Genomic DNA, 268,387 nt, shown 5'->3' on the forward strand with positions numbered 1-268,387 from the left:
CAAGAAAAAAATCCTTCTTCTTTCTCTACTACTTATGATCTCACATTTATATAGCAGGAAAAAAAAAAAAAAAAGAGAGAGAAAAAAGAGAAAAAAAAAACAGCCAGTGAGCTGCATCTGGTTTAAAATATATGCGGAGCTGGGCCCATGTGTGCCTGCTGAAATGTTATCAGCAGCACCTACAATAGCAAGTCTAATGAGAAGCCAACTATGTTAACAGAGACAGAAAATTACCCTCAAAAGTCAGGCAGTCCTGGGGACCATAACAAGAACAGAGCACAAGCAGCCTTCACTTGCAGAAGAACATGGGACTATCAAGAAAAAGGATGGGGAAGGTGGAGGGATCTCCGATTCTAAAATAAGCCCCGAGAGACCTAGAAATGACAGGGTACCATGAGCAGGGCAGGTGTTTCCCATCCTGGACCTGTCTTACCCTGGGGAAGGTAGGGTTTCTGCACTGTCATAACCAGGTATCTGTTCTGGATCCTCCACTTGTCCTTCCTCTTCTTCTTTGTCCTTATGGACATTTGAAATAAGTCCATCTAAATCTATCTCTACATCTGTAATGAGTCTGGGGAGAACAAAATAAAATCTCTGTTCCCAGTAAACAAGTTGTGGTGTGACTGTTTCTGCTCAGTAAGGAAATAAGGACAAAATCTGAGCCTTTCCTATTTCCTACTCCACTTGGTAGTACTGTGGAGAAATGCTCATGCCTGGCAAGACAGAGAAGGAGAGAGACAGACAACAGAAAAACACAAAAGATGTGCAATGTGCAGTCAGTTGAGTTACCCTGGTGGTGCTGTCTCACTTCCCAGGGTCTGGGAATCTGGAACAACTTGAGAGCAGAGGTATGGGAGCCCAGGCAGGGACACAACGCTCAGTGCTGCAGCAAAGGCAGGTCACATCATGTTTTCCCACAAAGTGGCAGAGCACATATGTCCTGCACGTAAGTTAAAAGCAGAGACGAAATAGCAGGAAAGTAATCCACATGTATGAGCAATGAGAAGGATGCAATGTAGGGTAAGCTTTCTAATATTTCGTAGCTAGGATGTGGCACCAAAAGCAGAGAACAGCAAATGAAAACAAGAAAGCCAACCAAAAATTAAAAAAAAAAAAAAGAAAAAAAAAAAGAAGGAAATAGTCAGAAGGGGGATGCCTGATTTTGGGGTAGCAGTAGCTGGGATGGTAGAGACTACTCTCTCTCAAGTCACTGTGTGCAATAACCGCAAAAACAGGCTGCAGATTATCGAGTGAAACCCCTGAAATGGTTGCAGGTGTGTTAGATTTGTTTGAAAGACAGAATGACAAAGGGGGAAGAGGTTTTGCGGAGCTACATGGAGCACAGATTAAAAACAACGTACTATATTAAAAAACCAACATATCCACTATATACGTTATAGAGGCATGCCAGAAATAAATGTAACTATCCCTGTGTTTTGTGAGCAATATAGAGCTATTTTAAAACTCTCTGAAAAGCAGTCTGTATCCACTGTATTAAAAGGCATGCCTGGTCTTGTATTTCTCAACAAAAGCCCCTGTTTACAATTCCTACTGTGGACACAAAAAATATTTTGTGTGAATCTGTGTTTGTGTGGAATTATCAGATGCATCTGCCCATGGAAGGACAAACATGGACAAGGTCAAAGGAAAATATTCTTTAGAATAGCCCTTAAGCAGGCAGAGGAATTAGGCCTGATTTATGAATGTATTTCCACAATTCACTTGAAAATTTGTAATGTCTGTGCAGCCTGGCAAGAAAAAAAGGTGAGGGTAATGTGAAGGAATGCTTCTATTCCACTTTATTGTAAAATTATCCCATGTTACCTGCTCTAATCCCCTGAAAACAAATTAAATCCTCACTAAGCTGACTTTAAATCAATAGTTTCATTTAAGAATAGTGTGACTTAATAAAAATAAAAAACTAACTGGTCCAGCCAATTTAAGAGGGAAATAAATCATTGCCCAAGGAAAAAAGCAGATTTGACTTGTATATGGGCCGCAGTTTTGTTGAGGGGACTAACCTGCTGTCGAAATTAACTCAGGGTATATTACATATCTCATCAGCCTCATTCAGAAACCTGCTCCACTGTACTAGGAAAGAAGATTGCCAAAAAACCCGGGGATGTTATGGAATGAGACAATATTTCTGAGAACACTTAGTAAATCATATAAGAAAACACGTCTTTGAATCGCCCTGAAAGATCACCTCACGTTCCAGCATCTCCCTTGTCTAACTTGTTGGGAGAGGAGGCTTGTGGAAAAAAAAAAAAAAAAAAGGATGCCACGCTTACAGCCAGGGGAAGAGCAAGCATAGCTGCATTGGAAGCAGGAGCAAAAGGAGCAGAGCGATGAACACACCAGCAAATTCATACAGCAAAACATAGTAACTTCTTTTTTTTTTTTTTTTTGGTAAATCCATTGATTGAATTATCCACACAATCTTTACAGGTGGGTGAAGATATTATTTCAATGTTATTAATTGTAGATTACATCTATCACTGATTTACTTTATACCTGTTATGAAACTTGCCTAATAAAGATCTTACAGGTTCTGACTACTAGAATATAAACAGAGGCCACGATGAAGCATCTTGGCCACTTGGCCACTTGCCGAGGCGACCGGCTCCGGGGCAGACGCGTGCTGCAGCGGAGCGCGGGATCGGGACAGGCAGGGCTATTTTTCGGGCATCGAGCCTACGTGAGGGAGCCGCCAGGCACCGGCAGCCCTCGTGAGGGAGGCTGACGAGGCGTAGGCGGGGCCAGCAGCGTCAGCGTCAGCTCCTCCCCCCGGCCGTTCAAAGGCAGCCCTTAGGGAGCGCGAGCGACCAGGAGCGCGGCGACCAGGGCCGGCAAACAGGGAGTGACGCGGTGGGAGTGACGCGGCAGTTAGCGAGGCAGTTGGCGCGGGCAGGCAGGGCGGAGCGCTCACACCCGCCCATAGGGACAACTCCTCTAACGACACTCTCCCGTCAGCTGGGCTGCGATGGTCTCCACCAGGCACGGTGCTTTCTCTAGGAAGTCAGTGCACACCCAGACCGACTGCCCGTCCAAACATGCGGCAGTTCAGGTCTCCGGATGCGGGGAGTGTCTGAGCCTCTTGCTGCCATCGGCGGGAGGCAGAGAGACTGCTTGCGCGAGGTGCGAGCAGGTGGACGACCTGGTCCGCATGGTGGCAGAGCTCAAGGAGGAGGTGCAGAGGCTGAGGGATATCAGGGAGTGCGAGCGGGAGATAGACTGGTGGAGCGACTCCCTGCAGGACCGGAGGGAGAGGGACCAGGGTGAGACGCCCCAAAGGGGGGTGGACCCCCTGCCCTGTTGCCATCGGGCAGAGGGAGGGGACCTGCGAGTTGAGGAGGAATGGAGGCAGGTCCCTGCTCGACCTCGCAGGAGATGCCCTCCCCTTCCGGCGCCGCCTTCCCAGGTGCCCTTGAACAATAGGTTTGAGGCCCTGGAGCTGGAGAGACCGGTGGGTGAGGATGAGGTAGGAAGCCTACCCGGGAGGATGCCTGAGGTGAGGAAGTTGACTCCACGCCTCAGGACTGCCTCCACCAAGAAAGAAAGAAGGGTGATTGTTGTGGGCGACTCCCTCCTCAGGGGAACGGAGGGCCCTATTTGTCGGCCTGACCCCACACATAGGGAAGTCTGCTGCCTCCCTGGGGCCAGGGTCAGAGACGTTACCAGGAAGCTTCCAAACCTGGTTCGCCCCTCTGACTATTACCCGCTTTTGATAGTCCAGGCTGGCAGCGATGATGTTGAAAAGAGAAGCCTCAGGGCCATCAAACAGGACTATAGGGGGCTGGGACGATTGGTGGAGGGAGCGGGAGTGCAGGTGGTGTTCTCGTCCATCCCTACGGGGGAAGGGAGAGGCACGGAGAGGACATGGAAAGCTCATGTGGTTAATAGGTGGCTCAGAGGCTGGTGCCAGCACAGAAATTTTGGGTTTTTTCACCATGGGGAGCTTTACTCGGCACCCGGCCTGATGGCCCCAGATGGGTCTCTATCTCCAAGGGGAAAACGGATCCTAGGCCAGGAGCTGGCGGGGCTCATAGAGAGAGCTTTAAACTAGGTAAGAAGGGGGACGGGGCTCAAACAAGGCTTGTCGGAGCTGTGCCGGGGGAAACAATGGCTAGGCCGGGGAAGAAGGCGATGGCCCAGCTGAAGTGCATCTACACTAATGCACGCAGCATGGGTAACAAACAGGAGGAGCTGGAAGCCATTGTGCAGCAGGCAGGCTACGACTTGGTTGCCATCACGGAGACGTGGTGGGACCGCTCCCACGACTGGAGTGCTGCAATGCCTGGCTATCGGCTCTTCAGGAGGGACAGGCAGCACAGAAGGGGAGGTGGCGTGGCTCTCTACATTAGAGAATCTTTCGATGTTGTAGAACTCCAGGCTGGGAATGATAAGGTTGAATCCCTGTGGGTTAGGATCCGCGGGAAGGCCGGCAAGGCTAGCATCCTGGTGGGGGTCTGTTATAGACCGCCGAACCAGGATGAGGAGACGGATGAGGAGTTTTATAGGCAACTGACAGAAGTTGCAAAATCGTCGGCGCTTGTCCTCGTGGGGGACTTCAACTTCCCGGACATATCCTGGAAACACAACACGGCACAGAGAAAGCAGTCTAGGAGGTTTCTGGAGAGCGTGGGAGATAGCTTCCTGACGCAGCTGGTCAGTGAACCTACCAGGGGTGGTGCCCCGCTAGACCTTCTCTTCACAAACAGAGAAGGACTGGTGGGAGATGTGGTGGTCGGAAGCTGTCTGGGGCAGAGTGACCACGAAATGGTAGAGTTCTCTATTCTTGGCGAGGCCAGGAAGGGGACCAGTAAAACTGCTGTCTTGGACTTCCGGAGGGCTGACTTTGAGCTGCTCAGGACGCTGGTTGGCCGAGTCCCTTGGGAGGCGGTTCTGAAGGGCAGAGGAGTCCAGGAAGGCTGGGCGCTCCTCAAGAAGGAAATCGTGATGGCACAGGAGCGGTCCGTCCCCACGTGCCCAAAGATGAGCCGGCGTGGAAGAAGACCGGCCTGGCTCAACAGAGAGTTGCGGCTGGAGCTTAGCAGAAAAAAGAGGGTTTATAATCTTTGGAAAAAAGGGCGGGCCACTGAGGAGGACTACAAGGATGTAGCGAGGCTGTGCAGGGAGAAAATTAGAAAGGCCAAAGCTCATCTGGAGCTCAACCTGGCTACTGCCGTTAAAGACAACAAAAAATCCTTTTACAAATACATCAACGCGAAACGGAGGACTAGGGAGAATCTCCATCCTTTACTGGATGCGAGGGGAAACCTAGTTACTAAGGATGAGGAAAAGGCTGAGGTGCTTAATGCCGCCTTTGCCTCAGTCTTTAGCGGCAATACCGGTTGTTCTCCGGACACCCAGTGCCCTGAGCTGGTGGAAGGGGATGGGGAGCTGGATGTGGCCTTCGCTATCCATGAGGAAATGGTTGGCGACCTGCTACGGAGCTTGGATGTGCGCAAGTCGATGGGGCCGGATGGGATCCACCCGAGGGTACTGAGAGAACTGGCGGAGGAGCTGGCCGAGCCGCTTTCCATCATTTATCGGCAGTCCTGGCTATCGGGGGAGGTCCCGGTTGACTGGCGGCTAGCCAATGTGACGCCTATCTATAAGAAGGGCCGCAGGGCAGACCCGGGGAACTATAGGCCTGTCAGTTTGACCTCAGTGCCGGGGAAGCTCATGGAGCAGATTATCTTGAGGGTCATCACGCGGCACTTGCAGGGCAAGCAGGCGATCAGGCCCAGTCAGCATGGGTTTATGAAAGGCAGGTCCTGCTTGACGAACCTGATCTCCTTCTATGACCAAGTGACGCGCTTGGTGGATGAGGGAAAGGCTGTGGACGTGGTCTACCTTGACCTCAGTAAGGCTTTTGACACCGTTCCCCACAACATTCTCCTCAAGAAACTGGCTGCTCGGGGCTTGGACTGGCGTACGCTTCGCTGGGTTAGAAACTGGCTGGATGGCCGGGCCCAGAGAGTTGTGGTGAATGGAGTCAAATCTGGCTGGAGGCCGGTCACTAGTGGAGTCCCCCAGGGCTCGGTACTGGGGCCGGTCCTCTTTAATATCTTTATTGATGATCTGGATGAGGGCGTCCAGTGCACCCTCAGTAAGTTTGCAGATGACACCAAGCTAAGTGCGTGTGTCGATCTGCTCGAGGGCAGGAAGGCTCTGCAGGAGGATCTGCATAGGCTGGAGCGATGGGCTGAGGTCAACTGCATGAAGTTCAACAAGGCCAAGTGCCGGGTCCTGCACCTGGGCTGCAACAACCCCAAGCAGAGCTACAGGCTGGGAGATGAGTGGCTGGAAAGCTGCCTGGCCGAGAAGGACCTGGGAGTATTGGTGGATAGTCGGCTGAATATGAGCCAGCAGTGTGCCCAGGTGGCCAAGAAGGCCAACGGCATCCTGGCCTGTATAAGAAGCAGTGTGGCCAGCAGGTCGAGGGAAGTGATTGTGCCCCTGTACTCGGCTCTGGTGAGGCCGCACCTCGAGTACTGTGTTCAGTTTTGGGCCCCTCGCTACAGGAAGGACATGGACGTGCTCGAGCGAGTCCAGAGAAGGGCGACCAAGCTGGTGAGGGGTCTGGAAAACAAGTCTTACGAGGAGCGGCTGAGGGAGCTGGGCTTGTTCAGCCTGGAGAAGAGGAGGCTCAGGGGCGACCTCATCGCTCTCTACAGTTACCTGAAAGGAGGCTGTAGAGAGGTGGGGGTTGGTCTATTCTCCCACGTGCCTGGTGACAGGACGAGGGGGAATGGGCTAAAGTTGCGACAGGGGAGTTTTAGGTTGGATGTTAGGAAGTACTTCTTTACCGAAAGGGTTATTAAGCATTGGAACGGGCTGCCCAGGGAGGTGGTGGAGTCACCATCCCTGGAGGTCTTTAAAAGACGTTTAGATGTAGAGCTTGGGGATATGGTTTAGTGGAGTACTTAGTGTTAGGTCGGAGGTTGGACTCGATGATCTTGAGGTCTCTTCCAACCTAGAAAAAATCTGTGAATCTGTGAATCTGTGAATCTTACTCAAATCAGTGCAAGTTATGCATTGCAAGTCACTGACAACAGAATTTAATAATCCTGACTCCAGTTGACTTATTCTAAGTGTTCCCGGATGAATACCTTTCTCTGTCACTTACCACATTTCCAGGCATGCCTTTGGACACTGTCTTTTAAATAACCTGTGTAAGAGCACCCCACAAGTTTGCAACAGAGGACAGGACTTGCTTCTCCAGAATCTCAGGAAGTGCTTCAACCACACACCTCTCTTGTAGTCCACAGCGACCATCTATGGGAGATGAGAAGATTTCAACATTTGCCTCAGACATCCTATACTCAAGGAAGGAAGGGAGGTGATTCTGTGAACTTACAGACCTGAGGTACAAGGACAGTGGTCTCATGCTGCACTCTGATTTGTCTGATTCCCTCAACACAATCCCAGACAATGTTAATGTCTTCATCTTATCTTCCTCACTTACAGCACTCACGCACCAGTGTTAAGAAACACTGAAGATTTTGGTGATAAGAACCATAAGAATTCACATGATGACTGAGGGAAAAATTTAGAGGGGTATATAAATGCAGAGTATAGATTTTAACCTTGGCATTCCCGGTGCTATATCATCAGTGCAGACTTGCCAACATTGGCAGACCTGAATATAGCCGAACGTAAAGCTACTTCACAGAAATGTTTCAGTGGAGAATGAAAACAAAGACTAAAACGTCCAGTTTTATGGAACTGGGGGAACTGTTCTTTTTCAGTTACCTTTATTCTTGAACACAACAATTAACATAATAAGTAAGGGTTTTATTATTGTTATTAGTTAGTTAGTTAGCTTGGTAAAAAAATGCTTAAGAGTGTCAAGGTTTGCAAGGAACCTGAAAGAGAATGACTTGGAAGGCTCCAGAGGAAACAGAGTGTATTGCAGAGCTAAAAGCACCCAGCTGCCCTGAACCTGTCTGACAGAATACTATATGACTGTGTGTTTAACAGGTAGTTTGAGTTGCGCTTATCCGTATTTGTATTCCCCAGTAAGCGCTCCCAGGCTTTGCTATCCCACTGTGATTTTGAGATATGAGGTCTTAAGGAGAGTTGGATCAAGTAGTGTCTCACAAGATCATCTGCGCTGGGCCTTTTTTTCTTTTTTTCTTCCGCTTATCATTTTTCTTATCCTTTCTTGATTCTGAGCCTGCCTATTTATTTGTTATAGGGATAACCATCTGTGTTAGAGCTAGAATGAAGGATCGCCGTACATGTTACATTTGTATTTGACGGACTCCTTCTTGCTAGATAAAAAAATAGTATGCTGTTGTATACTGCATCTGACTAAAAATACAGAAGTTAATTTTCTTTCTGGCTCGGAATTATTTAAAGATGAGCCTTATATTCATGAAGATTTATGGCCACATTCTCCTGTGGGAAGGCCTTCAATATCTTCTCACCTTTTCATTTCTTTTTTCCAGATTCTGTGAAGAGAACACCTCATATTGTCCAAATCATCAGGTCATCCAGTGCCAAAGTAGTAATGTTTTCAAAGCACACTATCCTTCTGAGCTCCTCAACGTCTTCTAAAAAGTCAGGGTCTCCAAGACACAAGTAGGACACTATTAGAAATTACTGTCAGCTTTTGGAAAACTGTGCCTCAAGCCATGGGTCTTGACTTTTCTGTTTGCAAACCCCTTTCTGTCTTGTCGGTCCTCCTCTTGTTGTAAAGGTGAATGTTCAGCAAAAGGTGTCTATTTTGCATGTGCAGAGTACCTTCAAAGCAATTGTTGCATGCAGTAACTTGTAGCTTACATGTGCAAACTCAAACCTTTTGAAGAGAAGAATGTGAGGAATGTAAATCAGGTCAGAATCATGCTGACAAAATGATAACACTCAGAAAGCACTTGTAAGGTTGTACAAAAGGTCCAAACCTTGAAGCTGAATTTTGAATACTTGCCCTTTAAACTCTATTATAGGTTTAAGGCAAACCTTAGGGCTTCTTAACCTTCAGTTTTGACAAGTGAATAAATTACTAGGAGAATATAACTCATTGGTTTAACATAAAGGGGGAATAGGATAGTGTGTAACGACAATAGTAAATGACACATTACAGACATCATTATGTCATCATGGACGATATTGTCCTGGGGTGTAAGATTATTTATTTATTTTTACCTAGTATAAAGTCAAACACAACTTCACCACTTAAAAAGAACTAAATACATAATAATGATATTACTAGAACTAAATACTAATAATACTGCACAGCAGTGGCAATGGTAGTGAATATACCATATGCCCACATGATGTATATGGTGCTTATGGAAAAGAAGCAAAGAGTTACGTTACATTTTAAATCCGAACTGTTGCCAGAGCCTCTGCCTTGTCTAAAGGTCTACTTGTCAGTTGAAGGATTTTTCCTGTTTCAAAATTCTAGGGTCCTGTTATTTTTAAAGAGCGTATTGCAACCCAACGGAAAACTGTGTGCTCTATTACTTGCCAAGGTTTACATATCCCTACCCTGGGATCTCTTTCTCTCTCTCTCTCTCTTTTTTTTTTTTTTCCTTCTAGATTCACAGTTACTGGTTGCCCTTTCAAGATACACTCAGTTGTTACTATCTGTAGTACACTGATGAACCATTTGATGATGCTACTTACCAAACTGGCATAACTTCATAAATTAGAGTTTGTAATCCTTTCACTTTTGTATTTTATTCTCCCTGGCACATAATGCACCATAATATTAGTATTTAATCTAGATACCGTAAATCACAAATGCTCAGATGTTCCTCATCACCTGGCTGATGAAATACTTACTCAAAGTTTTGTAGATTAAACTGTGAGAGTTGCAATCTTCCAAAGAGCTTTGGGGCAATCCATGGATGTGATCAGCTGGTACATTCCATGGAGCAATCCTCTCTCTGCAGGTGGGCATCTCAGGGGATGTTGTGTAGTGACTGCAGTAGCTCAAACACCCATTGCCATGACAGAGAGGGTCTTGTGTTACTTTCATATGCAGAATTAATCTGGGGCTATATTTGCAGCTATTTTTTTGAAGCTATTCCCAAATAGCTTCTACTATGAGAGATTTGGGGGGCTATGAAAAATTTCCCCTTAGTAAGTGTGTTTATTGTTAAAGTAAAATAAACAGATGCTCTGAATCTTTAAATAGCTCCTTTTTTATATTTGTTTATGGAATTGTAATAAATATTTGGGGTTCTGGATTTCTTTTTTCCCACCATTTTCCCTTGACATTGCCCATCATGTAACTGACTATATGTGGACACTTACCAAGAGACCAAACAAAGAAATATAAATCTCTCTAGTTCTTGGTAATCTCATGCATTCCTGGCTCCCAGCTGATCTATCAAGAGGTCATTTGGTTGAAAGCCAACTTGCCAGACCTTCCTCCCTTGTCACTGTTTTAATTTCCTCTTTTGCTTGCTTTATTCTCAGTACTGGTACATTTTTAAAAATAGCATTTGCATCTTTACAAGGAATTGCATTTTAAATAAGACATTCTTGGGCAGCAACAAAAAAGACCCTCTGTCTCTGAGGATGTGTCTTGACAACTTGTTTTTAGTGTTTGGGAACACATACCACTTTGTTCAGTTCTTCTACACAAGCTGATAGTTTCAGACAACTATTTAATAGTATCCCAGGGAAAAAGAAAAAAAAAGGCAAAGGGAACACAAATTATTGGCTACTTGTCCCAAGTCTCGATATTTACTGTAGACAGCAGTCTTCTCCCTGTCTGATCACAAAGGTATTTTAAACATAAATGCAATATCTTCTCTTGCAGATTTACTTGTCTATAGTCTGACTCAGGGGGAGTCAGACACAGGATGGGGGGCAGCAGTCTTCCAACATTGCAAAGGACAAACTTCTTGCCTGGCCAGTTTTCTTTTAGCTTTTCTGAGTGAGAAGCACATCTTGGCCTTGATTGCTCTAACAGCCCAGTTTTGGCTCTCAAGTCTTTGGTCTCGTTCCCAAGCTGGCTGTTGACAGGCTATGGAGTATTACATACTGGTTTTAATCTTCAGGAAACATAAAGCATACATAGCTGGCTCCAAATCACCAGCTCTCCCATACCACAGAAGAGGAAAGACCAGGTTTCAGGGATGGGCTAGAGCAGGGAGGGGTGGGAGCAGGGGGATATCACACAGCATTGCATTTAACCCCAGCCACTGTCACTGAGAGAAAATTACTTGACCAATGTCTCAGCTATTTGAACCTAGGCCAGAAACTGTTTGGTCTCTACAAATACCTGAGTAGCTATACAAAAGACAGCATAACTTGTCTGTTTCTTTGCACAACCACAAATATTTCCACTTACATGAAGTTGGTGCATTCGATCCAATATCATGTTTCATATGTACCTGAGATTCATAAGGAAGTCAAAAAAGCCCTTCAGGCAGAAAATGGCAAAACTTTTTTTTTGCAGGTGATGTCACCTCTCTCTCCTCTACAGGCTTTTGTTGCTATTGTCATTCTTTGTGGTGAAAGAAAAAAAGCACAAAGAATCCACTGGATTTTCTGTCTGTCTGAAAATGGCAATGCTCTACTTTGCTCACATTCAGCCCCAAATTTGGGTGGTGTGAGCTGAGCCTATCCTAGATTCAGACCCATTTCTGGAATACGTCCATCTCCAGTCAACAGTTCCCATGCCCAGGGTCTATAACACCACCAACCTAGGGAAGATCACTGTCTTCTCCTTTGACAAGTCCACAAAACAGGAACTCTTTAGGAAGTTAGGCAATACCCTGTATCTAGAGCAGATTTGGACAGAAGAAATGCCTGTGAGCACTTGCAGCATCACAATACGCTCTGCAATATAACCCAACAACTGGCCCAGCCTTTCTGTGATTAGAGCAGAGTAATCACGGCCTCCCCAAAATCCATGCCAGCTCTCCTTCAGCAGTTCAACACATGAGAAGAAATTTCATGGATTGATTTAAGTCTCGCTGTCATTTGATAGCTTTGTGAGGAGGGGTGAAGGGGTTTTTAGGGCAGTCCTGGAAGAAGGAGCAGGGAGGGAAGAGGCAGAGAGCTGTCAGATTAGCTACACAGAGGACAGAATTTCCTAGCTGAAGCCAGCAAAAGAACTTTCAGATTTTTACCCTCCCGCCTTTATATTATGGTATTATTGCTCCTTATAGTTTAATAAGTTTCCACACTGTTGTGACACCTGACAGCAGCACCTGTGTTGGTGGATGAAGCAAAATGTGAACAATGCGTTGTTGACTGTAACAAATACCTGTCAATTCCAGATTGACAATTTCTACTTAAGCTAATTTACAAAAGGAAAGGTAAAACACCCTCTCCTAGGGTATTATGAAAAGAAATAACGAAACATTTGATATATGCTTTTACAATTAGAACAAAACCTAAAGCTTTAGCTTAACAGTATAAAAGAAAATAATAGAATGAAAAAAATTAGTATGTGACCTGATTGACAGTTGCTACAGAAAAAAAATGATGTTATACATCTGTGTATATATTCTTATCTGTAAAACAAATGTATTCATCTGGAAACTAGGTGAAAATCTTCCTTTTTCTCTTCCAGGCTGACCTGGATGTGCAACAAGCAACCCAAAAACTGTGGTTTGCAGGTGATAACAGTGACCTTGGCCTTTAGGACCAACCCGCTGCTGATTCACCAGTTCAGTGAACACACGGCCATGTGTTTTTTGTCAGTGGAGCTGGTGTGTTTATAGCATTTAGCTGAGCAGAGTGTGAGCTCTCCTGGAAAGTGCCGAGTGTGCTTGGAAAAGGGAGATTCTTACCAGTACCCTCTTTCTCTTCTCCCCTTTTAGGCACTTAATGCTGGTATTTGACTTTCTCACTATGCTGACCAAGCTCAACTGAACCCAAAAGGGGTGGAAATGCTGTGGAAAAACACTTTACCTACCTTCCTGCAAATCCTCTGTAGCAGCAGGGACAGTGGCGTGCAGTAAGGTGACCTGGAATGGTCAATGAGCCCCCTTCCCTGCTGCCATATATACACCCATCACCACCGCACGACCCAGGGTAGCCCCAGACCCTGCAGGAGTGTGCCGCGCCTAATGGGCCTGCGAGCCAGAGGCTGTGTTTGCGGGATGCAGGCAGACAGACGGCAGGTTTCAAGAATGCATTCTCTTAAACACATCGTTTCCCTATTTTCCACCTTCAGCAACTGAGAAAATGGGACTTCATTAATGTTATTCCAGACAAAGAGCGGCAGAGGAATGTAACTTTAAAAAAGCCTATATTTTTTAAATTGAGAGAGACCAATTACAAGAGCTATAAACACTTTAATCATTTCTCTGAACATGTGGAAATACATACATTGTGAACCTTTTTCATAGGAAATGCTAAAATCCTTTCCTTAATGGCACATTTTCTTAATGGCTTTACAGTTTCTCAGTTCATTTCAAAGGGCTGTTATTTGTTATGTGGACATAAGTTTAGATTATGGTCTAGAATGCTGAGAGATGTTTGAAAGAATTATCTGGTGGATGGTGGCAGCTACTTTTGCGTTGCCTTCTGTTCTTGCTTTGAAATATAGGGGGGGGAGAGAGGGAGGATACGGGGGGGCTGGAATGCCTGTCCGCTAAATATTCCCTATAAAAATGTGGGGTGAAATCCCATCCCCAGTCAAATGAGGAATGTATTTCTGCCAGACTTTATCCCGGTATTTTACTTTATTAAGTACTAAAGTAAAAATAAAGTTTATAAAAAGGGATGTCTTTATTTTTCCAATGAGATATTTTTACCTTATGCTCTGATTCTTTGATCTTTAGGGGCATAACGATAGTATGTGCAAAACTGGAAGGAGTAAAAAAAAAAAAAGAAAGAAAAAAGAACAAAAATGTGTTGTATAAAAAGAAGTTATGACAGAGGATTTGCAGATGATGAAGTCAGAAATTAGAAAACTGATAATTTCTGGAAACAGCATGCTCTTTGTAAAAGATGAAATGTGGGCTACATGACTGTCCTAGAGTGATGTGGAGATCTTGGATGAAATCCCAGCCCCACTGAACTCGATGGGAATTTTTTCTTTCACTGAAACAAAATCAAGTTTTCACTTGCCCCTTTCTTTAAAGACATGTGGAGACACAGTGGTATTTCTTCTTTAGAAGCAAGTCTCGTCCAGCCTAGGCATTTGCACTCTCCTCTCCTGCCCTGCATCATTCTTCTGTGTCTTGCAGAGCTCTAAGCTTGAGCTCCTTCACCACCCAGTATCTCACTAGACTCTTACCAAAAGCCTCATTTACACAAATTGCAACAAATAACTATTGACACACCTCTATCGTTGGTAAGCAGGAACTGTTCCACTGACTCTGAGAACAGAGTCAGTGATACAGACTTGGGAAAACCCAAAATGAAGTTTTCAGAGTTCCTGCAAATCATCTCTTGTTACAGTTCTCTTGTCCCATTTCAAGACTTGCTGGAAACAGGAGAAGATTTCAGTGGTCTTCTGAAAGGAGAAAGGTACAAAATAAATAAATAAATAAATAAATAAATAAAACCAGCACATTTTCTTGGAAGGTAAATGGTTAAGCCAATGGTTAAAATGGATTTTCCATTGCTTCAAAGCAAATAGAGATTTCTAACATTATGCCACACAGTGTGTATATGAAGCAAGAACTTCCTCAGGACCTAAAGTGGGTGCTTTTTCCTCAAGCCCTTTCTTCCTCGGGGCACATTTCACCACCCCATGCTCTGTTTCTATTCCACTTTAAGGAGGAGGGATGCAATTGCCTGTGAATCCTAAATATTTGGAGTCCTCAGCACTTTAAACACAACCTCTAGGAGGTTGCTCCACATGCTCTGCTACAGATATTTTTCTTGTGCTTGTTGACTGAAAGGGTCATTGCTCTGTTCTGTTCTATCACAAATCCAGATATTACACTAACACATCTTCTGAAATGGCAAGGCAAATTTGACATGACTTGTGGGATTCCTCCTGTGAGGAGTCACCACTTAGTCCAAACCACAGAGAGTGGAGTTCAGCTGACGTGGACACAAATCAGTTAAAAGCTTTTTTTCCCTGCTCTGTCTGATTTCACAAACAAGGAAGACATTTTTGCTGAAACTACTGAGCCTTTACCTTTCATTTTGTTCCCACAACTACCACCACACACACAAGTTGTTCATCTGTAATTTGGTAAAGGGACATAGACCCCTCCATACTATGCAGTAATGTGAAAGATTATAGCCCATTTTATTATTATTATTATTATTATTATTATTATTATTAAATTATCACAATATCTATTCTATTTGCAGACTGCTGTCCTTGCAGTACTTATTCTAAGTAGAGGTAGATGCAAATCACCTCTACATTTGCACCGTGGACAGTCACTTGTCACATGCAGGCTTTCCACATGCCCAGTCAGCTCAATTACATTGTTGACATGGCAAACATTACCCAAAAGTTTTAGGATAATTTGTATAATTTGTGCAATTAATCTGCAGTTTACACATTGCACAGAATTGCTGGAATGTTCTCACTTACTTGGGGAGGGCAGATAAATTCACCGAATGTCAGCCTCTAAAGAACATATTCAAACAGCAATGTTGTTCTGTGCCTGTGGGGGAGAAGACTGATCCTGGCAGCCAGATGTCTACCATGCTTATACTCAGAAAAGGCGTGTGTGCGTGTGTGTGTTTATGTGCATATATGCGTGTGCACATGTATGTGTAAAAGAAAGACAGCCCTGGAAAGGAAGATTTCTTTCTGCCTTTTAATGGTAAAGTTTAATGATGAGATTCTTCCTCATATTGAAGAGGACCTGCTTAGAATATATTGAATTTGCCTTCCTTATCCAGCACAAATTATTTCTGTTTTAATCCCTGGCCTTACAGTAGGGCATTTTGTTAATGTTTCAGTCCAATGACTAGTCTGATCTCTTTGCAACAAACTGGGAGGTCTGCAACAATTCATGTTGTGGTTCTTCCCTGTAAATTTAAAGTTGGATTCCACATTTCAACTATAGGTTGTACAACTTAAACACTATAACTACTGCAACCTGAGCTACTTCAAAATGACATATAAATAGTGCCTGGAAAAGCTTCCTCCTAGGCATTCAGATAGCCTGGGACTTTCTAAGGAGAGATGTGGCTGGAGCAGCATGCATGTGGCTCATGGAAATGTTGCTGCACTGATGGGTGTCACCTGGAGAGAGGGGGGACTCTGCAGAACGTGTGGGAAGACCCTTGTGCCTTCCTCCCCTGGGAAAGCAAGGATGGAAAAATTCTCTGAATGAAAGCTTAGGGAGGGAAAGATGTAAGGAGCTCCATGCAAACCAGAAATATGCACAGCTCACACAGTAAGAGTGAAGCAGTAACTGGACTCTCAGGAGGACCTTTAGCTCTGAGACTTGACTGGGCTTTTAGAAATGCAGTGCACAACCTCCTGGTATACAAGAGAACACAGAGATACTCATGTCCAAGAGATCTACATAGACATCAATAAGATCAGATGGCTTTATTGTTTTCATTAACCAGTGTCAGATTTTAATGCCAGCTGAGGCACATGCAAAGGAAGGATTGGCCTTCTTAAGATATAGCACCTGTGTGATTAGCCTTTCCACCCACCCTGGCTCATGACCATGTACCAACATGGCCATCTTTACAGTACCACCCAGGCACCACAAAATCTGTAATTTAGTTCTCCTTCCTTTTGACACAGTTTCCCATAGGATCCTGCTGGACAAAATGTCCAGCATACAACTAAACAAAACCATCATACGATGGGTGAGCAATTGGCTGACGGGCAGGGCTCAAAGGGTTGTGGTAAATGGGGCCACATCTGGCTGGCGGATGGTCACTAGTGGGGTCCCTCAAGGCTCCGTTTTAGGGCCAGTCCTCTTCAATGTTTTTATAAATGATTTGGATGTAGGACTAGAAGGTGTTTTGAGCAAATTTGCCGACGACACCAAACTTGGAGGAGTTGTGGACTCGGATGAGGGTGGAAAGGCCTTGCAAAGAGATCTGGACAGATTGGAGAGCTGGGCGATCACCAAGCACATGAAGTTTAACAAAAGCAAGTGCCGGGTCCTGCACCTGGGACAGGGCAACCCTGGCTATACGTACAGACTGGGCGACGAGACACTGGAGAGCAGCCCCGCAGAGAAGCAGTGTGCCCTGGCAGCCAGGAGGGCCAACCGTACCCTGGGATGCATCAAGCACAACATTGCTAGTCGGTCGAGGGAGGTGATTGCCCCGCTCTACTCTGCGCTGGTGCGGCCTCATCTCGAGTACTGTGTGCAGTTCTGGGCACCACAGTACAAAAAAGACATTAAACTGTTGGAGAGTGTCCAGAGGAGGGCGACAAAGATGGTGAAGGGCCTAGAGGGGAAGACATATGAGGAGCAGCTGAGGTTACTGGGCCTGTTCAGCCTGGAGAAGAGGAGGCTGAGGGGGGACCTCATTGCAGTCTACAACTTCCTCGCGAGGGGGAGTGGAGAGGCAGGTGACCTATTCTCCATTATCACCAGTGACAGGACCCATGGGAACGGTGTTAAGCTGAGGCAGGGGAAGTTTAGGCTAGACATCAGGAAGAGGTTCTTCACTGAGAGGGTGGTCGCACACTGGAACAGGCTCCCCAGTGAAGTAGTCACTGCACCAAGCCTGTCTGAATTTAAGAAGCGATTGAACTGTGCACCTAGTCACATGGTCTAAAATTTTGGGTAGACCTGTGTGGTGCCAGGAGTTGGACTTGATGATCCTTATGGGTCCCTTCCAACTCGGGATATTCTATGATTCCTAATTTCTACAAGAGGCACTGAAATACTATTTTACTCATTTCACAAATGAGGAGGGAAAAAACAAAACAAAACAAAAAAATAAAAACTGAGAAACTAAGCAGCCAGAATCACCCTGGAGATGCACCCAGGATGAAAGAGGGTGCTAAAGTCCCTCCTAAAAAAACAGATGGGCCTTTTTCCCCTTGACATCTGTATGTGATTTCCTAATATTCCCAGAAGGGCAGATGCTACAACAGCCTTCTCTTCCACCAGTCTGAGAGCATGCTGGGAGGCCCTTCCACTTTGTGGGTTTCAGGTCACATTTAGCCTAAATCCATCTCTTTGCAACCAAATGGAGAAAAACCTGTCAGTTTTGGGGAATGCACTGGGAGGTGAGGGACACTGAATGTGGAGAGAAGAACAAAAGAACATCTGCTGATGCTCACCCCAGGGCAGGAGAACAAAGATCACCCTTTTTCAAAGGTGATCATACTGTCCGGGAGCATAAAACAAAATAAAAGACAAACCATGATTGATATGTAGATCCTATCACTGCATAGACCCCTAACAACAGAGAAAATGTGTGTTTATATTTTTGTGTAGCCCTTTTTATATTTCTCCTTCAGTCCCTCAGCACTTGTCTTTGGATTTCAGCTTGCTTAGCAATCTTTTTCTTTATTGTATTCCCTACACTTTGGATTCTGGTTTATGTTCAAGTTCTTGTTTTACTAGAAATGCTACATCCTGGTGGAATTAAAATCCAAATTGGATTTAGGAAAGTGCCTAATTTGGGCTCTAGTGTCCCAGATGTTGTTTAGGTGCTGTGAACACTGTAAAATCTAATAACGTTTCTCACCTTAAAAAAAAAAAAAAAATCCATTAATATAATGCTAGGAATGAGACATGCTGAGAGCCAATGGAAGCCAAAAGAAATCTGAGTAAAGGTTGCCAAAACGCTTTTTCTCTCCTCAATTCCCACCTTCTCCCTGGGCTTTGGGTATTGCAGCACATGTGAAAGGTTCCTATGACACTCGAAAATGCTATACAGTTGTGATTTCATAGAACAAAACAAATAGTCTTACCTCCCCTAATATTTAATCCAGATTTGTAGTTTTCCAGTGCACTGCTGTAAAATCACCCAGTGCTGTGGGGTCCTTCAGCAGTGCTGCAGCGCCAAGCCTCAAGATGGCTGAGTTGAGGGTTATGTTTCAATTTGGCAGTGTAGCACCGTTTCCATAGACAAATTAACATTGTTTCATTTCATTTTGACACCATAATGTCTTTTCCATAGACCCGCACTGACACCGTAGTGAAATCATTGCATCCCAATCAAGTGAATGGGAAATTAGCACCGTGACACAAAACACACCGAGAAAGTAGCCACAGCCTAGTTTATCTGTCAAATTGAAATACCTTGGCCACATTCAAAAACATTTTCTGAAGCACCGAAAGAGCTGAGTACAGGAATTAATACTAACAAAATGTGCCCTATATAATACCCTGCTTTGATTTGAGATTTAGGAAACCTTCTAGAAACAAAAGCCACCAACTGCAGGCTTTGCGGGGCAGGGCTCTTCCCCTTCCTCTGTGCCCACTTCCCTTCCAGCAGTGTGCACCTCCCTCAGCATGTCCCTGGTAGTGGGTCCTACCTCTGTGTCCCCAGCAGCTTGGTGCACTCAGCGTGGGGACACCGGGAGGACGTTGCTGGTGTTATTTTGATCAGACCGAACTGGGAATTGCCTTGGGGTTTCCAGGGCTTGAGCTTGAGATCCTCAGAAAAAGTGCTACTGTGAGAGCTGAATTTGAAACCACAAAAATCTGTTTATAGAAGAAATGTCCTGTTTACTTAGATGCAGAACAAGCAGAAAAAAACAGTAGCCCAGATCACTGATTCTTTAAACTTTTTTTTGCTCTCAGACCTCATTTGAACAACAGTAAAGGCATTCATGTCCCAGCCTAAGCATATTAAAGGGGTCACATATACAATATTCATTCATGCCAGTGATATATTTAATATTAGAATACCAATGTACATACCTATATCATTTCTCTTCCTCCCATCCACACACATATACTAACATTCAAAGAAATCAAAATTGCACAGCCAGCACTCAAAATGTGTAAACATACTCTGTTTTGCCTCTCTCACATGTACGACAAACTACAAAAAATCCATTCCTACCACGGCTCACCTTTTCCTTTTGCACCAGTGGACCTCTCCCCACAACCAGGAGCTGCTCTCTACCCATTACAGCCCCAAACCCTTTCAGCCCTTCCCAGAGCCTCAGAGATTTCCTCGCCTCCCTGCAGAAGCTTCTCCTGCACATCCTGCTCCTGCATCCCCCGTCCCTCCTGCCCCCCAGTACCCCCCTGCTCAGGTTTTCGGGCAGCTGCACTGAGGGAACAACGGGACAAGTCTTCTCATTCTTTGTCCCGTGGCTGAAGCATGCCTCTGGTAAGCAGGAGTTATAACCACAGGCATGTTACTATACCTGTGGTAGCCACAAGCAACGTAAGGAAGGTTCTGTTCTGCTAGGGGTAGGACACAGACTGCTGCCAAACTTCAGTGCTCCTCTGCTAAACATGTGCGAGAATAAGATTTTTATAGAGGATTACAACCCAATGAAACGTGGGCAGATTTTCACATGGGATTTAAGCTGTAAGAGTATCACCCTCCCACTTCATCTGAACCTGAACCATTTTTTCATGTTTCTTTTCTAAAAAAAATAAGTCTGAGACAAACAACTGTTTTAGAAATGTTCAGTCCAAAATGTAAAATTATAGAAACTGAAAACACATCATAATAATGGTGATGTATTCAGCAGCCTTAGCTGTAGCCTTATAACTGACCCACAATGGCTAGAGCCTTGCAGATCATGTTTCGACACAGTAACTATATACAGATCTATGGACATGTCTCACCTAGGACTCAGAAGATTATCCCAGTCGGTAATGGGATCAGGAGCTCTACAAGTCCCACTGCAAGAAGAGTGTCTTCAGGGCACTACAAATACATGGGCTAAAACCAAAAAGGGCTGAGGACAACATAAGAATTAAAGTCAAGAAAGCAAAACCATTTTGAGTACAGAGAGAGCAGCTGGGCTTAAACATAGACAATATGTTTTACACGTGTTCGTGTGTCTAAGACTGGAACATAAAACAAAGCTAAGCATTTCAAACTAGTGCAAGCACATGCAGATTCTCCTTCTAGGGCTAGACCCTCTATCTCATCAAAGCCTGTGTCCCCCAACCTGTGTCCCCCAACCTGCAGGTATTTCTAGGGAAAGAGATATCAGAGGCTGTGATCTGGACTTTGCTGAGTTTCAAGCTGAGCCTCACCTCAGAGATCTCCACAGGGACACGGACGACCCAGTCATCCCATCTGATGAGGAAGTACCCTTCTGCTGGCCCTGGGTACAAGGGGACCCTGGCTTCTGTGACCCTGTGAGGTGATAGCACCAAGTGACAAAGTCGTTCTACTTTGCTGCAGTCACATAGCTTGGGTTTTTTTGAACCCAAAACGCCTGCACCACTTCCCAAACTCTGTGATTACAGTGGCTTCCTTCGGGACTTCAGTTTAGTAAGAAGACACCCTCAGGTAAGGAGAAGGTAGTACTTCCAAAAGCAATGGTCATTTCCATTTTGTACTTGTACTTGCTATTGAGCAAGCAGGGCCACAGGGACTGGTTGAGTTACCAGTTTATTTAACGCTCAGTCACCTCTCCATGGACCCCTGCCTATGGGATAGTCCCCCACAGGCTTCATCTGTGCTCCCTGCACTGGCCCCAGGCACGTTTGCTCACTTGTGCTCATGGAAAGGGAAGGAAGAGGCACAAAGCATGGGTAAAAGAGGGAAAATAAAGGCATAATTTGTTTCCATGTTCAGCTACAAAGCAATTGTGTTTTACTCCTTCACATACCTCACTGCTCCCCACCCTGCGTTTGTAGGAACTGCATTAAATTGAGCCCAATTGACCTCTTTAAAAACATCTACATACAGCCTTGCAATTTTCAGTGCCTTTTCCTCTTTGATGTGCCTATAGTTTCCATTTACACTATGCAAGAATCTCAGATATTCATGAGCAAGCAGCTGGGCCAACTCGCCCATCACTTCTCTCTCTTCTGCGCTGCCCTGACAGCATGGAGCAGATGAACTCTAGTGGGTATCACCCTCTGGAAGATTTCCCTCGCCTGATGGGAACCCTCTGTTGTCATCAGGCTGTTGGCCAAGGCACTGACTTGAGAGGAGTTTGCCTCTTCCCAGCTGGCATCAAATCACTGCAACAGCCTCTTGGGTCTTCTGCAGTAAGCAGGAGTTTGGAATTAAACTAACTCCCATCCTTCTTGTAACAACAGTATCCAGGATCACATTTGTCTTACCCATCCCACCCTGAGGGTGCCTCGCAGGGCGCAGAGCTCAGGTAGATTCGCCCATCCCAAATGCCGGCGCTAAAAGCCAAGCACACATTCCCTTTCCCACCAAGCAGGGAGTCCTCAAGAAGCAGGCTCTGCCCATCTGGTACCATGCTTGCACCCTGGATTGCTTTCAGCCAGAACCGTGGTCTGTGATGGTCCGTGGACCATTTTACCCCTCTGTAACCTTTTTATCCAGCACTAAGAAGCCAGAACAGGGGCACAAATCTTGCTCTTGGATCTTGCCGTGACTGCTGTACTCCAGCTCCTTCAAAGAATCTGGTGGTGAGAGATTAATTAGGACTCTCTAATTGTAATTCCCAATTCCTCCATTCATTTACGTTGGCAGAACTGCTTTTGGTTACAGTATATTCTAACTATTTTGCATGGAGAATGCGCCACAGAATTCCTGCCTGGCTGGATCATTTTGAATCGCCTTTCCAGCATTTTTTTTTTTAGTCTCAAGTTTATGCTTATTCAAATTCTAGTTAGTCTGTTTATCAAAATCCTATGTGGAAAATATGTTAATTGGCAGAGAAGCTCTTTTTTTCAGCGTCAGCTTGCTCAGCCTGGATTCCTTACAAATGGAGCTGCAGTTTATTTTACAGGATACCTCACAGCCCACAACTTCCTCAGGTACCAAGTGCGAGCCCAGAAGTGCGTGCAGCTGACATCCTCCCGTGCTCCAGCTGATTCACGGGCTGAAACCAGCACTGTGATAATGCATTGCAAGGACTGCTAATGAGCAAGCTCTTTGGAGCAATGCTGTATGCGGCTACGTTGCTTTCATGTTAAGAGCTAACAAGGCTGCTGCTTCGATGTAACTTCTCCAGAGAGTGTCACTGGTCTCTTATCCAGGACCTGTGCTGCTCGTGGTGACATTTGGCCAGTAGCCTGGCTGCAGAGGGAAAGAGGAAGGGTGGCAGGGGAAAGAGAAAAAGAACTCAGGGCCTATTTCAAGGCCTAAAACGTGGACAGGTTTGGTGAGAGATATCTCGGAGCTGTGCAAGGTAAACATGGTCTAAATCACCTGCTTTAGGAAGATAAGTACGCTGAGTTCCCTAAGCTAAATGTACGCGACTGCACTTTGATTGAAAACTTTGTGATGTGAAGACTGAAAATCACAAGGAGGAGGCAGGCAGCATTTAATCTCCTGTTGGATGACGATTCAAGATAGACCAATAGAGATACCTGCTGCCTGATAAACCAGTCAATACTGTAGATGGTAGATACTTGCAGGAAACAGACACAGCGGGGGGGGGGGGAAATTCTCAGCATTTTTACATTTTCCGTCTGTTCTCAGCTCCCTGCTAAGCAAGATGAGATTTGTATTTTCCTGCGTTATCACACTTCGAATGCTGCAAACATCCAAATAATCTTTTAAAGGGCATGTTGTCTAAGTTAGGAGTAACGTTTATACCAATTGTGTACACTAAATCCAGGGAATTCCTGGTGCCTGGCAACTCTGGCATGATCCCGCCAGGATTCTTTATTACTTTTTTCTTGTATATTATGGAAGAATTACTTGCCCACCGATCTATTGCAAACTGAACAGTGTTGTTCTGTACATACAGCAGGTCTTTCCAGCAAGCATACCTGTCTGAGAAACAGGGGAAAAAAAAAATAAATAAAAAATAAAGCATGAAGTTTGAAAAAGCATGAGGAAATCACAGACAAGCAGAAAACACATTTCACACTTCTCTTTGAAAGGACTTGCATAAGTTGGTTTATACATATTCTCACTGCAACACTTCAGTTTTTGTGTGCACCTATCCTTCGTGCTATGTTTGTTATGAGAGCTAAGACAGCAGGCTTTCTAAAAGCTCTCTGCCGCTGCTGTCTTACTATGATTTTCCTATCTTTTAATTAAAAGTATATTTCACAGCCAAGCCAAATGCTTTATAATAACAAGAAGGAAACACAGAGAAACAGCAAGGAAAACTTTTGACCTGCTGTGGACTGAACATACTTCTTCTTGCCATGCAACAAGACTAAATCATCGCATGTGCTGCTGATGGACATTCATCGTTATTTCTTCCCAAACTGAAGGCATATTTCATTTTCCTGAAACCTGGATTTTCTCCAGATTTGCAGGAAAATGTTGCTGCCACTGGAGCTTGTTGCTGTATGTCACCACCTGCTGGCAAATATCAGTCGAGGGTTTCTATCTTGATTGCACAGATGAAACAGTGTAGACAAGGACTTTTATCTTCCTTGATAGAGACAGATAGGTGGCCACAAAGAGAACATATGTTATTTAAACAGATTTTTGGTCTTGAATGCATATATTCAGACCAAGCCTCTTTGTATAACATGCAGTTTGGATCCTGCCAGCCATTACTCAAACAACTAGTTCTTAATAAAGGAGAATAGATGAAATTGCATGGAAAAGGTTACCAATGTGGGCAAGTGTTCACAGACTCCCCTGGTTCATAGACCTGAGTTTGCTAGGAAAATAAATGAGAGTTTAAAAATGCATGGTATAGGCTTTTACTGTATTTAATTAACAACAACATAAAGTGAAAACTCCCAATAATCTTATAGATACAATCTCAGATTTGAATTTTCTGATCTATGCTATTTATTTCACAAGTTTAATGATGAGAGTTTGGGCTTTTTTGCCCTCTCCCCTCCCCCCTGATATTTTTAGAAATAAGTCTTTTGAATATGAAAGCATATTTTCAAGCTCCTAGTATTTATTCTATCCACTCTAATAGGTAAACGTGCATTGCAGTGTGGGCACTAATGCTGATAATTCATATCATTTATCTGATAGATCAGGAGCCATTATGGCCTGTTGTGTAAATTCATATTTTGGCACTCTTTAAAAAGTGGATTATTATTGACCCAATAGACCGTAACAGCTCCAAAGAAGCCATTACTGTCTATTGTGTAAATCCTTCATGGTGCATGTTTTATTGACCCTTTGGAGCCATCATGGTCTGTCTTGTCAATCCAGATGCCATGCATGCGTATTAGGGCTGCCTGCGTAATATCCGTATGAAATGGTAGTTACATTATTGATGTGGGCCCCTACAAAATTACATTTTGAGCCACATTAGTGAGCTATTTTTTCCTCAGGTTCCAAAATACCAATTGTTCTAGTTCACGTTCTGAGCTAAAGATCAGGGCTACAAAAATCATTTTGAAATAATGAAGCCGTTACATTTTTTTTTTTTAAAGAGTGAAAATCCAACTTGACTTAACCAGGGAAAACAAAAAAACAGCCATAGGCAGTCAGATCACAGCTTGCCTGGTCCAGGATGCTGCTCACACCAGACAAGGCTCCTGAGGAAGAGCATCCAACATGCTGTTGAGCATGACCATCAAGCCGGGCTCTTCACCTCTGCTGGCATCGCCTGTGCTGGTGATCCACCTCTGGCATTGTCCCTGAGGCACTGGATGATAATTTCATCCCAGTTCTGCCCTGAATCAACCAATCCTGTCCTTTGCTCTCTCCATCTTGTTCTCTGTCCCCCCACCCTTACCCCTCCCTGCTGCATGTGCCTGACTATATGGGACAGATCTATAAATTTAGAGCAAATGAAATCGTAGAATCATAGTATCATTGAGGTTGGAAGAGACCTCCAAGATCATCTGGTCCAACTGTCCCCCTACCACCAATGTCACCCACTAAACCATGTTCCTATGTACCAGGTCCAACCTTTCCTTAAACATCCCAGGGACGGTGACTCCACTGCCTTCATGGGCAACCCACTCCAATGCCTGACTGCTCTTTCTGAGAAGAAATTTGATCTAATTTCCAAACTGAACCTCCCCTGGCTCAACTTGAGGCCATTCCCTCTTGTAAATGTCCTCTCCTCCCACCAGGATCCACAAAACCCTTCTTGCCAGACAGCAGGATCAGCAGTTTCCCTGCTCATGGGAGAGGCTGAGCAAAAAAATGACTGTGGTGTTAGACAAATTGCACAAGGAGCAAGCAGGTGAACATGTTCAAGTGAAAGTGCTCAGAAGTATAGCATGCATTGAGGTGCCTGCATCTGAGAACTTTAATGAGAAGCAGAACCCAAACTTTCCTGGGGGAAAATCTGTCCTTAGGAGGTGCCTGCCTCTGCTCCCAGGCTGAAAGTGTTCATTTGGATAAGCCAAATCTTGCAAACCCTTTCTGTCTGGCTCACCATCAGGAGGGGAGTGGTGCAGACACAGGGACTTGTGTCCCCACACAGATCTCCTCCCCACACTTCCCCATCTACTTCTTCCATGTCCTCCAGCCCCACACCTCCCCAGCCTCCAGTCTTGTCCTGCACTGCAGGCATCACTGCACCAGGCACACGTCCCACAAGGTAAGCACAGTTCCTGGTCAAACCCATTACATGCAACTGGTCTTGCTCCTTTCCTTAAATTATTCCCAAACAAAAACCACACAGGAACAACATAATCTGAGCTGCTGCAGAAGGAAAGTCTTCCTGAGGCAAGATCAAATTGAACTGCACAGCTAGTGGGGCTAAGTTCAACCTGGAACTGCCTAAATGCTTGAATTATTCCTATGCCTGGCATAATAAAGATCTAGTGTTGGCACTGGTTCCTTGTCTTATACATTCATAAATATTTATCCAAATATTAATGAGCAGAAAACAATTTATTTCTTTTTTTTTCCCTAATTGTAACATCAATTCTAATATGTTTTGTTACTTAGTCACCTCACAAGTAAATTGATTTTCTTATCCACCAATAGGTATTTAAATGTTTTACAAACGTATGCCAGGATTCTGAAATGAGAACTGTGTTTGGAACTCATAGCAGGGCTGGTACTTTCAGATTTCTTATTATTTTATTTTGCTAACACACTTGTAAAGTACAGTTATGTAATAAAAATTCGGCATAAGGAATGGGTAGCAGTTTCATGCAATGCACATCTTTGAAGTCTTCTTCCAACAACAGACAGCTGCAATCTATGTGTGCAAAATGTATGGCATACTACAGAAGAGTATTTGCTCCCGCTCTTCCTCTGCACACATTATTTTCTCTTTTCACACACACACACACCTAGTGCATAATATTGACACAATTTATGATTTCCAATTGTACGTGTGGGTGTCTAGTTTCCAAGATGGCATTTGAGAACACTTTTTGAAATTTAGTTTTCAATTCAGCAGCTTGCTAAAGCCCACGACTGGCTCAACGCGTACAGATAGTCCTAGCAAAGTCAACTCCCTGCTTAATCACCTTGCTAAACTGGGGCCTCACTTTTGCTACATCTCAACAACTTTTCATCACCCACCTAGCTAATGAGAGATTCGGGTAATCCGACCTTCCATAGTAACTGATTTTTTTTCAATGTTATGACTTGTGAGAGCTGTATATTTCCTTGGAGGAGAAGATGAAGTCTTTGGTCTATGCAGCTCACTAAAGGAGCACTTTATTAGTCCAGCATTTCCTAGTGTGTGGCTGGAAAATTTATCAGATGCTCACTGACATCCTGCTGTGCGTTAATGCCAGGGGACCACAGCAAACAATCCCTGGTGGTCGTAGGAATTGGGCAAGGGACCCTATTCTTCCAATTATCTTTCTAGGCGGGATGTATGGGAGATGTAGCTTCTCTGATATGAACAGATTTACATGAGGGTCATATATTTCAGGCAGTCCAGAAACACTTCACCATGCCTTGATGGTTCCTCAGAGAGCTACCCCACCTATTCCATGTAGCTGGGCAGCGGAACAGTTGCTTTAAAGCTATCCCAAATGAGAAAAGTGGAGTTTATACGTCTTTTCTGTTGACATTTTGTCATTTGTCACTTATCCTGAGAGTAACTTATTTGCCATTTTTCTGAACAAGAGAATAAAAACTCTCCTGATTTAGTAAAAGTATGCAAAATCCGTTTGCTTTTTCCCTAATAAAATTAAGAAGAATTTAGGTAGATCTAATATTGATGAAGTTCATATACTGGACACGTTTACCAAATAAACACATTTATTTTATAAACAGTAGCTTTACCTCTTTTCTAATCCACTTATTTTTAGAGCTAGGAATTGATTTGTTCAGATGTAAGAATAGCCTCTCTACCAGCAGCTTCAGGGGAGTTGTACTCAGCATACGTTGGTGTAAGCATAGGCAAAATTTCAACACATCATCTTGGTTTATTAGTTGCTTGCTTCCTCCTCATGGATTTCTGAGGCAAGGGACAACTGGCAATGTTGCCAAATGAACCCCTGCAAGGAGAGGATGAAGGCTCAGAGCAGCAAAGCTCAAAGTCTCAGACAGCCAGGTCTCAGCTGAAGTCAGGAATAAAGACTGTACCTTCTGGGAATATTCCCTACACCGCACTGGTCCCCATTTAACTACAGGAAAGAGGAGCTAGACCAGGCAGCTGGGCATCTCAGCACTGTGAAGTTTGTACTCTTCTGTGTCCCCACTGCTGCAATGCCATAAAATTCCCTGAAAGCCTGCACCACCCGTCATCGCAGTTTTGCAGGGCTGAAGTAGAAACTCCCAGGGTCCGACAGCCTTCTGTTTCAGCATATAGCCTTATGCTTGACTTTTTTTATATGCAAACAATAAATGCTCAAGGTCTGGATTTTTGTATCTGTATTGTGTCATTCCATTTATGTTCAGAAGACCATGAAAAAAAAATGGCTTTTGACTGTCTTTCTCAGAGTGTACAGCCGATGGGTTACATGAAACAGCAGGGCCACTGTGAAAAAATACAACCAAAATTTTTAGCACCAGGATTACCTCATTAATAAAATCCTGGCAGACTGAACACACTGGAGCTGGAACTACTGGAAGGATGGGAAGGACAATGATTTACCTTCAGACTTCCCAACTGCAGCTGACTCTGAATCCTGCCACAAAAGGCAAACAAACAAAACAAAACAAAACAAAACAAAAAAAGAAAATATTTGATGACTTTGACTTTCTGTTTTTCTGTGACAATCAACATCATTTATGACCCATTATGTAATGACATGAGCATTATATATTGAAAAGCTGTCTTGAAAGACGTTGTAAATAAACATTTCTGGTTTGCAAACAGGAAGCCAGAAATATTACTGTGGAAGCTGAGAGGATGGGGTTAGATTCTTGAAATGCCAGTGATTTGTTTTTCCTTCCATCTTTCCCAAGCTTGTGGTGCAGTCATATTGTTATTAGCTAATGCATTTCCTTTTCTCTCCACTCCCATAGCTAAAATATAACTAAATAATAATAATAATAGAACAGCAATAGAAAGAAAGAGAGAATAGACAGACGCAAAATAAGAAGTGATAAAAAAAAAAAAAGAATGAATTTGGGGTATAGAGTATTTGGGGCTACAGGGGTTCAAACCAAGAGAAAGGAATCCAACATCCAACAGCGGCCCATCTTAGACATTTCAGCAGAAGGCACAAAATCAGCAAGAATAAATTTTCCCGTGGGGAAGCACCTTCAAACTCCACAATAAAAGTGATGTCTGGCACCATGCAGGGGTCGGTTTTTCAGGTATGTGTAGTTATCCTGATAATGGTGAGCATAAAGAGAGAGCTAATAGTTTTTACTAGCCTAAGTATTTTGGGGAGAAAAAAAAAAGTGAAAAGGGTTTGGGGGTTCAAAACTTTTCTTCAGGACTGAAACTTCAAGCTACGCTTTGCCGCTTCCTTTCGTGATGTGAAGAAGAACTCGTACACTCAAAATCAGTCAGTTTTTTGAGCTGTTTCTCAGCCCAGTAACTCCCTCTCAGCCCTTACGAACACCAGGCACTGCCGCAAGCTCCCAGCAGCAGTAGGTTTCCGACAGCCCCGTTACAATCCTGGCTCGACTCTGCTGCCCTGAGCATGGCCCAGGAGCTGACACGGGAGCCGCAGCAGGCTCACCAGCCAGTTCCACCAAAGGAGGATCAGGCCCTTTCTCCCTTGGACGTATTTCAAAACATCCCTTTTTTTTTTCTTTGCTGACTGCTCATAACAGTTGCCTGGTCCAGGCATCAAATAAACACTGGCTTTTATATGCCGGCACTAGTGTTATTGTGAAGGAAGTGTTCAGTCAAACAATACCGCTGAACAAAATCTTTTCTCCTACTGATGTCGTGTGACAATTTTTTATTTTTTTTTTCACTCTAACCTGAATTTCTAACCCATTTTAAACCTGCCATTTTTTCACACATTAATGGGAAGATATTTTTTTTTACTCTATTCTCTGTCTTTTTCCCCCCCTTCAGTAGATGAACTTTAAATGCAATAGTGTGCTCATCCTGAGTGACCCTGCCTGCTGGGAGTAATTGTCTAGAGGAGAATAGAAGAATCTAAGAGCTTTTGTGAAAGGGAATAGAGAAGACAGACTTTATTATGATTCTGAATCGTAAGCGCACTCTCTTTTTTTTTTCATTCTCTCTCTCTTCTTTTTTTTTTTTTTTCGGGTTCTAACAGCTGTTTCCCATCACAACCGGTGTTTGAAAGACACAGCAAAATTGAGTGTATCAGTATCACAATTAGTTTCACAGGCGGCTAATAACTTACTTGCCAGCCATGCCTGATTTAATCAGGACAGTCCTGATTTATGGTTGTTTGTCCCAGTGTCCGATTTTCTCTGCCAGCTCCATCACAAGGAGATGCATGCAGCCTGCTCCTGCATGCCGTCAGGGCCACCGGTTCACGATGGTGGGCTGGCTGCACTGGAGGGGAAAAAGGAGGAGGCAGCTGAAATTAGAGGTCTGGAGTCCTCTAACAAAACTCAGGGAGCGTATCCTTCTTGCTGTGATAAACGGAGTGCCTCGCGCTGGTGCAGGCATGCCAGGCCGTCTTATGTGGGCTTGTGCATTTATCAAGGTATCTCACAGTGGCCTGCTACCCCCTCTTCCCTTGTGACCTGGAGGAACCTCCTGGGTTAGGGTCAAGAGGTGATTTTAGCAGCACATTATCTCAAGCCTGCAAGGCCCCGAGCTGCTGCTAGTGAGTCTTCTGTCAATGGTGCCAAATTACGCATGGCTCATTTCTGCAAAGTGATCTACTGCTGCTGCTCACTGGGGACAGAGCTGAGACCGTCCAACTCATTTTTCTTAGGACTGCAAGCTGGCCTGGAAGAAGTCCCAGCAGTGAGAGCCCAGCTCATGCCTTTCTCACTCAGCAACTCTACTCTTGAAGTTGAAAAAAACGTCCATAAGAAGCTATTTGATGGATCAGTTGTAGCACTTAAAAGATGAGATCTGAGATAGTCTAACCTGTAGCCACAAAATGGCAGAAAAAAGAAGATAAGATAGGTTTTTAGGAAGCTTTTAGCTAGGCCTAGCTTTAGCTAGGCTGGTGATACCAGTGTCCCTCCAATTTATAAATATGGGAAATATGCAATATGGGAAATATGGGAAATATCCAAATATTTTCCCTAAAGAACCAAGAGAAGTTAAGACGTGTTACAGACAGGCATCTCAACTGACACCTGCATGGACCTTCAGGGCTGTATTCCCTGCAGTTCCATCTGCAGGTCAAACCTCTCTGTAGAAGTCTCTTTGCTGTGATGTTCACAGGACCAGGACGGTGATTAAGCCACCACTGAGCTGAGACCACTACCCATAGCTCTCTCTCTTTTACTTTGTGATCCCTAGTCTGACTTTTTTCTCTGTTTCTCACGCATGATTTGTTGTTTGTTTGTTTGTTTGCTTTTGGTTTGGTTTGGTTTTGCCTGTATTTTTAATGTGGTGAGGAGACTGATGTCCAAATCTTTGACACCACCTTCTAGGTGCCACTACCCTTAGGGATGTCTAATTAGTGCAGTGGTTGCACATTCATGTCAGAGGGAGCTTGTGCATCATGATTAAGGGTGTTTTCAGCTTGTGAACAGAGGTACCCTGCTTTAGTGTGAGAGGCTGTTGTGGAAAATCCCTCGTGCCACCTGTTTTAAAGATGTGTATTTCACGTCTATAGTTAGCTCTGAAACATGAAAGACAATATGGCCCTTGTCATCACCTTCTTAAGTCGGGAACCCAGTAATCTCAGGCCCCATGCTTGAAAGGGGAGATGTAAGCAGGCACTTTGCACCTTCCTTATGTGTACTGGGCAATCATGCTGCACAGGCATTGCTTGGGGTCTCATGCAGCCCTGGTCCTTGACCTGAGGAACTCACAGTTTGGGTAGAAAAGCAAAAAAGTCTCTGGGAGACTAGAGAGGAGGAGCGTTGTTTTTGTTTTGTTTTGTTTTGTTTTTCTTATTTTCCTCTTTTCTTACCTTATGTAGAGTGTTTGGTAATAGAAGAGAGAGAATACAAGCTACTCAAATCAGAACAACTAACCAGGCTACAGAAGTCATTGCCTAGTTCTCTAGGTGACAAGGTAACAAGCAGAGGCCACAACACATGTTTGTCTCCAGCTGGAAGAATCAAATCTACATTTGCAAGCCACCATCTCCTTATGGAGAAAGAAAGGAGCAGTTGCTGATTTCACTCAATTTTAAACAGAACCAAAATGCAAATCTGCATTCAGATTTTCAAGCTGAATAGAAGAGTTCTTGCACAATACCTTTCACAGGAGGCATTCACACAGCTTAAGCTGGAGTATTTCCCTCCACCTCTCAGGTTTCCTATCAGCTGTTTCTAGCCGGCCACACACTTGGTATGGAGACATTCTAACTTGCCCTACAGCAGGCTCCAGATTTTTTTTACAGTCTCTAGTGGAGAACTTGGGCTTTCCCCAGAAGCCTCTGGAGGGGTCTCACTCTCTTCTTTCTTTCAAGTGGAAGGGAACCGAATCGGTCTGGAAACCTTATGTGAGGCAGTAGCCTCAGGTTTAAGTTTTACAATGGCTAGTTTAGGTCTTGGAAAAAAAAAAAAAAAAAAAAAAAGATGGGCCTGCATGTCCTCACAGGCAGGTACCAAGGCTTTCTGCAAGCACACGGGGGTTTGAGTGCTGACATCTCCACCCTGTGCAGCAGGACATCACCATTTTCCCATCAAAGGCAGTATGAAGTGGGGCTGGAGCCACAGTGACTCCAGTAAGAAAGCTGCACTGGGGATTCTCTTTTCTTTCCTCTGTTTACACAAAAGGCAGACCACGTTCAATGATATCAGCACAACCCAACCATGATACTCATTGAGCAGTTAACACACACACATACAAAGAGAAAAAGAAAAAGAAAAAGTGACAGTCTATCCATCTCACTTGGCATGTTTATATGTCCTTCTTAACCATAAAAAAGAAGGCTGTTTACAAAGTGGAGTGTCAGTAACATTGTGTAAAGGAACACTTATCTGAGAAACTTTGATCTCGTCCTGAAGCACCATTACTCTGAGACCGAACGGCTAATGGCTCTTTGGGTGGGAGAGAAAGTTTTTCAACAAGAAAAGAAGGAAGTTTATTGTGCTATCTAGTGGACACATTTAGAAAATCCTGCTCCTCGGAAATAAGTTGTGGCTGTGTCACCAGCAGCCTTATCCCGCATTGTGCAGGCTGCTGAATGGGGATGAAATAACAAGATGCTGAGGCCTGGTGTAATGGGATAGTGGGGAAGTTGTTACTCTAGGGCAGGCCTGTTATCTCACTCATTTAAGTAATGGACATATTAATGGAGTTGAGAGCTAAACCAGACACATAGCCTGCCTATTGGATCTAACGTTTTCCATTTCCAGACTCTGGGCCACATTTTACGATACTGATTCACATATCTAGGCCCTACTTGAGTGAGTAATCCTATTGGCTCCGTGAGCACGAGCAGAACATTGGCCTCAACGACAGGAGCAAAAAAATGCTGCCAGAAGAGTAATGGGATCAGATCCTAAACCATCTAGTGATGAGTTATCATTAAAAATAAAAATATGAATGCTTTTTTTGAAAAGGAATTGCAAATTTCTGTGATCCAAAAAGTGGGTTGAAAAACACATATAGCACTCAGGTAGATTCGGTTTCTGATAGGCCAGAAATTCCATAAGAGCAGCATCATTTACTCCACTGCCTTTAAAAAAAAGAGCATGAAATCTTGGCTTATCTCTCTTTTTAATTTTTTTTCCCTAATTTCAAGTGCACCAGACCTCCCTATGATGTCGAGGTTCACTCGATGCTTCACTATCATCAAATATTGGGGTGTCTCTGATCTCTCTTGCAAACATATTTCTCTTAAAAAAAAAAAAAACCTTTTAAAATGCACCAACAGATTGAAACTCAATCGCAGGGACCTTCACAACAAACATAAACAGCTTCTCCTGAGGCTCACACATCACTGGTCCTAGCTTGCATCTGTCCTGCCGCTCTCCATTTTATTTCTCTGTGCTGCCGCCTGCACTTTTCAACTTCTTCTATCTGTCGCCGAGCCCCTCACTCAGAGACTGCTGAAATCCTTGGGAGCCCGTCCAATACCTGCCGTGGGCTTTGGACCCCGCTGCTCAAATTCTGCCCTGCAAGCACTTAAGGCTTCCCGCGAGGTGCCGAACGACCCCATTAACTAATCTTGTTAAAAATATTACTTGCCAGCCAGCCTTTGAGCCGTTGTGCCTATCGTATAAACGTGTATTTCTCTTACAAACATTCCTGGAAAGACAATCTGGAGATAAGCTGGAGCTGTCTTTTACAAGTTGCTTGTCCTGTTGAAACAATTAGCTTGAAAAGGCAGACTTTAAAAGATGAGGGGTTTGTGCCCGTGAAAGAAAAGCAGCGGCTTCAAAAGGGTGTGATTTATACGAAAGGGAGAAAAATAAAAGGAAGCAGAACAGTTAGGCTCAGTGAGTTTCCATCCTGTAGTTTCCTGATTTCGGTGGGCTATGAAAGACTGCGGCCAGGCTCTACAGAGAGTGCACATTTTAACTCAGGCTCACTGAAGACTGACACGGCAGTCACGAAAGTTCGATTTATGTCTTTCCTCTTCCAAAAAAACAAGCCGCTCGTACGGCACCGTATTTTTTGGTGAGAGACAAATAAGGCAACTGTTATTGCAGGACGTTTAAAATAGATAATACCCCATTTGGAAACCGAGATGAAGTACCCTTCTATCTGGCATAGCCCTGAAACATTTACAGAAAGCCTTTTAATGGAGATTTAGTGCATATATAATAATAACACAGAATTTGATACCCTCTAGGAAAAAACTGCCCAGTGCTCCCTTAACAACCACAATTACCGCACAACTTGTTATACCTAGAGTTAATAAACTGGAATTAAGGTTATGAATAAACTTTATTAACCAGCAGGAGCTGGTGTCTTCTCCCCCTCGTGACTGTCCTACAAGCACTGAAGCCCCTACATTTATCCCTTGTTTTACCTTGCCTGGGGCACGCAGCCAGCCCCCGAAAGCTCTGGCGGTGACTGAAGTGCACTGGGACCGAGCCAAAAAAATAGTAATAATAATAATAAAGTGAAAGGGAATAAAATGGTGTAAGGTAGAATAAAGTGGAATGGAATGGAATGGAATGGAATGGAATGGAATGGAATGGAATGGAATGGAATAAATAAAATTAAAATGAAGTTAAATTTAAAGTAAAGCAAAACAAAATAAAATAAAAAATTAAAGTAAAACAAAATAAAAATTAAAATTAAAATAACAAAAGTAAAGTAAAATAAATAAAATTAGAATAGAATAAAATAGAAATAAATAAATAAAAACAAATAAAATAAAGATAATAAAATAAAATAAATAAAATAAAAATAAATAAAAATAAATAAAATAAAAATAAACTAAAAGCAAATAATAAATAAATAAATAAATAAATAGAAATAAACGAAATAAAAAATAAAATAAAAAATTAAAATAAATAAAATAAAATAAAATAAAATAAAATAAAATAAAATAAAATAAAATAAAATAAAATAAAATAAAATAAAATAAAATAAAATAAAATAAAATAAAAAACAAAAAAGGGATTTCTTCTGGCACCCAGCGCTCATCAGCACTTCCCCGGAGCCCCCGGAGGCGAGGAGGGGCGGCCGGGGGCCGGGGCCGGGTGGCTGCGCGCAGCCGAGCGGCGCGGGCGACACCGTGTGGCCGCCTTTGGCAGCGCCCCGCGGGGCTCCGGGGGGCTCGGGGGGAGAACTTTGCCTCTTCGCTGCCTTTCAGGCAGCAGCAGAGGAGAGAGGGAGGCTTGCAGGTTCCCCTCGAGGGCAAGGTGGGCGAGTCGGGGAGAAGTTGGCCGTCTTCTCCCCGCAGAGAAGCCCCGTTTTGGAAACGAGTCGCTCTGGTGAGCGGGAGGACAATAGCACAGCACAGCGTGCTGTGCCGGTGCCGTTTCTGGGTCAGCGTGCTCGTGGGGAGATGGCTTTATTTAGGCAGGGTAGGTGATGATGAGATATCAGTTGTTGGGCCAACAGAATTACAGCGCATGTGGTTTGGGCCTCCGCAAGCCTGTCCTCAATTATTTTTGTTTACTTTGGTGCTGCCCCAAGTCTTTCAGATAGTGTGTCTTCACTCATGTTTTTGTTCTGTCAGGAACAGGCATAAGAACCCAAAAGCCAGGCCTCCTCTGACAGCGCATCCCTGTGCCAAAAAGGCCGAAGCCGTTGCAACCGCTGTCAGAAACGAGCTTTCAGCAGGCCCCTGCAAGCCAAGTCAGCGAACTAAAAACAATCCTTCCCTTCGTTGCCCCCCAAAACGCCCGTAAACTTTGATCTGCCGGCAGGGAAGGCCCAGCGGTGGAAAGGGAGGGCTGTGGAGTTGTGACCTCAGCTAATGGACCTCCCGCTTTGGAAACGGTGTAGTACCGCAACCTGCTCTCCCCAGAGGTATTGAATAAACAAACGCGAAATAGTAAAAAGCTTTGTAGCATAGCTGCTCTCACAGGTAGAGGAGGAGGCTGTATGCTTCTTGCTCGTCAGGGTACGTCAAATTGGAGGTATACATAAACATTTTGTGCCTGACGGTGAGTCTCGGGTTAGCCTTTCCCCCTGCTGAACACCATTGGGACATTTCAGGGTTTTGAGCACAGGTTTTTTGCACTATTTTAGCTTCTGTAGGATTGCTGAGGTGTCTGTGTGACCTGAAAAATATGACATGAGCTGCAGAAGAATATCGTCCCAAAGAATTGGCTGGTTGCCAGGTGGGATAGTCACAAACATCGGAAATGGCACTAGGAAAGCAGGTTTAGGACACTTTAACCCACCCACGTATCATTTTTATTTATTTATTTATTATACCTTTATTACATACAGATGCTGAAATAAATGGATGTTAAATGAGACGTCTGGGACCTTTCATGCATCCTTGGTACAGAGCTGACAAGAGTAAAGGTGGAAGACCACCCAAAATCAGGCAGTATTTTCATTAGGGCAAGTGCAAATCAGTAGTTGCAGTGGTGGTTGCTGCACCTCTGTGTTCATGCTCAAAGACATTAACATAGATTTTGCCTCACCAGGTTCATAACCTGTTGCCATTAACCCTGAATGGACCTGGTGGAAGGAGTGTACCCAGTCCTTGGACATCCAAAAGTCACCTCCAGTGGTGGACACCAGAACATAGTCCAACTCCTGCCGCAGTTGGATCAAACAAAGCACCCAGTGTCCATCAGACCGCTCTATTCCCTCTCTGCTGTTTGACAAGATTTAAGGACAGAAAGGAAGCTGATTTCACTCCAGTGAAATGTATGTTCAGATGACAGATCACAAAATCAGAAACAAGGTCACAAAATAGAAAAATAATGAAGATTATTTATAGGTATGGCCTTTCAGAGCAGCGCTCTTCACTCAAGATACAATGTCTAGATATATAATGGGAAAGCCATCACATCTTCAGTTCAGTGTAGAGAAACTATTGAAGCATCTTCTCAAGAAACATGGCTTTCTTCCTGGCTCACCCCTCAATCTAAGGAAATATCTTGAATGTGATCTTAAATCAACAGATACACGGAAAAGAGACCATTCTTAAGCCTCCTAGGAGCCACTGCACCTTTCTTCTCCTCCTCCCTGTGGTTCTCTTTAAAGCAAGAACTATCTGGGGCTAGGAATAATGCAACTACAGCTTTATTTCTGTGGCCCCAGGGAAAAGAGACTTCTTTTTTTCTGTGCCAGTTCAGTTTCACCTGAGGTCCTGTTCACTCCTCCTGCAACATAAATGGATTAAGAGGCTTCTCAGACCTCCTTCACAAATAACGCTTTTTCAGCTAGTTGCAGTATTTCATAATCATGTGTCTTAAAAATTAATGATTATATATCAAACCTACACATATATAATTTAACATAAATGATAACACCATAGTTAGCAGCCTGCCTCCAGCATATCAAAGAAGCCAAGCATGACACAAAGAGAGGTTGAACACTGAAGGTTGGAATAGATATCTTAATGTCAAACACAGTTTATTTGTGGGGGAACTTTTAAAACACCTATGCTATGCATGTGTTAAAAGCACATTTGTCATTAATCTCTGAAAACTGGTGCCCACTAGCCTGTGCTACATCTCCTTTTTCTCCTCTGCCACACAGAAACATTGTAGAGCTAGGATTGCCTCAGCTCTTTGGAAAGGGATTGGTGAAGGCCAGGGAAAAAGACGAGTACTACAAATACTGATGTTGCATCAACATCCAATACCTTTGGTATCACACACGAAATCACACTGCTACTGTGATATCAGTACCTCACTGCCCCCATGTTATTCTCCATTTCAATGGGCAGTGTGGGAAGAAAGACCACAGAATACATTCCTGTATAAAGGGCTTGCAAAAGTGTTTTTCTCAGTTCACTGAGAAGATCTCTGAGGAATTGCCCCAGCAGGTCAGTGCCTTCAGAGTGTTAGAGCAACCCTTTCATTTCAGTAACTGTTCCTCTCCTCTCTCTCTGTCTGCCTAAATTTGTGTTCTGGGCTTGAAACAATACCACCATGCATGTGAGTTTTCAGACAATCTGAATGATGAAATCAGCTCCCTATTGATGGATTTGTGGTGAAAATAATCCTTGATGAGATATGTGCACTTTAGCTCTATCCTTGCCTCAAAGCAGCCAGTTGGTAGTGTCCAAAGTTATCACGATGCAGCTATGTCACTTAATGGCTTACACTGGTCATACAATCCCATTGCTAAGAAACATCTCGATGTACTCATCAAAGGGAGAGCTGCCTATCTCTCAATTAAAAAAAAATCCTAAATATACACAATGCATTGTAAAAAATTACCAACAGGACATCTAACTCATGACACAGGCTGAACACTAAGTGGGAGAAGATGATTTTAGGAGTTAGTAAAACAGAGTGGAGAAAATATTAGAGCAAGGAGCCTCCAGGAACCTGGCAAGTCTGTTGTTTTATCCCATTCCCACAGAAGGAACCTCAGGTGTGACACCTGCTCTGTCAACCCTAAGTGGACATCTTCATGTAAGGAAGTCCCCCAGCTAAAGAAGTCTGTCACCTACAGAGAACTGCATCAGTGAAAGCCAACATACTAAACCTAACTGAAGACTAACTGAAGGCTGGATGACTAAATGAAGGCTGGTTCAGACCACAGAATTACCAACATGCAGTTAATACCTCTTGTATTCTGCACTGGCTTGAGCTTTATTTTATTATTATTATTATTATTATTATTAGCACATTCAAATACCATGTATTCCAAAACAGTCAAAAATATGAGCAATTATGCCATCTCAGGAAGGAAAAGTCATACACCGTGTCTTGCCAGGTACAAATAAAACCGGTATTGAATTTAACAGAATACAAAGGCAGTCTTAGCTCTATGGATGAGAAAAGTTTTACCAGTTCTCACTCATCTGAGCATTTGGTTTCATATAATTAAACATCCCAAAAGGAGAAAAAAAAAAAAAAAAAAAAAAAAGGCCTTTGTCACAGTGACAGTTAAGCCCTGACTTAAAACCCTAACCTCAAGTGTGTTCATAGCTGAAAATCCAATCTGGATGACATTTTGTCTTTAACACATGCTATCATAACCTCAAATTAAAGGCAGCACTTACATTGCACCAGGTTAAATCACACACACTTTGGAAACTTTGGCATGTAAAGGAAGCATGGGGCAACATAAAGATGATGTCAGAACACATTTTCAGCCTTCTTTTCTTGATATCTTGAATTTTACTCAGACCTTCAAGGTTATATACTTTCATGGCTTAATTTCTGTATTTCCCTAAGGCACTGATGCATATTTACCTGCTAACTATAATAATTCCTTTGAAACTAAATAATTTATAATAGGCATATTATGATCCTTTCAGATTTGTTGTGATCTAATCAGCAAGCACATATTTAGGAAATCTAAAATCCTTTCGGGGCTTTTACTTTGAGACAGGCTAATGCACAATGCATAAACACAAATTCATAATAGTTCACATTTTGGTAAGGTGATCCATTCTCCAAAGCCAGCAAATACATATAATAAAGTTAATTGAGCATTAGCCACTTTTCAAACCTTAATTGCACTGCTTGCTTAAAAAAAAAAAAAAAAAAGTTTGCAGAAGTGTTTTCGTATATCAAAGGCATGTTCAAACTGCAGACAAAGAAATGGGATTGGTCAGGTCTGACTGGATTGTCACGTAGGCATGATTTTGAGTTTATACATTTAAGTCAGAATCTAAATGTGTCTTAAAGAAAGGATATTTTTACCCTGTTGGTGGCCAGACTTCAGGAGTTTGATCACCACATCATGGACCAAAACGAGTTTTCAGTAGTTTAATCATTTTTCTTGTGGGTTGTGTGAACTCTCAAGTAACTCTCAACCTAGTTCAATGCATCTTTATTAGCACAACAATGTCATGACACAAGTCACTACACCACACCATTTCTGCTCAGAAGAGACTTTCTATAGTAGTACTGTACCAGCCTGAAAGTGCCTTGTTCCTGCTAAGGGATTAGTGCTGATAAATAAGTTAGAATAGTAGGGAAAGTAGGAGACAAGTTGGAAAATTTGCTAAAGTAGTAATATGGCAGTTCGATATGATGAATGGCTATATTCATTTCTTTTGTGTCATAGGATACAGACTTCATACTTCGGTGAATGGACCTGAGATGTGACTAGTGTGAGTCAGAGAAACTTTGTGACTGCAATGAGCATGCTTATTACTGTTTACAAAAATAATAATAATAAAAAAATTCTCCCAACATTACCTAGTAAAAAAATTTCTTCCACCAACATTTCATAATTAATCAAAGCTCATACTGTGTACCACCTTACCTTAAACCTCCACTTGCAAAGATCAGCTATGTTGTCTGGCAGTCGTATGACTTTTTGTATATAAACTTGTAATTGTAATGACCACAAGCTAAAGCTTGAAAATGTGAGCACTGCAGACTAAGATGACAGCAGGTAGGTCAAATGAACTCAAATCTTTTAATTCTTTAAAACATCTCTAAACTTTTGGACATTGTCCTCCTTACCACCTTAATCCAAATCATTCTTTTAAAAATCTTCTTCTCAAAACAAACACATACACAGCACATCGTTTATTACTTAATAATTACATTATTATTAGAACAAGAATTTCAGACACACAAAGGCAGTTGATAAGGTAGATACTTCTCATGACACCAGCCAAGTTCTTGGTGAATATTTCCCTTATGTAATGAAGGTTAAATCACTGGGTCAACATGTTGAATTTTAAAAATTAACCAAAAAAAAAATCCTATTTAATGTTTTGATTTTCCAGAGCTTTAGTGCAAGTGATATATTTTGCCCGTTTAAACCACGCTCCATAAAACAGAAGAAAAACCTAAAGCCTTTTCCTTTCTGAAAGCATCTCAGCAGTCACACCATCCCGGACTTCCTTCTGAATTAAGCTCCCCCTGGTTGGTTCATCCCTGACACACCATCCTTAACAAGAATAAAACAGTGTAGGGAAGGTACGCAGATTTTGATGCCATGTAAAATTATATGATACTCTTCTGGATTATACCAACACTTAAGTTTTGGGAGCGTTGTGAAGAAAATGGGAGAAGAAGAAAAGGATGAGGAAGTAAAAGAAGAGGACTGTGACATGATGGGTTGGGGAGGATAATTTGGAAAAATAAGGAATGCTCCAAGACCTTCACCTATAGCTCCACTCTGATTACCTAGATTTCACGTGTAGACATTGGTTACAGGTGCCTCAGCTTGTGGATGTCTACCTTGAAGTATTTCCTAATATCTCAAGTAAATAAACCATATATCAGGCAAAGGGCCTATCTCTAGTGGTATTAGATCATCCTTTGCTTAAAGCAAAAGACCTTACTCCTCTTGACACTGATAATTTTTCCTGTTTTTTTTTCAGTAGGCAGCAATAAGGGCCTCATTAAACCCTAATCCGCATGAATTGAAACTTAGATGGACTTTGGGTAAATCCTTCAGAGACAAAATTAAAGATAGATAGGTAGATAAAGAGGGACATAAAAGCATCTCTTTGTCTGGAATTTGAACTTTCATTATAGACGGATACTTCCAGGCTAAGCGCATAAGCAAATGTCCTCCTCCCCTCATTCTTCTGTGCAGCCCCATGGGACAGGGCATAGCCTAACCTTACTCCAATTTCTCTGTTTTCAACTGCTGAGGGACAGTGAACAGATCAGGAAGCCTGTTATTCCAAATCTGAAATTCCAAGTGCATTACTTGTTCAAATTAAGCCATGTGATACTGTTTTAGTACATTGATTTGACAACTGTGACATTTAAAACAATGTTTCTGATACAGAAACTGCTGGAAAAGCAAATGAAAAATGTCCCAAAAGCAAACGGTTGTGGAAAGTAAGCACAGCTGGGCCTTAATTCTTTAATAAATTGGAATGAATATTCCCAGAACAGATTTTCAGTACTTAGACATGTTTTTAAATTGCAAGACTCCTGAACTTGCATGACACCTGGAAAACATACCATCCTTTCTCTCTCCCCAAACAACAGAGTATTTTAAGAACTTTTCTTGTCTAAGTGAAAAAAAAAAAAAAGCCTGTAAATTCAAGCATGATTATTCCTATTTTAAGCATAATGTTTAAAGATATAATATGCAGAACTTTGAAATAATTTAGGCATCTAATGGTACAAATATTTATTTACTGAGATTTCCCAAAATATCAAAGCAAGTTAAAAGACACCCAAAGGTACCTTTAAAAATGCTATTGATTATCTACTTGCATCTCTAAGAGTCTAGAAAAGCTTTTCAAAATCTATCAGTCACCTTTCCGAGGCCACATGGGGGTCATAGGCAGAGAAGAGCAATAGAAACACCTAAACCACCAATCCTTAGTCCTAGACAAGCTCTTGTAGGATGGGATTTTAGTTCATTCAGCTCTGGATTAATTTTTAATACTGAATGTATCCGTGTCTACAGCAACATATAGAGACTTCACAGGAATCGAAGTGTCAGAAGGAAAACAATAGCAAGGAGACACAGATGGGGTGCCCTGGCAAGGCTAGTATTTTGCTCCCTGAGGTAATTTGCATGTATTTATTTACTAATTCAGACTCTATTCCACCCACCTTCTCCACTCCTTTTACTTGTTACACTAGATGATTAATGTTTTTTTTCTCTCTCTCTGTTTTGACCACTTTCCTTCCCATACTTCCCCAGAGTTCTTCACCCGCTTCCCTTCATGTGTTTTCATTCCTCCTAGGTGAAAGAAGAGATTGGCATAGGTTTTCGCACTCTCCCTGCACAATTTGTTGGCCAGTCTGTTCTTTCTTCCCCGCTCATCCATGAGGAGTTCAAAAGGGCAGAACCCAAGCAGCACGAAATGGGAGTGAGACTTGTAAAGACAATGAAACGAAATGAACAGACATAGGTAAAATAATCCTAAACCAATGACAGCTCTCTTTATTGTAAAAACCGAGATGATAAAACAGATAGTAAAACTCTTAATCGCCTCTTTACCACACTGTGCAAGGCTGCTGTCGTCAGGGTCCTGCAGTCAAACCATGGCTAGGCTGAGAAGTTTTTTTAGAGTTTCATTCCTCATCTGCAGATTTCAGGAACAAAAGGATTGTTCCTAGGAGAGGAAGTTAAAATTTAAATTGTCCAATTTCTTCCATTGGCTGGCATAAATCAAAAGTATCAATTGAGTTAGGCTGGTTGGAAAAAGCTCAAAATCTGACCTGCAATCTTTAAAAGAAAATGCATTTCTATTGTACATTACCAGAAAATTAATTTTTGTTGCCTCCATAAGATGACCATAGGCACGGAAGAGAAAATAAAAAGGAACAAAATATTAGATTTATTTTAACGTACTGCACTAGGTCTCATGGTCTCTTCTTGGAGCATCAATCCATCATCAGTCCAAAAATAAGATCCTCCAAGGCTGCAACAGTCTCCAGCTTTAAAGGAATCCCAAAACTGTGGCCAGAAGCCAAGGGTCTCGACAGCTGACCAGGAATAAAGGGCAGGTTTCCACCACAAACCTGTCAAACCTGAAACATTTCGATGAAGCATTTCAGGTTAAACTAATTTCCCCTTTCTCAGTTTTGTCCTGGCTCCCCTCTGCTGTAGTGATGCCAGAAGATTTCTGCAAGTGATGAACAGGAAAGCTCGAACCAAAACTTTCCAGTTTTAGATGCAGACGATCTGAGAAGCTATCTCAGAATCTGGCCTGAGTGGGGTTCCAGCCCTTCATTTGCCATTTATAATTTTTCCCCTGCATTTATTTCAAAAACACAATCTTTCTCCTCTTTTAGTCTTGGATACATTTCATGAACTGAATCCCGACTGCCACTCCTGCTGATGCTTGAATCTATTTCTAAATTAAGGCTTAAGAGTAAACTGCAGCATATCTGAGCCAGGCTGGGATGTGAGGGATGAGAGGGATACTGGCAGTAGAGAAGTGACAAGTCAGAGATTTAGGCTCTATACTCATTTTCAGTTTGGGGCAGACCACTCTTTGCCCTTTACCAACAGAAGAGGAACAAAGTCATCCCTCTCCCTGCCACACCACAACACAGGATCAGGGGAAGGAGAAGGTATTTGCATGCAGCATCCGTCCACCCTACAGATCCTGGAGCCCACACCACTCCATCCCAGTAAGAGCTCCCCTGGGAGCACAGGGGCTCCAGGCTGCAGCCGTATGTCTGACAGAGCTGGCAGGCAAACTGGGATGGATTTGAAACATCTCCTTCTAACACAGGAGAAAAACAGATTAAAACAAATGGGCAACAAGATGGCTAATAGTGCTGGTACAGTCCCTGGCAATAGCAGCTGTAATAGAGTCAGCCTTGCAGCGAGCTGTGGAGTGCTGATGTTACTTTATTCTTGGTAATGATCAGTGTTAACTAACATTTGTCTGCTGAGTGCCTACAGGTCCTTGTCAAGGATCAGGCCCTCACCGAGCCTGGCTCTGAATTCAACCCAATAAAAAGCTGCTGTCCTCAAAGCTTGAAATTGAAGCACCAGTCAGAAAACAATAAGTGAATTCTGCAGAGAAACAGGTGGACCCCAGGGTAAGAATGAGACAAATGTGTGATGACATGGCCTGAAAGTGGCCAAGCAGTTACATGCAAGAGGATAAGAAATGCAGCTAGTTCTGTTAATTTGAAGAGTCCCCTGGACAGTCTATCCAAGTTAAAGTTGCCAGGTCTTTTGATGCTGTTTCAGAGTTCAAGTCCGCCTCCCGGTACACAGCTGTCATGGAGGCGGGGAGGAGGTGGCTTCTCTCTGGAGGTGATGTGAAGTGAATGTGGGAGCAGCAATGTTGATACCTAAGGCTAGCTCTCAGCACACAGTCCATTTGAACTGCATCTTCTAGAAGCCAAACCCGACTTCCCAGGCAGCTAACAAAGGGGATTCATCTTCTGTGCAAACTGGATGCTGCCAAATGCCCGCTGCAAACTGAGCAACCGGTCCCTTCCACAGGCGTGTGCTCTTCTGAAAATAGGAATGGCTTCGCTATCTCTGCTGACCAGCTCTGTACCGAAACAGGAAGGGCTCCATACGTGTAATAGGAGCTCAGAGACCACGGTAATGAGTACAGTATAAAAAATGATGGATAGGTGGATGGACAGATATCTCTTTATCATTTCACTGAGCCATCCAGTTTCCCCAGGCACAGAGTACACCCTGGAGATTCGGTTTTAAGGCAAAGAAAGCTTTACACGATGGATTGAGTGTTGTGTAAATATGTAAATAAAGAATAGCTCTTTAATTTTTTATGAGGAGTGCATTTTAAAGCCTTGCTTTGGCCTCCTTACTCAGGCAAAATTGCCACCTGAGAAAATGCCAGTCATACCTGAACAAACATAACTACCATCTGCAAATAAAATATCTGTATTTTAAATTAGCTAATGAAAAAATATTTGGATAATATTAAGAAAGTAAACTTGTACTGAGCATCAGACGAAAAATTCCTGGCGTATGAAGTGCATTAGACTAGGACGACTCCCTTAATAGGCCAAATGCTGCATGCTCACATGCTCAAATCCCAAATAAACAGGCTTTGCACGGGGAAGCCAAGGGGGTTCAGAGGCAAGCAGAGTGTCAGAGCTGCCCTACCACCACACATGACATGTCTCGAGGCAGTCTGCACAGCGGCATGCAGGGGTGACACCATCCAGGGATGAGCTTTTCAGCAACAAGAATGGCACCTAGGCATCCTGAAGATGCTGGGCCCTTGATATGCCTATTGGGCAGGAGTGTCAAGAAAGCCTGAGATGGGATTTTAGCAAGCAAGCTCCTGAACTGGAAGCTGCAGTGCCATGCCAAGTTGGAGGGCTAGTCGCTCCACGCACAGCGCTGCCTGCCCTGGCTGCACGGAGGTGCCAGCATACTCCTGCCTGCCCATCTTCCCCCATCCTGGAGGAATGAAACCAGGGAGGGAAGGGAGCCCCATAAAGCAATAAGCAACCCATTGCAAACAAGTTATGTGAAGAGTGGCTAAGGCAAAGCAATGGACAAAAGTGGGAACAATCCTGAGCTGGTAGGAGCGCTGACAAGATGGTCGTCTCCTAATAGCTCTATTCGCCCTCCAGTGTTTTGAGCAAGATGTGAGAAGTTTCGCTGACTGATCACCATCATTCAAAGGAAACCCTTTAAAAAATAATAAATAAATAAATAAATAAAAAGTGCTCTGATTCTGCTCGCATTATTTGAGAAAAAATCTCAGACCTGTTTTTCTGCAAAAAGTGCAAGGGTAAATATCACCCACTAGGAGAGACTGCCATTAAAAACATCCTTGTTTTGTTCATACCACCAAAGACACAGTGTTCTGCCTAACTAAAGGTCACAAAACAGCAGAAATTTGAATGCTTCTCTCAACATCCCAAGAATTTTCATACAAAGCCTGTAGCCCAACCAATAAACACATATACATACATATGTACAGATAGATGTTTACACACATGCATGTATATGATGAAGGAGGGAATGTTTCTGTTAATAAAGTGACCTTGTTGTGTGGTGCCACTGTTTAAGAAAGGGGTTATTAATGAAGCCAGCAGAAGTGCAGCAATGTTTGTTAAGGCAGTGAAAACACCCTTTTCCTCTTTTTTTTTTTTTTTCAGCTGAACTGAAACCCGCACACATGATCCACACTCTTGCAGTGTTTAGGTGTAAATAACACTTGGTGTGTACAAAGCTCCCCCTTTCATATTCATTACTGTCATAGCTTTGAAAGGGAAAAAGCAGAGGTCATTTATTAGAGGTTACTTTTCATGCAAAACACCCTGTGGTTGCTGTCATTCAGAACTACTTAGTCTACGCCCTCAGTCATCTATTAGCAGGGCTTCAGGTCATAACCTTTAGTGGCATTTGGAATTCCAGAACCTCTGATTAGTGCAGGATTTACATATCCTTCAGTAAAAAATGCTCAGCTATAGAAATGCATGAAGTGTTGTAAATTTGTTTGGCCTTTTGTCTGGAATACATATGAACTCTGCATTCAAAGTAGGGTGCATTAAACTATATTTGTTATGGCTCCTCTATTAACGTGGCATCGGTTAACCCATTAAAGACAAACTGCCATTTCAACGTGGACTCGTAATTGAGCACAAAGAGGTGGATGCTGGTGCAATTAATAGGTTCAGGTTACATGAGCAACTGCTAGCACTTCTTTAGGCCTGTTATCTTTTTCTCAAAGAAGTAGCCATGCCAGTACCAAGTTTGATTTAATAGTCTCTGCTGGGATCCATATCATGAAATTTTACTGGAAGGTGAGAGAATACTACCGAGTCGTTGCCTCAGCAGATGGTAGTAAGGTGCAACCCATCATGCACTTTTTGGGTTTCAGTAGCACAGAAACATCATTCATTTCCCATACAGGATCAATACAGCTTATTTTTTTGTTGCTGGAATTTGGAAATAAAGCCAAATTACACTGTTCTTCTAACAGAAATACCATTAACAAGCATTAGCATGACTAATTGGTTGATTTAGTTCAGCAGCAAGGATTTGTCAAAGTTAAAAAAAAAGCTAAGCTAGTTTCCCAGATACTCAAGTACTTGGGGCGTTCTTCTGTATTCTCAGGTATTTCAAGGAAAACATTTTTAAAGGGGAATAATATTCACAGTGTGCGACTAGAATCGGTCATTTGTGCATTTGAGAAGACCTCAAGTGAACAGAAGTTCTCTAAGTCATACACAGTGACAGAGCATCTATGTTTTCTTCAGGCAGTGTTGTGACTCTCTTATCTGGATATGAATTCCAATAGTGATAAGAAAAGTGGTAGTCTGCTGCAGGGGGGGCTCCTCTATACCGTCACAGAGCTTCACTAGGCTGTCCGACCTCTGAGTTGAACTAAATGACACCCAGAAAACTGTTTAGCCTATGGTCTTCCTGCTGAGGTGATTAATTATGATAAAAATGAGAGGTAATACACAGGGATATTTCCACATATATATTTTGACTTTTGGTGCTTATATGTCCCCTCTCGCTAAAGCTTGAGATTTTTTTGCATTAATTTTCAATTATATAAACTTAGGGTCTACCTCTTTACACTAAATCAGTGCGTGAGCATTTATATAGGCTGGTGAACAACTTTGGCCCATGATTTCTCCTAGTGTACAATCTAATTAAGGTTAACTAGGAAAAAAAAAATGTGAAAAGAGATGAGAATCCAGGAGACAGGCAATCTCAACATATAACAATCCAGTGGTTAATGGTCTGAAGCATTACTTTGCACCTACAGTTAGTCTCAAAGTCCTGTGTTCAAGCAGCAACCTCAGCCACCTCCCTGCCAAATCCAGCATTATTTCTGGACAACTCAGTGTTTCATAAATTTAGATGCAAGTGGAAATCCTCAATGTCCTGAAAATATCAAAGTAACACAGTCTGGGATGATGCTTCCTGCATGGACTGAGCTTTGGCAGACTGATCTATGATCGACAAAGAGGGCTTCAACTCTGCAAGTGTATGACGTGTCTTAACATACTGCCAGCTGTCCAGTTACGTAGGTACTCTTTGACCTTCCTGCAGCAAGTTGAGAACATCTGAATGACCTGGTCTTCTGAGTATAAAACTTGACTTTTGATGTCAAGGTTGCACATTGTTTCATGTGAAGGCTGCAGTCCTGGAGGACAGAGGTCAAGGATCTAAATGTATCTTCTAGTTTGACTTAAACTCAGTCATAAAAGGCAGAAAGACTCTACATTTAGGTGATTGCTGCAGTGACTCAGAATCAGCCCACCTTCCAGCTCAACAGAAGGACACATCTCACCTTTAAATTTGACAGTGGTGGGGAAAGACTGTCAACACATGAAATGTGTCTGAGGTGACAGCAAACTTGAGGATTTTACTTCAGGAAAGTATTTCAAGGCAGCAGAGGAGATGGAACTGAGGGCATAGATTTGGACATACCCCAGAAAGAAAACATGACCCTTTCAGAGAATGGTTATGGTTACAAAGGACCTGTAGTGATCATCTGCTCCAACCACCCTGCTCAAGCACGGACATCTAGAGCAGGTTACCCAGGACCCTGTCCAGATGGTTTTTGAAGATCTCCAAGGAGGAAGACTCCACATGCCCTCTTTGGCTCCGTCTTTCTTACCACAGAGGATCAACACCTTTTCAATCGTAAGATACTTCAGGAATCTTATCTGTAACCAGAAGAAGGCCAAAATACCTATATAGGAAAAGTCATTGTCCTGCAGCATCAGGTCTAACATGGCTACCTTGATTGATGTGGCTTCATAAGTTCCCAGGTTATCAAACTCATCTGGGTGGAATCACATGTGCCCCATCTTATTTTACTTTTCATATATCCAACTGAAAAAACAGAAGAAAGGCAGATAATAATTTTCTGTTCTGCACAATCAGAAAAGGGTATGACAAAGCCAACAATCACATGCACTCAGGAGCAAAGCTGAGGACATTTCCAATGGGAAATTGAGGTGGAGAATGATCAACAACAGGATACCTCCAGACTGAAAATAGCATCAAGGGTCTAGCCATGTCTCCCATTCATGTTTGAAAAGCCTGAAATGCTTCAGGTTCTCCAACACTGTAGTCATAATTCATAGGAGGCAGGACACTGCCAGGTGAACATGTTTTCTGGTACACCTGACACAGGGAGAGCCTCAAATGCACAATCTCTGCCACTCGCATCCAGATGTGGCACTGCCCCCACACACATGAATACCTAGAGTAAACACAATAAAAGTGCATCAGCAGATTTTAAGGTTTTTCTCTAGGGACACAGATGAGAGCTGATTTTCTGTGCTTTCACGAGATTTTGGAAAAAAATTCATCAGTCATCCCCCAATGATAAAAGAAGCTTCATGCATGGGACAATGCTCACCACCCGCAGAATAAGAGCCCTGGGGGACATATCAAGGGTAGGGAAGGATTAATAATGGGAAACAATGAAAAGTAATAAAGAATAGAGAGTAAGAAGCAGTAAAAGACATGGAGGCATGGGATCAAAGCAGTAAAACCACTTTGAAAGCAAACTCTTTCTCACATGGCTAGCTGAAAAGAACAGATGGCATACGGACACCCCTTGACTTATATAGCTGTTTGTCAGCGTAAGTAAGAAGGCTAGCCTACAGATACCCCTGAGCCTGATGATTTCTGGCTGCCTGTGGCCCATGCATTTATTCAAAGTTCAAATGGGCAAAGGGAGCAGCACCTCAAAACAGAGATCTTTTTTGGTGATATGAAGAATGTGGACTGGAATGACACCACAAATTCTGCTCCACAGAGGTCAGTGATGGAAAAGATGGCTAGCTCCAATAATTTGTAAGGGAATTTGTTTTCTTGTACTTGTTGAGCAATTAATCCTCATTCATCAAAGCTTTTGCACTAATTTTAGACCATTGGACACCAACTGATCTCCAGCCCACCTTTAGTTAACCTGGAACAAAAATATCTTGCTAAAATGAGCCTCAAGAAAACCGTCTGTTTACACAAAAATCAGAGAATGCTCTGTCATCAACTTCAGCATGAGAAGACTTAATCCAATGTTGCACAGTTATAAAATTTTATAAAAAATACAAATTTAATTTACATATTATTCTATTAAGATAAACACAGTGATCTCTTCCTCAGGTAAATCCTCTACCCTTCAACTATTTTTCTCAAATCCTAGTTATATAAAACTACAAAAATCATGAGAATATTTTATACTGAGCATGAAGTGCTGCTGTGGAGGCCAGAACTGCAAAGAGTTGCCTCCAGTTCACTACCGTGTCCCATCAGCTACACATTTGTGGTGTACAGGACACCTACTGGGATTTAGTTAGATGAGGTGTTTTTAGCTTCTTATGGAACAGTAATGTGGATCAAATACTCTCATCTAAACAAATAGAAATATATAGAATTAATTACAACTCAAACCAACTTTCTACCACAAGTGAAAGTGTTGTGTTCATATATACTAATACATATTTATCCATATACATGTGCAGATTTTGGTGGATTACTCTGATTGCTTGCCTTACAGCTGCAGCATTTTCACTCTGTTTAAGAATGCTGTGACCTTCCCCTGTATAACAGACTCTGAATGCAAGAGCAGAAGATGCTTCCATATGTTCTCCCCTGTGCTTTTCCCTCCTCTGCTTCAGCCCTCCCCCACATCCTGACACTTGCTCAGACACGAAGGCCTGATTTTTTCCTACTTCACAGGTTAGCTCAGTTTATTACACCACCATTCCTCAAAATTCACCGCCGCTGTCTACATCTGTACTACCTATGCACTACAGTGCCTTCAAATCTAACTCTGCTCTGTCTTAGGTGGTTGTGCACTGACCTTATCAACTTGCCTCGGAACAATAATTATAAACAGCTATTTAAACCCCAGATTTATTTAAAAAATGAAGTGATCAAGTGAGCACAGCATGACCAGGGCTCAGGAAACCTTTTTTTATGCCTGACTCTCTCACTGACTGGGTATTAAGACTTCAGGCAAGTTACTGAGTTTCTCTTCAGTGCTCAGGCATGTCTCTCTTTAAACTTCACAGTCTCAGAGACAAGGACCAGCTTTTACTCCACATTTGTAAAGCGAGTGACACAGTAAGGCCTTGTCAGCAGCTGAGATCTGTAGCTGTTATGGTAATACCGCAAGCATTGTTAACATTTTATAATCAAATACCGTACTGCAAATGTATTTAGCACCCGATAGCCAAATAACGTAATAGGTCCCTGCCACATAATCAAGGTTAGATTTCACTTAATAACACTAAAGGAGGCATTCAAGTATGGAAGCTGGGGCAGGCACGAGGTACAGTTTCTCTGATATTTTGCAGGCTTACTCAATCATTTCCCACCTTTCATCTGAGCTGCCATGGTTTGACTCAGTTGCCCTCCCAGCAGACCAGCAAGCACATGCATTCAGCAGTGCTGCAACCAGCAGCAGCTAATGATCTGCGGTGATGATTAGCACAGTGCATGGGTAGCAAGAGTACTTCTGCCTCAAAGAGGCGTTGTGTAGGAACATCCTTGCTCAGGAGGTGGCTGAGAGTGAAGCTGTTCAACATGCCGGGTCCAGGTGGGACCCTGCTGGTGCCTCCTGCAACAAGGAGGTTGCAGGAGCTGCACCCGCTGGCCCCACCACAACACTGAAACCTGCAGCAGAGAGGAAGGAGGGGACAAACGCCAAGTGCCTGATTTCTTAGGAAGGTGTATTTGTACTCTGTAGGCACGCGCATATATTGCTGAGCACGGTTGGGGTCTAAACAATTCGTGTGTGCTGATTTTTGCACTTGACTCAAGCTGTTTGGTTCACTTTTGACATATCTTAGCCAATTTTTTCTAACACTATCATGTGATACAAAGTAAAAAAACCCCTGTTGAGTTGTCTCTATCAGAAGTGTCTCCAACCCTCTGAACTTTCCCAGTAAAACATCCATGAGAAACACAATAATGCCATTTTTAGGCATTGTCTCATTTTCCAGTTGTTGGTAATGGACACTCTGTGCTTTAGCTTGTAATGATACAGCTTTCCATGTGTATAGGTCTCTGCTCTTTCCAAGTGACATCTATGCCAAAGTAGGTCTTTAAAGTAGGTCTTTTCTTTTTTTTTTTTTTTTTGCCTACAGCTGAAAACATCTATTAATAAGACAGCTGAAACTTATTTTATCTCAAAGAGGTGAGAAGAATTATTGCAAAAAATCCCATAAACATAATGGTGATTTTTAATAATTTTAAAATATTAAAGAAACATTTGATTTATAAGGAAAATCAAATAGTAATAATAATAATAATAATAATGACAACAACAACAACAACAACCTATTCTGCACTGGCTTCGGTCTTTCTGTATCATAAAATCCTTAAATTTCTTTTAGCTGTAGATATGGCTCAGTGAAATATCTTCTGAAGCTTCTTGGGGGAGAGAATCCAGCAAATCCAGCCAGAACGATCTATTTACATACTGGATATGTGCAATTCAGTGCTGCAGGGACTGAGACTGCCTGGTGAAGACTAAGAGAAAACCTCTAGTCTAACATGTTGCCATAAATGACCATCTGAAGGCTTTTCCAGAGAGCAATCCTTGATAACAGAGAGCTGAGACAGTGGGTGGCATTTCCAAACCGGGAGATGTCATGGTCTCATCTCGATGGACTCCAGCAACATGCGGTTGATGGGAGAATGCCCTGGAGTCATTACTGAGTCATTACTGGGTCACATGTGACTGTCTTAAATTCTACCAGTAATAAACTGGTAATGAACCTCAAAAGATATAATGAAGTCATTTTTGCTGTGCCCCACACTCCCCGCTGTCCCAGACTGCATGTCAAATGTTCCTTGTCTGGAAGCTTTCTATGAACCAGAGTCGTTTTGAAGGTCTGCTACCCATCAAACCTCCTTTTCTGCCTGATAGCAACACACACAGCTACCATATTTGAGCAAATAGACAGATGCTGTGCTGTGCTTATGCCTCCTTGTTTCACTACTCACAAAAGCAAAGCATACCAAGAAAAAAAAAAAAACACCCCCTATTCAAAAAAAAACAAAACAAAACAAACAAACAAAAAAAACAATGCCCAGGAATTGTCCCCTTTTGTTTTCCCATTATTACACCCATCACAATATGAGTGACTGGGAGGTAAGGATGGGAGAAGAAGGAGGAGCAGATATTTCAAAAGCTCCTGGCCAAGCTGTCTGGAAGACGTCTCATACCTGGGAGGGACAACATTCAGGTATGAACAGCTACTTAATCCCTGTACCCACAGAAAACTGGAAAAGACTCTAAAGACTGAGGCCTTTCTGTTGGCTCTTATTGAAAGCCCCTGTTTTGGCAACCAACCAAGTGAGCCTAAGTTGATATATATCAATTCCCTTTTACCTTGCCCCTCTCTCCACTCCCTCATCACCAGTTTAAACTGGGAAACAGTCAAATGTTTTTCTTAGGCCCGCAAGTCTGATTCTCTGTAGCTGGGTAAGGTGTGGCTGTTTTTTTTTTGTTGTTTTTTTTTTTTTTTCAGTTGAAAATGCCTAGTTATGTGTAACATATGGACCATATAAAGGTGTCTATGTATTAAAAGTAAAACAGAAAAATGAAAGAATGAAGTTTATTATTTTGTACAGTGAAGTGGACACTCTATATGGCTGATTCTTGAGTTAAATAAGTTTTCCAATAAAATGTTTAGTCTTTTCATTGAACAATTATTTTAAATACTTTGCCACCAAGAAAGTAAGGCAGTGTAAGTTTTATGAACATATTTTTTTTTCCTTTCACGGAAACATTTGCTTGACTGATCCCTTATAGTTCCAGAAACAAATACGAGTGCATTTGCTTAAAATAACAAAACCACACACAATACTTAACTCATTAGGATGATTTAGCAGTGGTTCAGTATTTCTCTTGGCTGAGTGCTCTGGATGAAATCCCATGTATACAGTCTTGTATTTTACACCCCTACTTTTACTTCAGGTTATACAGTAATCTCTGTCAGACACCATGCCCCAAGTAGTATAAAAAGATAGCTGCTTATGGAATGTTCCTGTCAAAAGGGCATGTGCAAAAGAGATTTTTAAAATTAAACTTGTTTAATGCATTATACTTTATGAGTGTTGGAGCAGAGAATTAACTGAGATAGTAAACCCACATTGCCCACCACTTAGAAGATAAACACAGTTGCTGAGCAAAGGCTACATTCACAACGATTTGGCAAAAATTTGTCTCAGTTCTAGAAAATCTACATCAGGCTGTCTTCTTTTCATGACTAACAAGTGTAGAAATAAAATCTCTGAAACAAAAATTTAGTTAAAAGAAATCTCATAAAATATATTAGTACAATCTCTATGAGTATTCCTCTACACCAGACTTTTATTGGCTTCCCTATTTATATGCCAAAATAATCCTTTGTGAGATTTCTCTTTAAATATCTTGAAGTTGTGCACCTCTGGTTGGTGGCACTCATTCTTAGCATCCCTGCAGTATGAAGGCAGTTGATGATAGCCTAAGTATCATGTATTGAGTGTTGCTCCCCAAGATTTTCTATCTAAAAGTCACCTAATGCAATAGTGTGACCCCATTCTCAGCTACCAATTGCTCAAGACCTGCTCAAGGTACTAATATGTGACTTTGTCTTGGGAAAGGTGATAGAACCTCATCCTAAAGAGGAACATGGGTCCCATGTTCCATGTCCCATGTCCCATCCTACCATCCTTTCCCAGATATGTTTCTTGTTGGCTTCATTAGAACTACAGGGGACCTTCTAATTTTTCTGGTCACATTTTATCGTCCCTTGATTATTAGACATTATTCTGCTTTTGTCTGTTTTGTTACTGTTGTTGTTGGTTGGTTTCGCTATTTCAATAAATAAAATGTAATAAAAAAAGTGGCCAAGGATGAGATATGTGTTGAAAATCAATTTATCCTTTTGTCAAAATAATTTCTAGCTGGGGATGGTAATTTCTTTGTTCAGAGCAGATATAGGACTATTGTCTTGGCCTTCTAAATTGGTACGCCATACCCCATGCTGCCTGCAAGTATCAGTATGGAGCCATGCACAGTAGATGCTGAATATACTATGTAATGGAGGTGTCCCTGTCTAACAAAAACTAACTCTTTTTTTTTTTTTTTTTTAATGGAAGAGAAATAATGAGACAACCGCACAGCATTTTAGTCCACATTTCTCTATTTCCTTCCCATAAAAGGTCTCAAAGAAATGCAAAGCACCATTGAAGAGTTCAAAGACATACCTCAGAATGTGACTGCACATTCAAGGCATACTGACATATTCAAGACTGGATAGCTCTATTGGAGAAAAAGAGAGAGAGAGAGAGAAGAAAGAAAAGGCTCAGCATACAAAATACAATACACAATATCTGGTTCTACTGTGTGAGACTCACTGCATTCATTTTGCTCACTGAGAAAACTGGGTCCCAGAGTATAACACATACAATAAATCTACCCCATTTTTCCATAGGAGCTGATTTCTAGAGAAGCTAAAAATTACTTGGTGTAAATGATGCAGAGGCTGATGCAGCTGAATTTATAAATTAGGTTGAAAAGTTTGACATGCTGAATTAGATTATACCATATAATGCATCACTAAGTAATTGATATGTACATTATGTGCAAAGAAAGCCCCGCTAACTCAAGTGTAACTTTTTTTTCATTATTGTGTAACTCGGCCATCAGTTCATTGTCAGCTGAACAAATTTTCAAAAGGAGATTTAGTCCTTTATTAGCTGAATAAAAATACAATTTTGTTATATCCTGGTATTCAAAAAAATAAAATAAAGAATAAAGATTAAAAAAATAGAAAATAAATAGAAATGCATCAGAACATTTAAAGACCTTTTGGGAGATCTTCTCATTTTTAGGGGAGTTTTCCCTATATTCATTCAAGAAATGTAAAAGTCCAGATGAAAGATGTGCAATACCAGCAGCAATTGGAGAGGTGATTAGGAATGGACAGGAATGGCAAATGTACGATTTCCCCAGTTAAAAGAAAACATCGTAACATAGAGTTCACAGGGAGGTTCTGGGAGCAGAAGAGAAATTTAAAAAATCCTACTGAAAAGACATCTCAGTTTTATACTAGCTGCTTGGTACACTTCAAGTCTTCCACTGATGATCTGCATTTATTTCAGGGAGATGAGAGCATTTCCCTCTGCAATTACTAGAATATCTGCCCTGATCCTATGCTGATTACAGCACAGGGTCTTAAATCTCTGTAATCTGTCTGAAATGTTATTAAATATTAGATTTCAGTGTGATTTGTTTTCTTATCACTTTACTTGTAACTTTACTGCCATTCACCGCCAAGAGACCTTGAACTGGAGGCTGCTGCTTTAATCTCAATTTGTTATACTAAAATGCAAAATTAAAGAAAAATGAAGAAAGTTGAATATTACCAAGGAATGTGATTGATAACATTGTGTCATTTTTGAGTTTTAATATTATAAACTGAATTTTATGATACTCTACCCTAATAGTGACGTATTTAACATTTTAAGACTGGATATAATAATTTTATGGGGCAAAATGGGTATTGTTAGAAGATTATACAGTAGTACTTTGTCAAATCCTTGTATATTAAATACCAAAACACTATGATAAAATAATGGTAAGAGTCTGACTTCTTCTCAGAGAAGTAAGATAATCCGTCCTTATGCCTCATCCCTGCTTTAAGATCTCCTAGAGGTCTCTGGTCAGCAAGAATTGCAGTGTGCAGCATGTGCCACCATACCTTGGTGCACAGGGGTAATGGACAGTTAGCATTTATGACATCCTGGCTGTTTTAATTTGAAAATGCAAAGTAGGGACATTTTTATATCCTGACAAATTCTACTTTGCTTCCAGGCAATTCCAGTTTGATATATACCCAAAGGACGTATACTAAAGGGAACAGAAATGAGCATGCTTTCAAATAGTACAGGAGCAACCAGGAATGGATCATTTTGTTTTTCTTTATGTATTTGACCATTTCTCAAAAGAAGCATCCTTTCTTCCATATCACCAGCCAGGCTCCGACTTTCCTACCTCCAAGTTATTCCAATGCATTTCTGGCATGCTGCTGATAATGATGCTTGTTGATTTGTATCATATTTTATTCTGGTGTCCTCCTTCCCCAACCACCGTCTACCTTTCTCTCATCCCACCCTTAAACTTTGGAGATCTTGAAATATAAAGGAATTTAAAAATCTTAAACATCCAAATCTGTGTTTAGAGTGAGCAACCTCACTAGAGTGCAGTACGATATCAAGCTGATTATAACATTGGTACAGGTGTGTCATGGTCGAGGATGGTGAGGTCGAGAATGGCAACAAAAATTTGTATACATGTATATAGAGGCTTGAAATAGAAATGCCACAGATTTTTATTTATATAGGTCTCTTTGGAGATGTAAAGACTGTGAATTCACAAAAATTCAACATTTCAGACCTGTCAAATGAAAAGTGTCAAATAATTGAGGTCTGGGGGAATTTTCGAATCCATTTTAACTATAATAATAATAATAGTTTTTTACTTTGTCAATCCTTAAGCGTGAAAAGACAATCTAGCTACATTTGATGTTCACAAATGGGTTAATTTTAGAGTTGACCGCTCTAGAAAGCGTTACAGTTTTGTCAAACAAGCTCTGGTGCCAGTGATGTAGCACTCCAAGCATGATAATTTATTGCTTAAGTTTGTCATCTCCTACTGGTGAGATCCAGGGAGGGAGTTCTTTCCTTAAACCCTCTTCAGCAAATGCAAGTTCTTACCAGGTGGGTGCTTTTCTAGCTTGCTCTCAGATTCCCATCCTTGACGAATACCCTAACACCTCCACTGGCTTTATTCTGCTCCCTCCCTGGTTTTTGTGCACTTAAACACAGAAAGGGAAACACTTCATTTTAGTCTGTCAGGGATATGATTTTTTTTTATTGTATTCTAAGTTCTAGAGAATCACAGGACAGGAAAACTTCAAAGTAAAATTTAGAGAAATTCAGGGATGCTTATCTATGGGAAGAGAAGTTAGTAGAAGAGTAGTTGGTTTGTTGTATCCAGTTTAAACCTACTAAAAACCTTAGCAAGTATTAAGGACAAACTTCAACCAGGACAGTCTGAGGAAACTAAAATATATTCTCCCTCCACCCATGGGGGATCCTGGGAAGAAATGTCACAACTGTCTCCCAAATTCTGCCTACAACATAATTCCTGAGACATTAGTTTCAAAAAAAATCTATAATTCAGCCTACAACATTATCCCAGGACTCAGTACTAAACAGAAAAAATATTTAAAAGATGCCAGTTTTGTTCAAAGTGAAAGAAAATTTCCTTAAAAATACTTTCAAGACAGAAATGAACAGAAATTACAAAATCAAAAATCTGTCCACATTTATGGAATGAGATGAGAAGTAAAACCTATCTGATCATACTGAAGGAGTATGTGCAGTTTTGTAATGCACAGCAAGGAAATGATGCTGGCAAATTTTCTGTTTTTTGTTGTTGTTTGGTTTGGTTTGGTTTGGTTTTTGTTTCGTTTTGTTTCAGAAAACAAATACCAAAAAAAAAAAAGAAAAAGGAAAGAAAAGTGGGGGTGGGAAAATGAAGGGAAAGGGAAGTGCTAGCTTGCAGGGCTCTCTCTAATTCCACCTTTGGAGCTGCCGGCAAACATAAAGAGATGCAACAGTGAGGGAGTGAATGGTTACAGCTATTAGGAGCCACATATTTCGCATCAGGCTGACATCCCAGCAGATGTTGCAGCAGAGCTGCAACAGCCCACAGGGAGCAGCCTTTGGCAGGCACGGCCGAACTTTGCTGTGCTGATGCCATGGAGCTGCTCCACAGACAGGATGGAGCAGCAGTCCGGAGCCCCTGGACTGGGCTGGGGACAGCATCGTGCTGGATTGCACCCTCTCCACCCAGCATAAGGGCAGTGCAGCAAAAGGAAGAGGACTCTGTGTGCAGGACACAGTGGGTTGCTCTGCTAGGAGTGACTCTTTCTGACACGTGATTGCTAGGACTTGGCTCACTTCTCTATCAAAATTTATTCATTTATTTATTTTTAATCCACCTAATACATTAGGTAGACTTCTAGCAAAAAACATGATTGCTTTCCAGCCACATTTCAGCAAAAAGCCCAAACAGCCAAGAGGCTGTCCCCGAGCCCTAGTACCCCAGCAATAATTTCAGGGAACATTTTTATGTTATGAGACAGTTGTGGCACAATGCAGTCATGGTGTTTGGACTTGTCAAAACAAACAAACCATGCTCAGTGAAATTTGTTGCACAAAAGAGCTGAACAAATTACGGGGTAGAAGCAAATGTGGCCACACCATCAGCATTCAAGACCTGAAGGAAAGAGTGGAAACTTTCAGGGTCTGAATGCAAGAGTGGGAAAGCTAATTGAGCACAAATGAAAGGATCTATTACGGCTGAAAGAATAAGTGAGAGTACAGGCAGGACAATACTCTCATTTATGATTCAAATATCCACAGATAGCGTGGAGTACAGCTTTAAATACAATTTACAGCCTTGATTACAAATGACTATGTGCATCAACTTGGAAGGAATGCAAAGACCATGAGCGAGAGAAAGAGCCTGCCTTGTCTAAAAGGAAAGAAAAGGGGATAAGTGAAGGCAGAACTCGGCTGGACAGTCAGAAGCAATTGGAATGTGCAGAATTATGAAATAGCGCTTTTAGAAACCTGAAGATGAACTGATTAGTGGGCAAGAAGGCCCACATTTAAAATAACTGAATTGCCCAGTGATAAGATTATAAAGGGAGATTTATGTTAGATGATAGCAGCGATATCAGGGGAAAGGGAGTAGCGTTCTATCCCTGTGTCTTCCAAAAGCAAGATATAAAAATATGAATGCGGTAAAAATAATAAGTGCTGGAAATGAAGAGCAAGGACGGGCTCCCGTTTTTATAGAAAGCAGCAGCAGCTTTTTCCACCAGCCTACAGGAGACCCAAAACTGGTCTCAAACCACGCGAATTATAAATTTCTTTCTACCCAAAAGCTGCCTGTATCCTCACTGTACATTTTTTTAATTCTTAAGCTGCATGTCCTCAAGCAATTTAACATTTATTCTGCTAAATTGACAATTGCTTTCTTCAAAGATTTTGAAAATTCTAAAAATCTTACAAAATCTCTGGCATAACTTGGGCTGTGTAGCAAGCAATTAATAACAGCCTCTTGTGGATGGACACTTGCACAAAACTTAGTGCACCTTTAGGTTGCACAGGTTGTATTTTCTCATGCTTTGTATCCTATATCCACCTCAAGCTCCCAAGGATATTACATACCAAAACAGCTAGCAATATTCAGAAAAAAAGCCATCATCTCACCACCGGTCACAACTACCCAATTCTCCCAGAGCCTGCCTGAAATCAGAAACTCACAAAAAGGCAACTGGTGGGAGCTACAGCTTGGCTACAAGGAGGTATGAACAAGCAGAAGCTAACAGCTGGCTCAGTTTGTGACTTGCAGAACATCAGTTCCTGAGCACTCAGCCCTGGGACTAGTTATACGATAAGGGTAAGGATGCATTTATCTCCAGGTGGCCCTAAAACGCTCTTTCTTCCATATGGAAACTGCTCAGTCAAAGTGGCCTGTGCATCCCTGACTGGTAGGCTTAATTATCAGCAGTGCACCACATGCTCAGGGGTAAAACCCAAATTTAAGAAGCCTCCGTTCCCAGTGTAATGTGCAGCAGCCCCTCAACTAAATAACTTCAAGGAACTATACACTGCAACATCCCAAACATCTCCTGCTGAAGACACATCAGAATTGTTTTCTAAAACTCACAGGTAGTGAGAATGATGAAATGTCAGGAGCTGCCTCTCCTCCCCTAACTGAGAGCCACGTTCTTCATGATTACGTGCATGGGAGGCTATGACTGTGCAACAACGAGGACGGAAAGGAAAGGCATCTGGATGACTAATTCAAGTCTATGGAGACCTCATCTGTGAGCCCGAAAAGTAACCACACAAAGGATAAAACCAAGGTCTCCTCTGCTTTCCTCATCATAACCACTCATTGCAGAGCCAAACAATGCTGGAGCGAGTGTGTGTATTTTTACTTCTTTTGTAAGGGCTCAGCTGGCACCTTAAGCAAGGCAGTTAACATGAATAGCCAAGCATAGTACCATTTCCCCACAATTATTCATTTTTAAGGACATTGTTTTTTAAAAGAAAAGAGAGTGAAACTATATGGCATGTGCTCCCAGTCTCAGATTGGGTGTGGAAGAAAATAATGGCCACACACTGCTATACAATTAGGTCTGTCTTGGAAAGGAATTATACCGATGTTTTTCTAAGCAATGCCAGGTGGTTTATTCACCAAATAATGAGACGCTAAATGGATCTAAAGATTCTTGGCAACTGGTAAGTGCTTACCTTGGACTCCCTATTCCTCCCTTCAAGAAAAGGTTTGCTTTTCCCAAGAGTTTCCTTAAGTAGCTCCTCAGCTGTGATTAAAAACAAATAACAGTGGACTGAAGGTTGGTTAAGTTATACTTGTTTAATGATACAGCTCAGGGAACTGTGAATACACATGAGATGTCTCTCATTGATTTAGTAAACAGCTTAAGCTATCGGACAACCTTGTTTTCAAAGTCCATAATTCCCTTAAAAAAATAAAAACAACACCTGTTGTGGTTAAATTGATCTCTGACCAAAAACCTATTAAAAAAAAATCTACATTTTTAGCAAGAACAACAAAAATGTACAATTATTTTTAACTACGCTGCAGGGGAAAGAAATGATCCCAAAAGGAGGCGCACTTCTGGGATCACAAGGCAGGGTTCTCCATAGCTCCGTGTAGAGAACCATGGGAGTCAGGCTCCCACGTGTCTCTGAAGGCGAGCAAGACAAGCAAGACAAACCATATCTCAACAGACTTACAGCAGCCTCCCTGCTCCTTATCGACTGCGAAGCAGATCTGCTCCATGGAGCAAGAAGAGGGATTTGAGTAGTCCCAGCTCCAACACCTGCCCAAGCCCAAGAGCCAGTCAAGGGCAAAGCTGGGCCAGGTAGTCTGCAGGCACTCCTGGGGTTGTCCTATGCACTCAGAAAGAGCCTCAGGCTCAGAGAAACATCAGCTGAAGCCTGCTATTAATCACCAGGAAACTGGATGTATCCCAACCTGGCTGTCCCCTTGTACATCCCACTGCTCTGCGCTGCTCTGTCTTTGAAAACTGGAAAGAAAGTGCTCTAGCTCCAAACAAAACTAACCTGAAAATAGTGCACCTCGTATATGTGTGTACACAAAGCAACATATTGAATAAACCTGGGGCTGCCAGGGACTGCTGATGTGGGCTTCTTTGTTTTCTTCGTTGCTGCACATTAACACCTGCATTGGGCCCTCCTGGAGCAGTGTTGAAGCCAAGGTGGAGTCAAGCACTAGCGCCCAAGAGACAATAGCAGCTGAATGTACTGCAGGGGAAAGGCCTCACTGAAATGCTTTCATAAATGCCATTTCATAAAGGCCAGCAGATAGCAAATCAATTAGCCAATGAATTATACTTCTCTTTGTTAATTTAGAGGGCAAGGCACATGATAAAATAATTAATGATGTAAAAAAAAAATGCTGTGAATAATTCTTTGCATATGCTTTTTCTTATAAATATTTGGTAGTTAAAATTAGTACTGCTTTGGTCATCTCTGCCCAAAGACCTCTCCCATAGTCATTTCAAGAGATGACTATTCACAGCCAGCAATTCAAAATGTCATTTATGTGAATACAAATTTATACCTATGTAAAATCCTACATCTCAAGTACAACTGTTTAAGAGTCATTTTCTAGAACATTCTGCATAACACTAAACATGCTGAGCATTGCAAGGCTTCTCAAGAAGAGCTAATTACAATGCTCAAATTAATAGTTGAAGAAAATCTCGAAGCAATGGTTCTGTTGTCATTTAAATATGTGACTACTGTCTTTATAATGTGCAAAGCATTACAACCATTTATATATGCTCCGAGTGATATATCACCAATCTGAACTTAGAGTTTTCCCTTCTTTTGTTCTGGGTTTATAACCTTGCTGTATTATCTTCCATAACTCTATAGCTTGCTAATGCATAATTCAAGCCTCTTATTGACAAAAAGTGGCAGAAAGAAAGAATATTTCAATGACACTTTCCCACGTAGATAGTATTGCTTTTACTTCAACTGTTATCATTTCCATATTAAAGCCAAATCTTTTAAGGTATATTAAGTATCATTTTCCTTGCTTCCTTGCAGTCGATTCACTGGGACATCTACACCTGTTTACCTCCATCTTCCAAGAATACTGTATTGCAAGGGTTTTTTTCTTTTTCTTTTTAAGATGGGTTTCTTGCTAAAAGAACAAACTTTGGCTAAAACATGATGAGTTAATGTATGACATCAGCTGCATGCTGATCTCTTGATTTAACTAGAGCTTGGCTTCAGAACTGGTGTCACTATTTCCTCAGATGTGTGTAGGCAGCAGGATCATTTTGTGATCATTCTTCAGTCCTTGTTCTAATTCCTTCCCTTTGCAAAATAAGTATGGAGATAGGCATAGTTTGAATTTCCGTGCATCACTGACTGGAGGTCAACTTTGTCAATCTGTCCTCACATACAGCTATGCGATATGCAAAAATCCCACTTGTGCTGGTGCAGTTGCTTCAAATGCACACAGGAGGGAAGAAGAAGACAGTTTGACCTTTTTCCACATTGGAGAAGGATGGTGAGAACACCAAGGGCTTTTAGTCTCTACCTTGCATTCTTCCAACAGTATGAAAAGTGACAAAGACTTGTAGTCAGGCAGAATAATTAGAAACAACCATTAAAGGCTCTACAGAAACAGTGAAGTATCAAACTGAGTAGGTTAAGATTGGTGAGCTCTTGTGCCTCCACAGACCCTCAGCTCAATATCCTCTTGTTAGAGAGCATCTTTAGGACATATAAAAAGGACATAACACCTTTCTTTACAGACTGCTGTAGGGCAGGGGACAGCTAGAGAGAGAGCCTTTGTGGGGAAAGAGCCTCATCACACCCTTTGTGTATTCCCTGCTGTCTGAGGCTCTACATACTGTGCAAGGACCTGTGAGGCTCCTCCACAGCTATCCTACATGTCTACATCTACCTGAGCTATGAAATACTGCTCTCTTCGATCCAAATTGCCCTTGTAGGCAGCCTGGACTCAGTCTGAAGCCAGACCACCTGCCCTTGTGACAAGCAACGTCCATGACCCAGCCAGCATTATTTGTTTGCTATCTTGGTTGCGGTAAGAGCAGAAGCTAAGGACAGACTGGGTGAAACCAGGTGTGCCAGGGCCCATCCACATGGCTGGTAATGCCTTTAGAGCACTGCATTCATCCCCTATGCATTGCACTTCATTTCTGAAAGCAGCAAGACATTTGCCTTAAAGGCAGCTTAAAGGCATTCAAGCAGGTAAGTAAGGTGGGCAGAAGGTGAGTTTGCCCTCAAGCCCAGCTCAGAGTCACTTCTGCACGGCAACTTACGTGCAGCTATATAGCACCTAGCACAGAAGGACACCTACCTAAAAGGCCCTTTATCTAATAATGGAAACTGCCATCTTACAAAGGAAATTATTCTGCCAAAAGTAGTAAGAATAATCATCAGAGGGGTCCCTGCAAGGCACCTGTACTCCCTGGAGTCACATCTACCAAACCAGCTTCAGTATCACTGTGGCCAAATCAACAATTAACCAAGTTTACAGCCATGATGTTTCTTCCCATGACACCTGACTCCTGCAAGTTCAAATTCCTGAAGCACTGCAGCTTTTGCTACAACCAAAATAATTCTCTAAACTTATGAGCTTGTCTTCTTCTAAAAGCTCACAAAGTCTTAATAAAGACTCACTTTCGGCAAAATACTCAGAAAATACAACCCAGGAAGCAAAATTCAAGCGGGTTTAATGGTGTCTCCAGCTGTGTCTCATTTTAAAGTCACTGTTTATTTAACAGAACCAACGCAAAGAAGAAAGAACCCAGTTACCAAATAATTTAGTGTCATGCTCAGAAAAAGTAGCAGTTTAGGACAGCAACATTTGCTGCTGCTTGAACTATTCCCTTCTCCTCGCCTCACCTTAAAAGCCATGTAATTTCTCACGTCTTGTGCTCACGAAGGAGAAAAAAATAAATATGACTTCAGTAACTTTGCAGGGAATTCCTTAGATGTTCCTAACCCTGGATGCACTAAAACTTCCAGCAGCAGTGTAGGAAACGGAGTAGACCATAAACAGTGTGCTGGGAAGTAAATCATCAGCCTCTCCCGCAGCAGGTGAAAAGCCTATGTCATTTCTGACACTTGCTCACTATCTGTCCTTCCTGCTACCCTGAACACTGTAACTGGCAAATTGCTTTGTCAAACGTCACGTACAACGCTGAGCAAAGAAACAGATCTATAAAATCATCCATCAGATTATTTTCAGCAATAACAAATGGTGAATTCGCTGGAATTTCCCTTGGGTCTGCTCGGATTTAACCCTAGTGCTGCGGTCAGCCTAGCTCAGGAAGTTCCCACAGGCTTCCTGCATGTCACTCCTGCCCGTGAATGACCTCCAGATAAACGCTAGGGAACCCTTACGCTTGCAGAGGGTGAACACAAACTTGCCAAGAGCCTCTCCAGAAATCACTGGCCAGAGTCTCAGTTAGTCATCACACATAGGGTCCTCCAAGGAGACCTGGTACATGTCCCCTGCTCAGGAGCTCGGGACTGCTGGCTCCTGTCAAAGCAGGGATGGTGAGCAACCAAGGACCAAGCACCTAAGCAAATTTCCACATAATCCCTCCTTCTAATTAGCAAATTTCCACAAGTCCTCCACTGCAAAGGGCCCTAGAGCCTTTCTAGTAAACCTACCACTCCAATGTACATAAAAAGTGCTTAATACTGCATCTGCGCCAGGCTTCCTTCAGACTGACTCTGCAATAATGCACTCCAGGTATGCTCTATTTGAAAAGAAAATTATAAGAGGAAGAAAACAATAATTCCAATACTTGCAGCCAGTTTTTGAGCCTTATTTGGAGCACAGCCACACAACTGCTCTGCCATTTGGCAGCAGGGAGGGAGAGGAAACCCCTGGCAGAGGGGACGACACTCTCAGCAAGCCCCTGACGTGGGTTCCTTGTCGACAGAAAATTCCCACCGCTCCTCTGGAGGTGTCACCTCCTCCATCATGCAAGCAGCCACGTATGGCTGTGCTCTCTGCGGGGGAAGGAGAGGAACGTGTGAAAAAGGCAAGGCTGGGGAAGCGGCAGACAGCAAAACAGGCATCATTTAACAGTCCTATATCACAACAGTCCCCTAGGCAAGCTGACTGAAGCGACCTCCCATCCCTGGCTCCCTCCTGGAAGAGCAGACACAGTTTTCCTGCAGAAATCAGCACTGCTCTCCTGAAAGCTCATGCTAGAAGCAGGAAATGATGGAGTTTGCGATCTACGGTCACCGAAGGAGATTCCTAGCAGAAGCATGTTTTCTGGAGCACCACTCCAGCACTCTGTTGGCGAGCCACGGGTCTCAGGAAACAGCAGTGGCTCCTTAACTGTCCCAGGCAAGGCACAACACAGCTGTGTCTCAGAAAAGAAAGCTGGATCCTGGCAGTAAAATGAACTGCAGGGCCAGTGCCCCTTTTCTTTTATGTCACACCAGAACAAAGAATACTTAGAATATATATATACATATGTATATATATATTTTTTCTTTTATATCATACCAGAACAAATAATACTTAGAATATATATATATATATATATTTTTTTTTCCTCTTGGAAAAATCTTCTAAGATCCCTGTAATACTTAGGATGATGATGATGAAATAAGCCACAGATTTTCACTTATAGAAGGGGAACGTGGGCACCTCACATTTTCTAAACTCTTGAAAGTAACTCACCTTTGTAGATAACACTGATGACATAGGAACAAACAAATCAAGCCATCCATACCAATCTTACATGCACCAGAACTGAAGTTTGTGATAGAAAGGATTTCAGAGAGAGACAAGTGTTTGAAGCCATCTTAATATTGGGTACTTTTTATTAGCTTCGAGCATCCCCAGCTCTTTTATCTAGCATACTATGAGGCATCTTTAAATACGTTATGTTAGAGAATGCTATCTGAATGTGCCCTCTAGCAACCTCAAAGGATTGCTGCAGTTCAGCATCTGCTTAAAACACTATGCCTTCTTGCCTTCCTTTTTTTTTTTCCTTTTTTTTTTTTCTTTCTGCTTGAGGCTAGTCAGAGTCTGCTTGTTTCTTGAAAAGAGCAATAAGCTTTTCCAAACCCCCTGGATATTGCACCCTTTAGCCCAGCCTCAACTACTCGTAATTATAGTCCTAACTGTGGTTCACCTACCAGTCAAGAGAATAAAGATCCAAAAAGGCATTCCCTTATTTTCTGTCATTCAAGCTCATGCCACTAAAGTTTCGCAGAATGATTCACCGAGCTTAAATTTCGTGATTAATTTCTGAAGCTCCATATCCACCACTCTTTTATTTCTCACACTGTTGACTGCAACATTTTCGGCAACTTTTGCACTCAGAAGACTTTGGTGATTCTCCTATGAAACTCTTGTTGCACTCCTGGCTTCTCCTTAGTCCCATCCTCAGTCTTAGCCTTTCTCAGATTTTGCCTTCCATCTACTTACGTGAACTTCAAAGGGTCAAAAGTTAGCCCCCTACTTTCACATGCCTTCTCCGTTTCTTCTTCCCATAGCCATGAAGGCGTCATCCACCTCAGTATTCAAACCTACAAAGCTGGGTCATGCTCATGCTCTCAATCCCTTACCCCAAGCTAAAACCAAATGATCTCGTTTTGTGCCTGCTTCCTACTCCCAACATGTCATCCTTTCCTAACCCTCTCAGTAGAAGTGCCCCTCATTTTGACTAGTAATAGGTGATCATTTTGGAAACAATACTCATTTAGAACACCATAACTGCACAAACAATTTTGTTTGCTTGGTTTTTCTCCCATCTATGCTTTGCCCTTTGCCTCCAGCTAAAGGCAACTTCAGGGGAGGATTAGGGTTGGGTTTTAATTCCTCTCCCCACCCCCCCCCCCCAAAAAAAAAAAAGTAGCACAAATGAAGATCAAGAAAAGAAATGTAGATGTCACTATAGATAAAATTGTAACAATTACAGCCTACCTCAAGACAGCTAAGGTTGTCAACAGATGGTTAAAATGCTTCTCAAGAATGCCAGCATACCCACAGCCCCACAGAAAGCAGCTAACAGAGGAGTACACCTATGCTTTCAATGATTTTTCAATTGTTTTATGCCCTAGCTGTTCCAGAAACAATCATAATTTATAATTAATGAAAAACTAAAGTTGAAGGAATTTTTTATGTATATTAACATATTCTGTTTCCTTTTAGTTTCTCTCTAAACATTGGGATCAAGTACACGCTTGTTTACCTCCATGATCCCAATGAATCCTCTAAAGCTTTGCATTAGAGCATTGGGTTGCACTGAAATACGTGGTTGTCGGACACAGCAAAAGAGAGTGGAGAAAGCATGAGGGGAAAAAGACTTTGTACAACTCAGTGCTTTGCATGAAACTGCTGGCTTAAAGTTCTGGCTTGCAGAGTGAGCGGGAAATTTGATTTGACATGAAATGCAACCTTTCGTCCTTTTAACCCAACATACTTTATACAGCAGGAAACTAATAAAGAAGTTACCTCTTGCTTCGTTCCAGGTCTTCTACTGTGGATTGACTGTTGAAGCAGAATCCCAAAATGTGCCAATGAATTCTAGCAATCCTGTTGGAGCTGCTGAGGTATACTCTAAGTAGCTTAACACAGGAATACAGCAAGGGAAGAGAACAAAAAAAACCCCTACCAGCTTGGTCATGAACCCATTAAGTATGAAACCAGGCAAACAGGAGGACACATTCCCATTAGAAGGACATGATTTCATACACAGTGGCTCAAAATGTCATGCATACTCTGAAGCGTTGAGCATGCCAAACAGATGTGCTCTCCAAGACACAGAGCACCAGGAGAAGGCAATGTGTTTAGAGGTCCTCCTGAACCTGCATGATGTCAAAGCGTGGAAATCACTCAAGTAACAGATTTTTCAACTGACAGTTAATAGCAGAAGAGGTTTTTTTTGCACAAATGGAAGATGCTATCTTCCCGAGGATGATTTTCTTAACTAGCTGTTTGCATGTAAGCAGTCTTCTAGAGTATGGGGGTGGCAATTTATGCTTAGTCTTTTCACTAAGTGCTTTAAGTGGTTTTCAAATACAAAACTAAAACTGTTTTGGCTCATCCACTTTCCATTTTGCACTATGTAATGATTTATTCATAATATTTTTGACAGAAAGAACTTCAGGAATGCAAACAGAATTATGACAATGCGATAGCTGATTATCTCCACAGAAGAAGTTTCTCTAAGTTTGACTTTCAGATAGCGCAGGTCATATGGGATAGAAAAAAATTATTGCGAAGAGGTCTTTCTTTCATCTGCACTTTAGCTATAATGAAATATACGAAACCAGAAAGAGAGTGAGAGAAAGCGAGAGAGAGAGATGGCAGATACACTGAGAATCTACAGTGTAGATAATCAAACCCTTTATTGTCTAAGTTACATTAGACTTGCAACACCATAAAAACCTGTTAAGAAGAAGAAACAGTAGATTGGTAGAGGTAGTAGAAAGTCCCTGTAACAGTCATAAAAGGGCTTTTACAGGAGTGTGTCATGCCAAAAAACTTATCACGTTGTTTAAAGGAGCTGATCAAAGCCCATTGACTAAATAAATAAGGAACACAACTCAATTTAAATACTAAGGCCTAACTAAAATAACAAATCAATACAATACAACAATAAAGAAGAAAAAAGAAATCATGGGATTCATTTCTGAAAACAGATGGTCTTTAAGGTTGGCTTTCTCCCACCCACTTTTATTTCTTGCTTAATTAAGTGAAAATCTCATTTCTGTGCTATACACAGCATATAATTATTTAAACTGATTTCCCTTACTGTTGTTCTTCGTGTAGCTAAATTATGATTGTAAACTTTGCTGATTAGTACCCTGGTAATGGCAGTGACAGCACTAGCTTCTCTGTCAGATATTTGGAAGAAAAGCTCCAGAAAGAAGCTTTTGGCTCTAAATATTAACTAAGATCTTCTGTATCAGCTTGAAAAAAAAAAATATTGAAAAAAATGAAAGAAAAATTACAAATGTACACTACACTTTCGCACCATTTTGGGTACACAAGAATTTTTAATAACTAAAACACAAACAAATAGGCTAAGCAACTAGCTTTGTGCATTCCTGAACTCTCACTCATGAAGAATATGATTCAGAAAAGCAACAAAAAACAAAAACAAACAAACAAACAAAAAGAAAGCTAGTGCAAACCCAAAATGATAATCATTAAGCAACACAGTAAAATATTTCTTTTTTTCTCTTTTTTTTTTTTTGGTGTACAATGGAATGCGTCTATGCGACCTCCCTCGAAATAACTTCACAGAACAGTTAATTACAGTCACTTTTAAGCATTTGCACAGACATTCCTAACTACACCAAGACTTACAGAGAACTCTGGTATACATCTGGTGTAATAGTATAAGGAAAAACTAGTTTAAAAATACATAAGAAAGTTAATTTGCATTGTTGCAAGTGTTGCAAAGTAACAAAAACTGTCAAGTAATTAAAAACAAGTAACAAGTAGTATCCAAAACCAATTACTGACTAGATTGTTTTAAAAAAGACCCCCCCCAACCAGAACTGTTAGAACAGAAAGATCAAGCTTTAAGGTTTTTTTGTTTTGTTTTGTTTTTTAAACAAATCTTTGTGTCAGAAGCCCTACAAAAACAGCACTATTCCATTATTGTATTAAGTAAACTGTTGCTCTCACCTGTATTAAAGGTTAGCATCATTTCTGTACATGTAAAATTATTGCTTTTTTGAAAAATATATTTAGCATGCTAGGTTTTGTGTTTTTTTTTTTTTTAATCCATTTCCTGCCTTTACAAAATGTTACAATTAAAAAAAAAGAAAAAAACTAGTAAAGCTTTTGCAAAAATTTTCACAGAACATTTTCTTTCAAGGCAGCAGTAACTTTTGATAATGCATAAAATTATATGTGCAAAATCTGAAACTCTCAGAAATATTACCATCACACATAGTGTCACAGCAATAAGAAAAGAAAATATTTATATCTGTGGAATACATTTTTAATTGCTTACACTGCATGGTTTAACAACCTGTTATGTGCCACAACCCCACCTTGAAAACTTGCAGTTAAAGAGTTACTGTAGAAGAGGTATATAAAGCTTTTTTTTTCTTTTTTTTCCTAACACCACCAGTGATCACCAAGTACAAGACATGACACATTATATGAACATTAACCTGCCACCACAAAAGAAGGTATTCATCTTCTCGAAGAGTCACCAGGCCCAGGGAGGACCAGTAGCTGGCCTGCTGGACAAAATGCAGGAGCCTACGGTGCCTTCATCAGGGCCAAGGTACTCCATGCCACCTTCTCCGTTAGAAACATACAGATCAGCGGCGTTAGACAGCTGAGCGCTTGTTGTTTTTTTTTTTTAATTTTTATTTTTTTAACATGAAGACTTCCTTTGTGATCAGGTCGAAGAAAGTAGCCCTGTTACAAAAAAGGTCCTGAGAGTAAAACACAGAAGCCTGTTTTTCTTAGTGTTCAACTAGCTTTTCTTTTCCAAAGCAGAATAGAAGCTTTTCTGTGGAAGTGTTTCAATTTCCATATTCACATACTATTAATGGTGCACAGTCAAGAACAAGAGCCCTAGAAATGCAAGTGGTCCCCAAACTGTAATGAAACAAACCATTGCAGAGTGACGGTCTTTCTCTTTAGTTCCTTTAATCCTTCATCAAGCATTGCTTTCTCAGCACCGAATGCCACCTTTTCCCCGCACCCCCCCTTCTTCCTCTCTCTCTCTCTCTCTCTTTTTTAATTTGCTTTTCAGCATGACAGGCAGTGGCAGTTTCATTAATTAATACTTCTCCAGCCCTCAAATCCACTGCTGTTTTTCAAATGTATCAAATAGTCATTGTGAGCATCAGGGAGGTTTTTGTTACAGTGCTTAACTTCTTCATGCTGTCCAAATCACATAAAGTTTAATTTTTCCAGTGTCTCAAACTTCTCTTGATTAATATAGATGCCTTGTGCTGCCACAGTGCTTGCCAACTCCGCTGTTTATTATAAAGGAAATAAGGAACCATGGGACTGATTAGTACGTCAATTTATATATATCTCGCGGAGCATCTTCATTTATTTTAAAATGATTAACAGCGCGGCGGCACCCCCCTCCTAGCGGAGCGCAGCGCCGTTCCCAATCCCACACGGTGGTGACAAGCAAGGGGATGCTTCGCAGGGATGCTCCACCGCCGGCATTGTGGGGGGCTGCCCCACGGGGCAGGGGCTGCAGTCGAAGGGCAGCCGGGGCGCGGGCTCCTCCACCGGGGCTCTAGGTTCCCTTCCGGAGAGGCAGCGTGTGGGTGACGTCGGCGCTGGTGTGGTCTCTCCCCTGTAAGAAGGAGAGAGGGAAAAGCTCATTCTCACCTCCTCGCCTTATCCTCTCGCGCCTGCGTCGCTGCTCCCGCTCGCAATGCGTCCAGCGAGCCCTTCTGGCGCTCGTTACCTCGAATTAGCATCACGCATGTTCGCTTGTTTGGGCCCCTGCAAGGTCTCTGACGGACCAGAAGAGCAAGTGATAGCGTCTGATGGAGCAATGCAGAAACAGTTAAGGACATGGAGGGAAGGAGGCCTCCAAAATGAGGAATTTTGTGCTAGCCAAGAGGGATTCAGAGCTAGACCAGAGTTTCAAAAGGGCTGAAGCTGGAGGTCAGAGAGGCCGCTCGGAGAAGGAAAACTGAATTCTTGTGCAGGTCTGTCAAAAGTTAAGAAGGCTTTTTCTTCCCCTTGTCATCTTCCTTTTAGGTTTTTTAGCCAATTTTCATGAATAATTACCACGTGGAAAAAATAGAAGGGATATTCTGAAAATCAAGTGAAATTAAAGATAACATCATGAATAAGTGGGAGCCTGCAGCTCCTGAGAAAAGCTTTAAAATGACATTTAGAACATCACTGTCGGAACAATGCAGTTTACAATCCTGATCCTAAAACAACATGGCAAGATTAATCTTACATAAATGCATTATCCTTAAGCTAAAGTCTTGATGAAATGAAACAGACCATTTTAAATTAATGCAACATAAAATACGGCACCCATGTAAAATCCAAGCAAGTTTCAAGCTGTGCCTATGGCAGCCCTAGAAATAGCTAAAGAAAGCACAGCTCTGGTTGACATAATGTATTAAGTGCATCTCTTTTGTTAATAGATTTAGAAAACTCCTAATTAAACCTGGCCCGAGATTCATGACATTTACCAGTCAAAGTTTGGTTTAAGTCGGAAAGATTTGCAACAAAATTAAAGAAAAAAAAAGCCGCTGTACAGACCGCAGTATATTTGAAATGTAGGAAACAGTAACTGAATGAGAGATGTGATAAAACTTCCTTAGTTGGATGCTGAATTTCCTGCAGTAAACTAAGAAAGATGCTTTACATTTTTGCACGGCTACATCATGCCTGAGAGACAGAACCACAGTTCCGAGAGGAGGCATTCATCATTAAAACATCTCGTATCGAACCAGCTCCCCGTACACGGGGGAGCACGGCAGGCTTTCTCCCAGCCGGGGGAGGAGAAGAGGGGAGGGCGGGCGTCTCGCCCCAGTTTCCCTGGGTAAGAACCAAAAAAAGGAGGTAATTCGGGGTGCTTCTTTAGGACAGCTATCCGGTGGGGTGCCAGCAGTGGCGGCTTGCCCTGTGGGTCCAGGCACCACCCGCCCACAGACCGTGCAGCATCAGGGGCATGTGAAAGGGAAGATTTTTCTTCTTTCCACCCAACAGGGATCCACAGAGGGGGACAGGGCTGGGGATGCTTCCCCGCTGGCCACTTTAGCGTCGGAGAAGTCCTCCTCCTCCACAGGGAGGCAGGTTTTCCCGCAGTGGCACTAGTGAGAGGGAGAGCTGAAGTCTACAGCGCTTGGTTGAAATGCAGCGTTAGCAAATGCGAGTGTGTGGTTTCTGCCTGGAGAATACCAGCAAAAGGAGGACAAAGAAAGCCTCCCAGAAATGGCCTCCCCACAGCGGAGGAGGCTGCAGGTGGGTGGAGGCAAAGGATGTTTCCCTGGGCAGGAGGCTTTGTGTCTGCAAAAGCCCACCCAGTGGCTCACCCCATAGGCACCCAAGGAAGTAGAAGGTTCCTCCCCATTTCACCCATTCACAGTAGGACCAAAGGCGGGTTTTCCAGCAGATCAAACACTACCCCATAGCCTTTGGTTTTGTGATATGCTAGCATGCACATCAGTTTTTGAACCATCTGATACACAGCTGGATTGAATTCTTCCTGAACTGCAAAATTTACCATTTTAAAAAGTAAGCTTTCTTCACTTCCAGAACTTTAGAAGGAAAAAAAAGAAAAAAAAAGAAAAAAAAAAAAAGCCCTTTTTGTGTAGATGAAACCTATAGCTTCCATGCCAGAAGCTGTTTTAATTTTGAATTCTGGGGCGTTACACCAGTTAACTAGAAAAAGGAAAAATTAGTCTGTGCACATTTTAATATATTGGAGACAGCTGATCACATGACATGCCATTGAAATAAATTGCAATAATCAGTTTGGAGCATGGACACCTTTTCAGTTTGCTGGAAAGGGGAAAATGCAGGGACAAGACCTACAGCTGCTAATCCTGTCTATAAGGCTCCAAAACTGATGGATAGCTAACACATGCATATTACTCGGATTCCAGTACAGCAGCCTCCATGATTCCTTGATTGTTTGCATTATAATCTCCATATGTATGAACGAGACAAATTAGGTTGCCATTTATTTGTTCATTATCTATTATTTTGATTAATGGAATTCTTGTTCTCAGAATAACTATTTAAAAATAACATTTGCAATAATGAGGACTGAACTATTAATCATGATCTTTAGAAGAAACTCCACAAGGAACTGGGACAAGACATTTCATATGAACAAATGTCATAAATAGGACTTCTAACAGACAGTGCCAAATTTTCAGATCCAAATAAAAACACCAAGCCAATGGTTTAAATAACTTTTTTTTTTTTTCGCTCCTCCCCTTCTCCCTCCAGCTGCTTTACTGTAGGTGGACTATAAACACACTGGAGGTAACATGTCCCCAGCAAAGGGATCCCAGGTCCCTTTGCAACACAGATTTTTTTCTTGAAGGATTCTTCCAGTCATCCAAATTCTGACTACTCACATCATTATCTCAAGGTTGAGCACTAAAAGAAATATTTTTAAATAGTCATAGCAGAGAAAGCTAAAGCTCATGGACTCCTCAATGAAGGTGTTATGCTCCTGTGATTCAGAATCTGCTGCACACACCTCTTTTCCATGAACAACATCCAAAAAGTGTAGTGTCTGTAGTTCTTTCACAGAAAAGGAGGGTCATTGCCTTCTGGCACGTGGAAAGCTTCAGCCAGAAATATCTGTGATACCAATGGTTCACTTTTTTTCCCTAGCTGGTAGCTTTTGCTTGATTTTCTACGAGTAAAAGGATGCTTTTCTGCAGAGGGTGATGGTTTGAGTTTTGGGGGTTTTGCTTGCTTCTCTTGAATAAAAAGCAAATGTGTAGAGAGAACTATGGATGTACAGATGTACTAGAGTGTCTTTGGCTCCAGCACTGTAAATATGCTTCACATATATATATAGGCTCTTAATTAGACAGAACTCTTGTTGCTAACCAGTAAATTATGCCTTCAAAAAATTCAATTACTTGTCCTTTAAAATTTTTAGAGCATATTTTTTGACTTGTCACTGATAAATCATATTTCTAAAGTGGGCCACGTTTTTATATGCTTTTAAAAATACAACAGGTGATGTTAAATATGAGGCATACGCATTAGGCACTGCCACCAATGCTGTTACCATTTTGCATGAGCAGGCTACAGGTCAATCCTTGTGCCGCTGAATGCACTTGGGAATTGGGCTACTGGCTGCAACGTCACAGAATCGGGCAGTTTCTCTGAAACGACCCCAAGCTTTAGGAGAGCTTTGCTTCAAGAGCTGCAGCCCCTTTGAGATTCACACTGGTGCAGGGACCCTTCAGAAAGGGAGCCAGCTTTTGTCTTGCTATGTATAAGCGACTGGAGTGTGCTCCCGGAATTCATGCTTACTAAATCAGGTCTTTGGATGCTGCTTAGTGTATTCCAAATTAAGATACATATTCATCGTGGATAAGCAAGCTTAATTATGGATATATTGGGATATTTAGCATTTATAAGAATATTCAGAATATTCAGTATGTTTAATATGGCAGCATTTCAAGAGAATCTGCATGACTTTGCACAGATTGTATTGACTTGGGGTATATAATAAGCATTTTTTGACCTTTAGACAAGGAAGACTAAGAAATATTCTAGAGTTCAAGAGAAATTCATCTGATGGATTTTTTTAAGCATTCAGGTAGAAGAGAACACAGAAAACAATGTTATGAAAGAAGTATAAACAAAATGTAGGAAACAAGGTATTTATTTCATTGGTGCTAATGCCAAAGCATGAAATGCAGCCTAATGCTATTATCATCAAAATCGTGTGTGTGTGGAATTCTTCACACACTCCTATAGGTGGCCTACTTTGCAGTACTGCTGCACACCTGCATCTGCTGTTAGCAGTTCATTACCCTGAAGTAGGTTTCCTATTTGGACACCTAAATATAGATTTAGCTGGCTCATTTTTGAAAAAGCCTGGCTGCAGACCCTATTTTTAACATGCGGAATTAAAATTACTCTGTGAGAAAACTGCTATATAATGCAGCACCATTGTAAGCTACTATGCTGGGGAATTTTAAAAACCCTACATAACCTTCTTTTATAAAGGAAACCTTTAGAGATGATCTTCCATGACTACTGAAGGGAATGGGGGAAGTGCGAAATACTAATGTTAATATTTTCACTCTTTAGCAGACTACTCCAGGGAAGATATTTTACCTGTGAGGAGGAAACATTATGTAAAGTGAATCGTTTCCACTTAACATTAAAAAAAAAAAATCCTTCTAAAGCTACTGTACGTGCTAACTATTGTTTCTTGCTCGGAGCATGTGCATGGCACTTCTGTAACTTGAACTGACTTTACACTGTAAACTCTCAAGAATAGATCTGTCCCCAATTAAAATGAAATGAAGACAGAGTGACAATGTTTAAAGTGGGAAATAGTAACATTTCCAGAGCGCTGCAGGCATTGTTCTTGGTGCGAGAGCTACTCTCTGTGCTTCTAAAGGTCCCTGCAGCTGCAGGTAGAAATGAACGTATTCCCTTGCTAAAACCCAGGGACTGTGCAGGTGGAGGCTTCTGCGGGACTGCAAAGCCTGCTTGCGATGAGAACAAGGAAAACAGCAGACAACTGAATAATCCTAACTGACACAGACACCGACAAACTGAGACACAGGCTGATACTGAAGAACAAACAAGACAAAAGAAAGGAAGGTATCTCCTGGAAAAGCGATCATACTACAGCTTCTGTGGGAGAAATACTGATTGGGAAGAGACGAAACGATTCACGAGCCTAACCTCTACCCAGTATTCTGCTGTATTGAAAGATGCTGTAATTTAATCAAATACTTTGAAGACAGATTGACATGGACTGTTGTCTGCAACAGCAAACTACATTTGCTGTGGAAGAAGTTAGTCAATAAATTGTGGTGTGGCAGTAGTTTACAAAGACAAGATTATGAGTAAATTTATTGTGCAGTAATACAACCCAAATTACAAAAAGAGTCCATCTGAGCTGCCACAGCATTTTTTGGGTAGATATGACCACTTCAGAAGTTTTTGGAAATGTATTCCAACTTTGACCTTACATTGTCTTTTAGAGAAAAAAAAAAAGGCAAAAACCAACCAACCAACCAAAAAGAAAAACAAAACAGAACACTGCCTTCAGAACTCAATTTCAACTACATATGAGATAAACCGTGAGCATGAAAAGATGAAAGAGCATTTTCAAGGCGCTTAGGTTTATTAAATCTAGATCATTAAAATGATGAGAACCAAAGAATAGTTGAGCTCGTTTGCAGAGCTGCAGTTTTTCTCCTCAGCATATACTTTTCCTAAGATGGATGTCCTTGCACAATTTGGTTACGTAAACATCAAAGAGGGCATTTTCAACTAGTTCTCCCATTAGAGCAGAATTTTGCTGCTACTGTCCCACAAAACCAAAAAAACCACTACCCAGAAAAACATGAAGTGCTACATCATCTTGAAAACTTTATGAGGAGTTGTTGGCCACTCCTACAACCTAACTGCAGGTCAGATAATTCCTGTGGCAGAGGATGAACTCCCAGAGTAGCCTCCAGGGCAGAAAGAAGCAAGACAACAGAGAAGATGCCAAGGGTCTCCACGAAGGGTGCAGCACGTGAACTAAGCGACTTGGTGAAGATGCTTATTGAATAAGTGGAAACAGCTCCTAAACTTCATGATGGTGGGACTGATATTAAGCTGCGTTCTTTAAGCACAGCAAAAATCATCTGCAATTGCTTAGTAAGATATGGGAGGGCAGTATGTAAAACTTTTTTGTAGTAAAAATTATATTAAAAATATGGATGAAAGCAGAAGGAGTGAATGATGCTGGAGGCAGCTCCAAAATGAAAGAAAATTGCCCATGAGAAGATATGCCCTGAAACCCACCTGCCAAGCTTGGCCACGGAGTAGGAAGGTCCACCTTCCTAGGTGTGACAGTAGTCTCCAAAGATACAGGACATATGAAATTTCAGCTTAATGGTTTTCTACATCACAGCTGTGTCACGTATAATTCAGAGTGCTGAGAAGCATTTGTTAAGACAGGAAACACTAGTCTAGAAAGAGGAAAGCGCACTAACTTGCAGAGTCCACAGGAACTGGAAGATGAGCCTTTCAGAGACTAGGTACTGGATATTATGGTATGGAGACTCTTCAGAAAAATACAGACTAAGCGTTAATTGCACTGCTGCAGCAGAAAACATTAGTTGTAAAAGCAAACTATTTGTAGGAATTCTTTAAATACCATCTCACTACTACATATCATTGTGCATTAGCGTTATCTATCCCACCCACTCCCCAGTAAGTCAGTAACATGTTTAATTAAACACTAACTACCTGGTCTACAATTAACTGACTCTCTATATAACAGACTTTGATAAAATGCTTAAAAAAATTAAGAGCTAAATATCAAGCAACACCATTATTATTTATACATGTTATAAAACAGTCAGTGCTTTAGTGATGAGTATCACTGTGCAACTTTTCCCCAGCTACCACATTAAAAACCAAACATCCAATTAATTGTAAAACATACTTGTTTTGGGGCATCTGCGGAGGTGGTGTGAACTTCAGTACCTCGGAGTCCATTAGACTCAAACACCACTGTGGGAACAAGGGGGCTTGTTAACAGATGAACATTCAAGCTTCGTTAGTGTGTGTACATTATTTGAGACCATTACAGATTAACCACGTTCAAAAAAAGACACCAGCTACTAGCCTGTGGCCGGAAAATACCAATTTACCGTAACACTTACTGTAAGAGAGTGTGCTAATGGCAGCCTAGGGCCACTGCCCTTTTTAATTCAGACTTCAGCGCTGAAGAAAGCAATCACTGACAACATTAATTATCAGTCTATGTGTAAAGGGACCCTCTTCTTGCATTACTTACCATTTGGCCTCTGTCATTTTGCATCAGACTGGCTTATGTATGCATCATTCACACTTTTCAGAAAGAGCCCGCTAGTCTCACTGTCTCGTGCAATGCTCAGGAGGTAACGACACTGGTGGCTTTCGCCTCCCCCAGTCTCAACAACAGACTGTGCCAGGTTAAAAACGGCTGGTAGGGATTTCTGATTTTAGGACTGACCAACCGGTCTGAGGAAAATCTCGTTTCCTGCAAAAACGGTCCTGTCAACAGCAACGATGAGGCAAAACAAAGCCTTATGTTCTGCTGAAAGGGGTACTTTGATTTCAATTTGTGCTGGTGGCAACAGAATTCATTAGCATATTCATTTCTGAGTACCCTACTCTCTAATTAAAATAAAACATTTGCAAACAGACTTATCTTAAATGCATTGCAATTTTATGGAGTTCGGGTTGGGATCAGGTAAGCAATATCCGGAGAACAAGAGCAATAGTCGTAAAAATAAAAAACCTGTGTATTAGATTTAGGTATTTGAATTACTGAGGTTAACGTGGTACGTGAAACATAATTCTTGGCATTTTGTCAGCCGGATCTGAAAGAAGGCAAGCAGGAAAGGGAGAAAGCAAGAGCAAGTGTGAAAATATACCTGTGTGGGACCTCTGATGAGTCCTGAGGTGACTGGGTTGGTTAAAGCATTTTCCACATTCCCTGCAGACGCAGTCTCCTTGGCGTGTTTGTGTCCTAAGCATCCCTGTAGTTGATAGGGAGGAAGGGAGGGAGAGAGGGAGGAAGGGAGGGGGTGGTGGGGAGAGGAGAGAGGAAAGTTGAGAAGAAAACATTATGCCAGAAGAAAACATCATTAGTATGTCTAATGTGTCATTATGTGAGGCTACCTTCAGGCCCTGGATGACAACTGTCAGCCTTCATCTAGGCACTGGCTGACAGGCCAGGCACACACAGGACTGCAAGAATGCATAAATTACATTGAATTAAAAAATGCTCCCCATGATGTGCCCGCACCAGGACTGGCATGTCAGGTGTGCGCTTTTCAGAGCAGCTGGATCCACTTTTCAGCCATCACCCAGCTTTGTCAAGCAGTACATCAGGCAAATCAAAGTGACTCCAGCGTGGCGGAGACAAGTCACATGGATAATAGGAAGTGAGTAGGACCAGAGCCCGACTGTCCCCCCCGGGCGGCAATACCTCAGAGACAAATGCAGAGTGAGTGGAGCCATCACAAACTGATCAAACCTTTAGCCCCTGCCTACCTGCCTGCCGGTGCTGCTTTGACCCCGGAGCTCGGAGGCACAGACGAAAGACATCTGTGAATGAAAGTGTCATTCCGGACATTTTGAGCTAGTCGCGGCGCAGCAGCCTTCCTCCAGCCCTCGGTAAACATGTTTTCTAGGCCATTAGCATTTGTGGAAAACCGCTCAAACCTCTCCTTTTTCTCCAAAGGTCAGTTTACAGTATCTGACTTAAAGGGCTGGTCTTTGTCTTTTTGCTGCTGATCAAAAAAGACACATTTGACTTTTATTGGGCTTTTTTAAAAAAAAATAATATGGCTGAACATCATCTTTTCTATTTTGGTAAAACGCCCTCCTCAGAAGGGAAGAGTTGATGTTTTCATTTGCCACTGGAGTACTTCGGCTTTTAAAGAAATTCTCATGGGGTTGTCAGCGGAAGTGAAGTTTCGTCTTTTCTTTCTTTTTTTTTTTTTTTCCTCCTATTATAGCATTTTAAATGAATAAAATTATGAACAAAAAAGTGTTATGGAAAAAAAAAATATTGAAAATCAAGTGCAGGGTGCCAGAGGGCTCATCCAAAATACAGACTGCTGTACCTCAGAGTGAATGGAAAAGGAGATGGGCTACCACCTCCTCTGCTTGTATGGCACCAAGTGTCCTATGATGATTTTTACCACAATATAGATTGTGAAGAAAAGTCTGGCTACAAAAAAAAAGGGGGGGGGGGAAACAAAACCAAAAACACACCCTAAAATCCTACAGCTGATTTCTCATTTCATAACAACACCTCCTGTAGATGGCAGCACAGCCTATATTATATAACTGAACATTCAGCTCCAAATTCCTGGCACTCAAATACAAGATCATGATTTAGGGCCAAATCCAGATCACACACACACACAAACACACGCACAAAATCACATCAGGTTCAATGAGAGCTTCACAGTTAATAAGACGGATTTGCCTCGTGAGGTAGCAAAGGTTAAAGCGGATTTCCTGATATGTTACCAACATTTCCCCCTCACCGGCCAGAGCTACAGCTGCAAGCTCGAGACCAAAGCTAAATGAAGTGCAAGGAGGGACCAGAAGCAGCCCTTGCTGGACCACTGCCCCAAGCAGCAGCCTGCAGAGACAGGCTGGGCTCTGCTGCCAGGAGAGCCCAGGAGGCTTGGGCTCCTTGGATGGCTTTCTGCCACCTCTGGGAAGCCCTGAATCCCTCCGTACCCCAGGCCTCCTTTCTAGGAAAGATGAGTACACTCTTCTCCAACTCCTTTTTGTGATGCTGTGCGCTCTGGGAAGCAGGAAATGGCTTTTCTGCTACCAAAGACAGCCAGAACCATCCTATCCTGTTGTTTACAACAACACGAACAACCACCACAAGAGCCCAGAGGCCTTCAGGACAGTGAGGCTATTTCCTACTCCGTCCACACATGCCGCACATACACCCTAGCGAGCACAGCTCACTCAGCATCACAGGACACCACTGCCCCAGCCAAGGAACCTGCACACCTCAACCCCAGGAAGACAGGGGAGATGGGGCAGCCTCAAGCCAGGTCCTAGAGAGACTTGCATTAATGGCAGGCTCTGAACCAAGCCCCAGAGTTGTCACAGCACTCGTCGTAGGCCCAATCTCACGGCCTGCGTGGAAGTGCTGTTCCCACCCACATCTTGTGCTTTGAGGAGGGAAGGCTGAGAATCGCTGTGGTAAGCTAAAAGCATACAAATGCGGAGGAGAATGGGTTAGCACTTTCATCCAACCCCTCCCTGGCACTGATGTTATGGCAGTTACTTAAAAAAAATAGGTGGAAAAAAGTGGATGGCTTCCAGGTATGTTTGCCGTTGTATTTCTGAAGGAGCGTGTAAGGCTTTTGATTCCTCTGAGCTTTGTGCTATGGGCGTCGCTGTTGCAAGGTAATGCCCCCCTGAGCCATCACTCAGGACACAGGAGGGTGAACAAAAGAGGGTGGATGACTGCAGGTACTGGCAAATCCAGGTAGCTGGAGGTGACCACCTGAATGGGGGCTCCTGTGAAAACAGTATTCAAAGTTGGCCTCAAAGGAGCCCCAGGGAAAGAGCGCATCTGCTGCCATAACCCATCCTTTCCTAATACCGCAATTCATGTAAATACCATGAGCAAAACAAATAACTATTATATGCAACAATGAGATTTTCCCTGCGAGCATTTGGGAAGTTTGGGCAGTGCGAAACGAACCTAGCCTAAGTGCAGAAAGCGTTGTGTCTGCAGCTACATCACAACAGCACGTACAACTTACTTTCCAAGGGCATGCTGGAATAAACACAAATGTAAAAGGAAGGATCCCAGAAATAAACCCAGCCGCTATAAGGGAAGTTAAACCCTGCACAACCATGCACTAAAATATTCTAATATGGTCCAAGATGTGGGTATATTAGCACCAAACACCCGAGTAAAGTTTATCAGGAACATTCAAGTGGGAAAAAACGTGACAAATAGCATATCTAAGAGGGATTTCTGGTTGTCGTTTATGTCATGATTGCCCTATTCACATGAAGACTTAGTTGTATGATGCATACTGACAGAGGGCTCAGTCTAGGACCATGTGTTATTTCAGACAAGGTTCATTTAGCTTCCTCTATTTGCGGTTGGTAGGATCTTGTTCCTTTTGCCTGCAGCAGCTTTTTATTTTAGTGCTATGAAAAACAGCCATCATGCCAATTGGTTCGAAGAACCATCAACAACCTGGAAGTTGTATATAAAAGGAAGACAAGCTACATTAAAAAAAAAAGTTTCAAGTTCTGAAAACTTGATTGCTGTAAAACACTTGGAATGAAAGAAGAGATTTCAAAGCAGAGATAGGCACTAAATAACTTCCAGTTAAAGTGTCTCTGGAAATCACTGCCCAGCAAAAACATTTTGGCAATAAAATCCCTATTAAAAACAAAACAAAACAAAACAAACAAACAAAAAAAAACAGGTAAATGGAGACCTCTTTGGAAATCCTGCCCTTATTTTATTGTGCCCCAGTGTTCCACATGGGTTTCATGATAGTTTTAATAAGCTTCATGATAGTTACAATAATTACACAGCCTCTAACCACCTGCTGAATGATCAATAGTAATAAAAGTCATCTCTTATGCAGCATTACTGTTTACCTGATTAAAAGCGACAACGGAGTGGCTGAAAGGTACACCTCATGAGCTATTTCAGACAGATTTTGCCTCTGTCTTCTCCAACAGACCTTCCACAAAGACCTGACTGAACATCATGGCTCCTTTCATGCCTCACAGCTGCCAGAGCAGTCAACTTGCGTACACCTTCTGGGACCTAGACCACAACTTAAGGCTGCTGGCTTCTGAATGTCCTGTCATCCCCCTTACAAAGTGGGGTCACAGGCTCCATTTCACACACTCCTTTGATGAAATAGAGAGCATTATGTCAGGTGAGCATATTAGCTATTTCCAGTTGTAGGAGTAAAGGTGAGAAACAAGTACTTTTTGTATGTGAAAGTCAGTTCTTGCACAGCTTCTACTAACAGAAGTTCTTAAAAAATTGGATGGTTTACAAAGGGCAAAAGCAGGGACTGTGGTTCCCGTTCTCCACCCCCACACACCCACCTCAAGAGTAATAAATCAGTGTGATTTTCAGTTTCCACTGAGGCAAACTAATTTTGGCAGATAGTCAGAAGAGTATGGTTTCAAATGCAAATGCACAGGTTTCTTATCCTCTTCCTCCCCCCCCGCCTTTTTTTTTTTTTTTAAATGTGGCGGTACTTTTTTAGTCCTTAAACTTTAAACTCGTTATTTGAACAGCAGCCTTTCCAGCTTATGTGAATTAGCAGACACATATTCAGCTATACCTCTTTTTAATTATAAACTAACAAATAGATCAAAAGAATCGTTTGAAAAATACTATAGTATTTTTTGATATGGACAAGGAGATCTTTAGACTTTTGTCAAGAAAGACAAAGGACACTGACAAGTGATTACCTCTCTGTTGTTGGAAGACTTGTTTGCAGAAAAAATTGAACAAAACCTCCAAAATAACATCACAGATAAGCCCCAGAGGATGTTTATTTTGCCCGAAGCAAAAAGATTATGATGTTTGCCAGCACCAGCATATCAGTGGGATCATAGTGTGACAGCACATCTGTGTAACTCTAGCCTGCTTGAAGGGAAGGGACGAAGCAACAGGAATACTCCAGGTGGAACCAACTACATTTAACCTGTGACAGAAATGTCACACAGTGCATGAGGGGGGATGCTGCAATGTTAAAGATCGGTAAACAAGTCTATTCAAGCCTATCCAGAAATGATAGAACAATGAATTTATAATCCCAACAGCTAAAAGGAGAAGGAGGAAACTGCAAAACAACGTGCTGTGGCTCAAAATGAAGAAGGAGCAAGCAAGCCACATCCCCAGCTGTGGAAGGGCTTATGAAATCTTACCCGCATGATCCAGGACAGGGCTGTTGGCACCACAGGTTTGGTACAACGAAGCGAGGTCCTTTGGAATGTATGTTTTAAAGATATTTAAAATGTCCAAACGTTTCTCATGCCCGTCTGATCCCGGATCCTGTTTGCTGGAGTGTAAAGCCGAAGAAATTCCTGCTGCGCTAGGCTGGGGCTGCATCAGTGGACTTGCTCGTGCCACGGCTGTGCAGTTTGCCAATGTCCTCATCTCATTACCAGCCTTTATGTGAGACTCCCTCTGAGGCACCGATGGCTCTTCGTGTTTAGTGTACTGCTCGCTTTTGCACAGGGGATGATACTGTGGTGGTGGGTTGAATTTGGCCTTCACAGAATCAGACGCACAGTGCTTACCTGAAGGGACAAAACCAGTACTTCCTTGGGGGACCACATACTTTTCCACCTGTTTACTGTTGCTGGACTGCGTGCTAGGCCTGGATATGACTGCCTGAGTAGGCGTTACACTTCTGCTATATGCTCCCATTTGCATAAGTTTGGAATTTGCTTCATATTTATTTTTCAGCGGAGGCTGTTGTGCTGCTATGCTGTATTGCTCCTGGGAATGGTTTAATTTGGGCTGTCTGTACCCATCAAGACCTGATAAGCGTGGACCACAGTGGCCAAACGCATGGCTGTCCTTTGACTGATGCATACTCCCAGACTTAGCAGTCATCCCAACAGGAAGAGAGCTGCTTTTGGACCCTGGCAATGCACTTGGCACTTGAGTGCGTGTAAATCTGGCAACGGGCAAAGGCTGGCATTCCTTGCCCCCGAGAACGGGAGGGGGGCCGGTACGCCCACTCCTTGCCAGAAAAACCAGGTTGTTTTTAATACTCTTGAATCCATTCTGTTGAACCCAAGGGGGGACCATCGAGTTACAGCTGACTTTGTGCAAAACTCTTTTGTGCATCCACAGGACTTCAGGGTAGTAGGTCTTGTGACTGCAGAAAGGACATGGGTAGATAATTAAAGCAGCTTGCAAGGATGTATTCAAATTTTTATTGCATGAATTATCCCTTGTTGATTTTTCACTCAAATCAAGTGGAGCTGCCTCGTGAGCTTCTGCACCTTTTTCTTTTAGAGGATGATCCCTGTGTAAGTCTAGCAAATTTTCTCTAGAGCGACTAGCTTGCACTTCAAGTGACGTTTTCAAGTCCATGACCATGTTTGAAGATGTCTGGCCCACACCCGAAACAAAGCCAGCAAAGTGACTGGAGCAAGAAAGCCCTTGGCTGTGGTGAAATGCTGGCATCTTTATGTCTACAGAACCTTTCAGATCGTGGTATTTCGAAAAGGGCTCCTTGATGACACTCTCCAGTGCTGACACCAAAGCTGGAATCTCTGGCTTAGAATCATTGGCCTCGTTTTCTCTGGTGTTGCGGCTTCCCAGCTTTGGAATTTCCTCCAACTGAGATGTTACCATAGGGGTTTCCTCTTCAGAAAAATTGCAGTGGTATGGCTTTTCATCTGAATGGGACAAACAAAAAATGTAGTTGTCATTTTGTGTAAAAAGAAGCACAACAGACGAAACAAAATTCAAGAATACAGTATAATAGATGGAAAAAAAGGCAAACTTTGGTATTAGTATTGTAATGACATACTACAAACTAAATGGACTGTATAAGCAAGAAAATCACGGAATAAGACACAACAGTTCAATTTATTTTTAAAGATCACTGTAAAGTCTGGATAAACTCTCAAATGTTCATGACATTTTGAAGAAAGAACAATTCAATAATATACCCATGTTAAAATTCTGGGACTGTGAGAAAGATAAACAAATATGCAGCCATTTAATGCTTTAACAAAAGCAAAGATAATGGAGCCAGATAAGACTGACCTAGTTAAAGGTCTGTCAGCGTTTCCATTACAAGCCCCTTTTTTTTCCAAAGGGTTTATAACTCAGCAATAAAAATTGGCTCCACACTGAAACCAAGCATATAAGCAGATACAGCATACAGAATAAATTGCTCACTTAAGAAAGACTTTTGCAGTGGCCCAATATAAAAGATGAGTTATGAAGAACGTAAATTTTGAATTTTTTGTCCGTTAGTTTAAAGCAGATACATTTTTATTTTAACATACGTTTATGTTTGAGTCAAACTTTAGGTAAATTTTATGACTGCTCAGTCCACTGAGAGATAAGGAATTCAACATTTTCAGCCACTGAGATTACAGAATTCAAACCAGACTCTCAGTTCTTCCCAGTTTCTTCTTTGCTTCTCAGCTCTCCAGAGCAAATTTATCTAACACATGTCCTGGAAAGGGAACATACTGGGCAGTAATTAAAGCAGTTTAAGGGGGAACAGAAGAGTATGATTTGTTTTGCTCGGAGCACGGCTACCTCCACCAGCTCTCACAACAGCAGAGCTGCTGATAAAGTCGTTGAATCCCTCCAAATCAGTTCACAAATCAATTCCAGAGAGATTTTCATCACAGCAGTAATGCTTACTTCACTGAATCCATTTAACATGTAACTGAATTGAATCATCTGACAAACTTTCAGTTTCAATTAACATGCAGTTAATGAGCCACTGCCAGGCAAGTGTAAGGAGCCTATGCTCCATCTAAAATGTCACCAGTCCAAAGCGATCACCATATCCGGAGGAGTGGTGAGAATGGGAAAGGAGTGAACTGCTCTGTCGCTGCATATCCTCTCCCATCAACTCAGAAAAGGCAGTGCTTCAGAAAATCAAGTGCTGTTCCTTAGCAGGACGCAGTGCCACGGGCATTTTTCTAAACGGCACAATGGAAGTACGGCTTCAGCTGGAGTCTCACTGCAAATAAAGTCCCTTTAACCTCGTCTTCAATTCAAGCCAAATAAATAAATAAACAAATAAATCGTAAGGTTTTGTTTAATTTGAGGTAATTAGGTTAAAAATAACCCACAGATTTGCAGTCCTGCAGGGCTGAGTGCTCACTCTGCTAAGATCATTTTCCTTTCAAACTCTCTAAGGGGATAAAGTCAGGAAAAAAACATACAAGGAAAAAAAAAAAAAACATAACCCCCAAACTTGTTTTTCCGGTGTTACAGGGGGCAAAGCTTTGGGAAGGCAAATGCCCAGCACTACTGGCTAAATTTACAGTTTGAAACAAAGACACTGCATGCAGCAGTGAAATCTGACACTGCACATCTGTGTTATTTTCAAAGCACATCTGTCAAAGCCCAAAATATTTGTGCTCTTAAATAAGATTTTAAGGCTTCCCTTTACGATCACAAGGAGCGGGTCCTTTGATCGTCGTAGTAAATAATGAAGGAAAGCAAAAACAAATCATTCAATCGCAGCAGTAACTCCGTGGGGGCTGAACCAACCTCCTGGCTAAGCCGAGCCCGGCGCAGGGAGCAGGGGAGGTGGTGAGCACCCCCAGCCCCGCTCTCGGGCCTGGTCCCTGTGGCCACGATGACGGAGCCCTTCCACAGGGGCCAGCAGATCCTGGGGAGCTCCGCCTACTCCTGGCACCCTTTGGGTGTCCCTGGCTTCGTCAAAACCCACAGAGGCTGCCATTTCAGCCGAACTGACTGAGGCGAGCTGATGACGAGGTGGGGAGGCAGTTTGGTTTGGGCATGGACTTGAGGAGAGGAGGAGGAGAAGGAGGTGGAGGAGGAAGCAGCAGACAGAGCAACTGTGGGGATATAGCCTGGGAGATGGCTACAGTTCTTTTAGCCCCCTCGGGTTACTGCAGTCACCAAAGCAAAAGGTGGAAACTGCAGCACAGAATAGATGTGAAAACGCCGGGAGGCAGTGATGAGGTAACTCTGGGCACTGCCTGTAATCACCACAGCGCTGAAGTCAGATGCTGCCAGTGTAACGTATGAGAATTTGGAAGGTTAGTACAAAACACGGCTCCTAACGCCTTGTAGTAGCTTCCTGCTCCATTCAGTTCCTCTGATGTCTTACACAAGCAGTACCAAACATACCAGGAATAATTTTAACAGCTTACTTCGGGAGCCTCAATAGCACTATTAATTGCTCAAGCTGCACTTCTAGCAATAAATAAAAATGAAAAATAAAAATACACACTAAACAAACAAAGCCTTGCCTGTCTTCCCTAAGCTCTGCACACACTTTCCACCTGCAGGCCAAATCACACTTTTCCCCAACAGCACAAACACAGCCTAAACTTCTCCCTAACCCCCTCCTGCCCTCCCCAGGACCCAACACCACAGACACCCATCAGTTCAAAAGGCTGCCCCATACCCCTTTGTATCCCCCTGGTGTGCTGGGCAGCCCCAGCTGGATGCCGGCGGGCAGCAAAAGCCAGGGGGAGAAAGAGGATGCCAGGAAAGGAAAGAGAAGCCAGCACACAACCCAGTGATATCGTCAGAGCCTTTTTAGAAAAATAGATTAAATTTATTTCTGCCTGCTCCCAGCCGCTTGCCCCAGCTGAAAAGGGGTACTAACAATCCTTTTAAATCACTGGTATAAAATATTGCTCTAACCAGTGCAGTGCAGGCATTACTGTCACCAGAAACTTTCGAGATTTTATTATGGCCAGGTCAAAGCAAAAAGCCATGAATGGGATGCCTTTTGCGTGATCTCCAGGGACTATAACTCACGTTCCCCATTGAAAGACTTCTTGGCAAAGCACTCTCTCACTGTCTTCCCTTCAGTCCCTGTCATCTTCTCATTTTTGTCTCAATTCCTTTGTTTCTTCCCCAAAACTGCAGTTTACCTCTTATACTTGAGAGTGAGAAAGGTCCTTTTACCACAGCCCTGAAGTGTTACAGGTTTTGGATGTTGCAGACACCTGGCCAACAGTTGAAGTGGAGGAATTTCGTGAAGTGCTCAGGATGGAGCTGGCTTCTGATGCCACCTCATGCCTCCTGTTTGGACTTGACTTCAGGTATCGGTGTTCTTAAATTAGATTTTAAGGCTTCTCTTTGGGATTTTTTGGACATAGCTTCAGAGACCCCAGGAAAGCAAAGCAGGACACAACACTCAACTATATGGGAAGCCCAGGTCTAGAAATACAAGAACACTTGGGGATTCAACCACTTCTTCAGAAATATATCTAACTGCTACCCCTTAGTCAGGTACCTTACACAGGCAGATGAAAACAGCTCCCCCTCCCCACATGTAACCCCCTTCTCTCCTCCTCCCTCTCACATGCACAAACTCCACTTATTTCCTCCCAGCTCTGTTCTCCACAAAACCAAAATTCAGAACGGGCCGCACAGCTGTTTTAATTCATGAGGCTTCCTATAAAGTAAACCAGGCTACAAGCCTGAGGACAATGAAACCGTGATTTCTATTCAGAAGAGCAGAACTGTCGAGAAATTGGCCCCTTTTCTGGCTAGCACCGCAACACTAGGAGTTGAAGGGAAAGGAGCAGATGTGGTGTGTTTGATTTTCAGTAAACATTTGATAGTGATTTGCACTTTTGAATGCTCTGGCTTGATTTGAAAACTGACTGAAAATAAATTACGATAAAAGCAAAGGACAACATTGGAAGAAGGTGCAATATTGCAAAGATCTACATTAGCTCCTATTTCACTTGGTATTTTCCTTAATGATCCAAAAGAGACTCTAGACGGTATGCTAACTTAGGTCTCCAGGAAATATCTCATTTGGAGGAGCTGCAAAAATAATGGGGACAAAGAAGTAATGCACAGGGACTTGCAAAGAATAGAAACACAGTCTGAAAATAATCAAATTGGATTCATTCTGGGGAAGAAAAAAAAAAAAAAAGGCAAGCTAAGACAAGTGAAGGGAAACGATCCAAAAACCTATGCAGTGGGAGGGCGAAATCTGGGAAGGAGCAATGCTGAATATAACAGATGTTACAGTAGACAACAAGTTAAATATGAGTGTACTAGGTGAGGTTCTTCAGCTTAGCTTTCACAAATAAAAGCATGTTATTAAAAAAAAAAGACTCTAAAACTACTCCTCTAAAAAAGAGGCATGATGGCCATACCAGTTGCATCATTATATATGCATTAAACATAATATAAACACCAGTCATGGGCAATATGCAAAAGCCTGCAATAAGTACCACACAACGACATGGCAGGGGAAAAAGGCAAAAAGCAGTTCTGCAGCACAGATTTGAGGCATTTTACCCTGTGAAAGGAAGGTCCAACAAAAATACGCCACACACCCAGAATATCAAGTATGGACAAGTTCGAAGGAGTTTCAAAGAATCGCGACAGAAAAGTTACTGACTACAAAATAAAGATGAAGAGTTAAACGTCCCCAACCTCGCTGGCGGAAGACAGCAAGGTGACAGGCCAACGCCTGCAGGCTCCTGAGGAGTGCCAGGTTCCCAAAGAGAATTATGTCATCCTGAGCACTGGAGTGTATCACAACAATAAGATATAATCGCGCACAGGAAAACTCACAATGAACAGAAAAAAAAAATCCCAATTATGTGTATGTGCAGCTTGTAGAATAAATGTCAAGGGAAGAGTGGAATGTGAAACTTACACAGACAAAACGCTGCTTATGCATGATAAAATTCAATCCTTTTCATGGGAAGACAGAAAGCATGACTTACTCCTGCCCTTCACTCTACCCACACAGCAACCCCGAGCCCCTCCTAAGCTAAATCCACATACTACAGCTACATTGTAGACGCATGCCAAACCCAGCCTTTTCATACTATATCCCTACATGGTTAGCCAAGGAAAGGACTTGTGAAAAATTCACTGGTCAGCCTCTGATCCTGTTTAACAGTCGGTTGACCCTCCAAGCGTGGGCTGGGCTGTTCAGAGAGACCTGTTATCTGTTTTGCAGAGGATGATTTGTCTTACGCTGATGATGCCGTCTCTACAAGTTCATGTCCTCTACACACTATGCGTCACCTCCTCCGCTTTCTGCCCCAGCTGCATCACACAGCAGAACCCCAACGTGGTGCTAAATAGGTTGCGAGGCAAGAGACAACTCCTGCATATCTCTCAGGTTTCCCTACAGCACAAGGCCACTTGCTGCAATGAGATACTGGGAAGAAAAAGTTATTTTGCTTTGATATGAGAGCCAGCTTCTCATCTGCAAAGCTCACCTAGCTTTATATGTTGTTAGACGTTTTTAGATGCAGCTGCAACAGCTCCTCAATAATTCACAAAAACAGATGAACACAGTTAAATTGGAATACTCAATACTGCATGACAGGGCATGCTAGCAGATAAGAAGGTAATAGCGAAGGGCAGAAAGCACATGATCAACTAATATCCCTGCTTCCTCTTGAACTAATTTTAGAACAACAGGGAGTGTTTTTGGCTAAGGTTTGAGGTTTTCGACAAGGCATAAACCCAACGTAAATCTTGAGATTCAGATGTTGACCAGTGGAGGTGGTTTATCAGTCTGCTAACTCACCTCACCCCGCAGTGATTTCACTGCAGCTGTGCCGGGGGGAAAGTGGAGTAACGCAGCCCTGAACCAGAGCCCAGCAGCACACAGAAGAAACAAGTCCTCGACTCTCCAAGAAGTCCTGAGTTTCCCAGTCATCTGGTCACAAATGAGAAGTTTGTTTCTGTTTAATAGCACGCTGCTTCTCCTTATTGCTCTTCAGCAGTTTTCTTTTCTTTTCTTTTCTTTTCTTTTCTTTTCTTTTCTTTTCTTTTCTTTTCTTTTCTTTTCTTTTCTTTTCTTTTCTTTTCTTTTCTTTTCTTTTCTTTCTTTTCTTTTCTTTTCGTGGCTAGATGTTGTGGACTTACTTTTTCCTTTCTGATCTATTAGTGTGTATTTGTAACAGCTTATACATCCTTAGCAAATGAACCCAGATAATGGGAATGTCTGATTTCTCTTAATAATGAGATACCATTTTTAGCATACTGATCAGACTAGCTGCCCTTTGTTTTAGCTTGTGTTCATGGTCTCTGTTCTCCCTTCACATACCTAAATCTTAAGAGTTCCTAAAATGAACTCTCATTTATTTTTTAATCTCATGGCCAACAATTTCAGGACAAGGACGCATGATGGTGACTGCCAACTTTCAACCAAATACTTCCTAAAAATGGATGTAGATGACAAAAAAGCATCATCTCACAAGTACAGAGAGAAGAACTGCAGTTTTGTATTACTGGTTTGGGGAGTGGGGGCCAGGGAGGGGAAATTATTACGTGAGCAAGGCAATTTTAAGCCTTTAGGAACCTTACAGTAACTTTTTTTTTTCTTTTCACTCTTTTGTTCCCAAGCAGCACTATCATGGTTTCCATATTGTGTAAATGACTAACACTTGGAGCCCTAAACTCAACATGTATTATAACTGTTATGTTTCTTGCACATTTGTTTTCAGGCTTCCCTGTTCCTTCTCTGTTCCAGGAACAACAGTTTTTGGAGTTATTCCAAAGGCCAGCTTGTTTTATTTTACTATTTTTACACTCTACAGCTTCTAATTTTACCTGCACGTCACTTTTTATCCTCGCTGTCCAACACCTAAAATATCACGCTGCCCGAGTTCTCCAGAAACCACGTCCCCAGCGTGCAAACAGCCAAAGGGCCCTTTGTGCTGCTCACTTCTTCACAGCAGAACTGCGAGACATTCCACGAGATGAATGAGAAAAATGCCAGCCCAATCCGCCCCTCATAACACTCTTGATTCTCCATTTGACTAATCTCTCCTGCATTGTCTGGGAGGACACCTGCTGCTTGTGAAAACAAAACCCACTGAGCTTTTACAATCTGGGCAGCAGAAAACATGAATAGGCGACCATCAGACTAATTCAATAAAGTTTGTTCAGTCCCGGACTTCACATGTTGATTTTTTAGATTATTTTAGGTCGTTATTATTATTATCACTGATACTGACTGCATTAGTTTTGCATTTTGGAAAGAATGAGAAAGGTCACTGAGCTGATCAGAAAAATAACACAAAAATTTTAGTTGATTGAATTTGAAACTTAACCTTTTAATATGAGTGAAATCTGAGTCTGAGAACAGTTACGGTAAAGCACACAAAAGACCCCTTCTACAAGGTATTCCCTAGCTCAGTAAAATTACAAATTCCTTTGCACAGCAGAAATGCTTTAGAGTTATGTCACACTTCAAGGATCAGGTTTTTTTTTTTCCTTTTCTTTTTTAAAGGGGCTTGAAACCATCTTCCATCCACACAGCTACAGATGCAAATGTCAGCAGGTTTACTGCAACTTCAAGCACTATCAGAGAGTATGCACCAACAAAGTAACTGAGGAATTAAGTGGGAAAGGGTATCAGGTCCAAAGGTTGTCTGCAGCACATGTTGTTAGGTACTGAAGGCACCAAAAAAAAAAAAAAAAAAGAAGCATGAAAGTTTACAGTGAACTTTTTCTTTCCAGCTACTTGTATACAATTTTTCATCAAAGAATATTTGGCTCTGTTATATTGGGTACTGATGCTACAAACCTTTCAAAGGCCAACTGATTGCAAGAGCAGCTCCATGTGCAAATTACTCCACTTTTCCTTTGCATAATATCTTCCTATCACCCTCAGCTTCACACAGGTGCTCATCCAGCGCTACAAGCTTTGTGCTGAAGCCCAAACACAAACTCTCTTCTAGCACCAGGTACTTTGGGACCTGTCTCCCTGGTATCGGCCTCCCAAGGGTCAACATGGGCTTTTATCTGAGGGTGAGGGAGAGAAAGCATCTGCAGTAGAGTGTATAGTGAAATAAAAGTGTGTGGGGGGGTAAAATGGCTGCTGCTGGCAGCGTGCCACAGAGACCCTACGTTTTCAGTGTTTATCATGTCGTTCCATACCTCCTCACTGGGACTTTTGTAAGGTATTGGATACATAGTGCAAAGGAATTTGGGGCAATGGCAGAGCTAACAATGACTTACCAACCCTCTCCCTCTGTGTTTCTCAAAAGGAGGTGCACAAGGGTAATCTCTGCCCAGCAGTAAGGGAGAAGTCCCACTAAACAACCTGTACATCTGCAGGCAAAGCCGCAGCCCTTGTTATCGGAGTATTTCCAAGTGCCTTTTTCACCCTTCATCCACACCAGCTTGACATAGGGGTAGTTTACACTTCAGAAGAAAGCCTGTCCTTTAAATGCAGAGCCATGGGGAGGCTTCAAAGAGCTGCCAAGCCTCACACAGCAAGGCTGCAACTCACATCGCGGCTGCATCCTTCTCACATCCTCAGCAGAGCCCCGGGACATGCCGTGTGCGTGTGGCCACCTCGACTGTCACCAGGGGCAAGAATACAGTAGGGGGGCTGGCATTGTGCTGCTGGTGCCACCTGCAAGCCCCTGAGCAGGGCACTGTGCCCCATGGCCCCGTTTTGTACTGCGAGCACCAGGTGTATCTCATCTCCTTATCACCCATCAGGCTGCTGCAGCTACAGCCAGGCAAAGCACGGCGCTGGGAAACTGAAGTGAATGGTCCATGTTCCGCAAAGCCTTCTCACCACTGCCTCCATGCCACAAACCTTCAAACTGGCTTTCCTCCTTGGAGGAAACTTCATACACACATACACACACCCTACAGGTACCTTAAAGGAGGCTGTAGCGAGGTAGGGGTTGGTCTATTCTCCCACGTGCCTGGTGACAGGACGAGGGGGAATTGGCTAAAGTTGCGCCAGGGGAGGTTTAGGTTGGATATTAGGAAGAACTTCTTTACTGAAAGGGTTGTTAGGCATCGGAATGGGCTGCCCAGGGAAGTGGTTGAGTCACCATCCCTGGAGGTCTTTAAAAGATGTTTAGATGTAGCCCTTAGTGATATGGTTTAGTGGAGGTCTTGTTAGTGTTAGGGCTGAGGTTGGACTAGATGATCTTGGAGGTCTCTTCCAACCTGGACGGTTCTGTGATTCAGTCCCAGGGATTGAACCTGAGTGATAGCACCACAAGGGTTTAATTAGTACAGGTACCTTCACAGTCATTTCACCTGGATCTTGAGGGGGTGGTAAGCGCTTATCTACACATTTTGAGTAAAAGAGAGAGAGAGAAATGAATACTTGCACAGCACCAGTGCAAAACACTTGCAGGGACGGCATGCCAAAAATGAAAACTACAATTTGGCATTGCCTTACATGTTGCTGATCATAATGTACTTAAAGAAAATTATGGGATATAAAACCCTTGGAATGCTCTGCAAAATTAGGAAGTGATTAGGCCAGATGATACCAATTTGACTGTAACACAGCTTTGTCGTAATTCCAGGCTTAATAGCAATGCTGTATGAACTGGTCCAAAACCTAAATGCAGTACTTCCAGGGCGCACTGTAGCTGCTGGGCATTTCATTGTGTGTGGCCCTGCTTGTTAACTTTGGTGCAGGTAGAAGAGGGAAGAAAAAAGGGCATAAGACTATTAACACAGCAGGATACATAATTAAATTTGAGAGGGTTAGATTTGGGTGGGGGTGTTGTTTTTTTATTATTATTATTTAATGCACAGAAAGAAGCCCAAATGGCTTTGATGCAACACAACTACTTGCAGAGGAGATGGAAAATTATGACTCAGATTTTTTTTTCTTTTTTAAGCAAGTGGCAGCCTGCCTGTACAGCCACTCCAAACACAGAACGACACAGCTGTAAATCTTTCTCGAGATTTTCCCTTTCGTTCCAACAGTCAGACATGCCACAATGTCTGCTCCAGAGCGTCTTCTTGACCACCACCTGTTCCTCTTCCTTCAAGTGTATTAAGGAAAAAGGCTTTCCAGGCCAGGACTGTGGGCTGGCAGCTACACCATACAGCTTAACATTCCTCAGCCAATATTTCATTTCTCCTATCATTTGTTAAGCACGGCTAACATATTGCCATACATCATAAAACTCGTTACTAGAGCTGCTCAGTCTAAAAGCAGAGGGTACAGCTGTGCTGCAGGCCAGCCTTCTGCAGAAGTACCTCAGCTGCAGCCAACAAGCCCAACGTGGTAACAGAGGTAGCACAGCTACAGAAACACAGAGCTCCCGCCGCATGAGCTAACTTACCTTGTTTCTCATACTAAAGGCCATGCTACCATGCTGGTTCCTATGTTCACCGACTTAAAGGCAGTCAGGGATCTCTACTCTGCACGTCAGTCATGTCAAATGCAGTGGTACATCACTGAAAGGTGAACTTCGATTGTTATTTTGAAAGTAGTACAAGTATTTAAGGATGCTCTAGTTGTATAGAATTTGGTTAGAAAATCTGTTTCTTTACGTTACCATTTCTTTCAGGCTATCAGAGGAAAAAGGACTTAGGAGCCAGACTGCTGGAGCCAGGCTTTCCCCACCACCGCGGGGGGAAGGAGATGGCAGGGCAGGCGAGCGTGGGACACAGAGTTGCCTCCAGTGAGGCTCAGCAGCAGGAAGGCTCCAAGCTATTGATGGATCAATCAAAAGTTGTTTTTCACAGTTCTGCTGTGGATGAACCAAGAGAACCAGAGTAACCAGGGATGATGTGGCTGCAGCCACAAGGGCAGCCAATGATGTACATATGGACTGCAGCGACTGCAACACCCTTCACTGGGAACGGGGTTCAAGCCACCAAACGTGTCATACACGTGCCATAAAACCCGCAGCTTTGTGCCAAAGGCCTTGAAAACAGGCTCGAGGCCCTGCCTGCTGGACCCAGCTGCCTCTGCTGAGCCTTCAGCACACCAATGGTGGCATTTGCTCCAGTTGACCTCATATGGCAGCGATATTCACAGTCTGGTTAATTGCTAGGTAAGTAGCATTTCCTTTCCCTTTCCCTTTCTATCCAGTATCCTCCCTTGCTCTTTTGTGCGGGAACAGAGGAAATGGTCACAATAACTCTGGGAGGCATTTCCAACAAAGTAAACGGCCTTTCAGAACAGGCTTGAAACAACTCTGTGACAGCCTTGCAGAGATCACTAAAGACATCAGTCATTTACTGGCAACTTCCATAATCCCCCTGAAGAGCTAATAGACAAAGAGCCCTGCAACCTACCACCACGAACAAGAACGCAGAAAAGGCACTTGTTTGTGGCTGAACAGTGCTCTTAAAGGAATTTGGGGTTTTAATTTTTTGCTGGCACTTTTCCTTTTATACTGAGAGGTAAATTTTAGAGCTCACTGGAGCACCAAAATCCTTAGCTGACTTAAATTCTTGCTTTTTAAAGTATTTGTAATTTGCAGAATGAGTAATAAAACATATTTCTCAAGATGTAATCTAAAAGATGCAAGAAATTCCAGCATCTATTCATCTCTGCTGTGTAGGCTTCCCATTTTAAGAAAGAGGAAGCCCTCTGTTTGGGGAGGAAGTCAGATGAGAATCATGCCACGGTGCATAATGTAGATCAGAAAGGTCAGGAGACAAGGGGATGTCTCAAAGATATATTGAAAAAAAAGAAGAACTGTCTGTAAATGTGTTTTATTCAATCTTTCAAATAATAGAAACATTGTTATGGTAAAGGAGGAAGGGGTGAGAAATCAAATCTATTAGAAAAAAAGGAATAGCAACACATCGCATTTAAAATAAGCTTCATAGACAACTAGCTAGTAATTCTGCACCTGTGAGTCATGATTATTTATAACATACTCTCATTTTAATAAATAAAGGATTGTGTCAAAACGCTAAAATGTTAAATACTAGAATTAACTATTGCATATAGTGCATAGGAAGCTTCCCAACTTTTCCAATTAGTACCAAGGCTTAAGCTTTAAACGCAGAAGCAAAAGAAATGCTGAAAAACACTGCCACAGGCTGGCTTAATTTGGAATTTCTCCTTCTCAAAAGGATTAGGAAAAGGCGCACACATACACACAACCAGAAGGGCTGGAAAGTACTTCAGCTTTCCTACCTCTCCCCAGCCCTTGTGCTGTTACGTATGTTACAAGAGAGCAGGCAAGTACATTCGAGGGCAATTTGCAATCTTGGTTTGATTGAAAAAGAGCTTCTTCATGAGCATCTGCAGTAGCCTGCAAACACCATTTTGGGTGAGAGGCCTTGTTAACCTCACTGCTGCCTTTCGCCTCCATATTGAGAGCAAGCCCACACAAAGCAGCATGAAAAATCCCTGTGCCTGCCTCAGGATTAACAAAAGGAGATTTTAAAATTTTCATCATCAGCTACTGAAATGAGGTGTCCTTAAATAGAAAGACACTTGCCATCTCAGTGCAAAACCCTTCTCCTCTGACTTGAAAAACTGGAGTGATGCAGGAACATCCCACCGAGAACAGGGAAAAAGATGCATTGTTTCTTGTGTGAGAGCTGGAGTCTGGTATATTTTTGCAGAAGCAGTACTGACACCTCTCCTCCTGAGGAGCTTCGGTGTTAATTATTCCCCGGTGTTCAGGTCTTAACAGGGAACTGATTTTTTTTGAACTTCAGGAGGGCCATCTGCTCTCCCATCAGCACACGGTGGGTCAGAGGAACTCCAGCAGGGTTAACCAGTGTACTGGGGAGGGTTGAGGGGAACAAGGGTAACCAAACCACCTCCCAGCCCCAATGCCTGAGAGGGGTATCAGCTGCAGGCTTTGTTGTTACACATATAAAACTCCACCAAAAAAAAAGGATTAAGTTACCAAAAAAGAACTCCTCAGATCACCCACATCACTTACCTACCATTTATTCATATCCTCCTATTACGAAAGATGAGACACTCCCTATCCCAGCCCTTTGACTCCTTAGAACTGCTTCCAGTCAACAGAAATAAAACTCGCCTGAAGAATAGTGGGCTTAAGAAATACATCTGGTTAATTCAGATTCTCAAATAGCAGAAAACCATACTGAGAAAGAAGCTGTTTGTTCAGCCAGGTATTTCCAAAAAGACAGGTAAACAATTGCACAGCTACCCCCCCCCCCCCCCCCCCCCCCCACACCAAGAAGTACTACCATAATCACTGTAGCAAAGACAGAGTTTATACCAATGTCAGAAAAATGAAGTGTTTGGTAAATCCTCCTCAGAGTCATTCACTAGGATACATTTAATCCATGAGTTAGTTCAGCTGCTATGCACAAGGTTCAGGTGGTTAACGGTGCCTTTGTGGCACAGACGTCACATCAAACTGACTTCAGATTTCATTTCCTGAGTCAAAAGAGGAAAATAGCAACTCAAAGCAGTCACAAGAGAGGTGGTGTGGTTAATGGCATTACCTACCCACACCAAATAAGACACACAGTTAAATCAGTACAACTCTGGTGGACTTCACCTTGGTGCGCTCCCTCTGCATGAAGTTAAAATGCTGCGCTATGCGTTTTTCTTTATTTGCAGCACCTCACATTTCACAAACATACAACCGTAGCTTCTGTGTCCCGAAGAGCATAGCTAAACAGGACTTTTATATTCAAAGGAAAAGGGGAAAAAAAAAAAAAAAGAAAAAAAAAGTCGCGCTGTCAGTCCCATTCCAGGGCCCGGCCGCCGCCAGGTGGCGCCGCCGCCCAGCGGATGAGCCCCGCCGCCGCCTCGGCGCGGCCTAGCGCTGAGGCCTTTACAGTAACGTGCTGTTTGTTGTGTGCTGGGCCTCGGCCTTCTGCTCCAAAACAGTACCAAGCAGCCCCAAAAGTAGCCCAAACAAAACAAAACACGGGTGACAGCAGCACTCCCACAACATGTCCACCGCCCCCTCCTCACTGCCAACTCAGCGCCTGAGGAGATCTGCCGCCAAAACACAGCTTGGTGACCCGAGGCACCACGAGCTGCCCATGATCTCCATTGGGTCCTCTGCCCAGAAAACAACTCGAAGCAAGCATAACAAGGAATAAAACAAGCATAAAAAGGGATTTATCCCACAGAAGCATCCTCCAGGGACAGCACTGCCCCACAAGGTGCAGCTCTCAGCAAGGTTCCTCCCCACCACACCTTCTGCTTAGGGCAGCACCACCTCCATGCAGAGGTTGAGCTACATGGACAGAGGTGGCTGGACTAGGGATATGTGTGTAGCACCTGCAGACAGGTGATATGAAGTTCCTCACTCTCCCAAAATGGGAGAGAGCAACTGGATCGAGAACAGGCAGCCGACAGCTCTGAGAGCTTCCCATGACACCTTCCACCAACCAAGAACTTAGGAAAATCATCCTCTCTACCCTGAGGAAGTCTCTGAACAGAGCTTCCCCGCTGTCCATTGACAATACATATCTTTATATCTCTATGTCATGGGACTCAAGTCATTTAATGATAAAGTGTGTGGCACTGTGGGGTGGAGGTTGTGCGTCTCCATACTTCAAACCAGCAGAAGATGCTTCTTCTGTGTGGCTACAGAAGACAGCGGTATTCCAACATGTTCAACAATGATAAGCAAAACTCACCCTGGGTGAACATGAATGCAACCACCACAAGCATAAAAAGTATAAAAGCCTTCTTGTAGGTGAAGGCATGTCTGGTCGAGTGATTTGGGGTGTGAGTAAAGAAACAGTAAGGACAGGAAATACAGAGCCTTGATGTTTTTTCTTACATAATATGCTATATTATACTGTCCCCCCTCTCCTCCCCCTTTTTAAAAAATAAACTACAACTCCCTTGAAATAAATAGCCCTAATAGACTAATACAGGTTACTTTACTAAGAAACAACATATTCACACACACACACACAAAAAAAAATCAAACTCATATACAGAGGTTTTGACTTTTGTCCATTGCTCCTGCTACATAGAAGGATCTCAGTCAAAACAGGCTGAAGTTTGTGCAGTCAGCAGCAGAATGAGGTAATGCCAATCTGTATCTCTCTTTTCAGAGTCAGTCTTGATGTATGGTAATCAGCCCACATGCATCTCTCTGCATGAAAGTATCGCCTGAACTTTTCTATCAGACACTCAGGAAAATATAAAAGTGTGGGGGAAGAAAATATAAAGACCTCACAAGTGTAAAACTTTTGCCTGCAGAGAGCAATTGAAATTGAAAGAGCATTCTTACAGATTAAAAAGGTAAAAGTGCTGTAAGAGGGGGAGAAGCTTCACTTACAAACAATTAACAGGAAAGTAAAACAATGAGCAGTAACGCATACAAGAAAACATATATATGAAGATAGCATCCAATATTTGCCACAAGGTCATTTCTGACTGCTGTTTTATAGTTAGATGAAGACAAGCTAAAATGCAGCAGCAACACATTATTAAATTGGAAATATTTGCAGAGGGCATGTAAAAAAGATCCTTCAAATTTTGCCAAACCTAACAACGAAAAAATTACGCTTTTATGTTTGGTATTCAACTTCAAGTCTAAAACAAAGACCAGGAATGGAATAAATGGAGCCAACTCTTTATTCTCAGCAGAAATAAATAAATAAATAAATAAAGGATTTAGGGAGCAGTTTCTGATTCAAAGTCCTAGGTTTGTTAATGCAATTAAGGATTTGGGATAGTCTTTTTTTTTTTTAATTTTTATTGCTTTAGCATTAAAGCATACTTCATATGCTTTAATTAATAGGGCATAGCTTTCAGACGAGTGAGTATATATCATTATATTCTGAAAACTTGGAAATGATACCTGTCGCTAGGCACCCAAGTGCACTTGGTACTTTGATTGGCATCTATTTTCCATTTTAGCTTATTGAGGAATGAGAGAAAACCAAGCACTCTTCCTTAATGCTTCACTCTGCCATTTGAGTATTCAGGAACTGAGAGGAACAGTAGCAAATACTAAACATGCAGTTTAAGGATGTTTTATGAAAGTTTAACAAAAAAGAGGTGCTTCCGAGCTGAGTTCTTAAAAACAAAAAACAAAAAACAAACAAACAAACAAAAACACTTCAAACATGTAGGTTTAATTTATTTAATAATTCTTTCATTATTTCAGAATGAATGTTTCCCTCAAAAAGTCAGAATATAAATGAGCACTAACCTTACAAGGGACTTTCCAAGGCTGTCTTACGTATTTTTTGATAAAATACAGACTTTCCCAAGGTCAATGTCTACACTTCACATGCACACACACTTTTTGTTTATTTGTGTGAGAGAGAGAGAGAGTCTTTAAAGCTTTCTTTTGTCTACTGTTAAAGAACTGTTAAAGATTCTACACTAAGAGTTACCTCTTTCCACCTTGTTTGGGGTTTGCAAGCAGATTTTTCCTTGGGAGAGCATCATTAGTACAGGGCTATATTTAATTGGTTGATATTTCAGACCATAACTGTGAAACCCACCCTCCACGGCAGCCATGCAGAATTCAGCACAAGTGCCTTCTGCAGACTACGAAGTTGAGTCAACCTCTCAATCTCTTTTAAGCTCCCATGAAAGGGCTTTCCTCTAATGATTTCCTGCCTTGTCCTTCCTGTTTGAATTTTCCTAGCTATCTTTCTGTATTATCCAGCCTGTGGAAAAGCTAGTTACAGCTTGTTTTGCCTTAGTCAAAACCATAAAGGTGCTTTTTGGAGCTTTTGCCTCTACATCCTTCCACCACCTTGAGAATACATCCTTCTTGCTACTCAGCAATAATCTTTCTCAGTAATTTTGTCGTGCTCCACTCTCTGCTCCATAAGAAAAATGTATCACAGAGGACGGATGGTTTCGCAGTTAAAGGCATCCAAAGACATTCCAAGTTACAGTTTTCAGTTTTACCACATGCTTTTTTACCATAAATGACCACGAGATAGTTCTTCAGTCCCTCTGAGATTAAAGTCATCCGTACTCTAGAACAAGAGTACTCTTACTCAGAAGTAAGAGCATCTCCTAACTCCAGCTAAGTTAGATTTGTCCTCTGTCTGACTAAACTCTCCATGTAGTCTCTAGCCTAAGTTCAGTTGTGGTTCCTTGTGCCCATCTGCCCTGGTCAGGACAGGAAACTTAAGTTGGTGCACTGCCAGTTTTCAAAGATGTAATGCAGTGAGAACAGCATTACTAATTGCAACTTCTCAGCTAATCCAAATCCAAATCTTCATTTACTACAACGGGGTATTTGGATCAGAGCCTGTAGACTAGTTATTCCTTCTTTTCACTCAAGTTAACTCTTGCAGTGAAGCTCTAGGTAAGTACATAAGACAAAATAGTCCCAATCATTATGAAAAAGCAGTTTAAAATAAACAGCACTTTACATGCCCATCGCCTTTCTCCTCCCTGCAACATCTCTCCACACCACTTTTTTTTTTTTTCCAGCTTCTTTATTTTTTCAATGCTTTGTATTTGTGCTTATGGTAAGTAGAAAAACATCCTTTAGGCAATAACTCTTTCCGAAAAAAATTCAAATCTCCCTCCACCTGAACATAAAATTCAGACTTCAATTAAACTACCAGGAATTTCACATAGCTGAATTTTACTGGCACTTGCACTGTGCTAGATACTTTCTTGTTGCTTAGTGTTGGACATCAAAGTGAAGTAAAGTTTTATCCTGGAAATCTTCTCAGCAGAAACAAAGCAGTTAAAACTAAGGAGTACTTTTAACATTGTGGTAAAATAAAACCCCTTGTTTTCAAACAAGTCTAAAGTGCAAGTACCAGGTGAGCTCTTCTAAAAAAAAAAACCCTCTGTATTGTTTACCTTAAAATTCATCGTTACTGCAGTGTTGCATTCCTGTATTTACACTAAGCAGTGCCCTTAAAAATGGAGCTGAATTTTTTATGCATATCCTATTTCAGTTTGAAATTGATCCCCTAACTGTATTGGTCACAAGCTTAACCTGTAGTGTTAAGAATATAATTTTTTTTTTTTTTAAAAAAAAACAGAAATTGTTTCTGTGTCATCTAATTATCCAGGTTACTATCTGAGTCATCTTGTTACTAGGTAGAAGAGAGAAAAACAACAAAGCAATACTTTGTGTAACAACATTGCTGAATCACAAGAAATTAATTATTTTCTGTGGAAAGCAGTGGTTTAAAAATTATAATATCACCCTTATAAAAACAGTATTTCAAAAAATGCATATTGGGATCTTAGACTCATTTTAAGTTCATGAAATTGTTCTAACCTTCACTGCAAAAATAAAAAGAAATGTAATGTATCAGCATTAACTCAGTTAAAGTTGCTTCCAAATTACAGACTGACATGCTTAATAATTCAAGGAGAGTTGTGAAGAGCGTGTCTATTTCTCTGCCAGTCTTCTCAACCCCAAATCCTTACTGATTTTGTTTTCTGCATCCTGCAGTCTCTATGCAAGAGACGGCTGCACCCTCAAAATGGAGAGCCACCACTGAATAAGTCTCACCTCTCCTTCAAACAGCCTTGCAGGTTTTCCACTCCTCCAAACCTAGAAACACGCTATCAACAGCCTCTGCTACTCTGAGTGCTTTGTGGAGGGTTGGGTGCCAACCTGCCTCTCTTACCAAGCTCCTTCCCGCATCTAAGAGGATCTAAGAAATCCCTTATTTGGTGTGGTCTGTCCTCTAAGACATGGAGACTGGGGGGTGATCATGGGTCAATACAGTCTAAAGATAGATCAGCCTGCCCTAACAACTTAATAGCTTGTTACAGGGAGATGCAGCACTTCCTAAGGCAAACAACAACCCAGCTCCTGAGAGGTGCTGGCTCCCAATTGCTGGGAGTGGCGCTCCCCAGCTTGGCCAAACAAAGAAAAAAAGAGAACCACAAATGGTGTGCATCATTTTACTACTGAGTGCTAAGCCAATCTTAGAGCTGATGACAATATCTGCATAGCCCAGATGCAAAACTCTCGTTTAGCAGGTGATGCTGGTCAGAGACGGAAAGGATAAGTCACCTCTGCCTGCTCAGCCACTGCGCTGCTACTCCAGCAGGCTGGCCAGCAGTTTGCTGGAAACGGATGCCAGCTCCACCACATCTCCTCCTCATCAATTTAAAAGCTGTTGGTTGGTCTGACAGCTCTTGCCCTTTCCCTTGCTGAACTGCAGCACTGGATCATCTGCTTGGCAGACTGTCTTCACCCAGCCTTAACCTATGTGCCTACCGAGCACTGCCAAAGAGCCCTGACACCGCACTACAGCCTCAGGATACATGGTTTGGAAGAACGCAAAAGCTCGACCTGCTTAATTAGTTAATTCCTCAGAAGGAGTTCATTCCAGGGAACATCTGCTCTTCCAGGGAACTAAGTTTTATTGGAAAAGGCAAAATGGTGCCAAATCCACAGTATCCATAGGACTGACATTTTTACATAAAACTCGCATGACAGTTACAATAACGGCCTTTATCTTAAAACAATCTTGTCGTAGCCCATCAGCACAAGACCACTGAGAAGCCCCACCTCTCCTGTCAGAGGCTGCTAAATCAGCACCCTTAATGTATGCCATTTTCAGATTAGTAAAATCTGCAGGTTTATATTTTGCAGGGAAAAAGTGATAAAGGATAGGTTATTGCAGGCATATCTTAATTTATATACATAAGAAAATTTATTCAATTTATTTATATATATAAGAAAAATGTTAGGACACTGCAGGGATTGGATTCCAATCCATTTCTACATTAAAAAAAAAAAAGATAATTTGGGCCTGATAAGAAATAACCAAAATTGCTATGTTGCTTCCTGTGAGGAAAACAAGCCAGGAATAGAAACGTATGAGCCACTGCCCCAAGTGCTACAATGGTACTTGGAGGCGCATCAGACTGTGCTGAGCGGCGAAGCATCTCTGAAGCCCTATACCTTGGATTACAACTTATAATTCAGAAATCTCCCAGTGACCCCATTATCAGCATAGCATAGAGAAGCAGACTGGAACGTGGTATAGGATGGCAATGACTATTCAGGGAGCTTTAATCAGAAGGAATTTAACTGAACAAACAGCCGTGGCTTCCAGAGAAGGGCTGAGTACTTTCAAAAAAAAAAAACTGAAAGTAGTTGACCGTATGCTTTAGAACAATAAGATAGAATTATTACACTAAAACCCTTTAATTAATGCATGCAACAGAAGCTGTGATTTTAAAACCCTAATCTCCCTGTCATTTCAGTTTTTAAGAAATAGGAAGAAGCACCCATCTGCTCAAGCTGCCACAGGAGGCCCAAAGTTCTGTTCTCACACCAGTTTTGCGCCGGATGTCTCAATAAATTCACTGCTTATTTACATCAGCCAAAATGGAGGAGAAAGCTGCTGATCTCGTAAGTTTGCCCTCCTGCAAAAATGACTAAAATGCATTTTGCTGTTACACACTCCACTTTTTCACCCCTAAGAGCAGGGGCTTGTCTCCCCCCTCCCCAAAAGAAAACCCATAGGGCATTCTGAAAATCCTGACAGATGTTTAACTACAGAGGCACTAGCAGGCATTATTTTGATAAGGTCAAACACAGAATAACTCTAGCTGACGACCAAATGGCTTAAGTGTCTGCTGTACTCTTAGCAAAGCAAAAACTTCGCTAATCCACATTTTGTTAATTCAAACACCTAATAATTCACATACAAGCAAAAAACTGCTTGTAGTGCAACACTTCTGAATAACCATTTAATAGCAGGAATCCGTAATGCTATCTCATGTTACTAGGGGACATATTACAAAATACACCAAATAGCAGTCAGCACTGTGTTATGAAATATCAAACTAAACTCTTAGTCTCAACATCTAAGAACAAAGTACCTTTTGTAATGCATTTTTTTCCCCCTGCACTTATTAATTCATGAAGTTCATTCATTTAAATAGGTCCTTTAGTCACTGATGTAAATGAACAGGGTTCCACAGTACGTCAGTGGGTTTTGTGGCAGGGACAGAATAGAGATGGCACTGCCTTCTCCGCTGTTATTTCCAATTGCTTCTTAGAAATTTCTCACTGATTCCCTGGAAGTTCTCACGCTAGGTTCCAATTCAAAAGCTTTCTTTTATTCAGAAAGCTAGAAAATCCTATTTTGACTTATTAAAAAAAAAAAAAAGGCAGACAAAATATAGACACCTGGACGTGTGACTAAAATTTCTTGGATTTGACTCTGAATGAGGCAAGACCTGCCCCTTCTTTGCTGAGTCAAATTCAGTAGCAATTAGCCTTTATATATTATTCACCTTCACAGCTGAAAACGAGGCATAGGCACTTTGCAGTGTTTTTGCATTGTGTACCGAGCATGCACAAACATGCAATATTTTACTAACAGATTTAAGCATGCCTCAAAGCACATTGTTCTGACAGCGCCTGGGTCTCCGTCATCACTCTCATAACTATCAATGATTCTGGTTAATTTTACAATCGCAAGAGGTACAAGCCTCCATCTGGTTAGTCTACATATTACTGCGGAGCTGGAATCACACTGATCAACAAAATATGTTAGCCTGTAAGGCTCTGTTAAGGTGGACCGGTGAGTGGAGAACAGCCATTCTTTAAATTACACTGACGACCCACCACGACTACAGCGGCTCGCTGCGGAGAGGTGACTGGCACTGTAGGGCTCCCTGGTAAGGAAAGGCAGCCAGAGCAGGACTCAGGTGTTCCGGCTGAATTGCTCGGCCACACATCACGTTTAGTCTCCTGCATGTCTATGGTGTGCACGGCAAAACCCCACCCCACATTTTTCCCTGGAAAAAAGGCAGAAGCTGAGGGAAGAGATTTCCTGGTTTAATGCCTATGACTGAAGAGACCTCGTAAGCACATGAGGTAGGGTTTCCAAATGCTTTTTGTTCCCCGCTTGTGCAAACACCAAGGGCAACAGCTCCCTCGCCCACAACAGAGAAGCAGCGTAGCTGTTACTACAACACAAGCCACCACCACGCCCGTCACCCGTCCCTCACAGAGAAGGATGCCTCACCAAGCAGGCGAGGATCAGACTTAGAGACCAGCCATAGTGTCACTGTGGGGTACCCCAAGCCAAGAGTCCCAAGGCCACATCCATGCCAGGAGCCAAAGTCAGACACCACAGGACCATCAGTATGGATGGAGATACCCTGACAAGGCTGCCATTTCTGTTGTTGCAGTCAAAACCTCCTCCCTCTACAGAAGACCAATCTGAAGTGCCACCTGACTGACAGTTGTATCTGCACCAGGGATCCCTCCCACCAGACCTACACCAGCCATGGGGTGACCACTCTGTAAAACCTAACAGACCATGCTGCTGGCAGGGCCTGCAATGCAGGCCGCACCAAGGCCTCCTGTGAAAGAGGTGTTTCCTACTCATTCTCCAGCTGGGGTTTACATTTGGCTCTTGCCATGGTCTGGGACTTTTCCCCACTCGCTTCTCTCTTCCTGTACAGGTCCCAGTGTTGATTCCTCCCAAGTCTGGCTGAATTTTACTCCTATCTTCTGAACACACCCCTTATGTGAACTCCCGGTGAACAGCATATTCAAATGCAGAAATAAGTGTATATCTGTACCTACAGCACATCCTCAAACCAATTAGTAAACACGCAGATCACTGTTTGTAAGCACTGTATTCCATAAGCAAATCAAATGCAAAACTGAGCATTTTCTAATTCTCGACTTCAGAAAACACTTTTCCAGTAGTACACAGAGTAAACAGATCTAAATGCACTTAAAACTTCATCTTATTCTGTAGTGCTATATTTGCATCTAAGGCTCTTCGCAGCACAGCCTACGTAATGTGTGATTATCCAATGAAACTCCCTTATGCATACCGGTAAGAAGCAAAACACCTCAACTCTCTGTTTCAGTCCATTTTTTGTATTCATCTACCACAGAAACAGGCCATGAGCAAAAGAAAAGAACCCCTTTTTTCTCTGCTTTTGTTGAAGACAACTCCCCATAGATAACTCCTTGGCTGACACCATCAGCCATAGTAGAGGATCTCCCAACCATGTTTTATTTCATTTACCTAATATCGTTCTAAGTATGTAAAACAAGAATCCTGTTATGATCCTGCTGAAGTCACTGGTGAAAGAACTGCTAATCTCAAAGGAAGAAGAACTGGTCTGAAGGATATGAATAGATAAGTAAATTCAGAGCCTCTCTGAGCTCTGGACAGCTGCAGTTTTTAAAAACCCAGTGGCTCCATAGCATAAGCAATGAAAACCAGGTTATAAAACTCAGAAAAAGGAATTAATAAAAATGACCAAGGGTCACCCGTAGTCTGTCAATCACTGTATCGTTTACAGTTCATACAACAGTAAAAAGGCATGAATGTTGTCAGTGCTGTACATTGGCTACTCTGAGATCTATCATGAATAATTGATAGAGGTTATCCATTTGAGTCCCAGCCTATTATTCAAAACTCTAAAACTGCCGTTCACCAACAGCAAAGAGCACTCCAGATGAAGGATGGAGGGGTACTATAGGGAACTATTTTCAACGATGCAAGCAGTGATGAGGTAATGAAGATTATCTGAAGACAAAAGCTGGATTTTTCTGAGACCCGAGGCACTACCCTGTGATACAGCAAACAGTGTTTCATGCACAGTTGACTGTCAAGAAAGAAATACACCAACTAAATCTGAACTTGAGGCTTCAGTCTTAAATCTCTTAAAAAGCTTGGTTGTTTGAGTTGAGGTCTGAAAAGTGCGTTTGACTCACGTTCCCTTACGTATTTTTGCATTGAGCACCTAGTATGTGTCTTCCTGATAAAGTGACTTTGACCCACAGTCAAAGAATAAAGAGCCTTACCATTACGGGGCAATGTTTTGATGATACCTTTTAAATAAGTAATAAAAAGGAAGAGCTATATTTACAAACTAAAACGGATGCCCGAGGAACTAAAACGTGCAAAATGACATACACCATATGAAACCTGAAATAGCTGTTATCCAAGTAACTTACTCCACTGACGGCATTAATTCCAATGTAGGCAAACGGCAGAACACCTTTGAAACTAGGAGCAAGGTTAATATGCCAAATAGGAATCTGTTAACCACTAATATACCTATTAAGTTGCAAGATATGATAATTTACAGTTCACTGTGACTGCACTGAAGAATCACCATCTTGGGCTCTAAATACGTACTACAGGGTACAAAACAGCTCATATTTTCATCTCAGATTTAAGAAGGTCAAACTCACTGAGCCTTCTTTGTTTGCTTTATAATGTCAGAATAATCCTTTACTACAATGACCGCCTGAGCCATTGAATGGGATTGTCTAAAAACAGCAGCTCTGTTTAATTCTTACAGCAGCAGCTAATCAGCGGTGTTCGAACAAGCCATGATGTAGTTACATCCTTTGACGAGCAACACCTGAAACACCTTCCTTATCTTCATACATCCCAGAACACAGTAGAAATGTAACATTTTTTCCCATTAAATATGAAAGGCAGGTAGTAGAAAGAAAGATTCCTCCACAAATTCAGGGACATCAGAGCACCCTGCTCTTCATTCCCTTTGCTGAAACAAAGGCCCTGTCTAGACACCAGCCTTAAGGCTCTCTCTTTGCATATACGGAAGGGCAGAGTATATTGAAAGTGCAAGGATTGTCAAAAAACCTGTTTGGGCTTTAGCAAATTAGTATTATGTATTGTGTAGACAGAAACATTTCCAAGTTCATGTCCAACAGAAGAAAAAAAATAACACTCCAGTCCTTTTGAAAAACCTCAACCTTTCCATACCAATAGCCATCTTTCCAATTCAGCCTGTTAGGAAATCAGGCCTGAAGAATTCTTTGTTCAAATCTCCACTTTTTCGTAGCAGAAGACAAATTCTGTTTATTTTGATTGAGTTTTGGAACCTCCATACTTTGGTCTTTTGGATTTCCAAACTCTGTAACACTGGTATCATACTTGACTTCTTACAACCACCCACTCATCATTCTCATCAGCTCTGTGGTGCCACTTCTTGACCAGAAACAAATTAACATTTTGCCTTAATGAAACAACAGCACCCCTTTTCTTACATTTCACGTAAATAGCAAAACACAATCCCACTCCCATTTCACTTTAGAATATTTTTCTCAGGCCAAGCTCTGGTGTGTAGTGGTCAGGGCCTCTGTGACTGTCAACACCTTCAGCGTGGACAGTCAGTGGTTACTTTTGATGGAGCAAATCCTCATTACTCCACTCCCAAGGCTTACAGCTACAGACAGCGAAGAAAGTGGGTGACACGGGTCTGAAACTGAAGAGACTGAACAGTTTTCATCAAGAAATCTGCAGTTGAATTGGCTGAGTGGGTGGTATGGTGGAAGAGTGGTGAGAGAGAAGACAGAGGGGGAAACAGATTTGATTACATACAAAGAATGTATCACTAACATAACTCTGCAGCTTCCACATCATTCCTTAGCTAGTTCCAAGGTCGAAAGACCAGTACAATATTTGATGCGGACAGGCAAACAGCAACATTTAGTAAATCAATTATGAGGATTAGCTTTGCCTTACATCTGAGCAAAACACAAGATCTAAAGCCCAAATGAACTTCATAATGTAAGAAAAAACTAATTGCACTTTAAAGAAACCCCTGTAAAATTACCGCACAATCAGAAGGCAGTCGTTTATTAATACATAATGATCATATATTTCTGTTCTTTTTAGTTAAGCTTAGATCTGAAATATGAGCCTTATATGGAAAGAAGCTTTGATGACAGTCATTTACTTGGGAAAGCTTTACCAGCCTTTTTGTTTCACACAAATGATTTGAATGTTTAAAGCATTTAAAGAATTTCATATCTAAGTATTAATAAAGAGATGTTGTCTTTTCCATCTTTTATGTTTTTATTAAGCTTTTAATAAAAATGCAGCTGCTGACTTCTGAGCAACTCAAAACTTATATACAAGCAGGCAGCCATTTCCACAATCTGCCAAGTAGCACATTTCCATAAATAACAAAGAATACAGGGTCATGATATCAGCTGTTCAGAAATTTTTACAAAGTCACAATGCCTCTAATTTTGCAGTAACCATTTGCTGGATTGTTTTATTTATGGCTTGAAATTGAATTTAGAAATGCGTTCACTAAGATATCACTGAACTTTAAACGTTCCCAATTTAACAGCTTTCTCTCCACTGCCTTCTTACTACATTTCCACATGCCTTTGTCCATACTGAGTACAGGCCACAAGCTTGGTGGGCAATGGTTTGTGAACATCCAGGTCTGCTTTCATGCATTTGGATGTACATATTGCATCCACATTGGGTTATTTGTCCACATACGTGGTCAGATGTACTGTTACTTGTCTCTTCAGACACACAACATTAATTAATTGCATGGCACATCACCTTTAGATAATTAGACACAGCTGTATGTTTGAAAATAGTAACACAGTGGGGAATCCCGCAGGAAGATTTTGGTCATAAACACTTTCGTGGTTCTCAGATATACCATTATCTACTCCTTAAATCTGTTTTGATCGCTGTTCAAAGCTTTTTTTTGTTTGTTTGTTTGTTTGTTTTACTTTTTCTCTTGGGGACTTTGCCAAGCATTCCACTTAAAAACAATTTGGTGGCATTGACACTCTGCTTCTGATAGAAGGAAAATATATAGACATGATACTGTGCAAATGCAAACTATTTCCTTTAAAAGAACCAAGGAAAAAGAAAAAAAATAGTATTTTGAACTGACAGAGCTGATGGACAGTAAGGGGTTATTAAAATTTTCTTTTAAATAGCATGTGAAATAATGCAATTCAATCTTCATTTTCTCTGGGAACAAATCCCCCTCCCTGCCCCCAAAGCTGACAATTTTTCCATGAAGAGACAGGAAGCTGCACAAGCATTTAAAAAAAAAAAAAAAAGCATCTCAGATCTGGTCAATTCATCTTCTTTCATATACATAAAAGTGTCAAAATCCATTCTAAGATAACATAGCTTGTAAATCTCTTTACCTCATGATTCAGGTGACTAGAAAATTTCCATGTTATGTTTGTTCATAACAATTACGAGACTATTCTTGTTATTTCCTATCTGAAAATACAAACAAGTCACCTCTCAGACACCTTGTAAGAATGATTTGGTTTGTTTTGTTGCATTGGAGGGCAATGTTTTAGTTTCAGGTTCAGCATAATCAGGTGATTTCTCTCTTGATGGCTTCTGGAGTACAGATACAGAAGCGCTGCGATAATACACATAACTCCAGAAAACAGAGAAGAGATCTGCCCTTTAATTTTGATTCACGATCCATGATTTTTTTTTCCGTTTTTCCTTCCCTTTTTATTATTTTTTTTAAACTGCTACTAATACTAACTGTATTTCTGGCCTTCTGCAGCAAGTGAACTCCAAGCTACTGGATGATTTCCTAAGCGGGATTACCTGTGTCTCTTCAGTCCCTACTAGCCACTTTCAGTTGCACCTGTGACAATTTAACTGAGCTGGCTATCAGTGACAAGCAACCTAATGTGAGGAAATAGCAGATAGATTTAAGCTGTCTCAGAAGTAAAGCGTGTGGAGAAAACATAACATTGGAATGGGGTTTATTTTTCATCTGAAATTCGTAAGAACTTCTAATTCCTGAAAAAGAACAGAAAATCTAAGCTATCCTAAAAAGTTCCGCCTTTTGTTGAAAGAGTGTTGTTTTTCCATTCAACTTTTGCTGAGGTACAGTCACAGTGCAGAATATAATTAACTCCTGAGTAAGGAAATAATGGGAAAATGGTTTCCCTTCCATTCTCAGGAGAAGCCTTTTGGGGGTGGGGGAGTCAAAACAGAACGGCACCACAGCTTAAAGTAAGAGAGAGGCATAATTAAGCTTTTATACAACATCTGTATGACATTTGCACATGCACTCACTTCCAGTGAAGAGACAGACTTCAAAACTAATGGAGAACATCCCAACTCCCTGCATGCAGGAAGAATTCCGTAGCCTTCCCAGCTCCGCTTTCAGGATTGTAAAATAGGAGGATCAGCAAAAAAGCCTCATTTGTCTTAAATGGCTTTCACTGATGTTTTTGGCCAGGTAGTGTTACGAAGTTCTTAAACAGGTCTATCATACTGCTCCATGTACTAAGAGACTTACGTACGTCCAGACTACTGGAAAACAATTGCTACAGAATAAGCCTCATCATCTTCTCCTTGTTCTACACAGTAATTGGTTCCAGGGTCAACACTGCCATGCTGCAACAAAAGACTATAGCTTAAGGGTAAGGAATAAACAGCAGCAGTTAATGGAAGTTCTGGTACTACGTAACTGTCACTGAAATTAAAGGAAAAACAGAAAATAAAATATTCTGTATTAGCAAAACTGATTACGAACCCAGCGTTCAACCTTAGCTGTCCACAGACTAATTTCATTGAAAGAAAGAAATGCAGCTAAAAAAAACTTGAAGTATCTGAAACAAGCAAATAACACTGCTGATGCATTATGATTTTGAAACTGGTTTGACAAACACAGTACTTGCCATCAGTGCTAACTTATTTGTGTTAAAATACAGGCAAAGAAAGGTATCTGGAATTACAGTATCATTTGTAAAATAACCATTATTACGGGTAAGGCATCTTTGTTCAAAGGACCACATGGGATTGCTCGACTGAATCTAAACATCTGGGGCAAGTTATGTATCTGGCTTTAGTGCCTTTGAAATGACATGCTACATTTAAGCCAAGAGGTCTAGCCACATCACTTTTAACAGTCATGTTTTCAAAGTCCATTACTTTATCATTTTTAATCTTCCCACTCAATGACACTTTCAATTAAAAAAATGCTTATTCTATTCCCCCACACACCAGGAAAATGAAACAGATGGAGAATTGCAAATGTCTTCTTTCAAAGTGTTTTCCCAAACCTAGCGATTACCACACGACACTCAAGCACTCAGATGAAAAAGTACAAAATAATATAGGCACCCTTACGATTCACAACGTGAAACACTGAGATACAGAACATATCAAAAGGCAACCCCTCATTTATACACTTTGCTGTTATCGCTTCTTTTTCTTTTAGTTTCTGTTGTTCTCAGGACCTAAGAGAAACTTGTATCTGTTTTTCTTTCACCTGTTTTGCCTCCTCACCCTGTCTTGAGCACTGGGATTGCTCTTGCAGGGTTGTGGCAGCTGCTCTGCTAAACCTCCTGTGCTGACAAACCTCCCGCCCAACACAGCCAGGATTATGCTCGTCTGCAGCCTTCCCTGGTACTCCACTTTCTCTGTGTTCACTCAATCATTTCCTTCCCTTAAACAACTCTGATTTTTTGCCTGCCAACAGTGTCTTCACAGCCTAATTCCTCGCAGCGTGCCAACCTCCCCAGCACGTGCTGGTCCAGGGCCGGGCTGTCCTCGTGGCCCTCCTTCCATTAGCAAGCTAATGCCGTGACACCACTTACAGAAACATAAAATGCTTACCTCCAGCTTACTTCCTTATGCCATCGATTCACCCTTTTTTCAAGGCTCTACACAAGGCTCACATTTGCTACAATTCCTCTGCAAACCTACGGTTAATGGCTGACAAGAGCAAACTGAAATGGTTAACATGAGATTTTCTGTAAGAGAGCAAAAAGTAAATGCTCAGCGGTGTCTATGGCCACTCCACCAGGCTCAGCCAGGTGCTGCCCACGAGGCCTCCTACATTCCTCAGTTTCACTGTCCAGCCTAAATTCAAACCCACCTCTTTGATACAAACTCTTCGACGCCTCCTTTTCAGAAACCCCAAAGCACTTCGCATGTGGTCCACAACTGTGTGACCACCACAGCTAGCTGGATCGAGGGAAATGCCCCCAAACAGGTCCCACCTATGCTGTCACAATGGCAAGCAGTGTTCTGCCCTAAAGCTGCATCCCTCAAGGTGCTGCCAGGACACCCGGCTCCTCACAGCTCCCACTGAAGCCCAACATACGCAGGCAGTGCTGTGGAGGTAAGGTGGGAAATGGCACTCTCGTCTTACTCATGCTTCGAACTGTCAACAAAAGAAATTTAGATTGGTTATCTTACAGCGTATACGTTGTGTGGTACTTCTGATACCATAAATCAGACCAAATATATTCACGTTAGAAAGCAAATTCCCAGATAGGGCAATTATTGCAGAAGACCGCATTTTGGGCTTGTACTTTTGCATGCCCTCTGTTACCTGCCACTGCAATGATCCCTGGAGGACGTCTGTTTAGAAGTATTATTGAGCTCCCAGAACAAGCTGTTTATAATACTTGGATCATTCCTACCAGAAACCCACCAGCCTTTTCCCACTTATATACATTACTCTATAGATGTTATACACAAAGACACTTCCTGAATTTTTGCCTTGCCTTTCTCTGATCTTTTTCAGCCTGATAGAGTTTTTAATTACACTACATTTTGGAGCCATTGCAGACTTCACCTCCCTAGGTACCATAGCTCCTTCCTTTTGGCTTCTGCAGGTCTCAAAAGAAAGTTGCAAAACTGGACTTTGAGTAAATACTCTACAAAGAGTACCTCCCATGATGCATTGGTTAAGTGAATTAAGTATTTCAACTTACTGAATATATCCTAAGAGATTTTAATTCTTGCTCTAATACAACCAACCAAGAAAGGTCAGTCTAGCAGAAAATTTTACTGCACATAAAAATTTCATTATGCATTAATAACATCTAATTTCTGAGTGTTAATATTAGGCACTTGCATGCTGATAACATCAGAGATTAAAAAACTAACAACTCCATTTGCAAAATAAAGTGATTATGTTTGAATTATAACTAATATGCCATGTCTGTGTGTATAAATTAATGCAAACAAAAACCAACACCCCGTATTTCCCACACAAATAACAGTACTGAGGCTCCCTTGTCAAACGTATTTAGCACAACAGTAGCAAATACGTGATTCTCACTGACGTGCACCCATTTTGTTGTCCCAGAGTGATCCAAGTAAAAATTAACTTTTTCCTGTTACAACTTTACTTGCTGTTCCATGTTTGACAATTTTTTCTAAGGCTTCTCCAGGCTTCAGAAGTACCTAAGGTTAAGTCATTTCTAGGAAACTGGTGTGCGTGTGGATATAGTCATGTATAAGGACAAGAAACTTCTGCAAAGTATTAGAAGGGGTTTAGAATTAATGTGTTCCATGTGCAGTGTAAGCTGTACTTCCTGAATGCTCTTTAAAGGAAAGAGAAAGATCTCCTTGCTTCATTATCTAGTAAAAAAAAGGCTTCACTACCTACTGAGTATAGGTTTAGTCACAGAAAATGGAACGTACCTTTGGTCCACTGATGCTACAAACTTGACAAAATATGTAAAAGGCAAAGCCAAAATGCAGCATCTGCTCCATGCACCTTGGGGTACAGAGGGGATGGGAAGAGAAGACGCCATTTACACCCCACTACGATCCGGATTCTTATGATACATTGCACTCTTTCAGCATGATGACACTTGCTCACAACCACTATCGTTAAAATACACATAAATGTTCCAAGGAGGGGAAAAAAGTTATGTTTAGACTCGAGGTTCATGTTTCTGAAAGAACCTGTGTATTTCCCTCGTGGCTGTGTTTTTTTCCCCCAAAATATTTAGTTTCTGCTGACAGCAGCTTGCCTCAAATGCTATTTAAGCAGTAAGACATCACAAGACATATGCTATTCTGAGATAACACACACCTCTAAAGTACTGTTAGGTGTAGCTGATGCCTTCAACTGCCTGATGAATTTGTTATCTCAAAGAAACACAAGGTTTGGGAGTGTCTTGTATTACAGATTAAATCCAAATTTAGTATTAAAGTTTGTGGGTTTAATTTTAATTTATTTTTTAAGTGTTCTTCTATCCCTTTAGAAAAAAAAAAAAAAAAAAGGAGATCATCTTTGGAGTAACCACCCCTAACTTACGGCTCCAAACAAAACTAAAATTACAGCTGTGACATGACAACCAAATCATTTTAATGGCTGTTTGTTTTTCTGTTATTTGAAGTAACACAGATAAGGAAGTTTTATTAAGTTTTATATATTTATTTATTATAAGGAAGGAATATTTGAAGTTTGAGACAACCAACCTGGGAAACAAATTTCTAAAAGGCAGGAGGACAAATCTTCCCCAACACACCCTGTAAAGAATACGTGATCCTGGCAAAGAGGAGCATCTCATGCTCTACATCCATGATGAGTAAGCAGCCATACCCAAGTTGCAATAACCATCAACTAAGAAAGTACTTTTCTCTCACATGAACATTTTCTGAGTAGAGATTTTGCACTTTAAATGGATGAAGTGTTGGAATTTTGTTGTTAGCATCACTAAACCAGAACTGAATCCATTAACAGAATATCCATGGAAGACGATTCTGAGACTTGCTCCTCCCCTATGTCTTATCCCCTATATGTAAAGTTTGCATGCTGTAGTAGATTTCAGAATATGTAATTTACACTGGCATTGATTACTGAAAAGAAATATTTCCCTATTTTTCCTCTAACCTCAAGCCATTGGGTTCAACAAAGCAGTTAATAATGACTCCGACCTGACTGCTCAGATGCTGAAAATCAGGGCAGTAGTTATGAGTTCTGCTGGATCAGTGCCAAAGTGTTCTGCAATGTGCCAGTTCAAACCCATGCTGTATATAAAGAAGAAAAACAAATTCTCCATGAAAATAAGTTCTCTACACTTTGACAAATCCATTCCAAGTACTGAAAATAATGTCTAAAAACAGGTCGCAAAATATGTCACAGTGGTAGTCACAGACCAAGCATAAGAAGAATCCTAAAGTCTCATACAAAGACTAGTTCCTACACACTGAAAATAATCAGTATAATTACAAATTGAAAGACTTCCTCCAGAGTTTCCATGAAATTCACTATATGCTTTTCCTCTCTCACCAAATCCATGTTTGCCACTGATACATCTTACAGGCAATCAAAGAACAAACTGAGAATAAAAAAAAGTTACTGATGCTCTCTCTCTCTGTCAAGGGTCCCCTTGACTGCAGCTAAGTTGCTCTAGACTTTTACCAGTATGACCGGTGCCACGGCCAGGTCCATTCAGGTTCATCCAGTGACTGAATGAGACTGCTGGTGTAAAACAAACCAACCCACCCCATCCACAGAGGCACACTGAGAGCATCCACTGCCAAACCTAGTATCGTACAGAAGAAAACCTGACTCTCGGTTTAAGATGGATCAAGAGCAAACTGTGAACCATAACACGAAGAGCAGCAAAAAGATCTAACATCAAAGATATCTACACACATCCCCTGTTAGAGGCCATTTACAGATCAGAAAAATCCCATTCAATATAGCCCCAGTGCTACCAAAATATTTGGAAATCGGATTAAAACCATTACCATTGTAATTTGCATCGTTCAAATCTTGTTTTACTAGCAGGGGGAGAGGAGTCCTGCTCACTAATCAGAAACTGCTAAAAAATAAAAGCACTACACAAAGTGGTTTTATGACTATAAATGTCACAGGGTAATATTTCATGTGCTATAGCTTGATGTAGTAGAAACAATCCAATACTAAGAACTACCAGAATTGCTATACTGGCTTTTAAAGGGCAGCAAGGTTAGGGTAGGCATAAAGGAGTGAGGTTTCTGAGGAAGCTTCGTAACTTACTGCGCAGCTGCATTCAAAAGTAGAAGTCGTATTTGCAGATGTTCATAGTACTTGCTGAAGAAGAGCTAAAAGCCTGCTATGAAAACTGGACCCACTGTGCAAATGAATTAAACATAAAGGGAGATATTTCTGAACGCACAAACTAAAGCCAACATTGCTAATAGCTTTCCACACCCATGATTTTTTTTATTTTTATTTTATTTTTACTTTTTTTACATGCTAGCAGTGGATGTTGGAATGCATGTTGGCAGTTCAGAAAGGATTCAGCAGACACCAGCAGTCCTTAAAGCAGCTGTTGTGACACTTCTAAAAGCTACTGTAGAAGTATGAATAACTAATCTTGCTTTGGGCACCTTACACAAGCTTCAGGGCAAAGTATATCCTACTATCACCTACCTTTAAGAAACCACATTCACCTCCTTGCTTCATGACAGATAAAACAAAGGCTGGGTAAACCTATCTTTCTCTTAGCATCTTGGTACAAATTTGTTTCCGAGTTGAGCCATGTTTTGGTTGCTCATGTCACATACCTACAGCTACAATAAACTGCCTAAACAACATGCCAGTCGTGCTGCATCAAAATACCACGCACAAAATTCTTCAGTACTTCTACAACAAGAGCCTCACTGAAACATTTGCAAAGAACAAAAACAGTGCAACAGCTGGATTAGTAAATTCAAAATGTGGAAAAAGAAGTTCACTCTCAGCAACAACAAAGACCATTTCTGGCAGGAGACGTGGTGCATTTACTGAGGGATCATCTCAAGCTCAGCCAGCAAGCCTTAGTTCTGACTTGAGCTGACTGCGTTATCTGTTCCCAATCACCCTGCCCCGCTGCACGAGGAACTTGAATTACTGTTCAACACTTGTGCTGGCCACCCACATTACATCAGACTGAGTAAAACAGGACCTAGTAACAAGGAACACAGTGGAAATTACCCAAGATGCCTACAGGGCAATCGTTAAACGTTCTTTAGTTAGTAATGATGTCAGGGTAATATATAGCATTAAAGGGTACAGACTGCATTATCACAAAGCATTGCTGCCCTGTTCCAATCAATCACTTTTTGCATGAGCTTCTTGGAGCACAGCTCCCTCCATGAGCCTAAAATAAAGGGCTAAACAACTTCACATTTATGAAGTACATATGCCAAGGAAGGTTTTTAACCACATCTCTAGATGTCCTATGGCTCTTCTCTCTTTCTCTCTCCTTGACACACACTTCAGTGATTCTGGCTGTCTGAAATGTTCTGGCCATCCGTTTCCTTGAGATGACCAGCATAATTTCTATTTTATTCTCTTCCCTCAGTTCTTCTTCCAATTCACATAGTCCCCCAGTTAAAGATGACAAATGAAAGCTATTGCTGATGGCTGCACCACAGGAAGATATTCACACACAGATTTCCACTGTGGTCCCAAGGAATGTACTAGAGTCCAAAGGGGAAAGGAAAGGCAATAAAGTGCTGCTGTGGAGATACACACAGGCCCGTACTGATCAAAAACGATGCTTAAACCTGCAGTGCTTTGCAAAGAAATTTCAGATCATAAGACCTACCATACCACATGTGGCTTTCCTATATGCATCAGAATTGACCTGCATTACAGCAAAGTAGATACAAAAGAGAAGTTTCTGAATGGTATTATTAGGCGCGGTGAATGGAGGTGATTTAGCCCTGATCCACCTAATTTGTTCTAAGGAACAACCTGAACTTTGCTAAAGCCTACACCATACCCAATGAACCTTACTTCTGCAAGCACAGGGTGCTTGCCTCTGCCTGACTTCCCCGATGTTCTGAATCATCAACCTGCTGTACTTGAAAGTCCCGGCATTAACAACCCAAACAATTAGTTTGGGTTGGAAACTTGAGGAAGTTTTATATTCCAACAACCACTCCCTGGCAATGCCAAAATTAACTGGGCGAAGTGCATAATCACAGCAAAATGTTACCTTCATGGTATGGATCTAACAGCAGCCACTGACACTGTTCTGTCTTGAAACTGTTTAATTTCTAGGGCAGTAGTTACCAGTTGTCCACCACAGAGACACTCTCCAATTTGTTGTACACTTACTCTGCAGAATAAATATGCTAAATAACTTCAGCATACTTAAGATTGTACACACAGAACAAGATCTTCATTTGGAGTAAAATGTCATAACAGGACTGCCTTCAGTGGCATTAAACTGATTTAGAGTAAGTGAGAATCTGGCATGAGAAGTATCTAAAGTGTAATTATTTGATTATGATATATAGCAAAAATACTTGATTTTTCAATAGTGGAGAGGATTTCCCTTGTATACAGATGAAATTTTTTTCATATAAGCAGAGCAAGGAAGTTCTGGTATTGGATCCTGGCAGCTGTATTTCACGCACTCAGTTTTCCAACAGAGTACACTTACCAGAACTATCTTTCTCTCTTTATTCTTTGGTTTCTCTCCGGAGTTAATATACATTTTTTGGCAATTTTCACTTGCTTAGCTGCCTTATTCTTACTGTTCCTGTCCTCCCCCAAATTACACTCTCGCCATTTTACTGGAAAACAAGAGGAACTCTGGACAGTTTTTACTTCTTGTTTATTTTAAATCAAATGCCTTGCAAGATTATGCACCGCCTTTTGTTTTGTACATGAAAATCATCCTGCAGTCACCCACCTCAGCCCTTGATGCCATAAGCCTGTCCAGTTTCAGCCAAGGATGCCCAACACCCTGGCCCTGCTTTGTAAGGTTCAAACCCTGATGCTGTTCCACATTCCTCTCAGTCTTGCCTCCTCTTCCAAACCTCCACCAAAACAGAGCTCCCTTCAGCATGGTCGCCCCACTGCAAAGCTGACCTTGCTGATCTTCTCTGCCTCTCTTCACCCTCTTTTCTCTCCTCGCAGCATCTCACTCCCATCTCTCATCTTACCCTTCCATTGACCTCATCTTCTCCTCAGCAAGTCCCACCAAACCACTGGCAATTTTTGATGCAAGAAAAATGTGGCTACATGCTGGATTTTTGTTTTTCCTTTGGTATTCTGTGCTTTCCAGCCATTTGTGTCCATCTTGTCTTTTCAGACTAGGAACTCCTTGAACCTGTAACTGTATTTGTACAGGGCTTTGCACAATGGTTTTTCTTTGCAATCAGTCCCTTCCTGCATTAGCTAGCGTAATAAAAACAGCATGTGTTGAGAAAGAATGAATCAGTTTCTCCTTAAAGCATTTCAAAAATCCGGAGGAGTCTGACAGAGGAGAAAAAAAAAAAAGGAAAGAAGAGGCAGAGAGAAAGAAAACAAAATGGAGGTGATTTCCACTGAAAGCAGCATCAAGTCTAAGGTGTAACCTTAGACTCCTTTCACTTGCTTCCCTCCTTGGTAAGCTCAGACTAGAACAAGCAGCATTTGTCTCCTTTATTCCTATATAACATTCCTGGTTTTGGTACTGATTTTCTTCTCCTCCTAGATTAATTTTAACATTTTTTTTCCCTGCCCAATTATTAAATGGTGCTTTAATGCAAAAAGAAGTAGCTTTATGATATTCTCTTCCTTTCCCAAGATCTAGACTTCAATATCAAGGACCTGCTCTGTTACTACATGTTTGCTGAGCACCAAGTGGTATTTAAATTGTTTTCACTTCTTTTCTTCATCTTCCCACCTGTCAAAGGCAAAATTATACTTCCTTCTTCATTTCAGGACTGAAATAGTTTATAGTGCCTAGTGTAAGAAACTGTAACACCCCAATTGCTAAATGCACCGTGACAATATTGGTGCCCATGTTAAGCCTTAAAAATACTAACCACTGAATGCACACATATGTACATGCACACAGACTGAACTATTTCTTTAGCACAGCAAATACTACATTTTAGGTGAGAAACTGTTAAATATATATATATATATATATTTCTCCTTCCACTTCTATCGATGTACAATCCCCCTCAGTCATAACCATGGGATTCTTCTAATTAAAAAAATCAAAATCATAAAAGAGCCCTCAAACTGGGGAAGTGCTAAGCAACAACTTGCAGGTGGCTCAAAAAGCTTCTGATTCATCTGAGTGGAAATTCAGGTACAGTTTGCTAGTGGCCTGAATGCCAAATAAAAATGAAGACTCATCTGGGGCAGGGGAACCTCAAAAATATTCAGTCTGCTCTTTACAGGTAGTCTGTGCTCTGGGGCACCTTTTCCCATGTGGCTGTCATACGAAGCACATCTACATCATGCATATGACAACTTTGTATGGCAGGTATCACACACTACTCCACCTATGTGACACGTGAAAATGATTACTTTTCTACCCCCCGTACAGTAAGACAGAAAGCAGTTTGTAACCAGCCAGCTTCCCCCTGGCAACTGATAAGCTGGGTCTGCAAACACTGCTCTCATGCCTGAGAAATCATTATGTTACTCTACATACACAGCAGAGACAAATTACTGATGTGTTAAGAGTAAAGAAGTGGCTGCCCTAGAGGCTCTCAATCCCATTTCACATGCAAGGTGCATTTCTTGCTTTTCTCCCAATAAGCCCTATCGCTATTCCCCAGCTCTAGTCACCCTGAGCCTCAACGTCTGCTGGCCCTAAGAGACCAGGAAGGTACTTGGCCAGCTTCCCTGCTGCAAGAGGCTGGGCAGGCCACCTACCACCAAGTGTGTCAACAGGGCTACTGCGATTATTAAGAATTAAATGCACAAAGAGGTACATCCAGGTGAAACACGACCAGAACATTCAATACCTGGTAGTACTGAGCCCCTTTTCTAACCTTGCGTAACAAAGCAATTTGTCAAAATATCAAAGGGGGGGGGGGAGGGGGAGATATGAAAGTAAAAAAAAATACATATATTATTTAAAATAATCTTACGAGTAACACAAGATTTTCCTGACCGCAGTCTGACTAAAAATAATACCAGAGCAGGCATGTCAGGAAGAGGAACTGAGAGCACGGTTTGCCCACCTCTGCTGGGGGCGGCTGCTGTCTGGAGCACTGGAGCTCTGCTCTCGCCAGAAAAGGTTCACCAGCAAGAATAACTAAAACGAGCCACAGCAGCAGAGAGCAAACCACAGCACTTCTAGGACAAAACAGACTTGAAGGCCACATCAGAATATCTGATTTTAACGGGAATGTACGCAAGGGTGGAATTTGGCCTATATTCTGTAGACCTTATGTTTCTGTTAGTAGAGGAGGAAAAGAAAGCCTCTTGAGTTAAAACAACAATTTGCATAAGAGTAAAACTAATCCTACAGCTTGCTGGACAGAAGGACAACAGTCCCCTAGGAAACTATGTAAGAGCAGTCTCAGTAAACATGATACCCAAAAGAGAAAACTGAGAAACTTAAGTTTCGAATCTTGACCTACTGAAAACAAACAAACAAAAAACACCTTTCTTTTTAATTAAAAAGTCTTTGTCACTTGTTAAATATAAAATGCAGCAGCCACCCTCTCAGCTAATCAATGCAAAACACATCCCTTTTCCAAGTTGCTCCTTTATTTAGGCCGATCAGTTTGCTGCTTCTTTAATGTTCAGCAAAATAGATAAGAACCCATTTGGCACCCAAAGAAATGAGTTTCCTGGTGTTGGCTAGAGACAGTGGTTAATCCAGTCACCTTAATTCCTGTGAGAGAAATTGCTGTGCAACTTAAACTCTCACCTTTCACTCATGAGACAAAGGCTGAGCTTGAACTGAGGTAAGAACTGGGACAGAGAAAGAGGTGAGACAGCTCCTCTTGTTAAAAATAAAGCACTGAATAGGGAGAGCATAGAAGAACAACCTTACTGTTTGAATATCGTGTGAAAAGTGTTCCAGTATTTTCAGCCTGTCTCCAGAGAGATGGTTTTCCATCACAGCGGTTTCCGTAAGGGCACTGGTACATTACACCGGTAAAACATGGCAGCCCCATTTAACTCCAGACGAAGCTGCAGCTTTGTAACTACATTTTGTGTCAACTGCATGGAGGTGTTTCAGGCAGCAGCTGAAGGATTTTCACACAAAGCAAGTACACTCCCATAAACAACTTTTTTTAAAAGACCCAAATCCAACAAACAGTAAATGGGAAAGACAAATTTTGAAATTTTTAAATGTGCAAGTAATCACAGTGAAAATATTTCTCAACTTGTCACTAGGACTTTTTGGAGTTGTGCAATAGAGAGAAAAGCATTAACAAAGAAGGGGGTGGGGGGTGGAGATGATTTCCTAGTTTAATTTAAATTTCTGTTCTACTGTGCATCCAATTTGTCCATGGAAGACTTGATCCAAGTTGTAGCAAAATCAAGTTTAGGACACTTCTTGTAAGTTTTAAGGACAGACAGGTAGGTTTTATCCCCCTCCGTCCTCCCAGTTTCAGTCCTTTGGCTCTCTCTTCCCTCTAAGCTTACACTTTGCAAGCCACATTGTCAAGCAGTGCCGGCCCCAACTTCAGCTGTCGTACAACCCTGAAAATTTTATGAAAGAAGCTTAATGACACAAAATATATCTAAAACTGCTTTATGAAAAATGTATAATTAATACACGATCCTGGCAAACGTTGCTTGGCTGTTGCAGGGTCTGTAGCCACTGGAGAAGTCACATTATAAAAAATCCACCCAAAAACATAGCTAACTAAGTATATCCACTCTCTTCAACAATGGTGCAGATTCCTTCATCAGAGATGGTCTTGAAAATGAGCTTAATTCTACAGATAGCGTTATTCTTCAGAAAAAAATAAGGAAGAAAACCAGGACGAATATATTAATGCTTACCAAGCAAAACAAAGAAACAAAAAAACACACAAGGCTAGTAAAGAAAGAATGGTTAATCTCACATATCTAAAGAGTGTGTTATAAAACAAATAATGGTGAACAACAAAAATCAGAAGAAGAAAAAAACGATACAAAAGTGCTTAATAGTGTTCTTTCAAATATTTACTTTGCTGCTATTTGGAGAATAATTTGTTCCATTTAGTAGTGTTGGGCTCAAAGGACCGCTTTAACCCAGAGAGATTAATTATAGCCCTTGGAGTTATAAACACAAGTTTGGGAAGCAAAGCAGAAGGGAGAGGAGAGAAACGACTCTCATGCTGGCGATTAACGAGTTTACGCACTTTGGGGCGACACCATGCAAGCGGCACCCTTACCACACCTGCACGCTAAAGGCAAGATAAGGTGCTGGGTGTCCATAAATTGGGGCAAAATAGCTCCTTAGATGTGCAGGGAGGACACCCTGTCCCTAAGGTAACAGTAGAGGTGACTTGCTACAGGTAACTAAGATACTTCTCAGGAGTCCTTCGTTGAACCAAGTTTACCTATACCTTCTGAACATGTCCTCAGATCTCATTTTTATTACTTACACCAGCAACAACGAAATTGCCACGCTGAGACAAGGAGCGATGCACCTCCTGCCTCCTCCCTTTGCTCACGACATGGGGATAGGGACCACAGGTCCCAGCAGCCCAGAGAGAGCAGGGCCAGCCATCAGCCATCTTACCTAACGAGGGGTCAGCTGCTCCCTCCTCCGAGCTCTCCTCGGCCCCTTCCTCCCCCAAGCCAGAGGTGGCCGAGTCCTCCGGGGCGGACGCAGAGCCGGGCGTGCTGGGCCCGCTGACAGAGCCCGAGTCCCCTTCCTCGCTGCTGGAGCCATAGCGGTCGGGCTGAGCGGCCGTCCCGCCCTCGCGGCAGCTCCTCCGCTCCTTGCGGTGCACCCGGGAGTGCAGCACCATTTGGTGGTAGGTGCGGAAGACCTTGCCGCACTCAAAGCACTCGGTGGACTTGTTCTGGGTGGCTCGCCTGCCCTGCCGCGAGGAGGGACGGTAGTCCAGGTTGCCCTGGGTGAGCGGGCAGCTCTCCCCTGGCGGGGCGCTGCTGGTTTTCTCCGGGCGCCCACTGGGACAGCTCTTCTTCTTGGGGTTGCTGGAGGAGCTGGGCAAATCCTGCTCCCGCTTGCGCTTCTCCTGGTTGACAAGGATGTACTCCCTCTTATCCTTGTCGTAAGTCACGTCCGCGTCCGCCAGGGCCTCATCCCACCCCACATACTTCACATACTCGGAGGGCTCTGCTACTTTTCCTTTGGTGGCCAGCTGCCAAGCTTGGTAGCTACTGACTGGATCCAGCTCGGCTACTCTTTTTCCAGTCTGTCCCCTTGTAACTCTATCCAGCCCTACAGATGGCCTTAGATTGAGACACTGCAAGAAAAACTGCTTTGTTACTGAGGGGCTCAGGCTCCCGTCAATTAAGCCCTCGGCTTTATCCCCAGCGCTGCTCCGCTGAGCCCGGTAGTGAACAGCATTGTGCGCTTTTAGGCTTTCCATGTTTGTAAACAGATTTCCACACTTGGTGCAGACTTCGTACAAAGACAGGCCCGTCACAATCGTTTCCTCCTGTATCACGTCATTGATAGTGGCTATGAGCTCCAGCTCATTTTTCAGTTTGTTTTTGTTCCCAGTCTTCGGGCCATGCGACTTCATGTGGTTTTTGAGAAACCAGGGCTCTTTGAATCTTCTGCCACAAATGTGGCAGCCGTGATCAAACGAGCCCCTGTGCTTTTTCATGTGAGCTTTCAAGAACCAGGTCTGACTGAAGGCCTGGCCGCAAACTTCGCAAGGAAACTCGCCGGCGCTCAGCTCGCTCTTGCAGTTCTCAGTGTAGGCCTCCCCATTCGGGACCTGAGCGGTTATATGGTCCTTCTCTACATGGTTTAACAACGTCTCCTCCCTCAAGGTCATGTAGCTACACAGCCTGCACTTGAAAGGTTTGTGGACCTGGTGCAGGTGCTGCTCCAGGTCCTTCTTCCTTTCGAATTTGCTTTTGCAGAAGGTGCACGGGTAAGCAGTTAGCTTGCCATCCTCCTCGGCGGGCACCGCCTCTGCGACCTCCTTCTTGCTGCTTCTCAACAAGATCTTGCTGCTGTCTACCTGAGCAGTGCCATTCAAGATCTTGTTGCAGGCAGATGTACTTTTGGTGGGACTAGTGCAGCCGCCGAGACCCTCCGAAACACCCATCTCACCCAGCTGCGCCTCTCCCATCTCCACCTCGTGTCCCTGACTTAAAGTGCCTGTCCTGTGACTACGAATGTGGATCTTCAGGTTGCCCTTTTGGGAAGCTCTGTGATCGCAGTAAGGACATTTGTAGGGCTTCTCACCCGTGTGCTTCCTCATGTGCTGCGATAATGAGCTCTGAAAAGGGAAACTTTTACCGCAGATGCAGCAGCTGTGGCACATGGTCTTGTCAGCATCCATGTCGTTCTTGCTCAGCTTCCCTGGGCTGGAGGACCTCCGTAACTCCATTTCTGCCTCTCTGCCACGATCCATCTGTATTACTGCAACATTGGGTGAGAGGGGCAGGAGGACAAAAGCATGTCCGGCAGCAGAGGAGGGCTGGACCGCGTTTTCAATCATACGGTTCTGCAGGGAGACGTTTTATAGCTTCATTCTCAGGGTAACATTTCTCCTTGCAGCTGCTCAAGAGAGCCCAAAGCACCGATTTATCTCTGTGTGTTCAGTAAGTGGATTGGATAGATCACCTGAAACAAGAATAAAATCATGTAAACGTACAAAATCATGTAAGTAGGCTCTTTAAATATATTTAAACCTATTAATATTTTGACTTCAACAGTTTCTGTCACTCACACCAACATTCAAAAGCATACTATACTAAAATTTATTTTACCAAAAAGCAGCAGCTTCTCTTTTCACTGATATTCTAGACTTCAATGGCAAGTATTCAAAGGATCATTAATAAACAAAATCCAAAAAGGAGCAACCGTGAAAAAAGAATTCATTTCCATACACTGACATCACATCGTCTTAAAGAAACACAAACTTTAGAAATATTTTTGTTTTAAAACCAAGCAAAAGCAACTAAAAATACACCTTAAATGAGGAAAACATTTCTTGAGGGGGTTATTACACTTTAAATCTGTGGCTTTTCCATCATGTGTAATTTCATGTAAAATACTAACTTGCCAAAGATAAAAGGCTTTCCTGGAGACTTTAGCAAATATCATATTCCTGCTGGCAACTGCATTAGTTTGCGTCTCAGACAGTTCTGCTGTGCTTGATGTGGCATGCACAGAGCAGGCGCAGAGACTGCATATGCTCACTACTTTGATTAAAGAGAAAACAAGAATGCAGAGTCTGACAAAACATTCTGTATAACTAGAAGTTATCTCCTGATGGACAACAAGGAAGAAAACTCCAAGTGTAATATTTAGTCTCCATCTTAGCAAAGTAAACTGATAATGTGCTTAGGTACAAACTCATCTTAAAAGTGGGTGATTTATGTCAGCAAGACATACAGGAAACCACAAGAATACCCACCTCAATGAAGAAGAATCTTAACCATAAACAAACAAAGTGAGAAGCAACTTTGATTAACAAACCAGATTAATATAAGTTTAAAAGTATTTGTATCTTGCCACAATAAATTACAAGGGTCATTATCTGCCTCAGCAATGCAAGATACAATGCACCAGCAATTCTCCACCTTGCATATACCAAAAATCAATGGTTAGATTTTAATAGATGGCTTCTTTTTCAATTACCACAACTGTAAAACAAAAATCTCCCCCCTTTCCTATGCTCATTAAGTACTACAAACAGCACACAACTAGATCAAAGAATACTGCATTCTCCAATAAACAGAACTGAACTATTACTGCGTTTAGAAAACATCAGCATCTTAAGATTTAGCTAAAAATCCGCAGAATCATAATAAGACTGTATATTCACACATCCATCACTTGGTATCTATGACTCAAAAAATAAAGAGTTGCAGATCTAAAGTTGCAAATACTGAGGTTTCTCATTGTATTCACCTGTGTCTCTCCAATATGTAAATGAACGAGTACAGTTTAACCACATCACCAGCATAAGCATAACAAAAAGGTAAAACTGATGCAATGTTCATCTCAGTTACACATTATAGAATAATTTCATTATGTTTACATTAATCTAGACCTCTTATTTGCTACAAAACCATTCATTTCTGGGTTTGATTTTCTGCATATCTATTATCTGTACAGCACATTAAGAGCTATCTACAACATCTACCCAAACAACCTTTTTCTCAGCTGATAGTAATATCTAAAACAGATGTATTACAAATGCAATCTCATTTCTTGAATGAAGCATTTTTATATCATGACTGTATGACTAACATATTAGCCTTTGGGAGGTACAAAAATAAAAATCACATCAGATCACAAATTCAGAAGTCCTTAGAAGCATGAAGTTACAAATAAGAGTATCTAAATTAATCCCTGAAATTTGTTACTTAAGACCAAGTTAAGGGGCAGCCTCACAACAAACGTCCTGAGTGGCAGCCACTAGAAGTTGTTGCTGTATCAGATGGTAAAAACATGCAAAACAGCAAATAAAAAATGTGCTTTCCACTGCATATTGATGGATGAAACAACTCGAAGTAACATCTTCATTTATTTGACCCATAATCCAAGTCTGCCAAGTAGCAACCCACATTGTCTCATAATCAAAGACTTGACCTAAAATGTATTAAACGATAAAAAGAAACGGCAAAGTAATATTTTTTTTTTGCATTTAACACTACAGTATACTTGAACAAGCAGCAGCTGCTTCTGAAATGTTCTGCACCATTGTAGAGCAGGGGGAAAAAAAAAAAGCCAGTAAGCCTTGGGGACAGATCGTTCTGGGTATTTTAGATACTGTTTTCTACATTCTGCATTTTCTGTACTTTACACCAGTGAGTACCCTGCTTAACTGTAGGCTTGTACAGTACTTTTAAACAAAAAATGTAGGTCCCAATTTAATTCAACTTTCTATAGTGTTTCCTGTCTGAAAGTTCAGAAGAGTTTTAAGAGCCAAACTTAGACGAGAATGTTGCAAGCAGCAGTTCAGGCACATATAAATCCCAAGCTTTAGAGTCCCTTTGTTTACTTGGCTACAGCTTTCCTATGCTTAGTCCTGACATATTTCACTTTAATTATTCATAGCATTTTCATTAATGAAGCTTCGTTACAAAAACGAGGATATGAAGAAAGCATTACTTATGAGAGAGATCCAGCCACTCACGGGAGATTCCCCATGCCCTATATTCAATTAGGCCTGAGGGGGAAAAATAAGTCTGAGCTAAAAAATAAATAAATAAACACCAAATGATTTCATTAATCTAAAATACTTAATGGAAATGTATCATTTTCACCATAATATTCCGAGAAAAATGGTTCAGCTTTGTTACTTTAGCTTGGCCTGCGCACTGAAATTTATAACTTAAGGAGTTGAAATAAAGTATTCCTGGTTTTGAACTGTTTGAATTCATACGCATTTAAAGCCAGCAGAATTTCAAGTCTGATCTTCCACAGATAGAAATTCCTGGGGGAGGATGAACGTTCACCAAATCCAAGTCTTCTTTACGCAGTACGTGTAGGCCTGCTTTAGGCTTTGACAAATTGACTGACAGCCATCCCGGAGCAGCTCACAACTCTCTCCTCGCATCCTTTGAGTGCCACTTAGAAGTAATTCTCTTAGAGGGACTCTTCGCACAACAACAAAGCTAGCATTCATTGGAAGGGAAACAAGCAGCAAATACTAAATAAAAATGACAACTTTGAAAACTGCTTCCATTCCGGAGACTGAACATACAAAACAAGGAAAACAACAACAAAATTCTAACAACTTTAGCTTAGTAACGTCCACCTTAGTTATCAGACAACTATTTCAACATCAAAAATGGCACAAGAGATGGCAGATGTCACCTAGTAAACCAAACCACACTGTTTAGTCCTTTGCAGCAAGTAAATTTTGCCATGTCTTTTTTTGTATTCTTCTGGCTGACTGCGAAGATAAAGATATTTGGACATAATTATGAATTTGGAAGTATTCTGAAATAATACTCTTTCAGCACACATGGAATCCGGCCACCTCCAGCTACCCTAAGGCTACTAAAACTGCATGAAGTAAGTAATTTCAGGTGGTAGCTGGTAACCTGTCATCACTTTGGTCCAAGTTCAGCCTGCAGTTCCTCAGCTCGGGGTTGTCACACACAATTCAGAGCAGAGTTGCATCAAGCCTGCAGATTTCTCTCAGGCTGCCAAGGTATGGAGATCCCTACAGGCACAAGCCGTAAGGAAATGTAAATCGATTCTATTTCAAACATTTAGGCACCAAAACGTCTAACACGCTCCGATTTTAAAAAGCAACCTTGGAAAGTTTTTGGCTTGAGGGAAAAGGCGTTTGGCCAAAGCCAACCTGCTGCCACCTGGGAGTCCCAGTATCACCCACAGCTTCCCCAGGAGACCATCAGACCCTGCCAGCACTGCAGCAGGTACACTCAGCTGTATTGCCCTTGTGGCTGGTGCGAGACCTTCCCATTACTTGTAAAGTGAGGCACACAGGTAAAAGTGCAGGGAGCAATGGTTTAAATAAAATGGAAGCACTCTGCAATACCTGATACTCTTTATGCCACTTGTACATTCTGGAAGAGGATGAGATAGGCTGTGCCCCTGCAGCTGGCTACACAAACCCCTCTTAAAGCCTTTTTGTGCCACTCAGAAAAAATACAACACAAGAGATACCACACTGAAAACGTAACTGCAAATTCATTTCTGTCATATACTTGCATATAAATATCTTGTTCAGCGTAGACAGAAGAAAACTTAGGATAAAATTATTCCCGTTCCAGCATTCAGAAAACTATAAACTCTTTGTTTTCCCTCAATTTAACTTGACTTTAAAAATTATATTGCATGGGCTGGAGGGGCAGGATGAGAGAACTCTTCAATAGGTAATAAACAAGAATATACAATTTAGGAAGCCTCGCAGACCTTTTCAAATAGCAACATGTATATTTTGAAATCAAATGCTTTCAGTTTGGGTGTAAATATTTCAAGTCACATCTGAAAGATAAATGCACTGTAGAAATATTGCTCTTCTCATCTCCAAGAGGCTTGAATATGCACTCCAATCACTCCATCATGCTCCTCTGCCAAAAGGAACAGTGACTAAAAAAAAAAAACAACACACATATCATTGTGAGGTGTGATCTTGTGGAATAAAATATCTTGCTGAAATTCTTTCTAGATGATGCAATGATATTTCAGGCAGACATCTAGGTGAATTTGAGAAAGTTGTATCTTTCAAAGAACGGCAGCCTGGAGACCACTTCTCTCCAGATTTGAGGCGGCTCGGATTGCCCCCAAGTCAGAGAGACTTTGCTGTTCACAGTAAGACACTAGAAGACAGCTAAGTGGAAAAGAAGAGCGGATGAAAGGTTTTACAACTGCCTTGCAAGCCTTCACACTCACTGAATTGCAGACACCTTTCTTCCCCTCCACATCTTCTCCTCAAGCTGCAGAGCCACTGCTCTCCACATACGCGCACCTTATTGTATCTGAGTGCCCTCTTCCTCTCCTTGGGGGGGGACCTGGCTCCTTCTCAACACCCGGGGTCTCTGGTCCATAGCCTTGATCAAAGACCTGATCCTGACATCCCTGTTTAGGCTCCCATCCTACCGAGATAACTCTTATGGACCACATCACTTGTCTATAGACCCTTTACTGCGTTGAGCTGGTAACACCTTTTATACTCTACCAGAGGGTAGAAGAGTGAGTATGTCTTGAAATAATCAGCCCACCCTTAAGTTTACAGAAAATCCCAATGTCCACTGACCTGGGGAATAAACTTGCCATTAGGTAAACACAACATAGCTCTGAACTGATTTTTTTGAGACTAATCCAAACTAATCCAGAAAAAAAAAAAAAGTTATCAGAAAATCCAGAGCCAGTTATGGAAGATGATTCAAATGTACTCAATTATTACACACAGTCATCTTAACAACAGACCTCCTGAAGTTTGTTTAGGCCTGCCAAAACTGACACTAGGACTGGAAAGTGAAAATAAAAAGCTCCTGGAAAAATGCAGAATTTCTATTAGCCTAAGTTTATTTCAGCTGATGTTTTAGAAAATCCTTAAGCAGCATTTTGTAATACTTTTTTATTTAATCATTTTAAACCAGCCTTTCTCTGCAATGGAGGAAGCTGCTCCCATTTGAGAAGTTTGCCATTTGAACAGTGAAACATTATTTTGAGCTTCTCTGACTACATCGTATGTTTTTGTGTCTTTCTCCCTCCATGAGCTAATGACATTTTGCAGCAGGCTCCAGACCGGCAGCCAGGGCTGCGAAAGCAGAGTCCGGCCTTTCTGAACCGATGCCGCACCCTTAGCAGGGGAACGAATCCACTGGAATAGAGATAAAAAACACCAAGGCTGAAAAAGCTTGAGGTATGCATCTGCAGGGAGGTGACCTCTCTCGAAACCAAGCCAGCAAGACAATAGGAACAGCATAACCCAGTTTTTTGGTTGGTCCTACAGAAGCAGTTCAGGAGCGCGGGGGGCAGGGGAGGGATTGCTCTGCGCTGCTCCGGGGTTTGTGGAGAAACACAGAGCTGTCACCCACTCAGTACATATTTTGTGTTTTAGTGTACTGTGCGTGTTTGTCTTCTGGAGACAAAGCAATGTGCTTTATTAGTTACACTGTAGTATTACGAGCAAGGAATTAAAATATATCATTAACATCCAGGACAAGCTTTATCTTGCTAGCAAAACAAAGGGGCCATTCTCTGAACAAATTGAGGGGGAAAATCCCATAATGACAATGAAGAGTTCCTCTCCCTAAAAACAGCGCTGTACAAGATTAACAATTACGGGCTTATATCCTACAGACTGGGTTTGCGAATAGCTGCATGAAGTGATGCATTCACTATTGGGAGAGTAAGTACCATTGATGACAAGGCCTTGGGGCTTCTGCTGTTCTCAGACCAATCAATAATCCATTATGAACAAACTACATTTCCACTCTAATATGAAGAAATGAATAAAAGGGAACCAGTATCAGCAGTACTTTCATGGAACGAAAACAACAACGCAGAAATCACAAAATGCCACCATCACAAGGCTTAATCTAGTGGTGATATGTAACACTGACACAACCACCCACAATAACCCTTTATTTTAAAGCAGTTGTAGAAGACCACCACATTCTAGTCCAAAATAAAAAGCTTATTTTAAAGGCAAGATTCTTTCAAGACTACTTACTCTGGCTGCAGGACAAAACAAAAAAGCAACATTAATCTTGCAAGGCAAGGAGGAGAAAATGAACCAACTTCATTCAACTATCTATCAGTTTGTTTCAAACTATTTTCTAATGCAACGTAAATAAGAACTTCTAATTAGAAATAACTGTCCAAATGTGACTGGTCAACCATAACAAGACTTTATTGCAGCAGCTGTGTTACCATCCAGACAAGAAGCCCTTAAATTGTTGTTCTCCCATTGTTATGGTCACATTCAATAATACAATAAAGAAGGGATCCATTTAAATAGCAAAACCATAGCAAACTTCAGCATCCTCAAATTCCTACCTAGATTTCTCAACAGAGCATCAGAAGGTAGGGAGAGGTGAAAAGCTCCCCTGAAAAATGACAGATAAATAATTAAAAAAAAAAAAAAAAGTAGAAATGAAGGAAAAGAGTTACTGATTTTTGATGGGGTAACAGTAAATTAGATCCAAAGGAAACACTGAGACCAATATTATTAATGTATAAGGCAGTCTATGTCCTTTTTCTGAAATATAAAGACTAGTAGTTAAAGTTGACCTTGCAGGGTAGGGGGCTGGGGGGAATGAATACACAATGTGATTATTGATCAGCCCTAGAAAAGCCAAGAACTGAACTAGTGCAGATGTGATTTTTTCTTTTCCTAGGGTCATTAATGATATATGTTGGAAAGTGAAAAGCTTTTATTTCAACATGCTGCAATACCATTGCTAATTCTGAATATGAGCCTCGTTTTAAATTAGAGCAAATCTTAACAAAATAAAAATAAAAATTAACGAATCCATTGTACTTTAATTTAACAATAATGTTCTCTTATTTGGCCACATACAGCCAAGTGAGTTACTTTAGCATCTGTGTATTTTCAAGTACTAAAAATTAAAAAGTTGAAGAAACATTCACAATTCTGACAGTATCAAAATAAACACAAGGCATTTCCAAATACAAGCAAAGTCACCTCAATACTGTATATTACCTCCTTATTCAAATCGATGGCATTGATGCTGTCCATTCATGCACGTCCATGGAGATGCACACATGTATGTGTAGCACAGTACTTTCCCAGCATCCAACAGTGCTTTTATATTTAATGATCTTGTTAGGGTTTCCACCGCAAACCAATTTGCAGGGAGTTGCAACATGGCCATTTTAAATCTGCAGCATGGGGGCTGATTTCCAACTGTATAGGCAGGGCATTTTCCTGCCAATATGCTCCATTATGTTCTGCTCAGTTTCTATCTTAAAACGGGGGATAAAAAAAAAACCTGCTTTTATTTGCAGCATCATGACAAGAAAATATTTACTTTTATTATATTTGCATTATCTGCAGAAGAATGGGGACTGTATCATCAGCTGGCATAACCTGCTGGTACACCACACACACACACCTCCTTTCTCCCTCTTTCATCTGCCCCATCAATGCAAGCCCCATACAAACCACATCCCTGGCTGCTGTAAGCGCACACAGTGCCATGAGATCAATTTATATCAAATGAGAAGCCATACCATTAGCTAAAATTGGAATGCCTTCATGCTGTGTAAATCAAGTCTTGAATGCAAGAAAAACATGTGTGTAATTAAAAGTAAACATGCTGAATTGTGGATTTCCTACCCCAGCAAAAGTTCATGAAGAACACTGTCCTAAGTGCCCCAATTCATCCCTCTCACAATTACACCAACAAGGCACAAACTTGAGTGCTTTAGAACACGCATACAGCACTGGAATGGCTTATCCACAGCAGACCTTGAATGCAAAAAAAGCTGTGTTTTTAATACACAGCAAATTTATTAGCTACAGCTAGGTGTTCAGCAGGTCAATGGGAGGTAAAGATTATTTCTACGGTACATGGCTATGAAATAGGCTGTGTGGAGAATTAAGAAATTCAAGGTAATAAATCGGTTTCTCTTATACCTAATATATCCTACTGCTCAAATTACTACAGTAAAATCATTACCTTATAAATATAAGTGTTGCCAAGCGTTAACCTGTTAACAGATTTAGAATTACAGCACTGTTATTTGATTAACTATTAAAGCCTTAGTGTAATAAAAAAAATAATAATTCTGAACACCAGCAAGTTGTTTGCTTACTTTTTCCCCCTGCAGAGTATCATCTCTTTTCAAAGTCCCATTTTCAAGAGAGCTTAAAAAAAAAAAAAAAAGAAAAAAACAACACCCACAAAACCAACACAGAAGTACAGAGAAATGGGGGGCAGGGGAAGGAGAAGAACTGTGCCCTGAAATACAAGGAGGGATAATTATATGCAGTAAGCCATAAAAGCATTCTGTTAAACATTACCTTTGGAGGTAGCACAGCTTAGCACTGAAAAGTGACACAAAGCTCACAAAACACACAACACTGAGAACTCATTTTCAGTTGTCGGTTTACTTTTTTTTATAGATAGTATTTTCCTGTAAGCTCTTGCAAAGCACTAAACAGAATGGACTAGCTCTATTTTAGGAAGCTTTCTTAAACGTTTAAGAACTTAAGCAGGTAATTAAGACGTTCAATCACAGTTTTTCCATTCTCTGCAACATTTCCGAATGTCAAACACGCAGACTATGCCCACGCCAGGACACAGACACTGCATCAGAGATCCCAAACCAGTGAAGCTGGAGTCTGGCTCGTACCAGCTGAGACTCGGGACCCAGTGTGTTACTGAAACTGCACACAGCTTTGGCTCAGCAAAACCACCCCCAACACAGAAGGAGACAGCACTGAAGGCAAATCTGCCTTCAGATATCCAGTGCCTTGGAAATGTTTTGATTTCATTTTCTTTTCACTAACGTACACAGTACCACTGAAGATCACTTAATCCACAATTTGTGATGATGAGTTTATTTAAGACTTGTTAATAAGCCAGAAGATTTCTGGTAGTTTAACTGAGAGCTCACAAGTTTCTAAGCTCACAGCAGTTTTAAAGACCAGAAGATGTCTGCTGTTGTTTCACTACTCCATAAATTCATTTTAGAGAGTTTTCTGTAGTTCTCATTGTTAAGATCTACTTCCATTATGTATGTGATAAATCCAACCGTGAAATACACTGAGCCTTGCACTGGCCTGTCACTGTCAGCACAGGAAAGGAAACAGGTACAGCTAGCATAACAAAAGCGGTGTTACCATAAAACACAAGTTGACTTACACAGCAGGGTAACTATTTTTCCCCTCTTTTTACTATTTCATTTTTTAAACACAAAGGGAACAAAGCAATAGCCCCGTATACCAAATGAATACAAAGCACGAGATGACTTTTTCTGGATTTCAAAGCTCCCAGCCAGGAGAAGAGAAACTGAACCCAAAAATCAAATCTTTCAGCTGTCAGTTGGCCAGGCTTATTTTGGTCTGAAGTGCTGAACTATCTCTGTGGAACATCACTGCAATGTATCACACAGAGACAAACAGATTCCATGCATTGCTTATAAATATGATTTCAAGGCCCATTTTACCAACCCTGTTAACTTTGCTCTCATTACTGCACAATGTAAGGCATGCTTCAGATTTTGGCAGGTCAGTACATTGTGGATATCATAAGATAAACCCTGACAACTCTGTTCAGGGCTACTCCACCTTCCTTACATAAATAGGTACAGATACCTCCCCTTACCTTGCCATTTAATCAAATACTATGAATCACTGGGCCAATCCCTCACATACAACACGTGTAATGTTCCCCAAAATCCAGACAGATAATGATTTATCCAAGTGCATCCTACATGAAAGAAAAGGGCCCAGATGGACATCCATCGCCCAAACCAACTCTGACCTCATTGCTAGCCTTCTCTGGCCAGCTTTTTCAGCAGCAGTGTGAACAGGGAGGCAGACCACTGCCCTAACATCAGAGAAAAGCAAAGGAACAAAAACCACCCCTAACTCAGGAAGTCTCGTGCAACCCTTGTGTGCAAATGCTGAGGAACTACTGGGAAGGAAGGAAAAGAAGGAAGGAAAGGAAGGAAGGAAAACACAAGCAACCAAAATCAGAAATCTGAAATTATCACTCAAAATATAGCAAGCAAACAAGCCTGCAGGAAAAAAAAAAAAAAAAAAAAAAGTCTACTGCACAGGCTGTTACTAGTTTGCTTACTTTTAGATACACTACAACTTCCAAGACAGATCTATTGACTGGTAAAACAAACATGAACCGCACACACCCTAAGGCACACAAAACATGAATTTGTTTGCATCTCTAGATATTATAGTTAGACTTTATCCTTTCAAACAACTGCGGCTACTTAACACACAGCCACAAACAACCTCTGTGACAGAGAAGAAGTCAACCTAATGTTATCCCTACACACGCTTCACTTCACCTTCCACCTCAGTGTATGCCCACACCATCTCACCACCCTCACACACACCAAACTTTGGTGGCACTGACCTCCTTAATTCCCCTCTCCCACCCAGCTCCACCCAGCCTTCGTCACCTGCAATGCCTCCGAGCCTGAGCTATCCACGTGTGCCGCCTGCCTGGCCTGGCTGTCAAATCCCTTCTGGATCATCTGCATGCAGCTTCCATGCTCTTTACCTCTCCCAAGGCACCACCGTCCTGCTGACATAGTTTAAAGGTCACTTTTCCCCACCTCTCTCTTTCTGTCTGCTCAGCCTTCAGCCTCTGCTTTCTCAGTTCTCCTTAGCACTTCTGCTTCTTCCAGAAGTACCTCCTCCTCCTCTCTCTTTCAAACCTGTTCGGGCCCTTTATGACTAATTCTTCCATTTGGGCTCTCCCTCTCTTACACAGCTTCAGTCCTGGCTCACTGGCTATCCATTTGCAAGTTCATTTCAGCCTCCACAGTCAGGGCCTCCAGGCACACAGCCTCCTTCCTTACCTTTCTTTCGCCTTTTGCCATCTTCCTTCCTTTCCCCTGTCACAAAATCTTCTCTGTGGGTGCTGTCCCCCAGCGAATTCCCTGCCTGCCATTTCAAACTCAGTATTTAAAAACTCACTGGACATCTCCCCTTTGTTCCTCCTGTATTACTGTTCAGGACAGTAATGAGTGGAGAAACTCCCCACATTCATCGCTGCCTTGTTCTACCTCTTCTGAACATATGAGGCCTTTGGAATCCTTCTTGTCCCTTCTGTCCTCTTCCCCAGAAAATGCCCATTCTCCAGGCATTTCTGCCTTCAGTTACTACAGCAGACCCTCCAGCCACCCAGCTCATAACTTGTTCCCCTCTGGTCTATTCAAGTAACACTGCTACTAACAGCATCACACCCTCCCAAATATCAAAGGATGCCAAAACCCAGGTCAAATGTCTTGTGTCATTCATCCCAAGTTCAAGTGTCATTCATCTCCTTCAGGGACCTCCATAGTCCTACCCTATTTTCTTTTGCATGGGCAGTGATTCACTTTCCCTGATGTATCTTTTGTATCCTTTCCCCTCGTATGACCTTGTGTTTCGACACTGCATTTAGAACCAGTTTTCCCATTATTTTTTATTTGTCCTTAAAGCATATTCCATAAATGATTCAAAATTGTTTTCCAAAATGAAATCCATCACTCAGTTTTGTTTATTTCCCCAAATGCGTAATACGTACAGTATATATTACATGTTTTAATTGGTGTGTATATTCCTCAAGGCAGGGACTTGAAATCTTTTATACATACTCTTTTATACACTTTTATACAGTGCCAAGTGTTCTTACTTCAAATAATTTCTAAGAGCAAATCATCACTACAAAGTCAAGCTTCATCTTTCAAAGAGTCAAAGTCTCTCTTTCATCAACAAGCACAGCTAAAAGAAGAGAAACAAGGATTCGTTCCCGTGACCCCCAAAAGTAAACTAATGTCCTCTGTTGCCTACCCGGAATTCATCTCTTATTGAGCCTCCATTGACCATCAGGTACTAAAGAAACAAGCAAAAGATGAATCAAGAGTCACTGCTCTTAGCTATTCCTTCCACGCTTACATGGCTCTCTCTGCCAAACTTCATGGCTCTTCTCTGTCTCTCCTAAGGCACCCAGGCTGATGTGAAACAACTGATGCTGTCCTGAAGCACGCTACTAGCCATCTCTCGCAGGGAGCGCAAACCTCCATCCTCATTGCCTGGGACATAAGCTTCCAGCCAGTATCACCCATTTACATGGTAACAACAACAACAAGCAAGAAGCATCATAACAAACACCTTTCAAGTGCCCCATACCACGAAAGGAAACACTTTTCTCTCCACTTCTTCAATTCACAAGCAACTGGAAGAAAAGGTGGGTTCTGCAGGATATCAGATTAAGGCCTAAGATGCCCAGCAGTGACTCTCACATCAGTGAGGTGATTCTTCTCACAGGCGTTAGTCTTTTTCTATAACTGGGACTACAGCTCTGATCTAAAAGCTTTCCAAAACAAGTTAACTCCAGCATGTACACGCTGATTCGTATTACACATTTCACTGTTCTGCAAGTACAAATACTCCTTTACTCTTTCAGGCAATGCTTAGATGCATCGATTTTCCATCTGAGAAGCACAGTGTAACTGTGACTCTTCAACTCCGAGAGTAGAATTTGAGCCACGCTGCTAAATCCTTAAACCTGTTACACAACAAATAAGCGTGGATTACTGCACGACTGACTCATTGCGGGATGTTTGGGGATTCTGTTCCTAACACACAAATGCAGTTCGTCTTAGCCACATACGTACAGGCCATCCTCCTACTTTCTGCTACATATCTTTTGATCGCTTCCACTTTTCTGCATGTCACATTTATTACTCACCTATTCCTTCTTAATATACATGCACGCCTTAGAGAGTGCTAAATAATTATGATGTAACAGCACAGTATTATACTTGCTCTGTATATGAATGACTGCTTGCACTACAGTTACTTGACGCTTCTTACTATCAGAACAAACCATTTATAGCTATACATAATCTCTAGTACTCCATGGCTACTTTACTTTCAGTGCTGAACACAGAGCATACAAATAAAAAGGGAGCAATCTCCACTGAAATGAAGAGGTTTTTACATCAGTAGAAATACCAAGCGAAACTACAGAAAATGCCTGACTAAAAGCACATTTTTAGGTAGATGTAATCTAATTTTGGCAAGTCTACAATAGTCAGCTACAATGTTTGCTAATACTTTGTAGAGGATTTTGGATTTTAGCAGGTTTAGATAAGCACTCCCGTATTTACTTCCTTAGATTACCTAAGGATGGTAATGGGTACTTTTATCAAAGTCACTGCTTATAATCTGAAGAGAGGATTTCCTTGAAAGAAATAAAAAAAAAAAAAAAGTTAGTCTTAAAACTTAACTAATGATAAAAAGCAAAACAAAACACATTCTTGATGGAAAAATATATATACTATTATTACTACTATGTACAGGGTCACAAGCATAGTACCTTATCTAATATCATTTATTTTCTAAACATAAAGAAGCTTCTTAACATGTATCAGGCTTTTAATCGAGTAGGGCAATTCGTTCTGACATCACACTCTTAAAATACAACTTTACTACTAAATGCTATATTTCATTCCTCATTCTATTACACTTCTCTACTGATAGGCTTTTGAGTACCTCCTGAACTTCCCATGTGTGATTAATTCAATTAACACATTAAGCCAAGGTGTCACTTAAAAACACTATCCAGAAAACAAGGTACGTTTAAAACCTGCACATAAAGTACAATAAAGATTATGATTATCGTACTGCCAACTCAAAGCACTAAACCTCATGAGTCAAGCACTCAAATATCATGAGATACCCAAAGACTTAGGAGAGGTTTTTAAATATAATATAGCTGTGGATTCTTTTATTTGCCTTTTGAGCTTTTACAGTACACTCAGTCAAGTCTCAAGCTTCTTCCAACAACCGTGAAGCATAGGAATTTACTTCCGTGTTTTGGATGCTTACATCTTTTGTTTTGCAGTCACCAGGCTGCAGAAAAAGCACCTTTGGGAAACAATCCCCATCCCTTCTATTGACAAAATCATAAGTAGAAACATAACAACTGAAGTAGACAGACATGGTATCCCTTTCTCCATCCATTTCACCTTTAAAACTCTCCTCAGAAGGCTACAGCAGCTCTCCTATAAGCATCTAATGCTGGGTGACAGAATAATCCCTCCACGTATTCATTCAGTAGAGGTCAGATGTACAAAGCATACATAGCTCCCACTTACTTCATAAGATTTGTTTCAAAAAAGCCTAAGAACACAAACTATTTTATTTTTGTTTGGGGAAAAAGAAGACAAAAAAGTACTTGATTTAGGTATTGAATGTAAGTTCAATATAAGTTCATAAATATTTTCTCCCTTAATGCTTTTGACTAGACTTAACAAAATTAAGAACAGTAAAGATAAAATACAGTGTTAAAAATATCTTAATTTGAAGAGTTCTTATAACCAAGTAAAATAAAAGATACTCAATGACAGACATCCAGTGCCACATTCTCCCTGGCCCCAGCCACTTCTGCAGGACACAAGTCCTTTGTCGTATCTGCCAAGTGCCTTGCAGTACAAATGCAGCACAAACATAGCAAAACCTTGAAAGATAATAAGTATACCTTGATCTCCTCTCAGAATCTCTCTCATAAACTATAACCAGGAATATAAGTAGAATAGATGGTAATAATACCATCAGAAGACAGGACAGCACTAAGGGTGACTAAGGGTGATTTGACACTAAGATAAACCCCACGGTGTCTCACTGGGTTTATCATTTGCAAAACTTGTTTCTCGTAGGTACAGCTAAAGGCTGCTGTAGTATCTGCTAGTGCCACAGCCAGTGAGAGGGAAAGGATTTGGTTGTTTAGACCCATATTACTACGTATCGTGTGAAAGAGAAGTCAGCAGGCCAACTCACTGAGATGCACCAATGGTGTTAGAAAAGAAAGGCTTGGACTAGCATCTATTTCATCGTTTTATTCGCCAGCAATATTACCTTGGAATTGCATCTATTTCATCATCTTATTCACTAGCAATATCAACAATTTCAAACTTACGCAGATGAGGTTGCTGACTATAGACCCAAGGTACAAATGAGCGCTGATCTCATGCTGCTACCCTTGTGCCTCCAAGATGACTGTGTGGCCAGAGGCCCAGCCTATGGAGCGGTGTCTGGCCAGCCCAAAAGCTGCTCCAGCCCTTCAGCAGCTGCTAGCGACAGCCAGGTACTTCAGGTCTACAGCCAACAAGTGGCAGGCCCCTAGCTGCACCCATTTTCTCACTCAAATGTGCCTACAAAAGGCCTCACACAGGGTCACGTTCAAGGGGTGGCCCTGGGGCAGCATGGTACCTCTTGCACAAGGGAAGTCTTCTCCGGGATCCTCTTCCTGACAGTTTTATATAGCTCTTTTATTCCACAAGGACCTCTCACCTCAGGGCTAGCAAGAAAGATCGCCAGCTCACAGGAGGTTTAGGCACACTCAAAGCTGTTTTTGTTACAAGCTATGAGTCAAACTCCGATCCGAGCCACATGGGTGTCAATCCGGATTTACTGCACTGACTTCAGCGCAGTCACTGCACGCTTAGGCCCGCACGAGAAAGGAGATGTCAGCCCTTCGTTTTTAAGTACCAGCTGCCATTTTATCTCCCTCACACTTCTGGAATTGCTTCCTCTCACATCAGCGGAGTGCAAAACTTCTTTTTAAGCCCAGACTAAGGCCACTATCTGTAGATCAGCTGGAAAGCAAGGCACCTAAGGTTTTAAGAAAGCTCTCAATTTGCTTAGCACCACCACCACCTGACTGATTCAAACAATGAACAGAAGGAAATGGACAACCTCATGCAAGAAAAACCTATTGAGGGCTAAGAAACCAAAAAGACAGACACAACCTTTAGCTTAGGAAGTCACTAAACTGAAAACTGGTCAAAAGTGTTAGAGTACCCCAGGAGGGCTTGTCACCGAAGGCTCGTCCCATTATCTCATGCTCCTTCCGCAAGCATCGGACACAGAGCACTGTCAAAGGGAGGATGCTGCAGAACATGAGCCTTCATCCTGAGCCAGCTCAGACCTTCTGATGTTCTCATGGCTATTAATACCAAATCTTAACCCATCTGCTGCTGCACAAGAAAAGGCTGTAGGACTCCCTGTGCTCAGATCTTACAGCCCAGCCACCTCCAGTTTAAGGGTGGGGAAGTTGCTTTTATGTGACCGCAGAATTTCAGGCCAAGCCTTATCTTTAACAGTGAGTTGCAAAACAGCAAGCACTGCAGCCACCCAGCACACGCCGAGCATCTCTGGCAGCACGGTGGGAACACACCTACCCAAGGTGAAGCTGACTCCATTCCCCTCCTTTTTATGAACATACATTAGAGGTCAACAGTCTCCAGGAAAGCTGACACCACCACTTCCAACCTGGGAAGACAAACAGCACTGGTTCCCCAGAACATAAACTGCTCTGAAAAGCAAGCACACCTCCTCCCACCGTGGATGCTACCTGGTGTGTGTCTGTGTCACAGCTTCCCATCGCACAGCAGCACCGACCGCTTCGTTGCTGCAAGCCAGATACCATTGCAGCTACATAAAAGAGGCAAACTAGTTATGTCTCAGTCAGACGGACTCAGTGACAAACCCCAGCCAAGTGTCTTCTAGCCGAAGGGGAGGAGCAAAAATCAAGGAAAAAAACATACATAATTAATCGCATGGATTTTGCTTGCTTAAGCAACGTAATTTGAAAAGATGTAAATTTTAAAGGGCTTCAATACCCAACACCAACCAATTTCTTGAGTGAATGGTGTACTGCTAGGAAGAAACAGAGGACACTATTAGTGTATTTACCAACACACAGCAACCTCCAGAGCTTTCGCTGCAAGACCAGAAGTTTCTCTGTTTGATACAGTGAAACTCATCTGTAGAGATTTTGTGGCTTACAAGCATTTGATTTCACTTTCCAGCAACAATACAGCCATCATATTAGAAATACCATCATATGAAATTTTAATTATTTTCTAAGAGTCACTTGGTAGCTGTTAATGAAGGCAAACTGGTAGGGAAGTACTTCCAAAAGAAAGTAATGACCAGATGTGTATCAGTGCCATGAGGTCTAATTTAACTGAATAACAACTTTAAATCATTAAAAAAGAGTCAGACATCTATTGTCTACATGCATCTCAGCAGTCATTTTAAAACATTTCTCCTAACCAAGAATATACACAAACACAGATATACACTTGAAAAAGTAGTTTAGGAACCACGAAATATATGGAAATAACTGAATAAGAAAAATAGTAATACTTTTATAGTCTTCCCCATTTAAATCTCGAATTGTACTCGGTAACTTCTATTAACCTCTCTTTACAGCTTTTTCAGAGTTTATAATGCTTCCTGCAACCTAAAATACAACAAACTGTAGAGATGTCATAAAGTTACAGACGTGCATTTTAATTACCATAAGTTAATAATGTTTGTCATCTCTATTAGCATTGTAAATGAAAGCAACACATGCAAATTCTGGGATTTGCTTGCAATAGTTTATACACTTTACTGCCACACCTATGTGTTAGCAGCTCATTACGGCAGTGAGTTATGCCAATACTGAGCTGTTGCTAGGCTATGTGATACTGCATTACTACTCCTTGGATTGCAAAAACATCAATTTATATTCCAGCTTAGTTTTAACTGCACAGCGGGTGACTTCAAGAAAAGACTCACTTATTGATATTATTAGATTAATGGCTTTCACAAACCTAAAGTGAACTATGTTTCCGTATGCATTAAATAATTGGAAAGCGCAACTGAAAGAGCAGTTTGTATCACCTTACATTTCCTTATAAGGTCTCTGCAACCCAAAAATATTTGAACTACTACCATAGCCCTTTGTGACATAAACGTACCGAATGCCAAAGCATAAAACCACAACATATCTTCAGCACAGCGCAGAAATACAGAAATTAAAAGCTACTTCATTTGTAAATGCTTCCTTATTAGAAGAATGTTTATTGCTTCACTGGTTCATATTCCCATGTCTCCAGCCTATTGTTCAAATAAGCGAAACAACATCTACGCATTTTATAATTAAGTTATCTCCACGTTATTGTTATTGTTCTTCACTGGTGAAAGCCCTAAAGGAAGAAATGCAGCTGTTCAGGCATTGAAGGCACTCCTCATTTAAAGTACCTCACAAAACAAGGGAGAACAAAGACTGAAGCCAAAAGTTGGTCTCATTCATTCAGCACAATAAAATCTTTCCAGGGAGATTCTCCACAATGACGAAATACAAACACACACAAAACCAGAGTTCTTCACCCAAGAATTCTAGTGCCCACAGGCAGATTTCCTCAGAGCATTATAATTCTTTTTGCCGAATCACTTATCTGAAGAAACATAATCAACAACTGATAAACTATGTACAAGGTTTTAATTATTCTGTTAGTGCCTTCGCATCAAGTTTGTTCTAACATTTTTTTTTCAGCTGGCCAAGAAAAGCAAACACGTGTCAAGATCAGGAAGAAATGGTTCTTGCTTCATCTCAATTCCAGTTCTGGGCAACAACAAGGAGAGGAAAAAAACAAAAACAACAACAACAACAACAACAAAAAAACCAGACGTTTAAACAGGAAATTGGCTTGATAGAACTGAATTCAGCTTTTCCATGAATGGAGAAGCAACATGCAGCAAATCTGCTTGCTGCTAATGCTCATTTCATCACTGAAGGGAAAAAAAAAAAAAAAAAAAGACGACAAACACAAACAACACACAAGATCAACCCACACCTCAGATTCGGTCTCTAGAGTAGATCTGCAAGGAGTTGCTGGTTTAATAAAGCTGTTCTTCAATGAAGCATATGAGATGTAGATTGCAGAGTAAAGAAGTTGCTTTCCTAAAAATACAGTGTTTGTTTCTAATACGAACTGACTCTCATATATAAAGCATTTCTAAGACTGACAATAATCAAGGACAAGTGCCAGTTCACCATTCATACAAACTAGCGGAGCTAGAGAAATTGCAAGCACTCTGTGGCTTTACTTTGGCTGATCTAGAACTTAACTGCTATACTAGCGTGCTTTTTTTTCTGTTTGTTTGTTTTAAATACATTTCATTGGAATACAAAGCCATTTTATGGCATACATTGATCATATCTGTTACTAAGATTAACAGAGCATGCACCATCATGAGGACAGTTCGTCAAAATTTGAGCCTCTACAGTAGTGATTCACAAAAAAAAAATAAAAATTTCTAAAAATGGCATCATCACTACAACACAAGAACAGCCACATGAGATGATGCCCCAACTGTAGAAGGTGCAAAGTAATACAGAAGCAGGCTACAGCATCCTTGTCTGAAAAGTTGTCTTTCTAACTTCATGCTCTTAGTAGCTCTCTTATATGCCATAAGGCATATGTCGTAACCTCTTCATTACTTAGTCTGAGACGTAATGTTTTACTCTGATAACATCTCGGTACAGTGAGTTCCCTAGATCAAATGTCTTTGAGAGGTCAGCTCATTCTTGCATCCAGCCACACGAAGACATTTCTTTCTTCTACATATTTTGTGACCCAACCTGATATTTTTACTTAAGCATCACTCTAACTCCACAAACTGTTATTATGCAGGTTCACCACAGAATATTGGTAAAATAAAGTTTCACCTCAGCCTGATCCTTTTTATTAAGGAAAACTTGTTTTTCTTTCTCCATTTGACGTGAAAGAGATATTGTCAGTTTTATAATACAGCATATTTCATATATTTTTATATGTATTCAGGTGTACAACAATTAGACAAAAAAGAGAACTGTAAATTGAAAATTTCAAAGTAGCCAAAGAGAGTTAGGCACCTAATTTTGGAGGTTCCCTTGGAAATACCAGCTGTGTTTTTATGTATCTTCTCATATGCTTTTTTTTTTTTTGTATTAGGAGTAATCAGCCAGTTTAGTGTAAAGTACTTAAGAACGCACACCTAGAAAGGAAAAAAAAAGTCTCTCTTGTACAGAGAAGGAATGAAAAAAGGAGAGGGGAGGGGTGTTATAGAGCAAGTTTTTGAAGGAAGTAACATTTTGTCCATCTTTTAGTGTAGGTTTTAGCACACTTTTAACTGCTACTTGAAAATGCCCCATTTTGTCTGAACAGCAAGCCAAAAAACACCTGAAACCATTAAACTTCCAGATATTACCTAGAATGTCTATTTTAAAGGACACACAGTGCTTAAAATTTAATAGCAACAAAGCATTTTATATTGTCTGAGGAAATCTAGGATGTTCTGAACCTCATGGTTTGTCCACACACTAAGGCAGTATTACAGGATCTATTTTAAAACTGCTATTTTATGAACATACTTTTCTAAAAGATGCAGTCATACCATTTCCACATGTTCTGTTGTATACGGCCTGAATACAAATATCTGATGCACATAAATTATAGTGTCCTGAAGTGCCCTGCATTAGCGAAAGCCTCATCCATCTCCTCATTCCATATAAAACCATTTACTGCTCTGAATGGTCAAGTCAGCATTTCATAATTACAACTCTAAATTAAGGCTTTTGTGTTGTTATTCTCCAGGAAAACTTGCACCTACGTTTTACAATTAGAGAAAAAAATATCAGAACACGTCTTCGCAAAGGTTTATGAATGAATCCATTGTGACAATGACGAAACATGCAGAAAGCCAAAATCTCTTCTATTTCCACATTGCTTTTTTTCCCTTCTACAGAAACAAAAGTTGACCTTAAAATGATTTTCCTTTCTGAAACGGAATGCAGAGAGTGGGCTGTGCTGTAAATGCAGGCTTTTCAGACATTTTTAAAAAGCTATTAGAGAACTGAACAAAAAAGAAACTTAAGTCATTAACTGAAACTTTACACAAGCCCCAATTCTGCAAACACTTACGCAACTGAGTAGCTCCACACACATAAATAATCTGATTAAGTCCAGTGGGGCTGCTCGTATTTTCAAAGCTACTCATACATATTAAGTGTTAGTAGAATCATGTCATAGTAAATTTAACAAAAACTAAAATAAGAGATTTCAGTGTGATACTTCAAGATTTCTTCCAGAAGGTAGTACTAAAACACTTTATCAAATTCTATTCATCTACTCTAAGTAAAAAACACAATATTTAAAGTTATTTAACATTAAAGCTGAAGTTTTCAAAATGATGTGCGAATATTTTCTGAACAGTTAATTGGCTCTGGAGATATTAACTAGGTTACTAATTTAGGCAAACACTTTTCAAGTCTCAGGTATCTCTATAAACCGTCATGTTTAAGCGCTTAACAAGGAGAGCCTGCTTTTCCAAGTGCTTATTACTGCAATTCCCGTTGACTGCAATGGGATTTCTAAGTACTCAGCTCTTCTGAGTAAGGGAATACTTAATACCAGGACACAGGATTGCCAATTTAGACATCTTTAATTAGGTCATCAAGATTTTACAGTTTTTGTCTAAATAAGTAATTTGAGCATTGTTCTAGAGATGGTAAACCAACACACATGAAAAATGAGGAATTGTCACAGTGAAATAAAAAGCACGCTCCCCTTCAAAGAATTGTATGAAAGGCTGCCAACAGAAGACCAGAGCTTTGATCTTCTTTTTAAACAATCACTAACACAGAGGATACAGTGGCAAAAATAATCTTAACGCTCAAAATATATTCAACCAACATGACAAGATGCCTGTGCTTTCCCAACGAGCATTAAGTAGAGGATGACCTCACCTGAGAAGTCCTTTAATCCTTCCAGCATTACTTTGTCTAAGCACATAGCAAAAACCTCTCCATCATACTTCTCCCTGTATCTGTGGATGGCATTCTCTACGACTTGGAAGCAATAAGCTGCAGTTCATTTTTTAAATGTAAAATCAATACTATTAAGTGGGAATGTTTTGTGTTATTTTTTCCCTTTGTATGAATGCTTGTAAACATTATTGAAACATTTCTCTTCTGCTATCTTGCATAATGTCAGTGTTTGCTCTTTCAAGTTTTTCCTTTATTTTTGCTGCATCTCCACTTTTAGAACCTGCTTCCAGACTCATTTGGGAGGCATTTAGTCACAGCAGTGTTGTAAAATCATTTCTTTGGGATGCTCACTCAGTGCTGTGTTAAACAAACACACAACACACCAAATATATAAAAAATCAACACTTTCCAATACTTCTATTGATTTTTCTTCCCCTCAATTTTATGGTATCAGTGAGTTGGCTCCCAAATAAAACTGATGCTGGAAAGCTGTCAGGAAACTATTTATAATTTACAAAGTGCTGAGAATGCTTATGGTTTAATTTACAAATATTACCTGCCACCACTACTTCAGTCCTTTCAACCACTTGTTTACCCATGTAACACACCCATGACTGAAAGACCAATAGAGGACTGATAATCAGCAAACGCAAATTGTCCATCTATAGTATTGATCGGCAGCGTTTTGCATTTGCAATAGTTTGAGTGAGTAACAATCCCTTGGCAGCGCAACCACCACGCTGACAGAACGAGAAACCGGCTGGCGTTCGTGCAACATCATGTCACTAGATACCGTGTCCATCAAAAGCTGACAGTTTGGCAGATCAGGCGCTCTCTGCCATAATGTCATAATGACTTCAGTTCGTTTCTCCACAGCACCCAAAGGCTGCGATTTCATCAGCTATCCAAGTCTCTCCTCTTCAAGAAGAGGACTCTGCGTCTTTTACATTCCTGACAGCTCTACGTATTTCCTTGAAGCTTCCTAGCAGGCATAATGAGAACACCAAGAAACACAAAGCTGTTACCACTTCCCTTGTAATCTGTACAAATAACCACCTGCCGATGGAGGAAAGCAAGGGCAGCTGTGGGCATCTAGGCCTGAACTGAAGAACAAGTGTGTGTCACTCCATGAAGTCAACAAGACACAGTCAGCAAACAAGAGATACTCAGGTGTTTCCTCACAGTTATTCAGATGTTGCAACAGGGGCAACTATCATGTCATTCTACAGTTGAAATGAAATTGCTGTCTGAGTTTTGGCAGAAAAATGTTAAGAGGTCTGGTTTCACTGCACCATTACTTTTTAGCTCCTCTTCCTTTGCCACCTCCCAACTCTCTAAGATTGTCTCTGCTTGCCAAGAAAATTATTTAAAATGTTTTACATGGTCTTGAATAATGTAATTTGAATCTTTTTCTTTAAAACTGAATGAGTGGAACAAGAAAAAAAAAACAACCAAAAACCCCAACTTTTTTTCTGATAGAGAACAGACACTCAGAATTGAGAAATCAAACACGTTTCTGTACGTAATTTCTGTTCTCAACAGGAAACATTGTCTTCTTGTAAAGCATGGCAGCTAAACCTACACTTCTGGTAAAGTGTAGGTAGAAAAACCCAGCCACCTGACAGCGAAGACAGGGGGCGAGGAGGAAGTGTTTCCATCAGAAGACTTCAAAGCTCTCCTCAACTCGAACAAAACCGTCTGAACATATCCAGCAGAGGTGAGCCACCACTTCCACACCATACCCCTGCCTTCTTCTCCTTCCCAGGAGCTATGGCATGAAGGTCCCCATATCACTACTTCCTCTTCTGCCCCACATTGTGATCTGCTGTGACAAACTAAGACACAACACAGTGAGGGACAGTAGCTCTCTTACATGGGATTTGGTTGCCCAAGTAGCCTGACCTGCTGAACTTACAAGGATGGATAAGAAATCCTTATAGTATGAGGCACACAATCTCTAGACACAATGCAAGGACAGCCTGCACCAAAATCTACTAATTTTGAGTCACTTCAAATGCCTTCTAGGTTGCACCACTGCACAGAGTAAGAAAATCCTATACACAGAGTATAAAAATAATAAAAATAAAAAAAAAGCCACACATATTCAATTTATATTAAAAAAAAAAACACCAATTTCTCAGCCACCTAATAGCTTTTAGAAATAAAATAACTATCCTAAAGAAAAGCTTATATAAACTACCTAGCATACACCAATCCAAGTGATTGTTATATAAATACAGAATGATTACATTTTAATCCTGTCTTAAAAGACAGATCTTGCTAATCTGAAGAAGCAGGCAAACTCCTTTTGTTATGCTGTAATACGGCTCCAAATTATTGAATCGGTAAGATAATGAACTGTATGAACTGGCTCATACACACAGATGCCCTGCTACACTACAGGATGCCTCACCGGCCAGTGCCACTGGAGTCCCGGCGTCAGTAACCAGAGGAAGAGTAACAAGCACGGGACAACCCAGTCTGACTGTACTCTGGTAATTGTATCAACTTGGCCTTACCGCACTTGAGCATACTTGCTAATTGCTACATCCCAGCCAAATCCTCTCCTCCTCCCCCTTGCTAAGTTACATAGAACACCTTGTGTGTTAACGAAATCTCTCAGCAGATACGGTCTTCACAGGCACGGATGTCAAAACCACAAAAGAAACAATGTGGATAGATTAGGAAAAACAAAACAAACAAAAACCTCTTAATATTGATTCAGCTATTTCATACAATCTCTTTCCTGAAAGGACGACTAGAACAGGCTGAAGAACCAACCCAGCCCAGGACCTCTGGGAAGGTCATCTGTCCGCCAACAGCCATGGTAAGGCATCATTTCTGTGCCCAAGCGCGTACACCACAGCAGTTAGAAAAAACACGAACAGACAAATAAAAACCACACACTTCTACTTTTGACTGGGCAAGAGGGTGTTTTTTTTATTCTCTGAAGATGACCTTGGTGTTTGAACTTTACTTTCAATCCCAGAACATTTTCTCCTTTTACATAATGAGGAATATTTCCTGTTCATGTGTCTCTAAAGTGATCTAGCGAGTGTATCAGCCTTGCTTATGAGCTTAGCATTTGCACATTCCTACTCAGACCACAGAGCTAAGTAAACCCCCTCATCAATGAAAAAGTAGCAAGGCTTGGGTATAACAAGTGTACTTGACACTGTAGTGAGTACTACTTTGCAAACATTAAACCACCATTTTGGATTAACCAAAACCTTCTATATTAGCAAATACGTTTTCCTTCACCTGGAACCATCTAAAACAAACATGTCATTAAAACAAATAGACTCCCCAGAGGTAGAGCCAACACTGATACATCATTTCCTAATATTTATGCTGTTTTCAGGGAGAAGAGTAGTTGCTCTTATTAAAAAAGTAATTCTCCCTGATTTCTTTGTCTTGGAGTCTTCCAACTAACTGCACACCAGAGAAGAGTCTTATCTGCAGTGACACCTGCAGTGACTCCCTCTAAGAGCATATGCAAGCCAGCACTGTCAAAACATGCATCTTAAAATGACACCAGAGGGAAATTTTTTGGCCAAAAGACATCCGTATAGGGGTTGCAGCACAAGAGCTCAGGGTGTGGAATGGGGTGGCTTGACAGCGGTGTGCTTCCCTGCTCAACCCCTCGTGCTGCCACAATGGGACACGAGGAGCAAGGGGGAAAATCTTACCCAGGTGGTTAGCAGGGAGATCATTTAAATCGTTGCCTGTCTCATTTACTCATGTCAACATTTTAGCTTTCCTGAATCTTTTTTTTCCCCCGCTTTCTCCTCATTGCTTTTAGAAAAACAGACGACAAAACCCACTCCTGCCTGTGACTTGGTTTCCCAACTCCACACCTGTTGCAGGAGCACATTGCCAGCCCACAGGTCCCCAGCCCAGACCTGAGCCCCGACCAGCATCATGTACATAACCATGCCTTTAACTTGGACAGGCATAAACCGCTCCGGCAGCTGCTGTCTTGAAGCTGACAGTGTCTCTGAGGATAATTGCAATGCTATCATTTGGGCTGCCTGAGACTCTTCTGACCGAGCATAAATTACAGCTGACTTGGGGAAGAGCACCAAGCGCCTGAGCGCCCTGGAAAAACACAGCCAGCGGGGAGCTGCAAAAGTTCAGACACTTCATAGATCTGGAAACTACATCTGAGCTTCAACTGCTAAGCGCAGCACTCGGGGCACTATGGACTTGTGGCATTTCCAGGAGGATTCTCAATCCGTAAACCAATGGCTGGGTTATGTTGATACGCAAACATAGCATCTCCATGCAGTAAACAGCCAAACTGTTTTCCCTGAAATGTAAGGTACATTACCTGTGTTTTTATCCTTGTTATGAGCATTTCAAATAAAGGCAGTGTTTCTCCTCTTATAAAAACGGAGCAATTATTTGAGCTCTAAATTTAGGCAACAGTGAATTGTTAATTGCCTCTGAAACTAACCCCCCAATTGTACAGACTGACCAACAGGAGCAACTCTTTGCCATCAGTTCAATAGGTTTCCAAGTGGCCACTAGCATCTGCCTAGATGGATCAGCTTGCCAGATCAAGGACGGGTGTTAAATTACAAGCTTTGTACTCATGGCAAGTATGTTGATTAAAAAAAAAAAAAAAAAGTAGATCCATTTTAATATTGGCAGCACAGCAACCCCACAGAAAAACTCCAAAACATATTTAAATTTTGAGCTTACTCTAATATTAGTTTAAAATATCAAATCAATAACATCCTTTAATGTTTAACCAAATGGCTACATTTGTCCCTGGTTAAACTCTGCCAACACTGGAAATGAACCAGAGATTAATTTGGTTCAATGAATTTGGCTTTTAACCTAGACAATAAAATTTACTTGTATAAAAGCTCAAATCCCAACTGGCAATGTAAGGATGCCTTAGGGTACACTCTGGTTATTGCCAGCACCACATATCCACCTTTATAGCTTTAGAATAAATCTTGTGACCTTTTTTTTCCCCATGTGTGTAAGCATAGTATATGCCTATATTCCAAACAATGAACGTGCAAGGGTTAATAATACGGTCCTTGCTAATGTATAACCTCAGAAGTATAGAGGATTAGCAACAACCTACTTCCGCAAAACCAGAAGGGAGGGGAGGGAGGGGGGATCTTTTGCTCTTTACCAAGATAAGAAGAGCAGAAATACTGAAAAACTGCTGTATTCTTAAGTGACTATTAATTAAGTTGCATTCTTGCCTTTGCCATTAAATGTATCACACACTGCTATTCTGTCAAGAAAGTGTATTTTCTTAAACAACACTTAGCCAGGCATCTTTTGGCATATTTGAGGAAGTAAAAAAAACAGAGCCTCTGTATCAGCCTAAAGATGTCATAACAACAATAACATTGCCTTCATTTTCCCCCTACTTACCAAGCCACGTGCCACTTTTCCCTTAACAATGGACCTGTAGTTTAAACAAAGACATTCACAGGACTCACATGTGCATGTCCCGTACATGCAGAGCACCACCTTAGCCAGACTTGCACCCCCGAAACCTCCACTTCAGTGGTAGTGATGGCAATTCATCACAGAGAATTGAGTCCACCAGGATGAACAGGAGGCAGGGGGACAAAAACGCATCACAATGTGCTGTCACAAAGATGAAGTGTTCTACATGATGCTGCGCTACCAAGGAGGCATTTTTACCTACGGGGCTATAGGTACTATGTTTGCCTGGTTTAAAATAGGTTGCCAGCATCAATAACAGAAGTGAAAACAACAATTTCACATTTTTCAAATCATTACCTGGTACCACCAGCACTTGGTTTTGTCTCCAAAAGAAATGCCACGCTTAGAATGAGTAATAATACCAGTCAGTGGGGCCAGACTGGGAAACCATTGCTAACACTGGTAAACTCTTATTCATGAGAAAGTGTCTCTGAGGTCAGCGAGACTCCTCAGATGAGTAATAAGCGCTCACCGATGTCAGGAAAGATTATTCAGTGAGGGCTTTGAAGATTTTATTTTGTATCAGTGCATGTGTGTGTCTGTGTGCACACACAGGAGCGTATGAGACTACACAAAAGCAATGAATTCATCACCAGCCTACACGGCAGGTTGGGTTACAGAGAAAAGCAGTCAGAAAATGAGACAAACGACCCTGTTCTGTGACCCAGAGGGAGTTGGTGTAGGCCGTACCTACCTGTGCTAGGACTAAACATGACTCAGGGACAACAGGGGTTGAAGTAAAGCACAGAGGCACAGGAGATACTCCATTAGCGTCCCCTCCCTCTGTTAGCTGATTTTCCTTCCATCCTGCTACACTTTCTATGCCACAGCGCATATTTAGCACGCTGAATACCAACCTCTGGTCTCACGTACACTGACGTAAGTTTAAATTAATGTGACTGAAGCCAGGGGAGAAACCCCAGTGAAATTCACAGTGTTAGTCTCCAGGGGCCAAAATGATACAAGTTCCTAAAGCGAAGGAATTTGTATCATTTTCTAACCAGCATACCCAAGAAACTACAAAGCCATTTACATGTCCATGGGATATGGCACCACTTTACTCCCAGCTGCACTGCACTGCTCAGAAAACACATAAATGTGAGCTTTGTACCTGTGCATATTCACTATGCCATACAGCTCTTACTAATAAGCTGCATGACCAAAACCAAAGCGTTGACACCACTGTTTGAAAAAGCAGAGCATCTTTGCACTGAGGAGAAAGTTGCATAAACAATACCTTACCCCATGGGCAAGCACTGCACCCATATAAAGATATCCATATGCTACGTGTCATGCCAAACTTTCTCCTTCGTGGTTGCTCTCATCTTACCTGACTTTTCTGTCATTTTGTTACTATTACCCCACTGATACAAAGTGGGCAAGCTACAGATGAACCACCTTTGTTTTTCCTGGTCCCTAACCCCTGGGACAACCCAGGCGTGCTGGCATTACTCCCATTTCTGGGCACCCGCAGAGTTTTCCTGGAAGCTTTGGGAAGGACTGGATGCGGCCCATGGTCCCTGCACAGACACCAGCCGGGTTTTTGGAGGAGAGGAAAAATGCAGTGTTTCCAGAGCATGAACACACAGGCAGCAGCGTTCGCTACCAGAAAGACTGTTGGCAAATTATTGCCACATATTGTGGATACGCATTCAAATGCCAGCTGGGGATCAAATGCTGAAGTTGGCTTCCCCTTTCTCTAGTAAAATGCACAGTAAATTTAATTCTAATAACTTATTATTGTGAAGAGGGCTATGATAATTAACTGACATTTATTAGCATTTAACTTGACAGCAGATATGCTTTGAAGAATTTTAATGACCCATTAATGGATCCATACAACCACATGTACACAAATAAGATACAATCGAGCCCAGGGACTGATTCTTACTGTGTGTTTGTACACATCCCAGGAACAACAGAAACAGATAATCACTGCTACTGGGTGCCACCATATGACAATAGTTATAATTATAATGCCCTGATAAATCATCATCTTTTGTAAGCCTAAACCACCGAGTTTGTGTCAGATAAAAACAAATGCCTGGCATGTTTCCACACACCTTTACCTGATCATCATGCTGCGGTTTGATTTATAGGATGACTGTTAGCAAGAAGAACTATCAAAACTAGAGAAGCTTGGAAGAAGAAACTGCTGTGTGTCTTCATTTTAACCCCTTTAAAATGCTCAAAACATTAGGTTATTACTCCTTTCTAACAGATCGGAAACATTATACCCAGCACATTCTTTGTAAAAGTAATCAGAGTTGAAGTCATAGCAGTAAAGGCCACGTCTAGAAAATGTGCACTTTCATCAGATTCATGAGTATTCACAAAAAAGACGAGGTATGAACAACAGACTTCAATACATATATATCTTTTTAATGGCTGATTTTGCTGGCACGCATCTTTCACAAACCTAGCTAGTTCCAACAAATTCTCTTCGTTCTCAGGAATTTCTTGGTTTCTTTTCTTTAAGTTTGCTGCCAGTGCTAAATATCGATTAGGCTTGGGTGCCTGTCAGCAGCCCGCCCGCCGCCCTCCCAGCCAACACCCCACGTTCCCAGCATAGCCCCATTCTTCTCGTGGTCCCCTTGCAACACTCGGATCGCTCCTGTCCTCATCCTGAGCACAAACCTGCTCCGCTTCATATTCCTCCCCCAAAAACCTCACATGCTCAGCATGCCACGTCCACCCACTCATCCCAAGTCCCCGCCATGTTTGGGTTCTAAACGTCGGCACCAGATCAAGTTCAGAAGTGCGCAGCAGCCAGGAGACAGGGATCACAGAGCAAAGCAGATCTGGGGGACACAGAGGTAGGAGAAGGACAGACGACGAGCAGCGTAATGGGAACCAAGTCCCAAGTCCCTTAAAGTAGCTGAAGAAAACTCCAGCTACTTCTCGCACAGGCAGGCACACATGCTTGGCCAGCCACCTCCTCTTCTGCTTAAGAACTCCTCTCCTCACCCCCCTACATTTATTTGCACTGTAATTCTTCCCAGGACCCCTGGTGACAGGGCAGGACCACCCAGTGCTAGGCACTGCACAAACACCAGACATCTCCTACACGGCTCTTCACATGCCCTGCCTCCTTCCCATGCGGCTGCGGCATGGTGGAGGCAACCAGGCAGGCCAGTGCCAAGGGAAATAAAGAAGATTTCAGTCAGACCATTTTAAGTCATCCCAGGCAGTGACATCCAGTGAGTCTGGACTGGAGGGGCTCCAGTCGTCACCTTATCCTCTCTGCTTACGAAGAAAAAACATCACCAAGGGGCAGTGATACTTCTACTACCGTAACACAAATAAACCCAGATTCCTGCTATGAAGATTTCCGAGGAAACAAATAATACCGAAACTCATCTACAGAAACCAAGTGTCCCTAGGCATGGGAGAAAGTGGTTCTCTACCATTCCAGTCTTCCTGTACATCCATGGATCCTCCTGAAACACCCTTCCCTCTGCCTCTTCTCCACCCCCCGCTCCCCCCTTATTTCTGTGCAGTCCTGTTGTATACCCCTTTTCCTTCAAGGTTGTGTTCAGCTCCTCACAGCTGGTTTTCTGTTTTCCTTAGGCTCTTAGAGCAGATGCTGGCCGTACCACCTCCGGTTTCTCTACAGAGACCAACACCGATGCCAGTTGTGAAATGGCTGAGAGATCTTTACAAGTCAACCAGCTAATCCTTGCACAGCTCTGCTATCCCAAACACAAGGTATAACCTTGTGGGTAGAATCCCACAAGAAGTAACTTTGTGCATCTATTCCTCAGCAAAGTTCTCTGAGTGGCTGTTAAGACTCCATGAGAAAACTAAGTTACACCAGTTAAAATCCGTCAGACTCCCATGTCATGCAAACAAAGCAGGGGTGACTGTATAAAGAGCATTTTTATTACTCTTCAAAATCACTTCTCATAAAAACTGAAAACTTCAGTTTGGATATTAGAATGACAAAGTGGGATCTCAGCCCTACTGTTCTCTTCTCCAAAACGTATACTCAACAAAGCAGACTGAAATGGTTTTGTAAGAACAACATCAATCTGTTTCACGTCTAGCATCTTCTTTGCTGTCAGACTTGCACTTCTGATCACCATGTCCTTTTTTCTTAAATGTTGAAAAGCGTTTAAGACAGAGTGTGTCCTCCATGGGTAGGACAAAGGGCAGAGACTCTCCTGAGTCATGTTTTCTTCCTTGTGTAGGGGAAATACCAGCCCGGATGGCCATGTTCCCAACCCTACCAGCAGGAATGCTGGAAGGTCCCTACATGCTGCAGAGTAACCTATGCTAGTCTGCACAAGGACCTGGAAGACAGAGGCCTTGAAACAAACTTCAGACAAACTTCTTGACCCTGCCATTGCCCTGGACCCCTCATCCTTGACCATGTTCACCATGCTTTCTCTCCAATCTCCCATCCTCTCTGAGCACAATACTCACACAGACCCAGAAGAGCCATATTAAGAGAATAACCATCTGCCTTTCTCTCCAGGCCAGAAATGCAAGCCTTGGCGAGTCACACCACCAATCTTCTCCAATGCCCGAGACCTAGCTATAAAGTTATGGAAGTCTTCATCTGTCATCTGGCTGCATTTCACTCAGCAAGTATTGAAAAGCCAATAAATTTCACTAGGTTATCTCAAGCTTAACACCAGGACACTGTAGCAAAGGGTGTGGAGGCCACGGAACCTCCCAAGCTAGATAGCATTGATAAGATTAATATCTATAGGACTCCATCACAGCTCTCATTTTTTAGGAAGTCTCTGAGGGAATGCTCTGGTTTGCAATTCTCTGCTTAGCTCAGAGGCGAACATGTGGCCTGCAACATACAGGTGGCAGCTAGAACATTTTGTTACACAGGAAAGCAGTTTGTTTGCAAGTTAGAATAGGACAGAAAAAAAGTCATCAATCTATTGCACACTGCAGCTCCTGTGCCATGAGTGGCCTCCGTGCCATCTCAGAATGGCTGAGGCTGGCAGGGACCTCTGGATGCCATCTGGTCCAGCTCCCTGCTCAAGCAAGACCAGAGCAGGTCACCCAGGACCATGTCCAGGCAGCTTTTGAGTAACTCCAAGGAGGGACTAATCTTATCTTTACCGCTGTTCAAAAAGGGGGAAGGCTAGTGATCACTACAGGGTGTCCACAACTTAACTATCCCACGATCACGCCTCATCCTCCTACATCACATATATTATCATGACTTACAAAGTGCCCTAGGTTCTTCATTGAAGCAGCAAGAAACATAACAACAAACAATTCATTTATTAAATGTACTGGTTTTTCAAGTCTAGCTCTTAGTAGCCTGCAAGGTTCACCGACTGCCTTAGCGTCTTAGCTTTGTTTTTCAGACCCTAAACAAGCCAAGCCACCACTTTACAATACCGAGGCGCCTTGGAAACCCACTTCAGAACACCAAAATCTGGGCAACACACTCCAGAAGACACTTTCAAGCTCCAGACGCTGGACTTTTAAGCATGTGAAACTGAAATGAAACATTAGCAATCCTAGCCTTTTGCACTGCTTACTTTTGTGATCGAAATACATGGCGACCTATAATCCCTAATCAACCTAGAAAATAACCGACTGATAAACCAATCTGCTTGTAACCCCATTAACAGATTCTGGCTTCAGTATCAACAGGGTAATTTGCTAAGACTATTTTTAATCCCAACTGCTAAACCATTAATCCCACAATTTCCACATAGTATTTTCCCCTCTAAATTCACCCAAGGTTACCAAAACTTTTGCAATTCATCAGAAAAGTACATAAAAAAATAACATTTGCAAATGCACACGTACCAGCATTGGAGCACTGAGAGACTCCGATTACCAGCTTTACCCCTTTAAAGCCATTACTTTCTAATTGGAAGGAGTCATTCAGAAGCAAAGCTGTGTGCCTGGCATGTCACTTGACACCTGGTATGTACCACTCACGATAACACGAGCTCTCTAATATGCTTGCTACAAGGAGAAGAAGAGAATTATTTCCTCCTATCATCAATAGCCATTGCTCTTTCTACTAAAATCAGTTCAGATTTAATGGGATGAGGGTTAACAACATAAACTGTAATGTTTTCTCAAACTGGCATTAGAAGATTCTCCAAGTATCATTATTAATGTCAATATAAATTATGCATTGAAGATCACAGCATTCATTACAGAGGTAAAATTCAGCTGGGGGAAAAGTAAGAAAAAGACAAACAGAGCAAGCCTAATTGAAGTATGTATTTATAGATTTCTTGCAGCATTTCTCAGCATTGATGAAAACACTTCTCTAAAATGCTCTTAAAATAAGCTTTCACAGAGTTGTTAAAAACAGTATCAAGAAAGTATTGTGTTAATCAGCTAAAGGTACAGTTATACACAGGATGTTGCAAAGGAGCTGACGTGATAATTTACAAGACTGGTAGTTTATTCAAGGATACGTCAACGTGATAGCACAACAATCTGGAAGACAGACCCTTGGTTTCATGCAAGCAGCTACATACTGGAAGAAAAGCTACATTTAATGTTGGAAGGGTAGTGTTTAATGCTCCTTTCAACTTCTGTAAATTACAATGTTAGACATTTCTAATTGTTATAAATTAGTATTCAAACACCACGTTGAAACTGGAAGAAGCTTTGCAGTTTTTTGGTACTATTATAAACACTTTGCACAAACAAGTGAATAACCCTGTTGAAATATTTTTGTATTCCAAGGTTAAAAGAAACGGCTTTAGGAGACAGATGGTGGGCAACTGGTATCTCACCAAGGAGCACCAATGAGTTTTGAAAGTTCTCACACAACACACCGAGTGCAGCTAACTGCATATCTCAGTGCTCCCCAGTAGAGCCTGAACTCCTGAAGCCCCAGAGATGTCCATACCTATGACTGCACAGAGAAAGAAAGTTTGAAAAGACAACCACTAGGGGCTTGAAATCCAAAGGGAAAATAAATGACCTCATTTCCCTAATTGCACGGTTTAAGTAAGCTGCCTGATTCATGGTTTTATCATACTTGTGGCTGCCGATACTGGTACCAGCACACCAATGTGGATGCCACACAGTCTACTGCAAGGGAAGACAGAGCGCATCTACTAGAATTGGCAAATAAGCAACTTCTGTGAGACTGTACGGGGGGGGGGGGGAGGAAAAAAAAAAAAAAAGTCTTTCCAAGCACATCCTCAGCTATCAAAGGAGCAGCTCTAGTTTCAGCCAGCAGAGTAACACTTTGCCCCGCAATTCTTTACAGCACGTCGTGCCACAGGCTATTGTTCGTAACTCTTCTCGCAAATCATTTCAACATTCAGAGCTCAACTATTTCTTAAGAAGTTATTTCAGGAGGAAAAAAAAATCGCTTACTCATGAACCTGGTATCATTGTAACAATGTAGCAAAATAGCAAAAGACATAGTTACATTGCACAACTTTAAATGCATCATTTATTGTACTAGATATGAGAAAAAGAACAGTCTAAACGCTAAAACAAGTCAGAGCATAAATGCAACTCGTTGCCAGTTCACACAATATGGGTTAAATACTACCACATGGTGACTGAACACACACTGCCCTTTAAAAAAAAAAGGATAATTTCTTTCCCCAACCTATTGTTAATGAATAAACATTATTTTAAAACTAGACTACAGTTATGACTAAAGCACTTGTGAGCACCTCTGTTTCTACCAGTCTATTTCCTGAAAATGAATGCCACTTCACTGATCACCATCTTGTTAAAAAACAATAAAAAATTAAAAAAAAATACGACTGAGGCAGCTTTATCACTGCAACAAACCAACACGAGCGTTTCCGCACAGCGTGAAAATAGCAGCAAGCCAACTCACTGTTCTTCCTTTATTCTACCTGATTGAAAAGAAAAGCATGTGTGTGTTTGGAATACATTAAAACTCACTGACATTTGATCTGATTTTCAGCAAAACACTCCAAACCGGAACTACCCGATGCACAGAGCTCTCATTTTCTCTGCACCCCTCTGTAATGTACTGAAACATACAGTTTTGTTAGACTCCCAACCAAAAAAAAAAAAAAAACACCAAAGCAAACATGTATGAAATAACACGCAGTGTAGATGGAGCGGATGCCGTTGGGTTTGAAAACTGTCTGCCTACCCCGGGTGCTGAGTATTTGTTTTTATCATTTCAGTATAAACTAAACATGTCAGGATGCTAAAAATAGCCACAAATTGTAATTACATGTGCTTTGTAGTTTCTATTTTACTTTGAAAAGAAGATTAAAAGCTAGATCATTTTAGAAACTGTCCTTAAAGATTTGGGGAGCCACAAAATTATCCTGCTTTGCAATTTGGAGTAGACTGCTGGAACACATTTTCTCCAAGACGTAAATATGACAGCCATAGCATGGGAAGGCAAGCTCCCAACGCCGGATGGCGAGACAGTAAGCAAGAAAATGGAGAGGAGCAAACAAAGAAAAAAGTAATTTCTTAGAGATTCTAAGAGTGCCCTGATTACTGATGTAATGCTATAAGCTTTAATTAGGAGCTAAGTGCTGTGTGCTAAATTCATCCCCACACACAGCCCTGTATATTCAGCCCAACTCTACTAAAGTTACCTTGGCTTTACGACGGTTGTGCAACAGCAATGCCTGGCCTATGGCTTCCGCCACTGCCTATAATGAAACGTGGATTTTGTGGAACAAGTGTTAAGCTACACAATGACCTGCTGATACGAATTGAACTCCTTTCCAAAAGCAATCTTTTCAATGAACGATGAGCAAAAGGGAATTTTAATAGTCATCCAAATGTAAGCAACTGTGAATCCCCAGTAAAAGCCTCTGTGCTTCCATACTGTGAGGTTTACAGCAGCTCAGCGCACCGTCTTCATTAACAAACCTGAACGTGTGACTTCATCACCGCAAAAATAGCTGCCTTCCCAGTGCCCCTGCACCACATGGATTCACAACGTTAGCACACGACTCAGGAGCAGTAAACAAACGTATTATCTCACAGCAGCCAAGTGCTACTGCTATAAAATACCTGCTAGAACTTATTAGGCAATAAATAGTTTGGCTGCAACTTAAGAGATACAAGCACTGTCCATCCGTGCACTAATTTAATCTCCGAACATATGCTTAATTCCCTGAGTCTGTTTGCATAAGAAGTGTTGCCGTAATACAGTTTCTGGAATGCAAAGAGAAACTGCTAACATGAAACGTGTAACAGCGTTGATGCGGCTCTACAGATAACCAAGATGTAAACAACATCAAAAAATGAATAATCAACGTTGAGCAATCATTGCATCAAAAAAAACCACCACACAACATAAAGCTCAACAGCTTCAAATAGCAAAGCAGGTTCAGCAGATCAAGAGACAGAACTTTTGCTGACTAACAGTTGGGTAATGAAAGTAAACATTTGCAATGAAGTCATCATCCTAATGAAAGCTATGGCAATGGTAACTACCTGGACCATAACCCACTAGCATGTTTTAACGCAGGCTCCCTACCATAACATTTACTAGAATCGTTTCTGCTGGGAAAGGAAGGGAAGTCTCACTTACTTCTCATGTACAAGTTACAAACAAGAAAGCTGCCATTCGTTATGTACTAACTCCAAAGCACTGTGCGGGTAATGCCCCCCCAGAGTCACTGTGCAGTTACAGTGGGTAACCGAAAATCAGAATTTTGCCTTAAGTGACTGAGTCATAACAGCTTTATCCTAGCACTGAAACGTATAAACATTCGCAGCATGTAAGATGTCTGCTTTCAAAAAAGCAATGTTGCTCCAAGGTTCAAATATTTATGTTGCAGATATCTAATCAAATAAATGTGACTTTTTTTTTTTTGGCTGCTTTCTTGCAATGCTGTGATTAATTATCCAGATGAAGTTTATGGCTACGGAGAAAAAGAATAATAAGAAAAAAAGAACACCAAAGTAAGTTTTAGCTGATTAAGCATCAATATTCTTAAGGATTTCAGGCTCTGCTATTGAAATACAGAAACTGTAATTCCACCCTGAGAAACCCTCATGCAACTCCCAGTAGTCAAAGGGAGTGGCAAGCATGCTCATTAGGGGACAGCACTGCGCCCACAAGCAGCAAGTCAATTTATGGGAAGGTTGTACACGCTCTTACCCAACAGAGGAACACCACATAATCAGGAAAAACAGCAGTCCATTTCCTCAACTTCTCTTTCTGTGCAAAAATCTAGTGCCCATTCAGGCTTAAAAGGTGTGTATCTACAAAGTCATACTTGTGTCTCAAAAATTTAAACCAGCACATTTTACTTGTAAATTCAGCGAGCTCAGACAAGTTACTTCCTGTAAAATGCAATCACTTTGTATTTCAGCTTTCTATTTTGATGACTTTAAGAAACAAGACAGTCAAACCCAGCTTTCCAGTTTGAGTATCCATACGCAGACTTTGTCACCGGTCTCACAAAGGCTTACGCGTTTGCTCTTTCTGCAGACAGTGTGCACTCCCAAAGAAGTCACAGAAGTACTTGGCTAAGCATGAATTTAGGCATTTTCAGAAGCGAGGTCTTTCAAAGTTGTTACTGATTTGACTGGATTTGGACCGCGCTAAATATAGAATCCACCCCTCGCTAGATAGGATCTCAAGGTAAAGCCCACCAGGCAGTATCACAGGTAACAACAGGTAGCTGTTGAAGTCACCTGCACGTAAAGCCCTTAAAAACAAACCCAAATAAGTAGACCACCCAAAGTTTGCAGCAGTTCGTGACTACATCATTCATCCAGCTACGCTGTTCCGGGCTGTCCCCTATGGCATCAGCTACACAAGCACCCACATCAAGGCGCGTTTTAAAGCGTATTTATATTTTCAGTCAGTTGAAGACAACGTCCCTGCTTCCTAAGCAGACGTGTAAAACATCAAGTCTTAAACATCTTTGTGTGCTAAAATGAAGGGTGACTGCACTTATGGGCAGTTGGACAGGCAGAGGTTCAGAGGATGGCACAACCCTTTTCACCTTTCCGATGGGTACTTTTGTGCTGATAATTGGCATTATTAAATCTCGGTGACAGCACGATACTATGACCAACTATAAAAACATATGATGAGCCTGATTTTTAAAGTAAAGACATTAGTCACTGTCACAGGAAAACTTTAATCTCCGAAAGTTAAATGTCACCTCCTCGCTCCATCCCAGCCAGCGACACTGTTGTTGAGGTCACTGGCAAGTAACAATAGGTAGCTTTCATCTTAGTGATGTAAACTGTTTTCTTTTCTGTGATGTGCAGAGAAATAGCTGCACATATTTACGGAGGGACGGCATGCAGCTCTGGATGCATATTGTTTTAGTCGCGGCCAGCAATTGACCTCATGCTGCGCCTAGATAGGAGCCATGTTCACAAACACCACTCCCTTCTTTAAGCATGTTTTGGATAACCTGTTACATCATTCCTTGCTTTAAAACAATGTTATTCCCACTGCTGCTTAATATAATATTTCCTTTTTTTTTTTCCCCCTCCTTTTGTATTATCCCTACATATTCAACTAACAGTTTGGGGGCCTCAGGGGGGTGGTAAATAATGCCCTATTGTTCACGCAGGCCACACAATACTAACTAGGTACCCCTCCCACGTCACTGGGCTTTAAAGGTACTGGAGGCTTGACAATGAGGCCCAGACAAGAATTATCAGCGAGATCTGAGCAGTATTTCACACCAGGCACTGGTAAGGGCGTGCACAGTGCCCGTCACACGAAGCAAACCAGCCCTCCACAAAGTCACTTGGCGACGCGGAGCTCACTCACGATGGCTGTGGAGGTTACTCCTGTGAAACTGAAGGTGTCCCCTTGAACAACCCAACCGTAGGGCTCCTTACGCCACAGGTGCTCCCGCACAACTTCGGCTGCCAGCTTCACAGGGCAGAAAGCTCCCTAAAATCCCAGTGATCATCCCTGGCAGGTCCAGGTGTGCAGGGAGGGGACAGCCAACGTTGGGTTTGTAGAGACAGCGCCAAAGGATGCATTGGTGGAAAACAAAGCGGCAGCACTCACCGCTCTTCCATGCCAGCCACCACACCTCATCGCATAAGTAAAACTCCCCAAACGCTCCCCACCTTGATGAAAACCTTGCTCCAAAAGCTGCTTTTCCACAAAAACACCCAAGACCTCTTGCAATACAGTTATTCCCGACCTGCTGCCCCCCAGCAGCAGCAAGCCTGAGGAGCTTGGGGGGCTGCACGGAGGGAGCACAGCTGTGATCCCCGACCTCACACGCATGCGTGTGCACACACCTGCCTCGGCGCAGCACCCACATCCCCGCACGCACGCACACACCTGCACCTAAAACTCTGCTTTTTTTTGGGGGGGAGGGGGGCAACCAAAGGATGGTTGCCAAGCCGAGCTAATGAAAAACCCTCTCGCTGCTAACTCATTTAGCGCAGCGAGCGTGAAATACAGCCGGTGGCGCAGCGCCAACGCGCGGGGGGGACCCTCGCTGCGGGCCCGGGGGGGGGGGGTCGCAGGGGTACTTCTGCATTCACTTCCCCAAAACAAATAATGTTTTATATATATATATATATATAAAATAAAAAAAACAACAATCCCCCCCCCTTCTCCTCCTCCTCCTCCCGTTTGCAGGGAGCCTGGATGCAAATAACGAGGCCGGGCGGAGGATGCGCCGGGGGCTGAAGGCAGCGCCGCACCTCGCCACGCCCGGACTCACCCCCCCCCCCCAAAATCCTGCCCCCAAATCCCCCCCAGCGGGGCCGGGCGGGGCCGGGGGCGGGCTCGGGGCTCTCAGGAGCCGCCCCGGCGGGGTGGGGACCGCGGGCGGGCGGGGACCGGGCGGTGTCCCCCCCCCCCTTCTCCTTGTCCCCCCCCCCTCCGGGCTGCCTCCGCCCCCGGCCGTGACACCCCCGGCGCCCCTCCCCGCCGAGGGAACTTGGGCTCCCCGGGGGGGGGAGGCAGTCCGGGGAGGGCGGGGAGGAAGAGGAGGAGGAGGAAAGAGTCGAGTCTCTCCCCAAAAAGGGACTTTGACCTTACGCTGCTCCCCCTGTCCCCCCCCCCCTCCCGATTTGCATGTTTTTGTCACAGGTCAGGTTATGGATGCTGCCGACCCGCGTTAATTTATGAACTCATCAGCCTAATTTCATTATTTAATCATGCGGCCGGCAATCGCGTTTCCTTAAGAAAGGCCTGACCTATTTTTGGCTGGAGATAAACGATCATGTTAACAGATGTTAATCTTGTAATCTGTTTTTCCTGTAAGCGCTCCGCATACCCGGGTTTCAGACATTAAAAAATAAAAAAATAATAATAAAAAAAAAAATCTTTCCCAAACGACCTGACGTCACGATTCGGTTCTTGTAAAAAAAATAAATAATCTCGCAATGGTTTCAAAGACATTAAATCTTTTTCACTTTATAAATGCTGATTTGTTCTGCCTCAGCTCCCACAGGCTTTTATTTGCATTTCAAATTCCACAGGTTACACCAGTCGCCTTTTCAGAAAACGTAAACCAACAATAAGGCAGCAAAAGGGGGGGGGGGGGGAGGGGAGCCGTGCATCTGGATTAAATAAAGAGCAGAATTAATGTTTTCCAAAGTCGCCCGAGCAAATTTTACATTCGCACGTCGAGCGCCCGCAGCCGCAACGCTGGGACCGGGCTCGGGACGCACAATGCGCATTGCCCCCAAGGTCCCTGCCTGCTGCCGCCAGCTGTAGTAAAGGTTCCTGACAAATAAACGGCGCCGGCTCCGACCCGACGCTCTCCAGCTTCGAATACACGGTTCGGCTACGGCAGTTAATTGCGGGGGTTAGCTGCTTTTCCGAGAAAAAAAAAAAAAAAAAAAAGAGAAAAAAAAAAAAAAAGGGCTGGCTGTCATTCCCCACAAGCCTCCGCACACGTACCCGCCCGCTTTAATCCCCCACCTTGGTCGCCCGGAACAAAGTTTACCCATAGAAAACTTTCCCTAAACTTGCCCGGGTGCTTAATTCGCATTAGGCTCGCAACTCCGCCGGATGCTAATGAGCACCGAAGATAGGAGCGGGGGGAGGGAGGACGAGGAGGAGGAGGAGGAAAGCTTTTATAGCACAAAATGTCTGGAACTGCATTATTTCTATTCTTCTTGCCTCTCCAGCCACCCCCCCCACACACACACACTTTTTTTTTTTTTTCCTTGCCATCCACATCAAGTCCCCCCACCCCACCCGGGCGGTTTTCTCCCTTCTCCTGGAAAGGATCGCTCCGGGGACACCGTCCTTCGAGCCCTTCTCGCCGTCTATGCGGGAGGAATTGTTTTCTCTCCCCACCCACCCCCAACTTCCTTTGATAAACTGTGCACTTCTTTAATGGGGAGCACTCACTTATCTGCCGGCAACTGCGAGCAACTCGGGAACAAGGGCGCAATACGAGGCGTTTTTACGCGCACGCCGAGCCAACACCACCGGGAAAATAACAATAATAAGAGTAAGAAAGGCGAAGAAAACACTCAATAATTTAAGCGGCTCCTCGGGCTCGGAGCCCCATCACCCACCTTCATTAGCCGCAGCGTTTTACTTTCAGGGAAGGCAATTTGCTCTTTGTCTCTTAACGGGCTAACGCGGCGCTCAGCGCCCCCCTCCCGAGCGTGCAAAGCCCCCCCGGAGCCCCCTGCCCCCCCCCCAGCGGCCACACCGGTCCCCGACACCCCAAAAGTTCCCATTTTGGACCCGAGGGACTGCAAGCGGGGATGGGGGGGGGTGGGGGACACCCCAACCCCACGCGTGCAAGCGGGGGGGGGGGGGGCGGGGGGCGAACTTTTCCCCCGGGGACGCTGCCCCCCACCCCCGGGGGACCCTCCCTCACCTCCTCCTCGGCCGCTTTCCTCCGCGGGGAAGCCCCCCCGCCGCCCTGAAGGTGAAGCCGAGCGCCGCATGCGAGCGGCGGCGGCGAGGAGCTGCACATGATCCGCCGAGCGGCTCCACGGGGGCGGCCCCCGGCCCCCGCCGGCCCCCGCCGGCCCCCGCCGCGCCCCGCGCCCGCGGACCGCCCCCGCGCACCGCCCGCGCCCGTGCCGGGGGGGAGAGGGGGGCGCCGGGGGGGGGGCTGCCGCGGACCCGCTTCCCACGGCCCTCCCTCCGCCCGGCAAGGTGCGGGGCTGCCCCAGATGCATTTCCAGGAGAAACTTTGCTTTTCCCTTTTTTCCCCCCTTTTTTCCCCCTTTTTTTCCTTTTTCCCCTTCTTTTTCCTTTTTTTTTTCCATTTTTCCTTTTTTTCCCCCTTTTTTCCCTTTTTTCTTTTTTCACTTTTCTTTTTTTTATCCTTTTTTTATTATTTCATTTTTTTCTCTTTTCCTTTCTCTTTTTCTTCTTTTTCCTTTTTTTTTTTTTAATTCTTTTTATTTTTTGGGGGTGGGGGGGCGCGAATGGCGCTGCTGAAACATTTACGGACCCATCGCAACGCCAAAAAGTCCTCGGCCGAGACATCAAAGCCTTGGTACCGTTCAGCGGCCGCGCTGGGGAAGTTGAAAGCCCTCCGACCGAATCAATCTGCCATATGGCTCGCCCCCCCAAAACCAACCAACCAAACAAAAAACAGCACAACAACAACAACACCGCCACACGCAGACCCGCTCCTGCGCCTGAAAAAAAAAAAAGTTCAAGCCCAATTTCCCTGCGTGTTTGCGAAGCTCGCCTTAATCACGCCAAATATGTGTGCCATAGGCGACCGGAATATGTTTAGTCTACGGCTGGAAAACCCGAATTTAATCTGCTAAAGCTTGCTCCTAGACATCAAGAGTGGGGAGGCTTTTTTTTTTTTTTCCTATTTTTTTCCTTTTTTTTTTCCTTTTTTTTCTCCACTTTTTATTCCCCCCTTTTTTCTTTTTTTTCTTTTTCTTTTCTTTTTTTTTTTTCCTCTTTTTTTTTTTTCCCTTTCTTTGTCTCGTAACGTGCGATGACGTCGAATTGACACGGAGCACTTTGGAGGAGGCTCCCCGCTTTATCCCCCCCCCCGGCCCGGTGCCGGAGCCCCCGCGCCCCCCGGCCCCGCGCCCGCCTCCCTCCGGGCTCTGTCTTGCGCTCCGGGACGCGAGCTGCTCCGGCACCGCTTGCAAAAAAAAAAAAAAAGCAGCAAAACAAGACCGGGAGGAGGGAAGGGGGGGGCTCCGAGCTCGGCTGTTTGCAGCACGGCTTGCCAGAGCCCTCGGAATAAAGAAAAGGGGCGGGGGGGGAAAGGGGGGGGGGGGGGGGCGAGAGGGAAAGTTGGTAATGAAGGATACACGAATCATAAAATGTAAGCTATGTGTGATTAATGATCTGCACTAATTTGAATAGCAGGCGTGTTAAAGGTCATTGACAATTGTTGCTGCTTTCAGCATGAATGCTTGAGTGGGATGTATTTGGGACAATCACGTTTACTTCTAATTCACAGAAAAAAAAAATTACTGGACATGAGTAGCAGCTGGTCAAAATACTGAGAGGGCACCCCAAAAAAATGCTCTTTGCCTATCCCTCCAAAGCAGCTTCATTACCTTAAGGCAGTGTTTTTAATGCCTCGACGGTAAATAATATATCTGGAACGCCTGGATTTTGTTCCTTATGTATACATCAGCATCTTTCCTACATGCTTTTTCAATCCCGGGCCAAATTCTGGTCTCGGTTGCCCCAAACCTTTGGGACAATTGCAAGTTCGCTCATTCTGGATGCACCCACATGAGGACCGAAGCAGAAGTCACCGCTCCGAGCTTCAAGAATTCACCCCGGGCACACGCGTACGACACGAGAGCGCGGATCCCCTAATCACAGTTTATATAGTAGTTCAGCATTTCTTTACACAAAGAGTAAAAAATCCATTATAAATCAGCATTCCTGGGCAGTATTTAGAACTACAGTATTAGGCTAATAATTTCCATATGGTGAAAATTGACAAGTTAGAGCAATGAAAGGTGCATGAGACTTCCAAACTCCTCTACATAAAAATGCGATTTTCATGACCTACCCCTTTTCTTTCATAGTCTGTGTAGGTTCTCTTTGTTAGACAGTAAATTGTGAGCACACTCAACACTGCGCTTGCTGTATTACTTGACAGAGTCCTGAAAATGCTTAATATTTTCCATATTTGCTTCCATGCGGCCCAGTCTTGCACCCCTCGCTCCCATAAAATGAGGGGTAGTGGGGCTACAGGGGCGAAGGGACGGGAGAGCCCGTCTGAAGCCTAGCAAGCGAGGGGCATTCCACTTTAATGGAAAGGCAATTAAAAATTCAGAAGATGCAGAGACTTTAAAAACAATCAAGCGGTATATTAATTTCACGGAAAGCCACTAGCAGAGTTCCTCTGTCCATGTAATTTTAAATAGGAGATTTTCTCACATTTCTTCTGCTGATCCCAGCACTTCTGGGTTTTGAAAGCAAACCTGGAACAGGGGGGTAAGAATTCATGTGCCGAGAAGACGCGCAAAATGTCTTTGGCCTGACATCCTCGATGGCGTTAGACATTTCAGGTGGAGGAGACATCCTTAATTTTCGAACCATTATTAACATGCCATTACCTCGGGTGATTAATCTGTTTGCAGACATTGTTTACCCACTTTATCTTTGCCAGAAATCTTCCAGGAGATGTCCTCCTGTTTCAAATTCTTTAAATTACAGTATTTTGTATGAGAATGTCAGTGATATTAATGGCTCAATACGCGTTTTGCTATTTATAGACTCGTATGTATAATAATTCTGGCTAATGAAATACTTGGAGCAGGAAAGCATTTATTTACTTTTGCTATAGCCTAATAAATTATTTGTTCAGCGTTTGGGACTCGGCTTTCTCAAGTTAAGGAAAATGGCATTTTGATGAAAATCTGTGCAATGACTTGTCTGCATAACTTAGCCTTAGGAATGATTGGTGGAAGTTTAGATAAGAAAGGTTCCTGAGAAACACCATAATAGAATAGCGAGGAATAAAGGCCATGTCTCTAAAAGCGAAGTTGAAAGCATGTATAAATACTTCAAGGCAGGCAAACAAGCCAAGTTTGGATTACATTTTATATGTGTGTGTGTGTGTGTGTGTGTGCGTGTCACATACACAGATATTTTCAGTGAAATGTAACTAGAGGAGTCAGTTTTAGCTTTCACTGGGTGCTTGCTCAGAGCTTTTGTGCTGGCAAGTATTTTTTGTTGCCACAAACCTATCTGAAATGTAGAGGATGTACGGAAATAATGCAAATCCAGGACGGCTTGAGGCTCTTGGGATTTTTTTAAGGATTCTGCTCCCCCATCTCAGGACTCAGACTAGCATTTTTCTTGGTGTCACCCTTCATATTTCTCTCTCAACCATCCCTTTTAAACGCAGCCCTTAGCTTTAGTTAGTTCTCCAGTTCTGCCAATAAAGCAATATATTTTATTTTAATCTAAACCAGAGATTTGCTTTCAAAGCCTGCTTGAGTTAAAAAAAAAAAAAAAGTACACAAAGTCTGACAACAAATAATCTTGCACTAATCTTCTATGCTCTAAAACAGGCTTTTTCTTAGTACATTTGGAAATACAGAGGGCATGTATAGAACTTGCAAACTAGAGGGCACAGATGCCACTAATACCCATGTACATCTGCAGATCAGTGCACAGAAACACTCCCAGAGATGTTTTTTAACTAGAAAGTCGAATTTCTGACTCCAGTTACAATGGGCCCTTCTACCACTCATGTGCTTTCAAAGTTTCTGTAAGTGGCACAGATTTCCCCCTAAAACAAACTGGTTTCAATCAATAATATGCATACACTCATTGATAAAATGCATCAACTTCTCAGGTGCACTGCAAAAATTTCTCTCTCTTCTTTAAATCTGTCTCTCAGTAGCTGCACGGTGCGAGGCCAATCCTGAAGTTTGTCCTGCAGGAATACACCATGCTCCCGCAAAGGTTTGCGCCCTGATGTACTCTGGTCTGCATGGAGTAAGGTCAAGCTCTTGTGCCCCATTAATTTGGTCACGCACTGATCCAGCAAACAGACTGCAAAATAGTTTTCCATTTGAAGAGCTGCACGTATTTCTGGATCTGAGGAATCTATTAGCACATAACCACAATAAGAGGCTTGGGCATATCTGATGACAAACTGGATGGGGTGTCAGGTTGTGGTCGTATCCTTTCTACCTTTTACTCATCATACAAGTTGTCCCATTGCTATTAGTGGAATTACTCTAATGATAAATATGACCTGCATTTGTCTCCACCATCTTATTTATGGCACATGACAAACTTTTCCTTACGGCAGGAATAATCTGGAGAACTTTCTTGAAGACGCAGCATTTTTAACTCTAATGCCTTTCATACTTGCCCCTGCCATCAACACAGTTGCTAGGATATAGCCTGATTATGATATTTGTGCTCTGCTCCTCTCAAAACCACATTTTCTTACATCAAGCTATTTGACATTGCTTTTATAATGACATTGAAGAAGAGAGCAGAACAAGTTAATGCTGCAGAGTACGTACAGCCCCAGCATACACGGTTATTTTAGGTTCAGGCTACACGCTGTATATAGTACCAACTTTTCCAGCCCTGGCAGTCAGATTTTCTCACCCATATGTAATTTTATAAACTACATCACGGCTTCACAGCAGGTAGGGAACCCACAAACCTGTTCTTAATTTTGAGTTAACTGAAAGAATCTCGGCAGCAGCTGGTTTCAGCATAGCTGATACAGGATTCCACAGATGTGGCCCATAATAGGTTGAGAAGTAAAAAGAACTAGGCCACGATGTCGAATTAATTTCAAGGAAGACAAATTCAATAAGGATGCCACTTTTACAGAGATTTTTAAGAGATCTTTGGGAGGGCATATTTTGGTGGCCTGGGCTTTTTCATGCTGTCTACCGATTGCAACGCTGCATTTTCTAGCAGGCTGAACCTGGCTGTTGGTGTGCTGCACGCCCTCGGAGTGGAGAAACGGGCTGTTTCTGAGTTTTTGTCCCCTCCCCCAGGCCCTCTTCTGCTCATCCAAGCATAACTGATAGTACTGGCCTGTCTGAGTGCCTCTTGGACTGGACCAGACAAAGGGGTGCAACAGCTAAAGACGGCCTCTGATGCACCAAACGCACCCCTCAAGCAAACCGAAGAAACTGGTTGCTAACTATAACACAAAGTGCTACTGGGCAGACCTTCACAAACATGAATTAAAGGAATAATAATAATAAAAGAAGCTTCAAAAACGTTCATTCCTGGAGTTCAGTAATGGAAATGCTTTGAACAACTTGTGTAGCAGCACAGCAAATTCATTGATGCACTGTCTTCTGCTGAGTAAAAAATCCCTCAAAAGTAAAAGTGGAACAAACCAGTCACTTGTCCTCGCTGACAAATTTTCCCTTGACATTCTGTGTAGTGGCCTAAGCGTTTGAATAATTTCGGTTTATATGGTTTTTCAACTCAGGCATGCGAGGAAAAAGGAACTTCAAAAAGAGAATATTTTACCTGACGTACTATTTTAATGCTTCAGTAATTAGAGAACTGCAAAGGTCAAAATAGCCATCAATATCATGAGCAACAGAGTAGAAGTAGCATGTTTAAGAGGAAGTTAGTTGGTTGGCTGTAACATAATATGCCATAAGCACTAGGATGTGGATCTCCAATGACGAGCAGCAGAAGAAACAGAAAGACTTAACCACCATCAGATATTTATTTTGCTGCAGTCATGTGAAAACTTGCAAACAAGAAATAGAGATCCTTTTGAGTCTAAATCCCAGATTTTATTATCTCAACTACACTGATGCTGCAACCGATACAGAAGTTTGTCCACAAAGGTCTATTCACAGGCTGGAGAAAAAGTTTGCCAGTGCCCTCTAACTTTTCAATGAGCTAGACAAAAACCCCAGATTCAGAAGCTCCCAAGCCTTTTTTTCCACACTCTGGTTCTCCTTCCAATCAGAAAAGTGTGGCATTTGCCTGTTTTTAGTGTATTACTACCTACCTCTTAAATTCAAATCGTGAAATTCCAAATGAAGGTGGGTAGTTAAGACGTAGTTGTATATCTGCTATGCCTAAAACTGTGTGCTGCAGCCTGTATTTCTGAAATAGCATAAATTAAAAACCAGTAACAGTTCTGTGATTACATCTGAAGATGCAATAGTTTACAACACTGTAAGTCATAATAAAGATGTACAATTCTGGGGAAAATTATTTTGAGAATGGGAACTCTTCCAAAACCTTCCCACTATTTTTTTCATTGCTGATAGACCATTTTTCTTGCCTGTACAATTTTATGCCAAATTGGCCACTTTTCTAATTTACCCATAAATCATACAAAATTCATGACTCCTTTTTCCACATTTGGATCCACAAATCAACTGAGTGAATTCTTTTGCCTGAGAGCAAGAGGCTGAACCAAACACCCAGGATTATTAACCAAAAAATGATTAGCATCGGATTATCCTCACTTTTAACAGAAATTGCAGAAGACTTCAACTTTGTTGTTTCCATTTGGCTGGAAAGGCAGAAGTGAGTTATGGAAGTCAGTCTGCTACAGACTTTGAGAGGCATTTGCCTTTTTCCTCTGTTAAACTCCAAAGCTAATAAACCTGGAGCATTCAGTAACAAGAGAGGCACTCATGTCAACAAAGGCCTTACTTAGAGGCTGCTAGGTTTTTAGAAACTTCTGTGGTGAGGATTTGAAGATATTTTAGTAATACGTGGCATACTCAGGATTTCAACATGCACTTTTGCTTCTCTGTTTCCTACAGTGTAATCCCCTTTGCTTTTTCCCCCGGTGTTTTCAAACGAGCACAGAAAAGGCCGAGTGTTAAACTACAATATACGATTGTCCATTAAGTACACAAATTCTGTTCAACCCAGAACAAACTTTTAAGTCGACAGAAAGCACTATTTGGATTTCCATTTCATCCCAGAGACCCTGCTGAACACCAGTGTGGCAGGGAATACAGCTGTATCAGGCCAATAAAAGGCTCCTGATGTAGCAAGACCTCCTCCCCCTCCTCCCCGAGGAAGCCGACGGGCATGGCTTTTGCTATCGTAATTGTTTGCAGAATAACCAAACCTGTTCTGAAGCAGTTCACTGTGTGGGTGCCTTCTTTGGGAATAAGAAGCGCTTTTATTCAAGAATACCTATCTCACTTCCCAAGGAGAGGAACAAGGTATATGGAAGATATTTCTTCATTTCAAATGCTGTTCTTGTGGAGTGATGCCTCATTTTCTTTCCTTCTATTTATACTTTCTTTTGCTCCTCTGACACAAGTAGCGATCTACTCCCCCAAATAAAGCAGTTATTACACACACCAGCAACTCTCGGATTCCTTCTGCTCCACAAAGAATTCCTGAGTACTGGTTTTATTGCAGAGGATCCCATTGATATCAATGGAATGAGCATCCTGTTCGCTCCTAGGAGCTTCATATAATAAAAGGATTATGCTTAATAAAGTCAAATGCAGTAGATAGATCCGCTCTTCACAACACTAGTACAACAAGATTCTTGTAATACAAGCCATACCACTAGCCATACTTTTATTACTCTGCAGTAGGTTGCCATGTGATATCCCAGATATTTCCCCCTGAGACATTAGAACATTTCATGCCAAATCCCTCTAACATCTAAGGAGTCCAGGATCCTATTTATTTTGATGGGACTTGGTGTAATAAAAATAATATGTTGAAAAATAAGTGTGGTAACAACACTGCCAAAAGTACTCACAGAATGATGCTGACAGTACCGCCCAAGCCAATGTTTTGTCTCTCAAGAGAAGAAGGATGCATACGAATGTGTACTGGCAACTCCATTTGGTTTGCCTACATAGTGACTAAAGCTAAACTTGTTCTTTGTTTGTTTGTTTTACAGAATTAAAGAAAGCTGGGTACACCATTTTGTGCTTAACTCCTGGAAGGCTTCCCTAGGTAGAATTTACCTAATCCATGCATCTTTCCTCTTGCAGTCCGTAGCAAAGGTGACATGAAGGGAAAGAAGGGGTGAAGGGGCTGTGAAGGGAGGGGAGAAGCCCTCTGGCTGTGCTCTCTGCCGCGTAGCACCAACCACTGTGACTGTCCTGGTGCAAGGTCTGTACGAGGTCAGTGGATGGAAGCTGGGTGCAGTGTGATGTGAGTAGATGACAATGAGCCCAAGGTCTGCCTAAGAGCTGGAGGCAGCTGAGGTCTCAGCTGGGCAGTGGGAAGTTTTTTGGGGACCCCAAAGCTGCCCGTTTTTGCAGACCCCTGCCTGCAGTGCCACTCTACATCGGCTCCTGAAACTGTTCTGTTCTCACCTCTCCCTCATGGAGGAGGCAACGCAGCAGAGCACAAGCAGCATCTCGACACGCCCCTAACCCTGGTGTGTCCCCATCCACTTGAGAGAAAGGGAGCACGAGCGGTTCTGCAAAGAGCATGTAACCCTACTGGCTTTACTCTCAAAAGTTTTCTACTCAGAGTCCACAACGCTCTGCCGTAGGGCAGGCAGAGTAGACAGAATCTTGTTATAAAAAAAAAGTGCCAGTGAATGGGATATTTGCATGAATGACCTCATTTTTCACTTGCTCCCTTCACATTTTTTAAAAGGAATTATTTGCTTGGTCATTAGCCAAGTGTTTTCCCCTTGACTACCAAATGTGTTTAGCCTATATTAAGGGTAAGATCCTCTCCAAAGTTCACTGGTGACTTCCAGACCCTGTAAGATTTGCCTGCAAGAGACTGAAACCAACATTCTCATTTAATAATCTCCCACCATATTAAAAAAAAAGTGGTTTTCCAGATTCTCGTGACTTCCAAATGCAAAGTGGAAAATCTCCAAAAAAGGCATTAGTTCATCTAATGCCATTTATTTAGCACACATAAAATTCTGCTGTGCTTCTGCTGCTGTATCGAAAGCAAGTGGATGTGTCACTAGTTTATATAACCTAAAGTTTTGGCTTATCTGGACTCGCGTAAGTGCATTCAGCAGCTTTCTCAGATGTTTAGTTAATAGGGAATTCTGTGAGTTTTACACTTCAACTTATTCAGAGATATGAATGGAAGAATGAAGCCATCAAAGCTGTTGCAGAGTCCTCCACTCCCTGACCTTTGGGCCCATAAACCCATGAATGAATTACATTCATCCACACACAAGCACATTTTTTTCATCATTAATGCAAACCATGGTTAGAACTCCGTCTATTCATCTACATCGAGTTCCACGTGAGCTGTGCACTAGTGGATGCTCAGACTTTACCAAGTGTTTGCAAGACTTTTTCCCTTTTTCACACTGCACAGCTTGGGTCCAGCTGAATCCAATGCCAAGCAGATGAATAAGGAGAGCCCTTTCCCCGGGCATTGTATGGATTGTGCCACAGCTCTATCCCATAGGTCCCAGTGTGGACTCAGGATGTCTCATTTGGACCCAAAATGCTGCCCAGGGAATTATTGCCATGTGACACCACTTGGTCATAGCTGAAGGAAGTGGGAGAGAGACAGCGGCGGGGATAAAGGAGGAGCACAGAGATTTAGCAAGGGGCTTCAAGGAGTAATAGCACATCTGCCCTCTGCTAGCCAGGCACTGTGCTGAGCCTGGCTCCGGTTGAAGCTGTATATGCTGGGATTTTCTCAGTTTCGGTGTGATGTAGAATAAGCCAGGTTTTCTCTCAGTGCCTCAATTTTTGCAGCTGTAAAATGGGTCAGTGCCTTTAGGCAGCTATGCTCACTACTGGCACTTGTGATATGGCATACTCAGAGGCTTTTACTGATCCAGGCAGAGCAAACACTGGCACGCTTTGTGCGCTGCTTCTGTGCTTAGAATCATGCTTTAGTGCTTTTACCTGACATTGTGTGTAGCAAGGATAATATCCATGCAGCAGTCTCGACTGCAGCATTTTTGCACCTGCCTTGAGTTGGCTGTGAGAGAGGTGGACACGGAGCTAAAGGAGGAGCTAAAGGAGCTAAAGGAGGAGAAATATCCTTTGAATGGAACGAAGGTCTGTCCCAAAGACATTCCAGAGAACAGACAGGGTCTAGTGGTGATCCAGTATGGGTTAGTTTCACTTCCATTAGTACTCCAAAGTGGTAAATCAAGAAAGCGCAAGTCGGGAAGTGCCTACTTAGGTAAAGACCTCTAAGATATAAATAGCCCCCTCAATACAAACTGAATAGGAACCAAAAGATTTAATGGACAGCATGGGGCTTTTTCGGTGAAAAGTTTTGTTTCTGTTCAGATTATGGATGGAATAAACTGCCTGAAACTAAAGGAAAAAAAAGAGAAAATATATATTCCTCAGTGTTGATTGATACAATTTAATTTTGTTGTTAAAAAAATAGAAGAGTAATACCCAGACACACCTGTGTGTTGAGCTTTACCCCGATGCAATTTCATACAGGTGAGATATTAAACCCCAAAGACTAAGTTAACAATGGAAACAGGGACAGACTGCTAACGGCGGCGGGTGAGCGGCTGCCATTGGAGTAGCAAGTTGCACGTTTTTCACAGCATAGTGGGACGGCTGACAAACCGTGAACCTGCCTGCTGGCTGGCCGCAAAACCTGCGGCGTGTTTAGCCAGCACGGCTCTTGAAGTGGCTTTGTGTTTGCCAATTAGTTCTGCGTGGAATTAGGGCATTAAAAACAACTGGAATATTTTTAATATCAGGAGTATTTCGCTGGGTTTCTTCATTGTCTTTGTAATTTAAATATCCTGTTGTGTAACTATAAAGACAGGAAGTGAGCTATACAAAACCTTACAATAACAGTATTAGGTTTCAGATAAGCTGATGTGCTCAGTGTTGTTGGGTATTTTTTTACCCGGGGTAATGTAAGTTTTGCAAATGCTAGGAGAGATTATGTTTGCTCTTAGGAAAACATTTTAAAATCTTGCAAAATAAGCTTTGCCTGTGATGCACAAAAAAATACCCTCCTGATAACAATAAATGACTTGCCCTTTAACGAGAGGCTTTAATTATTTAGCGTTGTGCTTTATTTGTGTTCCTGCCGTGAAACCAAACCCTCTCCAGCAGGCAGACCCGGGTGGTGGGGTAGGTGCCTACCTATACACTCTCTTATTGTTTCCCCTCCAGCTCAGGGCTGGTTTTAGGCAAATCCAAACCTTTGTGCACATGCAGCTAGTGCAGATATTCTTGCTCTTTGGGCATGCCACAGTGAGCTTTCCTGCTGGCACCGCTGCTGGATTGTTTCGTCTCCCCTCGTGGTGATCACACTTGGCTTTCTGCAAAAAAGACAAGAACTTCTTTGTGGGTAAACACAAGCTTATTTTTATATACCTGGATTTATGGGCCTAAAGAAGAATGATGTGTTAACGGGAATATTTATAATTTCTCAAACAAATGAAATCACTTGTGCAACCATTAAACAAAAGTAGGACATGATTTCTGAACCTGTTCTCCTTTAATACGATGATAATTTCAACCATCCCATTCTCACTGAAGTCAGTGTTCGTGTTGTTGCCGAGTGGCTCAGGAGCAGCCAGCTTGTGTGCTTGCATAGCTGATCCCCATTTACACGCAGCGGCTATCAATGGGCGATAATCTTCAACGGGGCAAAACTTTTGCTGCTCAAGTGTATTTACACAAGCACTTTCACACCCACATAGCAGATACACATTCATTATCACATGCACAACGTTACATGTAAAGAGATTTTTGCATTTGTGTAAATGCACAGTGCCAACAGGCAAAATTGCCTGACACTTTGCCTTTATAAGCCCCTCTTTGCAGACAGCTGAATTTTATTAAGAGTTTAGCCATTCTGCTACAATTTGCATGCAGAGTGTCTGATCTGTGCTAAAATTTTAATCAAAATTTCAGCCAAATATATTTAGCTGTTTCTGTGACCAAGGTTAACAGAAACCAGGATGTTTTGCCCATCTTTAAACATCCAGGATCTTCTCTTGGAATTGTTCTAGCACCGCCACAATTTGAAGCCAGAGCCTGAAAAATCTGAAGAGGCTCCCTATGGAAGGGCTTTGCCTTTTGCTATTCTCGTTATACATTTGGCTGTGTTATAAGCCTGTGAAAAATCACAGTTTGCACATGCTCCATCACTACTTGTTCAATTTCAGTTGCTAAATTCTGAGAAGATTCTGCTGTAGCTGAGGATGCTCAGGTTTCTCACAGCTGGTAACGCTGACTGCACCACATATGCTGCGTCCTCAGTTACAGTGTCCTCACTATTGCATGCTAGAATATATTATTCTAGTATGGATTACAGGGACACAGCCAAAATTTCACTATAGTGAGAACTCACAGCCGTAAGGTTGGGGTGAGTTCCAACAGCAAGTGCTAACAGGGAGGTAGATTAATTTTGTGTTCTTGAAGCATTCAGATATTACAGAACTGACCACCATGGAAAATCTCCAGAGGAGTTTAATTATTCTTCTTTTTGAGAGACGTGTCTGAATAGCATACAGCAAACAAGGCATGGGATAACAAACTGAAATTTGAAAGTAACAAAATATTGAATTGCTGCTAGTTCCTGAACCTTACATGATACTTTGTCTTAAAATTAGTATGTGGCTGTGCAATTAAAGACGAGAGCACGCATTATAAGGGGCTGAGTGAACAGACATCCTCAGTAATGGCATTTTATCTAGTGTTTTGTCTACATGACTTAAGAGGACTGTAACGAACATGGTTGCTGTAATGTGTGCTGTGTGTTTATACATTCGCACAGGCACATTTGTGGAAATGCACGTGCCTATGGACAGCTTGCCCCCAGTCCAAAATAATCAAATATTGATGGACCATGCAGTGGTTAATAGTTAATTGCATTTGACAATATGAAAAAGTCAGGAATAACTAATCCAAAGTTATCAGAGCCAATCATTTACTAGACATTATGGTTGACCCATGGCGTGGAGCTTTCTGCTATCCCACACGAAATATTAAAATCTGGGATAATTGGTGAAGTACCAAGTGGGGCTTTATGGAGTTGCCATTCATGTCTCAGGTAGCTCTAAGCAGAACAACAGGGGAGGACTTTCTACTGTGAACTTCTCTTTACCTTCACCTCTTCCAGCTGTAGGAAGGGATAAGTTCCATTTTCAGCTATGGAAATGAACCATGATTTCAGTTTTATGAGGTCTTATTTCAGTAGCCTGCTTTGAATAATAAACAACTATTAACTTTCAGAGCACACAGAAAAGCATATAATTTTTAAAGCACATCCTGTTTCAAGGACTCTCGGATATAAACTGTTTAAGAGAAATGAATTAAGGAAACAAATGTGGGATAATAGTTAATAATTGTTCCTGATACAGTGAGGTTGTCAATCTTTCCGCACTTGTCATTAATATATTGGGCCTGATTCCCCAACTTCATTTGAGATCCTTTGGAGAAAAACAGAAGTAAAATAATGGGGAAACATGTTCTTTCTCTAAGATTTATTTATTTTTTTTTTTGGGGGGGGGGGAAGGGGGGTCAGTCCAGCATGGTGCTTTAAAGCCCTACAAGAACAGCACAGTTTACATGATTTCCTTTTGGCTTGCTCAGTGGTGCAGTATGGTGCTGCTTGTGCAGCCTTGTTTCTTGACAGCCCATTTAAGCAGGTTTTAGTGTCAACTTAAACTTATTAACAAGCTTAAGTACAGCATCGCATTTTATTTGGTTTTGCAAATGTCTGGAACTTTTCATGTGGAATTAGCAGAACTCAGTCTTAAAGCCTAATGAACTCAGATAAAACTCAGCAGGATATCCTGCTAGGAACTAATTTTTTTGTACAAAGACAGCTCTTTGGTCCTCTTTTTTTTTTCTTTTTTTTTCTTTTTTTTTTTCCTTTTTTTTTTTTTTTTCCAATGCATTCATTGGCTTGTCTCAGAGGCTGGTGAACTATCAGCTCTCTTATTGATCTACTCTGGAGTCACTTGAAAACATAATTTTGAAAGCAGCATTTCAGCACTCCTCCTTGCTTCATCTCTTTGCTGTGGTGAACTGTGGCACAATTTTCCAAGAACTAGGCTGAAAATCAATGCATTTTTTATAGTTAATAATACATATATATTTTTTTAAATCTTTACATCAGCCTAGTTGTATTTGAGATGCCTCTCTGTATGTTACATCTTCTGCTTTATTAAAACCTGTCCTAGGATTCACATCCCTCCACTCTAATTTAGCTACAAATTGATTCTTAAAGTATCACATTTAATAGCCTTTGGGGTTTGATGCACAAACTATTCTGACGTCTATTCATAGACCCCTATAATGGGACCCACTCCAGTTTATCCCTTGAACTGTCTGTCAGGCTCTCTGGGAAATAATGGCTCCTGACAGTTGTAGAGTTAAAATATAGGATTAATGATCAGCTTTTAATGTGCAAATGGGGTATTCAGCTTTCCTCTTACCCATCTTATTTAATGCAAATTCACTGTTGAAACAGGTAGCTTGAGTTGCTTCTCTAACTAAACATAGATTAATCTATCAGGGTAAATTCCTGAATCAAAATAGAAATTCGGCTACGCACCACAGAGTAAATACCACACACTACATTTGTGCTGATTTATAACCAAGTATTTTTTGCCCTGCCAAACTCATCATCTATTTTTAAGGTTTCAAAACCTCACTTTCACACAAAAATAAAAATAGCTATGCATTGCAGCAAGCAATTTAACCAGCAGGAAGGAGTCTGCCCTTCTCTATTAAATACAGCTGTAGAAAGCCCCATGGTCTTTGATTTAATTGTTTCCAATAGGCCAAAACAATCTGCTACCTGCATTTAGTAAAAAGTAAAAAACAACAAAAAAAGTGATTTCTACAGTGAAGTGTGGAGCAGTTCACGTGTTTTCATTATGAGATTAATAACATGTTCGCAATACTGGGTCTTAAGAATTGTATGGTAATTTTCAATTATGGCATCCTAGCAAAAAGCTATGTATACAAAATTAGACTGTTTAAAAAATGTTATGTATTAATTGAATTGGAAAATACTTTGGTATATGGTATATTAGGAAGCACTTGTCCATTATGTTCTGCAGTGACAGGCAGTGTTATATCTGAGGAGTGGACCACTGAGAGGAGACATTGGATTAGAGTGAGATTTAGCAAACCTTGCACCTTTCTTGGAGTATCTACAAGTAAAATGATTTGGCTGAGAGTTAAATACAAGTCAAAACATATAAAAATAAAATAAACACTAAGTCATACTGAAAAATCTTTCATTTTTTAAGCCAGTCACACACCCGTCCATATGCCTCTCATAACCACTGGCTTTCCCAAGCACATGAAACATAAAGGTGTTCCTCAAAACATGAGACTTAATCCTTGCAGTACTTGAGTGCCTTAAGCTGCCAATAAAGCAAAAAGTGAAGCCTCTTGTCTGCAATAATTCCTTTGAAAGTGGTAACATCCAAGCAGCAGGCACATGGGAGTACCCTGAGAAGCGATGGATAAGTAAGAAGAGCAAGAGCACGCAGCACCTCACAAACGTGTGGCTTCGCATGCCCTGTTACTATTGCTTATATCTTTGAGTGCATGCTTTAACACACAAACAGGGAAGAATACACTCACTTTATTTGGTAAATCTGGTTCAAACAGCTTCTAAATGCCCCCAGGGATTTCTTTTGTTGTTTTGCTAACAGTGTCAATTTACTCCGTTACCACTTGTTTCTAAGAAAGCAAAGCAATATATCATTAATAACATAAGCTACATTTAAATTAACCTCACAGACATTGTTTATAACATACTTTGCTATTCTGTGCTTCATTTTCCACTGCCTTCTACCTTGTATTCACAGCTGTGCAAAGCAAGTCAAAACAGCAGTGCAAATTAGGGACAGTTCAGCTGAGAATGTGGGGTTGCAGACATGCTAATTAATATATATTTAATAGCCATAGCAGGCAGCGAGTTTCTAAATTGAGTGAAGATGTGATCTGGCTCTTTGTGGGCCACAGGATGCTTGAGCTTCCCTCTGCACTGTCCCTCACTGGCAAGTTGTTCTGCTGTGTCCCTCCTGCTGTACTGTCCCGGCAGTGTGGTAGGATGGAAGGGGTACACAACCCCTGGGAGAAGAAGCCAGAAAAGAAAAAATAGAAAAATAAATAGGAAATATAAGAATTAATGGCTGTTTTCCCAGGGATTCAGTTCCCTCTCCCAGTTCACCACGTGGCTGGGCAAACAATGCCAAGGACAACATGAAATAGTGGCAAGGGAAGGGGGAGAGGAGGCTGCTGGCAGCATTGATAAGTTGCTCATCAGATCACTCCAGGAGAAATGGGATTATTGCAAATAGCGCCAAGGAACGTGCCTTCCACAAGAGGCAGCAAGGAAATGATGGAGATACAGCTCCTGCTCCAGTTTCTTCATGTCCTGCTGCCACCATACACTCCAGGCTTCCTGGGACAGAGCAGGAGCGCTATTTGCCCAGCGTAAGGTATTGTTTGTGATGCAGCACACATGCAGCAAGGTATAGTCCTCAGACCTGGAGCTTTAGTTTTCAGCATCCCTGGGGTTTGGGTTTGTGCTGGCTCCAGAAGGCCTTCAGCTTGGAAGCTGGTTGTGGCACTTGGTTGAAGTTAAGCTCACAGGTTTTAAATTATTTGGCTGTTTCTTTGTGTTTTGAGAGAATTTTCTATGGAGATACGTTTTTAGATAGATATTTATTCTATGATTCTGTGATTCTTTAGACTTTCTGCAAAACCTTTTTAGAGCACACAACTGAATAATTCTAGTGGAAAATTAGATTTTGCGTTTATCAAGTTTCATTGAGAAAACTTTAAGTCACTTGTGGTTGATCTGATTTCTCTGCCACAGCCAGTAAACTTTAATATTTCCTTTCCAATTCGCTTGCTCAGAATTTACAAACAGAGGCCTCCAAAAGTACAGCTCACAACCAGGCAGAAAAATTTTCACTAACTCAGTGGGCAGAGCTGAACAGAGTTTGGGATTCAAATAACAAGGGGGAAAATTACTGACAACTAGGAACTGGGATAGATGCCTGAGGTGCAATTTGATGGACAGGGAGGCTGCAAAGGAAGAGGAGCTGGGAGCAACCCAGAAATCAGCCAGGGAAAAGCCAGGAATCACAGCCCCCTCCCAGCTACCCTCAACACATCAGTGCACTGAACTTTGAAAAAGGCACGGATGGATCAGAGCGTCCTTGGTGTTTCGCTTAGCCTGGCTTTTGTGATTGTTTGTGGAAAAAAGGGACGGGCCTGTGATGGGAGGATGGGTTCCAGCCCATGGGTTTGAAGGTCCATCTGTCCCCCTTTTCTCCCCAGAGATTGCTGTTGAACCACAGAGCACAGTGTTCTTTTTTATTATTATTATTATTATAGTTTTAATTTTTATTTTTTTTCAGCTAGTAGCCTAAAATAAAGTCAGGATTGGAAACTCTCAGAAAACGGGAGTCTGAGATCCTGGGGTTAAGGGGGGGACCCCCAGCTCAGCCCCACACAGCTCCCTGCTGCCTCACGCCATGTGGCTGGGCCTGCATGGCTGAAATGAGGCCTGCTAACTCTGAGTCTTGTCCTGTGGCCCTTCATTCACCTTTCTGTTTTGTTTTGGTTGATTTTTGTTTGTTTGCTTGCTTGCTTGCTTGCTTCTTTGTTTCTTTGCTTTTCTTTATTTATTGTTTCTGACCTTGCATAACTTTCCAATGGCCATGCAAAATCTTTTGGACAGTTTCCATCTGGGGCAGAAATCCTTCCTGACAGGTTCAGCAAAGACTGACATTTAATAGATTCGCTTCAAATTCTTTAAAATTGGGGTTTGAAATGGCCTGGGCACCAGTTCCAGCATGACCAGGATCACAGCACAGCAGAATGTGTGCAAGAGGGTGCTGTTTCTGTTTCCCTGCATTTTTACAGCTGTCTTATATGCTGTTTGGATGTAAATACGGGGTCAGATTCAATCCCAGTCAGCACTGACATATCTTCTGGTGATATAAACCCTGCATGGGGATGCAAGGTGGAAAATCAGTTAGTAGATGGTTTTGCCATAACTGAAACCCACCATAAACAATCGCATAAAGAAAAACAAATCTAATAAAAGTGAGGACAGCTGACAGGGCAACTGGATGGTTTGGTTGCAGGGATGCAAGTGCAGTCCTGTGGAGCTGAATGGATGGTCTTGTATTCCCATATTTACTAAAAAGCCACCCTATTAACACTAGCAACCTGCAGCGAAACTGGGAAAAAACAAACAAACACACCCTTCTGGGGTTTCCTTCTCCTCCCCATCCCCCTGCCTTGTTATTTTTAAAACGGGAGCAAAGGGGCAAAAGAGCAATCCTTGCCATTGCCAGCCAGTAAATCTGGTGAAACAATGGGACAAATAGTTAAGAAGGGAGAAAAGGGAGACAGAAAATAATGGGGTCATGAGCAGTTGAAAGGTTTGGCCAAATCCGACCTTTGTTTTAATGTAGTTTTAAACCAGCAGAATTATATCTGGCAAAAATTCATCTGCCTAGCTTTTTTGATTTTTTTTTAATTTTATTTTTAAGAAATAATGCCAAAGAAACTCAGTTCATCTGGTGGAACCAAAAGATGTAGTGGGAAAAAGTATGTTTTATTCTTCCTTGTAACAGCTGTTAAACTTCAGTGTGTAAAATCTTATATAGGATTAAAAAAAAAAAAAGTCTTAAAGTTCTTGTATCTCTCTCATTTAAACTGGGAAGGAGTTCATAATAAAGTCTCAGTCAATCCCTCAAAATCATCCAACATCTTTGTCCCCAAGCAAGGGGAAAGCAGGCTTGACATTGATATTACTGGCTAAAATACATTATGTAATTTTCCTCTCCCATTCACTCCCCCCACTTTATAAATCAGCACATTTGCCAGATTAATTTATACTGCGTGTGTGTGCATGTGTATTTATAAAAGAAAGGGTCACAAATTCCCCCCCACCCTTTTTTTTTTTTTTAAAAAAAAAAAAAGAAGAAAAAATAAAAGAAAAAAGAAAGGAAAAAAAAAAAGCCTCTTTTACATTAGGTTTTAAAATCAGCCAGAACTAAACACTGTACTTCAGGAGCTGCTCCTCTTGCTGTGTAGCACCCTTGCAAGATACCTCGGGTGCAGTTTCCAGGCAGTTTAAGTGATTGAACAAGCTACAGCCCTACCCCTTCGCTGGGCCATGCCCCATATTGATGGTGCACAGGAGTGCATTAGCGCTGCTGCTTATCTGACTCCTTCCTGAGCCAATTTAAACAACTCACAATTTTTTGCTGGGTTACCTTTCAGCTGGTTTGAGACTTGAAAGTGAGTCACGGGGAGGTCAGGGGAGCACCAGGGCCAGCAAGAGGGCAGAGTCTGGAAACATACCACCAAGTCCAAGGTGAGGATGGCAGCAAGCATTGGGACAGTGTTTCTTGCACCGTCCAGCTTCAGTTTCTCCCACTCTCACTATTTATTTTGAACAAAAATTGACCAGGAATTGATCCAACTGAAGATTGTCCAGCCAGATCTGCTGCCCAGTGCAGCTCAGTGGGCAGCTGTGCCAGCATAGCAGAAGCTTTTGAAGAGCAGAAGCAAGAGTGGGCATCCAGGGACAACGATGCACTGCTCCCTAAAAAATACACTGCTTAGACTGGGACTGTTTTTTGAGGAAACAGTGTCTCTGGTTGGGAATTTCCTGATGAAAAAGGTCAATATTGAAAAAAAAAATAATAAAATCAGTTCTTAAATCCAATCTGTTTGTTACAGACACATCTGTTAATGAACTTCTAACCAAAGGGACAGGTTTCAGTTCACTCTGGTTCCTCTCCCACCATTCAGTGCTTAAGTGTCCTCAGCAGACAGTAATTATCAATCCTAAAGCCAACAAGAATGATGTCATTTTTAGTTCATCGAATACCAGGTATCCCAAGGGTGTCCTTCACCAGAAATGTAGCAGTTCTGAAACCCGTTTTGAATTTTGGCTTTGGTGGGAGGGTGGTAACTTTGGGACTAAAAGCATTTGAAAATTCAAAATGCATCATGAAATAATGACTTTCTGACAGACTCTGCAATAGGCTACCAACATGAGTAATAGTTGACATTTCAGACTCTGGGTGACCCCTGGATATTTTCTAGCTTTTTTTTTTTTTTTCCAAAACAATAAGTTTCTGAATAACTGTGAGATACAACAACATAAAGTATGCTGAATACATGGGATTACCTATACGCTGGCTGCAGTCATTTTAACCACACCATCTTGCAATAAAGGTTGATTTTACAAGTGAATACTATAAACATGTAACCTATTGTGCAATGTTGTTTTTAAGTCAGATGGCAAAATAGATGAGATCACAATATGACGCAGAGATCACATGGTAATTCCTGCGTAGTCTTACTGGATTTATTCTGAGGAGTTATTGAGGCTTTCTGCAGAGATTGTATAATAGCTGCAGTAGAAAGAGGCAAGCTTTTCTAATAATACTGTTGAACAAATCAGGACTTTCCAATATCCAACCAAAGCCTGATTACACTCATTGAAACACTAATGTCAATATTTATTAACTAATATTAAAATTACTGTCATCTCATTTTTGCAGTTAGCCAGAAAATCATTATGTATCCCTTTTCAAAAACCATTGACTTTTCCTTAGCACAGAAAACTCTATTATCAGTCTTTATAAAATATTTATGGCTTTCCCTGACATTCTCATAATATCCCTAGGAGAACAATCAGCATTCCTTTCGCTGAAAATAAGACAAACCTTTTCTCCCTTAAAAAAATAATTAATGAATTAAATATGAATGATACTCAAGCCAGAAAAGTATAAAAGCTACTGCCCATTCATCTGACATGCCAATGGGTGATGTGGGTCATTTCCCTTTCTTTTAAGAACAATCACAGGAATCTGGTTTAACTGCTTTATTATTATTATTAGGAAAAAAATGCTCCTTCGAGAAGCTGCCTTGAAGTGTCACTGAGGGGCAAATTATTATTCATTTCACACCTGATAATATGGAGAGTGTTACCAGGCTAAATGGAGGGAGCTGCTCACGGATTCTATGAGGGCTTGTTCCGTGCCCTTGATTGTTTGTGCCACCATTTCCCCATGAACAGCAAGCCTCCTTGCCAATGTCTGGGGCAGGGCTATTTTCAGAAGTGCTGCATCACCCGTATTTTCATTAGAAGCTACCGGAGCTCTATACCGTCTCACATTTTCATGTTACTGCAATATTATTCGATGCTAATTTCCCCTGCTGTACCTGATTTACAAACCCTGATGTGTCAGCTTGCATTTTACTGTTTGCATTTTCACCTGTAACCGCTTTGTAAGGGGAAAAGATAAAAAGGGGAAAACCCCGCTATCCCTGCAGGATCCGTATCAACAATACCAGCTGTTTAGTTCGCAATTTCTGCCTTTGTTCAAACTTTTAGCACGCAGTTGGCTTGTTGCACCTCTCTGTGTACTTAGCTGCATCGCCATGGCAATAGGAAAAAAAAAAGAAAAAAAACACAACACGATGCAGATTTGGAGAGAAAGGAAGAAAAAAGATAAAACACCACTGTCATGTCAAGGCTCGATGAGGTTGGAATAGGCTAATTTATCTCTGAAGTTAAGAGACATTCAATTTGAAAGATCAGAGAGGTTAAGAGGAGTCTTGAAGTGGAAAATTTCCAATTCATAAACATACAAAGGTGTCCAACGTCAGGATCTGGATTTCCCTAAATTGGGTCAAATAAGTCAGCCTTCATTCAGATAGGACACCCAATAAAAATCCTCAACTAAGGACTGGAGGATTGGGCTAGCACTTTTTAAAGAGACATAGTAGAGAAACTAAGATTCAGCTTCTATCTTTATCAAAGAATTTAATAATATATATTTATATACATATAAATGATATATATGATTATATAAAGAAATAGACTAATTTCTATTTACACATTATATATATGATGCTATTTATATAAAATAGTAATAAAATTAGATATTTTTCCCCAATTTCTGACTATTTCTATCTTTTGCCTTTAAATTCTTTTGGCTCAAGTATTTGCAATTCCAAAATCCCGCTGTGGTGCTATTTCAACTCAAGCATCTAGAGAGATCGGCCGACGTGGACAGAACAGTACAAGAGTTTCACCAGAGAGTTCAAAGGCTAACCTTGCAATCATTTACTCATGCGAATATTTTTTAGCTCAATAGCATTATTCTAGTGACAATGTTACTTTGACAGAAATTGAATTTTTCAAATGCTTGCACAGTTGAATAATTTTATGCATCTGAGTAGTCTTCTTCTGTGAAGCTACTGCCTTGTGCCAAGCTAGCCATGTGCAGATGCATTTCCGAGGAGGAGAGGGTTCCCCTGATAGTGATCCTGGGGGTTTATGAGAGTAAGCCATATTGACCAGTGTGTGAATAAAGCATTGTGCATCTGATGAGGCTATTAGCAACGCATAAAAATTCAGCAAGCAATATCGATGAAATGTAAATCTAAATTTTAAAGAACATGTAGATTTTATTTTCAGCGGGGATTTTTAACATGAAAATGTATCTTTAAAAATTCACTGCGGCAAGATCAGTAAATATAAATAAAACATGTGAAGAATATTAATCTTAGTAAAATTGAAGAAGCAAGCTGTCAATGACTGTCAGACACAATATGAACTGACAGTTGCATGGCTTACAGTCTGACACCGGGATCGTTACCTGTCTGTTTCTCTATCAAAATACCTACAGGGAATAAGAGTTTGCAGATTGCAGGCATGGGTGGCAGTGGGGAGAGGGGAAGAGTGGTGAAAATGGAAGCCTAATGACAGCTGTGAAACATATATATGCAACATATTCATTAGGATTAATCATCAATCTTAAGGAATGGCTTACGTCATTCATTATCATCATTACTGGAGAAGAGCTTTAAAATAGCATCCTTATCTTGCAGATCCCACTCTCCCCCTACAATCAGACTAAAAAAAAAAAAAAAAAAAAGCAGACCCAACCCTCTTCTTAACCAATTGCTGCCACATACACAAAACATGTAGACGAATGTTTAATTGGGTTCACACATTGATAAAACTTACAGGAAAGGGTCAGAGAGTATCTGCAGATGCTCATGCAAAAGGATGCTGCAGGTGTGACGCTGGTCTGGTCTCTTGGGGGTCCATCCTGGGAACAGCCGTCCTGGTAGGCGTTGATTTAACCTTGGGACTATACTGTGACAGGGTGGCTGGGGTCACAGAAAGCACAGAGTGTGTTTCCTCTGGGCTCCCAGGATGCTTAAACTTTGCATGGACATTTATGTGACTGGGAAAGAACTGCTGAAGGTATTTCTGTTCTTTGCAGTCCCTTTTCCTAGGTTTTACTACCAGCTTAACCCACACCTGTGAGTCCTAGCTATGGGTTAAGCACAGTGGGCTGAGATTAATTACACTAAAAAAGCTTGAATAAGTGGGATGCTCCCCAGGATCAGCAGAGAAGATGGGTCAGGATCATACCCAGACATGGAGTCACTGAAATGCCTTTTTGTACTCATTTTGGACAATTAGGTGCACAAAACCACTGCTCTGTTAGCATTTACTGTAACGGCAATTGGCCAGAGAGGCTGGCTCATGTGGAGCCTCCATGATGCCACCACACTGAATTCTTGAAGGAATACCTGTTGACAAACAGCACTGCATGCCAGAAATGCTCCAGGGTTCATTTAACCCTTAAAGAACAACCATAACCAGGCTTGCAAGCAAGTCGGGATCCTGTTATCTTAAGACTTTGCAACGCACACAAGAGAAAAGATAGGAAAATTCAGCTTTTGCCCCTTCAAATCTACAACTGCACCTTCGTATGCAAAAGGTGTGTTGTTCCCCAGTCCCCCAGTCCCAGTGTTCCCATCTTCCCAAGCTGGCTGGCTTGGGAAAGCCACTGTGGGTCACAGAAACCTTGTCTGTGGGCTTTTCTAAAACTCCTGAGTGGCTTTTCCTGGATAAAAGCCAACTACAACAATACATAGTTGGGTGAACAACACAAACTTTTTCTATTAAATTTTGTTCAGTGTTAAAATGTGTATCCATTTCTCCCATGCTGAAAGTTCTTCATGACCTCGTGTCATAAACATTCATGCAAGAAAGGAGTACTAGTACGTCCTTATGGAAGATTTTATGCACATATACACTGGAGACTTTCATTTTGAAATGTATTTCTTGCAAGGCTTCAGACAAGAAACTTGATGAAGGTTGCGTTCATCCACTCTAGGAACAGAAGTAATACCATGTGACAAATCGCCATCAAAAAATGCAGCTCTGGTGGCAAGTATTTAATATCAGCTGGAGAGTGAAAAACAGCTCATAGGGAGAATCTTTGCAACATTTATCAAGAATTCTAATGACAAATACATAAATATAATACAATTTCCTTCTAGCTACAGCTTGTTAAAACTTGACTGAACCTCAGAATTTCAGCAGAACATTTCATTAAAATTTCAGCTGCCAAACAAAACTAAAAGACATCATTAATGATAACTTACAAGGCAGAATTTCATACTTTTCAACTAGTTTTACCAAGTTAACTACTAGAAAAAAAAATGGCACTAATGAAATGCATCCCTAAGGCCTCCTTATGCTATACCAGTGAATGTGAAGACAACGGACAGAGCAATAGGTAGAAATTTCACTATCCTCATATAGCTTGTTTTTACTTTATTTTTTTAAAAAGTAGAAAATTTTATATAAGTCTCTCACACTTGGTAATTTCCATTAAAGAAAATCACTGAAAAGTAAAGAGGAAGAAGTGTGTATATGCATTGTATTATATTATCCAGGTATTTATATTTATTTAAAACTGCATAGCTATTTAATATTAATATGCTGTAGATAGTAAAGTAATAATTTTCAGTCCTTCCTTGAGTAGAATTCCCATTACTAATTGCAATTATTTCTTCAGCAGTAGTAGCTACATTCTGCAGCTCCAATCTGTAATCTCTTTAAAGAAGGCACTTTACACAATGTAGAACTCCTTGTCCTTAAGAGCTACAGAGTTGACTGCAAACTTCAAAGTGAGGAAACAATATTGTCTGTATTCATTGTTGCTCAGGATACACTAGAGTCAACATTATGACTGGTATACTGTGTAACAAAGGTAATTTCCAAAGGCATACTAGCCCACGCTAGAGCCAGAAATAGCAGAAATTACACAATCCATTATGTAGACACCTTTTCATACCATGGATGAAGTGGATTTTGGTGTGGGTTTAGCAGGCAGGAAGTTAGTACCCATCATGATTCATAACATCATCACCCTGTCCTAGAGCAGATGTTAGAGGGTCTGGACTTCCTATTGTCCTCCGTGCAGGTGGAGTTCCAGCCTGCTAAAATTGACAATATTCCCACTGCCATGTTGTTGCAGCATGAACACCGAATTCCTAGGATATTAAAAAACGTATGCACTTAATTCCTATTTGTTTAACAAAATACCAAACCCTTTGGGACAACAAAAGCAAAATTTTCCAAAGTTTATGGCCATAATTTATGTGGAGATTTCTTCCGCAGAGGCAGGGGCCTCAGGCAGTGACTATAGGTTTTCCTGTCTCCCTCCATCTCCTCCCTCTGGTGTCAGTCATGATGTACGCCATGAAAGTCTATCTCTTAATGCTAAAGATTTGACCTGGGGACTACAAACAGGTCTTAGTCAAGGTCACAGAAAGGCAGAGCTAGGAAATGGAAAGCTTGTTTTTCTTTTCTTTTTTTTTTTTTTTCTGTTGTTCTTGCACATTCTTCAAGCAGCTATAGGAACAAGCCTGTTTTCACTCTCTGTTGTGTTATTTGGTTTGGATTTTAAAATTAACCTAGAAGAGTTCAAATCTGAAATCCTAGTTAGCAATAATGATTCCTCTTCTTTAACCACACTCTTCTCCCCATGCTTCAATAACCAAGTGCAGTAGTAGTCCTTTGTTAAGAGGGGACTAGACTTTCAAAAGTTAATGTGGAGAAAAAGCCTGCCCATCCCTGCAATGGTGATACCTTTCTAGGATGGGAAGCCCATGGGAGATGGCCACCCCGAACCTCCCTCACACCTTCCCAGGCATGGCACCATGGGCAGCAGGGAAGGGCACCTACAGTACTTGCACGGTGCCCTGGAATTCACCCCAGGAGCACAGAGCATCTCAGGAGACTGAAGGATAGGCTTCTGAAGGTGTCTTGGTGCCTAACTCCTATTGTACCCAAGAGGCTTTAGCACTGTGTCGTTAAATCAGGTGTGTAGAGTGAGAAAGAGGCGATCAGGCAGGGAGCGAGCACCCTTAAGCACACGTTTTAAAGTGAAATATTTAGGCAGATGAACAATTTAGTTCCTTCTAAGAACCTGATCCACAAGGAAAAGACACCTGAATTTGATACCTTTGGATCAAGGCTTTATAACCTCCCTGTATAACCATGAAGAACCACTCTCATTAAGGCAGAAATCATCCCTTTTACCCAGCCAAAATATGCATTTGTACTAGGCTTATTACCTTCCTCCTAGACACAGCAAAGTTCAGTCTCTACTACTGACACGCAAGGTTTGCTTGATGCTACGGGCTGCCACTGGGTGCAGTGCACCGCTTTTCCCCTAAAGCTGTAAGAGCCACAGTGCTCTGAATAAATTACTGTGGAGGTCTTGCTAACACAGCTGCACCCCGATGCTACGAGCTCGGTTCTTAAGCCACTGGTCGGACATCCAAGTGACATTAGCCTAAGCCTCAGTACAGCTCACCTTACTGAACAGAAGTAATAGAAGACACAGATGATCAGCAATTTTGTTCAGGGCCAAAAGATAGATTTCAGTGTCTAACCTAGGTTTAAAAATACACTCTGTAGTCTGAAAAAGCCTTTCTTAAAGTATGGCACGTTCTAAATGTATATGGTAAGTTAAAAATATACTTAGTTCATATTTCTTACTTTTAAATTAAAGTCCTTCATTCCAATGGTTTGTCAGTAAAAGTAATATAGAGATAAGCACTGACTTCAGACCTGTCCAAAGCAATGAAAGCAAGCAGTGGATAGAATAAAAAAGGCGTTTCTTGGGTGTTCATGGATGTACAGGTTTGACTTCGGGATGGAAATTAACAGGAGGCTAAGAGATAATAAAATCACCAGAGACCTGCTTATGCCACTGTTATTTACATGAAGCCTGATCTTGACCTGTATACAATTAAAGCTTGAGGAGTAATGACATTCTCCCTCATCCAAGATTTCTGGAAGTACTGAATATTAACTTACTCTTAATGCGTTCCTTAAATTAATAAACAAGCAGAACTGGCCCCTTCATAGGTAACACAGCAAATAAGGAAATCATCAGGTTCCTGGGAAATGAATGCTAGACATTATTTTACTCCACTAGAGCTGCATGCCCTATCCAAGAATAAAAACTTCCTGTGTGGAACAAAGGAAGTTTGATAAAAACATACACACACACACATTCCTCCCTGCTCCCTTATTTACACATTTTATATGTGAACCAATAAACCACACATTTTTCATCCATGTTATTCATATTGAGCAGGGAGTCATGACAGAACAGTGCAGGCTGGTAAAAGCTTTCAGTGACAAATTTAACCCATCTGGAGTGTTGAAGATCACCCGATTGTTTCAGGATATTTTTAGTGAGAAGGATAGTTAGTCTTTAAATTAAAAATTAAAAATCTCTGTCCTCTGCCAGATGCTTTTACTACCTTGTCAAGAACTTCACATTTTTGCCTGTTAGTGATAATCGGACGGTTTGAGGCTCAAGTGTTTACTAGAAGACAAAATATGGTTTATTCTATGCCTGATAGCCAGTTTACATATTCATGTATACTTCTCCATCTTCATGATAGCTCTATAAACTTTATAATTTGCTGGATTAGGAAACTATCATCTGTTTTACACTGTAGCAAAACACAACATTTTTGTTTCACTCTGGAGAGAATTCTGTGGTCAGTCTGCATGAAAAAATTGAATTTTTATATGCTTATAAGTTGCTGTTGATCTTACCCACAAGAACAGTATCCTAAAAAAAGGATCTGAGCCTAACTGTACAAATAACACGAACCAACAGGCATGTGTAAAACTATCCAAAAATGTACTGTGAAATCCATAGTTATTATTCCACTCTTAAGTCACAATACAGACCTTTAGTGATCCACAGAAAAAAGGCCTGTGAACCTTTCCCTGTGGGTTGCCCATCACTGTTCTGAGTGGGACTTCAGTCACCATCAGTCTCACCTCAAGTGTCTCACGTACGTGTCCCCTGCTGAAGTTAATGACAAAGCATCATTAAGATGATGAGGCGCTTGTGGTTTCTTTCAGGCAGCGCCAACCATAAGGAACTACCTGAATTCCAACTGTGACTCTAAGATAATAGCTTAATTACGGGTAACACCATCCCGCATAGGATTACACGATGCAAGAACAAAATGTGTTTCTCATTTCTTCTTCCCCTGTCTCCACACTTACCGTATCTCCTGTCACTCTTTGCTCAGTTCTCTTCTCCTGCCTCTTCTATGTTTTTTCATCTTTGTCTCTACCTCAGTTTTAGTCTAAACTATCCCCATATCCACCATATCTACTTAGTGTTTGCATTGTCCCTGTTCCTGACTTGCTTGCTAGCCCTGTGCTATCATAGAGTTCATATGATCTCTCCATCGTGTCTGGAGAGTTCAGAGAGCTCACCAGAAAACACAGCTGCTGGAGAGAAGTAATTTTTACTAGAAAACCCTTTTGAATTACAACTCTGTCCTGAATGTAAAACTTATTTATTATTTAAAAAAAGTTTTTAAGACTCTTCGTACAGAAATCTTGACATCCTTCTTGTTTTACCTGAAATTAAATGTGAACTGTGTAAGTGATATTTTCAGCAAAATCCTAAAGCCAATGTGGAGAACTTCACATAAACCTAGCATAAGAGCCCATGCAGATTGGAAGACTAGCTTTCATTATTGTAATTATAATCAATTTGTTACACGTGTAGAATGTGCAGCACCACTTGTATCTCTGAGAAACTTTGTGTCAAAATGCATCAAGCCTCTGTAGCTCTTGGTTCTTTGTGAGTCAGAGTTGGCATGCTGCAGAAGCCATACATTTTCAATACACACTGATATTTGTAGCATATGTTTGATTCTACTATAAATATATATATATTTAATTTTTATATTTCTATATATTAATATTTATATTTTTATTTTAAATTTTTTATATTTAAAATTTATATTTATTATACTTACCTGTGGATTCTAGGCTTTCTTTACTGTTCAAGAAAAAAAAAAAAAGCGGTATTTAATACATTGCAGTTTCAATAGAAATTAGTGCTTTTGTCCTGAGACCTTGAGGTACCTCAAACACATATCTGAATATCAGCAATGCTTGTATAATAGCTATGGAAAATATCTCAGGATGTAAAATGACTCATTTGGGGCCAGAAAGAGAATCAGAGGTGGAGCTGAGAGTAGAAGCCCAGACCTCTGTCTGCTGCTCCTCATTTATTGACTCATGCTGCCATATGTCTGCAGTGACTTTCATCTGAAGAGTGAAGTCCATGCCTCTAAGAAGTAGAAAACGTTGTATTTATCTATCTCTCTGCTGCACATGTTCAGAGAGATTTATAAATTGTATATATTATTACAGTATATTTGTTGCCAACAGTAAGCCTATCCCTTGGTCAGAGATGTCATCATGTTTTCAGACTACCTTGGCTTCTTCCTTTCACTAATGCCTTGAAATTCAGACTAGATATATAAAAAGGTTCACTCTGAGCATATATACACTGAAATAATGCATAATGTCTAAGTAGCCTTTCACAGAGAAACTGCGACCATAACTGAACTGCAACCGATACAAACTTTATTTTGTTTTGATTTTTAGGGAAACATCCAAAGCTTCCAAGACACCCCAAACAGGTATTCAAAGTTAAGCCAACAGACATTGTTTGCATGAATCTTTATAAAGTAAAACCACAGTCATTATTCAGTTCATTTTCTGATTCTGTTTCTTGCATTATCCTTTAGAGTACATTGCATCCTTAATCCTCTGCTGCCAGCTGCACACATTCTCTGAGATCCAAGTCTTTATACTTAATACGGAACACACTAGTACCAAATTTGTACCATTACACTGCCTGAAGTAATTATAATTAGAAATTGAGCAACTATTGTTTAACTTAACCTTATCTTTAGAATCAATATTAAAAGATAAGATAAATTTTTAAAATGAGCTCTCAGAAAGCACATCTTCCACAGAAAATTGCTGTAAGAAGCTAAAGAAAGCAATGAAGAATTAAATCCTTTCCACAGTGTTTTAATGTCTAGAAAAAAAAAAAAAAGCACATCATTTTATATTAAATTCCATTTAAGTTCACTATTAAATTTCCCAGATGTTTTAAAATGGCATGTAAAGTCTACTAAGTATTTTCTATTATATTGTGCATAATGATATAATAACTCCTAGCAAGTGAATTAGCAAAATACATATCTGAATGACTTTTATACAATGTATGTGTCAGTACTGCACAGATTTTGAAAACAGTAAGAAAACAGGTCAGGTAAGTTTTTATTTCTCTAGCAGTAGATGTTCTGCTGTCCCATACCTGCAAAGCTAAAAGATATTCTTTATCTTTTCAAGCATTAAAGAAATCTTGAATAATTCATACCCAGAAGTATTAACTCTACAACAACAACAAAAAAAAGGGAGAATTTCTTTTATTGGTTTCCCAGTTTGAAGACATTTCAAAATATTTGTGAGATACTAATTTTACAAATGTAATGTCCTTGGGAAATGAAACTTGATGCCTGCTTCCCTAATCAGCCTTGACTCCTTGTTTATTTTATGTATTATTCAGTTTCTGCCTACTCTGTCCTTATTGAAAAAAATAGATGAAATTCCTGAATAGTGGCAGAACGGATATTCTTAATTATTCGTGGCTATCATAAGATTTCAAATCACTACTGAATTCTTGGATTACTTTAGAGTATGTTTCAAAAGTTTGGATAAGAGGGAGAGATGGAAGAGAGAGATAATGAGGCATGAAACTATTTTTTCTTCAGCCATAAAAATGAAAAGTTATAAAAGACACTTAAAAAAAAAGGGGGGGGGGGGGTGCGAGGGAGGAATCTAATTTTTGCAGCTTTTCCAGCCAGTCTGCATCTTGGCAGGTAGATTTATCAGTAAGAAGACACTGAAAAGCTTTACCTTTGCTCTACTTTTATGATGTATCACTTCAAAAGACTGAGCAACTTGGGAAATGAAAAATCATCTTTGTTAAACAGGACAGCAATTGCAATTTATTTCTCAGGCATAGTCAGCATGCTGGTCTTTAGGGTGAGATTTTGGTACTTGCTACTAACTGGACTTAGGACTCCAAGTTGGTGTGAGTATAATTTCTCTATTACAAAAAGCCCTGGGAAAAATAAAAATAAAATAAAATAAAATAAAATAAAATAAAAATAAATAAATAAAAATAAATAAAAATAAAGGACATCAGAATTGGAGAATTTGTTAACCTTGGAAGAAGAATCACGTAAGGAATTTCAACAGCTACAAGCCCAGTATTATTTAAAATAAACTACTAAAATGATCAGATTGAGCTCTTCATTCCTGCAGTGTGTTTCATACAGCTTAAAAGCATTTCTATGCCCTCTGGATGTTCTAGGCTTGCCAGTTTAGTATTAAGGCAGGGGCTGGCTCCCAGTGGGTGCTGGTATGGTGCCAACCCTGTTCCTGGCTGCAGCCCCTGCAGCACTGTCAGCACCTCCTCTGCCACCAGCAGACCTCCCCATGAAACCCAAAAGCCTGAGTTCAAAAGGGGAAAAGGCTCATGAAAGGATGGGGTGAAACAAAAAAGCACAGTGCACAAGAAAAAATCTAGATAGTTCCAATGTCAGATGCGGAGATGTTAATTCATACTCTATTCAAACCATTAAGTAAATAGTGCCTCAATAAATCAGGAATATCTGAGGAATAGGTTCTGAAAGACTGGGAAGAAATTAGAGGAGAGGGAAGAAAAGGGATGTGTCAGTGCCCAGGAACCAGCTCTTACATGAGGAAGGCTGTAAAATACACATCTTCATCAGGGGATGCTTAAGGAGATCTGTCAGCAAAAGATGCTGAAGGGCAGTTCCTGAAACCAAAATCCTGTCTCTGCACAAAACAGGTGTTAGCAAAGTCAGCAGCGTGGTGTCAGCTCTGCCCCGTCTCCTCACCTTGCTATAGGGAGAGATTGGGATTTTGTTTGTTTGGATGGGAATTTTATTTTCTGCACCCAAACTTTGGTGTCTCTGCTTCCATAGCCCCAAGGTGCCACTTCAGATGTTTCCAGCATTACAAGAAACTGGTCGGCAACCAACGCCAGCACCTAAAGGCCACTCGGCACACATTGCATGGCACTTCCATGATTTTCATCAACAACCTGAACTCAATTCAACTACCTCATTTTTTAACTAGAGAGCAATCACCCTAAGCCCATCACTGCCATTTGGAGGCAGACTAGTTAATTCTTATTCCTCATTGTGAGAGAGGGAGAAGTTATAATCCTTACTCTCACAGGACATAAATTGCTTCTAAAAGCTCAAGACTGAAATCCTCCAAGATGTGTAGCTTGTCTTTTAGAAATCAGTGGAGGTTAGGGTTACCAAAATAGGAGTAACATCCCTCCCAGATTTTTGGACAGAGGAGCTTCTTTGAACAATGGCAAAGCAGAGAACTAAATCCAGATGATCCAGTTCTGTGCCTTAACCAGTAAGCCGTCCTTTATCTCTGACAGTAACATCTGATGAATTGGATCGGGCAGGATATAAAACACGATTACAACCCCAGGTTGGAGTCATAGGTCAGCTCTGCAATCACCTCAAGCCCGGGATTTTACTTGGTGCCATGTGTCTGAATAGTAAAATGGAAGATAAAAATATACAAAATTACACTTTTTTAGATATGTATGCTAAAATTACGATCTTAGCTTTGCACTTCTGCTGATTGTGATTGTACTGTTGAATTACCAAAAAGCCCCCAACAATTTACTGGAAAAGAAACTCCCAAATAAGAAGCCAGCTTGGCCAACTAAGTTCTGGGTTGGATTTTTACCCTCACTCTGATGAGCCCTGTGGTGACTGGAGGCATATATTTTGTCAAACCAAGGGCAGTGAAATACTGCAAGCCTATTTTTTTTCTCCTGAAGAGACTTCAGAATGAACTTTGTCCATTGAATTTGCTAGAAGCAAAGGGGTTCTGTCATTTTCTTATTTTAAGATAGGTCCAAACTACGTATCTACCTAAATGAGGCCTGGAGGAAGACGCTTTCTCTTTAAGGGAGGATGTTGCATGGAACTGATAACGCCCCTTCCAAAAAAAAAGACATCTAGAAAACTCATATACATCTGCATTATGGAAGAAAAATCATTCCCACTTACTCTGTTCACGGTGCTAACTGCCAGTCCAACCACCTATTCTCCAGCCAAGCTTTGTGAAAAAAAGACGTGAAAAAAGTGCTTTTGTTATGCCCGATTCTTTCAGCTCAGACAATGTAGCTTTATGGCTAAACAATGATTCTGATAGTGAAATGTCATAATAAACTTCCTTATTGCCCATAATTCTTCTCAGGTGCTACGTTCATAAATCAGGAGCTCTGGGAGCCCTATTACAGACTATGTTAATGGTTTGGACTTTTCTGCCAGTGCCCAGTCTCAAAAAAACCCCAAAAAAACAAAAACAACAACAACAACAACAAAAACTACCTAAACCAAGCAAGTTTTTTGATGACATCTTTTATGCATTGACAACTCTTGACCTATATGAAAGATGGCCAATGCCAAGATGGTGGCACGACATTTATGTTTGGCATGTGAAAGAGAATGAGGGTCCCAAACACAGGCTGCTCTTCACACCTACAGGAAGGCAACCAGCCTCATCCTCCCATCCACCTGCCAGAGATGAGCTCAGCGAATAGGCCCTCCCAGGCACAGTTGGGAATCTGTAGCATTTTGACTGACTCAGGCCAAGGTGGTGTAGGCTGATGACTATTTACAATAATCACAAAACGGTTACAAAATATGTCAACATAATGTGTTTCTAGTAGCTTGACAAGACTGTGTGTAGAAGACATTGGCTAGGCCTCCTGTTACAGGAGGTGTGGTGTTATGCCGTAGAGTATTCCAAGCCACATCTCCTGGCATATTGGAGCTGTTCAACCAGACAGCAGAAGAAATTTTGCTCCTAAAGAGTTTCAAGCTACTTTCTCTTTACTCCTGACCCAAAGGGAGAGAATGTGTGTGCTCTGAGGCTGCTTTAAATTATGCAGGGACGAAAAAAGCCTTTGACAGTGTGAGAACGTAAAGGGTACGAAAAGATAACTTAAGCTCTGACTGCTCCAACTCTTCTCAGCCGCATTAAGGGTACCCCTGGTGACAACTAAGTTTGTGACTCTTGATAATTACCTTGGCCATTTTGATGTGTTATGGGCTGATAGTAACAGAGGCGTCGTGAGCACAAATTATGTCATGACAGACCCTGATTGTAAGGATCCACATCCTCTACAATATTAGATATAGACACTAGATACTAAATTCCTATAAAGCTGTCAAGATTTTAAACACCAAATTCAAGCGATATCCCCGACTTGCCTTCCAGATTGAACTCGGACATGAACCTAAGGTCTAAACATGGCTTGTTCAGCCCATCTACAGACACCCAAGTCAGCACCACCTGACATGCTATTTGATTATGGCTTTTTACTATACCAGATGACAAATCAACTGAGAGGTTTTGCTTACAGTCAAAACCAAGCTAAAAAAGAGAGTTTTATAAAACATTTAGAATCATGTATCTTGACAAAGTTGCAGTAATGGAAGGCAGCAGAGTCTGGCTTTTTTCTTTTACAGATGCTCAGATGTAATTGTCTCCTCACACATATGGAGACTGGCCACAGTATTTGTAAATATTCTTGAACAGAAGAAATATTATAATTTTCTTTATTTTGACATCTTTATAAAATATTATCACTTTGCTAACATAATATTATGAGGGCTACTTTTTAAAATGGATTATACAGAAGCATTCATTTCAAAATTTCAAGAAATCCTGGCTAAGCAAGACAATTTACACTGTCCGAAAGAGATTCCATTAGTATAAGATTATATATTTATTTTTCCCTGCCGTGAATGAGGTGCTTGGTGGTAATTAGATCAAGAGAACAAAACGAAGCCAATGCACAGATACCTGCCTACGTCTGCCAGGACATAATGTACGGAGCGACCTGCACTGAGGATGGAGGGTGGGCTGGATTGCAGAGTCACTCTGTTTGCCCAGGGCTCAAATGCTACCCACCAAACCAACACTAAGCCTCCCTTTTGATCCAGAGCCAGCTCAGGCATGAAAACAGCCTCTCAGTATTATTGCTGGGAGTATGCTGCATGCGGGATGTGTCGTAAGTGACAGCGACCAGTCTGAGTCTGACATTTCTTTGCGTCTCCCTCTGAGATCAGGACCCGATGGCAGAAGGGCTGACCAGGAGATAAATGCACAAGGGGCCAGGGAAGTTGAGGCTTTCCAAAGTGGACAGTGCTAACTGCTGAGGTGATGCTGATATGACAGCTGCCTGGGACGTTTCTGCCATGACAATTATTGTGTGCCGTCATCAGCATGCCGATAACAGTAACCCTTGTTTTTATGTCTTCAGGATAAATCCTGAAGGCAGGAACCCTGTTTTTCAAAGAATGGGTTGACGGAACTCTACATGTTTATCAAAATCACTACAGAAATGATAAATTAATGGGTCTAATATTATCCATTTGGATGTGAAGACCCATGTGCACAGTTATTGACTATGCAGGAGGTGAAGTTGCACCAACTAAACAATAGGATGAGGCAAAAGCATGTGCCAGGGATGACTACACAGACAGCCTCACTCACTCAGTTTATTGCCCAAGTGTTCCACATAACCAACACAATTCCTAGCGGCCAAACCTCTGCTTACGAAACAAATATGAAGCAAGTATGTCATGGACCAGGAGAACTAGGCTTCAGTCCTAAATCACAAGTGAGGAGGAAAAAATCAAAATGCTTTGTGCTTTCCAGCACCTATTTCAGTGACGAGAGACAATAGGAAAAGCACATAGGAATCCAGAGGAGGTCCCATGCCCAAATCCTGACTGAGGGGCACAGAGTCCTTGCCCCTTCCTACACCTGGACTACTGATAACCCCTCAGTGGTGAGGCACAGCTTGCTTGCCACTCTCCTCTCCATCACCCATCTTTTCCGTGTTATATGCTTTATTGAAGTTCCCTTTTGCAAGAGTTTCTTAACACCTCCCCACTTTATATACATTCCCAGAAAAAAAAATGTCAGTTTTTAGTATTGTATGAGCTTTTGGTGTGCACCGCAGAGTATGTTAATTGTGATCAATCAGGGAGGGAGGAGGAGGAAGCAGCGCTGAAGGACCTGCGTGCCCTCCCCCATTAGCAACGCTAGGATTACGTGTAAGGTCTTGATAACACCATTCATTCTTAAAGGGCCACTTTTTGTCAGTCTGGTCACGGCAGCCAGCCATGAAAGCAAAGGATTTGGGGCTGGGAACCTCCAGACAGGGTCTTTGTCTACACCTTATAAACAATTTCTAACACTCTTTCCCTAGCATGATTTTTCCATGACCTCTTCCCTTTGTGCTTTCCCTCAGCTATGGATTCTGACCCTGTACTTTATCCATCTTTTCTTTGCCTCCTTGACTTTTTAGTTCATCTTCCACTTGGGATCCCCTGCCAGCAGCATCCCTTGCACCTTTTCTCTCATCTGGCCATGCTGGAGGTTCTCCATTCCCTAGCTGTGCTTTAGCCATGGATACAAAAATAAAGAAGGGAGCGGGAATTTTCTTTTGGACACTCCATTAAAGCACCTATTTACTGGAACTCAGTCTTTTTTGCTATTATTTTATGCCAATACACATGTAGTAGGGCTTTATCCCCTTGAAAACAAACACCTGAGATGCAGAACAAGAAAAAATGAGGCCAAAGAACTTAATCCCTGCCTGTTTACTGCTTAGGAGGGGCAAGTGAGGTGAATTTATTACAGGTGACAATTACAAGCAAGGGAATAGGGAGGATTTCTCAGTGAAAATTCTGCTGTTGCCTTCCATAACTATTCCTATGACAATTCCTCAGTCTGCTGATGCTCCATAGGCAAACTTAGCATTCATAAAACTGCAAGTATTCACTATTTGATCATTGTTTAAATAAAGGCCTTATAATAAAAGGAAGTAAAGGTTGATGTGTATAGAATAATTTCATCATGGTTTCTCATTCTTCCCTTCATTCTTCCTCTTTCCTTCCATTGTTAATTGTGATCCTTTTCTTTGTTCAGTCTGGGTTATGCTGTAAGATCCTTTTGTTGCATAAAATGTTGTGCATGCTCATTGTAGTTTATAAATACACGGGCCAGACCTACACTGGTGAATAGTGCGATGAAAAGGGGTAATTCGGTGTGGGAGGACACCAGTTCAGAGGATCAGAGCCAGTAACCCCATCTTCCCATGCCAGGGACTGCTGTGGTTCAGAAAGGGCTATGCACATCCCTGCAATGCTCATCAAATACGCCACCCCTACAGTAAGTCAGAGCAGAACAGAGTCAGGCAGAGCTTCTTTCTCCGGTTCATATTTATATTGTAGAGACAGTGGAAAATCTGATTATCCAATGTACAGTAACGCTACAGCTCCAGGATGCTATTCTTCTCCATTGCACGAGACTGAATCTGCCTGTGTTCAGTGAAGTTACTCTTACTTTCTCAGTGCCAAAGCAACACCACAACGTTTCTCTCCTCATCACCTCAGTACCCTCAAAATTATTATGGACTTGCACTTTGCGAGCAAGAGTCAGGATTTTCTTTTGAAGTGTCCCTTCTACTCAGCAGAGATCCCTAACCTCCTCATGCAGCTAATTTGGAAAAGCCAGACTCAAAAGCTTCTGTGCTGCTATAAACCAATATTTTTATAGACAGTTGTAACTTAATGTACCCATTTGGCTGCCTTCCACTGTTTCCCATGTTGAGACCATCTTGAGATCCACAAACCTCTTTCAGTGCTAGCGATGCTGATAGACGGGAATAAAAGGAGTTTTGTTTTCTTTCTCTTTCCTTAAGTGTGTTAGCTAACAGGTTTTAGGCTCCTGTTATTGACAGGACAAATTGTACTTTAATATGGTTTAGTTGGCTCAGTCCTATGGCTCATGTACACAGCCTAACACATATTAAAATATTACTTGCTCAGCCTGAACTAGAATATATAATATAGTGGTTAAATGAGTTAGCTGCCACATTTTTGAGAAAAATGCCATTTCTACTCAAGCCAAGGCATTCTGTTAATGGGTTGAATATTCCTTCTAGCCCTTTCTCCAGCAAAGGGAAAATAGTTTTTACATTGTCCAGACCCTTGGCATCAGCTCACAGGACGGGAGAGGCAAGGAGGCTTGCAAGTGGGGTTGTGTCCCTCATCAGCCCCCCCAAATGAACCCTTGAGTTTGGAAACCCAGAGTTACAAAACCAGACCTCTTTCCTTCCTGCTCCTGCCATTTTTGTTACTGACCACCATCCTGAGACACTCCCCCCCCTCCTCTTTGTCGTGTCATGTTGTCTCCCCCAACTTTAATCACTTTCAAAGCCATCGCTCCAAGTGACCTCCATGGCCTCTGGACCGCTCGGGTCCCTCTAAAGTAAAAGTGTTTGGTTGCAGGTTTTTCTATCTGGAGAACAAGACTCTGCTATTTGCACCACTTTCTAGTATTTCAATTCAGGCTTGGTTTGTTGTTGTTGTTGTTTTGGCTATATTTACAAATTCCAGCAGGCTATCCTTAAGAGAAAGGTGCTTTTTACAAGTCTCCCATTCAGCATTCATGGCACAAATCATGGAAATTCCTTTAGGCTACACTGGTGCCAGACTCTGTGCCTCCCACTTTTATGTGCGCTTAATAAAATGCATCTATTTTCTTACGACCAAACTATCTTGCTTTCAGCCGTATCAGAGATGAAATACAGTTGCGTTAGTAATCCCATATGTGCTGTGCCTGATCCCTTACTTCTCTGTGTTACTCTGGGAGTTTTTCGTGCCTCAGTGATGAACTTCTTCTTTTCTCTTCAGCTGTTCTTTTCTCCCTTCTCAGCCTTTTTACTGCTGCTTCTCCCTCCTTCTTTTCCCCTCCCCCGTTTACACTTAACCTTCTGTTTCTCCTCGTGTCCTGGCAGGAAGGATATAATGCAATCGCTGCTATACAGTGACAAAAGTAAATATGTAGCTCCGAGTAAGCGCAACAGGGTCGAACAGCCCTTTTGCAATATGATACCACATAATCTGCTTCCCTTCTAGAGATAGTTGCTTGAATGCTAAGGAGTTGCAGCTCCACTGCTTTTACAACTTGATAGCTTTACTTTGCTTTTCTTTGGTTTTGCATAAAGCAGTTCTTTTACTGGGGCTGGTTCTGGGGCTATCTTCCTGCCCAAATCAAAAATGTGAATAAAAGGAACGGGTTCACCTTTCAGATGATTCTCTCGCCTTTGAAATTTCCATATATTTTTCCACAAGTAAGAGGAAAAAGGAAAACTGGATAATTTATGTGCGGTAAAGCCACACACATGCAGACACAGGAAGAGTCCTAATGCTAAATCCTTATGACTAAGCATTCAATGCAGTAAGCATTTTCTTTATACAACTGCTCGTGGCTTGCGGGCTTTTTAACTTACCCAAAGAAAATTATTATGGGTAAAAATTTTCAAGAATCTACACGATTTGGTGATCTAAACTCCACTGAAAATCAATGGCACTTGTGCATCTAAAATTCCCTGTTGCTCCTGAAAAATTAGCAATGCCAAGTGCCAACTGAGTGTATTTTGTGTGTCTCCTACGAAGGGGTGCCTTTGATGTGCAACCAGAAGTTTAAATTATTAGCTATTTTACCTAAGCAATTAAATATGACTAGTTAAATTAACCCCTACAGAAACAGAGGCTTTTTTAGTACTTGTGTATTTCATACCTTAAAGGTACAGGACAACACTGCCAATGCTCCTGAATCAGGAGATGGGATGTGGTTCCTCATGCCTTTTCTTTGCCTTTGAGGCTGGTGTACGGGACCCGCTCCTGCACACTCCTGCATCCCCCGCTCCACAGTTCACTGTTCCCTGGATTGTGCTGACGCAACGGTCTGAGAGCCTGTGCTGTAAACTCATCATTAAAAATTAGCCTCCAAAAACCTCAAGTTCTCTCATTTCCTTCACTGTTTTATGGCACAGTCCTACAGTTTTATTGGCGCACATCAGAGAGCGATAAATCGCAACAGAAGAGCGGCAGTCTATGGGAAAAACGGGACAGGCAACATCTACAGCAACATTCCCATGCCAATAAAATGTATATGGAGGCACACTCTGAAGTCTTCTCATCACTCTTTCAGAAGCAGCACCAAGTGAAAGATCAACCACCTCCAGCTGTTAGTGACTGGCTCTTCACTGCCCCTTCGTTTTGTCAGACTGTGCAGTCACTTACACCGCTCAGTTGTCCCAAGATACAAATGTATAAATAAATGGTTAAACACGGATGACTAAACAAAAATAAATGACAGGTAAGTAAAATATAAATAAATAAGTATATAGATTTTACTCTTTTCTTTTTCCTTTCCTTTCCTTTCCTTTCCTTTCCTTTCCTTTCCTTTCCTTTCCTTTCCTTTCCTTTCCTTTCCTTTCCTTTCCTTTCCTTTCCTTTCCTTTCCTTTCCTTTCCTTTCCTTTCCTTTCCTTTCCTTTCCTTTCCTTTCCTTTCCTTTCCTTTCCTTTCCTTTCCTTTCCTTTCCTTTCCTTTCCTTTCCTTTCCTTTCCTTTCCTTTCCTTTCCTTTCCTTTCCTTTCCTTTCCTTTCCTTTTTCTTTTCTTTCTGGGGTGTAGCTAACAATATGGAGAGGGAAACAAGAATGGTTAAGCCAGCATTATTGGTAAAACATACATCTTCATAAAGGCATCGATGATGATTCATATTGATTATATTAAAATATTGGCTGAATTACTGAATTTTGCAGCCTTTGCAAAATAGTCATGGGAGCCCAGGCAAGCGAGAGTATTGTGGGGTAGTGGAGCTAGTATAGGTGACAGAGAGGGAAACAGAACCCTGAGATTTCCTAAAAGGTTGCTTTGGGTTTTACCTTTAAAACATAAGCATTTACCCTTCCAAAAGCATAAGCATCCAAACTACTTCTGCTGTTCGGGAAGCACCTGAATTTACACAATCAGAAATGAGGTAATGTCTTAATGCAAAATAAATGCAAAGCAGCTTAGATGTTGCAGCAGTTTATTTCTCTGAAGATGACACGGCACAGTAAGGTGTCTCATGTGCTGAAGACCAACTTTTAGTCCATGCTGATTCGCACGTATTTAGCAGCTGAAACCATGCACCATAGCTACAGTGTCACACATACCAGAGAATACAGTAAAAAGTGATAATCCCACAAGGAAACAGAAGAGAACCAAATTCTGCACTAATGAAAGTACTCCTTCACGACACCAGATAACTCTCACCTAGTAAGATAACGATGAAATCTTATAGCCAAGAACCTAATTTGTGGGCTAAGATTGCCTCCTCCAAGCTCACATTTCTGTGACGCTGCTTTTGTGAAACACAAGACCTGCGTTGTATAAAAGAAGAATTAAACCTAGAGCCCTATTTCAGAAGAATCATAGTGCTAGTTAATATGAAGCTATTTCAAAGTTCAGACCCTTAAGAAGAAGTCCTGCAAAGATGTAATCAGATGCAGATGCTAAAATTTTCAAAGTTAAGTCCCTTGTTACTAACTCTTAGAGGAGTCTTAAGTTTTGCAAACAAACATGATAAAATAATAAAAGCCACAGTTGGATTCACGTGACACTGTCAAGCTCTTATTTGACAATAAAGGACTTGCTGTCCCTGCTGGTTATGAAGAAAAAATCTTGGAAATAAAACTTCAAAGACTGCAGCATCAGAAAACAAAGCGAAACATCGAAAACCAGCCAGCCTTTGTTCAAGTTGTTTTTGATCTCAAAACTCTTAGTCCAATCTGTAGATTTCTATGACTCATGGATTTTGGACAGCTGGGGTTGAAAATGCCTAGCTTAGCACCAAAATCTTATCAAAAAACACTTCCAAGGTTTTATCTGAGGATGTTCTAGGTACCCAAAACACTGCAGACACTGAGCTTCCTCTGTGGTACACCATTTATATAGAAGTTTAAACCTACTTTTCAAGAACCAATGTTAAGGCAAGTAAAGTGAAAATATTGGCTATAGTTAGCACGGTTCACTAGGATGAGAAAGAACAGAATTTTTATACAGTTCTTTAATATATGCTTTGTTAGTACGTGAGGTATTCAATTTATTTTTGACATATATAGTCTCTTTCAAATGCAGCCATAGAAGCCATGAGATATGTTACACAGTGAAACAGAGGTGAGAAAGACAAAGATGAATACAATTATTTAGGGAGTTAAGATGGGAATAATGTTGCATGACAGATTCTCTGAGGCTGGGAATTATTCTTCTGTGTTGTACACTTACCATAGAGTGGTTGTTACCCAGAAACAAAGAAAAGAAAACCAAAAACAAGCAAGTAAGGAGCAAAGAGAGTTCAGGGTTGTGAACACCATCACAGGACACTACAAATCAAAGCAATGGTGGGGAGTGCTGCAGTAGAGAAGCCAGCCCCAGGCCCAGCCCCAGTGAGCATGAGCGATGCCAGCGGCAGCAGTGGTGAAGTGGGAGCAAGGCCAACCTCTCCCGGCAGCAGCAGCAGAACCTCCTACCTGCACAGGTGACTGTGATGAAGTGAGAAATGGAATAATGGAATACCTTTATAATGGATGAGAAGAAACATATATATATATACCCAGTGTTTGCTTCCACTGCTCAGATCTGAGCTGTGGTTTTATGAGGTGAACTACTTTAACAAAGAAATGGCCAGTGAATAGCTTAACACTATACTCATATCCTGATCCCCTGTAGAAATTCCATACTATATTACAGAAAAATAGTTTTATAGGTAGCGGTAGCTTTGTAAAGGTAGGGTTGCATGCGTGTGTACGTCCATGTGAGTAAACATGCTCATCGTCCAATCTCTAGGCAGTGTTTTGCAAATTTACCACACCTCATTTATTGGATATGCAAATTTTAAAAAGGCCACCTTTTCTACAGCATGCTCAAGCAATGGGTAGAAGAGAAGCACACATGTACAAAGCAGAAGAAATATCCCTTAGCACCACCACCTGCTAGCATGCTGCAGAGAGAGGGAGGAAGGGTAAAGAAAGATAAGGAAGATAAGGAGTAGGAACCAGCATAAACAAATAAAACGACTGATTCATAAAATTAAGAGATGAAAAAAGCTGCTAAATAAATAAATGCACTACTAGGCAAGTTAACACTGCTCCTGGAGAGCTTTATTTACGTGGTTGGCCTTTACATGCTAGCTAATCCATCTAGACACTGACCTTGTCAGCAGTGTTTGTGTAATCTTTGAGTAAGAATACGAACTGTTCTTGTAAATAATACCTCCAGGACAGCTAGACGAGAGTTTTGCATGAGTGTTAAACATGCAAAGGGCCCAGGGCATGGTCCTCCTCTCATGGTGGAGGGACCAGCCGCCTGGGCTCATGCTATGATACAAACAAGCACCTTCTCATTTCAGAGGGCTATGTCTCCACAGCACATCGCTCAGCTCTCAGGTTGTTATGCCAGGCAGTATAGGTCCCAAAACAGGCCACAGTGCAACGAACTTAGGTCTTGGGCAGGCAGAATAAAGTCACACACAGGAGTGTGTTAAATCCACGTTTCCAGAGAACATGCTGCAACTTGGGTGTTTCTGCAGGTTGGAGACAGCCAGGCCAACTACAGTACAAGCTCAAATCCAAACTCCTGTATGTCACAAGACAAAGACCACTGCTTCATACTGTTTTCCTTCAAATCTGATAGGGAGTAAAGCTTTGGGCTTGCCAAACCAATGTTGAAGGCCAAATCCTGTTTAAAAAAAAAGAAAGAAAAGAAAAAAGAAGAGCCATTTATAGCTGATTAAATGCTTTTCAAATTCTGGAGCAGATGTCTAGGCAGAGGAGAGAAGGACCTTGAGGTTTGCAAGTTTAAAGAAAATATTAAAAAAAAAACAACAAAAAGAAATTTAAAGATGAAATTTAAAGCGCTAAGGAACCACTACACAAAATGCCCAACACAGTGATTATTAAATGTTAGAAGTGTTGATAAACTGACTTTCAGGGCTTTTATAAGTTCTTCCTGACAGGATGGTCAACATCAACCAACACTGCATCCTTTTAAGAAAAGTTAATAAACAAGATGCATATGGAAGATTTTAGGTATGGAGGGTTTTTTAAGTGTTTGTGGAATACTATACAAAAATTCGTACTGTGTAAGAGCCCAGCCTACCCACAGACAGTCAGGGCTGTTACCTGAACATGGTTTAATTTTATATTTAAACCTGCTAAGACCAGGACAGTTTTAACATATCACAGGCAAGAATGAAAAAGACAGTAACGATCTGCTACTTGTTTCCTCCAAATATCAAAATGTGAGATAGTTTCAGATCAATTATTCCTTTTCCAGCAAATTACTTTCTCTGTGATAACATCCAGCACTGGAAAGGCTAATTTTAGCTAGAAAGTTCACAGAATCTTGCCGAGCAACAGCCACAGTCGCAGCTAATTTGAGTCAGAGAAAGTTAAAGCACTGTCAAAATATAAATGCTTCCTTCAGCTGATTCATTAGTTTGCATATCATAACAAGGACTTTGTGTTCTTGGGTAAGGTTAGTGCCTTGAGGACATACTGCAGATGTGTGCATTCACAGTCCGAATTTCTGTAATTTGTTATGCAAACATCAATTCTTTTTAAATATTGTAAGAATAGAGACTTTTATTGCAGCTAACAATCACCAGCATTAAAGATAGGTTCTCTTGTGAGGCCACTTTCTAGAACAGAGGAGGACACTATATTCTAAACAGATGTTTACCAATGAATGAATGTGATATTTCTCGTTAGAAGAGGTTTAATTTGCAAACGAATGTTGAAACAGTGAGCAAGTGAACTCAGCAAGGCCTGCCCCACATCAGAAGGCCTGATGGTATTTTGACACGTTAACTTCTTTCCCCTCAAGGAAACTGTGAGCTTTAAAAATCCTCAACAACCTAACAGCAGGAAAATCCGACGCTGACTTTTAGTTTTACTTTCCTTTTTTTTTTTTTTTATTGTATGGTGTAGTTTAAAGATACAAAGTGAGAACGAAAACAGCAACTGAGGGCTGGATTTTGGCAGGCCTCAGGAAGAGATGAAATTTTGGATTATTGACCTCAAAAAGGTAGCCATGGCAGTTCCCCACAGCCAGGGCAACATCAGACTGTGCTTGGTATTAAGCAAAATGGCCTTGGTGGTAGACTTTTCCGTGTTATTTTATCTGGCTATCTCACTGTTTGATTTTTGTTTACCTGAGCATTTTACCTGGACTCTGCTCCTGCCTCTGCTTTGAGGCACGCCTGGAGAGGCTTCTTCAGCTTTTTCTGTAGGCAGCTGCCTGGTATTTGGTGTCGGGGTAGCAGGATGGACCAGCAGACACCGTCCTTGCTCTCCGTCCAGCGTGTAGGGCTTCCGGATGATCACAGGAGCATGAAGTGCCATTGGTCCATGGGGGTCCTGAGCTTGTCTCCCAGCCCACGTGAGGAGGAGAATTGAGACAGTTTGGTTCTCCCCAGGATTAAAATCGTGTCATTTGGTGCTGTGCACCTCAACCTGACTGAACAGCCCTGACTAAGCACCCCAAGGGCAAGATCCGGATGCTGTAGGCCATACTGGTTTTGTAGGCTTTGTTCAGAGAGTGTCCGGGCCTCCAGATGATTTGCCAGGGAAATAAAAGGAACCTGCAGGGACTGCCAGGGTTTCTGCTTTCAGGATAGCCAAGCCTATAATGCCAGATGCTTGCTGCCTTGCTCTATTAATGCTGACAGATATAAGCACAATTAGCTGAGGAGGGAGAAATGGTGGAGGCCAAGAGACCATACTCCCAGGCCTGACCCATGTAATCGCTTTCTGTTTCCCCTTTTATTCCGTGGCCTTGTGGATAATGACACAGCGTTTCCTTCTGCAGGAAAGCAGGATGCATGGGAAACAGAGGCGCTGCATAAGCAGATGCAGGAAGGGTCTTGCCGGGAGTCTGCTGGGAGCCCAGCATTAATGGCAGATCTGAAGATGTAACAAGAAGACTATGGAGATGCTTTAAGAGGCCACAGACTGAGGGTGGGCCAGGCTTCCCAGCCTCGAGAGCCACAGGCAGGGCAACCCCTCATGGTACAGACCAGTTTCCCACACGGAAATGAGGAATTTGCTTCATACTGGTATTTTAAGGATAAATGCAATGTGACATGCTCGTATTTCATGGTAACAGGGACGATTTATGCAGCAGAACAGATGAGCAAATTCCATAGACAGGAGCATTCTGCCGCATTTATAACTTTTGATAGCAAGTTCTTTATCAACAACCATTATCCTAGTAAAAAGATCCATTTAGTTTTGTGTGTCAGCAGACAGTTAGGCAGAAGCACACTCTGATCCAACCATTCACCTGAAAGCCTACCTACATCCAGTGTAAGTAATCTGTAGGGGATTTTTTTTTTTAAAGAAGGATGCATTTTTCACTATTTCTGTCTCCTGTTTCCTGGAAGCACAACTGCTGAAGTTGGCCCAAATTTGGTGCTTCTGCGAGCACTTGTAGGCTGCCTGCCATCTCTGCTGCCTGCTGGACTCTGGGCCTGATGCAGCACCAGGCTGGCTGCTGATATACACAGCTTGCCTGGGCTACAGCGGTCCTCCAGCAGCAGCTTCTGCAGACAGCAAGGGCTGGAACATGACCACTAAGTGGATGCAGTGATACGTGCACCTACATGTGCATATCCTTACTAATGAACTTAGCTGTGCTTAGGAATTGATTTTCACTCCCACTTCCATGAAAACTTTGTGAAATTGCACTTCCTCTTAAAAAATGTTCAGACCGCTTTGGTTAACTTAGGAGACAAATTTTTCATTAAGTCGATTTTAAATCTCATTCGCATGAGTGATTTGAAAGACAAAGAAAAGGGGCAGAAGGCAACACTGAATCTGGTGACTAAAGAACTCTACTTGAGGCTGGTTAACTAGCTCATTCAATAACGTCCTAATTAGCAAGGACAGGCAGACAAAATGATATCCTTAACATAGGAGTTAACCAAAAGGCTGGTTTTCTAAAACTGTGCATCTAAGTGCAAGAAAAGTAGAGAGTCCTAATACATGTGAATAAAAGGAAGACTTTATGTACTTCTTTTTCTAACTAAAACATATGCTCAAACAGCTATTCTTTTTCACAGTGAATGATTACTGAGATCCTTTCCACGCTGGATGTCTCAAAAAATGTGAGGGCTTCCTGGACACAGCGGACAGATGCAGTGCAGCCGTGCACCTCTGGGAAGACTGATCCTACACTGACCAGGAGTGCATGAGAGTTTGATCCTTACTGATTTCACCCAGAGGCACCTTCCCCTGCAGCAGCAAAGCTGGCTCAGCACAGAGACACTTCTGGCACTGAGACACTTCTTCAGCGATAGATCCCTGTTTTTCCAAAACACCGAACAGCTGCTTTCTCTGCTGAAGAAGTTTTTGTTTTTGCAGTGCAGATTCCTGAGATCCGGGATCAGGCAACCATGGGACTTGGGGGTGTCTCAGTTTGCAAACCACATCTCAGAAAGAGGTAACAGATGCTTCCCACTGGATTCACCCCTCTTCTCCTTCCCCCAAGATATAAACATCCAGGGAACACATCATAAGCTACTGGAAATGACTTCAAAATACCAGACCAGGCCAGCTGTGAGGCTGTGTATTCAACAGGCAGGCTACAGCACTAGGCAGCTGATTCAGAAATAAATCTCCATGTACAAGTCAGCCAGCCACATGCTGAGACAGAGGCAGGGCTGTAAGGTAAACACAGCTCAGCACTCTTAGGTACAGGATGGAAAAAACCACACCGTCTTCTTTTGTCCTTAAAATGCAGGCTCCCAATTCGTTACTTCCTGTGGGAAGTGAGGGTTATACTCTAATGTACTGTAACAGGTCCAAGCTATAGGCAACTAATGACAATGCAAAGACAATTTTCCTCTGACTAAGAAAATACTGTCTCGTGCATCTCCCTGAAATTGCATTGTCGAAGGGACACGAGCTGTCATTAACACACGGTCATGTCATTCAAGAAGGGTCTGATGGGCCTGATACAAAACCCACCAAAGTCCTTCCTATTAATGCAAGACTTTACCTTTAGAAAAACACTTACTGCAGCATTTTGACCCCTCTCTTTATTTTTATAAGGCAAGGCAGAGTATGATTGTCTTTCAGTTAATGATGTGGCAGGGGGTGACTTTTTGCTAGGTTTAAGAGACTTCTTTTAAGTTGCAGCCTTTAAGATCCACCTGGACAAGCAATAATTAAAGGGAATAGCAAATTAAATGCATTAGGAAGGGGAAATGATTTACTAACCAGGGGGAGAAATAATTTATTAGAAAAGAAAACTTTTCCTCTAAGCCGAGAGAGTCACATTACCTCTTTCACAAATCACTGGCTCTAGTTTTTCCTCCTCCACAGAAAGCCGCCCGCCCCTGAAGTCTGCGGCTGTTTCTTTCCCTGGGGCACCGCTGCCGTACACACGGGGCCCATCCTGACATGCGCCTTCATTGCCCTGCAGAACTATTTTGGGACAGGGTGGAGGGATGGAGAAGAGAGCTGGGGGGAACTTATATTCTATCGACGGGAATAACAACAGACACCTCGTTACGGCTGGCTTAGAGCGAGGGCTCCCCAGACCCTCCTGTTTAGGAACGGAGCCAAAAATGTTCGGCTTAAGCCAATCGGCTGAAATTGAAATGCAAGAAGTCGCAAATCAAGCGGGAGTCAGGCTGCTGGACTTTTCCATCTCACAACCAAGCAAGAGCAATATTAAAGTCATCCCAATGAGTGTTTATTTCTCTAAAAACATTCCTATGGAACTTATTATTGATTCTTGGCATCATAGCTATATGGGAGACCCTAGTGTCCATGACAATTAAAAAAAAAAAACATGTTTATTAAAATTCAGTCACAGTGGCACAACACAACGTGCAATTATAAACACAAAACAGATGCAACACCATCTTCCCTATAGTCAGCGAAGATTGCAATCTGCAAACCATGGAAATTTGTGTCCTTGATTTAATGGTTTAAAATGCAGGAAAGCTGTTTACATTCACTGTCAAAATGTTTGCATTACATATGCTCACTGCCCCTGTAGTGGAAATATTTTTCCACTAACATTGCAGAATAAGCACAAAATGAAGATGCACCCCTCTTGGTAACAAAGTGCTGGCATAATGCAGTTTTCACCTCTGCTAAAACATTTGTTAATGACTCATCACGCTGTGCTATTTCTTCCCTTTACCTTGGATCAGCCTCTTGAGAAATCATTTAGTATCATGCACCCATTTTCTATTCCTCACTAGTCAGGTAGCCTTTTGCACAAGACTACAGACACTGCTTCCATGTCTTGAAAGCATTAGTTAGCAATGTAGATATTTTTTGATGTCCACTACAGCACTTCTCCATTATTGCAAACTTGATATTACACAACTGAATTTGGAAAACGTGTAGGTACCTTCCATGACACGTGTTTAGGATCAAGTAGTTAAGCTGGATATTTTAAATTCTGCCTCCAGTTTAAAAGGTACAGTGATGAATTTCAAGTGCCTGTACCCTTAAACCTGAAAGGATTTAGGAATATAAGTCTCACGGAGAGACAGCAGCATTTTTTAAAATCAGTGAACATACATTGCAGACATAAAACATTTTGTTACCAGAAAGTCTCTTAAATGCATATCTAAATGCCTAGACACAGTGTTAGTAATGCTTAAGTTAATTGCTATGAAAATCAGAGTTTCTCATGTTTGCAAAAATTCATTTAATTTACATTAGCACTGTACAGACTTGCCTATCTTTTCTCCTGCTTTCCTCAGTTTCCATAGCAGTATTCCCACGACTAAGCACACGTACAGTCCCAAATCAAGGTCAAAGTATTTTATACTGTCTGTAGAGCACCATTCAGACACTCTGATTACACGGCTGATCACAAAAAAATTAATTCTACAGGTAAGAAACTTGCATACCAGTACAGCACAAAAGGTGTGTATATTCCTTCTAAAGTATACGTAGTTTGTTTGTTTTTGTTAACTAGAAAACTTTTGTTTAACAGGAATTGCTGATATATTTTTTTCATCTTATGCAACTAAATTGAATGTATGAAATACATAGCAATGATGAAATCTTGTGCAAGAGTTTTCCGCTGTTAAGCCTTATCAAGAAAAATGTATTATTTAGCCGAATGCACACTGTGAGAGATTCTTGCAGTTCTGTTTACTTAGCTTTTTTTACTGTGTGGTTTCTTTGCTTTTAAAGAAACAGAAGATGACTTACATCTGAGCATGTCAAGTGAATTTTGTGGCTATTTTGGCTGCACTAAAGGCTCCTTCTCTTGACTATGTAAAAAAGTTTGTTGTCAAGAATATTTACTAGCATATTCTCAAGCCGCCTTCCTACAGGCAGCCAGCATCTGTTAACAACAATTTGCCTTTGGTTAAATACAAAAACAAGCAAACAGTAATTTTTCCTGGTTAAGGCAAATACTACTTGACTGGAAGAATCTTTCCCCACCTGGTTCAATTAGGAGGCTGCAAAGGCAGAGTTTTCTCTCTGCAGCTCAGAATGCTTGCATGTAAAAAGTTCAGAGGCTCGTCTACACTGCAACAACTCGGAGCTACAGCATGCATAAAATGTTTTTTTCCCCATCAGTCAAAGCGTGAGATGGCTGGGATATGTGAATGGTTGCTATCCACACGCGGACAGCAACATGGATTTCTTCCATAACTCTGCTTAATAGGAATGAATCAGGCTTTCTGTCTTTACAACTGGGCATCCACACTGTATGTTTTCACTGTGAACAGATTCAGCTAACAGCTCTAATCTGTTCCTTGCGGGATAGAACAGAATATTTTGGAGACTCGGATACTCCGTTTCTGAAGGTGTCTAAACAATGTCCAAACACATGTACGTTCAAAAATGTATTTTCTGCCTGTCTGCTGATGCTCACGTTACATGGAGATGCCACGCATGTATTGAAACAAACGTGACTCATATTTGAAATGCACGTACACTCGGAGAACGTATTTTAATGTACTAAAAATGCACTCCCCAGAGACAAATATACTGAAATAGCTCTTCAGCTGCTCGGAATACATGTCCCACCACACCAGACTCAGCAACTCTCTCTCCTGACTGCATTACGACACTGATGATGGAGCAGACCCTGGTGTTTCCAGAGTCCGTCTTTCTCTCATATTAAATCATTTAATCTTTCTGAAAAAGAACATTTATTTATTTATTTATTTATGTTTTGGGGGGTGGGGGGGCGGGGGAGATTCTCTTTCAGAATTTTTATCTTTTCTACTATTGAGATGTCATAAATTACAATACAAGCCTGGGATTACTATGTGAGACTAGTTTTAAGCTACTCACTTTCTGACAGAACATGAACAGCCTCCTTCATGCAGTGTGTGCCTAATTTTTATTTGAGGCATTTGTTTTCTGAAAGCTTGTTCTCTTAAATATTGGAAGATGCAAGGAGACAGTAAAAAAGTGTGGGTAATGTCTAAAGAGATCTGAACAAAATGTCTAAGATGAAAGCTACTTTGTTTGCTGTTTCGTTGTGATTTCAAAACTTAAGAATAGGGTCACTAATTCTGCAGCCCTTCAAGCACTCTCAGGGTGATTTATGGTTTTGTGCTGAAACGCTATAGCAAACTTAATGGTTTTGCATGGTTGAAGCATGAAATTAGGTGGAACCTGAGTGTTTCCACTGGGTGTAGGTTTGAGTTTGGGAGAGTTTTGGAGTCCAACATATCAGCCAAATAGTTAAATTCTGAAGCATATACTTGCAGGAAAGCTTAGCAAAAAATAAATAAATATCTAATTAATGTTTTTCTGCAAGTGCTACAAACTCAATGACATCAAAATGCATACTGACTCATACCAGTTTTATATAATTGACCATTCTAAAAGGAATGCAAGAAAAGTCAAAGGCATTTCGTCTCAACAATTTCTTAAAGGAATGCTTTGAATTTTCTCGCTCAAAATGTCATTTCTTTCTGAGAAGACTGAAATCAAATGCCCTTTTCCCATTTAAAATTGAGCAAAACAGTTCACTCTGTCTCAGCTTGTTTGTTTGTTTGCTTGCCAGTTATCCTGACCGAGGTCCAGGAGTCAGGATCTTCTCGCCTCAGGACAATGCAGAAGTCATGTCTACTCCTTCTGGATCATGGAGCTCTGCATTCCTTGTGTTATAGTGACGCGGAAACTATCTCAATCTTGTTATTGTCAACAGTCAGATAGGTAGGGGACATTCCTTATGGTGAGATTTGTGAGTTCAAGCCATGTCTGACCTAAAACCCAGTTTCCTGTTCCCTATGTCCTGTAGTCCCTTGTACCAAAGGCTACCACTGTCTCCTCCAGTTTAGGTGCATGAAACTTGGAGACTGAAGTTTTGAATGCTAGTCATACAAAAGTATGAAACTACAGGCTGCAAACTGCAGCCTAAATCCAAAGAAGAGGAGGGTTTGAGAAGGTTTCTAGGCAGCCTAGAAACCTTCCCACTCCCTGGCTAGAGCCAATTGTCAGCTGTGAATCCTAGGAAGATCCTAGGGCAGTACTTGCTGTGAGGCGCTGCAACGCTGACTCTAGTAATAGCAGAGACCTGTTAATTTGGGCTTTGGCTCTCAGGTTGCTCTCAGTCTTTACTTAAGCACAAAGTCTTTTAGAGCCCTCATCTGGAGTTCTGGTTACGTAAGGAACTGAGGATTTGGCCTATAATTTATCTGTGCCAAGCAAATCCCTAGAGCAAACAAAATCCTACCATCCAAGCTAGTCAGTCTCATGAAGCTGTATGCTCATTTTGTATCCTTCCCCCTTCCCATAGTTCTCACGTACTACAAGACTTGGTGAGAAACAAAAATTCTTGGGGCTACCAAACTCAACTGAATTTCCCTGGTAATTTCACATAAATCCATTTTCCCAGTTGCAAAGGTCTATGATATGTACCTACTTGTACATCCCTGAAGGCTTTCTGGACAGACAGACCAAGGTCATGCAGACAGGGTTTGCGAGCTGTCTTTTTCCCTCTGTCATTGTTGGCTGAGATGAAAAAGATTCCTTTCAGGTCTCCACCTCAGCAGTCTCCTCAAAACTCCAATTGCAAAACTCTGTAATAGGAACACCATAATTTTTCCTCCTCTGGTATTTGAGTTTATATATGGTCAGTGCTGCATTTCTTACCATACCAAAATATGCAATCCTCCTGTACAATAATGGAGATAAATATTTATGAATTTCATATCTTAAGTTAATACATTAATAAATAAAATAATCCATTTGTAGTGCTCAACCAGATTTGATGGCGAATGTTTTTTATCCTGTAACACAATTTTTATTTAGTCTTAATATTAAAGCTTGTTAGAACCCTTCAGTTTACTGAGTACTGAGTATAATTTAACTCTATCCTTAATCATGACTTACTGATTCAATATATGAGGAAGCAGGCCCTCAAAATAAAAATTCTCTACCTTTTCTCACTTCAGAAATGTTTAAATTGACATAAGCATTTCAGCATTTTACAGGACAGAATCCAGGGATTACAAAAAGTAGTTCATGGATAGCCAGAAAAGGTAGAGGGTACATGTGTTTTTAAAAGTAAGAGTCAAAAAAAAAAAGAGGGAAAAAAAAAAAAGCTTATGTTTAAAGCTTTAACTGTATCTATTTACTTGATGGTTCCCCTGTAAATGTCTTTCTTTACACTCTACATAGCAACAACCTAAGCATTCTCCCTTCCTTCAACATGGTATCCAAGTGACAAGAAAAACTACAGAATTAATAAAAATATAGCAGGGATCAGATTTAAGTGCCTCACTTGTCTCAGCTGAAATCATTTCCTTCCACTGCACAGAGTGGTTTTGATGGGAGAACTTTGCTCTAATGAAGGTAGAAACAATATCAGAAAGGAAATAAAGAAAAATTGACTAATGTGACATTTGAGCATCATATTTAAAAGCAGTGATGTGAACTATTGATCTCACCTGTTAATAGCAACTATAAATTCCTTCCAAAACCGTACTTCTGAAAAAAAAAAAAATCTTCCTTTCTTTCCAGTTATCTTGCTGAAATGGTCATTGCAAGGATAAATTGATCTCAGCCTAAAGCAAATTCATGTGTGCGGTGGGATTTGACAACCAGAAAGTAGCTGGCAGGATAGGGACCTTTGTTTAAACTTCAGAACAACTTTGCCCAGTGAGGTGTCTCTGTTATTTTGACTACGTATTTTCAGGCTTGATGACAACACACTGTCACTTAAGGATGCTTCATTTCTTCCCCCATTTGTTAACAGGATCCAGGATTACTTTCAAGCACTGGGTGGGTTGGGGCGGTGGAGGGGGTAAGCAGGGAGAGACAAAACAAATGAGTATATTGGTGTGTTTCTTTGAGAAGTGTAGGTAGAGATATGACAGTTTCTATGGTAACAACAAGACTTTTTTTTTTATTAAACAGAAAAATAGGTGTTGAGATAACCTCTTGTAAATTGTAAGTGCATAAGTTATTTCTAGTCTGAGACATTGCTTTCAATTAATACACACTAAATTTTTAAATAATGGGACAACCTTCTTTAGGAGATATATGCTTCTCAGGTGCATAATGAGAGGTGTTGAGTTTCAGGTATGTATTAGGAAAAAATGCTAGAATGAGTCAGAGGAAAAATATTCTGCACGGAAAGATTTCTGCTTTCTGTGGGATTCTCATGGTAATATTTTTGTAACATGGTGATTAACTTATTGTTCATCAAAAGAACCCACTGTAGAGCTGAAACATTAAGGAAAGTTCAAGTAAATACAACAAAACTGCAGCTTGATTCCTGATGATGGTTTTTAATGTAATGTAAAGAAATCCTACCTTTCGCAGGTCAATAGCTACCATGACATGTAGCCTTGCCATTGTCATTACAGTTATTTATAGTTAACCATGACATTTCATAGGTAAAATAATATGACCAGAGAAGTCTCCTGCATGCTGCCCAAATGGCATACAGGAGATGCAAAGAGGAAGGTCCCAGCTGGGACAATTCTCCCAGTTAGAGGAAAAAAAAAAAAAAAAGAAATGGCTAGTGTGCATTATCTATTTCACAGAAGTATTCAAAAGCTCATCTTTATGCCTGATATAGAGGCTTCTGTTGCAACAGCCCAAAGCATTGGTAGGAATGGGGACATGCTGAGACAGAAGAGGGAATGGTTGCACTACTCTATGTTCTCTATATTACGTGTTGCATACCCCTCATAAATGGGACAGTCATTCCTATCAACTCTACTTCCCGTAAGCTGGGCACAGACGGGTTCAAAGCAGCCCAGGAACCACAGGCAGGAAGATGACTTGGTGCCTTTCCCGAACTTTGAGGCCGTCATGTACTGTTTGTTTAACATTGCCCAAAATGTGACTAGACTTACAGTTCTTTTACTCCTTTTTCAAGCCCATTGATTTGAACAAGGCTTTATGCAGGCAGCCTTGTAACTAGAAAAGGGTAACACCTGAAGCATCTTAAGGTTTTTAACCTCCCCTTCTTACAGTCTTGCAAATACTAATAGTAATCATCTGTCCCTCCTCTTTCTCTTTGCAGAGCAATACGCTGAGTCCTTTGCTTCTTAAGAGAAAGAAGTCCAGCCTACTATAAGCGAAGCAACGCCAGCTGTTCAGAGCTGCTGGAAACTCTAAACTAAGCAGCCATTACTTCTCAGTAGAAAAGTGTTTTTAAAAGTAAGCCTCTGTTTATGGATGGTACTTATCCGGCCCCATTACGCTGCTCTCTGAACAAATCATAGCTTTCAATGTGATAATCTTCAAGACAGGTAAACATCACTATTTTACAGAAATGTGATCTTACAGACACAGAATTGAGGTATTTTTTTTTTATGTTTATACTACAAAATTTTATAGGTCGTGCCTGTGTGCACACTTCATTTTGAAGCCAGATGATAAAAACCTGAACTTCTGTCGGTCGGGTTAGACCAGTTCTTCCAGCAACACAAGACCTGCACAGCACAGGTCCACTGCTACCATGCTCCTGTAGACACTCCTGTGTAGACATTACCTGTCCCTCGACGAGCAGTTTTTCATTAACAATCCCACAACTACACTCTTACTTCTGTGGGATTTCTCTAATCCGACTCCTCAACTAAGAGGCTTGGGACTAAAGTTATTATCAGTTTTGTGTCTGAAAGCCCTAGTGTGGTTGAGAAATGTTTTTTTTTTCCAACTTTGTGAGTGCAGAGTAATGGTCCATGCAAAGCAGCTTGTCCTTGAGTAGTTGCCTGAAACAGTACAATAAAAACAACACTAACCAATAACTGGACACTTAGAAAAAATACATTGGAAAATGTCAAAGCAAACTTAAAAGCGAAAGAGGGACACTGGAATTATTACGTATTTGATGCTGGTTTTCAAGGCTCGCAGTACTCAGGGTTTATGAGAGAATTAATGGAATATTGAGGGCTTTTAAAGGAAGAAAATCAGATAAAGTGAATTCAAACATCTTCATATGAACTAAGGTATCACCCAGCTCATACAATACCAAGACAAACTCCTTCAAAATATTAAAAAACAAGTTTCCAAAGGATGACGTGCAATCAGTTATTATACTGTGTAGATGACTCCTTGTTTCCAGCATCTTCTAGGTTACCAGAATCTTGCGCTTTCTCCTGAATGATGGCATGAGCTGTAACACTGTCCCTTCTGTACATCGCTAGTGTAGTGAGTGATAAGGAGTGTTATGAGTACCTTTGCAACAATCTGTGATGCAAATCAAAACAACCAGAACTTTGTTGTTTGTTTTTATTTTCGTTTTGCTTGCTTGTTGAGCAAGAGAGATGCATTTTGGTATTCAGTCAAGATTTTCTTCCCTTAAAATTGAAATATAATGAATAAGTAAGAGATAAAACAACAGGAAGCAGTAAATAAACAGCAGTCCTGTGAATATGTAGTTGCTTAGTGAGATTAATAGAAGTTCATAACAGTTATTGGCCCCATACTGCACATCCACAAAGCAGCCTTCTGTCCAGCAGGGGCAAGCAGTTAATGCCAGCTTTTTTCATCACCATCAGCCACACAAGATTTGGAGAGGTTTTGTAAGTGCCTTTGTGCTTAAATCTCCTATACCCTTCTGCCTCCACCTAATGAAGTGTTTCTGCTTTATAAATACTCACAACCTCCTAAACAATGATCAGCTGTCACAAGATTAAGGTTTTGAGCCCGCTAACATCTAACCTAATCGTAAGACATTTCCACCGTCTTTTTTGCGTGACCACCATACTTTCTGCTGTTACCTCCCCACTGCACAGAGAATAGCTAAATCATTCTTTGCTATCGTCTGTGCAAGACATCAGTCAAGGGAGTGAAAAGGTGAGATGAGTCCTTAAGAACCACAGTTAGCATTGCAACAGCATCTAAACATCTATATACACTGACTAGGATATATGGATATATTTTTTCTTTTATTTTTATTTTTTGTGGCTTTTCAATTAAAAAAAAGGGTTTGAGATCTGGTTGAATTAGGAATCTGAATGAAAGGAAATTGGGGGGGACCCGACCTAAAGGTGCTGCAATTCTTGGGAGGAACAAAGAGTCCTTGCAGTGCAGTGCAGCACTTCCCAGTCATAGCCCCACGACAGCTCTGTGCAGAGATGGTGGGAGAAGGAAGCACCTCTCTGACATGTCTGTTGGCTCATGTGCCCCAAAAAGGCAAAATGTACAAACCCAAGGAAACACAACTGCTTTGTTAGCAACTGAAAAAACTTTCCAGAAGAGACACAGTCAGCAAGACTATATGTAAAGTCCTTGTCAGAGCAGAAATCCAAACTGACATTTTCAAGCTTTAGCTGCATCCTTGACCTACTGTATTAATAGTGTTGGATCACTGCATCTCATAAAAACAGTTGAATATAAAGACCTACAAAAGATGAAAAACTAAGCAAAAAAACAGGCATGAGATGCACTTGGCTGTGTTCATCATGGAAGACAAGTGAGGGAATAAATGGAACCAATTTTGCACTTTAAAAGAATCTCTAAAATTTCTCTTGCAAGGACTTTTGTAGTGCTTTGAAGACATAACTAACTTTCTTTCAAACTTCTTTCCAAACCTCCCCCAGAGCACTCCATCCTGGAGTTACCTTACAAACAGGGCAGCATTCTCATTATTTCCAGCTTAAGAACTGGGGAAAACATTAGTTCCTAGTCCTAAAAATCCTCCTACACAAGCTGAGTAGTAGTTCTGTTGGCTTGCAGGAGAATCGACCAAAGGTTGCCTAAGCATATAGGTAACTTGATCCTTCCGTGAACTGAAAAGATCTGCTGAACCTTTTGAGGTTAGCCTACCAGTAATAAAACTGGGTCACAGTCATCTCTTGATCAGCAGTGCCATTCAACCTGGCTCACAGTGATCTCAGGATAGGATATGCAAAACCTCTATTTCTTAAACAGTCAGTTGCAGGCTGTATATGTTAAAGGGAAGTTAGCATCTCATTTTGTTCCCCAGTTTTTCATGCATCTTTTACCACACTGAAATTTACCCTTTATTTTCCTACTCTGGCTGAATGCCAAGCTGAGCATGGCTGTCACTTTGAATTACAGGTGTACTAATCGTTGCTATCAAAACTGGTAGCATTGTGGAAGCACACAAAGTGGTACACGGCAGGTAAAGATATCACCCCACTGTCAATCACTGCTTAAAGTTATTTGGTGCGGTGGCACTTCTGTAAGATGACCGAAATTACTGTTTGTGAACACAAATAATTTCAGTTGCAGTGGGAAATCCCCGCTCTTCTGCCCCCTTCCAATTACATTTCATTGGTTCAAAAAGCCTCATGAGACCATGTAGTAACAGCAGTTGGGAAATGTTTTATTTTTGTTTGTTTGTTTTCTTTTATTACTTTGTTAAGCTACAAAATGTGTGGGCTCTTTCCAGGCAGGAATTCTGTTTTTATTTATTTTGAAATAAAACACAGGTTGTTTTCTATTTTTATTTTTGAAAAGATTAAGATTTCTCAAAATTTTGGTTTCCAAATTCCAAATTTGGTTTCCTCAATTTTTTTTTTCCTCCCCAAAAATGTGTTTCAAATCAGGAGATTTTGGTGTTCTGAATTTTGCTAAAACCTGCTTTCAAAATTTAAGCATGACTACCACGTGCATTATGATGTCTGTAGTCCCACAGAGCATGGCTTTGATGAAGTTCATTTTCAAATTGCACTTGGTGATTCTCTCAACAACTCCCCCTGGTCTGTCTGCAAGAACCATTTCATAGAATCCCAGAATGATTTGGGTTGGAAGGGACCTTAAAGACCTTCCAGTTCCAACCCCCTGCCATGGACAGGAACACCTCCCAGTAGATCAGGTTGCCCAGGGCCTCGACCAACCTCACCTTGAACACCTCCAGGGATGGCATCCACAGCTTCTCTGGGCAGCCTGTGCCAGTGCCTCACCACCCTCTCACCCTCATCTCTTCTCTAGGCTGAACAACCCCAGCTCTCTCAGCCTGTCCTGATAGCAGAGGTGCTCACTCCAGCCCTTTGATCATCTTTGTGGCCCTCCTCTGGATTCATTCCAATACCTCCACGTCCTTCTTGTGCTGGTGGCACCAGAGCTGAACACAGTACTCCAGGTAGGGTCTCATGAGAGCAGAGTAGGGGGATAAAATCACATCCTTCAACCTGTTGGCCACACTTCTTTTGCTGCAGCCCAAGATGTGGTTGTTTTTCTGGGCTGCAAGCAAACATTGCTGGCTCATGCCCACTTTCAATACTCGCCAACACCCTCAAGTCATTCTCTGCAGGGCTGCTCTCAATCAATTCATCACTCAGTCTGTATTGATTATTGGGGATTGCCCCAACCCATGTGTAGGACCTTGCACTTGGCCTTACCTAACTGCATGAGAGTCAGATGAGCTCACTCTTCAAGCCTGTCAAGGTCCCTCTGGGTGACATCCCTTCCCTCCAGTGCATGAACTTTTTAAAGTTCACTCAAAACTTTTTTATTAATTATTATTATTATTATTATTAATAATTCATTTTTCTTCTTCTGTAAAAGGCAGTCTTTACTGCTTTACTTCATTACTATCTTCAACGGTTCTCCCCAGTACCTTTGCAATGAGTTTCAGGGCGCCCCTTGCTGGTTAGCAAATGCCCTGCTCGCAGCCAGCAAGGGAGAGAGGGGTGGTTGTTTTTTTTCCTTTGCAGGCATTTAGAAGTAAACAACAGCAGCAATTTATTTGCATTATGCTGACCAAATAATACCGATCTTGATTCTGCAATTGGAGGCAATCAAAAACAAGTAGAAAAATGTACTGGGAATTAAAGAAACAAACAAAAAATGGAGATAGGAGAGCTATTTTCTTCCATTATTTGTTAAAATAAGGAGGAGAAAGAATAAGTGGTAAACACACTCATGATGGAAACTTCCTCAAAGATATGACCATGGGACATTTCTACAGCTCTTACTCGATTAATTAAAACTTGTCTCTATAGAGAAAACTAAAGGGAGCTCAATTTTTACCTCCAAAATAGTTTCGCAAATTCTCCTGGAAGTTTCAGAGATGTTTTTTTCTGTCAGAATACCAGAAGAGTTTAGGCCAGAGTAAGAATAAACTGCCACAAATACACTGCTTTCTCTCTAAAAGAAAAGCAAACAAATCAATAAAAGACTAAGGCTTTCTGGGTGCATAGAATTTGACAGAAAAAACATTTGAAAGTCTGTCCCAGACCTCAACATTAGCTTTTGGCTTCTCTGCACTGAAGAAGAAAATTAACTGGTTTAAGAAATGCATATGAAATTTCCCATCTGGCTAACAACATGTATGTTTCTGCTCACTATGACAATTTGAAAATGCTGCTGAGATGTTTTAAAGTCGGTGTTTATATCTAAAAAGCCAAATCTTCCACAGCTAAGGTGGCCCTCCCTGCTTTCCTGGGATATAAATTAAGACAATAAAGTACAGTTGAAACTCATTTTTAAAGGTGCATAGCCATGTTGTATGTACTTTGATAAGTGCTCTTTAAAATCCATCTTTGCTGACACAACTATTTCATTTCAAAGTTGTTTATTTCCTCCATCAAGGAACATTTAATAATTGGGTTTAAAGCACATAAATCTGTTGTTTGTATTTACTTGCTAATCAGGTTAGCATTGCTAAATACATGTGTCATGTGAAGGTATACTGCTACTTGCAAGGGCTTCAGGTGCTTTGGAAAAACTGATGATGTTATGACAGACAGGTAAAAAGCACCATAAAGCTGTCTGCTAGATACAGTGTATGCAGAAGCAATTTGCCTTCTAAAACTCTGAACATGATATTCTCTAATATTTCCTGGCAGATCTTCAGTAGCTAGAAAATAAGCATTTCCATATGTAAGAAAATATTCCTTTGAAATGTAGATTTTTCTTTACAAGAAAAGAACTCGGAGAGAATTGCATTTTTAAGCTAAGGGTTCATTATTATTTATTTTTCTGCTTTGAAAATGCTGTGCATTTTCCATATAACACTTAGGTAGTAACTGCGATTCTAGTATGAGCTAAATTACTCTAACAAATCTCCTAGCTGTTTTTGTCCACTAAGAATAATCTCTCAATAAACAAATTTTGGCTAATACTTAGGTCCTCATTGCAAAGTTGGCTTACATTAAATGTAATATAATGCAGTATGAATTACTGCATTTATCTAAGATTTAAAATATGTTCACAACACCAAGTGTCTTTCTGTTCCACTGTTTTTATACAGTGTTTTCCCCTTTAAGGAAAGCAGTTTAAAATGGTTGCTAGTCTTCTCAGTTGCTGCAACCACATGATGCAATCTATTGTCAAATTAGTGGGTGGCAGCAAGTGGAAACAGATTTCACCAGCAATAAAGCCCGTCACATGATTTCGTCTGTTCACAGTCATACAGTCTCTTATCCTATTTCTTGCTTGATCCAAAGGCCCTGTCCACATTGAGCAGGGTTTATCTTTGTGGTTGTTTTTCACTAAGTGGTATTTGGGGGGTTTGGGAAGTATACAGGGAATTAAATAATTTAGTGCAGAAACCTTTGCACATGTAAAAATGGGGTCCAAATGTGCAAGCATTTTGCTAAGTCTGAACCAAACTTAAAATAGAAATATTTGCAAAAAGTTAAAAATTATATACAAATAAAAATACAAACAAATATTACAAATAAAGTAATCTTTTTAGCACAGAGTTTTCAGCCATTGCATATAAATCAGCAAAAGGATGGGGGGAAGCAAAGGTGGAAAACAGTATGGTATAACAATAAACACAAACGTGTTATCTAAATGGAAAATTAAAAGATTTCTAACCAGAGGCCTTTTGTTTTTTGTATGAAACAGTGTTAGGAGACTTGACTTCTAATTTTAAGTGCTGTTGAAGTCAGTATCACATAATTTAAAACCAATTGGGTGTTCTTGATTCTTTCCTAGTTTACACAAAATTTTCAGCCCTACCTGGTCCAGTAGAGCCACCCCCTGATAAATTCCAGTTTCTAGGCCCAAGGCCTTGGACTTCCATGCATTATCTCATACTGATAATGGTGGAAGTGGGGAATGGGAAGCATACACAGAGGCTCTCCCTCCGTGTACCACAGGCATTCTCCATTTCCCAGACAACTTCTAGAAGACAGCAGTTGCCTTGTGCACAGATAACCTACGGGAAGGACTATCTGTCAAGAAGCATGAGTTGCCTTCTGATACGTCAACATCAGGGAGATGTGGTTTCTGCATGGGATTAGGCCAAAGGAGTTTGCTGACAAGGCCTTTAACAACACAACGCTGCGTAACAAATCAGGTGTGGTATCGCTCTACAATAACTATCTGTCCTGGTTTGAAACAAGGACAGATGTAGTGTTCTTCAGAAATTGCTCTCAGCACCCTCGACCACCAGCAGAACATTGATTATTCTTGAATAATGTGATTCCTCATTAATAAGTTGGTCAGTTAAATTAAACATAAATATTTGTGCTGTCAAATAGCATTCAAAGGCCAATGCATAAATTTTCCTGGAGAGGTAAATGTCACAGGCTTCATTTTTGGAGAACTGCAAGGTAATCTGCAGATCAACGGGATCACCATTTCCTTAACTATGGGAATGCTAGGTACAGTGCACTACAAAAGAAATGTGGCTACAAAACATACTTGGCAACACTTAACACTGCATCCTCTGTAAACTCTTTCCATTGACTTTTGATTCTCTGGCAGAGCAGGAAATTAGGAAGCCTGGAAAAATATAGTACTGGATCTAAATGTGAATCCAATTCAGAAAAGCACTGAAGCATGTGCTTACCTTTGCTTGGGTCTTTAGCTCCACTAAAGTTAAGCACATGCATAGATGTTTTGTTGTTAAATCTGCTAGGTTCACTGCTAAAACTACTTTATTAGTGAGGTAGCTTTACATATATAAAGAAATACAATCAACTTGAGAGATGATACAAGACAGAAGCCCCCCAGTTTCAGACTTAAAGGCCCTCTTTTTGTGTATGTAATCATTCATGTAAACAGATCTGTATTTAATTGTATTTCATTCCATTTCAAACATATCTATATTTCATGTAGTCATTCTTGTAAACAGATTTGCTTGCAAAAAAATATTTATGCAGAAGATAAGGTATTTGCACATCTAAGGATCCCTTTTGCATGGGCAAATAGTTGTTTACACATACAGATGAAAAATAGGAATACATAGATATGCAAGTGACTCTGAAATCTTGACACACATTGCCTTACAGGACAAAGCTGGAAGAAAGTCAACAGGCAATAATTATCCAATTAAAAGTCATGTATGCATTTGGAATTAGTTCTAGAGGCTCTTTACAAAGACTCTACTGCTGTAAATGTCTCATCGTTGCTAATTCTGTCCAGATCTATTTGAAGCATGTCCCTTCCTGAAGATCCACTAATAATTTCTAATCAAGAAGTAAATCAGCAAATGTTTGTTTAGAAAGTTGCCAAAATCAGATTGTTCTTCAGACACGTGTAGTGGAAAAATAGCAGGACTTTATTCACTCTCAAGAATAAAACAATCAGAAAAACAAAACTGCTGTGGACCTGAGAGCAAAATCTGGCTCTTGGTATTTAAAAAAAAAAAAAAAAAGAAACGAACATGCGCTGGTTGCTATAGAGAGAACCTCTTACTTTCAACCACAACTGCAGATGTGGTGGGGTTGAAGTGAATATGTATATATGTATGTCTGATAGTACTTAACAGCTCCGTAAAGGACTCATAAAAGTGATCTGAGATTCCTGCCCCCCCCCCCCAAAATTAGATAATTGTGAGTTATGTACTGACTGCCCAGAGGAATATAGGAGCATTCCACAGATAACTGAGACTTAAGTAACCTTAAACAAACGTAACAGTTGGCCAAACAGTAGTGGTTGTTTACAGATAATACGTTAAAACCAGTAAAATAAAAGATTCATTAGAACAATAGTCAAATATAAAGAATTTACACGTAGTTGCCTGATCTCTCTGTGTGGAAAGCCATGAAAGTCTGCAGTCACTAATGAGAGGCAAAGGAGAACACATCTTACTGCTTGAAGTAGCAAAGAGAGGTCAGTGCCAGGACATTCTCAAGCTCCTTCTCTACCCAAATCGGTGCCTTTTTTGTCATCTTTAAGTCCCTCCTGCTGTAAATAAAGCCAACTGCACTAACTTCCTTAGTACAACACATAGTATATACTGCGGTTTACAACTCCTTGCTATTCAAAACTATTAATGTCTAATGTTTAGATTGCAGGAGCACTGAGACCAGCTGGTCAAGGCCACATCATTCTAGGTGTGAGGCAAAAATAGAGGAAGTAGCAGTCTGTGCCTCAGAAAGGTTGGACTCATTTTTACAGCCCCAATTCTGCAATTTCTGCAACATTTTCTAGGTTTACCTTCTATATAATACAGTCCCAACATTGTCAAAATTCTGTTTTCTCAAGCCATGCTTATGAGGGCTTGGGTTTGCTGCCTCCTTCAGCACATCTCCAAGCCCCTGTTGGTGCCTTCTGGAGGGTAGGAAAGGAGAGTGAAGGGGAGCAGAGCTGGGGTGAGCTCCAGCCCATGCAGCAGCCACACAGCGTGCCACTGCACAGCCCTCCATGGGCTTGCCTTGCTCAGGCTGGCAATGTAAAGACACAGAGAACACAGTTGCTCTTCATAAACATAACACAGGGATTAAAATCAGGGGTAAAGATGGGCTATTGACGCTAAGAACAACTGAAGCAGAAGAAAAAATGGCTATGAAATGTCTATGGGATTGAGAATCTGGTTCTTAAGTTTTGGAGCAGAAAGCCCTTGGATAGAAAAAGGGCAAAATCCTTAAGAGGTTTTAGGATGAAGCACAATCATTTCACAGAAACCACCTGGCACAGCAGAGGACCGGCCTCAGTGAGTATGATCTCCAGTTTCTAAATGGCATTTTCTACACCACTCATGTGTTTATCATTCTCAGACAAGCCAGGATTCACATGATGTCGGCAACTGTAATATATTCTTTGTAAATTGCAACTGGATCTTTGAATCTCCAGACAGTTGAGAAACTAGTTTCTCTCACCTGTTTAATTAACCATGTCATGCTCTCCAAAAAGAATTAATTGTTTCACTGAAGCAGTACTCAAAGGTTCAAAAGAAAAATAAATATAAGCATGCAGCAGAGTAAACATTTATCCAATAAACATTTTCACAGCTGAGCTTCAAACTTCTCATGTTCCAGATTCTTACATTTTATCATCTCATCCCACTTGGTACAGGCACCGCATCTCTTTAAGATACGCCTCGTGGGGAAACACTGCCTTGGTAATCAAAACATTTAGACTGCGGAAGAAACATAAAACAATTCGCAAGGAAGTTTTATGGTGCAGGGACTGTGCCAGGACAAAATTGTAACTTTTCCCTGCTTGGTCCTTAACGATTCATTAATAGAACTGGTTTCCTATCACGCTACCTTTACCTTGATCATCTCAAGCTTTGGCAGATGTTCCCTCTGAATAGCAGCCAGTCTCCTGGTGACACTGTGCAGTGCATCTTCTTAGTCACCGTTCTGCCCCAGAGATTGGCTGGTGCTGTTTACCATAGCCAGAGTTAACCCTAAAAGTTTCAATTTTAACCAAATTGAAATGACTTTCTTTTTTTGCAACTGCTTTCATTTCTGCTTTTACAAATATTTTTCAACCTGAGGCTGAGCATGGAGTAAACAGTTGCACGTGAAAAGGAGAAATGAAAATGATCTTCAGATAGCTGTTTCTACAGTGGAAAGCATTTTTAGTGTTCAGCTGTGGTTACAGGATGGAACAAAACCTTTAGGGTATCTGTGAGATGGGCAAAGTGGCAATCATTGAAATGATGATGTTAATCATTGTCAATTCAATCCTGAGAGGCACTGAGGCCCTTTCCAAGACACTGAAAGTTTTAAATTCTCTGTAACATGATTCCACACATAATTTTAAAGGGGAAGACCAGTATTCAACATCTAAACTGAGCAACTTCTTTCTTTAAAAAAAGCAATCAGGATAAGTCATGAAAAAATATACATGCATTTCAATGAGAAGAATTTCAGGTTGGGGGGGGAGGGAGTCTATTTTGTCTTGGGAAATGTGCTCATCATTTTCCAAGCTTAATACCTATAACCTTGAACATTTCCCAGTCCTTAGAAAAACTGCTGCAGTATCTGCAGTTAGAAGCAGGTTTCAGCGCTGGTCTCCTGGAGGTTTTTCTAGCCCTTTAGGTCAGATATTCAAAAACTGGAGCAACATACCATAGCTTCAGTGAAGTCACAGATAAGACATTTATTGTAACCAGCGAAAGGTCCCCCTTCATATAGATCAGCTCTAACAAACAGTATATCTCACAGGAAAAAAAAAAACAGACAGCATTCTGGCAGATAAGTTTACTTTTGAAGCCTAATAATACATTAAGTATGGTTTAGATTTTGCATTGGTCAAACAAATTATGATATACTATTTTAGTCTCAAAAAAAATGAGAAACTTCTCAACTTTGGTATTGTTCAATTTTGGTATTGTTCAGAGTAGATCTTAGATCATTAAACAATGCTTTAATAATTCCATATCTGCATGTCCTTGATCTTGTTTTCACTTTTTCTTTCACTCGCACTTCTGCATGTGTGTCTGTATTTAAATCTGCTCCTGTTCTCAGTAACTAAGGTGGCAAAACTCCTGCAGCTGCATTTCACCTGCTGGTTTGGAGCCTCTCAGGCTTAAGAGTGTTTCACAAGTCTGATTTTCTGAGCTCAAAGACCGGACAGCCCCTGTGCAGTGCTGGGTGTCTGAAGTCCATCTCCAGGTGTCAGGGGACCTGAGCAATGGGCCAGCCTACATAGATACTTTTGAAAGACTCATCCCTTTCAAATTAACAGAAATCTAAAAAAAAGTCAGACATTCTCTTCCTGGGAATAAAGGAAGAGGGTCAGAAAGTCCAGGGAGCAGTGTGATTTTCTTTGTCCTGTCCTGCCCCAGTGCTTTGAGCAGCTGCTACTCACTAACACACCTCAAGATGCAGCACAAGCATCTCAAAACCATCCCAGCGGGCAGTGTTGGAGGGAAAAGCATTCACCCCATCTGAACTGTGAGGTGCCACCAGTGTCGTGGCTCACCTGCTCTTTTTCAGCAAGCACGATTAGGGCTGCTGCTTGTTGAATAGGTGCCCGAAGAGACGGAGGCTCTGAGCTTCCCTAGCTCCCCTCCCTCGCACACCTGCTCCTGGGCAGCCACAGTCTGGCCATCGGTAAAAGCAATAATCTTTGCAGCATGAGAAACGAGCAGGCTGCTGAGCCTCGTCTGTAGCAGAGAGCCATTGGGAGGAACTGAATAAGTGATTTTTCAAGATGGGCTAATAAATCATTAAAGTGACATGGTATAGGCCCAGGGTTTGTTTTGCAAGCTAGAAAGGGAATTGTAACATCTGTATTTCAAAATACACACTCACCCTTAAGCTCCCATTTCCTGTGGATGGCATCCAAATTTAACCTTTCATTTCTTGAAGAGCAGCGTATTATATTTATCTGGTAGAATAAGCAAACAGCTGACTACAGCAAATCCAGGGAGCTCTTTTAAAACTATCAGCTAAAATCAAGATAAGTGCACTTCAAACATCCCCCAGGATCTTCAAAAATACACTACCTACCTGCTGCCAGCTGTTTTGCTTACTTTTATTTTAGTGGAGCTGGCATAGCCTCATCTCAGTCCTCTGTGGCCCCCAAAGTCTGAAACCCGCACCACCTCTCATGTGTCAAACATGGTGGAATAAAGCAGGCTAAAAGGAGCATGCTGTCAAGTAGTTTTAAGATTTACCAGTGTGTTTCAGAGGGGCCACATTATCTCTGACAACTGGTAGCCAGACACTGGAGCACACGAGCTACTATCAGCACACCCATCTGGTGGGAGCCTGCCATGCCCATGCACAGCAGGGAACATTTTCCTGGCAAGTTGGGTATGCAAAATGCACATCCCAACAACACCACAACTAGCATGGCATGCCCCAGGTTGGGGGGCTTGCTACATTGGCAAGACAGCTTACCTGCTGGAGTCTTGGTGCATTTGAATTCAGTCTCCAGAGTCACTGCTCGCAGCTGGATGAAGACTTGAAGAGGTGGGGAATCCTGGCGGTGACCCGGAGGAACCTGCTTCTGAGCAATCGAGGCTTTAGCTGGAAGTCTGTCGCCGTGAATGGCAGCAGTAACAAATTAAGGAGAACTGGAACCAAGCATGCTCCTAAGGGGCCTTTATAAAGTGACCGTGGCAATGGCTCCAGCCCTGGTGCTCATGGGGTAGAATGGGGTGGTGCAACCGTGTAACCCATCATCAGTCATGTCACCATGAGCACATACAACCGTGGCAGTGACCACTGAGGGTTCAATTTGTGTCCCCAAAGCAGTGCCCAAGTTGCCTGCAATGTAACAGTCTGGACCTGAAGAATCAGCAGTCCAGTGCCCAGTGCGTTGCTCTGAAACACCCAGGTGAGGAGCCTCACGTGTCCTCTCTGATGAAATTAGACCTGAATCCACTTGTAGTCAAGCTAATCCCTTGCTGGCAAGATGTGGTGAAGATGCTGGTTGTAGTAGTGGGGCAATCAGTTGTTAAGTATTTCTCTTTTTTTCTTCTTGCTGTAGCTTTCTTCAGTGACTGACATAGTGCAGTGGTATCTCCACTGTGGCTACTTACGTCTTGGCTGTCTGCAGGTAGGAGGTGACTGCTAATAGGTTGGATTTGGGTTCTTACAGCGATTGCTGCTGGTTCACATTACCTCACTTTCAGCAATTTTTAACTTTTTTTTTTTTTTAATTTAATGTAACTTTGAATGTGCAGTCAGTGTATCATGACTCATGACATAACAGTTCACATTTACCACAAACACCTTCTCACTGGTGTGCCAGTAATGGGACCTACATCAGATGGCCTTTCATGGCCTCAGATCACTCTTCCAAGGTTGGGGGTAACCAAAAGAAACTGGTGGCAATTCTCTTCCATTAACAGGAGTCGCGGGACCTCTGAAAACCTCACTGAAGTGTCACAGAGGGTATTTACAGGAGCTTCAGTATTGTTATCCATGTGTGAAAGAACTAACCTGAGTAACCAGGAATTAATACATGCTCTCTCGATAACTCTGTTGTTTATGCCAAACATTTCAGAGGGTGGCAAGTCTGGGGAAGGGAGGGGCTTTCCAGTTTGGTAGGCCCATCTGAGAACTTCTTAATCCTTATTACTGTTACACTTTTCTATGCCTGCCAGCCGCAAGAAGGTTTGAAAGTCAGCCTGACCTCTGGTGTGTCTGATCTAGATCCAACAGGGAATGAGATCAGGGAGCTGTGAGAAGCAAGCTTAATGGGGAGACTGCTGCAAATGTAGCAAAACAAATAATAGAGGCTTGAGTTTTTTTGTTGTAGAAAATACAGTGCTATGGCTTTTGGGTGCCAAGAGGCAGTTCTTTTAATAGCTACATTCTTTGTAATGCTGATGAGTGGCAATATAGAAAGATGAAAGTAGGAGGGCATTGTATTATAGTCTTACATATATTATGCCACAAAGAAAATGCGGTTGCTGGGTGGGGATTCTTCGCCCTCCTCCTGCTGAGCTATTCATACAAATTCTCTTCTGTGGATGGCAATCCCCATTCCATCTCTCCTAAATCCCAAGGGGTTTGCCAACTGACTTTCAATTTTCAAGTGGAAATCGCAGGAGTGAATGGCGCATTGATGTATTTCCTCCTACACCTCGCTGCTCCTTTAGGAAGTGAGCAGACATTTTTTTCCAAAAGATGTATGCCATCTCCTGGGAACGGAAGAAACTGCAACCCCCTTGTGTGGAAAACCCCTGTAAATTATTTTTTCTTCTTTTCAGAGGGTATTATACAATGACCAGAATAAGGTCTGCATAGCTAGGATTACCCTCCATTTCTAAAATCGTTGAATTGTCCACATTTTACACCAGCAAAACTCAAATCACATTGAAAATGCTGTCTTCTATTTGGTGTACTGCCAAATTTGGATGTATGCCAAATAGCTTGACAAGATTTGTCAATACTTGGTAGTAATTGGTTACAAAATAGTGGCAGAACTTATCACATGCTGCTGTGGTGTTTTAACACAAAGGCAGTCCACAGCACTGCTATGATGCATCTATTTTGTCCTACAGGACAAGTGCAAGTCAGAAGAAAAACATCAGCGATTTCCTTCATAAAACAGCATATGATTCTTTAGCATACAGGTGAAGATATGTTTCTCTTAACTTATAAACAGCAACTTACATGCGTCAAACCACATCTCTTCTGCTCGTTACCCTTAGGCTTTTTATTTGCTACTAACACACCATTAAGCTTTCCCCTGTCAAGAAGACACAACAGGGAATAAAGTGCACAGATACAAATAAACGTATTTTTGCTTTTTTGAATTAATAGTTGTGTAGATGACAAAGATAATCCTTTGTCTTTGATCTGCCCTTAAATCAAGGTAGTTATTTCATGTGGATAAGTCCTTGAAATAATGTCCGTAAGCACGGATTTGTGCATAAAATGGTTTTCTGCATTATGTCAATTAAATATACCTGCTCAAATTCTAAAAATTGTTTTGGTTTCATAAAGGTAGAAAACAGTATCTACTTTAAAATAATTAGGGATGGCGCATTGTGCTCATTCAATTTGCTTTGATCTGGGAAACATTATGTTTAATAATTTTAATTATTTTTCATCACTTTCTATTTCTTCCAGAGACCTGAGAGGCTTTGAATAAGAACTGAAATGCTATTTTTTCACCAAAAAAAAAAAAAGTGATCTGACAATATCAGCTGCTAACTGACTTTATATAATAGCATTGAAAAGTAAGTAAAGAGTCTTTAAATAAAATTTAGTGTGATGCAACTTATAAACTGATGTCATTGCTCATCTGAGCAACTACCTGGGACACCAAGTTTCGGTGACAGATGGGGTTTGATAAAATGTATGTGCAAACTGCTGAGAGGCTGCTCTCATTTTGTAATCCACTGGGAGGAGCGTGTAACATCTTCTGATTGATTTAGTACCACACATGCGTTTTTGCATAAATGTCCTCTGCTAACGGAAGCAAACACTCACAAAACCCTCCTTTCAGTTTGAACCTAAAAGACTGGAGAAAGCAGGAATGATCCAGGAACAGAGCTTCCCGCTGGGGTGGCTCTGCCAGGTGCCCACGCTGAGAGGGGCAGGTCTGACAGCACAAGCTTCAGCCGAGATCATCTCTTAATTCCCACAAGCCAAGTCAGGATACTCCGGTCCTCGCTGCCAAACTCCCAGCCTCGTAGGAATTTCCCTTTGTAGTTCATCTCCATCTCCCACTTCCTGCAGCCTGCCGAGCGGCCCTGGGGCAGGCTGCCATTTTGGCTGCCCTCAGCCGGGTGGGGAGGCCGAGGGGAAGGCTGGTGAGAGGCAGGGGGAGGTTGGACACAGGCTGGGTGCACGAAGCAGGCCTTTCCTTAGGGCGGAACACCTTCCACCTGTGCAGATATTGCTCCTTAGTTCATGTCCGGCCAATGGATTAATAAAACACATTGTAGAGCTGCGGGTCACAGTAATTGCAGCCCCCACAAAAGCGGCGAGGCCAGGAAGAGCCTCCCCAGAGCCCCATCTAGTGACAGGGACCGAGGTACACCGCAGCCGAGCTCACGCTGCATGGCCCCCTGCGTGTTTTATGAAAAAACAACTTCTGCCGATGAGCCCCCCAGCACACTGACAGTCCTTTGGCACACGTGCAGTCATGGAGGTGTATGGTACACACACCAGCACGGCTCACATTTTCAGGGAGCAGGAGAAAAAGAGGCGTTTGTATGAGTAGGAAACTACAAATTTGGGAATGCATCACCTCTATAATTTTAATAGAAAAATCACTCATGAGGTCAAAATACTTGTATCAGCACAAAATCCTGTATATCCAGCCTTACACCAAGATTTTTGAATAACCAGACCTGTGCTTGGCAGACCACAGTTAGGTGACCAACAAGAAGGTTCCTGACTTGCCTAGAATTTGCCAAGCTGTCTTCTTGATGGCAGAGGCAACTGTGTGTTTCTCACAATTTTGAAAATCCGATCATTTTATTGTAAGCACCTTAAGTATGATGTGAGGAATCTGCCTGTAGGAATCACCACTTGCAAAGTCTGGGCTTACACACGGGAGTACCCTGCTGGCTGCCTGCTTATTCTGGCAAGGTGCAGAGAAAATTAATGGAAAGTTAGTACCATCTAAGTGGATTTCCGCAATGTGCTCACTATGTGCAGTAAGCATTTACTTGTCTTTTGAGACCATTAATTTTATATATGTGGAATGGTTAGCTGAGACAAACCACTCTTTTATAAACCATCAGTGCAATGCGGGACACTGCTCCACAGGTTCTTGTTATAACGTCTCCATTGTTTGGGATGTCTCAGAAGTAGAATTTTGGAGGATGGCCAAAACCAGAGGGAGAGTATATTTCTAAAGAGAAGTTATTGCTAAGTATACTCAGTCTCTGACGTGGACTTTTCTTTCACTCTCTCTGAAATTACATCTCTCAACAATTTTTATATTTGGAATTCTAAATCTTTAAAATTTAGATTCTGTGTTCATATGGGTGGTTGATGTATCAAATTTAACATGGTGATTAAAGAAAAGCTATTTTATTTTATCCTGTTTTAATTTAATGCACTGTAACTTCCCATTTGCAATTACCACTTGGGCAAAGAAAGAAAAACCCTTTCTGAAGCAAACTAACGCCCACAGTTAGAATTTGGTTAATCTCTTTTCTCCTGAGGCAGGAGGTAGAAGACTCCAGGTTCTCCATGCAGCCGCCTGGGACACAAAGCAGTTTTTAGGATGGTTTTACTTCAGAAGACTTGTTATGCAAATATCACCGCTAGTCCCATCAGTCTGGGACAATTAGTAGACTATGGAATTCCAATATAACATGTATTAATTTTTGTTACTGAAATAAACAAAGATAGTCCTAAATATATTAATCAGTGGAATGAAAGTCCTAAATATATTAACCAGTGACATGAAATAACTATTTTATGGTCTATTCTCAGTGGATTTTACTCTAAGCAGGGAGAATATGCAGAGAGCACACTGCATGTGAGCACCGGTTGGCCCTGAGGAGTCACCATCATTTATGTCACCACATAAATTCTCCTGTACTGTATCCCCGACCAATTGAAACATACAAATATCAAATAACCTCTAAAAATGTTTTAAAGTTGAGAATAAAATCACAATGACAGCAGCTCAGGATGGAACACTGAAATATTAAAAGGTAGAAAATGAGGAGAAAGCATTCTGACTTTATATTTCACTGTTTCAAGATAGCAAAAATCATCAGAGTTTATTAAGACTGAAGCAGTTGATGGTGTTTTTTTCTTTCTTTTTTTTTTAATATTATTTTTCCTCTTCCTGTTTAATCCCACAAGCTGTTGACTGCTGAGTTCAGACTCCCCATGCTGCTGTTGTAAAAACCAGCAGACGTCATTACAGAAATCTGCCTTTACTGGACAGCAGCAGCGAGACTTGCCAAATGTTACCCAATAAGGAAGCTTGCGTATCAGTATCAGTGGGAAACTGAAGCAGATCCGAAGAAAAGGAGGGGGAGGGAAGGAAAGTTTGAAAGATTACAGGCCATTGAGATAAATACAGAGCGTGGAAACAAAACATGTTTTATTTATTTGTAAGGTCAGTGCCCTCAGCTGGAACAGAGATTTTGGAAGTGTATTAGAGGAAAAGTTTAATCTATCACAAGCACTAGCTAGAGCATGTTTAAATTCTGTTTATGAAGCAATTTAAGTAAATTTGGGCAATGGGAGTTAGGAAATTGTAACCACATTTGTCTAGCAGATTGCAGAATAATAGCAGCCAAACTTCAGGCATAATCCTTTCTGAAAAAATAAAAATAAAAAATATACAAAACCAGCAAACCTCTGTATAAAGTGACCTAGACAACACCCAATCCCCTGATCATCTAAAATGCATATATTGACTGCTGTGAACAGTGATGTAGATGAGTTACTTGACTCAAAGCAACTCTTTTCATAAGCCTTTAGCTTAAACCCAAAATGCCTGTGAAAGATGGAGCAGTCAGGCTTGTCACAGAGCAATAAAAAAAAAAAAAGGCACTTTGGCATGACTTCGATTTCTTTCTGAACAGCTTGATTCAGTCAGATAATTCTGTTCATAGTTATAACTATTTAGTCTTGGAGTAATGCCATTAAATTAAATGGTGTTATGAGTTTTTACATTGCTTAAAGGAAAGGAAAATAAGTGTATTACTTAACTGGAGTTACTCTAGCAGTGCATTTGTCCCAGATAATATGCTGATATGCTAGATTATTTTCCTACTCTTGAGATAACAAACACAGGGCATAGTTTCAGAGGCCATAATATAGCAAATATGATATTCTTTTGCCTTTCAACATTTCCATATATGATTTATCTCTCTTCCTGTATATGTGGGTGGTTGTCCTTAAGGCCACAATACATTGCACATACAACATGCATAGTCAAAGCTTAAGAGGGCTAGAGAGAGGGTGTTCTTGTGTTCTTAGAAGGAGAAATGGCACTCCAACCTGATATTTTTGCACTATTCCTTGCAAACTCCATTACCTGCTTCTTTCTGCAAGCATGCATGCGTTATGGTTACATGTTCACACTCAGTTTGGGTGTCAGCTGGTTATCCGTGGATTATATATGACACCTCAGTCATATCTCTTGCTTATTTAAGCGTATAGGATTTTGCTTAGAATCAATGTGAATAATGCAAATACAGCAAGCAAGGAATGTATGACACAAGCCATGTCGGCGGTAATAAATTGTTTTAAGAGTGCTTTGTTGAGGAGGTATGAAAAAAGGCCTTCTCCATTGTAAATAGAATGTGTCAACTCAATCACAGCTAGCTTGTCATTAGTAAGGTGTTTTTCATGCATAGTATGCCTGACCAATAAAAAGATGCAGAATGAAGTCATCTGAAATTAACCTGATGAGTCAGAAGTGGCTGTTGAAGCACATCTAAATGTACTGCTATTAGATTGCTGGTTTACAGTCACTGCACCTGTGAGAAAGGGTAGTTACAGTGAAAATTGAGATGGTCTGGTGTAATGACAGTACTGAATTTTCATTGTTTCCCTGGTAAAGGAAATTGGCAATAAATAAATAAAAATAGGCCTTTAGGGGAAGGAAAAATAAAAAAGTAGGTTTCAATAAGATAGCATGTTGTAGGCATTCTGTGGGGTAAACTGTTGGTACTAAAAATGGTTTGTATGAAAATTGGAAACCCTAGTGTTTACTTATATGTATGAAAAGAAACAGGTCAGTGACTTTGTTTCCATGGTGACCATTATTGAAATAAAACAAACTGACACCAATGCTGATTTATTTTCCCCTTCTGTACCCTTTTTAACAATCACTTCAGTCTGAGGTTGCTACTGGATCTAAACATGACGCCAGAGTGAACTTTGACAATATGATCTTCTGAAGTTTGTTAATAAAAAAAAGAGCTAAACCAAGATCCACTTCAGAAAAAAATGGCTTTTTGAGCAGGTGCCAATTCCTGGTGTCTGGCAACAACATAGCTGACATGCTGTAGAGTAAGAGTTCACTGGGAATTATTTGATAAGGCTAGTTTCAACAATGAAAGAGGAAACTTATTTCTCAGATCCAAAACATTTCCCAAAAGGATGGGAACATTTCCTTTGGATTTTTTTTTTTTTTTTTTTACCTGAGAAGACTCCTTAGGTCTGCATTTTCCAGTCAAAACCAGACACAGAAGGATGGATTAGAGATTCAATAGTTTGCCTACTATGAATAATACGTGGGTTTGCTTTTGGGCTGGCTTCTACTTCGAATCAGATGCATGCTGCAGTTATTGGGGTCTTTGACGTCAGAAGACAGGAGTCTAAACCAGTGACATCTTATGTGCTCCTGAGTGCAGGAACATTGTAATATCTTGAATAATCTTACTCTTTGTGATGCTCACTTCCCAAATGTAGTAATTATTCCAGTTTCCTATTTCACAGAGGTTCTGGGAGGTTAACTTCATTGAAACTTTTGAAATGATCAGAAAATAAGTTCATACAGAGACACTGGAAAGATAAATCTTACAGGTTTTCAACATAGCCTACCAGACTGAGGATATCAACCCTGTTATCGTACCAGAGCACAGAAGAAGGAGTAGAGACACCATGTGTATTTGGCAATGTTTGTTGGATATGAAGTGCCATGGATACAGACATGGAAGAAAAGAACACAGTGCAATAATACTTGTGACAACAAGATCAATATTTGGCCAGGAGTTGAGTGTATGCAGTTCATTTTGTTTTCTAATATCATTGTTTTGCTCTGTTATAGTCAATACATTTATTTAGGCAAGGTAACTAGTGAGGAATACTCCAAGTCAGAGTTTTGATTTTTTTTTATACTGCATATGATATTGCAGCAACCCTACTGTCCTCGTTAGTATTTATGAGAAGAAGAAAAAAAAAAAAAAAGAAGGAAAATATATGCACTTTTAAAACCTCAACCTGTAAAAGCAAGGAAGGTACAATGAGGTGTGTCTCTAAGGAAACAGAAACATGAAGAACTGAAATGGCAAATATTAAAGTGAATTTCCCTTTACCTGTCTTATATGATCAAGTCTGTGACTTCAGTGGAAACAAGATAGCTGCTTTCATTTGTAGCAAAGGAAATGGTCTCCCCTTGATTTGAGCTCTGAGCCCAAAATGCCACTTAGTGATATTTTTGGCCAGGATGATATTTTTTACCTTATATTTCCTTTCTCAAAGTCCTGTCTGTGAGCTTTAAGTGGAGATTTGGATATTGCAACAGTAAAAAGCAGTGACAGATTTTGTTACTGCTCAGAATCATACTGATAGTAGCCCACTGCCATCTGTTTTTTTTGTGTGTAGGTTATGAATTCCCTTAAAAGGCTTTTGGCACTGTAAAAAAAGTAATAGGGTGTCATTGCTATTGATTATCAGGAACAACACAACATAGGGTGGGGGACTACCAATTGGTCACATGTTCATTTTTAAATAGAAGAAAAGTTATTTTTTCAACTTCACTATGTAACAAGCTGTATGTCTCAAGGGCAGGCCATTCAACCAAACATAAATACTTCAAGTCATTCTTTGAGTAAGATAATAGTAAAATCATGGTAATAGCAAGAGTCCTTTTTCTATTTCAATTCAGTAGAAAGGCTAGTAGCTGAGTGTCCTGAATGTTTCATGTAATGTTGTCATGGTTATGCTCTTATCCTACAAGGCCTCTTCTCCCAGTCTATTTTTTTAAAAGATTTACCTCATCCATTTCAATTACTTGGAGTAAATGCAGATTCCTGTCCTTTCCCACTCCAGCAAATATTGTGACAAATTATTTTGGTGCTAATACTTGGCTAGCTGTTAATCTCTTCCTTAAGGCTCCTTATCTCCTAGACGTGTTTTCTCAGGAGACATCATCTCTATGATGGGGGAGGAGATATTCTCCCTGATGTACACCTTTTTGAGGGTTGTTGCTCTTTCAGAAGATTTAGGCTCACTTTTTCCCTCTACATCTGCATCTTTTTGAAGTTTTTACAGAGTCCTCTTTTGTTTCTAAATAATTTAAAAATATATGGTTTTGGTATATCTGTAAATAGAAAAGAGTTAAGAAAGATCAGCTTATGTACCCTTTGCATTAAATTCAGCCCATGGAAGTCAAAGGGCTAAAATGATTAGTTAATTCTAATTCATCTTATAGGTTTTTACTAAATCCTACCTTCAAGACAAGCAAGGACATTTGTTTGAATGCCACTGGGAAGTGACTATAACAGTGATATGAAACTGTAAACGTCTACCATGAATGGTTGCATTCAAGATAAAATGCCAGAGTGGTGAGGAGAAGCAGATGTCTTCTTATCAGGGATAGCTTCAAAATTAAATCAAATTTGCCATAATACCAACACATAGATGACTCATCAATGGTCATTCGCAACTCTAAATACACAATAAAAATAGCAAATTATTTTTGTATAATATCCTTAATTTCGCAGTTATTTATTATTTGATTGGCTCTTCCAGACTAAGAAAACCAAACCCAACCAAAACAAATCTCAGAAGATTATCATTTTTCTTCATTATGAAATATGTTTCTCAAGAGGAAAAAAGTCTTGTGAGCTGAGGAATGTTTCATTTGACTTGAGAATGGATCATTAATATTAATCAGAGGAGTGGTGCACAGAATGCATCTTATAATGCATCTTATAAGCAACCCAACCAATGTCTTCTATGAAATTGCAATGGTATAACTAATACCAAAATGTGGCCATTAGTTTTCTGATACGTATGTCTGATTCCCACACTTACGGATTATCTGTCAGTGGTTAAAAATAGGGCTAGGGATACCTCTGCCTTTTTGTCAGAACTCTTAGTTATTGCACAGTATGGTTTAACAGCTCTCTAATGGTGCTACACTTACCATTCTCTAAACACAGACCCAACTTCCATAAATAGTTCAGGTATACTCTTTCTCATTGTCAGAATTATCTAAAGGGCAATTTAGCTTAAAGAATTCCACATAGCTGACCTAAAGATATAAGTTAGGTCCATTTTATAAGGCATTTTTCCTTTGAAAACTATGTATGAGCTACGCAATATGCATGAAACATGTATGATAGCCAAACGATTGAATTTGCCTGCGATATGTGGTGCTTTGTGTTCTAGACAAAATTAGGCTCTAGGTAACTGAAATGAGATGCTTTATCTCTGGTAATTTGAGACTATTACAGCACTCCTCCTTACCCAGAGGAAAAGGAGGCCTGCTTTCATAAACCTTGCCCTCAAATAAACCTTGGATTTTACCTTGCTACCCTAACTACAAAACAGTTCTCTTCTCACAGATCAAATTGGCTGATTTCTATTTATACATAAACAGAGCAGATATATAGTAGGTGAGATGTGGAAGATACTCAGCAGTATCAAAAAATGTATGAAAAAGTGATCATTTCCACTTTGTTCATGTTTGGCCAAAGGGAAAAAAGTAATTCATTTTTCCACTGCAGATATTCTGGAGGAAGACATAAAGTGGCCACTACTGCTTACTTGAGCAACTAGCTGAGTGGAACCAGCACCATGTACGCACATATCTCGTTCCCACAAAATGTATTTGAGTGGCCAAGAGGATGTCTAAACTGATAGAGTGTTTCTGAGCTTCCAGGCCCAGGTGTGCCTTTTTTGGCAAGGCATGAAACCCATACTGTGGTGAGACATAAGCATACCCCATACCCTCCTGTCTTTGTTTTTGGTGCAAAATTTGTGTGTCTTGGCCAGAGGGAGCCCCAGGTGGTTGATAAGCAGCATCTCCAGGGTTCTTCCAGGCAGCAGATCCCCATTGCTTCATCTAAGGGCAGACTTGCACATCACAGCTCTGTCTGCTTTCCCTTAGGTTTGCTTGGAGAAAGCAGCCTCCAATTTTTCATACTTTTGTAGCAAACACAATTAAGAAGGTTGTGAGGTGAATTACACGTAGTTTAACAGCTCCTATACTGTAAAGGAATTTCTGATTGAAGGTAGCTTCTAATTTAGAAAGAAAAGAAAAGAAAAGAAAAGAAAAGAAAAGAAAAGAAAAGAAAAGAAAAGAAAAGAAAAGAAAAGAAAAGAAAAGAAAAGAAAAGAAAAGAAAAGAAAAGAAAAGAAAAGAAAAGAAAAGAAAAGAAAAGAAAAGAAAAGAAAAGAAAAGAAAAGAAAAGAAAAGAAAAGAAAAGAAAAGAAAAGCCCAAGTAACAGCAAACCAAGAGGCATGAGCTCCAATGTCTATACTGAGACATTAAATAAATGCTTAGTAGAAACACAGCGAAATTGTGCCTGCTGAGGTTAATTAATTGCTAACATGACCTGAGTAGGGAGGGCTAAAGTAATAACTGTGTCTTCCTGGAAAACCAATGCTAAATCCAGCAGAGATTAGTTGTCCAGGGTGTAAATTATTGGGTGAGGTACTTTGGTCTTTATTATGCAGAATATTTTACCATAATTTATTAATTTCTGAGCTGTCTCAGGAAGGAAGGGCTTCCCTTTTCCACTTTGCAGTGGAACAATGCTGTGTGTACATCTTTATAATTTTGGGTACGCAGATATATTAAATGCTGAATAATGTAAATAGTGATATCTATCATTTCAGACAGCATATAAATATGTAGGAGATATTCAGTAGCATCAAGTGGCATCAAATTATCTGTGAATACATTTAGATTGCTCATATTGCCAATCCTATGGTGGCAGATGGGAATCAACTAGATGCATGTTAAGTCTGTGATAACATCAGTTAAACTAATATGACAGGACAGAGCATGGCATGGTTTTCAGCTCTGCCCATCTCTTTGCCCCTTTGTTTACTAGGTCTTCTCAGTGAGACCATGATGTAGTGAGGAGTCAGGATGACTAATTAAGAACAAAGAGCAGGATTAATATACACATAAAGAATAAACGAGGATATCTGGGCAACAGTCCAAGTCATTGGCTAGGTGAGGAGACCTTCAGCTGTTGCTTGATTCATTTAGTTATCAGTCCCAGAGACGATATCAGCCACAGCTACAAAAGCTGGGTCAGATCACTTGGGAATTGGTCACCGTTCATGGTATCATTCAGATATGAAGTCAATAACCACAATATAGCTTTTCTCAAATATATTAACATGTATTCCTAAAAATAAATAGAACAAATGCATAAAGCTAACACAGAAAAGATTGCGGTGATCCTTTTTTTTTTTTTTTTCTGCTTTGAAAGAATAGTTCTGAGTATATTTCCTTCTATGAGCCAAAAAAAATAGGTCTACAAAAAATTACTAGTATTTTAGGCAGATGTGACACGTTTGCTCACATCAGTAAGTAGTTGCTCACCTGAGTAATCTGAGAGAGACTTTACTTTTCTTCTTTTGTGAATATGTGCATCTTCTTCTTTTGTGAATATGGGCATCAGCCCACAGGCACATAGTTTGCCATGTAATTTCACGTGCTTCCTTCCAGTATGGTGACTTCTTTGCACACAGTTTTCTTTCTTCTATATGCCATCTCTCATTTGGCCCTCATACTGTGAACTAAATGCAAGTGATGATTCACATGGAGCACCAATGAGGTTGAAGAAGTGTGAATGAAAGGAAGCTTTGAAATGGAAGACCTGAAAATAAATCCGGCTGTGTACATACAGCAGATGCGTATGTCTGCTGCCTTATGGGAGAGCTGGGCAGGGGATGGTGATCATTTAAATATACTCATGGCAATACACAGGACATGAAGCCTAAGGCAAAGAACTAAATGATTTAGCTCAGATGCCATTCAGTCAGGGTATCCTACATTGTAGGCCACATGAATCAAAACCGTGGGCCTCACATCTCTCCCAGACAGCTCGTGTCTCACATATACAATAGCTCTCACTGCCTGAGGCATCTGACTCCTTCCTTGGCCATCAAAGACAGCTCCTTACGAAACAACTCCATGACTTCTCCTTTCTGGTCTCGCCTCTGCCCTCGTTAACGCAGAGCAACAATAGGCCCTAATTCAAACATGGACTGCACACGCTGTTGTTTACTGTGGGCCTCCAAATGGCATCGGCAGAGGGTACTAATGCCTGAGAGGAGCTGAGCAGCAAATGCCAAGTATGGGCCTAGCACAATACTGGAAGTTCTGGATAATTTCTGTCCCAGAACCCCAAGATACCTGTCAGCAACACCAATTATAAGGGTGGGGGGGAAAAGGAAACTGTGTGTCATTCCTTCCTATTGCAACACTTTGCTTTGGTTTTTATTATCAGATTTTACTGTTAAAATTAAGCCAGGGACAAGTAGAAAGTTCCTGCAAAGATTCAAAAGCTCCCTTTAAAAACTTTTCCTCTTTCCAATATTTTTAAAACTTATTTTTCTAAAGAGAAATATCTTGTATTTTTACAATATTTTTACTAGGGCTCTAAATATGTTTTTTTTTCTTTTCAAAAATATTTTTATTATTTATTAATAATATTAATATAATTAATTTTATTGTAATTAATTTATAATATTATTTATTTATTCTTAGTATACTAATCTGAAAGATTTTATTTGTGATATATTTCACTGGAAAGTCTGAAACAAATATGTTAAACAAAGAAGGGTTTAGACAACTATTGTCCTGTTTCTTGTGGGAATATTTTGCAGCAAACATATATACTGGCACAATCTCCTGACTATCTCAAAAGCCAACAATGAAAATCCTCAGTTTTCTAAATTTTCTCTCTCTTTTTTTTTTTTTTAAATATTAACTGAGGTACAACCATCCACAAATGCATGACTCAACCACTCAGTGTCACATCTGTATTCACATTCCTCATTGTCCATGAAAGGATCCCTGAGCAAGGAGAAGGTCAGATATCTGAGTGCTGTAGATTGTAATCAAACAGACAATAAACAGAAAAGCCAGGTTGTTAATTTGTTAATTTTACTGGAATAACAGTATTACTGAAAGATGTGATTTTTTTTTTTTTTTTTTGGCTGGAAGAGGGAGAAGGAATAGAACACTGTGGCTTAGACACAGTTAAATGGCAATTAAAGTGTTTTTAGTAGAATAACACTTTACTGGAATTGCCTGTTTCAATTGTTCCATTGCTACAATGAAAACTGGGACAATTCCCTCCATATATAACACTGAGAATTTTCTACTGCCTTGGTATTACTAAATCAATAAGAGACAAGATTTATTCCTGGAACTGCTACAGATATTTTTGAATGATAATTTTGTTCCACTGGGAGAGAGCACAGAACACCAGATTTCAGGTATTTCCAATACACTTTTTGGGACAGGAGACTTCAGGCTCTGAGCACAGGAGCAAAATACAAAGTACAGACTAGCAGCTCTAATTTCACTAGATTTTCTATTCTCACCTCAGTAGCACGGTTCATGCGGATTGTACACTCTGCTACAAATTTGATGGTTTTAGCATTGGGGCTCCTGTGCATAGTCAGTTGTGCTGGCAGTATGGCATGAAGAAAGCCCTGAGAGCCCCACCCAAACTTGTTATTTTGTGAGCTGTGCAATCTTCAGGCCCATTCAGTTTCCTCATTGCTTTTACTTAGGAGGCAGAGAGCTGGAGTTACGGCTGCTCATTGCTCAAAGTGGCAACTGAGTGAATTGCTCAATCCTGCTGGACTTGGGTGCAGGGCAAGGCACAATGTGGCTTAAGAGGCGACATTTGCTTTCTTCCAGTACATCACAGGTTGGATGAGGCCCTGGGCAACCTGATTTAGTGGGTGGCATCCCTGGCCACGACAGGGGGGTTGGAACTGGATGGTCTTTAAAGTCCCTTCCAACCCAAGCTGTCCTACGATTCTGTGATCTTAGACACTGAGGTGTGTCAACTTCACTTTGCATTTCTCATTAGCTACCATGCCGCTGCTATTGTGTTTGGGCTTACAGTATTGCAGGAAACATGTTTGATTCTATATTTTTTTAGTAAGGCTTGTACCTGCAATATTTAACAGATTCTCTTCACATCAGTCATTCAGAGGCAGCATGGCAGCTACTGTATAAAATTTAAGGGCAGGCCTAATCTGCAGAGAGCATAAATGGGTCAGTTTGCTGGAGAATTTTTGTGGGAGATTTTGGCTTGGGTGGGTGAATCCATGATTTCTAAATGAACATTAAGTCAAACAAAAAGACTAGATAGTCAGAATATCAGATGATACTTGTTTCTCTGAAAAGTATGCCACAGTCATTTAGATATGTGCTGGCCATCTTACATGTGGCTTTTCAGAGAACTTTTTCTCAGGGATCTTGTCAATGCATCAAAAAGGCCTGAAAGGAGAATATAAAATAAGCATTTTACATCAAGCAGACCTAATTTTTCTTGTGGTATGGAAGGTTTCAAGATAAATAACAAAAAGCGGGTGGAAAAGCAGAACCCTACGGTTTTATTAAGCATGAATGACATTAAGAGTTGGCGTCAACTACAGGGTGAGTCAGTGCTGCTAACTGCAGCGCATTATGTCCATCCTGTAGTCACATGATAGAAAAGGAATGCTGCTCACAGCACACACAGAAATGACTTGTCTTGGCAGCGCTAGAAAACGCACAGCCCCAAGACATTAATGTGTAATAATTTCCCTAGCAAAGGAACAAAAAGTATGACTGAAGCCTTTCCTGACCTTGGAAGTTGAGTCAGTTGGTTAAAGTTGACCTACTTTGCACTTCCATTTTCTACTTTTTTAACTAATAGCTTTTTGCTCTGAGACATTGTTTTTTGTTTTTTTTTTTTATTATTACTTATTTTTGATCTGAGGAAGAACAGTAGATGAAAGATAAGGTTTTTGAGCACAGAGAGAGATAAGTGGAGAAAAATTTGTCTTTGCAGATTACATGCTTTCTAATATCATATTTGCAAGTAAATTTATCCTAAGGCTGGCAGGCAACACATTTTCTTTATAACCTGTAATATATATTGGCAAATCATGGTATCTGTGAGTGAATCCTAAGTAAAGAAGAAAAGAGAATTACCATGATGGTTTGTGTCATTGTAGAGTGCCTCACTCATGTGCCAACTAGGCATTATATAAAACTGAGAATATTATTTTTTATTATTTCAACTATAGTTTTTAAATCTCTTGCAAAGAGATAGGAATACTATTCCTTTCTCTTTACAGAAGAAGAGAATTAGGGTAGCCTACACTCTACAGTACAAAGTAGAGTTACCCCATTTTTTTCTAATCACCCAACACTGCTGCAGGAAGTCAGTGTAGCTACAACAATAGGGATTTCCACAGAGCTATAAAACTCCCTCTCGGATTAGAGACAGAACACAGAGTTGCATTCCTCATGCTTGTGGGTGGAACCTTTACAATTATTCAAGGGAATTTCTACACAAGACTACCATTTGGCCTTTGGAAATATGAAGACTTATGCTTCGGGTGTGAGACTCTCTCACCATCTTCTTGCCTCCCACACTTCCACTCTGGGACTTCGTCTATCGTATGCAGCCAACCAGTGACCTTCTAACCAGCTGCATCTGGAGCTGAAGGACATTGTGGTGGTGTGTTGCATAGTGACCAAGGAGCAAGTTTCCTAGCAATTTTGGTGTAGCAAGAAAACCTTTTAAAGGGCATGTCGTTCAGTCATAGTTTTATGGCAGCAAATTTCTCTTATTAAGAAACAAAACAGAAGAAGAAAAAGAAAAAAGAAAAAAAAGAACAAAAACATTTATTTTTCCCAGTAAACTTATTCAACTGTTACTGAGTACTTTTCTTTCCAACCTTCCTCCCTGAGGTCATCAGAGGATACAGGAAATTTAGACATATTTAAGAGTGTAATACATCCCACTGTACAGTGGTGACTTAATTTTCCCAAACACAGGGGCAGAGCCAGGTCTAAAACACAACTCCTACCTACCACCATAAATGCTGGAAAAATACTGCTTGTCTTAGTGAAAGCAGATTGTTGGGTATTATGGATATGGATATGGATATTATGGATATGAGGCTGGCATTTGAGCTTGAAAATAGTGCAGACTGCCAAAACAGAGGGAGGACTGTCATCTAGCACAGGCATAGAAACACTAAAAATGAGCAACAATAGTCTCCTTCTTATGGTAATCTGAGTTACCTTGAGCAACACTGGAAGACACTACATAAATATTTCTGTTTGCAATATACTTTATACGGGTTAGCAGTCTGAGGAGGATTTGGAGCCTGGCCATCAGTTGAGAAACTCTCTGCCAGAAGTAGAGCAAAAGCAACATTAAAGGCTCTTAACCAGGCAAGCAACGGTTTCTCGGCGTCCTTACCATGCACCTCGCGATTGCTGGCAGGGAGACAACCATCTTACTGGGTGCTGTTAACAGCTCAAGGTAGCGCAATTACAAGCACCTAACTGTATGAGGAGTTTAATCAGTTACTAGCTTGCTCCAGATCTGCGCTTGTGCAAAGAGCAAATCCACATCTATTCATGAGGAGCTGCAGGAGGCACAGACAAGGTAGGTCCGTGCTTCAAGCCCAGAAGACATGTCTATTTTGTCATAACTATAGATTATACTACTACTTCAGATACTTATGCCAGCTACTGACACTTTCTGACTGCACCACATATTATATATCCCATTGTTTTCAATGGGACTATTTAATAGCACTAAATCCACATGCAATTTTGCCAGCTGTAAATTCAGAAATCAAAGACTGTAAGTCAGTTTACACCAGCTGAATAACTTTTCCAAAATCTTTGCTTTTCTCTGAAGTTATAAAACAATGAATGCTTTTGCTTAATTCATCTGGAAAGAGAGACATTTCCCTAAGAATCGACAGAAGGATCTTTAGAATAGCATGGAAAGTTATCCTTGGGGGTTGCTTTAGAAAAACTTTCTATATCAGCTCACTTTGCAAGGATGGAGAAAATGGTAAAGAAGAGGTACCAGTGAAAGGTAAGGGTATAATACTTCTCTCCCCAAAATAAGATTTTTGTTTGGTTCCTATATTTAAAATGGATACCATATCAAACTTCCACCAGATAACACCAATTCAGCATTCCCCATGCTAGAAGAGACTGATTTGTTCTGTTGTTTCTACTCTACACAGAATTGATATCCTTCAAAAAGAAGGGTTGTTTTATAACTAAATTAATTTAGATTACATAGATTAAAAAATGTGTATTCTTGCTTCCCACATTATCATTACTTCAGTAGTTTAGAAGACCTAAACATTCTTGTAATTTTTCAGGAGTTTTAGATTTATAAACAAATAGTATTAACAATGCTCCACCTGTGCAGGCTGAATATATTTTGTATTCCAAGTCTCCTCAGTGTTCACTCTACTGGCTCATGACTGCAGTGATGTCCACCAAATGAATAAGCCTTCGTGTGCTCCAGAGTCTTCTCTAATCTTGTGTACTCTGTGTCTCATCAATGGAATGATAAAAATAGAAAATAATAGAATACAGTCGTAGTGTCTACAAAATGACATAAATAATGATTTGATTACATGAAATAAAATGCTATTGTTTCTCTGGGTTCTTAGGCACACTTCTGTACATTGCATAGACAGGTACTTTAGACATAATTTGCTTATACATCTGTATAGATATAGTCAAGTGTGGCAACATTCAGAATAACTTCTTTGAATCAGTGGGACAAATTCTGCTCTTGCTTAGTTTGATGTTAATTCAACATTTATTTCAGTATTGCAGAGGTCAGAGTTGGCCTGATGATTTGTTTGTCTTTCTAATAATTAATATAGACTAGTATATTAATCTAGATGCTAAATTAATTACTCTAGTAATTAAAAATCTTTATAGAAAAATTTCACTAAAAGCCTGACATTAAGTGATATATCTTCAAAAAAAAATCTGTAAGTTACATTTTATACCTCAGCAATTTTTGAACCTGTTATTCAGACAAAAAATCTTTTTTTTTTTTTTTTTCACAAGCAAACTAGCTTTGTAAGGAAATGAGTGTTATGTGATTATGATGTATATTGTCTACTAATAACCTTTGATCCTCTTTTTCCTATTTCAACCAAATTCAACAGTATATAGGTAAGAGAAAAATATCTCTGTGGATTGATACTCCACAGCTTCTCTGGGTGACCTACGCCAGTGATTGACCATCAGACCTGTGGAAATAATTTTTCTGGATATCTGGTCAAAATTTTTCGTGTTGCAGTTCATGTCTGCAGTCTCTTGCCCTATCACTGTGCACCTCTCAGAAAACTCTGACACCATTTTTGCCATGCTCTCCCACTAGTTTGTCTAGGATCCAATGGGATCCTAACTAACTCCACCTTCTCATCTTATGACTGAACCAGCCTTTCCTTGTATGTATGTGCTCCAGCCCCCAAACATCGTGGTGGCCCACCACTGGGCTCCATTATGGGGAAGGCTGGATATGAGCTCAATCCTTTTTAAGCATTAAAAAATCTACAGTAGAAATGGAAGAAGTCCATTCCCAGCCATGGAAAACACTTAGAGTCCATGAAGATGCAGTTACAGTACTCTTCACAAATCAGGCTTTATTAATTTAACTGCTTACAGAAATACTTGTGTTGTTGTTGTTGTTGTTGTTATTATTATTTAAAGGGTTTTAAAGTTTAGCATCAGAATTCTCCTACTGGTTATAAAAGTCCTTGAGCAAGGACAGCAGGACTTAATAATTTCAAATAAGATGTATTACAGAGTACTGGGCAGAAAAGTATTCCCCTAGTATCCTGGAAGTGCTAATACACAGTAACTTAATGAGGACAGAGGGGTGCCAGGTATCCATATGGTCCTCAGCACTTTTCACAAAGCAGTGTGAGGGGAGGAGCAGGTCCCACTGACTCATCATGTATTCTCCTCATGCAGGCAGGCAAGAGCAGGCAAATAGAAATTAAGGCTGGAGAAAGTTTTGCCAGAATGTCAGCCAGTGTATCTTTGTTTATTTTGCATAGAGGTATTTACGTTTTTTATTTATTTTTTCCTGAACTGCATGGGAGTTGGAAGGGGTTTTCCAGGAGGAGCACAACAATATGTTTCTTCTTGCCCTGCGCTGTTGTATGGTCTCCCCACGTAGCAAGTCCAAGCTTATACTGTAGTCACATCCTAACTCTGCATAGCTTGAGACCATATTTCCTATTCTCCTTTCAGCTTTGTGTTGAAGGTACAGGGCCTGGAAGTTGGGGAAGAGGCATTTACCAGCTTGTTTCCCAATCTGGAAAACTGAGACCAGCATACCTTCCACACAACTCAGATGTCCATTTTGTAACCCTAAGTGTATACTTGCTTGCTCTAACAACAAACAATGCCTAGAAACTTCACAGATCATTTACTCTTTATTTAAACACTTTTCTTTTTTTCTCATTGAAATATATATATGCATAAAAGGAAATAAAAAGAAAAAGAAATGGAAAAGAAATAGAAAGAATCTTAATGTAATATTAGGAATACAAAATGAAGTAGTGTAAAACTCAGTTCTACATTGTAAACCTCAAAAAAGCATTCTTTTACTCTGAGAAAATTAATTCAGTCCCTTTAGATCTATTCAGTTGTCTACAACTCTTTTACATGCCAAATGTAAATCTTAACATATTATTGTATAGTAATCTTAAAATAGATATTTGATGTGGATGATTTAATGTGGTTGGAAAAAAATTGACTTCTAGGATGTTCTAACCAATAAATGTGTGACCTTACGTGTCCTATTTTACACTAGCACTAATTTTTCGCATGCGAGACTCACATTTGCAACTACACTGTATAGAAAGCGACAACTAATACTTTGTTTTAGGTTTTCAGCAACAAGTGCCTTCTTTATTACCAAAGGACATTTCACAGAGTCACTTCAGAGAATGCAAATTAAATCACAGAGTAAATGTCTTTCATCTTACTTCATGTCAGAGGAAAAGTGCAGTCTTTCTAGCAAATATTCTATTTTGGCATCATTTGAAAAGAAAGCTTTAATTAATAGTACGTTCAGTTTTCTGATGTTGAGTACTATTCAGAAATGTAGGCATCTGCAGCCAGCTAGAGGCCATTAAACAAGCTTTTGCGCTCTGTTGACAGGGTTTTGCTCCAGTACAAAAAAGCTCCAACAAAAGTCTCTCCAGCAGCTACAGAAAAGTAAAGGAGTAAAAGAAGACTAGGAAAGCATATTAATATATCAGGTGATATGTACGAGATAGAAAATGAAATCGTGAATCTGTATATAGATGTACTTAAAGGTTTATGTGAAATGGGAGCTGTGATTCATTTCTAGTTTGCTGACTGAACATCAAGTTTGCTCCAAAATAAATGTTACAGAGCTGCTAGATGGGCAATGAAAAGGCAGAAGACAAAATAAAAATTAAAGAATATGCGCTGTCTTTTAAATCAAATTAAATTGCTGGTGTGCAATTGTGTTGTTCTGAACACATAGTATCTGAAGAAAAATGTATACACATCTACACTACAGTCAGTTCAGTCTCTACTGGCATGCTGGACTAGCACTATCAAAACGGGAATATTAAATATGCCAAGAACCTGATCTGAGTCCTACAGTACCTAAATGTGAAGTGACCCATTTAATCCATCAGATGAGTGAGAATATTCTGAGCATCTGCTGCAGGCACTTGTACAATTGCATAATCCTCAGGAACAGGAGCTTGAAGGGAAGGAGAAAATCTATATGCTATGCATTTGAGGATGTGATTTTTAGTGTGGTTTTTTATTTTAATTATTATTTTTTATTTTTAAAGACAGTCCTGTAAATGTATTCATATTTATTTAACCTTGATACCCCAGGTGTTTAACTGTCTTCCAGTGAAATGCTTTGTGCACCACTGGTAAACCCCACGCAGGTTTGACTGATTCTGGTGTTTATGCATTTGCACCGTGCAGTGCTGGCACGCAGTTGCTAGGACTTTTTTGCAGAGATTCAGTAGCAGCCAGGGATGCATTCACAGGATAGCTGATTCCGTTGCTATGCCTGCCAACTAGTGGACAGACAAGCAGTGAGCCCCTTAATTAGCAGAATTCATGTTAAGAATGCAATTTCTACATGTTTTTCTGCATATGATTCAGGTTGATACAGTATTGGCAGAAATTTACTTTTCTTTATTATTTTCTACCTTGAAATTTCTGCTTGTTCCCATCTCCTTGTCTTCTGTTGGGCCTGATAGAAGCTGCAAGTGCTTAATTATTTAAGAAAACAGACCACTTATTTAAGTGCTTGTGGGCAGATATTTGAATCTAACTTGAAATAGTTATATATATTTTAATGTTTTAATTTTAAATTTATATCGCACAAAATTCAAGCACTGTGCAAGATCTAAGTTTAGAAATATGTCCAAGAACTTCTGATCCTCATAGCAACCATAAAAAATTATTCTGAAGTGGATAATGGGTAATAATATTAGACAGGATGATAGTGTATCTTCAGATGTCCAACAGTATTTCTGTCTCTGTCTTCCATTCTTTACAAAATAGTTTTTAGAAAGCGCTAAGGCAGGAGCAGCTCTCTAGCAACACAGGACAGAAAGGAGACTTAAATTAGTTCCCTTCCTTTCAGGTTCTTCTTTTCACATACATGAAGTAAAGGAAAAAAAAGTGAAGCTGAGTATTTGTTGCTATGATCATTAATGTAAGAGCAGGGGATTCTGAAGAACACAACTTGAAGTTTACCAAACGTACCACATGAGACAAGAAGCCATTGTCAATACCAGTCATTTCTAGAGTGCAAATAATGGTGCTGAGAACCATTTGGAGGTATTAATTCAACTGATTCAACCAATACACATAAGCCTGTGTCCTGAAGAGCATTTCAAAGATGCCAAGCTTACTAATATTACGTGCCACTCTTTCAAGCGGAGCAAAGCGGCACTCACCTAACTCCCTATGGTTCTGATAGTTCAAAGTAATGGAAAAGAGCAGAAGGCTCTTTTGGCCTTTTTTTTTCTCCACAGATAAAGCCATTGCTGGCTTCTAGCATGTAGCACACACCTGCGGCATTCCAAAGAATGGTGAAAGAAAAAAATATCCTAGGAAGTACATGAGGTGCAGAGCAAATCCACCATGGCCAACAGCGATGAAATTCTGATATATCACCACACCTGCTTGGAATAGTTGAAGGATGTGAAAGAGGCGTTTAGGACAGTTTTATGAGCATGTTTGACTGTGTGAAAACTGAGAAAGTGGCCAGATAAGTGTGGATGAGGTGACTTATTTGGAATGTAGGATGAGAAGTGGTCAGATAGACAGGAACTGGCTACATTGGAGCTACCTAACAAACACCAGATGATGGCTTCTTGAGGACATTATTCCCTCTCATGGTAAACACCTACTGCCTAATTACCTAAGACCTAAATTGAAAGATCAGTGTGTGTTTCCTGATTATCACAGACCATAATGCCTTGCTGGGGATATTTCATTACCTATGGTGTGAGTACCAAACCACGTTAGAAGTCTCTAGTCTCTAGAAATACTCATTTCAGGTTCTCCATTAAAGTGATTTGAAAAATGACTGAACCTGCGTGATGTAAAAAAATCAATTATTTAATGTTAGCAGACTATATAACTAGAGTTATACGAGTTATATAGAGTTATAGAGTCTACGTAAGATGCTTTGCGATTAATTTTGTGACTGCCTCAAAAGTACTTAAGTTAGCACAGGACTATCCTTTTTGTTTTTATCACATCTACTAATTTTCATTTTCCTTCCTATTGACAAAAGATTTCTACCTAAACATATCAGACAATATCATTGCACTTCAGTTGCACAATAACTGTAGTTCATACCTATTTTCCTGGATCCATTCTAGGCAGCACACCATTCAAATATGTGATGAATGCCCCTGGCCAAGGAAAGTGTCAGAAATCTCTTCCTGTGATCATATATTCATTTTTCTTGGACAGCTAACCCCCTGAAGCCCTTATTTGAAGTCAATAAGAATTTTCCTTAAAAAAAAAAAAATCTAGCCCAAAGCAATTTTTTTTTTAAACACAGAAAGTTTCCAAAAATCCAGCAAGCAGCCCAGTCTTTATTCGGGCAAACTGTTTAGTAACATCACAGGAGAACATAAAAGCCATGCAAAGAACAACTGTAAAAATAAGAAAACTGACTTATCATAAAGGCAGTTATCTGCCATGTGAATTAAAGAAAGCTAAGCATGCTGTTCCAGATAACACAGACAACACAGTACTTTCTCATTAAATATTCTTTCAGTGGCTCTGCTAGTGGGTGCAGGTGAAAACTGCTTCCTCCAGGAATTTCAAATATTTGCAAAAGCTTGAGAGATAAACAAGAAGAATTCAGGGAAGAGCATGACTGTGGGAACACATATAGCTGCAGGGATCCACTACTGATCTGCATTTAGAGAAGCTCAAAATTGTTTCTGTAGCAGCAAAAACAAAACAAACAAAAACTAAAACCAAACCAAAAAAACAAACAACAACAAAAAACAACACAAATCAAGAGCGCCTTTATATGTTTTCCTTAAACAAATACGGAGTGCACTTGAGTGGTCTCATCTCCATGTACAGAGGACCAACATGTCTATGCCCACACTGAGATGGAGATGCACTCTCTAAACATGCACCCCATGTTTCTTTTTCTTTCAGATTTTTGGAATTTCATTTTGATATAACGAGATTTATGCCAATGTAAATTACACATGCAAATCTTCCATATGTCAAGACGGGAAGATTTACCACTTAAATTTTGTACTTGATATTTCTTTCTCCTGACTAAAGTAATTTTATCAACATAATACAGGCAGCAGGGCAACACTTCATAAGCCAGATGTTTATTGACCTGTGTGACCCTCCAAGTGTTTTCCTCCTGATTATTTGTGGTATGAACATAACAGATAACATCTGAAGTAATGTGGGAAAATAGGCCTATAAACCCAGTCACTTTTGATTTTTGTTTCAGATCATTTTGATTTCATTGGATTTTATTTACTCAAGGAAAGAACCTTAGGTGAAAAAAAGACCAAAAAAAACCCCGCAATTGATCTGGCTTTCAGATAGTTCCTGAGTTTCACTGTTGAGTGCTGTAAGAGGGCATTCCAAGTAGGGTGAAATGAAAAAAGGTCAGTAATTTGATTCTACAAGCAAACTTACATAGCAAAATAGATGTTGTGTATTGTATAATTATGTTTTTATTGCATTATTAAGTGCAATGCATTGGCATAGCAATTAAAATATGTGAAAATAATTATTCTGAACTAAAAATGCTGGAATGCTAATTGGTATGAAGTATCTGATGTTAAAGGTATTACAGAATACGTATGCAGAAAGTTAAAGATATGTAAACATGCTGGATAACCCTTTGGAGAGTATCAAGCCAAACAGTAATTAGCTATGACCAGAAAATTATATTTTTCTTCCTGGATGGCATCTGAAACCTTGAAGTTCCCATAAGTTGCACAACCTCATCAGAAAGCACAACAAATGCAGAAAGGAAACACAGAAAAGACATGGATAGTCAGGCTTATTTAAAGAAAGATACTCATCCACAGCTGCTTTTTCTAAATAACCCATAGCTAGGAGCTTCCCAGTTGTGAATAAAGTGGTTATTGTAGAAATAACTGCAGCACCCACTCCTCTTCCTCTATCCCCAGATATTTTAATGACTCTTAACTGGAAACTATTGGCTGTACTGCTGATTTAGTGGAACGTTTTGTGAGTGCCCTTCATTCTGTTCAGTGCAAAGTCACCTGGATGCCATTAACTACCACCATCAAGAATTCAGGGCAACCCAACTGGTTTTATCCTGAAATGTTCAAGGGATTGATTCAAATGTCTCAGCTGAGGTTGAAGTAATCACGAACAGAAAGATGACAGAAAGACACAAAACTTTCCTGATCGTGGTAGGTATTTCTGAATTTGGCATGGCATCAGGATAATCTTTCTCTCAAGACTAGAGAAAGAGGCTGTGGAAAATTTAATGTTATTTGAGTG

The 268,387-nt window shown here is 41.3% G+C and overlaps 1 protein-coding gene and 1 long non-coding RNA gene across 12 annotated transcripts; one reads left to right on the forward strand and one right to left on the reverse strand.

Annotated features, from left to right (window-relative positions):
* Positions 1 to 71,345: 71,345 nt before the first annotated feature.
* Positions 71,346 to 239,475, reverse strand: ZNF516 (zinc finger protein 516). Of its 10 annotated transcripts, XR_014580650.1 has the most exons (7): positions 173,377 to 173,514; positions 128,964 to 130,994; positions 86,547 to 88,034; positions 81,521 to 81,625; positions 80,545 to 80,612; positions 73,831 to 74,185; positions 73,606 to 73,716 (listed from the first exon to the last, which is right to left on the reverse strand). XR_014580650.1 is itself a non-coding variant. In XM_083826722.1 (6 exons), exons 2-6 carry the CDS (start codon positions 130,867 to 130,869, stop codon positions 73,657 to 73,659), a joined length of 3,627 nt encoding a protein of 1,208 aa, XP_083682848.1. In that variant the 5' UTR covers positions 130,870 to 130,994; positions 173,377 to 173,514; the 3' UTR covers positions 73,428 to 73,656. The 10 variants fall into 10 exon arrangements, 9 of the variants coding, with proteins under 9 accessions (XP_083682845.1, XP_083682840.1, XP_083682844.1 ...); XM_083826722.1 differs by lacking the exon at positions 73,831 to 74,185 and having other exon boundaries at positions 73,428 to 73,716; XM_083826715.1 differs by lacking the exons at positions 73,606 to 73,716; positions 73,831 to 74,185 and adding an exon at positions 74,608 to 80,160.
* Positions 184,688 to 240,023, forward strand: LOC310895392. Of its 2 annotated transcripts, XR_014580652.1 has the most exons (4): positions 184,688 to 196,509; positions 203,190 to 203,224; positions 205,610 to 225,786; positions 229,109 to 240,023. It is a non-coding gene; the product is annotated as an uncharacterized lncRNA (long non-coding RNA). The 2 variants fall into 2 exon arrangements; XR_014580653.1 differs by lacking the exon at positions 229,109 to 240,023 and having other exon boundaries at positions 205,610 to 226,747.
* The last annotated feature ends 28,364 nt before the right edge of the window (positions 240,024 to 268,387 follow it).

This window comes from Anser anser (genome assembly GCF_964211835.1).
Source record: "Anser anser genome assembly, chromosome: 2".
In the NCBI taxonomy this organism is placed as follows: Eukaryota; Metazoa; Chordata; class Aves; order Anseriformes; family Anatidae; genus Anser; species Anser anser.

What these genes read in the sequence shown, in the direction of transcription:
- ZNF516 (XM_083826719.1), bottom strand. Translation starts at nt 130,869, where the DNA reads ATGATTGAAAACGCGGTCCAGCCCTCCTCTGCTGCCGGACATGCTTTT. An exon ending in AGCAGCTGACCCCTCGTTAG is followed by an intron (nt 88,035 to 128,963) that starts GTAAGATGGCTG and finishes TGTCCCATTCAG; the next exon opens with ATGAAAAGCCATACCACTGC. An exon ending in CCCTGTCCTGGATCATGCGG is followed by an intron (nt 73,717 to 86,546) that starts GTAAGATTTCAT and finishes TCCTTCTTACAG; the next exon opens with GGGAGAGACCACACCAGCGC.